We start from the raw sequence: 265,306 nt of genomic DNA, 5'->3' as shown, positions 1-265,306 counted from the left end.
GATTAGCGGGAAAGCTGCTAGTTCAAGATCCCAGAACCAGTGGTCTGATGAACAGGACCCAGCTGCAGGATCCAGAGTGAGCAAAAGCCAGGGAGCCTTGCCAGAAAGTCTCCTATACTGAATGCAGGCCACACTCCCAAGGAAACTCCCTTTCATCTAATTGGCTGCTCACAGCAGATCCCATCATGGAGGTGATCACATATCAGATGTCATGATGGAAGTGATTAAATCATTATATGACTGCCAAACTACATAAAAAAACATAGTAACTGCCAAACCACTGATAATCATGGCCCAGCCAAGTTGACACACAACGTTAATGATCACATACACCTAAAGGTGGATGGCCTGGATGGATCACCCCTGTGTGAGGGCATCCTACAACTGAGGTGCTTGGTATGACTAAAAATTGACTGACACAAACCCGAATCAAAACTTCATTTTAGAATTGAACTTTGTTGTGTTGTTGTTGTTAGGTGCTATCGAGTATGTTCTCACTCACATTTACCCTACATACAACACAATGAAACACTGCCCAGTCCTGCACCATCCTCACTATTGTTGTTATGCTTGAGCCCGTCCTTGCAGCCACTGTATCAATCCATCTCATTGAGGGTCTTCCTCTTTTCTGCTGACCCTCTACTTTACCAGGCATGATGTCCTCCTCCAGGGACTGATCCCTCCTGACAACATGTCCAAAGCATGTGAGAAGTAGTTTTGCCATGTTTGCTTCTAAGGAGCATTCTGGCTGTAAGTCTTTCAAGACAGATTTATTTGTTCTTTTGCCAGTTTGTGGTCTATTCAATATTCTTTGCCAACGCCATATTTCAAAGGCATCAATTCTTCTTTGGCCTTCCTTATTCACTGTCCTGGTTTCGCATACACATGAGGCCATTGAAAATTCCATGGCTTGGGTCAGGCACACCTTAGTCTTCAAGGTGACTTCCTTGCTTTTTAATACTTTAAGGAGGTCCTTTGCAGTGAGATTTGCCCAATGCAATGTGCCGTTTGATTTCTCGTCTGCTGTTTCCGTGGGTGTTGATCGTGGATCCAAGTAAAATGAAATCCTTTACAACTTTAGCCCACCCTAAGTCCTCCTTTCTGCCTTCCTGAAGAATAGAACCTGTGACTTGGAGCTTTATGACATGCAACTCCTTGTGAAACTTTAACTACCCTCAGCAAACTATAAGAGGATACTGCATGGCTTAAATGGGTGCTGGGAGATATATACCCCAGTTACATTTTCCAGCCCTGGGGTTTATTGGTAGGCACTTCTTATGGATTGAATTGTGTCTCCCCAAAATGTGTGTCATCTTGGCTAGGCCATCATTTCCAGTATTGTGTGATTATCTATCATTCTGTCATCTGATGTGATTTTCCTATGTGTTGTAAATCCTGCCTCTATGATGTTAATGAGGCAGGATTAGAGGAAGTTGTGTTGATGAGGCAGTATGTAATCTACAAGATTTGGTTGTGTCTTAAGTAAATCTCTTTTGAGATATAAAAGACAGAAGCGAGCAGAGAGACAGGGGGATTTCACACCACCAAGAAAGCAGTGCCGGGAGCACAGCACGTCCTTTAGACCTGGGGTTCGTGTGTGGAGAAGCTCCTAGGCCAGGGGAAGATTGATGAAAAGGACTTCCCCCCAGAAATGACAGCAAGAGAAAGCCTTCCTCTGGAGCTGGCACCCTGAATTTTGGACTTCTAGCCTCCTAGACTGTGAGAGAATAAATTTCTGTTTGTTAAAGCCGTCCACTTGTGGTATTTCTGTTATAGCAGCATTAGATAACTAAGACAGAATTTGGTACCAGGAGTGGGGTGCTGCTCTAACAGATACGTAAAGTGTTGAAGCAGTTTTGAAACAGAATGGATAGAGGCTGGAAGAGTTTTACAGTGCATAATAGTAAAAGCCTAGATTGTCTTGAAGAGACTGTCATGGAATTATGGACATCACAGACAATTCTTGTGAGGACTCAGAAGGAAGTGAGGAGAGTTGTTACGTTGGAGATGGCAGAGATGGTGAGGAGTAGCAACAAAGAACCAGCAGCAGTGGGGAACTGGTGGGAGACAGTGTTGGGGCTGACCTGTGGAGAGAGAGAGCTGAGTGCCTTTGTGCAGGCTTCCTGGTAGAGTAGGGTGCCTCCAGGAACTTATCAGTGGAGCCAAGGAGCTTTGGAACACTTGCCTGAGATGGGCAGACACAAGTGGTGAGGCCCAAGGGGCCAAGAGACCAAGAAACCAGGAAGCAGAAGCTGAAGGGATGAGGAACACAGGAAGCAGAACTGCCTCAGTCTCAAAGGGTGGAGTCACCACTCAGATGTATTAGGAGAATGGGGCTGCCTAAAGCTGAGGGAGCAGAGTTGCCATCCCAGTGGGACTGGAAGGCAGTGCTGAAGCTCAGGATTGAGGGGCCTCCACTCAGAATCTGGACAGTGTGGCCAATATCTAGAGTCTGGAGGGCAGGGCCATTGTGTAAATGGTCTCAGAGAACAGAGGATTATTTTTAAACCTTGAGGGCTGTTCTAAGATAAAAACATCACAAAGTTTAGTAAAGCAAAAAAAAAAAAAAAGGTTTTATTCGGCATATATTCAAAGAGGCAAAAGTGGGAAATGGATAAGCATGCTGCTAGAGCCATGTCTGCCAAAGTCCAAGGAATATTATGGAATAGGCAAAAATGGGAAAACAGACAAGCATGGTGCCACAGCCATGTCTGCCTGAGTTCGAGAAATGTTACAGAATCATCAGTATATATGAACATTACAAATGCGCAAAATCATCAAAAGCTTTACCTTTTCACGGATTGGCTGAAACTGTTAAGTCACTGTAATTCTATATTTTGAATTGTCTTTTTTAACAATCATTGGTACAGGTTTCAGTAACGACAGTCAGGAGGGTCTTCACTGGTCCAACAAATCTTACTATTCACTAAATGCTAATAGAAAAAGTGTGGAAAGTCTTTGGGTCTTTTGTGCTCTGTTTATGATTTGTTTATGTGAAAGTTTCCCTAAAAGATGTTTTCTAAGGTTGTTCTAACTATTGTGTTTATATCTCAGGGCCCAGTTGATGTGTCCTCATGAGTTCTTGTGAGTCCAGCTCCAGCTGGGTCACATTCTAGGACAGGGAATAATGGCTCCAATATTATCTCCTAAATCAGGGCTAATGAAATGTGTTCTGCTGACTTGCTTAGTGCCTGTTACTCCTTCTTCTCCTTCAGTTTCTCCCATTTGTAATGGAAATATCTAGCTTGTATCTGTTTCACCATTATAGTTCAGAAGCACATAATTTGTATTCTAGATTTCACAGATGAAAAGGCAGTTTTGGATTTTGGACTTGGAGTTGATTTAAGACTTTTGCTATGATATGATGGAGTAAATGTGTTTTACATGTGGCAAGGACATGAATTTTTGGAGGCTAAAGTTTGGAATGTTATGGATTGAATTGTGTTCCCAAAAAATGTGTATCAAGTTGGCTAGGCCATGATTCCCAGTGTTGTGTGATTGTCCACCATTTTGTCACCTGATGTGATTTTCCTACGTGTTGTGAATCCTGCCTCTATGATGTTAATGAGTGTCTTAGTTATCTAGTCCTGCTATAACAGAAATATTACAAGTGGATGGCTTTAACAAACAGAAATTTATTCTCTCACAGTTTAAGAGGCTAAAAGTCCAAATTCAGAGTGCAAGTGCCAGGGGAAGGTTTTCTCTCTCTGTCAGCTCTGGAGGAAGGTCCTTGTTCATAAATTTGCCCCTGGTCTAGGAGCTTCTCAGCTCAGGGACCCTGGGTCCAAAGGACACGCTTTTCTCCTGGCACTACTTTCTTGGTGGTATGAGATTCCCATGTCTCTCTGCTCACATCTCTCTTTTATATGTCAAAAGAGATTCGCTCAAGACTCAATCCAATCTTGTGGATTGAATCCTGCCTCATTAACTTAACTGCCGCTAATCCCATCTCATCAACATCATAGAGATAGGATTTACAACACATAGGAAAATCACATCAGATGACAAAATGGTGAACAATCACACAATACTGGGAATCATGGCCTAGTCAAATTGTTACACATATTTTGGGGGGACACAATTTAATCCATGACAATAAGGCAGGATTAGAGGCCGCTATGTTCACACATGTTAATGAGGCAAGACTCAATCTACAAGATTAGGTTGTGTCTTAAGTCAATCTCTTTTGAGATATAAAACAGAGAAGCGAGCAGAGAGACAGGGGACCTCATACCACCAAGAAAGTAAGGCCAGGAGAAGAGCATGTCTTTTGGACCCAGGGTTCCCACGCTGAGAAGCTCCTAGACCAGGGGAAGATTGATGACAAGGACCTTTCCCCAAAGCTGACACAGACAGAAAGTCTTCCTCTGGAGCTGGCACCTTGAATTCAGACTTCTAGCCTCCTAGACTGGGAGAGAATAAATTTCTGTTTGTTAAAGCCATCCACTTGTGGTATTTGTTGTAACAGCACTACATAACTAAGACAGAATTTGAGCTACTTTAGTACACTGTGGCATCATAGCCAATTAAGGTGCAACTGCCTAAAAAGACAGGAAGTTGGTCTATGCCACATTCGAGAGTTGAGAGCCGTTTACAAGGGGATGCTTTCCAGAGGAGCGATTGTGTGAAAGTTTTGTGTCTTTTGGCTCTGTACAGCAAGATAAAGCTTGCAAATATGTTTACTATTTCCTCTGTGTTATTAGAAAGGTACGGTTACCGGCGCTTGGAAATATTCGAGTAAATGAGTTATTTTTTTGGGTGAAAAATTTGTCATGTACTTCCTGGGCAATGGTGCTGATACGTACCACATGTGTGGTGCGCTTCACGGAACATGGTACAATTATGGCCTGCTTGTATTAGTCACCTCCCCGTTGAGATCTTTTATAAAGTGCTGGCCTCCCTGATGACATCTTTTATACACCTCCTGGGTCATGGTACCCATATGTACCGCATGTGCACTCTGCTTCATGGAATGATACCAATATGTACCATGTGTGTGATGTGCTTCATGGAACATGGGACTGATGTGGTCTGCTTGCATTAGTCACCTCCCTGATGACATCTTTTATAAAGTGCTTGCTGGAAAGTTGAGTAAGATATTTTATGGCTCAAGCATAATCAGGAAGTGTGATGCACTTCTTGGGCCATGGTACCAATATGGACTGCTTGTAGTTGGCACCCCATTTTTTCAAATAATAAAAAGCTACCAACAAACAATGATTCAGTGGCTGTCCATTAGTGAATAAACATGGCATCACCAAAAATTAAAAAAAAAAATTCTTCCATTAAAGGGTTAAAATCAGGAAAGGTGTGCCTCAGGGTTGTATCCTTTCACCATACCTATTTAATCTGTATGCTGAGCAAATAATACGAGAAGCTGGACTATATGAAGAATAGGGCATCAGGAATGGAGGAAGACTCATTAACAACCTGCGTTATGCAGATGACACAACCTTCCTTGCTGAAAGTGAAGAGGACTTGAAGTACTTACTGTTGAAGATCAGACTGCTGCCTTCAGTATGGATTACACCTCAACATAAAAAAAAATCCTCACAACTGGACCAAATAATAGGCGACATCGTGATAAACGGAGAAAAGATTCAAATTGTCAAGGATTTCATTTTACTTGAATCCACAATCAATGCCTGTGGACGCAGCAAGAAATAAAACAACATATTGCATTGGGCAAATCTGCTGCAAAAGATCTCTTTAAAGTGTTAAAAAGCAAATATGTCACTTTGAAGACTAAAGTGTGCCTGACTCAACCTATGGTATTTTCAATTGCCTCATACACATGCAAAAGCTGGACAATGAATAAGGAAGACTGGGGAAGAATTGACAGCTTTGAATTATGGTGTTGGTGTAGAATATTGAATACACTATGGACTGCCAAAAGAATGAACAAATCTGTCTTGGAAGACTTACAGCCAGAATGCTGCTTAGAAGCGATGACAGTGAGACTTTGTCTCATGTACTTTGGACACGTTATCAGGAGGGACCAGTCCCTGGAGAAGGACATCATGGTTGTAGAGTAGAGGGTTAGTGAAAAAGAGGAAGACCCTCAATAAGAATTGACACAGCGGCTGCAACAATGGACTCAAACATAGCAATGATTATGAGGATGTTACAGGACCAGGCAGTGTTTTGCTCTGTTGTGCATAGGGTCAACTATGCCTAACAACAGAAGTCCTCCTTTCTATTCTTTCCTAAGAATAGAACCTGTGATTTAGAGCCTTATGACATGTAACTTCTTGTGAAACTTTAACCACTCTCAGCAAACTATAGAAGGGGGCAAAAATGTAGTTTTTCAAGATAATCTCAGGAGAATGCTTTCACCAGGAAGAATGTATGTGTAAATCATTCAGAAAATCACTTACTAGGTTGGCTCCAGAAAGTCTATGTTAGAAAATAGATTAACTAACTTTGTAAAATTTTAGCTTTCTATTATCTTGCAACTATACATAACCCCAAGCCCCATGATGGTGGTAACGTACTCCCTTCCCCACTTTTCTGTATAAAAGCTCAGCTCTTCCTCAGGATTTTGGAACACTTAGTATATTTGTTTTGTGCCCTGTGTTTGCCAGTTTGAACTGTATCTATTCCCTCCATAAAATCTTTGCTTTTACTTTTACAGAGTAGCCTGTTTTACTCTTTGACACCCCAGTTCTACGAACCCAGAAATCTGGATCACAGGAGAATCAAAACGATTTTGCCAACAGCTTGAGAAGTAATTTAATCTTCCAATCTGCTCCTGAGCTCTCCACAGTAACACTAGCAGAAGTTGGAGGTTTGTTCTCTGGAGAGAGGTTTATGAACTGAGAGGCACAAGGCATAGTTGAGAGTAGATTCTATCTTACTGAAAACAGAGGAATTAAGAAAGAGATTACTTACCCAGTATCTTGTCACTCATTAACATTTACCTTTCTCACCTCACAGAAAGTAGTTACCATATTGGCAGGAATAATTGGCGAAACTTGATGGGGCAGTTCTACCCTGTCCTATAGGGTCGCTATGAGTCGGAATCAACTCGACGGCAGTGGGTTTTTGGAATGTTCATGTGCTAATACACAGTGTGGCCAGGGAGGAATATGCTTGGCACCCAAGTGATCCACTGGGGCATCTCTCAGAACTAAATGCAATGGTGGGGGCTGTAGCCCATCCCACTAACCCTCCTTTTGTAAAAATTTCCCAGAAGTTGTGACCAACCAGAATCCTGGAAAAGGTGTGGCAGAATGTAATGAAACTAAAGTGAGAAATAAGTGGGTTCGAGTGGTATAACAGGTTGACTGCAGCAGAAGCTATAGCTGCCCTCTCCAGATCTCCTCTGGACTAGGAGACCCCGTGTCCAAGGATGTGCTCTGCTCCCGGCAGTGCTTTCTTGGTGGTATGAGGTCCCCCTGTCTCTCTGCTCCCTTCTCTCTTTTATATCTCAAGATATAAAAGTTCAGTGTTTACATCTAGCCCCTAACTGTATTAGTTAATGGCCCACACTTGCAATCCTCCCCCAGATAGCTGCCCTTAAGCTGTTTAACCTGCTGGACTCAGAGGTGCCTTAAGGTTATTCAGCCTGCCCTCCACTCTTGGCACACCATGGCCCAGACTGACTGGGGCAGAGGTACAAAGCCTCAAGGCAAGACAGTCTCTGGGGTGCAAATTGTTATTTTTTTTACACCCTATGAGTCGGAATTGACTAGATGACAATTAACCAAAAGGTCGACAGTTCTAATCCACCAGAGGCTCCTTGGAAACTATGGGGCAGTTCTACTCTGTCCTATAGGGTCACTATGAGTCAGAATCAACTTTATGGCAACGGGTTTGGTTTGGTTTTGAAACCAGGCTCAAGCTACAGGTCATCTGAAACACACAATTTTGTATAGCTCATTCCCGCTCCTTTTCCTGCTTTCCTTCCTCCCTTACTGGTTTCTTCAAAAAATCACACACATAGGAATTCTCATCTCAAAATCTGCTTCTAGGCAAGCCAACTTAAAACACTTCAATTATCAAGTTCTAAACACCTGTGTTAGTCATCTAGTGCTGCTATAACAGAAATACCACAAGTGGATGGCTTTAACAAAGAGAAATTTATTTCTTCACGGTAAAGCAGGCTAAAAGTCCAAATTCATGGCATCAGCTCCAGGGGAAGGCTTTCTCTGTCAGCCTTCTTATCAATCTTACTTTGAACTAGGAGCTTCTCTGAGCAGGGACCTGGGGTCCAAAATATGTGCTCTGTTCCCGGCACTGCTTTCTTGGTGGTATGAGGTCCCCCATCTCTCTGCTCCCTTCTCTATTTTATATTTTGAGAGATTCCATTCTTATAGGTCAAGTCCTACCTCACTAACACAACAGCCACCCATCCTCCCTCATTAACATCATAGAGGCAGGATTTACAACATATAGGAAAATCACACAATACCGGGAACCATGGCCCAGCCAAATTGAATCACACATTTTTGGGAGGATGTAATTCAGTCCATGACAACAACCATGTTGGTGTTTTTATCAAAATTTTATTAAGTTCATTTCTTAATATAACGAGTATTGAAATCTTTATAACATGGAGTCATTCTATTGAAAGATACTTTCATAGGCATCCTCTAAGATGATCCCAATGATCCCCACCTTCTGCTATTCGTGCTGTCTTGCCATTTTTTTCCTGAGTGTGGAATGGACCTAGTGACTCATATATATATATATATATATATATATATATATATATATTTAATATTTTATTGTATGTTTAGTGAAAGTTGTTGTTGTTAGGTGCCCTTGAGTAGGTTCCGATGCACAGCGACCCTATGTACAACACAATGAAACACTGCCCGGTCCTTTGCCATCTTCACAACCGTTGCTACGCTTGAGCCCATTGTTGCAGCCATGAATATCAATCCATCTTGTTGAGGGTCTTCCTCTCTTTCACTGACCCTCTGCTTTACCAAGCATGATGTCCTTCTCCAGAGACTGGTCCTTCCTGATAACATGTCCAAAGTATGTGAGACAAAGTCTCACCGTCCTTGCTTCTAATGAGCGTTCTGGCTTTACTTCTTCCAAAACAGATTTGTTCATTCTTCTGGTAGTCCATTGTATAGTCAATATTCTTCGCCAGCACCATAATTCAGAAATGTCAATTCTTTTCTGGTCTTTCTTATTCATTGTCCACCTTTCACGTGCATATGATGCGATTGAAAATACCATGGCTTGGGTCAGGTGCACCTTAGTCTTGAAGGTGACATCTTTGCATTTCAACACTTTAAAGAGGTCTTTTGCAGCAGATTTGCCCAATGCAATTCATATTTTGATTTCTTGACTGCTGCTTCCATGGGCATTGACTGTGGTTCCAAATAAAATGAGATTCTTGACAACTTCAATCTTTTCTGTTTATCATGATGTTGCTCGTTGGTTCAGTTGTGAGGATTTTTGTTTTCTTTATGTTGAGGTATAATCCATACTGAAGGCTGTGGTCTTTAATCTTCATTAGTAAGTGCTTCAAGTCCTTTTCACTTTCAGCTAGCAAGGTTGTGTCATCTGCATATTACAAGTTGCTAATGAGTCTTCCTCCAATCCTGATGCCCTGTTCTTCTTCATATAGTCCAGCTTCTGGGATTATTTGCTCAGGGTACAGATTTAATAAGTATGGTGAAAAGATACAACCCTGATGCACAACTTTTCTGATTTTAAACCACTCAGTATCTTCTTGTTCTGTCTGAATGACTGCCTCTTTGTCTATGTACAGGTTCCTCATGAGCACAATTAAGTTTTCTGGAATTCCCATTCTTCAAAATGTTATCCATAATTTTTTATGGTCCACACAGTTGAATGCCTTTGCATAATCAATAAAACACAGATAAACATCTTTCTGGTATTCTCTGCTTTCAGCAATGATCCATAGTATGACAAACCGACAGACAATGGTGATTAGTGAAAGCATACATTGCAAAACAGGTTCTCATTCTACAATTTCAAGCTTACATTTTTTATACCAACCCATGTTGTCCACCACTCATCTGTCAGTTTGTCATATTGTGGTGGCTTGCATGTTGCTATGATGCTGGAAGCTATGCCACCTGTATTTCAAATGCCAGCAGGATCACTCAAGGTGGACAGGTTTCAGAGGGGTTGCCAACTAAAACAGACTGGGAAGAGGGACCTGGTGATCTACTTCCGAAAAATTGGCCAAGGAAGACCTTATGAATAGCAATAGAACGTTGCCTGATATAGTGCCAAAAGATGAGCCCCTCAGGTTAGAAGACACTCAAAATACGAATGGAGAGGAGCTGCCTCCTCAAAGTAGAGCCGACCTTAATGATGTGGATGGAATCAAGCTTTTGGGACTTTCATCTGCTGACATGGCAAGACTCAAAATGAGAAGAAACAGCTAGAAACATCCATTAACAATTGGAATATTGAATGTATGAAGTATGAATCTAGGAAAACTGGAAGTTGTAAAAAATGGAATGCTTGAAGATCGATGTCCTAGGCATTAGTGAGCTGAATAGACTGGTATTGGCCATTTTGAATCAGACAACATATTGTCTACTATGCCATAAATGACAAATTGAAGAGGAATGGCATAATGCTAATGGTCAAAAAGAACATTTCAAGATCTATCTTCAAGTACAACACTGTCAGTGATAGGATAATAGTCATACGCTTACAAGGAAGATCAGTTAATAAGGGTATTATTCAAATGTATGCACCAATCACTAAGGCCAAAGATGAAGAAACTAAAGTTTTACCAACTTCTCCAGTCTGAAATTGATCCAACATGCAGTCAAGATGCATTGATAATTACTGGTGATTGGAATGTGAAAGTTGGAAACAAAGAAGGATCTGTAGTTGGAAAATATGGCATTGGTAATAGAAATGCCACCAGAGATTGTATAATAGAATTTTGTAAGACCAACGACGTATTCATTAGAAATACCTTTTTTCAACAACATAACCAGTGACTATACATGTGGACTTCATTGGATGGAATACACATTAATCAAATCAACTACATCTGTGGAAAGGGACTATGGAGAAGCTCAATATCATCAGTCAGAACAAGACCAGTGGCCGATTGAGGAACAGATTATCAATTGCTCGTACGCAAGTTCAAGTTGAAGCTGAAGAAAATTAAAACAAATCCACAAGAGCCAAAGTGCAACCTTAAGTATATCCCACCTGAATTTGGAGACCATCTCAAGAACAGATTTGATGCATTGGAAACTAATGACCAGACGAGTTATGAAATGACATCATACATGAAGAAAGCAAAAGATCAGTGAAAAGTCAGGAAAGAAAGAGAAGACCAAAATGTATGTCAGAAAAGACTTTGAAACTTGCTCTTTAACATAGAGTAGCTAAAACACATGGAAGAAATGATGAAGTAGTGGACTTCCAGCCAACATCGTGCCATAGACAGAGGCACCATGCCATCCCTCCACAGCAAAGACCCGAAAAACTAAGTAAAACAGAGACAAATGTCATTCCTGGAATCTGAAGTATCAAATGAAGAGATAAAGAACTCAGCAAACACCAAATGGAAGAAGAAACTGACAGAGGACAGAGGGAGGAGAGATGCGTGTGGATGCTCCTTATCAGCTAAAGCAGCAGAGATTTGACATCTTGGACTCCTGTCAGAGATTCGCCAACATGGAGCACAGGAAAACAGCTTAACGAAGTTCCCAGCAGGAGACAGAACACCCAGTAACCAGCGATACACATTTTCCCATTCCCCCCATCCTCTCCCCACTACTCTACCTCTGAGCTTCCCAGCTGGATGTGGTGGCTTGGCCAGCTGGGAAGTGCTGTGTCCATACCGCTTGGATTTGCTCCGCCCACATCGCAGATCGGCGGACAGAAAAGCAACTTCTCAAAGTTCCCATCAAGAGACAGAGCACCTGATAACAAGCAAGATATACTTTTCTAACCTCCACTCTTCTTCCCCTCCCCGTTCAGCCTCCTCTGCCTGCAAGCAGTCGTCTCCTGGCCAGGAGGCGACTGCTTCTGCCCTGGGCCCCTTGGATTCGCCCCACCCACACTGGCCAGGTCCCTGAGCTGGTGTTGCTTCTTTCTGTCTCTTTTTGTTTCTTCCGTGCCTCCCACCACCTCCCCCTCTTTTCTCTTGAACACCTGGCTCCGTGTGCCATCGTTGCTTCTTCTTGAAAGGCTGTAAGCCCTGCTCGACTGGGGAACCACTGCCCCGGCCCATGACACCACGCTGGAGGGATCCCTGGGGCATTTTTGTTTGTTTTGCTTTGTTCTGTTTTGTTTTGTTTATGTTCTGTTTTAGCAATTGGCATGGCTTAGGAGCCACTCCCCCAATCTGCACAGCCACATAGACGGGATCCCTGGGGGCATTTCTTTCTTTCTTTTTTTTTTTTTACTTCTCTTTTTTTCCCTTTCTGTCTTTTCTCGGTTCTCCTCTGTCTATACTTACCTTCTTTTCCTGTCTCCTGAATACCTGGTGCTGTGTGACATCTATATCCCCTCTAGCCAGGCTATACTGTGCAGCCTGGGAGACTTCCCTGGTCTTCCAGGCCACACCGGTGGGACCCCTGGGGCTTTTACTTTTCTTCTTCTTTTTTTTCCCTTTTCAAATTTTTATCCAGTTATTTTTTTTTTCTTTTTCCCTTTTTCTTTTTTGCTTTTTTTCATTTTTCTCCATTTCTCAGTTTCTCATCTCTCCACTCCAACAGTAAGCTCCCTTTGCACTCCTTTTTTTTTTTTCCCATTTCTTTGTTTGTTTTTGCCTCCTGTTTCTCTCTCCTCTTTTCCATACCCTTATTAGCTCCATACATCACAATCTCCCCCCTTTATCCTGCCTACCTGCACCGTGGGCTGAACATCATACCTCCCAGCAGCACAGGCACGACCTACTGGAAACTGCCTGGCACTGATTCCTGGCCCACCCTGTCGGTACCAGTACGTGCCACAAACAACGCATCCCAGCTCTTCCCCTTCAACTGGGCCTACCCTTCTGCACCATAGCTGAGTGACTGGCCCCATCCATTGGACAATGAGGTGACAAGTATTGTGACTACAGATGAGCAAACAACAAAGAACGCACAGCCCACTTGCTCAGACATAACCAAATAAAACAAAAAACGAAGATGAAACAAACAAATCTACAATCAAGAAATGAACAAAACTACTGAATGTCCCAAAACAGCAGACAATATCAAAACATGGTTTCAGTAGACATCCAGATGACTTTCCAATAGAAGAAAAGGCACTAGGACTACCCGATGGGGAATTCAAATCTCAATATTCGGAGCTATCCAAGGGTTGAAGCAAAAAGCAGACAAAAATGAGGAAAAAATAGACAAATTTATGGATGAGGCAGAAAAAAAATCGTGGAAAATACAGACAAAAAATGGAAGAATTCAAGAAAATAATACAGGAACAAAATGCCAAAATAAATTCACAACTAGAAATCATACAACAACAACAATTAGAAATCCAAAAGATAAACAATAAGATTTCCAAAATGGACAGTGTCATAGAAGGGCTGAGGAGCAGGTTTGAAATGAGGGAAGATCAGCAAAATTGAAGACAAATACTTGGATACAACTCTGCTGAGGAAAAATCAGAAAAAAAGAACAAAGAAAAATGAGGAAACCCTGAGAATTATGTGGGATACAATTAAAAGCAAAAACTTACAAGTTATCAGAGTTCTAAAATGGGGAGAGGAAACGGAAAACACAGAGAGAATCATTGAAGAATTGCTGACAGAAAACTTCCCTAATATCATGAAAGATGAAAAGCTGACCACCCAAGAAGCTCAACTAACCACATATAGGGTAGACCCCAAAAGAAAAACACCAAGGTATATCATAATCACACTCACTAAAACAAACAAAAAAAAAACCAAAGACAAAGAAAAAATCCTGCCAGCAGCTCAAGAAAAACAAAAAGTCACATACAGAGGAGAAACAATAAGACTAAGCTTTATTTGGCAGAAACCATACAAGCAAGAAGGCAATGGGATGACATATATAAAACTTTGAAAGAAAAAAATTGCCAACCACTAATAATTTATCCTGCAAAACTTTTGTTCAAATATGGTGGTGAAAATAGGACATTTCCAGATAAACAGAAATTAAGGGAATATGTAAAAACCAAACTAAACCTACAAGAATTATTAAAAGGAGTCCTTTGGTCTAAGAGCAAACATCAGACCACAGCCTGAATCTAGGATGCAAGATTGTACCAGCCAGATACCAGTGTAGGAAATGAACTCTCAAGGACTATCCAAAACCAAAAGAATGGAAACAGGGAACCAGAAAGGTTAATCTGTAAATGGCAACAATGTCAGAACAATAAAAGATGGACTAAACAGTGTAGCTATAAAAAAATAGAGCTTTCTAATGAAGAGGAAGGCAAGGCGATACCAAGTAATAATACACTGGCTCAAACCTAGGAAAAGAAAGGTAAATTTCAAGGTAACCACAAAGAAAGTTAACAAACATACTCATCAAAATAAAGAAGAAAAACATAAAGTCTCAATAAAAACAAAATCTACAAAAACAAAAGAAATTCACAAAGAAAAGGAACTCAGCACAGGAGAGTTAAGAAGAACAAAGAAAACGTTGTTGTTGTTAGGAGCTGTCGAGTTGGTTCCGACTCATAGGGACCCAATGCGCAACAGAACGAAACACTGCCCGATCCTGAGCCATCCTTATAATCATTGTTATGCTTGAGCTCATTGTTGCAGCCACTGTGTCAGTCCACCTCGTTGAGGGTCTTCCTCTTTTCCGCTGACCCTGTAGTCTGCCAAGCGTGATGTCCAAAGTATGTAAGGCATAGTCTTGCCATCCTTGCTTCTAAGGAGCATTCTGGTTGTACTTCTTCCAAGACAGATTTGTTCGTTCTTTTGGCAGTCCATGGTATGTTCAATATTCTTCGCCAACACCATAATTCAGAGACGTCAGTTCTTTTCCGGCCTTCCTTATTCACTGTCCAGCTTTCACACGCATATGATGCAATTGAAAAAACCATGGCTTGGGTCAGGTGCACCTTAGTCTTCAAGGTGACATCTTTGTTCTTCAACACTTTAAAGAGGTCCTTTGCAGCAGATTTACCCAAAGCAATGAGTCTTTTGATTTCTTGACTGCGGCTTCCATGGCTGTTAATTGTGGATCCAAGTAAAATGAAATCCTTGACAATGTTAGCACTACACACACACACACACACACAAAGTGCTACAAAATGACAGCAATAAACTCACACCTATCAACAATTACACTTAACGTAAATGGCCTAAGTGCACCCATAAAGAGGCACACAGTGATAGAATGGTTAGAAATAATGAAGTAAAAAAGCTGAACAGAAGATTTCAAAGGGCAGCTCGAGAAGACAAAGTAAAATATTATAATGAAATGTGCTAAGACCTGGAGTTAGAAGCCAAAAGGGAAGAGCATGCTCAGCATTTCACAAACTGAAAGAACTGAAGAAATTTCAAGCCTCGAGTTGAAATATTGAAGGATTCTATGGGCAAAACAGTGAATGAGGCACAGAGCATCAAAAGAAAATGGAAGGAATACAGAGAGTCACTGTGTCAAAAAGAATTGTTTGACATTCAAACATTTCCGTAGGTGGCATATGATCAAAAACTGATGGCACTGAAGGAAGAAGCCAAAGCTGTTGTGAAGGCATTGGTGAAAAACAAGGCTTCAGGAATTGATTGAAAACCAATTGAGATGTTTCAACAAATGGATGCAATGCTGGAAGTGCCCACTCATCTATGCCATGAAATTTGGAAGACAGCTACCTGGCCAACCGACTGGAAGAGATCCATATTTGTGCCCATTACAAAGAGAGGTGATCCAAAAGAGTGCAGAAATTGTCAAACAATATCATTAATAGCACAGGTAAGTAAAATTTTGCTGAAGATCATTCAAAAATGGTTGCATCAGTACATCGGCAGAGAATTGCCAGAAGTTGAAGCTGGATTCAGAAAAGGACATGGAATGGGGGATGTCATTGCTGATGTCAGATGGATCTTGGCTGAAAGCAGAGAATACCAGAAAGGTGTTCACCTATGTTTTATTGATTATGCAAAGGTATTTGACTGTGTGGATCATTACAAATCATGGATAACACAGCGAAGAATGGGAATTCCAGAACATTTAATTGTGCTCATGAGGAACCTGCACATAGACCAAGAGGCAGTTGTTCAAACAGAACAAGGGGATACTGTGTGGTTTAAAATCAGGAAAAGTATGTGTCAGGGTTGTATCCTTTCACCATACTTATTCAATCTGTATGCTAAGCAAATAATCCAAGAAGCTGGACTATCTGAAGAAGAATTTGGCATCAGGATTGGAGTTTGGCGCCAGATGGAGATGACACAACCTTGCTTGTTGAAAGTGAAGAGGACTTGTAGCATTTACTGATGAAAATCAAAGACTACAGCCTGCAGTGTGGATTACGTCTCAACATAAAGAAAACAAAATCCTCACAACCGGACCAGTAAGCAACATCAGGATAAACAGAGAAAATATGGAAATTGTCAAGGATTTCATTTTACTTGAATTCACAATCAATGCCCATGGAAGCAGCAATCAAGAAATAAAACGACACATTGCATTGGGCAAATCTGCTGCAAAACACCTCTTTACTGTGTTCAAAACCTTACAGCAACTCTTGTTGTTACATGTATCAGAAATTTGTTCCTTTTAGTCAGTGAGTGTGATTCTATTGTATGAATATACATAACTTATACCCATTCTCTGTTGATAGGCATATGGATTGTGTCTATATTTGGGCTCTTGTGAATAAAGCTGCTATGAACATTCAGGTACAAGGCTTTTAATGGATATATCTTTTCAATTCTCTTAAGCAAATACGTAGAAGTAGAATTGCTGGGTCACAGTATAAGTGGCTCAATGTCTTTATTTTTAAAGTTGTTTTTTTTTTTTCTTGTGGGGCAGTTCTACTCTGTCCTATAGGGTCGCTATGAGTCAGAATCGAATCGATGGCACTGGGTTTTTTTTTTTTAATGTTATTTATTTTGCTGTTGTTGAGACTATACACCAAACAAAAAACCAAACCCAATTCCGACTTATACCCATCCTTTAGGACAGAGTAGAACTGTCCCACAGGGCTTCCAAGGAGTGCTTGGTGGATTTGAACTGCCGAACTTTTGGTTAGCAGCCAAGCTCTTAACCACTGCGCCGTCACAACTTCAAAAATATACACAGCAACACCAAAAAGCCAAACCCTTTGCCATCGAGTGGATTACGACTCATAGGTGACCCTAGAGGACAGAGTAGAACTGCCCCATAGGGTTTCCAAAGAGCTTTTGGTGGATTCGAACTGCCAACTTTTTTGGTTAGCAGCCAAACTCTTAACCATTGCACCACCAGGGCTCCATGCACAGCAAAACGTACGCCAATGCAACTGTTCATACATGTACACTTTAGTGACATTGATTACATTCTTTGAGCTGTGCAACCATTCTCACCCTCCTTTACTTTGTTTCTCATTAACATAAATTCACTGCTCACTAAAGTTCATATCTAATCTTTCTGGTTGCTCTTGTCACTTTGACCCCATATTGATAGTTCTTAAAAGAGCATAATCCTCAAAGCAGACTTTTTTCAGTAGTTAAGCTAAACTATTCAGTTTTTGAGAAGGAGAGAGTGTTGACATGTCGTGGGGTTGGCAACCAATGTCACAAAACAGTTGTTGTTGTTAGGTGCCGACTCAGAGTGACCCTCTGCACAACAGAATGAAACACTGCCCGGTCCTGCGCCATCCTTACAATCGTTGTTAAGCTTGAGCTGGTTGTTGCAGCCACTGTGTCAGTCCATCTCATTGAGGGTCTTCCTCTTTTCTGTTGACCCTGTACTTTGCCAAGTATGATGTCCTTCACCAGAAACTGCTCTTTCCTGACAACATGTCCAAAATATGTGAGACGCAGTCTCACCATCCTTGCTTCTAAGGAGCATTCTGGTTGTACTTCTTCCAAGACAGATTTGCTCTTTTGACAGTCCGTGGTATATTCAATATTCTTTACCAACACCACAATTCAAAGGCGTCGCTTCTTCTTCGGTCTTCCTTATTCATTGTCCAGCTTTCACATGCATCTGATCCCATTGAAAATACCATGGCTTGGGTCAGGCGCACCTTAGTCTTTAAGGTGACATCTTTGCTCTTCAACACTTTAATGAGGTCCTTTCTAGCAATGCATCTTTTTATTTCTTGACTGCTGCTTCCATGGCTGTTGATTGTGGGTCAAGTAAAATGAAATCTTGACAACTTCAATCTTTTCTCTGTTTATCATGATGTTGCTCATTGGTCCAGTTGTGAGGATTTTTGTTTTCTTTATGTTGAAGTGTAATCCACACTGAAGGCTGTGGTCTTTGATCTTCATCAGTAAGTGCTTCAAGTCCTTTTCACTTTCAGCAAACAAGGTTGTGTCATCTGCATAATGCAGGTTGTTAATGAGTCTTCCTCCAATCCTGATGCCCCATTCTTCTTCATATAGTCCAGCTTCTTGGATTATTTGCTCAGCATACAGACTGAATAGGAATGGTGAAAGAATACAACCCTGACACACACCTTTCCTAACTTTAAACCAGTCAGTATCCCCTTTGTTCTGTCCAAATAACTGCCTCTTGATCTATGTAAAGGTTCCTCATGAGCACAATTCAGTGTTCTGGAATTCCCATTCTTTGCAGCGTTATCCATAGTTTGTTATGATCCACACAGTCAAATGCCTTTGCATAGTCAATAAAACACAGGGAAACATCCTTCTGGTATTCCCTGCTTTCAGCCAGGATCCATCTGACATCAGCTGTGATATCCCTGGTTCCACGTCCTCTTCTGAAACCGGCCTGAATTTCTGGCAGTTCCCTTTTGACATACTGCTGCAGCCGTTTTTGAATGATCTTCAGCAAAATTTTGCTTGCGTGCAATATTAAGGATATTGTTCTATAATTTCCACATTCGGTTGGATCACCTTTCTTGGGAATAGGCATAAATATGCATCTCTTTCAGTCAGTTGCCCAGGAAGCTGTCTTCCATATTTCTTGGCATAGAGGAGTGAGTACCTCCAGTGCTGCATCTGTTTGTTGAAACATCTCAATTGATATTCCATCAATTCCTAGAGCCTTGTTATTCACCAATGCCTTCAGAGCAGCTTGGACTTCTTCCTTCAGTACCATCGCTTCCTGATCATATGCCACCTCTTGAAATGGTTGAACATCGACTAATTCTTTTTGGTAGAATGACTCTGTGTATTCCTTCCATCTTCTTTTGATGCTTCCTGCGTCATTTAATATTTTTCCCATAGAATCCTTCACTGTTGCAACTCGAGGCTTGAATTTTTTCTTCAGTTCTTTCAGCTTGAGAAACGCTGAGCGTGTTCTTCCCTTTTGGTTTTCCATGTACAGCTCTTTGCACATGTCATTATAATACTTTACGTTGTCTTCTCTAGCCACCCTTTGAAATCTTCAGTTCAGTTCTTTTACTTCATGAACTCTTCCTTTTGCTTTAGCTGCTCGACGCTTGAGAGCAAGTTTCAGAGTCTCCTCTGAAATCCATCTTGGTCTTTTCTTCCTTTCCTGTCTTTTCAATGACCTCTTGCTTTCTTCATGTATGATGACCTTGATGTCCTTCCACAACTCATCTGGTCTTTGGTCACTAGTGTTCAATGCATCAAATCTGTTCTTGAGATGGTCTCTAAATTCAGGTGGGATATACTCAAGGTCATATTTTGGCTCTCGTGGACTTGCTCTGGTTTTCTTCAATTTCAGCTTGAACTTGCATATGAATAGTAAATGGACTATTAGGCTTATATATCTGGTAACAGCCCAAACCAGCTGGTAATAGGACATAAGTGATTCAAGGGCTACAACAGTCAAGACAGCGCAATCTAGTAGCCCATCTACGTAGACTGAAAGAAAACAAAAAAAGATAAGACTCAGAGAGCAAATATAAAATAAATCATTACAATATCTTATAGATGGTTCAGTTCCACAGTCGGCCCCTGGCCTTGTTCAGACTGATGATATTGAGGTTTTCCGTTCCACAGGTTTTCTCTTTCCACAGATGTAGTCAATTTGATTTCTGTGTGTTCCATCTGGTGAGGTCTATGTGTATAGTCGCCGTTTATGTTGGTGATAGAAGGTATTTGCAATGAAGAAGTCGTGTCGTTGGTCTTGCAAAATTCTATCATTTGATCTCCAGCATTGTTTCTATCACCAAGGCCATATTTTCCAACTACTGATCCTTCTTCTTTGTTTCCAACTTTCGCATCGCAATCACCAGTAATTATCAATGCATCTTGACCGCATGTTCGATCAATTTCAGACTGCAGCAGCTGATAAAAATCCTCTATTTCTTCATCTTTGGCCTTAGTGGGTGGTAGGTAAACTTGAATAATAGTCATATCAACTGCTCTTCCTTGTAGGCGTATGGATATTATCCTATCACTGACAGCATTGTACTTCAGGATAGATCTTAGAATGTTATTTTTGACGATGAATGCAACACCATTCCTCTTCAAGTTCTCATTCCCAGCATAGTAGACTATGCGATTGTCCAATTCAAAATGGCCAATACCAGTCCATTTCAGCTCACTAATGCCTAGGATATCGATGTTTATGCATTCCATTTCATTTTTGAAGATTTCCAATTTTCCTAGATTCATACTTGGTATGTTCCAGGTTCCGATTATTAATGGAAGTTTGCAGCTGTTTCTTCTTATTTTGAGTCATGCCACATCAGCAAATGAAGGTCCCAAAAGCTTTACTCCATCCACGTCATTAAGGTCGACTCTACTTTGAGGAGGCAGCTCTTCCCCAGTCATCTTTTGAGTGCCTTCCCACCTGGGGGGCTCCTCTTCCAGCACTATATCAGACAATGTTCCGCTGCTATGCATAAGGTTTTTGCTGGCTAATGCTTTTCAGAAGTAGACTGCCGGGTCCTTCTTCCTAGTCTGTCTTAGTCTGGAAGCTCAGCTGAAACCTGTCCTCCATGGGTGACCCTGCTAGTATCTGAAAACCAGTGGCATAGCTTCCAGCATCACAGCAACACACAAGCCCCCACAGTACGACAAACTGACAGACATGAGCAGGCACAAAACAGTATGTGTATTAATTGTTTAATGAGAAACTTGTTTACTCCTTAAACCTTCATCTAAAGTTCAATAAAAAATCAAACTATTGTTCAGTTTAAAGAAGACTTTTGGGGATATTTTTGGTTTAAAGTTTAAGGATTATTACCTCAGGGCAATAGTTTCAGGGGTTCATCCACCCTCCATGGCTTCAGAAAAGTCTGAAGTCCATGAGAATTTTAAATTCTGTTCTGTGTTTTCCCCCTTTTGATCAGAATTCTTGTATGGAACATTTGATCAAAATGTTCAGTAATGGTACCCAGGTATCATCTGGTTCTTCTGATCTCATGGCAAAGGAGGCAGTTGTTCATGGAGGCAATTAGCCACACATTCCATGTTCTCCGCCTATTCCTGACTCTCCTTATTCTTCTGTTGCTCCAGATGAATGGAGACTAATTGTTGTGCCTCGGATGGCTGTTTGCAGGCTTTTAAGACCCCAGGCACTACACAATGAACTAGGAGGTAGAACAGAAGCACTAAGCATGTTATTAGGCCAATTAATTGGGATTCCCATGAAACCATGACCCTAAACTTCCAAACCAAGGAACAAAATCCCATGAGGTGTTTGGTTGTACATAAGCAGCCTTTGCGGCTACTCTTTTTGTTGTTGTTGTTTTTGTCAATATACTAGTGACTTATTTTTAATCAACAGAATACAGGAAGAGAATGTGACTTATTTTCTTCTTGTCTGTCTCTTTCTTTTCCTCTCTTTCTCTCTCCCTTTTTCTTGTGGAGTCCTAGCTCTGGCGGAAGCATGCTGTCATGTTCTAAACTGCCCAAGAGAGATGGCCACATGGCAAGGAACTGATGTCTCTGGTCAACAATGAGTAACAGCCTGAGGCCTACCAACAGCCTCTTGAGGGAACTTGGAAACAGATATTTCCCAAGTTGAGCCTTAAGATGACTGACTGCAGCACTGGCCAACGACTTGATTGCAGCCTTGGGAGAGGCCTTGAGGAAGAGGCATCCACTAAACCATGCCTAGATTCCTGACCTACAGAAAGTGTTTTGAGCCAATAGGTTTTGGAAGTAATTTGTTATTCAGCAATAGATAACAAATACAGTTTTTGGTACCTGGAAATGGGGTGTTTCCAAAAAAAAAAAAAAAAAACTAAACTAAAAATGTGGGAGTGGCTTTGAAACCTGGAAGTGAAAAGAGTCTGGAAGTCTTTTGAGGAGCATGATAGAAAAAACCTAACTTGCCTTGAAATGACTGTTATTAAAAACATGGATTTGGAGGCCACTGCTGGTGAGGGCTTAGAAGGATGTGCCCAAGCCAAGCCCAAGCCCAAGCCCAAGCCCAGTGCCATGGAGTCGATTCCGACTCATAGTGACACTGTAGGACAGAGTAGAACTACCCCATAGAATTTCCAAGGAGTGCCTGGTGGAAACCCTGGTGGTGTAATGGTAGTAGTAGTTGTTCAGTAACATAAAAAAACCCAGTGCCATCGAGTCGATTCCGACTCATAACGACCCTATGAGGCAGAGTAGAACTGCTCATTAGAGTTTCCAAGGAGCACCTGTCGGATTTGAACTGCCGACCCTTTGGTTAGTCAGTAACATAGAAAGCATGAAATGTGCCTAATAAACTGGGTGATCTAGCTGAGGACATTTCTAAGTAAAAGTGTTAAAGGTGCAGGCCGGGTTCTTCTTGCTGCTTATAGTAAAGTGTGAGAAGAGAAGGATGAATAATATGCAAGATTCTTAAACATGAAGGAACAAGTACTTGATGGTTTTGAAAATGCTCTACTTTTCTAGACAGCAAAAGATGCTAAAAGTAAGACGTGGCTTCTAAGCAAAGATCACATCCAGGGCTTTTCCAGGAAAACACATTTAAAGATGAAGCCAAATGTGTTGAAGTAGAATTATCCGTTGAAATCTCAGAAAGACATAAGGTGTGCTTCAGAGTACTATTCAGTCAGATAAAAAGCTCTGTAAAAAAGTGTAATGGTGTACTTAATAGACCTTCTCAAACAATAGGGTCTCTCAGAAGCTTTAAGGGTGCTGTCCCTCAGCCATCTCACCTCAAGGTGAAGAAGAGCTTATCTCAAAGGGATTAGTGGGTATGACTTTTGTCTAATGAAACAAATCCCACTGAGATTCATAGAAGATTCATAAAGGTTTTGAAATAAATGAATCAGCCCAAAATTTCCAACTTCTTAATAAAAGAATATTTATAGTACAAAGTACCAGGCATAAAGCTATTTGTATTACAGAAATCTTATGATATCCACAAAAAGCGTGTGAGGCTGGTATTATTGTTATTTTACAGAAAGTAAATGGAAGCTCAAATTGACAAGGCTGGAATGTAAGAGACAGGAATTTATGGGCCCAAACTGTAAACCCAAATTTGTCAGTCTGCTCATATCACACTATCTGTGTAATCCCAAACATAGTGAGCTTCAAACCCTAAAGCTCGCAACACGGTGTAAAACAATTGGCCCACGTGCCACACTGTCTATATGTTGTTTCCAAAAGTTTCTCAGGGTTATTATACCTGGTTAGAAAAAAAAAACCCTTTGGTTCATTACAAAAATCAAGAATAAAAAAAATTTTATTACCTTTATGCTAAAAAAGTAATTTCCAGCTTGGACTAAAAGGAAAAAGTTCAATACAAAAAGAGGAGGTTGGACCTCCAAATGTTACTGGCAGGAAGCAAGCTGAGAAGACTACTCAGCTGCAAACACTTGCTACCTTTCAGGAAATAGGAAAGATGACTCATAAAGCAGAATCAAGAGTCCAGAGGGCAGAGGCTAGAGCCATGGAGAATTATTCCCAGGCTTTGAGGTCTAGTCATGAAACTTCCAATATGTGCCCAGCTGGATTTCAGAATTGCTAGAGACCAGCGATTCCTTTGTGCCTCCCCTTTCCCCTTTTTGAAGAGGACTGTCTGTAGTCATCACCCTATGCCTGTTTCACATTCTATATTAAGTGTTTGGGGCAGCGCAGACAACTCAACTTTTTAGTTCCACAGGTGTACACATTGAAAGGAACTGTACTCTAGGAAGAGCCTTGTGGTACAGTGGTTAAGAGCTCAGCTGTAACCAGGTCAGCAGTTCAAATCCACCAGCCACTCCTTGGAAACCCTATGGGGCAGTTACACTCTGTCCTATAGGGTCACTATGAGTCGTCATCGACTCGATGGCAACGGTTTTTTTGGGGGGGGGTACTCTAGGAGATGTATTTAAGGAACTACAGTAAAGGAGCCTCATCCACATTGGGACCTCATCTGCATGATGACATTCTGAACTTTGAACTGGTGCTGTAACGGGATGAAACTTTTGGGAACCTTACCAAAAACCAAACCCACTGCTGTCGAGTCGATTCTGACTCATTCAGACCCTACAGGACAGGGTAGAATTGTTCCATAGGGTTTCCAAGGCTGTAAATCTTTACAAAAGCCGGCTGCCACATCTTTCTTCTGCAGAGTGGCCGGGGGATTCAAACCGCTGAACTTTTGGTTAGCCACCGAGCTCTTTAATCACTGAGCTACCAGGGCTCCTGGATGGGAACCTTAGGAAGGCGTTTTTTTTTTTCCATGTGGGATGGACGTGAATCATTGGGGGCCAGACAGTGGGCTTTGGTAACCTTTTTTTTGTCCATATTTTCAGACCTAAGTTTTTGAGTTGTCTTTTATGTCCCAGAGTAAAGGTCCAGTTTTTTACATATACGGCCTGCACACTTCTTTTTTCCTGAATATATTTTTTTGAAGTTACTATTTTATGTTTATGCCATTATATTTTCTGTTGTATATAAGAAAATTATTGATTTTTATTTTATTTCTGTGAAATTTTTTTGGCTAAATTATTACCTTGTTTGTAATAGTTTTTCAATGATTCTTTTAATTTTCTAGGTTTTTAGTCATTTAATTTCCAATTACTTTGACTCACTTCTTTGTCTTGTCTAACTGCATTATTAGGTAGTACATCCAGAACAATGTTAATTTGTGGACATTGTCATCTTTTTCTGGGTCATCTTTTACCTGACATGACTGGTAATACCTCTAGAATTCCGCCAGTAAGGAAGAAGCTGGATTTTTGTTTGAGGTATATAACTTTAAGGAAAACAAACAAATAAGCCAAACCCTTTGCTGTCGACTCGTAGCAACCCTATAGGACAGAGTAGAACTGCCCCATAGAGTTTCCAAGGAGCACCTGGTGGATTTGAACTGCCAGTCTTTTGGTTAGCAACCGTAGCTCTTAACCACTATGCAACCAGGGTTTCCAACCTTAAGAAAGTACCCATTATTCCTATTTCATTAAGAGTTGTTTTTTGATCGAATACATATTCAACTTAATCAAATGCCTTATGACTATTATGGAGATCATTATATATTCTTTCTTCTTTGTCCTCATGTAGTGATCATTGTTGGTTGCTTATCCAGCATCCACGCCCATTTACTCCCTCTTAATAGCACCTGTTGTCATCAGGTGCTGTCGAGTCGGTTCCGACTCATGGGGACACTATGTACCACAGAACGAAACACTGCCCAGTTGTTATGTTTGAGCCCATTGTTGCAGCCACTGCGTCAATCCATCTCATTGAGGGTCTTCCTCTTTTCCACTAACCCTGTACTTTACCAAGCATGATGTCCTTCTCCAGGGACTGATCCCTCCTGACAACATGTCCAAAGAATGTGAGATGAAGTCTTGCCATCCTTGGTTCTAAGGAGCATTCTGGTTGTACTTTTTCCAAGACAGATTTATTCATTCTTTTGGCAGTCCATGGTATATTCAATATTCTTTGCCAACACCATAATTCAAAGGTGCCAATTCTTCTTCGGTCTTCCTTATTCATTGTCCAGCTTTTGCATGCATCTGATTCCATTGAAAATATCATAACTTGGACTAATGTACCACATCTGCCATGGCCTCCACTAGACTGAGTCCAGTACAACTAGATGGTGCCTGGCTACCACCACTGACTGCTCTGACAGGGATCACAATAGAGGGTCCCAGATAGAGCTGGAGAAAAATGTAGAACAAAATTCTAACTCACAAAAAAAGACCAGACTTACTGGTCTGACAGAGACTGGAGAAATCCCAAGAGTATGGTCCCCAGACACCCTTTCAGCTCACTAATGAGGTCACTTCTGAGGTTCACCCTTCAGCCAAAGATTGGACAGGCCATAAAACAAAACGAGACTAAAGTGGCACACCAGCTCTGGGGCAGGGACTAGAAGGCAGGAGGGGACAGGAAAGCTGGTAATAGGGAACCCAAGGTCGAGAAGGAAGAGTGTTGACATGTCATGGGGTTGTTGACCAAAATCATAAAACAATGTGTGTACTAACTGTTCAGTGAGAAACTAGTTTGTTCTGTAAACCTTCATCTAAAGTACAATTAAAACAACAAAAAAAGAAATACCGTAAGCTTTAAAGAACAGAAATTAATTTTCTCACAGTTCTGGAGGCTAAAATTCCAAGTCAGGGTATCGGCCATATTCATTTTTTCTATGGGCCTCTCTCCTAACTTCTTGTCTGTTCCAGCAATCCTTGGCATTCCTTTGCTTGTGGATGGGTCCCCACATGGTGTTTATCTCCTGCTGTGTGTCTCTGTGTCTATTTTGCTCTTTTTGTAACTCAGAAGTGATTGGGTTTAGGACCTACCATATTCTGGCAATGGCCTCATTAACATAAAAAGAAAACCCCTCTTTCCAATAGGGTCACATCCACAGGTACAGGTGCCAGGATTTCACATATTTTTGGGGAACACAGTATGATCCCCAGCAGAGGGATTAGCTCTTTGGCAGTTTAACTTTTTTCCATGTTCATGTGGTCAATTTGGGAAATGTCCATTTTCCTATAAAATCAAGAATCTCACCCAGGTTTTCACATTTATTTGCATAGTATAAAGCTAACTGTCCTCATATGATTCAGTTCGTATCCTCTGAATCTCTGGTTATATCCACATTCTCATTACTAATTTCGTTCCTATGTATTAGCCTCATTTTTTTTAATGGATTAGCCAGTGGTTTGTCTATTTTATTGCTAGTTTCTTTCAGAAGTCAGTTTTTGGATTTCACTATTATATTATTTTTCCGTTTTCTATTTTTTCTTGGATTATATTCTGTTTTCCTGATTTATTCCTTCCTTCTATTTTTCCTAGGACTTAATATTCTTAAATTCTTAAGTTGGATGCTTAATTCTCTTAGTGTCATGCTCCCTTGCTTAGCAAAGTAAGTGTTTAAGGCTATAAATTTTCCTCTGAGCACCGCTTTAGTAATAATCCATAGATTTTAATATGCAGTGTTTCCATTTTATTTTTCCAAGATATTCTTGTAATTACCGTTGTTATTTCTTCCTTTACCCAAGTTATTAAGAAACTTGGTTTTAAATCTCAGGATATAGAAGTTGAGTGGTCATCTCCATGGTGCAGAATCAACCGAGAGGCCATTCCAAGCTAGATACCCAAAGGGCTACAATCACAGTGTGAGAAAGCTGCAGGGAAATTTATATATCTCACAATTTGACTGTAGATAGAGAGGAAAAATTATCCCCTGAAAATGTGTAAATACAAACCAATCCTCACATGGTGTTTGTAGTCTAAATTAAGACTTGTGTTATCTAAAAAAAAAAACTATCAATTGATAATTTTATGTAAAGTTAGTGTTGATAGTACCCAAAAGAAATTGAGAGAAGTAAATGTAAATCCTCTTTGGAGGAAGCCATATTTAACATAGGCCTCAAATAATTACCAAAAATAAAGTTTCAAGGAATATGAGCAAAAAATAAACAACAAAAAACACACACACAAGGAAGCAAGGCACTGTGAGTGAAAGCAAGCAGAAAATAGAGATCAGTAAATTCTTCAGATATTGATATTATGAGACACAGAGACTATTTAAATTTACCAAGAATATTTTACAAAGAACAAAATAAATTTTTATGAGTGAAAAATAAAAATATATTGAAATGTAAACCTCAGTGGATGACATTAAGAGCAGATAAGATATGGCTGAAAAGAAAGTTAAGAACTGTAAGAGATATCTGAAGAAATTATGCTGAAAGGAGCATGAACAAATGCACAGAAGTAGAGTGAGAAGTTCTATAATACATCACATGAGATTTACAGAAGGATTAATGAGAGAGCATGGAGCAGAGGCATTATTTAAAGAGGAAATGTGTAAAACATTTCCAGAATTGAAAGACACAAATTCACAGATTTAGGAAGACCAATAATCCTCAAGCAGGATAAACAATAACATAGATGTTTATGCATAGACATAAAAAGATATTTTTGTATGCTTAACTGTCAAATAGAGACTTGGAGGGAGGGTCAAATGCAGTAGATGACATCACAAGGAGTGAAATTCCGTTTGGAACTTCAGAGGACTTTGGCCAGCTTCTTTTGAAGATTGAGACCTAACTCACTGGCATCTTTGGATCCCTTGATGATAAGTCAAATTTCAGGTAAGTGGCTTCCTGCCTAATATGGATCTCTTTAAGCTCTACCCAAACAGTAGATGAGTATATCGTTATAAAGTGGCCAAATATTCAAAGTATAACGGCTCCAATAGTGGTTTATTTTTCTTATGCCCAGAAGTCCAGAGGTAGGCAGATACTGATGATGGCTTAGTGGCTAGAAATTGTCAAAACCAGAATACATGTAATTTTCATGGCCTTTTCCTCACATATGGAGTCCTGGTGGTGCAGTGCTTAAGCACTTGTCTGCTAACCTAAAGGTTGGTGCTTCAAACCCACCAGAAGCAACACGGGAGAAAGATGTGGCAGTCTGCTTCCATAAAGATCGTAAGCTTTGAAACCCTATGGGGCAGTTCCTCTGACCTATAGGATTAATATGAGTCAGAATCAACTCAATGGCAACGATTTTTTTCCTTACATACATTACTTCGTGATCACAAGATGGCCACCTGAACTTCAGGCAACACAAACACATCTTAAACAATGTTCAAGGCAGTATGAAGGGAAATGGTAGCACCATCTCTTTTATCAAAGAAGCAGGACTTCTCCCCAGAAGGTACCCATCAAATTTCTGTTATGTTTCCTTGTCCAGAACTATGTCATATAGCCAGCCTACCCGCAAGGGTGTCCGGGAAAGGGAGTATTCAGCTTTTTCAGTTTAAGTTCAATGTAGTAAAGCAAAAAGGGATGGGAATAACTATTAGGCCAGGCCATGGGAAATATCTGCCAAAACCCACCATTCGTTCATTCAAAAAATGTTTATTGAGCACCTAAACACCTATATGCTAGGTACTATTCAGTGAATAAAACAGACAAAAATCCCTGCCCTTGTGGAGCCAACTTCTTTTCAGGAGAAACAGATAATAAAAGAAAACAAATAAGGAAAATATATAACTGTATTACAGTAGTTGGGGCAAATCTTCATTGAAGGAGTGATATTTGAGCCCCTGAGGAAGGTAAGCAAATGAGTCATGTGAATATCAGAGGAAAATCATTCCTTGGAAAGGGAACGTGGTTGTGGTTAGGTGCTGTGGAGTCAGTTCCCACTCATAGCGACGATACGTACAACAGCACAAAACACTGCCCAGTCAGGCACCTTCCTCACAATTGTTGCTGTAATGCTTGAACCCATTGTTGCAGCTACTGTGTCAGTTTATCTCATTGAGGGTCTTCCTCTTTTTCGCCGACCCTTTACCAAGAAACCCTGGTAGCATAACGGTTAAGTGCTACAGCTGCTAACCAAAGGGTTGCAGTTCGAATCTGCCAGGCCCTCCTTGAAAACTCTATGGGGCAGTTCTACTCTATCCTATAGGGTCACTATCAGTTGGAATCGACTCCACAACATACTTTACCAAGTATGATGTCCTTCTCCAAGGACTGGTCCCTGCTGATAAAATGTCCAAAGTATGCAAGATGAAGTCTTGCCATCCTTGCTTCTAAGGAGCACTCGGGTTGTACTTCCTCCAAGACAGATTTGTTCATACTTTTGGCAGTCCGTGGGATAGTCAATAGTCTTCACAAGCACCACAATTCAAATGTGTCAATTCTTCTTTGGTCTCCCTTATTCATCTTTCAGCTTTCGCATGCATATGAGGCTAATGAAAACACCATGGCTTTTGCTCTTCAACACTTTAAAGAGGTCCCTTGCAGCAGATTTGCCCAATGCAATGTGTCATTTGATTTCTTGACTGCTGTTTCCATGGGTATTGATTGTGGAGCCAAGTAAAATGAAATTCTTGATGACTTCAATCTTTTCTCCGTTTATCATGATGTTGCTTATTGATCCAGTTGTGAGGATTTTTGTTTTCTTTATGTTGAGGTGCTATCCACATGGAAGGCTCTGGTCTTTGATCTTCATCAGTAAGTGCTTCAAGTCCTCTTTGCTTTCAGCAAGTAAGGTTGTGTCATCTCCATTTGGTATTCCTCCAATCCTGTGGCCAAATTCTTCTTCAGATAGTCTGGCTTCTTGGATTATTTGCTCAGCATACGGATTGAATAAATATGGTGAAAGGGTACCACCATGATGCACACCTTTCCTGACTGTAAACCACACAGTATCCCTTTGTTCTGTCCAAACGACTGCCTCTTGATCTATGTAAAGGTTCCTCATGAGCACAATTAAGTGTTCTGGAATTCCCATTCTTTGCAATGTTACCCATAATTTGTTACGATTCACACAGCCGAATGCCTTTGCATAGTCAATAAAACACAGGCAAACATCTTTCTGGTATTTCCTGCATTCAGCCAGGATTCATCTGACATCAGCAATGGTATTCCTTGTTCCGCATCCTGTTCTCACTCTGGCTTGAATTTCTGGCTGTTCTCTGTTGATGTACTGCTGCAACCACTTTTGAATGACCTTCAGCAAAATTTTGCTTGCATGTGATATTGTTCGGTAATTCCTGCACTCTGCTGGGTCACCTTTCTTTGGAATAGGCATAAATATGGATCTCTTCCAGTCAGTTGGCCAGGTAGCTGTCTTCCAAATTTTTTGGCATAGACAAATGAGTGACTGCAGCGCTGCATCCGTTTGTTGAAACAACTGGCATTCCATCGATTCCTGGAGCCTTGTTTTTTGCCTATAACTATAGTGCAGCTTGAACCTACCTCTTCCTTCGGTACCATAGGTTCTCAATCATATGCTACCTCCTGAAATGGTTGAACATCGACCAATTCTTTTTGGTACAGTGACTCTGTGTATTCCTTCCACCTTCTTTTGACACTTCTGCGTAGTTTAGTATTTCCCCCATAGAATCCTTCACTATTGCAACTCGAGGCTTGAATTTTTTCTTCAGTTCTTTCAGGTTGAGAAAACTGAGCTTGTTCTTCCATTTTGGTTTCCTAACTCCAGGTTTTTGCACATCATTATAATACTTTACTTTGTCTTCCCAAGCCTCCCTTTGAAATCTTTTGTTCAGCTTTTTTGCTTCATCATTTCTTCCTTTTGCTTTAGCTATTCTACATTCAAGATCAAGCTTCAGAGTCTCTTCTGACATCCATTTTGGTCTTTCCTTTCTTCCTGTCTTTTTAGTGACCTCTTGCTTTATTCATGTACAATTTCCTGGATGTCGTTCCACAACTCGTCTGGTCTTCTATTATTAGTGTTTAATGGGTCAAATCTATTCTCGAGATGGTCTCTAAATTCAGGTGGGATATACTCAGGGTTGTACTTTGGCTCTCATGGAGTTGTTCTAACTTTCTTCAGTTTCAACTTGAATTTGCATATGAGCAATTGATTGTCTGTTCCACAGTTGGCCCTGGCCTTGTTCTGACTGATGTTACTGAGTTTTTCCAACATCTCTTTCCAACAGATGTAGTGGATTTGATTCCTGTGTGTTCCATCTGGCAAAGTTCATGTGTATACTTGCTGTTTTTGTTGTTGAAAAAAGGTATTTGCAATGAAGAAAGTCATTGGTCTTGCAAAATTCTATCATGTGATCTCCAGCTTCATTTCTATCACCAAGTCTGTATTTTCCAACTACTGATTCTTCTTTGTTTCCAGCTTTTGAATTCCAATCACCAGTAATTATCATTGCATCTTTATTGCATGTTTGGTCAATTTCAGACTGAAGAAGCTGGTAAAAATCTTCAATTTCTTCATCTTTGGCCTTAGCGGCTGGTGGGCAAATTTGAATAATAGTCGTATTAACTGGTCTTCCTTGTAGGCATATGGATATTATCCTATCACTGACAGCATTGTACTTCAGGATACATCTTGAAATGTTCTTTTTGATGATGAATGCAACACCATTCCTCCTCAAGTTGTCAGTCCCAGCATAGGGGACTATAGGATTGTCTCATTCAAAATGGCCAATACCAGTCCATTTCAGCTCACTAATGCCTAGGATATCGATGTTTATGCGTTCCATTTCATTTTTGATGATTTCCAATTTTCCTAGATTCATACTTGGTATGTTCCAGGTTCCGATTATTAATGGAAGTTTGCAGCTGTTTCTTCTTATTTTGAGTCATGCCACATCAGCAAATGAAGGTCCCAAAAGCTTTACTCCATCCACGTCATTAAGGTCGACTCTACTTTGAGGAGGCAGCTCTTCCCCAGTCATCTTTTGAGTGCCTTCCCACCTGGGGGGCTCCTCTTCCAGCACTATATCAGACAATGTTCTGCTGCAATTCATATGGTTTTCACTGCCCAATTTTTTAAAAAATAGACTACCAGGCACCTCTCCCTAGTCTGATTTAGTCTGGAAGCTCCACTGTAACCTGTCCACCATGGGTGATGCTGCTGGTGTTGAAATACCGGAGACAAAGCTTCCAGTATCACAGCAACATGCAAGCTACCTCAGTACAACACACTGACAGGCACATGGTGGTGGAGAGGGAATGTTGTTGTTGTTAGGTGCCGTCGAGTCGGTTCCGACTCATAGTGACCCTATGCACAACAGAACGAAACACTGCCCGGTCCTGTGCCATCCTTACAATCGTTGTTATGCTTCAGCTCATTGTTGCAGCCACTGTGTCAGTCCACCTCGTTGAGGGTCTTCCTCTTTTCTGCTGACCCTGTACTTTGCCAAGCATTTATGTCCTTGTCCAGAGACTGATCCCTCCTGACGGCATGTCCAAAGTATGTAAAACACAGTCTCGCCATCCTTGCTTCTAAGGAGCATTCTGGTTGTACTTCTTCCAACACAGATTTATTCATTCTTCTGGCAGTCCATGGTATATTCAATATTCTTAGCCAACAGCACTATTCAAAGGCATCAATTCTTCTTCAGTCTTCCTTATTTATTGTCCAGCTTTCACATGCATATGAGGCAATTGAAAATGCCATGGCTTGGGTCAGGCTCACCTTAGTCTTCACGGTGACATCTTTGCTCTTCAACACTTTGAAGAGGTCCTTTGCAGCAGATTTACCCAATGCAATGCGTCTTTTGATTTCTTGACTGCTGCTTCCATGGCTGTTGATTGTGGATCCAAGTAAAATGAAATCCTTGACACCTTCAATCTTTTCTCTGTTTATCTTGATGTTGCTCATTGGTCCAGTTGTGAGGATTTTTGTTTCCTTTATGTCAAGGTGTAATCCATACTGAAGGCTGTGGTCTTTGATCTTCATTAGTAAGTGCTTCAAGTCCTCCTCACTTTCAGCAAGCAAAGTTGTGTCTTCTACATAGCACAGGTTGTTAATGAGTCTTCTTCCAATCCTGATGCCCCGTTCCTCTTCATATAGTCCAGCTTCTCGGATTATTTGCTCAGCATACAGATTGAATAGGTATGGTGAAAGAATATAACTCTGATGCACACCTTTCTTGACTTTAAACCAATCAGTATCCCCTTATTCTGTCCAAACAACTGCCTCTTGATCTATGTAAAGGTTACTCATGAGCACAATTAAGTGTTCTGGGATTCCCATTCTTTGCAAAGTGGAGAGGGAATAGCAAGTGAAAAATCCCCGAGGTAGGAACACGCCTGGCTTGCTGAAGAGCAAGTTAGGCTAGATCAGAGTAATCAAGAGAATAGTAAGATATGAGGTCAGAGAAGTAACTAGAAGCTAGATAATAAAGGGGTTTGTTGACCATCATAAAGACTTTGGCTCTTCTACGAATGAGATGGGGTGCTATTGCAGGGTTTCAGGCAATATAATCTTATTTACAATGTAACAAAATGTCTTGGGCGCTCTGTGTAGAGTAGGCTGAAGGGAGGCAAGGATGTAAGCAGGGAGACCAGTGAAGGAAGCTATTGCATAATCCAAGATGATGGGGGGTAGGAGGGTTAGCAGTACAGGTGGTGAGAAGTAGGCAGTTTCTGGATACATTTTGTAGAGAATGCTAAGAGGAGTTTTCTGATGAGTAAGGTGTGGGAGTGAAAGAGAAGAGGCAAAGATAATGCTCAGGTTTTGGTCTGAACAGCTGAAAGATTTTCCACTAATTAAGTTGGGGAAACGAAAGGGGATGGGAAAGTCTAGGAGGGAATGTTAGGTATCTGACCTGATAGAACATAGTAAGTTCGTTTTCAGAGGGGGGATACATTTTGCTTTGGAAACTGACCGTGATCAGGATTCAACTGTGTAAGTCAGTCAATCAGTTATATCTGTGTTCATGCAGGTGAGAAGCTTTTTGCAATAAAAACTAAACCACCATTTTCTAACTTTTCAGAAAATGTTGCCTTGAAAAGAGTGGATAGCAAAGGACAAAGAAATCTCCCCTTGATCCAGCGAGCCAGCTGCTCAGCCACAGTTGGGTGGACTTCAGGAGAGTCCATGGAATTTCAGAAACTACTGAACATAGGATTTCTCCTATGCTGTCTGACCTGCATCTTGTTGGAGACTGTAGATTCCTCTTCACCTTTATCTGCCTTTAGAATGCAAGACAAAGCAGAATCTAAACCACATTCAAGGGGTGTGTTTGCTGTTAGGATGAATGCCCCCCTCTTCATAAGACCTAAGATTCGTGTCTCAGGTCAGGAAAATCTGATTTTGTGTTTAAAGATAATGATGTTCACAGGAAAGCAAACTGTTCTGGTTTGATTCAACTTAGTTAGATTTGACAAAGGAGGTGAAATTTAAGAAAAATCTTGAGGAAGGAGCCTGATGATACACTGTGCCCCTAAAGCCCTATTTCTAATACACACACACATGCTGCTCAGGTCCTTTCTGGTGTCCACTCCATGTTGCAGACCGCTTTGTTTTCTTCAACCTCTTTCCTTGGGATCTAATCACATTACCTCTCATTTCTACCCATTCCCCTTTCTTGAAGAAAAGACCCTTTTTCTCCAGCATTACCTTGATCATCAAACTCGCCCCAAATCTGTTCCTCCCAATGACCTTGGCCTCTTCCTCCTCTGGATGCTCTAAAGCTTTGCAATTCTGCTCCTGGGGCTGATGCCCTGGTGGCCTTCTCCTTCCTCTTCCCAGGGCACTCATTGCCCTCAGTCTCCAGCAGAACACCCAAGACATACTCTAGGAAACAACACATTAATAGAGACTTTCCTATGATTGATTCATGCTCCTCTTTTCACAAAGTACCTCATTTATTCACTAAGACCTCAAAACAACCCTTAAAATACCTAGGACAGAGGTTATTGTTCCTATTTGACCTATGAGTATACAAAACTGATATTCATCTAAGAATACCTTGTTTTTTATGTATACTTCTTAAAAATTTTAGAGGCAGCACAGCAAAGTAGCTAAGAATATGGGCTTTTGGGCAACTATTTGAACTTGAAGGGTTCAAATCCCAGCCCCATCACTTACTCAGCAGGTTATTTTGGCCAAGGTACTTGACCTCTCCTCAATGAACTCCTATGTTCTTTCTGCAGGAAACCACGGGTCCTGGCTAGGCAACTTCAGGGATTATTTGTGGGATCTCATCAAGAGCTCCATACCTCCAGCAGCCATTTTTGCTTTTCTTATCACCACAGCACTAATGGGGACCCTGTGCTGCCTCACGTAAGCTGCTTTGGGATGAGGAGAGAGGGGATGCAGGGAGGGACAGTATCAATCAGGTTCCCCACCAGCCTGCACACCAGAGGAGTAGTGAGTGGGGGTTAGAGGGGAGCATTTGCCCCTGGGCACAAGAAGTCCAAGGGGGAGCCAGGCAAGGCTGGCTGGTGAATCACTCTCCCACCCATCCCCTCCCACCACCCCTCGACTAGACTGGCCAGCAAATCATCCCCCCACCCCTGGGAACAAAACTCTGAATGGCCACAGCAACTCCCTCTTTGAAAGTCTTTTTTTATCCAGTCTTCCCTGTTCCTTACCAATGACTGACAGGTGACATTTAATAACCTGTGTTTTCAACTTAAGTTTCCTTCCCTTTAGTTTGGGAGCTATACATGGAAAATATACCAAATTTACCAAACTATTTTTATACATAAATAATACTAAACCAACATTAATCCTGAGGAAAACAAAATAGTTAGGCATGGCTTTTATCCAAAGATATTTCTGAGAAAAACAAAATAGTTAGGCATAGCTAGAAAAACCCAAATTGTGTTAATCCAATCAATATTTATCAAGTAATGACTACTTGCCTGGCTTAAAAGACAGAGAAATAAGACAATTAATAATTATAAACTGCTGAAATTGAGGGACAGAGTCCAAGTGGGCGAACCTATGAATATACTATGTAATACATTTTACTTGTGATCAACAGTGGTATTTAAAAAAATGAGGTCGGGGAATAGTTGGCCAGTTTTCAAGAAGAAATGAAAAGGAATAGAGAGAGAGGAGAAGTGTGGGGCCCTGCAGAGTTCAAAAAGCCAAACTGCCCCTAAATCCCCAGTATGTGGTGAGTTTAAAAAAGACTTTGGTGGTAAAGGTTTACTCAAACTTCACAATCTAATATAAAGTGGCTGAGGGCAAAGATCAAATTGAGGATGTGGTATTGCCACCTGTAGCTCCCAATAGTCTCAGAATGACTCAGGATTAAGAACTGTGTTTGGAAACAACCTTGGGTATGGTTGTTGACACATAAAAGTGATTGGAGGCAAATAGAAGTTGGCTAAACTTTTGAGAGAAGTCCACTGCCAAAGAAACCATGAGCCAAAGCTCAATGAGCCACTAGTTGTTTGACTCTCCAACCTTCAGGAGAAAGACTCAGGCTTTGAAGACTGTACTGCCCCTAGGAGGGCATGCTCCACAATGCTTGCTTCAGATGCAGCCATAGGGAATAATGGACAGGAAGAGCTTCCCACAGGGAGGACAATGGACCTCCTAGAAAGCAGGATCTGGGCCTAATGAACGTCTGCCCAGCAGGGTTTCAGAATTAGTACAGAGCAGAGACTGCTGTGTGTCTCCCATTCTTCCCCTTTCCAAATGGGCATGTTTATGGTGGTTATCTTCTTCCTGCTTCACCATTGTACATGGACTGTGGGGGGGCGGGGGTCAGATAGCTTTTGTTTCAGCTCATAGGTCCCTTAACCAAGAAGATCCACATGCAGACCTGAGAGAACAAAGCATCACCCAGGCACTCTGGACTTCAAGCTGGACACAGTCATGAATGGGATTTTGGCCTTGGGGAAGGGGTGTGGCACAGGTCAGGTGTACTGGAAGCAGACTCTGACACAGAAGTGTGTTGCACAGAATATTTATTTAAGGATTAGCATCTATGGAAGGGAGGGAGAGAAGTCAAGCTACTTGCAAGCCCAACAAAGCCTCAGTTGATCCCACAGGGAACTCTGAAGTGCATACAGCCAATTAGAGTTGTCCTGGGTTATCCAGAATGGCTGGACATTTATAACCTCGCCTTGATCAGTTATTGCATGTAGGGTGCCCTAGGAAGTACAAGGCAGCTCTCTGCAGCTGAGGCAAACTCTGAAAGAGCTAATAGCTAGAGGCTGTGTGCCGACAGCACTCTCAGCAGCTAATAAAACAAGGATGTTCGTTAATAAGAGGGAATTCGGATGGTGTATTTCCATGTCTACTACAGGGTGACTGTGTCCCATATCCAGAAGGAAGAGTGAAATATACCAGGTGATCAGAAAGGCAGATCGTGACAGAGCCAGGTTAGATACTTACCAATCCTGTTTCTTCTCCCGAAGTACAGAGGAAGATTTCATTTCCCAACCTTCCTCACAGTTAGGTTGGGGTCATATAGCTGAATTTTAGCCAATGAAATGTGGGCAAAAGTGATACATGCCACTCTGGGCCTGGCCATAAAGTGTCCTCTACAATTGTCCATGCTGTCTGTCTCCCACACATATGCATATGCTTGAAGTGAAGGACTCAAAGATGTTGGAACAACACAGTACAAGGAACTGGGATCCCTGAATCACTATCTGGAGTAAAGGCATTTAGTCTGCATCAGAATGAGATGAGCAAGAGAGAAACTTCTATTGTGTTAAACTACTAAAATATCAGGATTGTACGTTATAGCAGTTGAGGGCTATCCTGAGTAGTACACTTAGTAACCAACTAAAGAAACTGTCATGGATTGAATTTTGACCCCCCCAAAATACCTGTCAACTTGGCTAGGTCATGATTCCCGGTATTATATCATTGTCTACCATTTTGTCATCTGATGTGATTACCCTATGTGTGGTAAATCTTATCACTACGATGAGATGGATTAGTGGCAGTTATATTGATGAGATCTACAAGGTTAGATAGTGTGTTAAGCCAATCTTTTTTGAGATATAAAAGACAGAAGCCAGCTGAGAGACATGTGCACCTCATACCACCAAGAAAGCAGTGCCAGGAGCAGAGCGCATCCTTTGGACCTGAGGTTCCTGCACTGAGATGCTCCCAGACCAAGGGAAGACTGATGACAAGGACCTTCATTCAGAGCCCAGAGAGAGAGGAAGCCTTCCACTGTAGCCGGTAGAGGTAGGTTTGAATGAATAAGCATACACGCAAGTCATATTTTCCAGAAGCAATCTGTTGGTAAGGCAAGAAGGTAAAGAAAGAAACTTCATTATGCTCAGATCTATAATAGGTGTTCACACTTGGCTGGGAAGAAGTAAAGGCTACAAGGTCTCACTAATAACACAAAACTCAGTATCATAAAGAGAATTTCTATTAGCCTCAAACATGGTCTATCCTCATGCAAAAACCTCCTGTAAATAACTGGTCCAATGAGGTCTGATCTCATTCAAAAGTAGTTACTATATGAGAAAGATAAGAAATGTATAACAAAAAATGGTAGATTAGGAACATTCACCAGAAAAATGTCTTAGTGCAGATGAAAAATGTGTACTAATATATTACCATAAATTAAAAAAACTTGATGTAGAAATCACATCTATAATATAAGAGCTCTAAGCAGAAAAACAGGACAGCAGGCAAGATATAGCAAAACAAAAGAAGAAAATGAAAATTAGATTGAAGAGCCCAGGAAAATGTGAAAGACAAAAAGTGAAACTATCATAGAAATGAAGAAGCACAAAAGAAAAGAGACATTGACAAAAATATCTATACATAAAAGAAGGTATAGAAAACAGAATTAAAACAAGCAAGTACTATCAAAAGAGATAAACAAAGAATTTCGAGAAGAGATCACAGAAAAAAATGATACAGAAGCCACATAATGGATTTCTGTCACAAGAAAAACCAAAATAATACAACAGACAAAATGTTTAAAATTTTTTTAAATGTTGCATATAAATAAAGGAAGACTTGAATCTAAAGTCAGAAAATGTGCATCAAATCCCAGGAAAAATTGACACATGTTACTAAGCACATAGTAGACTATCAATAATACATTTTACAGTAAAGATTGCAGTCTCTCTGTGTGTCTTTCTTCATCCTCTATGCCCATCTATACACCACTAACTCCAGCTGTAATGGAGGATTAGGCTACCTGCTCACTACCTCAGGGAATCAATATGGTTAATCTCTCAGGACTCCAGAACCAGAGGTAGCAATCCTGGAAACCAACTGTCCCTAATAAGTACACAAAGATACATGTCTAAGGAATTGTTAGTAAGGGGTTATAATAGTGAAAAAGTAAAAAAAGTTTAAACATCCATCAGTCTGGAGTTGATTAAATAAAGAATTGCACATTCATACAGTGGAGTCCTATATAGTCACTTTGATCATTAAGGCTGTGTGTCAACTTGGCTGAGCCATGACTCTCAGTGGCTTGGCAGTTATGATGTAGTTCGACAGTCCTATGAGTATGTGATCACTTCCATGATGAGATTTGATATAATGTGATCACCTCCATGATGGGATCTGCTGTGAGTAGCCAATCAGTTGAAGGGGAGTTTCCTTGGGGATGTGGCCTGGATCCAATAGAGGTGGGCTTTCTGGCAAAGCTCACTGGCTTTTGCTCTGCACTGGATCCTGCATTCGGCTCTTCAGCATCTGACCTCCAGTTCTTGGAACCTGGGTCAGCAGCCTGCTGTCTTACCTACTGATCTTGGATTCGTCAGTCTTCGCAGCCATGAGCCATCAGCCTGCTACCTGACTTGTGGATTTCAGGTTCATCAGCCTCCGCAGCTACTTGAGTCAGGAGAAGCCTCCAGCCTGACGCTTGATGCCCGACCCACAAACTTAGGACGTGCCAGCCTCGACAACCGTGTGAGCCATTTCCCTGAGATAAATTTCTCTCTCTGTCTGTATACACTTCACTGGTTTTGATTCTCTGGAGAACACAGCCTAAGACAGTCACCAAAACATTGCTGTAGAAGGATAATTATGTGGAAGCATACCCACGAAATATTGTTGAGTAGAAAAAAGCAGATTACAACAGAAGTTACAGTTCAGTCCCATCTTTGTTAAACAAAAAACTATATGTACAGGACAAAACCCTCTATGGACCTAACCAAAGTATTAAACATTGGTTATTTCCTGGTGGTAGTGTATTTTAATTTTTTTTTATTAAGTGTCTCTATCTGCATTTTCTGATTTTTCTTCAGCAAAAGGTATCATTTGATTAATACGTTTTTTAAAAGATACTTTAAAAACAAAAGAAAAACTATCTTTCCTTTTCTAACCCCTACTGTTATCCTGACCATACTTCTCAAGTCATCAAAGCTTTTTGTCTGTATGTAATTGTTTGTTTCATATGAAGAGAGGAAGCTGTGTAAATTCTTGGGAAAGGAATTTCAACTTAGTTCAGCACTCATCATTTTTTCTTTTTTTCCCAGTATTCTTGTAGGTGAACCAGTCCAATGAAGAACTCAAGATTCAATAAGGCAAGCATGGTATTTGATTTGCTGGGTTTCATGACAGTGACAAGTGTTCTATTTGCTTAAGATGGGGAAGTATCTATCAATTCAAATTAAATTGTCTTCCATCATAAAACTATCTTTGTCTTCATATTCTCCTTCAAAAAATGCAACTGAAAAATGGGAATAGACTTATTACTGTTCAGATTATAAAAATAATACATATGCATTACAAGTTTTTTTTTCAGAAACTGTAGAAAGAAGATTAAACAAATTTAAACAGGTTTGTTTTAGGATTTTCAAGAGCCTTAAGCAGGCTGATGTGAATCCCCGTAAGGAGAGGGTACAATATGCAGCATTTCCTAAATTATTTTGGACATGGAATTTTTTTTTTTTTTATGGAGTACACTACACTCAGCAGTCAAAAAAAATCAAAAGATGCATTGCATTGGGGAAATCTTCTGCAAAAGACCTTTTTTTTGGCTTTTATTATTTTACTTTTTTTTTATTGTGCCTTTTTTTAAGTGAAGGTTTACAATTCAAGTCAGTTTCTCATACAATATCTTAAACACACATTGTTATGTGACCCTAGTTTCTCTCCCTACAATGTGACAGCACACTCCTCTCCACCCTGTATTCCCTGTGTCCATTCAACCAGCTCCTGTCCCCCTCTGCCTTCTCATCTCACCTCCAGACAGGAGCTGCCCACATAGTCTCATGTGTCTACTTGAGCTAAGAAGCACACACCTCACCAGTATCATTTTATGTCTTATAGTCCAGTCTAATCTTTGTCTGAGGAGTTAGCCCTGGGAATGGTTTCAGTTTGGGGCTAACAGAGAGTCTGGGGACAATGCCCTCTGGGGTCTCTCCAGTCTCAGTCAGACCATTAAGTCTGGTCTTATGAGAATTTGGGGTCTGCATCCCACTGCTCTCCTTCCCCCTCAGGGGTTCTCTGTTCTGTTCTCTGTCAGGGCAGTCATCGGTTGTAGCTAGGCACCATCTAGTTCTTCTGGTCTCAGGATGATGAAGTCTCTGGTTTATGTGGCCCTTTCTGTCTCTTAGGCTCATAATTACCTTGTGCCTTTGGTGTTCTTCATTCTCCTTTGCTCCAGGTGGGTTGAGACTAATTGATGCATCTTAGATGGCTGCTTGCCAGCTGCAAAAAACCTCTTTAAAGTGTTAAAGATATCACCTTGAGGACTAAGGTGAGCCTAACTCAAGTCATGGTGTTTTCAATTGCATCTTATGCATGCGAAAGCTGGACAATGAATAAGGAAGACCAGAGAAGAATTGACGCCTTTGAATTGTGGTGTTGGCAAAGAATATTGAATATACCATGGACTGCCAAAAGAAGCAACAAATCTGTCTTGAAAGAAATACAGCCAGAATGCTCATTAGAAGGAAGGATGGCAAGACTATGTCTCACATACTTTGGGCATTTTCTCAGGAAGGATCAGCTCCTGGAGAAGGACATCATGTTTGGTAAAGTAGAGGGTCAGCAAAAAAGGGGAAGACCCTCAGTGCGATGGATGGACACAGCGGCTGCAACAATGGGCTGAAGAACAACGACACAGAAGACAGGCAGAGGGAAATTCTGAGCTTAGCTTTCTCAAGGCATGCTCAGTTACTATGTAATGAATGCTGAGGTAAGAGCCAGTGGGCTGCCTTGTGGCCTGTGTGTGAACTCAGAGTAAAGGAGTGATCAGCTAGGTCGGGAACTAGGTGGAGTACCTAATAGAAGTTTAAGGTATTGCTGCCAGTGGTAGTTACTAAGAGCATTGCTCAAACCAGGAGACCATTAACTGTACTAGAGGTTAATGGGTACAAGACCAGGGGGACAAGAGACGTCCACGTGGTCACCAGTTGGTACAAGCTCACACTCACAAGCCAAGGTGAGGATGGCCAATTTTTTCCCTCCCCCATAGCGTGAGGTGTATAAACCACGTACCCTTTGTCCCATATACCTGCATGTCTAGAGGAGGCTATCATTGTTATCAAAGAGAACAGTACCTGGAGTACTGTTTAACTTATCAGCTTACACTAAGCTTTAAACCAGATTAGCCATTTTTTACATTTTTTCCTACTAACCAACAGGTGGGAGTTTAGGAAGTCAGGAAGTTATGGATAAAATAAAAAATAGAAGGACTATATTTTCTCTGAACATTCGAATTGTAGTGTCAGTGGACTTGGGGACCCTGCTACATAAACAACAATTTGACGAGCATTCTAACACACAGCTATATATTATTTATATTTTTGTCCAAGTTGATCCCTAAGATACATTGCTGAACATGGAATTGTTGGGTTATAGGGCACGACCGGTGGGTTGACGCAGTGGCTGCAACGATGAGCTCAAGCAAAACAACAATTGTAAGGACGGCGCAGGACCGGGCAGTGTTTCGTTCCGTTGTGCATAGGGTCGCTATGAATCGGAACTGACTTGACAGCACCTAACGACAACAACAACAACAACAGGGCACGACCGTTTGAAAGCTTTTGATGTTGATACACCTAATGGTTGTATCAATTTACATTCTAGTCTCACAGCCCTCCCTCCTCCTACCCCAGAGGTAACCATACTGTCCTGAATATTGTATTATCTATGTATTATTATTATTTATTTCCTTGCTTTTCTTTATATGTTTTCACCAAAATATGTTTGTGTCCCTAAACCAAAAAAAAAAACCAAGCCTGTTGCTGTCAAGTCAATTCTGACTCATAGCGACTTTATAGGACAGAGTAGAAGTGCCCCATAGAGTTTCCAAGGAGCACCTGGTGGATTTGAACTGCTGACATTTTGGTTAGCAGACGTGGCTCTTAACAACTACTCCACCAGTGTGTCCCTAAGCAATATATTATTTAATTTTGCCTTTTTTTTTTCTCAAAGTGTCCCTCTGCTTGGTGCCCTGGGATTTTTAAAGTTTTTTTTTCTTTGAAGTATATCATACATACGGAAAAGAACACAGATCACAAGTATACAACTCAAAGAATTACCACAAAGTGAACACACCCATGTAACCACCACCTGCATCCACGAAACAGAACATGAACAGAGTGCAGAAGTCCTTCTCTTCTCCCTCTGCATAACTAGCAGCTCCTCTCCCCCCAAAGTAACCCTTATCCTGTCTTCTAACACCACAAATTAGTCCTGCCTGATTTTGAACTTTATAAAAACTACACGAAAATATAGCCTTCTGTGATCTTTTTTTACTCACATTATGTTTTGAGATTCATCCTCACTGATGCTTGTAGTTGTAGTTTACCCATTTTTACCTCTTCTGTATAATGTTCTACAGTGTGAATAGAACTCTACTCATTTAGACTGTCAACTGTAGAGGACATTTGTATCTTTTTTTTCTATTCTAAATAACGCTTCTGGAAACAGTCTTGAATACATCTCCTAGAGACACGTGCAAGTGTGTAAGAGTTTTTCCAAAGAATATAGTCATATATATGCTGAGTCAAAGGCAAGTGCATATTCCACTTTTTTATAGTCACTTTTCCAAAGTGACTCACCAATTTACAGTCCCACCAACAGTATGTGAATGTTCCCATCATCCCACATCCTTGATAACACTTGATAGCAGTCTTTTAAAATTTTTTTGCCAGTCTGGTGAATGGAAATTGTATCCCACAGTTTTTTTAATTTCCATTTTTTTTTTTATTTCCCTGATAACTGATGAGACTGAAGACCCTTTCATGTGTTTGTGGATCATTCGTCTTTCTCTTCTATGAAATTCCTGTTAATTTTGCCCGTTTTTATAATTAGCAGTTTCATGTATTCCTTGTTGATCAGTAAGGATTCTTCGTACATTCTGAACACTAATCTTCTGGTTGTAAGTGCAAAAAATACTTTCTCCTAGTTTTTTTTTTAATTTTTATTGTGCTTTATGGGAAAGTTTACAAATCAAGTCAGTCTCTCACACAAAAACCCATATACACCTTGCTACACACTCCCATTTACTCTCCCCGCAATGAGACAGCCTGCTCTCTCCCTCCACTCTCTGTTTTCGTGTCCTTTTCGCCAGCTTCTAAGCCCCTCCACCCTCTCATCTCCCCTCCAGACAGGAGATGCCAACATAGTCTCAAGTGTTCACCTGATCCAAGAAGCTCACTCCCCACCAGCATCCCTCTCCAACCCATTGTTCAGTGCAGTCCATGTCTGAAGAGTTGGCTTCGGGAATGGTTCCTGTCCTGGGCTAACAGAAGGTCTGGGGGCCATGACCACTGGAGTCCTTCCAGTCTCAGCCAGACCATTAAGTCTGGTCTTATTATCTTGATTGTATGTTAGATCATTTTCAGACTGCAGCAGCTGATACAAATCTTCTATTTCTTCATATTTGGCCCTAGTGGTTGGTGCATAAATTTGAATAATAGTCGTATTAACTGGTCTTTCTTGTGGGCTACTGTAAATGGCATTGATTCGGTGATTTCCTCTTTGATGTTCTTTTTATTGGTGCAGAGGAATCCAACTGATTTTTGTATGTTTATCTTGTATCCTGATACTCTACTGAACTCTTCTGTTAGTTTCAGTAGTTTTCTGGAGAATTCCGTAGGGTTTTCTGTGTATAAGATCATGTCATCTGCAAATAGAGATACTTTGACTTCTTCCTTACCAATCTGGATGCCCTTTATATCTTTATCTAGCCTAATTGCCCTGGCTAGGACCTCTAGCACAATGTTGAATAAGAGTGGTGATAAAGGGCATCCTTGTCTGGTTCCGGATCTCATGGGGAATGCTTTCAGGCGCTCTCCATTTATGGTGATGTTGGCTGTTAGGTTTGTATAAATGCCCTTTATGTTGAGAAATTTTCCTTCTATTCCTATTTTGCTGAGAGTTATATCATGAATGAGTGTTGAACTTTGTCAAATGCCTTTTCTGCATCAATTGACAAAATCATGTGATTCTTGTCTTTTGTTTTATTTATGTGGTGGATTACATTAATTGTTTTTCTAATGTTGAACCATCCCTGCATACCTCGTATGAATCCCACTTGGTCATGGGAAGTTATTTTTTTGATATGTTGTTGAATTCTATTTGCTAGAATGTTGTTGAGGATTTTTGCATTTGCATTCATGAGGGATATAGGTCTATAATTTTCTTTTCTTGTGGTGTCTTTACCTGGTTTTGGTATCAGGGATATGGTGGCTTCACAGAATGAGTTTGGTAGTATTCCATCCTTTTCTATGCTCTGAAATACCTTTAGTAGTAGTGGTGTTAACTCTGCTCTGAATATTTGGTAGAGCTCTGCAGTGACCCCGTCAGGACCAGGGCATTTTTTTGTTGTTGGGAGTTTTTTGATTACCTTTTCAATCTCTTTTCTTAGGGGTCTATTTAGTTGTTCTACTTCTGTTTGTGTTAGTTTAGGCAGGTAGTGTGCTTCTAGGAATTCATCCATTTCTTCTAGGTTTTCAAATTTGTTTGAGTAGAGTTTTTCATAGTAATCTGATATGATTCTTTTAATTTCAGTTGGGTCTGTTGTAATATCGCCCATCTCATTTCTTATTTGGGTTATTTGCTTCCTCTCCTGTTTTTCTTTTGTCAGTTTGGACAATGGTTTATCAATTTTGTTGAGTTTTTCAAAAAACCAGCTTTTGGTCTTGTTAATTCTCTCAATTGTTTTTCCGTTTTCTATTTCATTTAGTTCAGCTCTAATTTTTATTATTTGTTTTCTTCTGGTGCCTGAGGGTTTCTTTTGTTGCTCTCTTTCTATTTTTTTTTCTATTTGTTCAAGTTGTAGGGATAGTTCTTTGATTTTGGCCCTTTCCTCTTTTTGGATGTGTGCATTTATTGATATAAATTGGCCTCTGAGCACCACTTTTCCTGTGTCCGAAAGGTTCTGATAGGAAGTGTTTTCATTCTCATTGGATTCTATGAATTTCTTTATTCCATCCTTAATGTCTTCTATAATCCAGTCTTTTTTGAGCAGGGTATTGTTCAGTTTCCAAGTTTCTGATTTCTTTTCCCGTTATTGATTTCCACTTTTATAGCCTTATGGTCAGAGAAGATGCTTTGTAATATTTCAGTGTTTTGGATTCTGCTAAGGCTTGCTTTATGACCTAATATGTAGTCTATTCTAGAGAACTTTCCATGTGCACTAGAAAAGAAAGTGTAGTTGGTTGCTGTTGGGTGGAGTGTTCTGTATATGTCTACGAGGTCAAGTTGGTTGACTGTGGCATTTAGATCTTCCGTGTCTTTATTGAGCTTCTTTCTGGATGTCCTGTCCTTCACCGAAAGTGGTGTGTTGAAGTCTCCTCCTATTATTGTGGAGCTGTCTATCTCACTTTTGAATACTGACAGAGTTTGTTTTATGTATCTTGCAGCTCTGTCATTGGGTGCATAAATATTTAATATGGTTATGTTTCCTTGGTGTATCGTCCCTTTAATCATTATATAATGTCCTTCCTTATCCTTTCTGATGGATTTAACTTTAAAGTCTATTTTGTCAGAAATTAGTATTGCCACTCCTGCTCTTTTTTGATTGTTGTTTGCTTGATGTATTTTTTTCCATCCTTTGAGTTTTAGTTTGTTTGTGTCTGTAAGTTTAAGGTGTGTCTCTTGTAGGCAGCCTATAGACAGATCTTGTTTTTCAATCCATTCTGCCACTCTCTGTCTCTTTATTGGTGCATTTAGTCCATTTACATTCAGGGTAATTATGGATAGGTATGAATTTAGTGCTATCATTTTGATGTCTTTTTTCGTGTGTTGACAGTTTCTTTTTCCCACTTGATTTTATGTGCTGAGTAGATTTTCTTTATATATTCCCTTTCATCTTATTTGTTGTTAATGATTTTGTTTCTGCTGAGTCTGTATTTTTCCCTTGTATTTTATTTTGATGAGTACGATAGTTTGTCTCTTTTGTGGTTACCTTATTATTTACCCCTATTTTTCTAAATTTATAACTTTTATTTCTTTGTATTGCTGTATCTTCCTCTCCATATGGAAGGTGTATGATTTCATTTTTCAGTCCCTCTTTATTATTTTAATGTTGTCTTCTTTTATGTAATAACATCGCCGTTACCCTGTGTTGGGCTTTTTTTTTTTTAATCTTGCTTTGTTTTTTTTTTTTTGGATTTCCCTGTCTGGGTTGACTTCTGGTTGCTCTGCCCAGTGTTCTAGTCTTGGGTTGATAACTGATATTATTGATTTTCTAACCAAAGATCTCCCTTTAGTATTTCTTGTAGTTTTGGTTTGTTTTTTTTACAAATTCCCTCAACTTATGTTTATCTGGAAATGCCTTAATTTCAGCATCATAATTAAGAGACAGTTTTGATGGATATATGATTCTTGGCAGGCAATTTTTTTCCTTCCATTTTTTAAATATGTCATTCCATTGCCTTCTTGCCTGCATGGTTTCTGCCGAGTAGTCCGAGCTTATTCTTATTGGCTCTCCCTTGTAGGTGACTTTTTGTTTATCCCTTGCTGCTCTTATAATTGTCTCTATCTTTGGTTTTGGCAAGTTTGATTATAATATGTCTTGGAGACTTTCTTTTAAGATCTGCCTTATGTGGAGTTCGATGAGCATCTTGGATAGATATCTTCTCATCTTTCACAATATCAGGGAAGTTTTCTGCCAACAAATCCTCAACAATTTTCTCTGTATTTTCTGTTATCCCTCCCTGTTCTGGTACTCCAATCACTCGTACGTTATTTCTCTTGATAGAGTCCCAAATGATTCTTAAGGTTTCTTCATTTTTTTAAATTCTTATCTGATTTTTGTCCATGTATATTAGTGCCATGTGCTTTATCTTCAAGTTCAGAAATTCTAGCTTCTACTTGCTCAATTCTGCTCCTCTGACTTTCTATTGAGTTATCTAATTCTGTAATTTTATTGTTAATCTTCTGAATTTCTGATTGCTGTCTCTATGATTTTTCCAGCTTATTAAACTTTTCATTATGTTCCTGAATAATCTTTCTAATTTCTTCAATTGCTTTATCTCTGTGTTCCTTGGCTTGTTCTGTGTATTGCCTCATTTCCTTGCTGATGTCTTGAAGGGTTCTGTATATTAATCTTTTGTATTCTGTCTCTGGTAATTCCAGGAATGCACTTTCATCTAAAAGACTCCTGGATTCTTTGTTTTGAGAGCCTGTTGAGGTGATCATGGTCTGTTTCTTTATGTGACTTGATATTGACTGTTGTCAACCAGCCAGCTATAAGTTATTGTATTAGTTTATGCTTGCTTACTGTGTCGTAGCTGCTTGCTTGGTTTTGTTTTGGTATACCCCTATGGGTTGCTTGAGTGAGCTAGCTTGATTATTTTTGCCTTTGGAGCTTTGGTGTCCTGTCCCCAGCTGGCTAGAGCTGTTATCAGGTATATCAGTCTAGGAGTCCATTCAGTTTTCTTGTATGAATTCAGCTCAGGTTTTCAGGTAGCTGATATCAAGTGTGTGGTACAGGCTTTGTCCTATAGTCTTAGAGGGGCAGGGGTGATTGGTGTATCTACTGGTATCTGATTGCAGCAGGGGGTCACACTCTGAACAAGGCAGGGGGCTGAGAACCGACCCCCAAGTGTCTCTGAGGAAAACACGTCTCTGTTCCGTAGAGTGTGCTGTTGGATGAGTTCTACAGAGGGACCATGGGCACCCAAAGTCTTTGGTCGTAAGGACTGGGAGGTACCAGTTATGTTTGGACCCTGTTGCAGGTGGCTGGGTGGCATGAGTAGAGCTACCAGTCCTTAGGTCCCTGATGTGGGTAGGTGAGGAACTTGTTTAATAGGCAAAGCAATGTCAAATGCCAAACACCCACCTCTCCACAGCACTGCTGAAATGGTTGGAGGTTGCTAACAAGGGCCTATTCTCCCGAAATAGGCCCACACAGGTCCACGCAGAAGGGAAAGATGCTCAAGGTCCATGAACAGTTTATGCCTGGACAGGAGCTGCTTCTTTCCTGAGCTCCCCCAGTTAATGGAGCTAGCAAATTATCTTTTCCCCCCAGTTGGAAATTTTTTCCTTCCCCAAGGCCGGGAGGATGGCTGAAGGTGTTCACCAGGGTCTATCTCAGGCCTAGGGATTCAGCCGCTGAAGCCGGCTTGGGGATGGGGGGGCGGGGTAAAATATCCGCAAGTCCCTAGGTTTTGCCAAGAGCACCATTCTCCCCAGGTCCTGGAGGTGCGAGCGGGCTGTGTGGCTGATGCTTCTCCCCGAGGAAACTGCAGCTGAACGCTAGGACCAGCCCGCCGCCTCCGCAGCCGCTCCGGGAATGGTGCCTGAGGGCTCTCTGTGATTCAGGGCCGGCAATTCCTGTCTGCTTCTGAACGGTCTCTTCCTCCCCTTGCCCCTCAGTTCGTTGTCCAAGCTTGCCTTTGATGCTCAGAGCTCCCAACTTGTCACAAATATACTCGTTTCACTTGTTTTTTCGGGTCTTTGCTGTAAAGAGAGCTTGACGGAAGTGTGTCTATTCCGCCATCCTGGCTTCGCCATTTTCTCCTAGTTTGAGGATTGTATTTTCCCTCACAATCTGATGCCTTTTGGTGAAAAGAAGTGCTTATTTCAAAGTAGTCAAATTTGGCAATTATTTTCCTCTGTGTTACTGTTTTAGGTGTCTGTTTAAGAAATCCTCTTCTCCCTCAAAGTCATAAAGGAATTCTCTCTTTTTTTTCCTGAACGTTTTATAGTTTTGCCTTTAACATTTAAGTGTTTTGGCCACTTGGAATTGATACTTTTGTGTGGTGGTGAGACAGTCTGATATCATTTTTTCATATTGTGAGAAGCTATAATTTTCCACCCATGAACTTTGACCTGAACTTCTGTGCCTAAAGGCAGTTCTAGGAATTGATCAAAGCAGATAATAGTTGCAATAAATTCCAAGAAGCAATAAATTCTGAGGAGCAAAATCAGATTCTGAGCAGTGACCAATCACCCTGAAAAGGCATGGGGATGTCAGGAAAAGACAAGCTTCCTGACTACCCACCCTCTGAATTGTTACCAGACTTGTTTTCTTAGTACTTTTCCTCTCTGAGCTTTGCCTCAGTAAAAATGTTAATTAAATTTTGCTGGAGAATCATCATCTTTGAGTTCTCTGGACCGCAGTGGTTTGAATAAAATGCTTGCTTTCACCTCTAACTAGTCTTGGTGACAACATGGATACTCAATATGGCCCAGTACCATTTAGTGAAAGTCTGTCCTTTCCTTTCTGTTCTGCAATGCCACCTCTGTCATATTATCAAATGTCTAAATATGCACAAATCTGTTTCTAGTGTCTCTTGTTCATTGGTCTCTTTATCTATTCCTGTGCCTATACCATAGTCTCTTCAGGCCTTGCTGTCTCAAAGGCAGACCCTTCACCTTGTTTTCTCTTTTAGAGTACTTTGGTTCTTCCTGCTCTTTAACATTCTGTGTACATTTTAGAATTAGTTTGCCAAGTTTTACAAACATACTTGATGTTTTTCTTGGGATTCCATTGACCCTATAGGCCGATTTGGAGGGCTTGATATCTTCATGAAATTTAATCTTTTCAACCATGAATATGATTTATCTCTCCATTTCTTTAGCTCTTCTTTAATGTATTTCAGTAGAAATTAAAATTTAATATTGTTTGTATATTAATTTTGTTATATTTACTCCTAGGTATTTGGTATTTCAATTTTTTATTGTAGTAAAAATACTTGCAACAAAATTTTTGCAAAATCAACAATTTTAACATGTACAATTCAGTGACATTGATTACATTTGTCATCTTGTGTAATATTTTTAGATACTGTTATGAACGATATTTAAAATCATCTTTTCTGTGTGTTATTGGTATATAGAAATGCAATTGTTTCTGTATAATGGCATTGTAACCAGCAACGAAATTGACTCAGTGGCAACTAACAACAAGCAGCAACCTTACCAACAGCTCTTATGAATTTTAATAATTTATATGTAGACTTTTGGAATATTCTATATAGACAATAAAGTATCTGCAGATAATGACAGTTCTGTTTCTTTGTTTCCAATCTTTATACTCTTATCCGTTTTTTGGGTTTTTTTTTTTTTGACTTACTGTGTGCTGGATAAAAAAATAATAATAATACAATGTGAAAAGAACAGTTACAGACCAAATTGGGAACAGTTGTTCCCTCTGGAGAGTAAGAAGGGAAGAAGAAATGGTTTTTCTGTTTCTGCTTTATATATTTATACATTTAGGATTTATTTTATTTTGTTCTACCAAGCCTGTGCTACTTTTGTAAAGTTGAAAAATCAATTAAAACAAGGTAAAAATAAGTGAAGATTGATATATGATTTTTAAAAATTTCTCATTCCACAAGCATTTATTGATCCTGATTTTGAGTAGGGCACTGGGATAGGCATGTTGAAGATACAGAGATGATTAAAACTGGTTGGTCCCTGCTCCCTAGAACTTCAAGTTTAGTAAGGAAAAGTAGAAGTAACTATGTTGCAAGGCAGAATGTGTTAAGTGCTCTAGTCTGTGGAAGAAGAAAGCACATCAAACAGGGAAAACTTCATGTCAGAATATTTAAGCTGGACACTTAAGGACAAGTAAAATGTATTTTTCTTTTTCCTTCTATTTTGGACCCCATGGACATTGGGTTAATCATAATTTTAGTTCACAACAAAGTCTTATCTTCAGTTCATGCACCAGGGGTCCAAAATAGTTATCTTGTTAAGCGTTTTTAGTAAGGTAATAAGTATATGGAAACATACTGTCCCAAAGAAAAGCTAGGACGTTGACTATATCCTACATTGAACCGTAGGTCTCTCCTGCCCAATCTTATCCCTTTCCCCACCCCAGTTAACTAGCATCCTGAATCCCATGTCCATCATTCTTTTCCTTTTTTTCAAATAGTTGTACTGCATGTACATGGGCCATTGGTGGTCCGGTGTAGCATTCTGTCCTTCCATGCGGGAGACCCAGGTTCAATTTTGACCAGTATACCTGATATGCAGCCGCCACCCGTCTGTCAGTGGAGGCTTGCTTGTTGCTATGATGCTGAACAAGTTTTAGCGGAGCTTCTGGACCAAGACACACTAGGAAGAAATGCCTGGGGACCTACTTTAAAAAATCAGCCAGTGAAAATCCTATGGAGGGCAATGGCCTGATTCTCACTAATCGTGGGGCAGGATTGGACAGGACTGGCAGTGTTTCCTTCCATCGTGCATGGTGTCACCATAAATAAACGTTCTTAATGTTAATAATGTCAAACTTACCAACATTCAATTTTACAGACGATGGTTTGTCTGCATTGTTTAAGAAATATTTATCTCAAAGTTCAACAGCTCTTTGTGTATGTTTTCTGTCAATAGTTTTAAAGTCGTATTTTTGACAGTTAAATCCTTAATCTATTTGGAGTAGGTTGTGTGTGCATGTGTGTCTGCGTTGTGTGTGTATGACATGATGCAGGTTTTTTTGTTTTGTTTTGTTAATGGATTTTATTATGCCAATTGACTTAGATGTCCCCTGAAACCATGGTCCCCAGACCCCTGCCCCTGGTACGCTGGCCTTCGAAGCATTCATTTTATTCCGGAACCTTCTTTGCTTTTGGTCCAGTCCAGTTGAGCTGACCTTCCATGTATTGAGTATTGTCCTTCCCTTCACCTAAAGGAGTTCTTATCTACTAATTAATCAGTAAAAAACCCTCTCCCACCCTCCCTCCCTCCCCCCCTCGTAACCACAAAAGTATGTGTTCTTCTCAGTTTATACTATTTCTCAAGATCTTATAATAGTGGTCTTATACAATATTTGTCCTTTTGCCTCTGACTAATTTCGCTCAGCATAATGGCTTCCAGCTTCCTACATGTTATGAAATGTTTTATGGATTCATGATGTAGGGTTTTTAATTTTATGTCTTAAATATGTTTTCCATCTTCATTTAATGTTCCTCTCCTAACATGTCGTCTCTGTCATGTATCAAAGTTTCAAAGTCCCATACATGCATGAGTGTGTTCTTCATGCTGTGTTCTTTGCACCAATACCACTTTCAGCGCCATTATAGCATTCATGGTCTCTCTCTCAACACTTTATAGTTCCCTTGGGTTGATGTTGGGGAAAGGAGCCAGTAATGATCAGCGTTCAGCCTCTTAGGAAGACAGCAGCGTAGCTGAGAAAACTGGGTGATGCCAGCCCCAAACTCTTGTCCTTGGAGTTTCTCCTCTGGACCCAGACCTTGAAGAAGGTCAGAATAAGATTACATTATAACCTGCTTCCTAATACTGTGAGATGACTAGGTTAGGAGACCAGATTTTTACCAGGTAAAGGTGTCTACAGATAGTAGACAGTTCTGAACCGTGTAAGCTCAGTCAATTTTTGTGTGTGCCTGTTCTCTTTGCTTGCACTGATCCCTAAAAAACGTGTGGCATTAACAGTAGGAGATGTGGCCTGAGACAAGCAGTGTAAATGACAGGGTCAGAGTCGTACAGGCGCCTTAACGGCATCTTCGGAATGTGCAAACCTCGCAGGCTGCGCGGACCCTGCTGTGCCCGCATCAATATATGGGTATGGCTGGACTTCGCCACCGTCGTGTGTTCCGTGCTTGCATGGGTGTGTGAACCGCTTCAGCGGGCCGCATCAGCTAAGACGCTGCGGGCGGGCCTGCGGGCCTGCGGCCCTTCCGCCCTTCGGCCGAAGGTGGGGGTGAAGGGGCGCAGCCGCTTCGCCGCTAGATCCCTCCCCAGCGCCACGACGACGCCGTCAGCTCCGGCTTGTAGGCTGGCTTGGGGCTGGGCCGCGCACTTGGGGAGTTGCAGGGGAGGGTGCCGCTTCCCTAACCCGCCCTCTGCGTCCCGCCCACGCGCCCTGCCCAGGTAGAGGCGCCTCCCTCCGCCCGGGCCGCCACTAGCTGGGCGGCTCGCGGGCCGGGGCGGGGCGGGCCGGAGGCGGGGCGCACGGAGCTCCGCCCCGCCCGCCCGGCGCGCAGCCTGCGGGGAGGTGACGGCTCAGCCGCACCGCGTCCCTGCTCCTCCGCCGCCGCCGCCGCCGCCGCCGCCACCGCCGCCCGCAGGTCTCTTGCGTCCTGGCTGTGGCAAGATGACGCTCAAGGCGAGCGAGGGCGAGGGCCCGGGCGGCATGCGCACGGCGCTCTCCGACCTCTACCTGGAGCATTTGCTGCAGAAGCGCAGCCGGCCCGAGGTGAGCGGCCGCCGCGGGGCCTCGGGGCGCGACAGCCGGCCGGGCGCGGAGGGCGCGGCGGCAGCGGGGCTCGCCTGCAGGCCGCGCCGCCCTCCCGGCCGCCGGGAATCCCCGTGTCCTCAGCCTTGACCCCGAGCGTCCGTGTCCCTGGGGTCCCTGTCCCTGTGGCGGAGGCTGCGGGAAAATGAGGACAGGGGCCGGGGTGCGGCAACCAGCCTGGAGAGGCCGCGGCCGGGGACAGTGCTTGGTAAGGTCAAGGAAAACTTCGTGGACCTCAGGTATGGTAACAGATCCAGGCATGGATCAGCTTGGTCGCTTGGGAAGTGTTTGTGTTTGGGCCCACAAACAGGACTGTAAACAACTTCGGGCTTTACAGCCCTCACTCACCGTCCCTCTGCGTTTAGTCAACTCCTCTGTGTGTATTTCTGGGTGGACCAATGATGCCAAGGATTTCTGAGGGAATTCTGCTCTCCAGACCCCTGTGATGGATGGCCGCTGAGCAGCTATTAACCTCGATTATCTCTTGACATTTAAGAGATCTTCCCCCAATTCAGTGACTTACAGTACAGCGATCATTTTCTTACCTCCCATAGTTTGGGGTTTGGATTGGACCCATGGAGGTCCTCACCGCATTGCCCAGAGAAAGATACACAGAGAGAAAACACAGAGACAGACAGAGAGACAGAGAAGAACCAGGCCAGAGCTTTTCAAACCCAACCCTCAAAGCTTCCAGCTCTGATTCTGCTTCCTAGATTGTGACAGCCTCCAGAGCAAGGCTATTTCACATTCAGTTCTGTAGTTTAACTGCCCGGCAGAGTGGGGCCTCTTAAATGTTTGCTCACTTAACAAATAACTGATGAGGTAGACATTAGAAATTTACTGTAACCCCCTGATTTTACAGATGGAAACAGGATCATGAGGCAAAGCAAACAGTAGAGTGGCCCTTAGGAAAATTTATAAGCATCAGAACTGAGGCTAGATTTTGTGTCTGCAGAGTCAAAGCTCACTGTTCTTTTTGTCTGCTTCACCTACTAGGGTGCAGTGTTCACACTTGTCTGTCCTCTCAAATCATGATTGCAGCCAGCCTGGGCTCATATGAGGGCCTGAATGAACAGTGCAATGCACACACTAGATGGAAATTGGGACCTAACCCTACCTGATTCTCTGTAATCCTAGATGTGCAACTTTTTTTCTTCCCTGCAGTTGAGAGCTCACTTGGCTAAACCTTACATTTTTTTTTAATTCAACAAATATTACATGTATAATACAGTTGACATTGATTACATTCTTCAAGTTCTGCAAACATCGTCACTATCTTTTTTTATTCTACCACCATTAACATAAATCTACTGCCACCTGTGCAAAAGCTCCCCCTTTCCCCTTCCTTCCCCCTTCCCTCCTACTCCTGTTAACCGTTAATAATCTTTGGTTTCTATATATTCGCTTGTTTCACATAAGTGAGATCATACAGTATTTGTCCTTTTGTGACTGACTCACTTTGCTCAGCATAATGTTTTCAAGGTTTGTCCATGTAGTGGCACACATCAGAACTTCATGTCTCTATGGATGAACGATATTCCATTGTATGGATGGACCACGTCGTGTTTATCCATTCGTCTATTGATGAACATTTCCATGGTTTCCACCCTTTAGCTATTGTGAAAAGTGCTGCAGTGAACATTGGTGTACAGCTTTCTGTTTGAGTTCCTGCCTTCATTTCTCTTGGGTATATACCTAGGGTTGTGATTGCTGGGTCAGTCATATGGTTCAACTTTTTGAGGAAACACCAAACTTTTCCACAGTGGCTGCACCATTTTACATTGCCACCAGTAATGAATGATGGTTCTTCTTTTCCATTTTTATGATGATTGCCAGTTCTAATGTGGATGAGGTGATTTCTCATTGTCATTTTGATTTGCATCTTCCTAATGGCTTTTTTTTTAATGGCAATAGGGAGCCCTGGTAGCATAGTGGTTAAGAGCTCAGCTGCTATATAAAAGGTCAGCAGTTGGAATCCACCAGCCGCTCCTCGGAAACCCTGTGGGGCGGGTCTACTCTGTCTTATAGGGTTACTATGAGTCAGAATCAACTCAGCGGCAACAGGTTTGGTTTGGTAATGGCTAATGAGGAGCCCTGGTGGCTCAGTGGTTAAGAGCTCAGCTGCTAACCAAAATGTCAGCAGTTCGAATCCACTAGCTACTCCTTGGAAACCATAAGAGGCAGTTCTGCCCCATCCTGTACGGTCGCTATGAGTCGGAATCGACTGAATGGCAACATGTTTGATTTAATGGCTAATGAAAGGAAACTTGGTGGCACAGTGGTTAAGCAGTTGGCTGCTAACCAAAAGGTTGGTAGTTCTAACCCACCTATCAGCTCCACTGGGAGAAAGACCTGGAGTTCTGCTCCAATAAAGATTACAGCCTAGAAAACTCTGTGGGGCAGCTCTCCTGTGTCAGATAGGGTCTCTATGAGTCAAAATTGACTCAATGGCACCTAACAACAGCAACAACAACTAATCACAGTGAGCATCTTTTCATGTGCGTGTTGGCCATTTGGATGGTGTGTTCCAATCCTTTGCCCATTTTTCGATTGGGTCGTTTATCTTTTTGTTATTAAGCTGTAGAAGCATTTTATGTATTTTGGATTAAAAAAAAGAGGCCATTGCCTTCAATTCGATTCTGACTCATAGCGACCCTATGGATATTAGACCTAATTAGGTATCTGGTTCCCCAAATTTTTCTTCCAATCTGTTGGTTGTCCTTTCACTTTGTCGGTAAAGTCTTTTGATGAACAAAAGTATTTTTATGAGGTCCCATTTATCTAATTTGTGTTTTGCTACTAGAGCTTTTGTTGTCATATCTGAAAATCTATCATTGAACACTAGGTCTCACAACCTTGCTCTACATTTTCTTCTAAGAATTTTATGGTTTTAGTTTTCACATTTAGATCCTTGATCCATTTTGAACTGGTTTTTGTGTATGGTGTGAGGCACAGATCCTGATTCATTCTTCTGCATGTGGAAATCCAATTTTCCCAGCACCACTTATTGAAAAGACTCTTCCTTCCCCATTGAATGGACTTAGGACCCTTGCCAAAAATCAGTTTGCCATAGATGTATCGGTTTATTTCTGGATTCTTTATTCCATTGGTTTATATGTCTGTTGTTATACCAGTACCACCCAAACCCACTGCCGTCCAGTTGATTCCAACTGATAGCGACCCTATAGGACAGAGTAGAACTGCCCCCATAGAGTTTCCAAGGAACCCCTGGTAGATTTGAACTGGCAGACCTTTTGATTAGTAGCTGTAGCTCTTAACTACTACGCCACCAGGGTTTCCATACCAGTACCAGGCTGTTTTAATTGTTGTAGCTTTATAGTATGTTTTGAAATCAGGAAGTGTGAGCCCTCCGATGTTATTCTTCTTCAAGATTGCTTTTAGCTATTTGAGGTCCCTTGCCCTTCCGTGTAAGGATTGAGGATTGGTGTTTCTGTTTCTGTAAAGAAGGTTGTTGGAATTCAGATGAGAAGAGAAACCTAAGGCACAGAGAGCCTGTTTCAGACTTGCATCTAGTTGCTTCATTTGAGAAGGGAAATTATTGGTTCAAGGTTTTTCATTTCTCAGAAAATGATAATAGAAAAGTAAATATAATTTTCAAATGACAGTCTTTGCGCATTTTTTTTTTCAATACGTGATGTGATCTCAGCCAGTCTATCTTTCCTGCCCTTCACTTCCAGGAACTCTATGACTTTATTTCAAAATTAGAAGGAGGACTTATGTACCTTGCAGATAAGAATCAGATTTTATTGTGGCTACTTAAGGCTACGTAGATTAGAATTTAATCAAGTAAGTTCTGTTCAGTATTTTAAGTTAAAGAAGATAACCTTTTTTAACACACTTGTTCTCCCTAGACAAGATGCCGAACCAGAATATCGAGAATAGATATTTCAGGTCAAGATCAATTCCCTTATATCCTAGTTTATCAATTGACATTTTGGTCTGGATAAATCTTTGTTGCGAAAAGTGACAGCCCCCCCCCAGTTGTGACAATCAAAAATGACTTCAAACATTGTCAAATATCCCCTAGATGCCAAAGTTCCCAGCCTGCATTGAGAACCATTCCGTAAATCTAGGACCTGGGAAGAGTTGACATTTCATTGATGTGGAGATTTTTATCCTGAGCAATGAATTGCTCTGACCTTTTGGTGTTGCTAAAAAGAAGTCTGAGTGGGTGGATGGGTGGGTGTGGAGTGTACAAAGGGAAGAGTAAATTGGCTGGGGGAGGGGAAGTAAGGCCAGGGGTAGGGAAGAGGAAGAAAAGACTCTGAGTTAGGGAGCCAGAATACAATTTTCTTAACATCGAGTTTTCTTTTCTGTTCTTTGTTGTCGTTAGTTGCTACTGAGTGGATTCCAACTCATGATGACCCCACGTGTGCAGAGTAGAACTGCTCAGAGGGTTTTCAAGTCTGTGACCTTTTGGAAGCAGATCACCAGGCCTGTCTTCCTGGGCCCTTCTGGGCAGGTTTGACCTGCCCACCATGGGGCTAGCATTTGACCATTTGTGCCACACAGGAACCTTTCTGTTTTTTACTTTTTCTTTTTTTCCCATGTGTAAAGAAATGTACAAGAGCAAAACACATATATAGGCTTTTGATCCAAAGTCACCTTTCCTGTGTAGCCTTTTCTGGATACCCTATTTAGAATGACAAATCCCTTTACCCTATTTCTGCTTCATTTTTCTCTGTAGGATTTATCATCATCTTTTGAGTATTCTGTATAACCAATGGGTAATGTTTATTATCTGTATCTGCCCACTAGAATGTCAGGTTCTCGAGTACAGGGCTATTATCTTTTACCCACTCAGCTCGCATTGCCCAGGTTGTAGTATCAGTGAGCTCTCACCTTTGCAAACACAAAGGCAAAGCCTTCCTGATGCTTACACTTCTGCTAGAAAGACAGAGAATAAATGAGTCATGATTTGTTGGAGTAATAAGTGCTTGAGTGGAGAACAAGAGTACTTGAGGGGTTCTTTCCTGGAACTTGGGAGCAGAGAGCTGTCCTGTGGTTACGATAGGCCCGCCTGCCTGCCGGAAATAGCCTCACTTTGACTATATTGTGTTGATAGAATGAATTTAGATTAATGTCTCTTCAGTCCCAGATACCTGTTTGCACCACCTCTGTACTGTCCCTGCATTATTTTCTTGAACCTTCACAACCCTGAATCATACTCTTAATTTAACTCCGGGAGTTGGAGACTTACTTGTCTTTTAACCTTGGATAAGTTTCTAAACTGTTTCAAGCCTCCACATGTTTATCACAAAATAGGGATGAGAATGTAATGAATGAAGTTACTTACACATAGTCCAGCGCTGGCTTAATGACAGTGCCAGACTCCGAGCCAGATATTTGGACTTAGAGTTCTGTGTTTCTTTCTGTGAGAAGCAGTGCTACTTGGGTTTCCTGTTTTTCTTCAGTGGAGGGAGAATCCTTTGTGTATACGTATACATAGTACATAGAATACATAAAGGGCACTGGCAAAGGCTCTTTAGAGACTTGGACTTTGTATTGATGTATGTCTTCTTAAAGAGATTTAGTGCCTTAGAAACAAAGTGCCTAGTTAATGTATGATTTTAAGATACTTTTGCCAAAACATCCTGGCTCTTAGGCCTTCCATTCTCCCCAACTCTGTTTCCCAACTCTTGTTTGTGGTTAAATAGTGTTGACTGGCCAGTGCTAATCTCTTTGTAATACCTTGGAGCACTCTTGTTTTTCTCAGTTTCTCTCCTTTTTTCCCCAAATGGAATTGGATCTTGCACATGCAGAGAGTGGGGGTTTGTATGCAGCTGGGCTTGGGACTATGAGGGACCACAGATGTTGCGGTCCCTCACCTTCTCCTAAGTCTCCATGTGGAAACAGTTGACAAAGAGCCTAACAGTATGCTACACAAATGTTTGTTCTTTCCTACCTTCACTGTCATCAGCTCTTAATCCAATTGTTTGGATGGAAAAGCCAATTTTAGCTGCCCGAGCTCTTTTCACCTCCCTCAGCCTTCCCCCTCAAAGTTTGTTTTTCATCTCCTTTTCAATTCCAACTTCCTTTGAGCAACTGCCTCTGCCCTTTGAACCCTGCTGCAGATGTTTCCTCTGAAGGGGGTTTCAGAGCAGCAGGCTGCCTGGCAGGTGGGTGGGTGTTGCCGCTCCAGTAATTTGTTAAAATTAAAAGGCCAAAAGGCTGCAGAGCAAAGACCAGACACGAAGTCATGGTTGGAGGTTCATGCTTCAATTTCTCCTGAATTTGAGCAGGGATCTTTAACCAGAGTCCCTTCCATCCTGCCTCTGTTGGTGGTGGGGGACAGCCCCATCATAGCCTTGGGGCCCCTCATGTTCCTTGGAGAAGAGGGTGATGGTTTGAGGGGACAGCATGGAGATTGTGAAGTGAGCTCTGAGAAATGATATCTAGTACCTTTGACCTTTATTACTTGTTCAGCATTGCTGTTTTCATTTACCATTCACATATTGGTGCTGGTGGTGGTGCTGGTGGTGGTGGTGGAGGTGGAGGTGGTGGTGGTCGTGGTGGTGGTGGTGGTGGAGGTGGCGGTGGTGGTGGCGGTGGTGGTGGCGGTGGTGGTGATGATGACTCAGAAAATACGGGAGCATGCCTTGAGCTTCAAGTAGTCAGGAAATCTTGAACAAGCCCCTGTTGCAGCCAGGCACTGCTCTTGGTGCTTGAGTTCGTGAGAGAATGAAATCGACAAAGCTCTCTGCCCATGTGGAACTTGCATTCCAGTGTGTTAGAACATTCTGAGGGCTGTGGAGACAAGCAGAGTTAGAGCACAGTTAGAGGGAATCAGGAGGGCCAGGGCAGGTGTGTGACAGATGCTGTAAGTAGATGGACAGGTAGGACAGAGTGCAGTCTAAGTAGTCAGCCCGGGCAAGTTAGTTATCCTGAGTCAAAGGCAGATACTTTCCCCTTTTTCTAAGTTCAGTTTCGGCTAGTTATGTGAAGTGAAGACTTTGTGCAACTTCATCAGAAAAAACTTACGTATGAATCATGATTCTTCCGTCGCCCATCCCCCACTCAAGAGCCAACTTCTCCTGGGTCTGCTGCCTTCAGTCTGCCATGTGCCCCCCCTCTTTTTGCAGATGCCATCCCCCTCACCATTTAGAGAACCTCATTGTTGTCTGCTTTCTTCAAAACTAGCAAAGTATTTCCCCAAATTTGGAGAAATACTTTGCTAGTTTTGAAGAAAGCAGACAACCATGGTCTGTGTCCTCTGGGTGCTTACAGTCTGTGACGATCTTCAACTTGACTGGGGACAGAGTTCTTTTAGACTGTGTTTTTCCTACCCTCTGGACCCCACAGCATCTCATCTCTGCATCCCTTGCAGTATTGACCACAATAAATGAATGGATGAATGAGTGGGTCTCTCCTCATATTACTGAGCTGCTGTGAGGCAGAGGCCATGACGGCTAGGTGGGACTCCAGAGGTGCAATTGAGTTAATAAATGTGTGTGTGTGTGTACACACACACACAGATATCACATGTAAGTGTATGCTTGCGTATCCTTGCTTCTATGATATATCTGTAGTGAGGGGAGATGGGGGCTAGTTGAAAGAGTTTGCTGTAAGGGGAGGTAGCAGGAGAAGCTGTCCCTCCCTCTCTGAGTAGTCCAGGGAAATTTCACTGAAGGCAGACACCAGGAAGGGCTTAGTAGTCAGGGTGGAATGTGTTTCAGGAAGACAGGGTGCTTGGGGACAAGCTTGTGGTGGAGAAGTTGCACTTTGCTTTTGGAAACCTTCCTGTTGTGAATTGGTTCTTCAGTTGCCACGTTGGGAGTTTCAGTTTTTCTTAGTCATCATTTGCAACTTCTGGGTGAGTATAATAGTGACTCTTAGTCATCATGAAGGGTAATGTCTTGATGGATAAGCACATTTAAAAGACCAACCTTTGGGATAGCAACTCTTGAACTTTTCTGACTGGAATTTGTTCTGCCTCTGGTTAGCTTTGCTGAGTCCTTAATTTAAAGGCTGACATGTTAAAAGCAATCTTGGTAATAAAGCTGAATAAGAATATGAGGTAAGAGTGCTACTTTATCTTCCTGTTCTAGGTACACTATGAACAGATGATAATATTACTTGTAGATTTCTCCCTGCTTTCAAAGGTCATTTTGTATTCTGTGGACAAAGATTTTCTAATCTTTCATTCCTTAGAGCATTATATAGGGAGGCCAACAAATCTGGAAATACAGGTGAATCAATGCAACTACTATTTATGTGTCTTGGTAAATACAGTTGCTGATAAACCCATAGAATTTCTGAGTTTGCATTCCAAATTTTTCAGCAACGTAATTACTAATACTAAGAGATTTCTTAAGGCAGGATCAAGGAAACTCCTGAATTTTATTTTATTTTTTATTTCATGCTTGAGACCAGAAATTTATTTCAGCTCATCGTTCTTTTACAGCAGTCATTCAATCAGTGCTACTTATCCTATACATTCCTCGTTTTATATATTCAATCGCTAAGACACGCACGTGGTAAAAACATAGAGCACTTCAGATTGTCTCTCAGAGCTTCAGCCACATAGTCCTAGGTCACCAAGGGCAGTGATTTAAAGAACTGTTCGGTCACTCTTACTGCCCCATCCCAGAATATGATTGGGAATCTCATTGCTTTAAAACCAGTCCTGTCTAGCGCAGGTTGTCTGTACCCATTCTCTGGTACCAAGCTGTCTCTTAGTTTTAGTTCTTTGGTTGCAAGCAAACAGTACATGCCAGCCATTTTATTAGTTATTGTATATAATAAGCTCAACTCCATATACTAGGTGGGCAGTAATAGTATAATATCAAAAGTAGATGAGTTCTATGCAATTTTATCCCACGCATACATTCACAGAATCACCACCGCAGTCAAGGTACAGAGCTGTTCCATCACCACAGAAGACTTCCCTGGTGCTGCCCCCTCGCCTGACCGTCCCTCACCCCAGGCAACTGTGAATCTGTTTTCCATCTCTATAATTTTGTCATTTTAAGAATGCTATATAAAAGAATCGTAGCATATAATCTCTTGGGATTGGCTTTTTTTACTCAGCACAATTCTCAGGAGCTTGATTCAGGTTGTTGTATATATCGATAATTTTTTTCCTTTTTATTGCTGAAAGGAGTTCACGGTACCACAGTTTGTTCAACCGTTTATCTGTTGAAGGGCATCTGGGCTGTTTCCAGTTTGGGGCGATTATGAATAAAGTTTCATGAACATTCATGTATAGGTTTTTGAATGAACATAAGTTTCCATTTCTCTAGGTAAATGCCCAGTTGCTGGTTGTACGGTGGTTGCTTGTCTAGTTTTTTAAGAAACCGTCAGATGGTTTTCCAGAGTGGCTGTACCACTTTACCGTCTCACCAGTGATGTATGCATACTTGCCAACATTTAGTATTGTCACTATTTTTTATTTTTGCAGTTCTAATAGGTGTGTAGTGATAACCTCATTGTGATTTTTAACTTGCATTTCCCTGATGTTTAATGATGTTGAACATCTTTTAATGTGCTTATTTGCCTTCCGTATATCTTCTTTGGTGAAATGTGTGTCCATATCTTTTGCCCATTTTCTAATTGGATTTTTTTTTCAATGCTCGGTTTTGAGAATTCTTTATATATTTTAGGTACTAGTCCTTTGTTGGATATGTGGTTTGCAAATATTTTTCCCAGTGTGTAGCTTGTCTTTTTGTCCTCTTAAATGGGCTTTCATAGAGCAAAAGTTTTTAATTTTTCTGAAGTCTAATTTCTTTTTTTTCTTCTTTTTGTTTTATGGATCATTCTTTTGGTGTCAGGCCCTAGATCCTGAAGAATTTCTATTTTTTTCCTAAAACTTTTATAGTTTTACATCTTACATTTAAGACCATGATCCACTCAGTTAATTTTTATATAAGGTGTGAGACTTAGGTCGAGGTTCATATTTTTGCCTATGGATGTCCATTTGGCAGCTGACACTCAGCCTCCATACCAGTGAAACTTGGGGCGATCTGGAGAGCATGTGCCCATCTGCGAGGAGACCTCCATTCCTCAGTCCTGGCCTCCTATAGCCATGTTAAGATACAGGCTCAGTTGTGCCAGATCTTCTGTGGTTTTAAAGACAAGTTGGAATCTCCTGATTTTACAAAACAAAAAACACATGGTGCAAATGAAGCAGATTCATGGGCTATCAGTTTGTACCTTCTGCTTTGTTGTTACCCTTGAAACTTTAAATACTATATTTATTCTTTCATTTATTGTTCCATCCAGTATAGATACTATCTCTTGACTCTCCAGTTCATAAAGTGGTGAGATTAGTATCCCCTTTTCTTCGTTTCTCCTCCCCTCTTCTAGATATGTACTGTGGTATTGTCTTGGTGCTGACATTTATAATCTGTTCTTTAACTATACTTGTTTTACAATTTGTCTATAGGTAGGTTCTAAAAAAGTGAAAATCAGTAAATGGTTTTTATATTGTTAGAAATGGCAGACACTGTTGGTTGCCTTCCCAACAGCCTCCTCCTACTTCTCACTTACTCAAAGATCCCTCATTTTGGTTGGGATGGCAAGATTCCCCTTTTGCAGCTTGGCATGGCCATGTGCCACAGTTCTGGCCAGCGAGACATAAACAGATGTCTGCTGGGGAAGTCCTGGGACAGATGCCACTGGCCTGGCCCTTCTTCCTTCTTCCTGCCTTGAAAGTGGGCCCAGTGGCTAGACCTGTAGCTTTTCTGTGCAGTTCTCTCCTTGGCAAATTCTTCTTCTGTGTACATTCTAAGATTGAGCTTTCTCAACTCTGCCTTATCAATGATTATTCCCGCATTTGCTTTCTGTCTTCTAGAAAGTTATAGAAATCTCATCTTTTTTGTGCATTTATGTCTCCCTGCTCCTTTACTCTCATTTAAACACGGTTCCAGGAGGGAGAGGAGATACACAGAGGTACTTAGTCTGCCAACTTGAACGAGAATCACAATCACTTAGGAAAATTCCATCTTGCCAGTATAGAAAGCATTGGACTTTGTAGAGCTTTTATGAGTCACAGGCAGCTTCTTTAGCATCTGGAATCAACTCGACGGCACTGGGTGGTAGGTCAGAATTTTGACGTATCTCAGTATTCCCTACAGATGTTGTGCATATCTTAACAACAGCCAACATTTGCCGAGTGCTTCTAGGTGTTTTATTAAACACTGGCCTCTTCACAACCCTATCAAGTACATTCTTTTATTATCCCCATTTTAGAGCTGAGGAGACTAAAGCACAAGAGGGGTCAAGAAACATGCCCAGAGTTACCCAGAACTCAAACCCATACAGTTGTATATATTGCCGTTAAAAGGTATGCCTCAGATTTATAACCACTGCTGGCTTTTTTCTTTTACGAATTCCTTTTTATTAAAGTAACACAGGCACATAGTACAGAATTTCAAAGGTATAAGTGCGTATACATAGAAAAATTTCTTCTCACCCCATGCAATAGCCACTTAATTCCCCTCCCTAAAAGCAACTGGAAACCCTGGTGGTGTAGTGGTTAAGAGCTATGGCTGCTAACGAAAAGGTCGGCAGTTCGAATCCGCCAGGCACTCCTTGGAAACCCTATGGGGCAGTTCTACTCTGTCCTTTAGGGTTGCTCTGAGTCAGAATCGACTCGATGACATCGGGTTTGGTTTTTTTGTTTTAAAAGCAACCACTGTTTCTTATGTCTCCTTCCAGAGCTAGTTTAAGCATTTACAAACAAATATGCTTGTATTCATTTTTTACTATTTATGCTAATGATAGAATATTCTTCCTCACTTTGTTTCCTTTTTTTGCTGAACAATATACCTTAAAGATTATTTAACATCAGAACATAAAGAGCTTCCCCATTGATTTTCAGACTGTGAGATGTCTGTATGCCCAGAATGAGCTCATGCTGATGTGGTATTAACTGTATTATTGCATTATGTACTGTGGAATATCTTGCACTTACGTGGACTTCCCGTGCTCCCAGGTATCAGAAGTCACTTTTATAAACACAGCCCTGTGTTAATACAGTTTGGTTCTAACAGCACTGCCATGTTACTCGGAGTCATGTGAGCTTTTTGTTGATCTAGTTGCACTGTAAGGCAGTTTCTATTTCTCAGTACTTCCCTCATTTGAGGCCATCCAGTAACTAACAATACTTCAAAACTCACCATCTTATCAGAGTTTTGACTGACCTCTTAGAAAGCATACAGTAAGTTAAAATGAAAATTTTATTGAGTTAAAGCCTCAACCCCAGACCTCCTTGTCTCTGATCTTCCAGTCCTTTTCCTTCAGGCCCCTGAATAGGCTACTGGGCACTTCTCAGGAATGTGTTCTGCCGCTATTCATAAGGTTTTCATTGACTAATGCTTTCCAGCAGTAGACTGCTGGGTCCTTCTTCCTAGTCTGTCTTAGTCTGGAAGCTCAGTTGAAACCTGTCCTCCATGGGTGACCCTGCTGGTATCTGAATACCGGTGGCAGAGCTTCCAGCATCACAGCAACATGCAAGCCCCCACAGTACGACAAACTGACAGAACAATTAATTGTGCTCATGAGGAACCTTTACATATATTAAGAGGCAGTTGTTCAGACAGAACAAGGGGATACTAATTTGTTTAAGGTCAGGAAAGCTGTGCATCAGGGTTGTATCCTTTCACCATATCTATTCAAACCATATGCTGAGCAAATAATCCGAGAAGCTGGACTATATGAAGAAGAGCAGGGCATCAGGATTGGACGAAGACTCATTAACAACCTGCGTTATGCAGATGACACAACCTTGCTTGCTGAAAGTGAAGAGGACTTGAAGCACTTACTAATGAAGATCAAAGACCACAGCCTTCAGTATGGATTACACCTCAACATAAAGGAAACAGAAATCCTCACAACTGGACCAATAAGCCATGTCATGATAAAGGGAGAAAAGATTGAGGTTGTCAAGCATTTCATTTTACTTGGATCCACAATCAACAGCCATGGAAGCAGCAGTCAAGAAATCAAAAGACGCATTGCATTGGGCAAATCTGCTGCAAAGGACCTCTTCAAAGTGTTGAAGAGCAAAGATGTCACCCTGAAGACTAAGGTGCGCCTGACCCATCCATGGTATTTTCAAGCACATCATATGCGTGTGAAAGCTGGACAATGAATAAGGAAGACTGAAGAAGAGTTGACGCCTTTGAATTGTGGTGTTGGCGAAGAATATTGAATATGCCATGGACTGCCAAAAGAATGAACAAATCTGTCTTGGAAGAAGTACGGCCAGAATGCTCTTTAGAAGCAAGGATGGCGAGACTGTGTCTTACATACTTCGGACATGTTGTCAGGAGGGATCAGTCCATGGAGAAGGACATCATGCTTGGCAGAGTACAGGGTCAGCGGAAAAGAGGAAGACCTTCAACAGGATGGGTTGACACAGTGGGTGCAACAATGAGCTCAAGTATAACAACAGTTGTGAGGATGGCGCAGGACCGGGCAGCGTTTCGTTCTGTTGTGCATAGGGTCACTATGAGTCGGAACCGACTCGACGGCACGTAACAACAACAACAGGAGTGTGTGTGTCTATACATACATGTATGTGTGTGTTGTTGTTGTTGTTAGGTGCCATTGAGTCAGTTCTGACCATAGTGACCCCATGCACGAAGAATGAAACACTGCTCGATCTTGTTGTACCATCCTCACAATCATTGTTATGCTTGAGCCCATGGTTGCAGCCACTGTGTCAGTCCACCTCGTTGAGGGTCTTCCTCTTTTCCGCTGGCTCTGTACTTTGGCAAGCATGATGTCATTCTCCAGAGAGTGATCCCTTCTGACAACATGTCCAAAGTATGTAAGACACAATCTCACCATCCTTGCTTCCTAAAGAGCATTCTGGTTGTACTTCTTCCAAGACAGATTTATTTGTTCTTCTGGCAGTCCATGGTATATTCTATATTCTTCGCCAACACCACAACTCAAAGGCATCAGTTCTTCTTCGGTCTTCCTTCATTCATTGTCCAGCTTTCACACGCATATGATGCGATTGAAAATACCATGGCTTGGGTCAGGCGCACCTTAGTCTTCAAGGTGACGTCTTTGCTTTTCAAGACTTTGAAGAGGTCCTCTGCAGCAGGTTTTCCCAATGCAGTGCATCTCTTGATTTCTTGACTGCTGCCTCCATGGCTGTTGATTGTGGAGCCAAATAGAATGAAATCCTTGACAACTTCAATCTTTTCTCCGTTTGCTATGATGTTGCTCATTGGTCCAGTTGTGAGGATTTTTGTTTTCTTTATGTTGAGGTGTAATCCATATTGAAGGCAGTGGTCTTTAATCTTCATCAGTAAGCGCTTCAAGTCCTCTTCACTTTCAGCAAGCAAGGTTGTGTCATCTGCATGTCGCAGGTTGTTAAGGACTCTTCCTCTAATCCTGATGCCCCGTTCTTCTTCCTATAGTCCAGCTTCTCGTATTATTTGCTCAACATACAGATTGAATAGGTACGGTGAAAGAATACAACCCTGACACACACCTTTCCTGACTTTAAACCACGTAGTATCCCCTTGTTCTGTCTGAACAACCACCTCTTGATCTATGTACAGGTTCCTCACGAGCACAATCAAGTGTTCTGGTATTCCCATTCTTCGCAACGTTATGCATAAGTCGTTGTGATTCACACAGTTAAATGCACTTGCATAGTCGATAAAATACAGGTAAACACCGTTCCGATATTTTCTGCACTCAGCCAAGATATATCTGACATCAACAATGATATTCCCAGTTCCACATCCTCTTCTGAATCTGACTTGAATTTCTGGCAGTTCCCTGTCGATATACTGCTGCATACGTACACACACGGGAAACCCCGGTGGCATAGTGGTTAAGTGCTGTAGCTGCTAACCAACAGGTCGGCTGTTCAAATCCTCCAGGCGCTCCTTGGAAACTCTATAGGGCAGTTCTACTCGGTCGTATAGGGTCGCTATAAGTCGGAATCGACTCGACGGCACTGGGTTTTGGTTTGGTTTTTTTGGTTATGTATACACACAGAGAGCTGACAGTCATGGTCGAACAATATGATAAACATAATTTAATGGAATTGTACATGTGAAGAATGTTGGAGTGGCAAATGTTTTGTTATATATTTACCACAAAAAGATATATATATACACATATGTATGCGTGTATATATATATATGTATGTATTTATGAAATTACCAAACTGTTTTCCAAAGTGGCTGCAACATTTAATGTTCCCGCCAGCAATGTATGAGAGCCCCAGCACTTGTTATTTTCTTTCTTTTTTACTTTAGCCATTCTAATGAGTGTGAAGTGGTCTCTTCTTGTGATTTTAATTTATATTTCCCCAATGATTAATGAGTTGGAATCAACTCGATGGCAATGGGCTTAATGATTAATGATGTTGAGTATCTTTTCTTGTGCTTATTGGCATTCATATATCTTCCTTTGGGAAGTGTCCAGGTCTTTCACCCATCTTTTCATTGAGTTGTATGTTATCTTGCTATTGAGTCGTAAGAGTTATTTATATATTCTGAATAGTTTCTTTGTCAGATGCATTAAAATGTTTACTCTTGGGCTATGCCAGGCCTTTTAGTTTTCTTAAAAGTATCTAATGATGAACAGAAGTTTTTAGTTGTGATTAAGTCAGTTGTTTTATTTTATGTTTCTTGTGTCTTGTCTAAGAACTCTTTACCTACCTTAATGGAGGTTTTTAACGAACAGGTATTCTTAATTCAAAGTAACCCAGTTTATCCTTTGACTTTTCATTTTATAGTTAGTTGTTGTTATCGTGTGCCATCGAGCCAATTCCGACTCATAGTGACCCCATATGACAGAGTAGAAATGCCCCCATAGGGTTTCCAAGGCTATAATCTTTACAGAAGCAGTTCACCAGATCTTTTCCCCTGTGGAGCCACCTTTGGGTTTGGTTTGAACCACTGACCTTTTGATTAGCAGCTGAGCACTTAATCGTTGCGCTATCAGGGCTCCTTATAGTTAGTATCTTTTATGTCGTATACATGACATTTTGCCTATTTGAAGGTCGTGAAGATATTCTCCTGTGTTTTCTTGTCAAAGCTTGGTTGTTTTACCTTTCCCATTTGGATCTACAATTTTTCTGGAATTGAATTTGTATATAAAATGAGGTAGGGGTCAAGATTAGTTTTTTTCCATATACTTATCTAATCAATTCAGCACAGTTTATTAAAAAGATCATTGGGGGCAAAGGACTTGAATAGACATTCAAACAGCCACCAAACACATGAAAAGATGACAAATGTCATTAGCCATCAGAGAGATGTAAATCAAAACCACAGAGAGATACCATGTCACTCCTACTTAGGATGGACGCTATGAGTTGGAATCGACTCTTTGGCAACAGGTTTTTTTTAGTTAAGATGGCTAAGATATTTAAAAAAAGAAAAAAGAAACCCAGAAAATAAGAAATGTTTGCAAAGATATGGGGAAATTGGAACCCTTACCCATTGCTGGTGGGAATGCAAAATGATGCAGCCATTATGGAAAACTATGTGGCAGTTCCTCAAAAAACTGAAAATAGGACTACCATGTGACCCAGCAATTCCACTCCTAGTATATCATATACCGAAAAGACTTGAAAGCAGAGATTAAGAAAGAGACGTGTACACCAGTGTTCATTGGAGCACTATTCACAGTAGCCAGAAGTTGGGAACAACCTAAATGCCTATCGACAGGTGAATGGATAAACAAAATGTGATACATACATACAATGAAATACTGCTCAGCTATGAAGAGAAACGAAGTCCTGATATATGCCACAACATGCATGGACCTCGAAAACATTATACTGAGTGAAATAAGTCAACCACAAAAGGACAAATAGCGTGTGGCCTCACTTATATAACAAGACAAGAGAAGGCAAATGTGTAGAGAACAATGTTTATTAGTGGTTACCAGGGGCAGAAGGTAGGCAGAAATGGCGGGTGGGGGGGTTAACGGTGATGGAAATGTTGCATTGATTAAGGGTAGGGTTGCACAGTTCATTATTGTAATTGCTATGTATAAGCTGTACACCCATAAAAAGTTGAAATGGCAAAATTTGTGTGATAGATGTATTTATGACAAAAAACAAACAAAAAGAGTAGCTGCTGAGGCTGCCTATGTACAGCCAGAAACCTCATGGGATTTGGTTTCTTGGTTTGTAGGTTTAGGGTCATGGTTTCATGGAACATCCCAGTTAATTGGCCTAATCACATGTTTAGTGCTTCTGTTCTACCTCCTAGTTTATTGTGTAGTGCCTGGGGTCTCAAAAGCTTGCTAGTGGACATCCAAGGCACGACAATTGATCTGTATTTGCCTGGAGCAATGGAGGAAGAAGAAGCATCAGGAATAAAGGAGGATATGGAATGTGTGGCTAGCTGTTTCCATGAACAACAGCATTCTTTGTCATGAGACCAGAAGAACTAGATGGTGCCCAGCTACCATTACTGAACATTTTGATCAAAGTTTATATAGAAGAGTCCTGACCAAAAGGGGGAAAATACAGAACAGAATTTCAAATTTTCATGGACACTAGACTTCTTGGAACCATGAAGTTTGGATGAACTCCTGAAACTATTGCCCTGTGATAGTCTTTAAACCTTGAACCAAAAATATCCCCTGAAGTCTTCTTAAACCAAATAATAGCTTAGCTTAACTAGTAAAAAAAAGTATGCCTTTAGTATTATGCTTTTTTAAGAAGTATGTATACAGGATCAAAGTGACAACAGCAACTGGCAAGATTAGATAGGAACCTCAGGGGGCAGTGAATTTATGTTAATGGGGGAGGAACAACTCAGAAAAGGCGGGTGTGGATGGTTGCACAACTCCAAGAATGTAATCAATATCATTAAATGGTATGTAGAAACTGTTGAACTGGTGTATGTTTTGCTGTGTATATTCTCAAGAACAACAAAATAAATAAAATTTCAAAAAATAGTTAAAAAAGAAAAGACCATTGGATGCCAAACTTACGAAATACCTGTTAGTTTACAGAGCTTTGTAGGTTTTAGCATTGGAGATGAGGGACCAACTGGGAGCCTTTCCTTTGTATTTCATACATTGCTCTGTTGTTTTGACTTGGCAGGCTGTGTCACAGCACTTGAATGCTGTGACTGAGGACATGTACACCAACGGGTCTGCTGCCACAGGTAGCCCTGCCAAAGGGCAGGAGGTGCGAAAAGTGCGACTCATACAGTTTGAGAAGATCACAGAGGAGCCCATGGTAAATCTGTTGTCATATTGTTACCTACCACTTCCTCCTGACCCCGTGAGTCACGGGCCACAAGAGGAAACAAAGAAGGCTACTTATGGAGCTATGGAAGCAATCAACTGTTTGTGTCTCTTCATCCCTATGTCAAGCCTCTTCTTTTTAAACCAGGACTCATGCCTGTCCTAGTTGAGGACTGTCCTGGGTATAGATGGAAAATATTTTTTCTGAGAAATCACTTTAAGTTGTTTGAAAGATAATAAGCTTGCTGTACCATTGTCTTTATTTCAGGGAATCACTCTGAAGCTGAATGAAAAGCAGTGCTGTACGGTGGCCAGAATTCTTCATGGAGGCATGATTCATAGACAAGGTACTCTGCAGGGGGTCCTAGGTCATGCTGTATTCAGAGATTAGTCATTTACACCCTGTTCAGTGGTGTGGGATATGAAGCTTATATTCTTCAAAACTGGTAGCATTTTTGTGACTGTGCCAAGGGATTTTAACAGCTAGCTCCCTGGAATAATTGTGTGATAAGATCTTAGTATGAATGGCTCAGTGCTACTCCCTTTCCCTCTGAGCATTCTCACACACCTACTTATTACTGATAGTTTTCCAGTTAGTTAACATTTGGGCCATAACTACATGCCACCCATAACATTAAAAAAAAATCACATTAGGCTTTGAATATATAGCAGTCAAGAAAAGAGACCATCTCTGCCTTCCTTAAGCTAACAGTTTAACAGAAAATAGCCATTAAACAAATAATCACATATAATTGTATTTCCTTAATGTTACGCTGCCATCAATTTTCAATTGCACCATTTAGTAAAACCTATTTTTATTTTTTTTTGGGGGGGGGGTAGCGAGAGAGCAAAGTAATAAATTAAAATACAGCATGTTTTTAGGAGTTGACAGTAGCCTATATTTGCCTTCCTGATTTATACCTTGCTCGGAGCCCTGCCTGGGACTTTTCCTAGTGTTGTAGTCATGGCGACTCAAAAAGAAGTAGTTTTCCTACCCCACTAGCTCCTGCCCCTTTATGTTTAGTTATGACATTTTTTTTGTATCCAGGGTAGCACAAATATTGCTAACCACTCTTCACACAGAATCTAAACATTTGATTGACTTTACCATTTGATACAATTTTTGTGTGTTACCTAAATGACAAAGAAAAATTGAACTTGCTGATGAGTGATGAATACTGAGTTCTTTACCTTGCTTTGTTATTCTTTTTAGTATGTGCAGGTGTGTCCTAGAATCTGCAGTCACTTTAGTTTCAGGAGACTTTGAGGATAAGGTGTTTGTAGTCTGTTGTTGGAGTACTGAGGTCAAGGAGAATGAGATAGTCTTCAACTGCCAGGTGCTTGCCCTAGTACATTACTTGAGGGAATCCAAAGGATATTCCCATCTCTCATGGATGAATGTTCTCAATCCAGAGTATTTCAAACAGCCCTCTTAATACAGTGCTCTAGATTATGGTTTCTTTCCTATGGTATCTCAAGTTATATTGACAGTTCTCGTTTGAACTTTTATTCTTTTGTGGATTGATTTTTCATTTCGTGACAGGCTCACTTCACGTGGGGGATGAGATCCTAGAAATCAATGGTACAAATGTGACTAATCACTCTGTTGATCAGCTACAGAAGGCAATGGTACGTATTTTCTGTGTTGGGTTACGATCTGTTCTCTTCATGAAGTGTAGGTCCATGTTGGTGTCATTGTACCTCATTTTTTTTTTGTTAAAGTATCTATACCTTATTTAGGGCACTTTTATCACTGCTAATCTCCAGTCCCTAGAGAATGACATCATGCTTGGCAGAGTACAGGGTCAGCAGAAAAGAGAAAGACCCTCAACAAGGTGGATTGACACAGTGGCTGCAACAGTGAGCTCAAGCATAACAACAATTGTGAGAATGGCGCAGGACCGGTCAGTGTTTCATTCTGTTGTGCATAGAGTCACTATGAGTCGGAACTGACTCGACGGCACCTAACAACAACAACAACAACAACACGGTGTGTCAGGCAGCAGGCATTCTGTCTTAGAAGATGTAGAGCCAGAATGCTCCTTAGAGGCAAGGATGGCGAGAGTAAGTCTTACATACTTTGGACATGTTGTCAGGAGGGATCAGTCCCTGGAGAAGGACGTCATGCTTGGCAGAGTACAGGGTCATCGGAAAAGAGGGAGACCCTCAACGAGGTGGATTGCACCTCGTTGTTGAGTGGCTGCAACAATGAGCTCAAGCATAACAACGATTGTAAGGATGGCACAGGACTAGGCAGTGTTACGTTCTGTTGCGCATAGGGTTGCTATGAGTCGGAACCGACTCGACGGCAGCTAACAACAACAACAACAATCTTTTTTTGTGATAGAAATGACAATTCTCTTCTAAAACAGGGGAAATAACTGAGCATCAATCTGGTGTAATGAAAAGAACATTGGATGGCGGGGGGGTCTAGAAGACCCCAGTCTTCCATAACAGCTCTGAATCCCAGCTCCACTTTATTCTGTTGTTGTTAGGTGCCCTCTAGTAGGTTCTGACTCACAGCAACCCTACGTACAATAGAACAAAATACTACCCAGTCCTGTGCTATCCTTACAATTGTTGTTATGCTTGAGCCCATGGCTGCAGCCACTGTGTCAGTCCATCTCCATGAGGGTCTTCCTGTTTTTCCCTGACCCTCTACTGAGCATGATGTCCTTCTCCAAGGACTGATCCCTCCTGATAACACGTCCGAAGTATGTAAGATGCAGTCTCGCCATCCTTACTTCTAAGGAGCACTCTGGCTATACTTCTTCCAAGACAGATTTGATCGTTCTTCTGGCAGTCTATGGTAAATTCAATATTCATTACCAACACCACAATTCTAAGGCATCAGTTCTTCGGTCTTCCTTATGTATTGTTTCACTTTTGCATGCATATGAGACAACTGAAAACACAATGGCTTGGGTCAGGCATACCTTAGTCCTCAAGGTGACATCTTTGCTTTTGAACACTTTGAAGAGGTCCTTTGTAGCAGATTTGCCCGATGCAGTGCATCTTTTGATTTCTTGACTGCTGCTTCCGTGGGTATTGATTGTGGATCCAAGTAAAATGAAATCCCTGACAACTTCAGTCTTTTGTCCATTTATCATGATGTTGCTTATCGGTCCAGTTGTGAAGATTTTTGTTTTCTTTATGTTGAGGTGCGATCCATACTGAAGGGTGTGGTCTTCGATCTTCATCAGTAAGTGCTTCAAGTCCTCTTCACTTTCGGTAAGCAAGGTTGTGTCATCTGCATTACGCAGGTTGTTAATGAGTCTTCCTCCAATCCTGAAGCCCCGCTCTTCTTCATATAGTCTAGCTTCTCGTATTATTTGTTCGGCATATGGATTGAATAGGTATGGCGAAAGGATACAACCTTGACACACACCTTTCTTGACTTTAAACCATGCTGTATCCCCTTGTTCTATACGAACAACTGCCTCTTGATCTATGTACAGCTTCCTCATGAGCACAATTAAGTGTTCTGGAATTCCCATTCTTCGCAATGTTATCCATAATTTGTTATGATTCACACAGTCACATGCCTTCGCATAGTCAATAAAACACAGGTAAACATCCTTCTGGTATTCTCTGCTTTCAGCCAGGATCCATCTGACATCAGCAATGATATCCTTGATTCCACGTCCTCTTTTGAATCCAGCTTGAATTTCTGGAAGTTCCCTGTTCATGTACTGCTGCAACCACTTTTGAAAGATCTTCAGCAAAATTTTACTTGCATGTACTATTAATGACATTGATAATTTCTGCATTCTGCTGGATCACCTTTTCTGGGAGTAGACATAAATATGCACGTCTTGCAGTTGGTTGCCCAGGTAGCTGTCCTCTAAATTTCTTGGCATAGACGAGCGAGCACCTCCACTGCTGCATCCGTTTGTTGAAACATTTCAATTGGTATTCCATCAATTCCTGCAGCCTTGTTTTTCACCAATGCCTTCAATGCAGCTTGGACTTCTTCCTTCAGTACCATCGGTTCCTGATCATATGCTACCTCCTGAAATGACTGAATGTCAGTCGATTCTTTTTGGTATAGTGACTCTGTATTCCTTTCATCTTCTTTTGATGCTTCCTGCGGAATTAGGAATTGTAAAAAAGCAATATTCTAATTCTATCATCTCTTCTTCATTTTTTAGTTAGAATACTTCTACGAAGAAACTTTCCCCTAATTTACTGTCTGGTTACCCAGTGGTATCATTCATATAGGAAATGCAGGATAAGTGCTTCATTCTTTCTCTTTATTTACCAGTTCCAAAATAATGAATTGGTTCCCTCACATCCTTCAAATAGTTTATATGTAAATATGCAAATACATATATAAATATATATGTATAATTCCACCATCATACTACAGGTAATCCACTTTAGAGTTATCTTTTAAAAGTCCTCCCGTGTTCACTTGCCAAGGTCTCATCCAGTCTGTTTCTGATTGTCCATTTCCTTCTTTCTGCTTCTCTGAGTTTAGTTGGTTCTTCTTCTACTTTCTTAAGGTAGAAGCTGAGGCCATTCATTGGAAATCTTTCTTCTTTTCTAACAGAGGCATTTAGTGCTATAAATTTCCCCCTCAGCACTGCTTTAGTGGCATCCTACAAATTGTTATACTGTGTTTCTAGTTTTATTCAGTTCAAGATATTTTCTTATTTCTTCTGTGAACACTATTAGCCGAGTAGACCTAATAGGTATTTGTAGAACACTCCACCCAACAACAGCAAAATACACATTCTTTTCAAGTGCACGTAGAGTATTTACCAAGGTAGACTGTATGCTAGGCCATTGAAAAAGTCTCAACATATTTAAAAGGATTCAAATCATACAAGTTTTGTCATTTGACCACAATGAAATTAAACTAGAATTCAAAACCAGAAAGATATCTGGGAAATCCCAAAATATTTGGAGTTAAACTACACAGTTCCAAGTAACCCATAGGTGACAGAAGAAACCACATGAGAAAATAGAAAATATCTTGAACAAGCACCAAACACAATGCCAGGCACATAGTAAATACTGGACAAATATCAATTGAATCTAAAGAGCATACTTAACTTTTCATTTATAATATCCCATTCGATCTTCGTAACAAGTCTATGAGGTAAGAATAAGGAATACTATTGTGATGTTATAGATGAGAAAACAAGGACTTAGAGGTGTTAAATCACTTGCCTAAAATCACAGAGCTAGAATAAAGTGTGTCAGGATTGGAGGAAGACCCATTAACAACCTGCGTTATGCAGATGACACAACCTTGCTTGCTGAAAGTGAAGAGGACTTGAAGCACTTACTGATGAAGATCAAAGACCACAGCCTTCTGTACGAATTATACCTGCACATAAAGAAAACAAGAATCCTCACCAATAGACCATTAAGGGACGTCATGATAAATGGAAAAAAGATTGAAGTTGTCAAGGATTTCATTTTACTTGGATCCACAATCAAAGCCCACGGACACAGCAGTCAAAAAATCAAACAAAGTGCTGCGTCGGGCAAATTTGCTGCAAAAGACTCCTTTAAAGTGTTGAAACGTGTTTGTCAGTTTCTCGTACTGTGGGGGCTTGCGTGTTACTCTGATGCTGGAAGCCATGCCACCGGTATTCAAATACCTGCAGGGTCACCCATGGTGGGTCACTCATGGGGAGTTGTGGAATGACATCAAGGACATCACACATGAAGCGAGCAACAGGTCATTAGAAAGACAGGAAAGAAAGAAAGACCAAAATGGAGTCAGAGGAGACTCTGAAACTTGCTTTTGAACGTCAAGTAGCTAAAGCAAAAGGAAGAAATGATGAAGTAAAAGAGCCGAACAGAAGATTTCAGAGGGCTTTTCAGCAAGACAAACTATTATAATGACATGTACAAACACTTGGGAGATAGAAAACCAAAAAGGAAGCACATGCTTGGCATTTTTCAAGCTGAAATAAGAAATAATTCAAGCCTTGAGTTGTAATATTGAAGAGAAAAATATTAAACGATGCGCTAAGCACCAAAAGAGGATGGAAGGAATACCCAGAGTCATTATACCAAAAAGAATTAGTGGATGTTCACCCATTTCAAGAGGTGGCATATGATCAGGAACCGATGGTACTGAAGGAAGAAGTCCAAGCTGCTCTGAAGGCATTGGTGAAAAACAAGGCTCCAGGAATTGATGGAATATCAACTGAGATGTTTCAACAAACAGATGCAGTGCTGGAGGTGCTCACTCATCTATGCCAAAAAATGTGGAAGACAGCTTCCTGGCCAACTGACTGGAAGAGATCCATACTTATGCCTATTCCAAAGAATGCAGAAATTATCGAACAATATCAGTAATAATCACACGCAAGTAAAATTTTGCTGAAGATCACTCAAAAACAGCTGCAGCAGTATATCGACAGGGAACTGCCAGAAATTCAGGCTGGTTTCAGACCAGGATGTGGAACCTGGGATATCATTGCCGATGTCAGATGAATCTTGGCTGAAAGCAGAGAATACCAGAAAGATGTGTACCTGTATTTCATTGACTGTGCAAAGGCAGTCGACTATGTGAATCATAACAAACTATGGGTAATGTTGGGAAGAATGGGAATTCCATTGAATTGTGCTCATGAGGAAGCTGTACATAGAGCAAGAGGCAGTTGTTTGGACAGAACAAGGGGATACTGATTGGTTTAAAGTCAGGAAAGGTGTGTGTCAGGGTTGTATTCTTTCACCACACCTATTTAATCTGTATGCTGAGCAAATAACATGAGAAGCTGGACTATATGAAGAAGAACGGGGCATCAGGATTGGAGGAAGACTCATTAACAACCTGCATTATGCAGATGACACAACCTTGCTTGCTGAAAGTGAAGAGGACTTGAAGCAATTCCTGATGAAGATCAAAGACCACAGCCTTCCATATGGATTAAACCTCAACAGAAAGAAAACAAAAATCCTCACAACTGGACCAATAAGCAATATCATGATAAATGGAGAAAGTATTGAAGTTGTCAAGGATTTCATTTTGCTTGGATCCACAACCAACAGCCATGGAAGCAGCAGTCAAGAAATCAAAAGACTAGTTGCATTGGGCAAATTTGCTCCAAAAGACCTGTTTAAAGTGTTGAAAACCAAAGTTGTCACCTTGAGGACTAAGGTGCACCTGACTCAAGCCATGGTCTTTTCAGTCACCTCATATGCATGTGAAAGCTGGATCAATGAATAAGGAAGACCAAAGAAGAATTGATACCCTTGAATAATGGTGTTGGTGAAGAATATTGAATATACTGTGGACTGCCAGAAGAAGGAACAAATCTGTTTCTTGGAAGAAGTACAGCCGGAATGCTCATTAGAGGCAAGTATGGTGAGACTTCGTCTCACATACTTTGGACATTTTGTCAGGAGGGACCAGTCCCTGGAGCAGGACATGATGCTTGGAACAATAGAGGGTTAGTGAAAGAGAGAAAGACCCTCAATTACATGGATTGACACAGTGGCTGCAACAGTGGTCTGAAGCATAACGATTGTGAGGATGGCGCGGGACTGGGCAGTGTTTCGTTCTGTTGTACATAGTGTCACTATGGGTCGGAACCAACTCAGATGGCGCCTGACAACAACACTGCTGCCGTGAGTTGGAATCTACTCCACGTTATAGAGTAATGTATGTGGCCTAATTCTATATTTGTTTAAAAAAACAAAAAACTTAAGTGTGTGTGTGTGTGTAAATATGTTTATATATGCAAATGCTTTTCTTGACTTGGAGAAAGGTGTGGTTGTATTCATGCCAGACTTCATTTTATATACTTCATTTGGGTACTTTTGTGGCTGAGGGTGGGAAGGAGGGAAAATAATTAGCTTTTTCTTCTTTTTACACTGGTTTATGGACTAATAGTGAAGGGGGAACTGTTCTATAAAATTTCAAAATGTAAAGGTGGCTGTTTGGTAAAAACATCTGGGGCTTTTCGAGGGGAAAAATGACTTCATGAAATCCAGAGTCATCCCAGGTAGTGCTCCTAACAATTTTGTTTTCTGCCCCCCCCCCATTTTTTAATAGAAAGAAACCAAAGGAATGATCTCATTAAAAGTGATTCCCAACCAGCAAAACCGGCTTCCTGCACTACAGGTAGGTGGCGCTGTTTTTTGATTGTGGCTTCATGCCAGCTGTGATAATGGCTGGATTCAGGCCCAGTGTTATATTGTGGTTCTTTGAGATTTAATTAAAAGAGATGTGAGTCTAACTTTACATTCTAGATATTCACAATAGAAGAACTGTAACAGCATGTAGCTGCTTGAGTCAGGGTCCCATTATACTTTGCCAGGTGCTTTCTGTACCACCAAACATCAGACGTGAGAAAGTGGGACAGTATGTATATAGCAGTGATTTCTGGCTTCCACATTTTATTTGTTTTTTGTGCCTTCTAGACATTTTTTAAATGGAAATTGAAAAAAAAATACAGCTGATTCCAGTTCCCTTCAGGCATACAACAGTGCAGACAGTGGTGAATCAGCTAGGCAATGACATGATTGTAGTGCTGGACTGGTCAGAAAGAAGGTTGGCCTCTATAATGCACGCGAGAGGAAGGGCTAATCCCCTTATTCTACAGATGGTGAAGAATCAGCACAACTCTCAGAGAAGAAGTGGGCAAAAGGAATGAAGAGATTGCTTACAGAAAGAAAAATATAAATGGTCATAGACCATATCAACAAATATTCAATCTTACCAGTCACCAAAGAAGTGAAAATTAAAATATGTCTGAGATACCAGTTTTTACCAAGCAAATTGACAAAATTTTTTAACAACAATAATAAAGAAGTCCAGTGATTAATCATGCCAAAATAAGGGAGAGAGGCTTTTGAACACCTATTCAGAATTCATTGAGGGCCTACCCTGTACAAATCGATGTGCTAGAAAATGAAGGTCACATAAAGAGAAATGGGCACATTTTGGTCCACAGCTCATCTTCTGGTAGAGGAGAGCTCTGCACGCAAATGAATGTGGAAGAAGAAGCGTTTTTAAAAGATAACTTTGAAGTTTCAATCACAGGTTACTTGTAGTGTGATGGTATAATTTTCTTTTTAAGTAAGCTTTTTCATCAAAATTTTTGTGTGTGTGAGCATATATACAACAAAGTGCTCAACTCATAAGTATAAAATTAGATGCATTTTTGCAAACTGAACACACCCGTGTAACTGAAGAACCCCCGGATGGAATTCTTTAGTGTGATTCATCTATGTTGCACGTAGCAATAGATGTTTCATTCCCGTTCATTCCTTCTATTCTTGATGGACTTTTGGGTTTCCAGCTGTTTTGCTCTTACAAAGAATGCTTCTGTGAACCTCTGTGTATGTTATTTGGTGCACATATTATGCATTTCTGTTGGGCATATACCTGGAAAGGTCCCTAGGTGGCGCAAATGGTTTGCGTTGGACTGCTAACCTAAAGATTGGTGGTTTAAGCCCACCCAGCGGTACCACGGAAGAAAAGGCCTGGCGGTCTGCTTCTGCTGAGGTTATAGCCAAGAAAACCCTATGGAGCAGTTTTACTCTGTAACACATGGGGTCTCCATGAGTCAGAATTGACTTGACATCAACAAACAATAATATACACCTGGACTTGGAATTGCTGAGTTGTAGGGTATGCATATGTTCATCTTTAGGTGATACTGTGAGACGTTCCAAACTGCCCTGTTGCTGTTGCCCTGCTGCATCACCTTTGATGTAAATCATATGGGTAGGTGTGTTTCTGAACTCTGTATTCTGTTTCATTGGACTATTTAGTCCTATGTTAGTAGATCAACTTGGGTAGAATTGACATCTTCACAATATTACAGTAGAAGTGCTGATAGCAGACATCCTTGTCTGTTTCTCAGTCTTGAAGGGAAACCTTTGAATATTTCACCATGAAGTATGGTACTGGCTATACATCTCTTGTAAATATTCTTCATCAGATTAAAGAGGTTCCCTTCTATTCTACATTCGCTAAGAATTTTGAATTTTATGAAATGCTTTCTTTGCATTTATTAAGAAGATCATATGATTTTCTCCATTCTTCTGTTGGTGTAGTGAAATCATTGATCTTTTTTTTTAACTTTTTTTTATTAACTTTTATTGAGCTTCAAGTGAACGTTTACAAATCAAGTCAGACTGTCACATATAAGTTTATATACACCTTACTCCGTACTCCCACTTGCTTTCCCCCTAATGAGTTAGCCCTTCCAGTCTCTCCTTTCGTGACGATTTTGCCAGCTTCCAACTCTCTCTGTCTTCCCATCCCCCCTCCAGACAGGAGATGCCAACACAGTCTCAAGTGTCCACCTGATATAATTAGCTCACTCTTCATCAGCATCTCCCTCCCACCCACTGTCCAGTCCCTTTCATGTCTGATGAGTTGTCTTTGGGAATGGTTCCTGTCCTGGGCCAACAGAAGATTTGGGGACCATGACCGCCGGGATTCCTCTAGTCTCAGTCAGACTATTAAGTCTGGTCTTTTTGTGAGAATTTGGGGTCTGCATCCCACTGATCTCCTGCTCCCTCAGGGGTTCTCTGTTGTGCTCCCTGTCAGGGCAGTCATCGGTTGTGGCTGGGCACCAACTAGTTCTTCTGGTCTCAGGATGATGTAGGTTTCCGGTTCATGTGGCCCTTTCTGTCTCTTGGGCTCTTAGTTATCGTGTGACCTTGGTGTTCTTCATTCTCCTTTGCTCCAGGTGGGTTGAGACCAACTGATGCATCTTAGACGGCCGTTTGCTAGCGTTTAAGACAGCAGACGCCACTCTCTCAAATGGGATGCAGAATGTTTTCATAATAGAATTATTTTGCCAATTGACTTAGAAGTCCCCTTAAACCATGGTCCCCAAACCCCCGCCCTTGCTCCGCTGACCTTTGAAGCATTCATTTTATCCCGGAAACTTCTTTGCTTTTGGTCCAGTCCAGTTGAGCTGACCTTCCATGTATTGAGTGTTGTCCTTCCCTTCACCTAAAGCAGTTCTTATCTACTAATTAATCAGTAAAAAACCCCTCTCCCACCCTCCCTCCCTCCCCCCCTCGTAACCACAAAAGTATGTGTTCTTCTCAGTTTATACTGTTTCTCAAGATCTTATAATAGTGGTCTTAGACAATATTTGTCCTTTTGCCTCTGACTAATTTCGCTCAGCACAATGCCTTCCAGGTTCCTCCATGTTATGAAATGTTTCACAGATTCGTCACTGTTCTTTATCGATGCGTAGTATTCCATTGTGTGAATATACCACAATTTATTTAACCATTCATCCGTTGATGGACACCTTGGTTGCTTCCAGCTTTTTGCTATTGTAAACAGAGCTGCAATAAACATGGGTGTGCATATATCTGTTTGTGTGAAGGCTCTTGTTTCTCTAGGGTATATTCCTAGGAGTGGGATTTCTGGGTTGTATGGTAGTTCTATTTCTAACTGTTTAAGATAACGCCAGATAGATTTCCAAAGTGGTTGTACCATTTTACATTCCCACCAGCAGTGTATGAGAGTTCCAATCTCTCCGCAGCCTCTCCAACATTTATTATTTTGTGTTTTTTGGATTAGTGCCAGCCTTGTTGGAGTGAGATGGAATGTCATCATAGTTTTAATTTGCATTTCTCTAATGGCTAATGATCGAGAGCATTTTCTCATGTATCTGTTAGCTGCCTGAATATCTTCTTTAGTGAAGTGCCTGTTCATATCCTTTGCCCACTTCTTGATTGGGTTGTTTGTCTTTTTGTGGTTGAGTTTTGACAAAATCATATAGATTTTAGAGATCAGGCGCTGGTCAGAGATGTCATAGCTGAAAATTCTTTCCCAGTCTGTAGGTGGTCTTTTTACTCTTTTGGTGAAGTCTTTAGATGAGCATAGGTGTTTGATTTTTAGGAGCTCCCAGTTATCTGGTTTCTCTTGGTCATTTTTGGTAATGTTTTGTATTCTGTTTATGCCTTGTATTAGGGCTCCTAACGTTGTCCCTATTTTTTCTTCCATGATCTTTATTGTTTTAGTCTTTATGTTTAGGTCTTTGATCCACGTGGAGTTAGTTTTTGTGCATGGTGTGAGGTATGGGTCCTGTTTCATTTTTTTGCAAATGGATATCCAGTTATGCCAGCACCATTTGTTAAAAAGATTATCTTTTCCCCAATTATCTGACACTGGGCCTTTGTCAAATATCAGCTGCTCCTATGTGGATGGATTTATATCTGGGTTCTCAATTCTGTTCCACTGGTCTATGTGTCTGTTGCTGTACCAGTACCAGGCTGTTTTGACTACTGTGGCTGTATAATAGGTTCTGAAATCAGGTAGAGTGAGGCCTCCCACTTTCTTCTTCTTTTTCAGTAATGCTTTGGTTATCCGAGGCTTCTTTCCCTTCCATATGAAGTTGGTGATTTGTTTCTCCATCACATTAAAAAATCTCATTGCAATTTCGATCGGAAGTGCATTGTATGTATAGATGGCTTTTGGTAGAATAGACATTTTTACTATGTTAGGTCTTCCTATCCATGAGCAAGGTATGTTTTTCCACTTAAGTAGGTTCTTTTTAGTTTCTTGTAGTAGTACTTTGTAGTTTTCTTTGTATAGGTCTTTTACATCTTTGGTAAGGTTTATTCCTAAGTATTTTATCTTCTTGGGGGCTACTGTGAATGGTATTGATTTGGTGATTTCCTCTTCGATGTTCTTTTTGTTGATGTAGAGGAATCCAAGTGATTTTTGTATGTTTATCTTATAACCTGAGACTCTGCCAAACTCTTCTATTAGTTTCAGTAGTTTTCTGGAGGATTCGTTGGGATTTTCTGTGTATAAGATCATGTCATCTGCAAATAGAGATAATTTTACTTCCTCTTTGCCAATCTGGATGCCCTTTATTTCTTTGTCTAGCCTAATTGCTCTGGCTAGGACTTCTAGCACAATGTTGAATAAGAGCGGTGATAAAGGGCATCCTTGTCTGGTTCCCGTTCTCAAGGGAAATGCTTTCAGGCTGTCTCCGTTTAGAGTGATGTTGGCTGTTGGCTTTGCACAGATGCCCTTTATTATGTTGAGGAATTTTCCTTCAATTCCTATTTTGGTGAGAGTTTTTATCATGAATGGGTGTTGGACTTTGTCAAATGCCTTTTCTGCATCAATTGATAAGATCATGTGGTTTTTGTCTTTTGTTTTATTTATATGGTGGATTACATTAATGGGTTTTCTAATATTAAACCAGCCTTGCATACCTGGTATAAATCCCACTTGGTCGTGGTGAATTATTTTTTTGATATGTTGTTGAATTCTATTGGCTAGAATTCTGTTGAGGATTTTTGCATCTATGTTCATGAGGGATATAGGTCTGTAATTTTCTTTTTTTGTGATGTCTTTACCTGGTTTTGGTATCAGGGAGATGGTGGCTTCATAGAATGAGTTGGGTAGTATTCCGTCATTTCTATGCTTTGAAATACCTTTAGTAGTAGTGGTGTTACCTCTTCTCTGAAAGATTGGTAGAACTCTGCAGTATAGCCATCCGGGCCAGGGCTTTTTTTTTGTTGGGAGTTTTTTGATTACCGTTTCAATCTCTTTTTTTGTTATGGGTCTATTTAGTTGTTCTAGTTCTGATTGTGTTAGTTTAGGTAGGTAGTATTTTTCCAGGAATTCATCCATTTCTTCTAGGTTTGCAAATTTGTTAGAGTACAATTTTTCATAATAATCTGATATGATTCTTTTAATTCCAGTTGGGTCTGTTGTGATGTGGCCCTTCTCGTTTCTTATTCGGGTTATTTGTTTCCTTTCCTGTATTTCTTTAGTCAGTCTGGCCAATGGTTTATCAATTTTGTTAATTTTTTCAAAGAACCAGCTTTTGGCTTTGTTAATTCTTTCAATTGTTTTTCTGTTCTATAATTCATTTAGTTCAGCTCTAATTTTTATTATTTGTTTTCTTCTGATGCCTGATGGATTCTTTTGTTGCTCACTTTCTATTTGTTCAAGTTGTCGGGACAGTTCTCTGATTTTGGCTCTTTCTTCTTTTTGTATGTGTGCATTTATCGATATAAATTGGCCTCTGAGCACTGCTTTTGCTGTGTCCCAGAGGTTTTGATAGGAAGTATTTTCATTCTCGTTGCATTCTATGAATTTCCTTATTCCCTCCTTAATGTCTTCTATAACCCAGTCTTTTTTCAGGAGGGTATTGTTCATTTTCCAAGTATTTGATTTCTTTTCACTAGTTTTTCTGTTATTGATTTCTAGTTTTATTGCCTTGTGGTCTGAGAAGATGCTTTGTAATATTTCGATGTTTTGGATTCTGCAAAGGTTTGTTTTATGACCTAATATGTGGTCTATTCTAGAGAATGTTCCATGCGCGCTAGAAAAAAAAGTATACTTTGCAGCCGTTGGGTGGAGAGTTCTTTATAAGTCAATGAGGTCAAGTTGGTTGATTGTTGTAATTAGGTCTTCCGTGTCTCTGTTGAGCTTCTTAGTGGATGTCCTGTCCTTCTCCGAAAGTGGTGTGTTGAAGTCTCCTACTATAACTGTGGAGGTGTCTATCTCAGTTTTCAATTCTGTTAAAATTTGATTTATGTATCTTGCAGCCCTGTCATTGGGTGCATAAATATTTAATATGGTTATGTCTTCCTGATCAATTGTCCCTTTTATCATTATGTAGTGTCCTTGTTTATCCTTTGTGGTAGATTTAAGTTTAAAGTCTATTTTGTCAGAAATTAATATTGCTACTCCTTTTTTGCTTATTGTTTGCTTGATATATTTTTTTCCATCCTTTGAGTTTTAGTTTGTTTGTGTCTCTAAGTCTAAGGTGTGTCTCTTGTAGGCAGCATATAGACGGATCGTGTTTCTTTATCCAGTCCGAGACTCTCTGTCTCTTTGTTGGTGCATTTAGTCCATTTACATTCAGCGTAATTATAGATAAGTAACTTTTTAGTGTTGTCATTTTGATGCCTTTTTATGTGTGTTGTTGACAATTTCATTTTTCCACTTACTTTTTTGTGCTGAGACGTTTTTCTTTGTAAATTGTGAGATCCTCATTTTCATAGTATTTGACTTTATGTTTGTTGAGTCGTTACGTTTTTCTTGGCTTTTATTTTGAGTTATGGAGTTGTTATACCTCTTTGTGGTTACCTTAATATTTACCTCTATTTTTCTAAGTAAAAACCTAACTTGTCCTATATCGCCTTGTATCCCTCTCCATATGGCAGTTCTATGGCTCCTGTATTTAGTCCCTCTTTCTGATTATTGTGATCTTTTACATATTGACTTCAACGATTCCCTGTTTTGAGCTTTTTTTTTTTAAATTAATCTTAATTTGTTTTTGTGATTTCCGTATTTGAGTTGATATCAGGATGTTCTGTTCTGTGACCTTGTGTTGTGCTGGTATCTGATATTATTGGTTTTCTGACCAAACAATTTCCTTTAGTATTTCTTGTATCTTTGGTTTGGTTTTTGCAAATTCTCTAAGCTTGTGTTTATCTGTAAATATCTTAATTTCGCCTTCATATTTGAGAGAGAGTTTTGCTGGATATATGATCCTTGGCTGGCAGTTTTTCTCCTTCACTGCTCTGTATATGTCATCCCATTGCCTTCTTGCCTGCATGGTTTCTGCTGAGTAGTCTGAACTTATTGATTTCTCCCTTGAAGGAGACCTTTCTTTTGTCCCTGGCTGCTTTTAAAATTTTCTCTTTATCTTTGGTTTTGGTGAGTTTGATGATAATATGTCTTGGTGTTTTTCTTTTTGGATCAATTTTAAATGGGGTTCAATGAGCATCTTGGATAGATATCCTTTCGTCTTTCATGATGTCAGGGAAGTTTTATGTCAGCAGATCTTCAACTATTTTCTCTGTGTTTACTGTCCTCCCTCCCTGTTCTGGGACTCCAATCACACGCAAGTTATCCTTCTTGATAGAGTCCCACATGATTCTTAGGGTTTCTTCATTTTTTTTAATTCTTTTGTCTGATTTATTTTCAGCTATGTTGGTGTTAATTCCCTGGTCCTCCAGATTTCCCACTCTGCATTCTAATTGCTCGAGTCTGCTCCTCTGACTTCCTATTGCATTGTCTAATTCTGTAATTTTATTGTTAATCTTTTGGATTTCTGCATGCTGTCTCTCTATGGATTCTTGCAACTTATTAATTTTTCCACTATGTTCTTGAATAATCTTTTTGAGTTCTTCAACTGATTTATCAGTGTGTTCCTTGGCTTTTTCTGCAGTTTGCCTTATTTCATTTCTGAGGTCATCCCTGATGTCTTGAAGCATTCTTTAAGTTAGTTTTTTATATTCTGTATCTGATAATTCCAGGATTGTATCTTCATTTGGGAAAGATTTTGATTCTTTTGTTTGGGGGGTTATAGAAGCTTTCATGGTCTGCTTCTTTATGTGGTTTGATACCGACTGCTGTCTCCGAGCCATCACTAAGACATAAAAAAAAAAAGATATAGTAGTGATTTATTCTATAATTGCTCACTGAGTCTTATCTTGTTTTCTTTTCTTTCAATATACGTGGATGGGCTACTAGATTGTGCTGTCTTGTTTGTTGTAGCCCTTGACTGACTTATGACCTATTACCAGCTGGTTTGGGCTGTTGCCAGATATATATGCCTGAGTCTATTCACTATGCTTGAGTAGAATCTGATTTTGGGTCATCAAGTGTGTGCTGCACCCTAACACCTATCCACCTCAAGAAGTAGTGGTGAAAGCTGTGTGCACCAGATTCTATTAGCAGCTGGGGTTCACTCTCCGGGGGGGCAGGATGCTGACAGGCTTCCCCCAAGTGTCAGTGAGGTAGGTGTGTCTCTATTCCTATAGCACCTTGGTGGGAGGGCACTGCAGCTGTACCTTAGGTCCCCAATGCAAGTACTTCTACTGATTGGTAGGTGTCACCCTCCTTAGACCCCTAAGGCAAGAGGCTAGGTGGTCTGGGGGGAGCTTCAGCCTTCAGTCCCCTGTTGTGGGTCAGTTAGGGCTCTGTTGAATAAGCAGAGATATCAGACCTGGGAAACTTGTTTTTCCAGTAAATCTACTAAAAAAATGCAGTCAGATCCCTATCAGAACTGCCTTTGCATTATAACAGCCACCTTGTTCCCTGTAAGGATGAAAGCCCGAGATTTGGAGCATATATGCTTGGCTGGAGCTGGTTCTGTGTTTTTAGTCCAATTAGGGAAGGATTTTTGGTCCCTGGGTTTTTTGTGGTTGCTTCTCTCAGGCCGGAAGAATGGGTTAGGAACAGACCAAAAAAAAAAAAAAGGGAAAAGCAAAGCTGCAGAGCCGGAGCCGTTCTCCCTCTGGCTCAGGAAATTGCAATGTTAGTGAAGCCGCCTGGGAAGGGGAGGGGAGGATTCAGAAAAACAGGAGAGAGTAGCAGCCCGGAATATAGCCAAAGTTGCTTATCTTGCTTGGGATGACCATTTTATCTGAGATTCCCGAGGGGCGTGTCGTCTATGTGTGCTGGCTGTGTGGAGATTGTCACCGAGGGTCTAGCCCGCTGAAGCCGTGGTCAGATCCTCCGCTGCCAGTCCAAAGCCCAGTGTCAAGGTTCCCCTGCTGGGACGCTGCACTCCCGGCTCCAAAATCAGTCGCTGCTTCCCGGGGACTTCTCGTCCCGCCAGCCGTGTTGCCGTGCTGTCTCCGCGGACCGGCTGGGCCCCCTCCTGGGGCTAGTTCAGGGGAGTAGGGCTGCGCCCTGTGTTTGCCCCGTGACAGGATGCCGTGTTCAGCTCCCCTGTGCCCAGTCCAAAGCCCGGCGCCAAGGTTCCCCTGCTGGGATGCTGCACTCCCAGCTCCAAAACCAGTCACTGCCTCCCAGGGACTTCTCCTCCCACCAGCTGCGTCGCCACGCCGCCCGCGTGGACTGGCTGGGCCCCCTCCTGGGGTCAGTTCAGGGGGGTAGGGCTGTGCCCCATGTTTGCGCCCTCACAAGATGTTGTGTTCAGCTCCCCTGGGCCCAGTCCTAAGCCCGGCGCCAAGGTTACCTGACTGGGACGCTGGCTCCAGGCTCCGAAAACAGTCGCTGCTTCCCCGTAGTTGTTCGTTCTCCGTCTCTGTCACTCAGGTCAACTCTTTAAATCTGTGTTTGTTGTTCAGGGTTTGTAGATTGTCATGTATGTGATCGATTCACTTGTTTTTTTGAGTCTTTGTTGCAAGAGGGATCCGAGGTAGCGTCTACCTAGTCAGCCATCTTGGCCCCAGTCCAATCATTGATCTTTAAATATTAAATTTTCTTGCATTGCTAGACTAGGTCCCAGTTGGTTGTGATTTATTATCCTTTTTATAAATTGTATTTGATTTGCTAATGTTTTGTTTAGGATTTTTGTATCTCTGTTGCTGAGAGAGATGGTAATATTCTTGTCAGATTTTGGTATCGTAGTTGAGAAGTGTCATGTCTTATAATCTGTAAGCGTTTATATAACATTAGCCTTGTTTTTTCAAATACTTAATGTTTGGAAAAATTTACCAGGGAAGCCACCAGGGCGTGTGTGTCTCTGTTTGAGGGAGGGTTTTCAATAATGGATTTGTATTTTAAGTAAGTTGCATTTTTCAAGGAATTTGTCAAATGGATTGGTGTGAAATCATTTATAATCTCTTATAACCTTTTTTTAATATTTCTAGGATCTCTACTTGCAAATTGTATTTTATTTTCCTAATCAACCTTGCTAAAACAAACAAACAAACAGAAAACTCATTGCCATCCAGTCAATTCCAACTCATAGTGACTCTATAGAACAGAGTAGAACTGCCCTATAGGGTTTCCAAGGAGCGCCGGGTGGATTCGAACTGCTGATCTTTTGGTTAGCAGTTGTAGCTCTTAACCACTGTACCACCAGGGCTCCTCAATCTCGCAAGGGGCTTCTTAATTTCATTAATCTTTTCAAAGAGCCAATTTTGACTTTTTGTCAGTCCTCAACTCTAAATTTATTTTCTATTTCACCTCTTTATTATTTCTTCCTTTCTCCCTTTGGGTTGAGTTTGCTACCCTGTATCTAGATTATTGAGTTGGAATTTTGGATTGTTGATTTTTAGCCTTTCTTTAATTTAATTCTGTAAATTTTCTTCTAAGCGCTACCTAAAGCATCTTTAATTGCTTTCTACCCGAATCGCGCTATTGTCAGAGACCAAACTGTATGATTCTAATCCTTTGCATTTTGTTGGGTTTTGCTTTATGGCCCAGTGTATGGTCAAATTTGGTAAATGTTTTGTGTGTGGTTGAAAGAAAAAAAGTGTATCCTGCATGTGTTCTGTCCTTAGCCATTAGGTTAAGTTTTTAATCATTTTGTTCTACTTGTCCATATCCTTTGAGGTTTTTTTAATTATTTGTGGTAAGCATTGATTTATAATCTTTTAAGTCAGTAAAGTCATGGATATATGGGAATGTAAAGATATATTTAACCTTTTACATCAACAGTAATTTTTTTTTTAAATCATGGAACTAGGGAATGTTTTATTCCGAAGCCACAACTGGGTTCAAATTATTTTCCTATGAAAAATGGTTATTTGGATGGAGTGCTTAAAGCATTTTTTCTCATTATGAAATAATATTTTTATTTTAGAAAATATGGGAAGTATTAAGAGAATAAAAAACACTCCTAAACTCACTGCCAGAACTAACCATTGTTAAATTTTGGTATACTTTCTTCCAGTCCTTTTTTCCTATGCATAAATACTTATATTTTTAAAATTTCAAGCATACCAGGTGGTCTTGTTTAATGATATTCTCATTTCATGTTATATTGGCAGTACTTTTCAAGGGCATTCAATATTCTTCTACAAATTGATTTGTATAGTTACATGGTAATATATCCAGTAGATGGTCATAACTTAACCAATTCCCCATTCTTGGAAAATTAGGTTGTTTTCAATATTTCAGCCTCAAAAATATAACACATATCTTTATTGACAGCTCTGTTTTTATTTATATCAGAGAAATGCCTTAAAGTAGAAGGTGGGGCCAAGCGGTATTAGTCTTTGAAGATTTTTGGTATATTCATATTGCAAACTGTTCTCTAGGGAAGATCTCCCAAGTGTAACATGCTAGTGGCCTGTGGTATCTCCCATAGTGTTCCTCTGAGACTTCATGAGCACGAAGAACTGGCTTAGGCCCTTATCCATCATCATCCTCATCTGTACTCATTTCTTGATTGCATTCAGGTGGAGCCCATGGCTGATGGGGGAACCCCAGTGCTTTTGAGCTCTTTGCTTGCCAAGACCAAGTTGGTGCCTGCTGAGAGTATTTCAAGTTTGCAACTAATTCTGGAGAATGAGACTCTGAGAAAATTGGAGGAAATGATTTGTCTTTCAATCCTGACCCTATTTATTTGCAGCAGGACCATCTGCAGTTCAGTTTTGCCTTCTTTTTTCAGATGTTTATGAGAGCACAGTTTGACTATGATCCCAAAAAGGACAATCTGATCCCTTGCAAGGAAGCAGGACTGAAGTTTGTTACTGGGGACATCATTCAGATCATCAACAAGGATGATAGCAACTGGTGGCAGGGGCGGGTAGAAGGTTCCTCCAAGGAGTCAGCAGGATTGATTCCTTCCCCTGAGTTGCAGGAATGGTGAGCTGCTTTTATATGGGTGGAATTTGCAAATGGAGGGAGCATGTGCCTGCCACAAATAATCACTTATCTTCAAAATTCTGTTATCTTGTGTATGGCTTCTGTTTCTCCCCTTAGTCTCCCTGACATAATGGGCATAAGTGGGTCAGCAATGACTTATAGATAAAGGAGTCTGTATAGTACTTCATTAGTATCTGGTCCTTACTATCCTGAAATGAGAGAGAGAGATGGTAGGTGGGGAGAGGATCTGATGGAGTTGAGACACACAGAGAGAAAGAGACAGACAGAGATGGACAGACAGATGACAGTCTGAGAGAGAGAGAGAGAGAAACGCACACAGAGACAGATACACACACACACACACACACGCACGCACACAGAGGATACTGAGAGTGAGAGCGAGAAAGAGGAGGATCTGGAGAGCCAGCATCTGGAGAACCCAGGGTATTGGGGCTGTGAGCACCCGGCTGGTTGGAGGCCACTGAGGGGCCATCCGGGGAGGACAGAGCAGGGACCAGGAACTACAGCCACTTAGTGGGGTGTGGGCAGAGGCCAGAATGGAGCAGGTTCAAGAGATAGGAGGAGTATAGATAGTCCTTTTGAGGTTTTTCTCTAAAGAGGGGGAGAAAGGATATATTAGCCACAGGGCAAAGCAGTGTCAAGAAGTGGTGGCTTGGTTTGGGTTCATTTTTTAAAACGGGAGAGATTAGTTTGTACGTTTGTGTGCTAATAAGTTGATGCAGTAGGAAAGGAAAAGCGTTCCTGCACACAGACTAAAATCAGCAAAGGGAAGAGGCACAAGGGCAGCATTCAGGAGAGCATCTGGTTGTCCTCTCCCGTGTAGTTCTATGGATGGTGCTTACTTTGTTAACTATCTGCCATGCCCCGCCATAAGTCCCATTGTTGGTGTAGACTATCTGGGGTAGACCAAGGTCCCAGGTAAACAAAAACTCTCTTACTGGGCAGGACGTTGTGAGGGGTTCAAGGTCATTTCCCAGGAACAAGGGCCAAACCTACCTTTAACCTTTAGGCAAGGTTAATCCTTTACTGCACAGCTCTCATCATCGTCTACAGGGGTTACTGCAAAGAGAAGCTACTGGGGCACAGGGATGGCTGATGGTGCACCCTTTTCTGTTTTCATAGTAGTCAGTAGCAGAGAAAACCTCATTTGACTTAATGTTTGCTTCAGGAACATGAAGATGGAGACCCTGTGGGAGACTGAATTTGATTTCACAGGTGACAGGAATGGAAGGGAGGAAGGTGACCAATCCTAGATGTTTAGTGTACAAAGGAAAGGGGGTTCCCAGAGCCACAGTCACAGGACAGACAAAAGACCCTGGGGCTCTAACCTGCCTCCAACACTGTGGATCCTCTGATCACTGTCATCTTTTTCCTACTAGGCGAGTGGCAAGTATGGCTCAGTCAGCTCCAAGTGAAGCCCCAAGTTGCAGTCCCTTTGGGAAGAAGAAGAAGTACAAAGACAAGTATCTGGCAAAGCACAGCTCAAGTAAGCTTTCTGAGTGTCTTCCCTCTCCAGGCTCCTGGCAGCAAATGTTAGTGTGTTTTCCAATCTCTTTAACCTGCAGAAAATGGGAGATACTACCCCTGGGTACAGTATTCAGTGGGACGTATAATCTACAGAAAGTCTTTAATTTCTACTTTATGTCATTTTAGAGGAAAAGCTGTATGTTACAGTAGTAGTTGAGAATTTGGGAAATTGTAAAGATCTCAGAAAACATTGTTCATGAATGTCAAGGATCTGCTGCTGGGTCTATGGTTCATACTTAACGGAGTATTTTGGGTCTTCCTGTCAATGTGATTCCTCGTTGGATCATTTTGAACTATTGACACTGCTGTATTTGGGCATCTTCTCTTGCCTTCAGGTTTTCTGTTTTCATAATCTTAGTAATTTAGTTAGTTTTTAACCAGAAACAAAGTTTGACACTGGCTGAAATCAGTGGAACAATGTCAGTAGATATGAACAAAAGCTAGTGATCTTCCTGTACCTGCTCATTCTCCTTATCCCTCGGATAACCAACCAAACGGCCTTCCATACCTTTTCTCTATGCTCGGGCTTTGTTCAGTTTGTCAGCACCATCGGCATGACCCAGCTGCAAGGTTTGAGGAACCCCAGAGATTAGTATGTTTTCCTGAGAACTAATTCTGGATTTGTTTTTTACCTACCACGGTTGGAAGCACAATAAATTAAAATTATAAATGGGTTCAAGTAGATTTCAGATTAAAAAATGAATGATCTACCATTCTGTTGGAGCAAACAGCGTAACAAGGAAGTAGACATGGCTGGAGTGTCAATGGTGGGAGAGAGGAAGTGGGACAAGAACTCAGGCCAGATCATGGGGAGCCTCAATGCCATCGTTAGTGTTTTCTTGATTTATTTTAGCTTTTTCAAAACCCTTTATTTTGAAATAATTTTAAATGTATAGAAAAGTTACAAGAATACACTTCACCTCTACGTGTCAGCAACTGTTAACGTTTTCCTCCATTTGCTTTCTCTCTCCCTATGGAGAGACTGTAGATAGATATGGCTAGTTAGACTGCCTAAATACGGAAAGAGAAGCTGTAGACTTATAGCAGCAAAGCTCTTTGTTCAAATAAACATTCATTGGCACTCTGAACAAAATATAAAGATTTTATTTATGTATTTAGTACATTAAAAAGCTTGTTCCTTATGCTTTTGTTTTAAAGAAATCCCCTAAAAGCTTCTTTTTAGTAATTCTGCATTGCAAGTCCACAAATTCATATATACACCAAGCATCTTGCAAAAGCGTTTTTTACATGTAGATATTATTATAATAAATTGAAAAACATATGTACGTAAAAGCATTTCTGTGTTCATGGTAGCTTTTGGTCAAGACAGCAGAAGTATAATTACTTGGTTTTCTGTATCTGTAGTTTTTGACCAGTTGGATGTTGTTTCCTATGAAGAAGTTGTTCGACTCCCTGCATTCAAGAGGAAGACCCTGGTGCTGATAGGTATTTCTCATCACCCTCCACATTGCTTTGCTAGTTAAAGAGAATATTTCTGTCCTTGTTTTTCCACCTGCTTTATGTGCCTCCCCCCAGCCCAAAAAACAAAAAAAAAAGGCAGGGAGGAAGAAGAGAAGTGAGGTCTCTTGGATCCCACCAGAGTAGGTATAAAGAATTCTCTGGGTCCTTGTGAGAACCCCATCTTGAGGTAGGTATATAGTGTTGGCTCCGCCTTAAATTCAGCTCCATGAATTTTGGAGAGCTCAGTAAAGCTAATATCCTTAGAAAATGAACATAAAATGCTCTGAGTAGCCCCCAAAAAAGCCCAGATTAAAAAAAAATGTTCTGAAGCTACTTGGCAGCCCCTTTCCTACTCCCATTTCCACCATTGTTTTTGGAGAAGGAGATGGGAGCTTTCATCAGAATCATAGCAACCTGGCTTCTCTCCCTTTTCTTTTCTCCCTTCACAGGAGCCAGTGGGGTGGGTCGCAGCCACATTAAGAATGCCCTGCTCAGCCAGAATCCAGAGAAGTTTGTGTACCCTGCCCCATGTAAGTAGCTCCTGGGGGCCTGGAGTAATGGGTGTCTCATCATTTAGCACCCCACTCAGTCTGAGATACCATAGTGATCTTGTTCTGATTACTTTATTTTAAATGTTTGACTATTAAAAAAACAGAAGTTGGAAAGATTACAAAGGTAAGCATTTTTCACCCATAGTCTCTCCAACTAACAAAATAACTAGTGTTGTTTTTTTCATTCTCTTCTATGCTGTTTGCCTACATAATAAGCTGTAATAAACATATTTTTATCCATGTTCCTATACTGTCTGCCTAATTCATTTTTGAGAACTATTTTATAGAGCATTGAATGGATGTACTATAATTTACTTAGCTCTCCCACTATTGTTTGGCATTTAGGATGCCTCTAATTTTCGTGAAACATCTAAACCAAAGCAGTATTTAGGAAAGGTGTAAACAATCTCAGTATTAGTCTTAGATATAGAAAAGAATAGGGCCAGTGATCAGGTGGGAAATGAGATCACACCTCCATTCCCCGAAGTGAATTTGTATAGCAGAGTTGTATATATTCCCAGAGAGAGATGCTGCTAATCCAAGAAGAAAACTGGATTCTAAAACCTGATAAGATTCATATTTTTTGATTCTTTGCCTCTCTGTTTTGCTATTTTACTCATGGGCCACTGAGAGTGGGATCAGAAAGCAGAAGGCCCTGGGTTGAGGAGTGAGTGGGGGAAGCAGAAATAACCAATACATGATCCTCATTCAAGAAGCTTGAATAAGAAGGGAGAGAAAGAGTAATAAGGTCAAAGGAGGGTCGTTGTTTTATAACACAGAAGGAGACTCATGTGTGGTTATAGATTGAGGTGAAGGAGCCCATTGAGAGAGACAAGTTGATGATACAGAAGACAAAGGAGGTGTTCAATGGAAGATGAAAGGAGGTCTACTAGGAGGAAGTTGGGAGTATTGTGTTTCCATACTCTCAAGCTATGATATCTGGAGCTTAATTTACTTAAAGGACAACTATTTGAGTAATAGAAGGTGCTGTGGCTTTTAAGAGCATTTTAACGTGGATCTCCTGGGATGCATCACCTCTGAGCATCAGACCTTCAGGATCCCATGGGATAAACCATCTAATAAACCCTCTGCATCAGAGGCAGCTAGGTTTTCAATACGGACACTATGGTCCAAGCCTTTGAGATACGGTAAGGACCCAGGTACATCAGGGCATTTGGGTTCTTGTACACAGATACAACACGGCCACCCAAGAAGAGTGAGGAAGATGGGAAGGACTACCACTTCATCTCGACTGAGGAGATGACAAAGAATATCTCTGCCAATGAATTTTTGGAGTTTGGCAGCTACCAGGGCAACATGTTTGGTACCAAATTTGAAACAGTACATCAGATTCATAAGCAGGACAAAATTGCCATCCTTGACATTGAGCCCCAGGTTAGTAGGCATGAAAAGGTAGGAGTGGATGGGCTTGGCCACGCAAGGGGTGGGAAAGGTAGGGCTGAAAAGCGAAGCTTGTGGGAATCTTCTGAGAGCTTAGGGTTGCTTAAGATACTTCTTCCTTCCTCCCCTTTCCTCTTTTTTCTAGACCCTGAAGATTGTTCGGACGGCAGAACTTTCACCATTCATTGTGTTCATCGCACCTACTGACCAGGGCCCTCAGGTGGGAAGGAGAGTATGTGGGGGCTGGGGCTCAGCTCTAGCTTGTGGTCACATTTCTCATGAGTCTCCTGGCTACTGCTGTCCTTCTTCCTTCAAGGCCAAGAAGCCAAAGGGCAGCATGTGCGTTTTATTTATTCAGCAGACATGAACAACTAGCTTGGCCAGTGCCCATGCTAGGTGATGGGGGATAGAATCAGTTCAACACAATCATTGTTCTGGGGGTGCTTAGAGGTGGACAGTGAAGCAAATCCTGACACTTCAGTGTTATGAGGCTTGGGTGGGACCAGCAGGGGAAAGGACAGAGAGAAAGGGGTCCAGGTTTGCAGTGAGTCATTCAAAACAAATGAAAAGGAATGCATTGCAAATCTTCCTCCCTTTGTCCCCCACTACCCAGTTCTTTCCTGCTCCACAGTCAACCCTGCCCACCAAGTAATCACTGTTAAGTGTGTTTAATGTATCCTCCAAATGTTCTTTATTCGACACCTTGTTTTTTCATTTAACCTGTCAGCATGTAGAGCAGTTCCGCAGTCTTTTTATAATCGCAGAATGTCATAAGGTGCCCTGGTGGTGCAGTGGTTAAGAGCTCAGCTGCTTACCAAAAGGTCAGCAGTTCAGATCCACCAGCCACTCCCTGGAAACCCTATGGGGCAGTTCTACTGTGTACCTATAGGGTTGCTATGAATCAGAATTGACGTGACGGCTATGGGTGTTTTGGTTTGGGATATGTCATTATTTATTTGGGTTGTTTTAAAACTTCCTATCATAAACAATACTGCAGTCGTAATCTGGAGAATACATTCCCACAAGTAGGGTTACTGGGTCCAAGAGTGTATGCATTTATAATTTTGATAAAACCCAAAAACCCAGTGCCATCAAGTGGATTCCGACTCATAGCGACTCTATAGGACGGAGTAGAACTGCCCCATAGAGTTTCCAAGGAGCGCCTGGGAGATTTGAACTGCCGACCCTTTGGTTAGCAGCCGTAGCACTTAACCACTATGCCACCAGGGTTTCCTAATAATTTTGATAGATATAACCAAATTAACCTCTATAGAAGTCATAGCGATTGACAGTCCCTCTAACTTCAGACATGAGGAATGGCTGTGGCTTCAAAGTTCTTGCAGTGGGCTTTCTCAAGCAGTAAACCCGGCCCCCTTTCCCCATGCTGCTTCAATGCCCAGAAAGTGTATATTAATACTGACTTCCTACCCCCACCGGTTCGGTGGTTTCTTTTGCCCCAGCTCTCACCTTCAGAAGGCTTAGGTTGCTGCACCAGGAAGTTCAGCCCCTTCCCAGTCACTAGGGCAGCTGGGAAGCCCTATTTCACTATAGTGCTTTCTCTCTCCTCTGCAGACTGAAGCCCTGCAGCAGCTGCAGAAGGACTCTGAGGCCATCCGCAGCCAGTATGCTCACTACTTTGACCTCTCGCTGGTCAATAATGGTGTTGATGAGACCCTCAAGAAATTGCAAGAAGCCTTTGACCAGGCATGCAGCTCTCCACAGTGGGTGCCTGTCTCCTGGGTGTACTAAGCTTGCAGAATGCAGTAAACCACTGTGTGCCCCTGATCTGCGCACCATCACACCCCTCTCTGGCATTTGGAACTCCATTTCTCTTGCTCTAAGACAAACAGGGTCACTCCAACTAGCTTTATCTGTCAGCTTCCAGCTCCTAGCAGTTATCCTAATTAGGCCAGTAGGATTCAGTCTTCTTGTTCAGGCTCCTGAAGGGCTGGACTATTTGATTTTCCTGATAGATGGGGCCCCATTGGTCTGGATTTCAAAAGGATCTCTTGGGGGCCAGAAGTACTATGAGAATGCAGCCACTCATCAAATTGTGCACAGTGAGGATAGCAGTGAACCCTGTTTTTCTAAAGCCTGTGCTCTTTCACCTTCCGTTACACTGGGAACAGGAACCTTCTAAAATGCCAAAATGAAACCTGTACAATAGGATGTCTGCTATAGGGAAACCTTCAAAAGCAATAAAAATGTGCTGTTAAAATGCCAGTGACCTTGTAACTTGTTGGTTTCCCCTGCACAAGCTTTTGGAAAGGTAAATGGTGACCCTCTTCATTTAAGCTGACTGGACAACAGCATTAACACAGTATGTCTCTCCTGGGTTAAGGCTGGAACAGAATCCTAGAATCCAGAGATCAGACTAAACCAGCCTCCTGTCTGTGGTTAGGAGGAACCGGTTTCATTATAGCGGGTATGTGTATCTGTGTAACAAGGCTGTTTAATTTCTGCTTCATGGGGAGATTACTCTGAACTCTGATCCTCAATTCCCTTTGTACTGGCCCTGGTGGTGACATGTTTCTCAGATCTCCTTTCTTCCTCTTGACAGCCACTCTTTTAGCTTCCTCTTATTCTCAGAACACACGGCTTTCACACCACCTATGTGTGAGGTAGCCCAGATTAAAGTGTCACAGCACGGACACTTCTGTTCCTGCTGTTGAGTATCACATTAGCCCTGGAAAGCTAAGATGCAACCACAAAAATTATAAACGTTTGTGCCCTAGAAAAACCCGTCCTTTGCATTCATGTTCTGTAAGAAACAAGCAGCCAAGTCAGAAGACCCAGCTGCTGGCGCCTGAGATGTCAGGACCCCAAGAACTCGGCTGGGAAGTGAGTCAAGTCAGAGTGTGGGTCCATATTCTCTGCACCTACCCTGCGAGGCCCAACAGCCCTTCCTTTGCTACATAAAACCTTTCTCCTCTTGATTATTTTGGACAGACCACTGAATTTGTGATGATATCCCTCCATTATCTACTTAACAGCTTTAAGATAGCAGAGTATTTGATCCCGTGTCAGGGTGATCGGTCCGAAGTTGAATGTTGTGAGAAACAGAATCAGAGACTGTGAAGCCAACTAAGCATAAAGGAAAAACATTAACTAGGAAATAAAGGACCCTGGATTTCTTATATGACCTTGAGTACATCCCACCTGAATTTAGAGAGCATCCCAAGAATAGATTTGACACATTGAATGCTGATGACAGAAGACCAGACAATTGCAGAATGACATCAAGGACATGTGAAGAAAGCAAAAGGTCATTAAGAAGACAGGAAAGATCAAAATGGATGTCAGAAGACTCTGAAACTTGCTCTTGAACATCAAGTAACTAAAGTGAAAAGAAATGATGAAGTCAAAGAGATGAACAGAAGATTTCAAAGGGCGGCTGGAGGTGACAAGGTGTCATAACATGTGCAAAGACCTGGAGTTAGAAAACCAAAAGGGAAGAATATGCTCAGCATTTCTCAAGCTGAAATAGCTGAAGAATAAATTCAAGCCTCAAGTTGCAATACTGAAGAATTTTATGGGGAAAATACTGACTGATACTGAATGACATAGGAAGTATTAAAAGAAAATGGAAGGAATATACAGTCATTGTATGAAAAAGAAAATTAGTCAACGATCATTTCAGGAGGTAGCGTATGATCTAGAACCAATGGCACTGAAGGAAGAAGTCCAAGCTGCACTGAAGACATTGGCGAAGAGGCTCCAGGAACTGATGGAATGCCAGTTGAGATGTTTCAACAAACAGATACAACAGTGGAAGTGCTCACTCATCTATGAAAAGAAAACTGGAAGACCATTATCTGGCCAACTGACTGAAAGAGAGCTACATACATGACACTTCCTAAGGCAATCCAACAGAATGCAGAAATTATCAAATATTAGTATTACATTATGAGTTAAAACTGGCTAAGGTAGTTCAAAAAGGGTTGCAGCAGTGTATCGACAGGTAACTGCCACAAATTTGAGCCGGATTCAGAAGAGGACGTGGAACCAGGGATACCATTGCTGATGTCAGATGGATCCTGGCTGAAAGCAGAGAATACCAGAAGGATGTTTACCTGTGTTTTATTGACTATGCAAAAGCATTCGACTGTGTGTATCATAACAAACTATGGATAACACTGCAAAGGATGGGAATTCCAGAACACTGCATTGTGCTCATGAGGAACCTTTACATAGATCAAGAGGCAGTTGTTCAGACAGAACAAGGGGATACTGATTGGTTTAAAGTCAGGAAAGGTGTGTGTCAGGGTTGTATTCTTTCACCGCACTTATTCAATCTGTATGCTGAACAAATAATCCAAGAAGTTGGACTATATGAAGAAGAACGGGGCATCAAGATTGGAGGAAGACTCATTAACAACCTGCATTATGCAGATGACACCACCTTGTTTGCTGAAAGTGAAGAGGACCTGAAGCATTTACTAATGAAGATCAAAGACCACAGCCATCAGTATGGATTACACCTAAACATGAAGAAAACAAAAATCGTCACAACTGGACCATTGAGCAACATCATGATAAACGGAGAAAAGATTGAAGTTGTCAAGGATTTCATTTTACTTGGATCCACAATCAACAGCCATGGAAGCAGCAGTCAAGAAATCAAAAGACGCATTGCATTGGGCAAATCTGCTGCAAAGGACCTCTTCAAAGTGTTGGAGAGCAAAGATGTCACCTAGAAGACTAAGGCGCACCTGACGCAAACCGTGGTATCTTCAATCACCTCAAATGCCATGTGAAAGCTGGACAGTGAATAAGGAAGACAGAACTTACGCCTTCAGATTACAGTGTTGGTGAAGAATACTGAATATACCACGGACTGCCAGAAGAAGGAACAAATCCATCCTGGAAGCACAGCTAGAATGCTTCTTGGAAGTGAGGATGGCAAGACTTCACGTCATGTACTTTGGACATGTTATCGGGAGGGACCAGTCCCTGGAGGACATCATGCTTGGGAAAGTACAGGGTCAGCGGAAAAGAGGAAGCCCCTCAAGGTGGATTCACAACGTGGCTGCAACAATGGGCTCGATCATTGTGTGGATGGCGCAGAACCAGACAGTGCTCGTTCTGTTGCACCATGAGTCAGAACGGAGTAGACGGAACCTAATTTTTGCTCTGCTGCTAGTTTGAGATCACCACCAATTAGAAAGCACACCAGGAGTACAAAAAAACTTAGTAAGTAAACTTTAATTATTAAGAATTACAACATTCCTTCTCCCTAAGACATCCTTTTAAAAGTACATGAGGGTTTAACGGAAGCAGAACCATCAAAATGGAAACATAGTCCCCAACTTATGACTGGGTTCCGTTCTGACATGAATTGAATACCTAATTTCTTTTTAATTTTTATTACCTTTTATTATCAATATTCTTATATGTAACACTGAGTATCTGCAAGTAGAGTAACAGCAAATCATGTAACAATAAGATGTACCAGAACAAAACTTTGTGGCAGTGGCAACACAGAACTCAGACCACACTGTACGTGATAATTGGGATTAGGGAAATAACAGGCTACAGCCTTCAGTACGAATTACACCTCAACATAAAGAGAACAAAAACCTCACAAGACCAATAAGCAATGTCATGATAAACAGAGGAAAGACTGAATTTGTCCAGGATTTCAGAGTTTACCTGGATCCACAATCTATGCCCATAGAAGCAGCAGTCAAGAAATAAAGAGGACACATTGCGTCAGGCAAATCTGCTGTAAAAAGATGTCTTTAAAGTGTTGAAAAGCAAAGGTGTCACCTTGAAGACTAAGGCGCACCTGACCGAAGCAAAGGTGTTTTCAATTGCCTCAATGGCATGGGAAAGCTGGATGATAAGACCAAACAACTGATGCCTTTGAATTATGGTGTTGGTGAATAATGAATATGCTGTGGACTGCCACAAGAATGAACAAACCTGTCTTGGAAGAAGCACAGCCAGAGTGCTCCTCAGAGGCAAGGCCGATGAGACTTTATCTCACATACTGTGGACACATTATCAAGAGGGACTGGTCCCTGGAGGAAGTCATGCTTGGTAAATTAGAGGGCCAGCGAAAAAAAAAAAAGACCCTCAAAGCAATGGATTGACAGTGGGTGCTAAAACGGGCTCAAGTGTAATGATTGTGAGGATGGCGCAGGACTGGGCGCTGTTTTCAGTCTGTTGTACACAGGGTCACTATGAGCCAGAACTGACTGAACAGCAGCTAACAAAAGATGAGAATATTCACACATTGTGAAGAATGTCCCCAAGTAATCTGTGTAGCAATTGTTGAATGGGAACCTAAACTGCTTATAATCCTTCACCAAAAACACAATATATTTTCTTTAAAAGTACATGAGGGTTAAAGCAACAAGACATTAGACCAGTTTTACCTTGGTCACAACATACAAGCAGTCAAGTCAGTTTAGTTGAACACCATACGTGCATGGTTTGGACAAGCCCAAAAGGACGAGTGGGAAAGAGAAGCTGTCAGAATGGAGCACCCAAAGTCCTTGCCAGGCCTATACCAGGGAGATCTGGTGGAGCAAGGGCAGCTTTCTGAAGCCAGAACAGACCATCGCCCTCATCACATCATGGAAAAGGTTTACCCCAGTAGACAACTTGGTTTAGTTAATATTTTTGTCACTGAATAGACTTATTACAAATTTTTTAAACAGGGAAAAAAATCAGAAGACTGATGTTAAAAAGGCAATTAGAAAACAATTGTGGGTAGTTGCCGGGTGGTCTTCCATCTGAAGGTGAGGCTTTTGAACTCTTAGCCATCTGTGAACCCAATACGCCTCATTCATCACCCAGGTCCTTAAAACAGGACAAGATGGGCTGAACACACCAGATAACATCACCATAGTCTCAGGTAGCAGCTGTCTCTGCCAGTCTATTTGACTCTCCAGTGAAGGTAGACATATCCAAGGGAGGAAAAGTAACCATTTATAGCACTTTGATGCTTTGTGTCACACTCATGAGGTCTTTTAGGACATTTCTCAAGTCATTTGACCACATACTAGTGTGGTGAGTATGGAGATATAAAGTTTATGTACAATTGCTGTTGTTGTTGTTAGGTGCCTTTGAGTCGGTTCTGACTCACAGGAACCCTATGTACAACAACACAAGGATTCATGTTTTCCCAGTAAGGCTTTAATTCTTCTCCCAGCAGGACAAAATGCTCAAAGCAGCTGTCACTACTCAGAACCCACTTTTGCTTTCTTCTTCTTCTTCTTTTTGGTAGTGTCACTGTCCTAGGGAGAAAGGGAAACAAAGCTCACACCAGCCATTAACATTAACAAAAACAAGTTGATTCTCATGCACTGAACAAGTTCCTGAGAATCAAGAAGTAAACCTTTTTGCTGTGTACATTCTCCCTTTCAGAATCTGTAATGATATTCCTTGTTATATAAATTTTGCACATAACACAAAATTCTAATAGGTCCTCCAACTCAGGGACACCCTAGTAATCTACTTTTACAACAAAGACCGTTCAGATTACTGAGCTACACATTCTCCCCACCCACCAGCTCCTCCTAAGAGTCACAAAGCCATCACCATCTGGACAGTTCTCTTCCCCATCCAAGGACTAAGGACTAAGCAAGGCCAAAGGACCCTGGAGGTGGAAGCTGATATACACACCACATCTCCCAGCTCGCCCGCACTCTCTAGAGCAGCTTTGGCCTTTCTGTCCTTTTTATTCTTCTTCTTCTCCTTCTTGGTCAAGTGTGGAACAGCTGGAGGGGTTTCTCTGTCACTTTCACTGTCACTCTCTCGTTTCCGCTAAGGTAAAGACAATTGATCCAAAATTAGGTCTTGGACAGTAAAGAATGAGAAATGTTCAACAAGTCAAAGGTGGGGAGTCACCATGAAAGATCCCAACTGGATCCAATAGGCAGAGTTTTCTGATCACTAACCCTGACAGGACTTTAGTTTACAGAAGACTTGAAACATGGTCTTATCCCAAAAGACCAAGGGTATAGTGGGGCACAGGAACCCCACACCAGATGCCTATATCCATCCATCCCCTAGAGGGGTGAGGGTGGCACCCACCAGCTCCTCCTAGGACTCATAAAGCCATCACCATCTGGACAGTTCTTTTCCCCATCCAAGGAGTAAGGACTAAGCAAGGCCAAAGGACCCTGGAGGTGGAAGCTGATATACACACCACATCTCCCAGCTCGCCCGCACTCTCTAGAGCAGCTTTGGCCTTTCTGTCCTTTTTATTCTTCTTCTTCTCCTTCTTGGTCAACTGTGGAGCAGCTGGAGGGGTTTCTCTGTCACTTTCACTGTCACTCTCTCGTTTCCGCTAAGGTAAAAACAGTTGATCCAAAATTAGGTCTTGGACAGTAAAGAATGAGAAATGTTCAACAAGTCAAAGGTGGGGAGTCACCATGAAAGATCCCAACTGGATCCAATAGGTAGAGTTTTCTGATCACTAACCCTGACAGGACTTTAGTTTACAGAAGACTTGAAACATGGTCTTATCCCAAAAGACCAAGGTCATTGTGTGGCACAGGTGCCCCACACCAGCAGTGCTGGGTTCAGCCACTGAAAGCCTTACTCAGGGTAGGAGGAAGAGGAGGCTGACCTACATTACCTCCAAGAGTACTCCAGCTCTAAGACCCATAAATCCTCAAAGGTAAGCAGGCAAACCAGGACTTTACATTTGACACACCAGGAGAAACGAAAGGACTGGAACGCCAACCCAGAACTTAGCAAACAACTTGTCACTCAGCACAGCCCTCTATGACCCTGAGAAGCTGTGTCGTCACCACCTGTTTTACTTTGACTGGACTGTCCTTTGGAGATTTTGTTCCGAGTTTTACGTGAACCCCAACGAATGTGAACTACAACATGCCATGGCCTCTTTTAAGTGTACTGCAGAACACTAAAACTTAACCTGTGCTACCACTTAACCCAGGGTGGGAGACAGAAGAGCATCTGGGCCACCTTGTCTGTTCCAGTGTTGTTGACCTCAGTCCCCTTGCCTCAGCTGAGATGGGAGCCATAGGCAGTCTGACTCCAGAGCCCACCCTCCTCCAAGCAGACATGGTCAGGAGTGTGAATCGCAAGAGCCCACAGAAACCCAAATAGGTTCTACACCCACCATACCTCATAAGCCCGAACTGCAGTTCCTGGACGCTAATCCCCCCATCACAAGACATGGCCAGATATGGCCTGGAGTGGCCGGTTGATGCTGGCTGAGAGCTGAGCCCTGGATGTGATACAGTATTATCTCTGCATGCAGTATGGCACACGCATGAGGACACAGAACTAGGCTGCAGGTAGTCCCCAAGATGAGCCAAGCACACGCACTTCACAGAATTACCTCCTGAAGCACATTCCAAACACCATAGCAGGCCTCTCACCTTTTGACTTTCCACAGTTTCAGCAACTACCTGTGGGGATTTCACAGCTTCAGCAACCACCTCTTTTTTCACAGAATCACTGAAAGAAATGATAAACAGTCAAATTCATGAAATGGCTTCCATGAAGGTAGTGCTGTACCCTCAGCTAACTGGTGATACTTGGCAAGTCTAAAGTTGCCAATGAACACTGACACTGGACAGACGAGTTCACTACTTAATATTTCAGACTGACTCCCTCTAGAGTCCCAGGAGCCAGACTAGAAAGGGGTAACTGTCTGCACTGCAGGCCCCAACCCCTCCTTGACCCAGGCAGTCAGGGAGAGGCCTCTGCACCCCTACGGCTCACCAGGTCTCGCCCAGTCCAGCAGTTTCATGTGAGCAAGGAGAACTGAGCAGCCGCACTGGCTTCCTGCCCACCTGTGGTTACTATAGTGCTGCATTCAGTCAGCTTTCCCCCAACCAAGTCTCTAGCCCCCCGCAGCTTCACTATCTCTTCTCCTCACCTGTAGTCCACATATTGCTGTACCCAAGCAGCGGGTGTGCTGTCCGTGGGCTTGCCATGCTTGTCCAGAAGGCCCTGCTTGATCATCATCCTCTTCTGACTGGCCTGATGGCAAGTTGGGTGTTCAATATTGGAGCCATGCAACACGGGAAGCATCTGCAGGGCTGTATAACCCTCTAGAGAGCACTCAGAACTCACCGGCTCTCTCCAACGGGAAGAAACATGATTCCTCCAAGGCACAAAGCTTACTGTGCTAGGAGAGCCTCTGCAGTGTCATTTTGTAGCATCCCCCGCCAGTCTGCTCTGCAGCCACAGGGCCTTTGCACAGCTGTTCCCTCTGCCCTAAACTCATCACCTCACTAACACCTAACCCATCTTTCGGATTGGCATAGCTCAAGAGATGAACCCCTCCCCAGGTCAGGCCCCTTACAATGGGCTCTCATGCCACCAGGCACCTCTCTGCACTCCTAGACAGGCCTTAACTTTGGCCAAAGTTCACCATCCCATTGTGCAGTAAAGCCATCTACTTCTCCATTTAACCTGAAAACTTTAAGGTCTGAGATAAGGCCTGTTTCTACTCACCATTCACTCCCCAGAGCCCAGCACAATAAATGCTTAGGGGTGTGTGTGGCTGAACACACCAAGGGCTGCTCAACAACACAAAACAAAATAACACAACCAACTTGCTAATCAATCCCACTTACCTTTGGACCTAAACCCCACTTCCGAGGGTATGTATCTCTCTCCATGATCACTCTCTTGATCTTAGCTACTATCCCATGGTCACAGGTAGAGATCACTGCTGTGGTCATTAATGCAATAGCTACAGGCATCGGAGAGAGACAAAAGAATGACTTGAAAAGGAAAAGGCTGATAACTGATGAGCCCCAACTCCACTGTTTTACGCAACTTTTTAACCCATTTAAAACTCTGCACTGTACTGCCTTAATTGGGGCTTCCTAAGCCTTGTGTTATGGATTGAATGGATTGAACAAATATGTGTTGGAATCCTAATTGCTATACACATGGATGTAATCCTATTTAAAAAGAGTTTTCAGGATTATGTTAATTAGATCAAACTGGAATAAGGGCTGGTTCTAAACCTAATCACTTCTGAGTTATAAAAAGAGCAGATCAGACAGAGACATAGAGGAGAAGGCAGACACCACATGAGGATCACCAGCGGACCAAGGCAACAAAGATTGCATGTCCAGGTTTACAAAGAAATCAGGGAGCTTCAGATTCCAGTTCCCATTTAGGGAACATTCCACCACATGGTTTTTTAATCCTCAATTATGGGAAGATGTTAAATTTATCTAGGTAAACGGATACCAATAATAACCACACTAACTAAAAATCTTAAGTCCTTGGGAGAGGTCTTAATGAATCAGTCTGATCTACCTTTAATGGGTCTAATTTGCTCCAGAAATAACAAAGCGTATCATCAAAATCCATTGTCTCAGCTCAGTTAAGCAGGTAGAACCAGAGGGTGAAGGAATCCCACGACAAAGCCCTTTAAGGAAACACACGTCAGGATTGTGACGTATGACGAGTACAGGGGCTGTGATGGCGTGGAACAGAGCATCGACTCAAAGAGCTGACCGAATGCATCCTCCCTCTTACCCATACAGATCGCCTCCCCTTTGGTGGTGATGACTACGATCTCCTGATTGACTTCAATGCCGTCCTCGTACCGAAGAACACCGGGAAGCAGGATCTTTGCTCCATAGCAGATCGCATTCACCTGCAGAAGAGCCACCGGCAATCTCAGTTCTGTCATCGACTGATTCAAACACTTACCAGCTGAGGGCCTATTAGGACCCACCGTGTAGCAGCAAGAGACCACTGGTCTCAAAGCAGGTCCTCCCAGACCAGCAACATCAGAGAATCTGCAAGTGATCCAGGCTTCTGGATCTGAAGCCCTCCAGGGGATTCTGATGCCACCTAAGTGTGATGTCTGCTCTCCATAAGAATGCAAGACAAGAAAGGAGCAGAGCGGAGAGAGGACACAAGCACCTGTGAAATGGGGACAACAGCATCTATAGCTCATTGGAGGGGAGGGACTCAGAATAACAGCAACCACCTAAATACTTTACATGTTGTTGTTGTTAGACACCATCCAGCTGGTTCTGACTCAATGATCCTATGCACAACAGAATGAAACACTGCCCAGTCCTTTACATACATTAGCTCAAAATTGTTAAAGACAACTTTAGTAGCTACTTCTCCCGTGCCCAGGGTACTTTATTGCTAAAGAACAATGATTTTCTCATGGACATTCTTCTTCAATAAATTACACAGTCAAGTTTTTAGATGAAATTTTTCCCAGAAGCCAACAGAGTTTGGCCCCAGCATAAGAAGAGTATAAGACTTACGTTGTTCACTAGTTAAGTCTCTTTAAACATCATAGTGGAACGTTTTAGTATGTCTTTTTTTATTTTCGGTCTTTTACTATTGGACTATAAATACAAAAATAGGTGTATGATTTAAGATTGGAATATGAATAACCATCCACTTCTAAATAATACACACATAAATATATATCCCACAAATAGATAATTTTTTATGACTACATAAACTTTAACGTGACTCGAATTTGACTCAATGGCAATGTTTTAACATTTGACAAAAACTGACATGAACTTGGCCACAAAGAAAATCTTAACTTACAAAAGACCACATTCTCTGATTATAACACAAAGCAGTCAAAAATAGGTAATTTAAAAATATCTGGACTACTTGGGAAGTAAGAACCTAAGTCATCCCTGGACCAAAGAGGATATCAAAACGGAAACAACAATCAGGGAATAGGACTGACTTTCATTAGAACGATTGCCTCGATTTTAAGGTGTTTTAGTAAACATACTAAGAAAAAAGGCTAAATAAGCTGAAATTTAGGTTTTATAGCTTTACACTACATCTAAGCAAAACACATTTTTTTATTGAAATTCCTACTGGATAAATACACCTTTGTTATTGTAGTTCAAACTCACTAGTCCAACCCCCCCCGCCACATTGAAACAATTATTTTTTTAACGATAGTTTAAATAAATCAAGGTTTCATAGGCACATGCAAAACTACCAGGTTGTGGGAGGGCAAGTCTTATGTACCACTGATAGTCTTTACTCGACCCAAGTTACTTACTTTGGGAGAACTCTTAAATATCAATGTGTAATTAACCTGCTTTATTTTGAAATGGAATTACACCTGACATTCAACTTTTACCTCAATTTAGCCCATTCGGGTCTGGTTTAATAATTTTTAAGTTATAAATCCGTCCATTGTGAACAAAGAATTAAAATACAGGGCCCAACTTATGAAACCAGAAAAAACAAAACCCAAAGGAAAATAATAAGCGTAAATTCACAACTTCAAAGTTTTCTCTTTAAAAGGAACGAAGTTTTCAGAATAAGAATGTCTCCTTTGGAGTCCCATTTCATCCAGATGTGACTAGCAACCCTGAACTCACCGCGCTGTCTTTCATAACCAGCCGCTTATGTGATGTCAGCAGCTTTTCCAGAGGGTAAATAACTCGGCGCAGGTAACTCTCATCCTTGTGATTATCATACAGCCACTGGGCATCCAGGACGTCATGCATTGTCACCATGTGGTCCTGAAAAAAGAATTCAACGGCGTCTGATCTCAAATAGCCAACCCGACCCTAAACTTCAACAACAACAGAACGAATGGGACTTGTGTGGACTGCTTGACCTCTGCAGATGTTTAACTGTTGCTTTATGGATCTTGGGGGCACAGTGGTTAAGTGTCAGCAGTTTGAATCCACCAGGCGCTCCTTGGAAACCTTATGGTGCGGAAGTTCTACTGTGTCTTACAGGGTCACTATGAGTCAGAATCGACTTCGACAGCAGCAAATTTTACAATAAATCTAGGCAGGCATTTCTGTAGGCTGGGAAATAAATGAATAAAGAAATGTTTTCTATCCATTCATTTTCCCTAGCCCGTTTCAATGTCCCAAAGTTTAATTAACAGATCAGGGAAGCTGCCCTGAGCTGAACTCAACACTTTGGAAGCTGCCTTTTCCAGGATGTTAAGCGGGTAGAGTTCTACTACGGGTTGGAAGATAGTAAGAACCAGCTCTAAAATGTCTAGAACAGCGTACCTTTTCACTCATAACTCCAGAACGAACCCTCCGAAGTTCTTGCATCTGACCTCCAACTCCCAGTAACAAACCAAGGTGCACGCAAAGTGTACGAATGTAGGTGCCAGCCTCACAGCTCACCCAAAAGATTCCTGAGACACACACACACAGAGGAAAAGTGGCACTTATTTTCCAAGGAAGACACATCACTGGTTGACAAACCTACAAAGTCCTACTCCAGCTGATGCTGGAGACGACAAACACAGGCTGTGATTACACAACGTATTAACAGCCTCTGCTTTTATACACAGAATTCTCACAAAGCCATTCCTACTCCTTTGTGGTCTATGCCACGTCAGTTTCTCAAAAGCGTAATGACCCACCTAATCTTCTCTCAGGATCATACTCTATCATTTTGCTCTCGTAGATGGTCCGGACTCGGAGTTGCCTCTTTACTGCAGCAATAAGTGGGGGTCGCTGGAATAGGGCACCTGTCAGAGTTTCTAGGGCCTACAAGTACACACAAATCAAAACAAAGACTCACTGCACAAACTCGCAAATAAGATCAAAGGGTGTATTTTGTGATTTTAAGAACTTAATCAAACGTGTTTTTTTCTGCTTCTTCAAATACACTGAGTAGCCCAGTGCTGATCAGAACCCCTCCTCAGAGGGGACACTGCCAGAAGATTTCTGAAAGGGTGTGAGAGTTCCACGGAAGACACAGGAATGCTGACCTGTCTTCAGACACATCTAGGCTCAGAAGATCCAAGTCGCCAAAGGGGGGCTTCTCTGCAAATGCAGACTTACCCTAGAAAGCTGGGTCCCCCCTTCAATGGCATCGTGCAGCCGGACAATTCCCACATACTCTTTGCCTAAAAAATGACAGAACAGTAGTTAGGTGTAGCCACTAAGTTTTCTGTTTTCAAACCTGGAGTGATGAGTTGAGAGTCTCTCTGGTAACTAAAGCTCCAAGAAAGGGCAGCTGCACAAGGATCTGGCAGAGGACAGACAGAAGGCACAGAAAAGCCAAAAGAATATCCTGTTCTGGGAATTTTTATCCCCAAGAAATTGTTTTCAAAAGCCAAAGTATAGACAAACAGGAAGAAAAACAAAGAGCCTTCTGATCTCAAAGTCCCCACTCCTCCCCTCCCTCCTTCGCATACCTGCACTCTGTTGTGATTTCACCAAGCGGGTGGCTCGTTCTATGCACACGATCAGACAGCCAGTCACCTTGGGATCCAGAGTACCGCTGTGTCCTGTCTTCTCAACACGGAGTATTCGCCGGATCCAGGCTACCACCTCATGGGAAGAGGGGTTAGAAGGCTTGTCAAGGTTAATGAAACCTGTCCTGTAAAGGAAAAAAAAATTCATAGAACACCTGCTCTTGTCTTCTGATAAAACAACAAATCTGAAAAGTAAAAAGAAAATCACCATGGGTACAAGTGCTATTGAAAGATACGGCTACACTGAATAACTGATGAGAAATAACGAAAGTTTGACTAGTGTCTGCTCCAGACACTTACCTAATATAGTCGGCAATCTCCCTCTTGAGAGGATTTGAACCAGAAGGAAGAGGAGTATAGTGTGTTGTCCTTACATTTAGCTTATCGAAATTCTACAAGGCAATAATACAACACAAGATCAACTTAACTTTACAATCCCTGTTTTTAAGCTATTAGTGAATATGAAACAGCACCAAGCAACAACGATAGGGTAACCCTTAAAGAACACCAGTTTGGGTTTTGCTCCTATGTTTTCATTATCTGCTGTGACAGACTGTTAGGTCTCCGTAACTATTGGCAAAACTACCCGTATTAATAAGAACAAGACAAATTTGATGACTCATAGATTTAAGACACTGCTTTAAAAAGTGGAGGCTCCTGGGAGTACTACAGTACAGACTAGGTACTGCTATGGAAGAACCTTCACCTCCTCAGGGGAAAAGACAGACGAATTTAGGATTGCTGGTGGCAACATGGAAACCCTGGTGGAGTAGTGGTTAAGTGCTACAGCTGCTAACCAAAGGGTCGGCAGTTTGAATCCACTAGGTGCTCCGTGGGACAGTTCTACTCTGTCCTCTAGGGCCGCTATGAGTAGCAATCGACTCGATGGCACTGTGTTTGTTTTTTTTTTTGGTGCCAACATTTTTCAAACATGACCAACTTGTTCCCCCTTTAGATGCTCCTATCTCTACTGTCCACAAGTATGCTTAAGTCTCTTCACTTCTGAGGATCCATCTATGGCCACCTCTCCCATGTGAAACAGAACCCCAATTCAAACACAGCTGTCCTGTCACCCTGTTTAGCTCTGTCATAGCATTTCTTACAAACAGCACTTCTTTAACTATCTCCCACACCTAGATCTTAGTTCCAGGACAGCAGGGACCTTGTCTACCCAGCTTACCAGTTGATTCTCAAGCCCCCCAATAGAAAACCAAATGTTTAAATGGCAGAGGTATCTGGCCAAAGAGAAACTCAGCTCTATTGAAAGATATGAGCAAACCTTATGTCAAGCAAATTGGCTTATTAAAACTCTTCGTCAAGGGGTGTCTCAGTAACTTTTTCTACTAACTTTATACCACGTGCCCGTTTAATTGTAAAACAAAAACACAACGTAATTAGATTCTTTACTGAACTACCCTATTGAAGGCCAAAAATAACCCAAAAAACCAAACCCGCTGCCATCAAGTCAATTCTGACTCATAGCTCGCTATAGAAGAGAGTAAGGTTTCCACGGCTGCAATCTTTACAGAAACAGGCTGCCACATCTTTCTCATACAAAGCAGTTAGTGGGTTAGAAGCACCCACCTTTCTCTTAGCACCCAAGCACTTTAACCACTGCACCAGCAGGGCTAAGACCAAAAATAATAGTAATCTCTAGAGGACATGTTACACGCCTGGCACTGTGGCTAAACACATTTCACGGGTTACCTCCTGCGGTATTTTGAACAAACAGTATGAGGAGTGGAGTGACTGGCCCAAGGTCACAAATAGCTTGAATCAAACTGGCTGGCTTCAAAGCCTATGATCTTAAGCACTAGAGCAGTACTACTCCAAGGGTGGCCCATGAACTAGGACAGGTCTGGAAGACAAGAGCACAGAAACTGAAAGCTAAGCATTTAGAAACTTTGATAGCAATTTAACATAGCTGTGGCATTTTAACTGTATTTTACAACAGTATTTGGTGCATTAGAAATTTAAAAGAATGACCTGATCCTTCATCTCAAATACTTTGGGGAACAGTGCTTTAGACTGTATCATCTGGCACTTCCTAGAAGTCAGGAATGCTAGCATTAAGCATTTCTGATTTTAAGAAGAGAAACTTAATGGGCAAGACAGAGGGTACAGACAGGCTCAAGCATGGATAAAATCACGGGACAGTCAGATGTTTCTGCATGTGTAGCAACACCCACAGATTAATGGGCAAAATAAACTGCTTAACATTTAAAAATAACCTAAAAGCCTGATGCATGATCTTCACCACGTACCTTTAATAACAAGGGCCACTGAGATGTGTCCAACTGAGCCACTTTGGATTCAGGTTTTATAAGAAATTCTTCAGCATGTTGTATTTCCTTTGGCAAGACACAAATGCACCCTGTTAGACTTCCCACCTGATTTTTTAAACAAATCTGTACCTACTATAGAAAGCTATGCTTCTGTATGAAAGGAAGAGAAGAAATGAACCAGGGGCTCCGAAGTGGAAGTGAAATACCACTAGGATGGATTCAAATACTTAAAGAGAAAAGGGCCTGGAGTATCTGTGGGTAGGGTAAGGAAGAGACGGATTTTCAGGAGAGCAGTTGGTAAGACTAAAAACGTTTAGTAAACAGTGGTCCAGTATGAGAAACACCGGGTGGCTGGGGATCAGGGCAAGATGGTTTAATTCTCAGGGGCTTTGTTGTTTCTAAGAAACCTTTAGAAAGTTATTTCCTACAACTTGCTCTGTAAGTAACTTAAGGTAAAACATTCCCACTTACGGCTACATCATCTTCTGCTAATGACTTCCGGTCCTTCTTCTTCTTATGTTTCTTCAACAAAACAACTAAAAACAGAGATTTGAAAATTTTCCCCCAAACGGGACAAAGTTTAGAATAACATAAAATCAGAAATCAGGGCAGATAAGATATAGATTTTTAGTGTATAATTCCCGGAGAAAACAAAGTCTGTAAAGCCAAACACTTCTCCGCACGGGGTCGGTCGGTAACTAAGTAGCGCCTGTCGCACGTGTTGGCTTCCCTTTCGGTTCACCACGTGGTCGCGGTGGGGCTTAAAAAACGCGCAGAGCCACCCGGCCAGAGGTTTCTGGCATCTAGGTCTTTCTTGGGACATAGTTACTTCCGCGCCTGCGGCCCTCAGCTACTTTCTCCCCCGCTCGTCCCCACCACCCCTCTCCCCCAAAGCGCGGCGCTGGCGGCAGCGTCACACAGGTACTCGCCGGACTGCCGCCACCTCGGGGCCGCCAGCGCCGCCACACCTTTCGGTTGCGACTCGGGCCCTGCGGAGCCACGTCACCGCAGGGCCCTCTAGATCTCGTGTCCTCACCCGAGCAGCACAGGGCCAGGAGACAAGTCCGGCCAGAGGCCCAGGAGCCACGGGGCTGGCCCGGCGGTGGGAGCGGGCGGGCGACGAGCGCGGGCCCCGACGCCGCTCCCCCGGTTCCTCTAGCCCGCAGAGCTGGCTCCGCCAGGGCGCGCACGGCCAGCCGGCTTGCAGTCCTTACCTTCGGCGTCCGCCATGTTCTCCACACAACGTGCACGCCGCCGAGGCCACAACCAAGGGATAGACCGCCCGACTCCCGTCGCCTCGGTCCCGTCAGGCCGCGCCGCTAGGGCCCGCCCACGTGTGCTCCGCCCCGTGCGTGGAGCGCTGCGCTGCGAGGCGGGGCAGGGGCCAAGGGGCGGAGCCGGAATGCGTGAGGGAAGCAACAGCAATTCTATTGGCTGGCTCGGCCCAGGTATTGCGTGCGCGCAGGCGCCTCGGGCCTCGCCCCGCCTTCCGCGGCCCGAGCCAGGAGCGCGCGTAACCAGCCAGGTTGCCGCGGGATGGAGTAGGGATGGTAGTCGAGTTTTGTTAGCTTTAACCTGGGCGCCCAACACCTGATCACGGTTCTGAGTGCCAGAGCGCCCTGTAAATGTTAGTTCTTTGCTTCCTCATGCCGACACTTTAAGGTAGGTGTCGGAATCAGCGCCGATTGAAAAATGAGGAAATGGAGTCACAGAAATGGAAGTTCCTTTGCAGCTCGCTAGTACCATCCCTCTAGAGCCTCGCTGTCCAATGGGAATAGAGTGCGAATCACATGTGTACTTTTTATTATTTCAGCAGCTACATGGAAAAAAGTAAAAAGGAACAGGTGGAAATAATTTTAATATTGTGTTTTATGAAACTCACCCAAAATATTTTATTTCACAATGTAGGCAATACAAACACGTTATGGAGAGATAGTTCACACTTTTTTTCCGTGCTAACTCTTCCGTTCCCGGCGTGTATTTTACGCTTTTAGCATATCTCAATTAGAACAAAGGATCCCTGGTGGTTCACTGCGGGGAGAAAGACCTCGCCATCTGCTCATGTAAATATTTTACCTAGCATCTCTAGACTTGGTGACAGAACTTTTGGAACTCCCGAGGCTGTATGCAACATTCGTAGGTGCATCTTATGTGGGAGATGGTCCAAAACTTTCCAAAGATTCTTACAGGTTTAAGAACCCGTGTTCATCCTGTTCATGTCTCAATTGATTGAGCCCTAGTTATTTAATACTTTATTGCTATTGCAAACAGAATCGTTTGCCATTGTTTTCCAATGAGTTGCTGCTGATAAAAAAGGAGAGCTTTTTTTCTCCATTCCTCCTGTACCATCCGAAGATTGGAAAAATTTGACTTTTAACTGTGGCTTTCTAAAAATACAATTGGTTTTTATCTCACGTAACTTTTATTCTATCTAGACTTTGGGTATGTTGTTGTTGTTGTTGTTAGGTGCTGTCCAGCCAGTTCCAATTCATAGTGACCCTGTGTACCACACAATGAAACACTGCCTGGTTCTTCACCATACTAACAGTTGTTGCTATGCTTGAGTCCATTGTTGCAGCCACTGTGTCAATCCATCTTGTTGAGGGTCTTCTTCTTTTTCACTGACCCTCTACTTTACCAAGCATGATGTCCTTCTCCGGGGACTGATCCCTCCTGACAACATGTCCAAAGTATGTAAGACACAGTCTCACCATCCTTGCTTCTAAGGAGCATTCTGGTTGTACTGCTTCCAAGACAGATTTGTTCGTTCTTTTGGCAGTTCATGGTATATTCAGTATTCTTTGCTGACACCATAATTCACATGCATATGAAGAGATTGAACATATCATGGCTTGGGTCAGGCACACCTTAGTCTTCAAAGTGACATCTTTAGTTTTCAACACTTTAAAGAGGTCCTTTGCAGCAGATTTACCCAATGCAACGCGTGTTTTGATTTCTTGACTGCTGCTTCCATGGCTGTTGATTGTGGATCCAAGTAAAATGAAATCCTGGACTTCAATCTTTTCTCCATTTATCATGATGTGGCTTATCGGTCCAGTTGTGAGGATTTTTGGTTTCTTTATTTGCCTTTCACCACTTATTTGCAGGCATAATCCATACTGAAGGCTTCAAGGCCTCTTCACTTTCAGCAAGCAACGTTGTGTCATCTGCATAACACAGGTTGTTAATGAGTCTTCCTCCAATTCTGAAGCCCCACTCTTCTTCATATAGTCCAGCTTCTGAGATTATTTGTTCAGCATACAGATTAAATAGGTATGGTGAAAGAATACAACCCTGATTCACACCTTTCTTGACTTTAAACCAATCAGTATCCCCTTGTTCTGTCCGAACAACTGTCTCTTGATCTATGTAAAGGTTCCTCATGAGCACAATTAAGTGTTCTGGAATTCCCATTCTTTGCAGTGTTATCTATAGTTTGTTATGATCCACACAGTCGAATGCCTTTGCATAGTCAATAAAAACTAGTTTTTTAAAACATCCTTCTGGCATTCTCTGCTTTCAGCCAGGATCCTTCTGACATCAGCAATGATATCCCTGGTTCCATGTACTCTTCTGAAACCAGCCTGAATTTCTAGCAGTTCCCTGTCAATATACTGCTGTAGCTATTTTTGAATGATCTTCAGCAAAATTTTGCTTGCATGTGATATTAAGGATATTGTTCTATAATTTCCACATTCGATTGGATCACCTTTCTTGGAAATAGGCATAAATATGGATCTCTTCCCGTCAGTTGGCCAGGAAGCTGTCTTCCATATTTCTTGGCATAGACGAGTGAGCACCTCCAGTGCTGCACCAGTTTGTTGAAACATCTCCATTGATACTCCATCAATTCCTAGAGCCTTGTTTTTCACCAATGCCTTCAGGGCAGCTTGGACTTCTTCCTTCAGTACCATCGGTTCCTGATCATATGCCACCTCTTGAAATGGTTGAATATTGACTAATTCTTCTTGATATAATGACTCTGTGTATTCCTTCCATCTTCTTTTGATGCTTCCTGTGTCATTTAATATTTTCCCCATGGAATCCTTCACTATTGCAACTCAAGGCTTGAATTTTTTGTTCGGTTCTTTCAGCTTGAGAAATGCCGAGCGTGTTCTTCCCTTTTGGTTTTTTAACTCCAGGTATTTGTATATGTCATTTGCACATGTCATTATAATAATGATATTACTATTATGTGCATGTATGTTGAGGTAATAATAATGATGCAAATTTCCCAGTATCATCCTATCCATGAGCAGTTTTTAAACCCACTGCTGTTGAATCGATTCTAACTCATAGCGAGCCCATGTGACAGAGTAGGACTGTCTTATACAGCTTTGGGAACTGTATAAGACAGTTCTACTAAATCTTTACTGAAGCAGACTGCCACATCTTTCTCCCTCAGAGCAGCTCCTTTAGTAGTTTAGTAGTTTTTTACTTCCCCGTTATTGTGTAATAATGCATTACTACATGTTTGGCTGAATAAAGTTGAGGTATTTATTGATGGATTTTTAGCACTGTATTTTTTCCTTTCTCCTCCCCCTCCAGGCCTCCATTCAAGAGGGTACCCAGCTCTCTGCTTAGATGACTCAGGAGAAACGTGGGGCATACCAAAGGAAAGCTGTGGTACCTATAAGACTTTCTGGTGTGTGTTTAAAAGACTAAGCCCTCAAGAGAGCTTCCTGAGTTTAGAGAAGGAGAGAAGGTGAGTGTGTGTGTGTTTTGGGGGCAATGCCCCTGCCCCAAAATGTTTTCCCATGAAAGCAAACTATGTACAACACAATGGCAGAACATAGCTCTAGAAATGCAGAGTTCTATGGCAATATGTCTGCGCTCCTTGGAAACTCTGTGGGGCAGTTCTACTCTGTCCTATGGGGTCGCTTTGAGTCGGAATTGACTCGATGGCACTGGGCTTTTTTGGTGTTTTATGTCTGTTGTTTTATGTCTGTTGTCTGGCTAGAGTTGAGAGAAGTGAGCCTAAGGTTACAGAGCACAAGTCCTGGGCAGAGAAGAGACAAAATCAAGGAAGCCCAAGAGAATATTTTGAGACAGCTCAGTGGAATGAAGCCTCAGAGTTAGAAATTCAGTTGCTATAAAAGATTTTTAAAAAAAGAAGATAAAGGCGTGTTTCTAACATCCCTGATTTCAAGGACTGACACTAATGTTCACTATATGTATTTAACTTGTCATATGCTACAACTTGTTTCTAGACTATTTTGTTGATTACTGTATTAGTACCACAGTGATTAAATAATTGCATTTTTGCTATGTTTTGTGCATTCTTTGTCTTAATCCTGGGAAGTTGGTACACAGCATGAACATGAGAGGTCTCCCTCCAAGTAGTCATTCACCAGGGCAATATTATAGGGATTTCATTCATAAATTCCCTTCATGGGTTAATCAGTGCTAAAGGTGGAGGCGGGGAGGGTAGTGGAACCTGTGGGCCCATTTTCCAACTGCAGCGGGGTGAGTTTGAAAGAGGCCTAGGGATTTGTGCTGCCTTGCTCACCTGATTTCCCCTGGCTCTTCCAGCTCTAGTTGCCTGGCCTAAACCCTTGTCCCCTTTTCCTTCCATCATCCTCACTAGCAAAACCACAACCTGCCTAAATTCAACTCTCCCCCTATTCTGTCTGCATCCAAGCAGCTGACTAGCATGACCATGCCAGTTTCATAACCTCAGTTGATCCCTCAGGGCTACCTGGTGATCTAACACTCTCCCTTCTCCACCTTGGGTTCCCTATGCCAGCTGTCATGGATTGAATTCTGTCACCCCAAAAATGTGTGCGCCAATTTGGCTGAGCCATGATTCCCCGTATTGTGTGATTTTCCTGTATGTTGTAAATCCTGCCTCTGTGATGTTAATGAGGGAGGATGGGTGGCAATTGTGTTAGTGCAGCAGGACTCAATCTACGGCAGGACTCCATCTACCGGATTGGATTGTGTCTTGTGGCAATCTCTGATATATAAAAGAAAGAAGTGAGCAGAGAGACAGGGGGACCTCATACCACCAAGGAAGCAGCACCAGGAGCAGAGCCCGGGTCCCTGTGCTGAGAAACTCCTAGAGCAAGGGAAGATTGATGACAACGAATTTTTCTCCAGAGCCGTCAGAGAGAGAAAGCCATCCCCTGGAGCTGACACCCAGAGTTTGGACTTGTAACCTACTAGACTGAGAGAATAAACTTCTCTTTGTTAAAGCCATCTACTTGTGGTATTTCTGTTATGGCAGTACTAAATAACTGAGAATTTGGTACCAAGAGAATGGAGTGCTGCTCTAACAACAACAACAACAAAAAAAAAACGGATACCTAAAATGTGGCAGTGGGTTTTGTGAATGGGTAGAGGAGCAGCAGCCACAGAGGGCCAGCAGCAGCAGAACCAGGAGACCAGCGCCAGACAGTGGTGGAGCCGATCCACTAAGTGAGAGAGCTTATTTAGTGGAGCTACAGAGCTTTGGAACACTTGCCCAGCAGGGCAGACATGGGTATGAGGCCCAAGCCCAAGAAACCAGGAAGCAGAAGCTGAAGGGACAACACAAGAAGCGGAGCTGCCTCAGTCTCAAAAGGTATGGCCAGGATCTCAGAGATTTCAAAGGTTGGAGCCATGGCCTCTGGTGTTTCTATGGGTGGAGTCAACACTCAGCTGGACTAGGTGAATGGTGCACTTAAAGCTGAGGGAGCAGAATTGGTGTCCCAGTGCGCCTGGAAGGCGGAGGTGAAGCCCAGGGCCGAGGGGCCTCCACTCAGAATCTGGAGAGTGTGGCCAATAACTAGAGTCTAGAGGGCAGGGCCATTGTGTAAATTGTCTCAGAGAACAGAGGATTTTTTTCAAAGCTTTGAGGGCTAATGTAATGCATTCTGCTAACTTGCTTGGTGCCTGTTATGTGTTGTTTTCCTCCAATTTCTCCCATTTGTAACGGAAATGTCTAGCTTGTGCTTGTTCTGCCACTGTACCCTTGGAAGCAGATAACTTGTATTCTAGATTTCAGAGATGAAGATTTTTTGGATTTTGAACTTGGAGTTAAGACTTTAGCTATGATCTGGTGCGGTGAATATGTTTTGCATGTTGCAAGGATATGATCTAGTGCGGTGAATATGTTTTGCATGTTGCAAGAATGTGATTTTTTGGGGGCCAAAGGGTGGAATGTCATGGAGTGAATTGTGTCCCCCCAAAAATGTGTGTATCAACTTGATTAGGCCATTATTGCCAGTATTTATTGTGTGATTTTCCTATGTGTTGTAAATACTGCCTCTATGATGTTAATGAGGGAGGATGGGCAGCAGTTGTGTTAGCGGGGCAGGACTCAATCTACAAGATTGGATTGTGTCTTGAGGCAGTCTCTTGAGATATAAAAAGAAGAAGCGAGCAGAGAGAGGGGTGGGGGTAGGGGGTGGGGGGGTGGGGGGTGTGATCGGGACCTCATACCACCAAGAAAGCAGCACCAGAAGCAGAGTGCATCCTTTGGACCTGGGGTCCCTGTTCCTGAGAAGCTGCTTGACCAGGGGAAGATTGATGACAATGAATCTTTCCTCCAGAGCCAACAGAGAGAGAGCTGTCCCCTGGAGCTGACACCCTGAAATTGGACTTGTAACCTACTAGACTGTGAGAGAATAAACTTCTCTTTGTTAAAGTAATCCACTTGTGGTATTTCTGTTATGGCAGCACTAGATAACTAAGACATCAGCTTTCATGTCCCCTCCTGCCTTCCAGTCCTTGCCTCTGGGCTGGTGTGCCCCTTTAGTCTTGTTTTGTTTTATGCGCCTGTCTAATCTTTGGCTGAAGGGTAAACCTTAGGAGTGAATTCATTACTGAGGTAAAAGAGTGTCCGGGGGCCATACTCTCAGGGTTTCTCCAGTCTCTGTCCGGCCAGTAAGTCTGGTCTGTTTCTGTGAGTTAGAATTTTGTTCTACTTTTTCTCCAGCACTGTTTGGGACCTTCTATTGTGATCTCTGTCAGAGCAGTCGGTGGTGGTGGCATCTAGTTGTGCTGGACTCAAGTCTGGTGGAGGCTGTGGTAGTTGTGGTCCATTAGTCCTTTGGACTAATCTTTTCCTTGTGTCTTTGGTTTTCTTCATTCTCTCTTGCTCAAGGCAGAGTGATACCAGTGGAGTATCTTAGATGGCTACTCACAATAAAGCCATGGTGTTTTTAATCACTTTATATGCATGTGAAAGCTGGACAATGAATAAGGAAGACTAAAGAAGAATTGGCTCCTTTGAATTACGGTGCTGTGGTGTTGGTGAAGAATATTGAATATACCATGGACTGTCAGAAGAACGAACAAATCTGTCTTGGAAGAAGTACAGACAGAATGCTTATTAGAAGTGAGGATGGCGAGACTTCATCTCATATACTTTGAACATATTATCAGGAGGGACCAGTCCTTGGAAAAGGACATCGTCTTAGTTATCTAGGGCTGCTAGAACAGAAATACCACAAGTGGATGGCTTTAACAAAGAGAAATTTATTCTCTCACACTCTAGTAGGCTACAAGTCCAAATTCAGGGCATCAGCTCCAGGGGAAGGCTTTTTCTTCCTTTTGGCTCCGGGGGAAGGTCCTTGTCATCAATCTTCCCCTGGTAGAGGAACTTCTCCATGCAGGAACCCTGGGTCCAAAGGACATGCTCTGCTCCTGGCACTGCTTGCTTGGTGGTGTGAGGTCCCCTTGTCTCTCCTGGAAACCCTGGTGGCGTAGTTGTTAAGAGCTACGGCTGCTAACCAAAAGGTCATCAGTTTGAATCCACCAGGCACTCCTTGGAAACCCTGTGGGGCAGTTCTGCTCTGTCCTATAGGGTCACTACGAGTCAGAATTTACTCAGCGGCAGTGGGTTTGGTTTTTGGGTTTGTCTCTTTGCTCTCTCCTCTCTTTCATATCCCAAAAGTAACCAGCTCAAAAGACAATCTAATCCCATAGATTGAGTCCTGCTTCATCAACACAACTGCCACCTATTCCCCCTCATTAACATCATAGAGGCAAGATTTACAACACATAGCAAAATCACATACAACAAAATGGTGGCAGTCACACAATACCAGGAATCACGGCCCAGCCAAATTGATACACACATTTTTGGAGGACACAGTTCAGTACATGACAGACATCATGCTTGATAGAATAAAGGGTCAGAAAAAAGAGAAAGACCGTCAATGAGATAGATTCACACAGTGGCTGCAACAATGGGCTGAAGCATAATAATGATTGTCAAGATGGCACAGGACCTGGCAGTGTTTCGTTCTGTTGTACATAGCGTCACTGTGAGTCAGAAGTGACTCGACAGCATCTAACAACAACAGTCATCGACAGTGCATAAATATTTTGTCTTCCCCACTTTGTCCTTGAATGAAACACCCATGCTGTTGTGGATTGAATTGTGTTCCCCAAAAAGACATGTTGCAGTACTAACTTCTGTACCAGTGAAAGTGACCTTGTTTGGGAAAATAGGGTTTTTCTTTGTAGATAACAGTTAAATTAACAAAGTCATGCCAGAGTAGGGTGGGTCTTAATCCTAATCCCTTTTGAGTGGTGCCTTATAAAAGAGAAGGACAGAGAGGGAGACAGTCACACACACACACACACACACACACACACACACACACGGAAGGTGGGGGGGCCGTGTGATGATGGAGGCAGATGCTTTTACAAGCAGCAAAGGAATGCCAAGGATTGCCAGCAGCCCCCAGAAACTAGGAGAGAGGCATATAACAGTATGTTCTAGCACCAGAATGTGTCTAGATTCCTGAGAGAGGAGAATCAGAATCAGCACAAAGCTGGGTTCTATGAGGTGACACCTCTACTCTCTAATTTTTTCACCATTTCCGACATCAGCTGTCCCCCCTGGCCCCATAGCACTCTCTGCTTCTCTACTGGGTTTGATAATTCGTTGCAATGGCCAAACAGAACTCAAAGACAATGTTATTGTTGTTAGGTTCCATCGAGTCGGTTCTGACTCATAATAGCGACCCTGTGCACAACAGAATGAAACACTGCCTGGTCCTGCAGCATCCTCACAATCGTTGTTATGCTTGAGCACATTGTCGCAGCCACTGTGTCAATCCATCTCGTTGAGAGTCTTCATCTTTTTTGCTGACTTTCTGGTTTACCTGAGTGTCTTAGTTATAACTGAAATACCACAAGTGGATGGCTTTAACAAATGGAAATTTATTCTCCTACAGTCTAGGAGGCTAGAAGTCTGAATTCAGGGTACCAGCTCCAGGGGAAGGCTTTCTCTCTCTGTCAGTTCTGGGGGAAGGTCCTTGTCATCAATCTTCACCTGGTCTAGGAGCTTCTCAGTGCAGGGACCCTGGGTCGAAAGGACATGCTCTGCTCCTGGTACTTCTTTCTTGGTAGTATGAGGTCCCTCCTCTCTGCTTGCTTCTCTCTCCTGTTATCTCTTGTAAGATAAAAAGTGATGCAGACCACACCCCAGGGAAACTCCCCTTAGATCAGATCAGGTATATGACCTAACTAAGAGTGTTGCATCCCACTCTAATCTTCTTTAACATAACTTAATCTTGTCTCATTAACCATAGCAGACATTAGGATTTACAACACAGGAAAATTACACCAGATCACAAAAAGGAGGACAAGCACACAATACTGGGAATCATGGCTTAGCCAAGTTGATACATATTTTGGGGAAACACAATTCTATCCATGTCAATGTCCTTCTCCAGGGACTGGACCCCTCCTAATAACATGTCCAAAGTACTTGAAATGAAGGCTTACCATGCTTGTTTCTAAGAACCATCCTGGCTGTACTTCTTCCAAGACAGGCTTGTTCATTCTTCTAGCAGTCCATGGTATTTTCAGTATTGTTCGTCAACACCACAATTCAAAGGGATCAATTCTTCGGTCTTCCTTATTCATTGTCCAGCTTTCACATGCATATGAAGAAAAATGCATATGAGGCGATTGAAAATACCATGGCTTGGGTCAGGCACACCTTAGTCTTCAAGGTGACATCTTTGCTCTTCAACACTTTAAAGAGGTCCTTTGCAGCAGGTTTGCCCAGTGCAATGCGTCTTTTGATTTCTTGACTGCTGCTTCCATGGCTGTTGATTGTGGATCCAAGTAAAATGAAATCCTTGACAACTTCAATCTTTTCTCCATTTATCATGATGTTGCTCATTGGTCCAGTTGTGAGGATTTTTGTTTTCTTTATGTTGAGGTGCAATCCATACTGAAGGCTGTGGTCTTTGATCTTCATTAGTAAGTGCTTCAAGTCCTCTTCACTTTCAGCAAGCAAGGTTGTGTCATCTGCGTAACACAGGTTGCTAATGAGTCTTCCTCCAATCCTGATGCCCCGTCCTCCTTCATATAGTCCAGCTTCTCCTATTATTTGTTCAGCATATAGATTGAATAGGTATGGTGAAAGAATACAACCCTGGCGCACAGCTTTCCTGACTTTAAGCCAATCAGTATCCCCTTGTTCTGTCCAAACAACTGCCTCTTGATCTATGTAAAGGTTCCTCATGAGCACAATTCAGTGTTCCGGAATTCCCATTCTTCCCAATGTTATCCATAATTTGTTATGATCCACACAGTCGAATGCCTTTGCATACTCAATAAAATACAGGTAAACATCCTTCTGGTATTCTCTGCTTTCAGCCAGGATCCATCTGACATCAGCAATGATATCCCTGGTTCCACGTCCTCTTCTGAAACCGGCCTGAATTTCTGGCAGTTCCCTGTTGATATACTGCTACAGCCGTTTTTGAATGATCTTCAGCAAAATTTTGCTTGTGTGTGATATTAATGATATTGTTCTATAATTTCCACATTCAATGGATCACCTTTCTTGGGAATAGGCTTAAATATGGATGTCTTCCAGTCAGTTGGCCAGGAAGCTGTCTTCCATATTTCTTGGCATAGACGCGCGAGCACCTCCACTGCTGCATCTGTTTGTTGAAACATCTCAATTGATATTCCGTCAATTCCTGGAGTCTTGTTTTTTGCCAATGCCTTCGGAGCAGTTTGGACTTCTTCCTTCAGTACCATCGGTTCCTGATCACATGCCACCTCTTGAAATGGTTGAACATCGACTAGTTCTTTTTGGTATAATGACTCTTTGTATTCTTTCCATCTTCTTTTGAAGATGCTTCCTGTGTTGTTTAATATTTTCCACGGAACCCTTCACTATTTCAACTCGAGGATTAAATTTTTTCTTCAGTTCTTTCAGCTTGAGAAACGCCGAGCGTGTTCTTCGCTTTTGGTTTTCCATCTCCAGCTCTTTGCACATGTCATTAAAATACTTTACTTTGTCTTTTCGAGAGGCCCTTTGAAATCTTCTGCTCAGTTCTTTTACCTCATCATTTCTTCCTTTTGCTTTACATGCTCGAAGTTCAAGAGCAAGTTTTGGAGTCTCCTCTGACATCTATTTACATATAGTGTTGCAGCATGTAATTTGTTGATGTTATTCTCAGATGGTCGTTTGCAGATGTTCAATGTTATGACCATACAGACAACTGTCACTAATTTTCTGACTAGAAATGCCCCCCCCCCATTTCCAGAGATAATCCGGATGATCTAGAACCTTCTACAAATGGAGTTACTACTATAACTGACAAAATACCAACGTCACCCAACTCTTCTTCATTGCTGGAGTAAGTTTTTATGATTTGTGTATTTTTTGTATGTTTTTATGTATGTATTATGGAGCTCTGGTGGCGTAGTTGAGGCCCTGATGGCACCGTGGTTAACAGCTTGAAAAAGTTAGCAGTTTGAATCCCCAAGTCACTCCTTGGAAACATGGGGCAGCTCTACTGTGTCCTATAGGGTCACTATGAATTGATTCTAGGGCAATTGGCTTCATTTATGTATGTATTAAAATGTATTTGTAAGTTTATAAGTAATGTTTTTAAGTCCCAGAAACAAATGAAGATTGAATGTAAAGATATTGACAAAATAATAATGAAAACCAAATAAAACAAATTGAAGTATTTGACTTCTGTCAGAAGCAACTTACGATGGAGTCGACTCACGATAGAGTCGTCTGAACAGAACCCTGTCCTAAGTCGGGGACTACCTATATGTATATATGCACACATGTACATCTCAAGGGAGAGAAGTTAAGAATGAGAATGAATGTGTGTATGGAGTGAGTGAATTAAGGGTAAGCCTCAAAATTGTTTATGGTCCATCTCTTAAGTCCTTCCACAGCACCACCACATAAAATTATATGATTATGTAAAACTTTAGTGAAGGATTTAAAAAAACCCAAGCCAAAACCATTGCCATCAAGTCGGTTCCAACTCATATTGACACTACAGGACAGAGTAGAACTGCCCCACAGGGTTTCCAAGTTGCAGCTGGTGGATTCGAACTCCTAACCTTTTGGTTAGCAGCCAAGCTCTTAACTACTATGGGATGAGAGCTCCTGTCTCAAATTACTTGCCTGCAAAATTGAGAGAAAGCCCATTTAATGGGGCAAGGTGTCAGGATGGCACAGAAGAAGGCGCCTTTGGGGCGCTACATTGTTGAGTCCTCGCTGTCACCCGAGCGGGTGGGTAGGAGAGGCCGGGGACGGCGGCACCCGTCTGAGGGGCGCCCAGGGGGCGGTGGGGCGGTGGCGGGGCGGCGCTGGGCCCGCCCCGCGGGGATCAATGGCCCGACTTCCTTCTGCTCGGCCGGCGGGCGGGCGGCCCAGCTGGAGGAAGCGGCGCGGCGGCCACGATGAGCGCGGGCGACGCCGTGTGCACCGGCTGGCTCGTGAAGTCGCCCCCCGAGAGGAAGCTGCAGCGCTACGTGAGTAGGGGCGCCGCCGGCCCACGGCCTCGGGGTAGGGCGGCGCCGGGCTGTGGGCGCCGCTACCCGCCGCCTCCGCGGCTGCTTGCCTGCGGGCCGCCGACCGACGGGCCCAGGCGAAAGCGAAATTGCACGTCGAGCCAGGCTCGCGCTGTCCGCGGGGCCGGGTGGGCCGCCGCTTGGTGCAGAGCCCAGAGGAGGAAGGGGACCAGGGCCGAAAGAGCAGGCGTCAGTCTAGGAGCAGGGCCTGGGAAACATTTAGAAAGAAGTGCTCCGGTCTCTGGCGGGGAGCGGCCTTCAGTGCCCTTGGCCGGCGAGGGGGCAGGGCAGGGGCTAGGGACAGGGCTGGGCCGAGGGGACCTGCCTGGGCCGGGCTGGCAGGCCTGCTTCTGCATCCTCCTTGGACTGTAAGCTGTGTTCTTGGTGCAGCTGTCACCGGACACTCCTGTAGGGAGCTTAGCATCGTGTCTCTTGTCAGCTGTTTCTTTATACCGAGACTACGTTTTCACAGTAACACAAGGAACTGTTGGCTTTTACTAATATGAAATAAGGGACTCGGAAGAACACATCTTCCAACAGATTGAATTGCCGGTTTAAAATGTACTGTCTACAGCGCAAGTGTTCGTTATTGCCATCAGTGTGTGCAGGACAAGGTCTTAAAACCCTGGGCGGAGAGATCGGGTTGCTACTGAGTATTATTCGGCCATTACGAAGAACCACTTCAGTCTCTTGGGAGCTGCATATAAATAGATACTAAGACTTGCTTATTTTAGGGGTAGCTTGATGGATCCATGATGTTCATGATGCCTAGCTTCCCTGCGACTCCAGATCCAGGTGGTAGGAACAAATCCGTGCATATCTGCACCAGTCTAAAGCCATCCACCCCAGAACACTTCCAGAGCATGTTTTCAAATGGTCATCCTAATTTCTGCCAGATTTCACCTGGTGTTTTCGCTCCCACATTTATGCGGCACCTATTGTGAAGAAGTGGGATTATAAGAAGTGTTTAATAATTTATGGAAATTTCCAGAATGTGTTCAGGGTCATAGGATCCCTCAGGGCCTTACCCCCTTGACCCTGGGCTAGACAGTGTCTCTCCCTTAGGGGTCTTTGGGATATTTTTAGTTGTTCAGTTGAACAACATTTAAAAAATAAAAAGTTTTTTCTACTTAGCATGTAGTTGCTGGATGTCTATAAATACAGTACAGTGATTTCTCTAACTACCATCGTGCCCCTATATCATTTTTTTTGAGTCCAGAAGTCCATAAACTCTGGGTACCATACAGCTCAGCCTCTGAATTGCCCAGCTGGTTTCCTGATAGTTACGGTATTTTGAAGACTCATTGCTGGGCAGGTGAGGGCTTTTGTCATAGATTGGTACTTAGGAAGAACACTGGACATTGGTTTCTTTGCTGCCCTTTTGAATGCAAGCCATTTTAAAGGTTCATTAGACATTTTCAGAGTGGTACTTACTTGCTTTCCAGCAGATGATTCAGGAAGATGCTAAACCTGGAGGGCAAAGTGTATGGAAGGTTTTTTCCCGGTCTTTTGTATCTTGTCCTGAGCACAGGTTTAGGAACTGTGGTAGTGTTTCATTAATTTTGGGAAAGCACAGGTGTGTATGCTTATTATCATTTGTGGTTTATTCTTTTTTGGTGGAATAGGAGTGTGGCAAGTGTGGACTTTGCAAAGCTCAGAGCTGTGTAGGGCAGTGATGGAGGAGGCTTGGCATGATCAACTTAAAAAGTGAATCGGACTTCAACAAGGGAGGACTAAGAGATGAGACTTCAGACATAAGAGTACCTAATGCCATTTTACCAACACTGCAAGACATAAAGCTTGACCTTTTAGTCCATGGTGGAGATTTTTTATAATGAGGGTCATAGTTTTTTAAACAATCAATGCATTTTGTGTGTGTGTGGAAATGGTCAGAAAAGTCCGTTTCCTCTCATCTCTAAATCTTGCAGGAACCTCTTGATGCCACTAGATGGCATTCACATGTCAGTTTAACGGGGCATGGACAGCGTTATAATTAACCAAAAACCAAACCCTGTGCCATCCAGTGGATTCCGACTCAAAGCGACCCTATAGGTCAGAGTAGAACTGCCCCCATAGAGTTTCCAAGGAGCGCCTGGCAGATTTGAACTGCCGACCCTTTGGTTAGCAGCCGTAGCATTTAACCACTATGCCACCAGGGTTTCCGTTATAATTAACAGCTGCCTCTAATTCAGCTCTAGTCCCACTTTGCGAGGCCCTTCCTTACTGCCCTTCCTCCCATTAATTGTGCAGCAACTCTCAGCTAGGCTCCTTGTTACTCACTGGAGATACAGAAGGTGGGAGGACCCCAAAACCTTGATCCCTGCCCTGGAGAACTTCAAGCCTACCATTTATCACACAATAACATAACAAAGCTAGTTAGTGGCATAGTCGGGGTAATCAATCAGTCAAGCAGCACCCCATTAATATTTGTAGAGTTAGAAATGGAAGCTCAGTCTGCTTTAAGGTAAATCTTTCAGTTCAGAGTAAGCTGGTGCTTCATCCAGTCGAATCCATGAGCTAAGGCAATCAGAAAAGGTACTTGATTCTTTCCTTTTGTATTTTTGGTTTCATAAGTAATATAGGAATATATTCTTATTGTAAAAATTTAAACAGTATAAAAATAAATAAAAGGCGAAAGACCCCCTCCCCTTAAGTCTTCTTTCACGTCCTACCCTCCCTGTACACTCCTGCCTAATCCCTTACCCTCCCCAGGGATAGCAGTTGTTAGCAGTTTATTGAGTATCATTCTAGAAAATATATAACTTTCTTTTTGTACAAATACTATACAAATCGTCCTGCAATTTGCTTTTTTTTTTAGATTGTGCTTTAGGTGAAAGTTTACACAGCAAATTAGTTTTTCATTAAACAATTAATACATGTGTCACTTTGTGACATTGGTTGCCAACCCTGCAACGTGTCAACATTCTCCCGTTCTCAACCTCAGCTTCCCCATTTCCATTCGTCCAGCTTTCCTATATCCTCCTGTCTTCTTAGCCTAGCCCCTGGGATGATGTGCCCATTCAGTCTCATATACATGGTTAAACTTTCTGTGTTATTATTTGTCTTATAAAAACAAAACCAAAACCAAACCAGTTGCTGTCGAGTCAATTCCAACCTGTCTAATCTTTTGCCTCATGCATGTGAAAGCTGGACAATAAATAAGGAAGACTGAAGAAAAATTGACACCTTTATATTATGGTGTTGGTGAAAAATATTGAATATACCGTGGACTGCCAGAAGAAGCGAACAAATCTGCCTTGGAAGAAGTACAGCTAGAATGCTCCTTAGAAGTGATCGTGCTTACTTAGGACATGTTGTCAGGAAGGATCAATCCCTGAAGAAGGACAACATGCTTGATAAAGTACAGGGTCAGCAAAAAAGAAGCCCCTCCATGAGATAGCCTGACACAGTGGCTGCAACAATGGGCTCAAGCAAAACAACAATTGTGAGGATGGCACAAGACCAGGCAGTGTTTCATTCTGTTGTACATAGGGTCGCTGTGAGTCGGAACTGACTCGATGGCACCTAACAACAACAATCTTTAGGTGAAGGGTGAACCTCAGGTGTGACTTCAGCACTGAGCTAAAAGGGCATCTGGGGGCCATACTCTCTGGGTTTTCCCAGTTTGTACCAGACCAGTAAGTCTGATCTATTTTTGTGAGTTTAAGTTTTGTTCTACATTTTTCTCCTGCTCTGTCCAGGACCCTCTATTGTGATCCCTGTCAGAGCAGTGCTGGACTCAGTCTGGTGGAGGCTGTGGTAGCTATGGTCAGTTAGTCCTTTGGACTAATCTTTCGCCTGTGTCTTTGGTTATCATCATTCTCCCTTGTTCCAGATGGAGTGGGACCAGTGGAGTATTTTAAGTGGCTGCTCACAAGCTTTTAAGATCCCAGATGCTACTCACCAAAGTAGAATGTAGAACATTTTCTTTATAAACTGTATTATGCCAGTTGAGCTAGATGTCTCCTGAGACCTTGATCCCCAGCCCCCAGCCCAGTAATTTGGTTCCTCAGGGAGTTTGTAGAAGCTTCTATTCATGAGGTTTTCACTGGCTACTCCTTTTCAGAAGTAGGCCGCCAGGTCTTTCTTCCTAGTCTTAGTCTAGAAGCTCAGCTGAGACTTGTCTGCCATGGGTGACCCTACTGGTATTTGAATACTGGTAGCAGAGCTTCCTGCATGACAGCAACATGCAAGCCCCCACAATACAACAAACAGACAGACACACGAGGGCCAATGTACAGATGACACAACCTTGCTTGCTGAAAGTGAAGAGGACTTGAAGCACTTACTAATGAAGATCAAAGACCACAGCCTTCAGTATGGATTACACCTCAACATAAAGAAAACCCAAATCCTCACAATTGGACGAATGGGCAACATCATGATAAATGGAGAAAAGATTGAAGTTGTCAAGGATTTCATTTTACTTGAATCCACAATCAACAGCCATGGCAGCAGCAGTCAAGAAATCAAAAGACGCATTGCATCGGGTAAATCTGCTGCAAAGGACCTCTTTAAAGTGCTGAAAAGCAAAGATGTCACCTTGAAGACTAAGGTGTGCCTGACCCAAGCCATGGTATTTTCAATCGCATCATATGCATGTGAAAGCTGGACAATGAACAAGGAAGACCGAAAAAGAATTGATGCCTTTGAATTGTGGTGTTGGTAAAGAATATTGACTATCATGGACTACCAAAAGAGTAAATCTGTCTTGGAAGAAGTACAACCAGAGTGCTCCTTAGAAGCAAGGATGGTGCGACTTCGTCTCACATACTTTGGACATGTTGTCAGGAAGGATCAGTCCCTAGAGAAGGATAAAGTAGTTGTTAGGTGCTGTGAAGTCGGTTCTGATTCATAGCAACCCTGTGTGCAACAAAACAAAAACACTGCTTGGTCCTGCGCCATGCTCACTGTCATTATGCTCGAGCCCATTGGTGCAGCCACTGTGTCAGTCCATCTCATTGAGGATCTTCCTCTTTTTCGCCGACCCTGTACGTTACCAAGCATGTTGTCCTTCTCCAGGGACTGACACCTCTTTGACAACATGTCCAAAGTATGTGAAATGTACTCTCACCATCCTTGCTTCTAAGGAGCATCCTGGTTGTACTTCTCTCAAGACAGATTTGTTCATTTTTTGGGCAGTCTATGGTATATTTAGTATTCTTCGCCACCACCACAATTTACAGGCATCAGTTCTCCTTTAGTCTTTCTTACTCATCGTCCAGTTTTTACATGCATATGAGGCGATTCGAGACAACCATGGCTTGAGTCATGCGCACCTTAGTCTTCAAGGTGACATCTTTGCTTTTGAACACTTTAAGGTAGTCTTTTGCAGCAGATTAGCCCAATGCAATGCATCTTTTGATTTCTTGACTGCTGCACCACGGGCGTTGATTGTGGATCCAAATAAAATGAAGTACTTGACAAGTTCAGTCTTTTCTCTGTTTATCATGTTGCTTATGATGGTAAAGTAGAGGGTCAGCGAGAAACAGGAAGACCCTCAAGGAGATGGATTGACACAGTGGCTGTAATAATGGGCTCAAGCATAATAATGATTGTGAGGGTGGTGCAGGACTGGGCAGTGTTTTGTTGTGTTGTACATAAAGTTGCTATGAATTAGAACCAACTCCATGACACCTAACAACATCCTAACAAGATGAAGCTTCTAGGACTTTGCCTTGGTCAAGTTGTGTTGACTTCTCCAGTATTTTGTACTGTTTTACCCTTCACCAAAGTTACCACTTATCTATTGTCTGATTAGTGTTTTTCCTGCCCCACCCCACCCCTCCTGTCCCTTGTAACCATCAAAGATTCTTTCTGTGTATAAACCTCTTCATGAGTTCTTACAGTAATGATCTCATACAGTATTTGTCCTTTTGTGATTGACTGATTTCACTCAGCATAATGCCCTCCAGATTCGTCCATGTTGTGAGATGTTTCAAAGATTTAGCCTTGTCCTCGACGGCAGTGGGTTTGTTTTTTTTTTTTTATCGTTGCATATTAAGGTATTCTGTTATGTGTATGTGTATCATAGTTTATCTATTCTCATGTTGATGGGCACTGTGATGGTTAATGGAAACCCTGGTGGCGTAGTGGTTAAAAGCTATGGCTGCTAACCAAAAGATCAGTAGTTCAAATCCATTAGGCACTCTTTGGAAACTCTGTGGGGCAGTTCTACTCTGTCCTGTAGGGTTGCTATGAGTCGAAATTGACTCGAAGGCAACGGGTTTGGTTTTTTTGATTTTTTGGTGATGGTTAAGATTGTGTCAACCTGGGTGGGCCATGATTCTCTGTGGTTTGGCAGTCGTATAATGCGATCACTTCCCTGTTGAGATTTGATGCATGATCACCCCCATGATTGGATCTGTTGTAAGTAGCCAATCAATTGAAGGGGAGTTTCCTTGGGCATGTGGCCTGCATCCAGTGTGGGTGGACATTCAAGCAGGGTTCGGAGGCTTTTGCTCCTTCTGGATCCTGCAGCTGGCTCCTGTTCATCTGACCTCCTGTTCTTGGGACTTGAGCTAGCAGCCCTGCAGTCTTGCCTGCCAATCTGGGGATTTGTCAATCATCACAGCCTGTGAGCAACAGCCTTGCTCTCCAGCCTACCGATCTTGGGTTCACCAGCCCCTGCAGCTATGTGAATCAGGAGAAACCTCTTTCCTGACCCATGGACTTGGGAAATTATAGCCTCTACCACTGCGTGACGGGTCTGGGTTACCACTGCGTGAACCATTTCCTTGATATAAATCACTCTCTCTGTATATGTATTTATATGCTTTACTGGTTTTGGTTCTCTAGAGAACCCAGCCTAAGACAGGCACTTAGGTTGTTCCTATCTTTTTACTATTGTGAATAATGCTGTAGTGAACGTGGGTGTGCATACGTCTATTCGTGTGATGGCTCTTATTTCTTTAGGGTATATTCCTAGGAGTAGGATTGCTGTATCATATGGTATTTCTATTTCTAGCTTTTTAAGGAAGCACCATATCATTTTCCAAAATGGTTATACCATTTTGCATTCCCACCACCACGAGTGCATAAGAGTTCCAGTCTTCCCGCAGCCTCTTCAATATTTGTTATTTTCTGTTTTTTTCATTCATGCCAGTAATGTCAGGGTGAGATGGTATCTTATTGTAGTTTTGATTTGCGTTTCTCTAATGGCTAATGATTGCAAGCATTTCCTCATGTGTCTGTTAGTCACCTGAATGTCTTCTTTAGATATCCTTTGTCCATTTTTTAATTTGATTATTTGTCTTTTTGTTGTAGAGGTATTGGATTTTCTTATAGATTTTAGAGATTAGACCTTTGCCATACATGTCATAGCCAAAAAAATTTTCCCAGTCTGTAGGTTCTCTTTTTATTCTTTTGATGAAGTCTTTTGATGAGCATAAGTGTTTAATTTTTAGAAGATCCCAGTTATCTAGCTTATCTTCTGCTGTTTGTGTATTGTTATTTTGGGTTTGTATCCTATTTATGCTGTGTATTAGGGCCCTTAGCATTGGCCCTATTTTTTTCTTCCATGATGTTTATGGTTTTTGTTTTTTTATTTAGGTCTTTGATCCATTTTGAATTAGTTTTGTGTATGGTATAAGGTATGGGTCCTGTTTCATCTTTTTACAGATAGACATCCAGTTTTGCCAGCACCATTTGTTAAAGAGACTGTCTTTTCCCCATTTAACGGACTTTAGGCCTTTGTCAAAGGTGGATTTACATCTGGGTTCTTGATTCTGTTCCATTGGTCAATGTGTCTGTTGTTGTACCAATACCAGGCTGCTTTGACTACCGTAACTGTATAGGAGGTTCTGTGGTCAGGTAACGCGAGGCATCCTACTTTGTCCTTCTTCTTCAATAATGCTTTATTATCTGGGGCCTCTTTCCTTTCCAAATAAAACTAATGATTAGTTTTTCAATCTCTTTAAAGAGTGTTGTTGGTATTTGGATCAAGATTGCATTGTATTTGTAGATTGCTTTGGGTAGAATTGGCATTTTCACAATTTCTCTTTTCATTGCTGTTAGAGTTTGTTTATGTATTTTGGAGCCCTGTCATTGGGTGCGTAGATATTTATTATGGTTATGTCATTATGGTGGATTATCCTTTTAATCATTATATAATGTCTTTCCTTGTTTTTTTTATGGTGGATTTTGTCTTAAAGTCTATTTTATCTGAGATTAGTTTTGCCACTCCTGCTCTTTTTTAGTAGTTGTTTGCTTGATATATTTTCTCCTATCCTTTGATATTTAATATATTTATGTCTTTGTTCCTAAGGCATGTTTCTTGTCAACAGCGTATTGATGGATCATGTTTTTTTTAATCCATTCTGTCACTCTCTGTCTCTTTATGGGTGCATTTAAGCTATTTATGTTCAGTGTGATATTGATAGGTGTGAGTTTATTGCTGTCATTTTGTAGTGTTTTTTTTTTTTGTGTGTGTGGTGCTGATGTTTTCTTTGTTCCCCTTACTCTCCTATGCTGTTTCTTTTGTTTGTGGATTTTCTTTTTGTTTCTTTTGTTTTTGTAGATTTTGTGTTTACTGTTTTTGTTTCTTCTTTATTTTGATGAGTAGGTTCATTAACTTTGTGGTTACCTTGAAATTTACCCCTATTTTCCTAAATTTGAACCAGTCTTTTATTACTTTATATCACCTTGACTTCCTCTCCATTTGAAAGTTCTATGCCTACACCATCTATTCCCCCTTTTATTGTTTTGACATTGTTGTCATTTACAGATTGACATCTCTGGTTCCCTGTTGTAAATCTTTTAGCTTTGTTTTATCCTTGAGAGTTCATTATCTAGGTTGGTATCTGGCTGACATGTCCTGTGTCCTAGATTCAGGTTGTTGTCTGATGTTTTTAGTCCTCTAACCAAAGGACTTCTTTAATAATTCTTGTAAGTTTGGCTTGTTTTTTACGTATTTTTTTTTTGTAAATTTTCGTTTATCTGGGAATGTCCTCATTTCGCCATCATATTCGAGTGAGAGTTTTGCAGGATATGTTGTTCATGGTTGGCAGTTTTTTTCTTTCAAGGTTTTATGTACGTGAACCTTTTTTCTTCTTGCGTACATGGTTTCTGCAGAGTAATCAGAGCTTAGTCTTATTGTTTCCCCTTTGTATGTGACTTTTTGTTTTTCTTTTTTTTTTCAGCTGCTCTCAGGATTCTTTCTTTGTCTTTGGTTTTGGTGAGTGTGATTATGATACATCTTGGTGACTTTCTTTTGGGGTCTATCCCATATGTGGTTCATTGAGCTTCTTGAATGGTCAGCTTTTCATCTTTCATGGTATTAGGGAAGTTTTCTGTCAGCAATTCTTTGATGATCCTCTCTGTGTTATCCATTTTCTCCCCCTGTTCTGGAACTCCGATCACATGCAAATTTTTGCTCTTGATTTTATCCCACATATTTCTTAGGTTTTCTTCATTCTTTTCTCCGATTTTTCCTCAAACAAAGTGGTATCCAAGGATTTGTCTTCAATTTTGCTGATCCTGTCTTCCATTGTTTCGGATTTGCTCCTAAAACCTTCTATTGCTTGTCCATTTCTGAAATCGTGTTGTTTATCTTCTAGATTTCTAATTGCTGTTTTGGTGTGATTTCTAATTATTTATTTTGGCATTTTGTTCTTGTGTTGTTTTCCTGAAATTTTCAATTGCTTTGTCTCTATTTTCCCTGTATTTTCCATGATTTTCTCTATTTTTTCCTTAGTTTTGTCTGCGTTTTCTTCGATCTCTTCCCTAATCTCTTGGAAAGCCCTGAATATTAGACTTTTGAATTCCCTATCAGGTAGTTCCGGTCCTTTTCTTCTATCGGAGGGTCATCTGGTGTTTTATTTTTTTGCTTACCGGAGCCATTCTGTCCTATGTTTTTAAACATTTTGCTATTGTTTGCTGTTTCCAAGACATTCAGGATTTATTTTCTTTATTCATTGATTGTAGGTTTGTTTGTTTCATCCTGCTTTTTTGTTTTATTTGATAATGTCTGAGCGAGTGGGCTTGGTGTGTTGTTGCTTGCTTATCTGTGGGCATGGTAGTCCTCACCTTGTCCAGGTAGACAGGGCCAGTTGCTTAGCTGTGGTGCAGCAGGGCAGGTCCAGCAAGGGGTGGGGGTTGGGTTGGGTCATTTGCAGCATGAACTGGGACCAGCAGGTTGGGTCTGGGGGTGACGCAGTGGGGCGGGGTGCCAGGGTCCTTAGGTCCACATCAGTTTCGCTTGGGAGCACGGCACTCAGTGGGGCACTGCCACAGACAGTACAGGGTCCGAGGTTCTGCACTGGTTCTGCACAGGGGCACAGTGCTTGGTGGGGTTGGGCCAGGGGGTGGCACAGGGCAGGTCTGAGGGCCTGGAGGACTGCACCAGTGCCACTCAGTGGCACAGCACTTGGCTGGCGGTGCAGAGAGGCAGTAAGGAAGGGAGAGGTTGTGATGTGAGAAGCTAAGTGGGAGAGAGAGGAGAGAGAGAAACAGAAGCAAAAAATAAAATGATTGATAGCACGATGGGAGTCAGTAGGTGGGGGTGGGGCAGACCCAGGGAAGCCGTGTACTGGTCATTCTCTAGCTGAGCAATGTGGCATGGCCTGTTGAGAAGTGGCAGGGGTGGCACACAGGGCTAGGTGAGTGGGAGAAAGGAAAGGAAGGGAGAGAAAGAGAGAGAGGAAACAAAAAACCATAAAATATGGTGCTGAGGGAACTGGCCTTTGGTGGTGGGGCGGAATCGGGATGGCGGTGAGCTGGTGTCTCTCTCTCTGGGTAGTGTGGCACAGCCTTTCAGGAAGTTGCAGAGGCAGCACAGGGCCTAGGTGGAGGAGAGAAGGAAAAGGGAGAAAGGGAAAGATGAAGAAAAATAAAAAATGCAGCACTAAGGGATCCAGCGGGTGGGAATGGGCCAGACCCAGAGAGGCCAGTGGCGCTGTAGGTGAGCAGTGCGGCAAAGCCTATTGAAAAGGGGCAGGGGTAGTACATGGAGCTAGGTGGGTGGGAAAAAGAAAAGGAAGGAAGAGAGAGAGAAGAAACAAAAAATGTGGTGCTGAGGGAACCAGCCATCGGGGGTTAGAGGGAATCAGGGTGGTGGTGAGCTGGCGTCTCTCTTGCTGGGCAGCGCAGCACGTCCCGTCAGGAAGGGGTGAAGGCAGTGCAGGGCCGGGTGCTCTGTCTCCCCTTGGGAGCTCTGTGAAGTTGCCTTCCCGCATTTCCTGTCCGGGGTCGTTGGTGGCTGTGCTCCAAGGTGGTGAATTCACCGTAGCTCTCCTCGTTCTCCCTTCTCTGTCAGTTTCTTCCATTTCGTGCTTGATCTAGCTCTTTGTCCCTTCATTTCTTGCTTAGGGTTCCAGGATTGGCATTTGTATCTGTTTTTCTTAGTTTTTTTGGTCTTTGCTGCAGAAGGACGGCATGGTGCTTCTATCTATAGTACCATGCTGGCTCTCTGCAATTTGCTTTTTTCACAACAATCCTGGACATCTTTCCAAGTCACCACATACAGATTTACTTCATTCTTTTTACCCATTGCCTAATATTCCTGGTAATAGATACAACATAATTTCACAAATCCTCTGTTGATGAACATTCAGCTTCTATCTTCCCAATTGTAAAGAATCCTATAATAACAATAGGAGCTCTGGTGGCATGGTGGTTAAGAGCTTGGCTGCTAACCAAAGGGTCAACCGTTCAAATCTACCAGGTGCTCTTTGGAGACCCTATGGGGCAGTTCTACTCTGTCCTATAGGGTTGCTATGAGTCAGAACCAACTCGATGGCACCTAACAACAACATAAAATAATAGCAATGATAATAAAAATTATAATAATTCCCATTTATTAAATGTTCATATGTGTTGGGCATTATGGTAAGGACTTACTCGTATTATCTCATTTAATCTTCAAAACAATGCCAAAAGCCAGGTACTGTTGTTATCTCTGGATACGAGTTCCTTGTTGGATATAGATATATAGTTTGCAAATATTTTCTACTAGTTTGTAGTTTGTCTTTCCATTCTATTCATAGTGTCTTTTGCAGAGCAAAAGTTTTTAATTTTGATAAAGTCCAATTTATCAGTTTTTTCTTTTGTGGATCATGCTTTTGATGTCAAGTCTGAGAACTCTGCTTAACCTTCGATCCCAAAGATTTTCTCCTGTGTTTTTTCTGAGGAAACCCTGGTGGCGTAGCGGTTAAGTGCTATGGCTGCTAACCAAGAGTTCAACAGTTCAAATCCTCTATGGGGCAGTTCTACTCTGTTCTATAGGGTAGCTATGAGTCGGAATCAAACAACGGCAGTGGGTTTGGTTTTTTTGGGGTTGGGTTTTTTCTAAAAGATTTATAATTTTAAGTTTTACATTTAGACCTATGATCCATTATGAGTTAATTTTTATAAAAGGTGTCAGGCTCATGTTGAGGTTCGTTTTTTTGCATACGACTTCCAATTGTCTCAATACCATTTATTGAATAGATTGTCTTTACGCCAGTGAATTGTTTTTGCAGTTCTGTCAAAAACCAATTGGCCCTATTTATGTAGGTCTATTCTGGATTTGGAAACCTTGGTGGTGTAGTGGTTAAGTGCTGTGGCAGCTAACCAAAAGGTCAGTAGTTCAAATCCACCAGGCGCTCCTTGGAAACTCCATTGGGCAGTTCTGCTCTGTCCTGTAGGGTCACTACAAGTTGGAATCGACTCGACGGCAAAGGGTTTGGTTTGGTATGTCTGGATTCTCTATTCTGTTGATCTATTTGTTTACCTTATTGCCAGTACCTGCTGTTTTGATAACCAAAGCTTTATAATAGTTCTTGAAATCAAGTATTAAAGATACCTCAACTTTGTTTTTCTTTTTCAGAATTGTTTTGGCTATTCTAGTTTCTTCACTTTTCCATATCAGTTTTAGAATTAGGTTGTAAAATGATTCCTGTATATTGATTTTGTATCCTGCATATTTCCTAAACTGATTTATTCTAGTAGCCTTGTTTATAGTTAGAACCTCCAGTGCTATCAACATTGCATAGAAATGATGAGAGCAGGCATCCTTGCCTTTTTCCTGATCTTAGGGGGAATGCATTCAGGCTTTCACATTTAAGTATGTTAGCTATAGGCTTTTTGTGGTGTTGTTGTTGTTAGGTGCCGTTGAGTCAGTTCTGACTCATAGTGAACCTCTGTACCTGCCCGGTCCTGTGCCATCCTTACAATCATTGTTATGCTTGAGCCCATTGTTGCAGCCACTGTGTCAATCCATCTCATTGAAGGTCTTCCTCTTTTCTGCTGACCCCGTACTTTACCAAGCAGGATGTCCTTCTCCAGGGACTGATCCCTCCTGACAACATGTCCAAAGTATGTGAGATGCAGTCTCGCCATCCTTGTTTCTAAGGATTCTGGTTGTACTAAGGTTTTTTCTAAGTGTCTTTTATCAAGGTGAGGAAGTTCCCTTGTATTGCTAGTTTACCAAGACTTTTTAATGCGAAAGTATGTGAATGTATGTTGGATTTTGTCAAATGCTTTTTCTGCATGTATTAAAGTAATATGTTTTTTTTCTTTTTTAGTCTATTACTATTATGGATTGAAAATATGTGTTGTAAATCCTTATCTTTATGCCTGTGGCTATACTCCCATTTGGGAATGGGTTGTCTTTGTTATGTTAATGAGGCAGGATTAGTGTAGGGTGTATTTCATATCAGTCTCTTTTGAGATATAAAAGAGATTAAACAAGGAAGCAAGGAAGCAGAGATGGGAGAGAATAGATGCCATGCCATGTGAAGATCACCAAGGAGCCAGGGAGTAAGGACTCTCCCCCAGAACCAAGAGAGAGGGAAAGACTTCCCCTAGAGCTGACACCCTGAATTTGGACTTCTAGCCTCCTCAACTGTGAGAAAATAAATTTCTGTTTGTTAAAACCACCCATTTAAAAAACAAGACAAAAAAACCATCCATTTGAGGTATTTCTGTTTTAGCAGTACTAAACAGCTAAGACAGTTACTATGGTGAGTTACACTGATTGATTTTCAAATGTTGAGCTAGCCTAGAACTGGAATAAACTTCACTTGGTTGTGATGTATTATCCTTTTTATATATTGCTGCATTTGATTTGCTGATACTTCGATGAGGATATTTGTGTCTCTGTTCATGAGGGCTATTGGTGTATAGTTTTCTTTTTTTTTTTAACTGTGTCTGGTTTTGATATTAGCTTGATGCTGACCTCATAAAATGAACTGGGAAGTGTTCCCTCCTCTTCTGTTTTCTGAACTAATTTTGTAGAATCGATATGCCTTCTTTCATAAATGTTTGGTAGAATTCACCGTCAAAACCATCTGGGCCTGAGCTTTTCTTTGTGGGACTGTTATTAACTATAAATGCAATTTTTTAAATATATACAGGACTATTTAGGTTGTCAGTGTCTTCTTGAGTGAGCTTTGGTAGTTTGTGTCTTTCAAGGATTTTGTTTATTTCATCTAAGTTCTTCAATTTATTTGCATAAAATTGATTGTTATAGTCCCTTATTATCCTTTTAATGTCTGTAGGATCTGTTGTAATGGGTCTTCTTTCATCTATGATATTGAAATTTATGTCTTCTATGCTTTTTTCCCTGATCAGTCTAGCTAATTTTATCAATTTTACTGATATTTTCTAAAAACCAGCCTTTGGTTTTATTGATCTTCATTGTTTCTCTGCTTTCGGTTTCATTGATTTCTCCTCTTTATTATTTTCTTCTTTTTGATTGCTTTGAGTTTAATTTTATCTCGTATTTATCTAGTTTCTTAAGGTGCAAGCATAAATTACTGATTTGAGACCTGTCTTATTTTCTAATATATAAGCCTTTAATGCTGTAAACTTTCCTCTAAGCGCTGCTTTAGGTGCATCCCACAAGAGTTTATAGTTGTGTTTCCATTTTCATTACTTGCAAAACATTATTTAATAGTTTCCCCTGAGATTTTCTCCTTGACCCAAGGATTGCTTAAAAGTTTTTTGTATAATCCTCAAGTATTGGGGGATTTTCCATATATCTTTCTGTTATTAATTTCCAGTTAAATCCCATTATGATCTAAGAACATGCTCTGTATGATTTCTGTTCTTTAAAATTTGTTAAGTTTATTTTATAGTCCAGAATACGGCTTTTCTTGGAGAATATTACATGTGCACTTGAAAGAAAACGTGCATTATTTCATGTTGGGTGAAGTGTTCTATAAATGTCAATTAGATGAGGTTGGTTGATAGTGTTGTTCAGTTCTTTTATAGCCTTACTGATTTCCTGTTTACTTTTACTACCAATTACTTAGAGAGGAATATGGAAGTTTTCACCTGTAGTTGTGGATTTGTCCACTTCTCCATTTAATTCTAATTGTTTTTGTTTCATGTGTTTTGATGTTCTGTTGTTAGTTGCGCCCATTTATGATTATTATGTTTTCTTGGAGAATTGACCCCTTTTTCATTGTTTAATGTCTCTTTTTATCCCTGAAGGAGCCCTGGTGGAGTAGTGGCTAAAGCAATCAACTGCTAATCGAAAGATTGGCAGTTCGAAATCACCAGGAGTTCTGTAGGAGAAAGGTGTGGCAGTCTGCTTCCATAGAGATTTATAGCCTTGAAAACCCTATGGGGTCGCTATGAGTCAGAACTGACTTGACGGCACAGGGTTTTTGGATTTGGGTTTTATCCCTCATGCTATTCCTTGTTCTGAAGTCTACTTTTTCTTATATAAATACAGCCAGCCTTGCTTTCTTTTGATATGTGCTTGCATATTATATATTTTTTCCATTCTTTTACTTCTGACCTACCTGTGTCTTTATATTTAATGTGGGTTTCTTTTTAAAATTTTTTTATTACTTGTGCTTTAAGTGAAAATTTACAAATCAAGTCAGTCTGTCATAGAAAAACTTACACACACCTTGCTATGTACTCCTAGCTGCTCTCCCCATAATGGGAAAGCACATTCCTCCTCTCCACCCTATATTCCCCGTGTCCATTCAGCCAGCTCCTGTCCCCCTCTGCCTTCTCATGTCGCCTCCAGATAGGAGTTGCCCACATAACCTCATGTGTCTACTTGAACCGAGAAGCTCACTCCTCACCAGTATAATTTTCTGTCTTACAGTCCAGTCCAATCCCTGTCTGAAGAGTTGACTTTGGGAATGGTTCCAGTCTTGGGCTAACAGAAGGTCTGGGGACCATGACCTCCGGGGTCCGTCTAGTCTCAGTCAGACCATTAAGCCTGGTCTTTTTATGAGAATTTGAGGTCTACATCGCACTGTTCTCCTGCTCCGTTAGGGGTTCTCTGTTGTGTTCCCTGTCAGGGCAGTCACTGGTGGTAGCTGGGCACCATCTAGCTATTCTGGTCTCAGGGGATGTAGATTCTTGTTTATGTGGCCCTTTCTGCCTCCTGGGCTCATCTTTACCTTGTATCTTTGGTGTTCTTCGTTCTCCTTTGCTCCAGGTGGGTTGAGACCAAATTGATGCATCTTGGGTGGCTGCTTCCTAGCTTTTAAGACCCCAGAGGTAATGTGGGTTTCTTATAGACAGCATATAGTTAGTTGGGTCTTGCTTTTGTATGATATCTTACCTTTTTTGTTTTAATTAGTGAGTTTAGTTCATTCACATAAAATGTGATTATTGAAATGTTTGTATTAAAATCTGTTATCTTTCTACCTGTTTTGTGTCCTATCCTTTGTTTTTTTGTTGTTGTTGTTGTTGTTTGTTTGTTTGTTTTGCCCTCTGTTTCTGCCTTCTCTCAGGTTAATTGAACTTTTTATATTATTCCATTTTTTTTCTCTACTATTTGGCACTTTGACTACTGACATAGAGGTTGGTGGTTTGAACACACCCAGAGATGCCTTGGAAGAAAGACCTGGTGATCTACTTCTGAAAGGCCACAGCCTTGAAAACGCTAAGGAGCAATTCTATTCTGCATACATGGGGCCACCATGAGTCAGAATTGACTCAACAGCAACTGGTTTTTGTTTGTTTTGATTGACTTATTGTTAATAACATTTTTGTTTTTTAGTAATTTCTGCGGAGTGTACAATATACATCTGTAATTAATTAGAGTCTTCCTTTAATTATTATACCACTTCATAAGTAGTTTAAGGACCTTACAACAATATATTCCCAATTACATCCTTACATTCTTTGTGCTATTGTCAAATATTTTACTTTTATGCATGCTATAAACACATGATACATTGCTACTAACTTTGTTTTAGATAGTTATCTTGTAGAGCAATTAAAAATAAGGAAAAAAGAAAAAAATCAAATTAACCTTCCTTTATTTATTCCATCTCCAGCACTCTTCATTTCTTTGTATAGATTCAAGTTTCTGTCTGGTACCATATTCCTTCTGCTTGAAGAACTTCCTTTAACTTTCCATGTAGTTTAAGTTTTCTGGCAACAAATTTTCTCAGTTTTTGTTTGAGAAATTTCTCCTTCATTTTTGAAAAACATTTTCACTGGGCATAGAATTCTGTCTTCACAGTTTTGTTGTTATTTTCTTAAAGATGTCACTGCATTGTCTTCTGGTTTCAGTTTCCTCTAGGAATACCTTATGTTTAGGGTGGGGACTGGTTGTTAGAGGTTTCTTTTCAATGTCTGCTTGCCCCTCAGCTTTTCAACGTCTGATTGCCCCTCTCCTTTTTGTATTGTGCCTAAGAGAGATCCTCTTCCTTGTAGCTCCCCCAGCAGTATTTCACTGTTGGTGTTACTCAGTGCTTGTTAGCCTGATAAGTGCTTGATGGGATTTGTAGGAAAAAAGCCTGCAAGAGGGTGCGAACCTCCTCGTATCTATGGCCCCCAAAGGCTTCACATCTTCTCACTAGGCCACGCTCAGCCTCTACCAATTCATCAGCTATCCTCACTGATGCTGTGTTTTCTTCTCTGAATATCACTTACGATGGTCTGTTGCTGTCTTTCACGTTCACTGGTCTTTTTTTATTTTTAATGCAGTATCTAATCTGCTGCTAATTCTGTCTAGTGTATTTTTTCATCTCAGGCCTTATATATTTCATCTCTAAAAGTTTGTGTCTTTTTTTTTAATCTTTCATGTCCCCCTTTAATATGCTTATACTTTACCTTCTTGAACATGTGGAATGTATTTATATTAGCTGTTTTAACGTCCTTGTCTATTAATGAAAAGTGTGGAAACTTCTCTTCCATTTTGGAGGGGATAGCCCAGCATGGTCAATATCATTATGCCCTTAGAAACTTCACTCAGGGGCCTGGAGTTTTGTGGAGTTCATTTCACAGTTTCTGGCATGCTTTGTCTTACTAAGCCAAGGTATTCTCTACTTTGTGCTCAGCAGATCTAATCAGCATGATGTCATCAATGTAGAGGTCCAGTGTGATATTCTGTGAGAAGTTAAGATGATCACAATCTCTGTGGAGTAGATTATGGCAGAGAGCAGCAGACTTTACATAGCCCTGAGGCTAGATAATAAAGATGTACTATTTTCCCTGCCAGTTGAACATGAACTGCTTCTGCTTATCTCTGCAAGTTGATGTAGAGATAAAAGCATTTGCCAGATCAGTAGCTGTATAACAGGTGGCAGGGCTGTGTTGATTTGTTGCAGTGAAGTGACCATATATAGAAGAACAGGTGCAGTTGACATCACCACTGGATTAAGTTTATGATAATACATTCTCTAAAATCCATCCATCTTCTGCACAGACCAAACAGGCATGTTAAATGGGGATGTGGTAGGAATCACCACACTTGCATCTCTCAAGTCTTTGATGATGGCTAATCTCTGTACTTTTGAATTACTGTTCTGGTAGTGAGTGTGGGAAGTTCTGGTGACTTTTGCCCGTACCATCATAGCCATCACTCCACAGGTCAGAAGGCTGATGTGGGGATTTGGTAAGTTGTCAGGGACATCTGTTCCAATTATATGTTTAATAACTGGGGAAATGGCCATAGACCCACTGGGCTCACTCTGAGATGGAGTTAGGTCAAAGTTTTACATTTTTTCCTTTATATAAGACAAGGAAATTCTGCCACCTCTGGCCCTACCCTTTGACACCAAGACAGTTCTGCTTCCTGTACTCCTTGTGTCTTCAGCTTCTGCTTCTTGGTGCCTTGGTCTCTCGGCCCCTTGAGCCTCTTGGGCCGGCTTAGCCTTCGCCCTGCTCAGGCAAGTATTACAAAGCTCTTTGGCTCTACTGATCAGTGCCTAGAGGCATCCCATTCTACCAGTAAGCCTCAGTCTGAAGGCATTCAGCTCTCTCACTTCATGGGTTGGCAAGCCTAGCTCCATCAACAGGTGCCTAGAGGCACCCCCCTCCACCAGAAAGCCTCCCACCCGAAGGCATTCAGCTCTCTCGCTCCATGGGTTGGCTCCTGGCCATCTCTCACTGGTCTTCTGGTTCTGCTCTGCCATTTCTCTGCCCACTGCTTCTTAGTGTCTGCACCATCTCTGGTGTTACAGCTCTCCTCATTTTCTTCTGAGCCCTCATCAGAATTGACTTCGATGTCCATAATTTCACCAGCAGTGTTTTCAAGGCAGTCTAGACTTTTACTCTCAGGTACGTTAAAACTCTTCCAGCCTTTACTCATTACCCAATTCCAAAACCACTTCCATATTTTAGGTATCTGTTAGAGCAGCACCCCACTCCTGGTACCAATTTCTGTCTTAGTTATCTAGTGTTGCTATAACAGAAATACCACAAGTGGATTGCTTTAATAAACAGAAATTTATTCTTTCATGGTTAAGGAGGCTTGAAGTCCAAATTCTGGGTGCCAGCTCCCAGGGAATCAAGGGTAGTGATTCCTACCACATCCCCATTTAACATGCCTGTTTGATCTGTGCAGAAGATGGATGGATTTTAGAGAATGTATTATCATAAACTTAATCCAGTGGTGATGTTAACTGCACCTGTTCTTCTATATACGGTCACTTCACTGCAACAAATCAACACAGCCCTGCCACCTGTTATACAGCTATTGATCTGGCAAATGCTTTTATTTCTGCATCAACTTGCAAAGATAAGCAGAAGTAGTTCAAGTTCAACTGTCAGCTCTGGGGGAAGGTCCTTGTCTCCTTTCAACATCTGTGGGCCTGGATTTCCTTGGAAATCTCCATATGTCTAAAGAGCTTTGTAACTTTTTCCCTAGCAAGGCAGAAGCAGGGCTGGCCAAAGAGGTCCCAGAGGCCAAGGGGCCGAGAGGCCAAGGAATCAGAAAGCAGAAGCTGAAGAGACAAGGAGCATGGGAAACAGACCTGCCTCAGTCTCAAAGCGTGGAGCCACGGCCTCTGGGGTGTCAAAGGGTGGCTTCCTAGGTTTCAAAGAGTCAGATTTTCACCAACTCGGTTCAGGAATGTGGGGCTGCAATTCACTAGTGCCAGGGGGGTGGGGCCAGATCTAATGCCCAAAGCTGAGGGGAGGGGGCTGCCATGCCCAAAGGGTAGAAGAATGGGACCTGCCAGGGCCAAGGGGGTGGGGACGCCACTCAGTTGGACTAGGAGAATGGGGCCACTCAAAGCCAAGGAAGCAGAGTTGCCTTCCCAGTGGGCCTAGAGGGCAGAACTGAAGCCCAAGGCTGAGGGAGCTCCATCCAGAATCCAGAAAGCATGGCCAAGACCTAGAGTCTGGAGGGCAGGGCCACTGCCTATATGGTCTCAGAGTACAGAGGATTATTTTCAAGCCTTGAGAGCTAATGCAAATTGTTCTGCTGGGTTTTGGACATTATTCCTTATTTCCTTCCAGTTTCTCTCATTTGTAATAGAAATGTCTACCATATGCCTGTTCCGCCATTGTACTTTGGAAGCAGATAACTTGTAGTCTAGATTTCACAGGTTCACAGATGAAGAGGAATCTTGCCCCAGGATGGAATTTGGATTTGGAGTCAATTTAAGACTTTTGGGATGATACGATGGGCTGAGTGTGTTTTGTATGTGGCAAGGGCGTGAATTTTGGGGGGCCAAAGGATGGAATGGATGTTTGTAGCTGTTTCTTCTCATTTTGAGTTCTGCCACATGAGCAAATGAAGGTCCTGAAAGCTTGACTCCATCCATGTCATTAAGGTTGACTCTACTTTGAGGAAGTAGCTCTTTCCCAATTGTCTTTTGAGTGCCTTCTGGTCTGGGGGGCTCATCTTCCAGCATTATATCAGACAGTGTTCCGCTGCTATTCATAAGGTTTTCACTGGCTAATGCTTTTCAGAAGTAGACTGCCGGGTCCTTCTTCCTAGTCTGTCTTAGTCTGGAACCTCAGCTGAAACCCGTGCTCCATGGGTGACCCTGCTGGTATCTGAATACCGGTGGCATAGCTTCCAGCATCACAGCAACATGCAAGCCCCCACTGTACGACAAACTGACAGACATGTGAACATCAATATCCTAGGCGTTAGTGAGCTGAAATGGACTGGTATTGGCCGTTTTGAATTGGACAATCGCATGGTCTACTATGCCGGGAACGACAACTTGAAGAGGATGGCGTTGCATTCATTGTCGAAAAGAACATTTCAAGATCCTTCATGAAGTACAGCACTCTCAGTGATAGGGTAATATCTATACGCCTACAAAGAAGACCAGTTAATGCGACTATTACTCAAATTTACACACCAACCATCAAGGCCAAAGATGAAGAAAGGGAAGATTTTTACCAGCTGCTGCAGTCCGAAATTGATGGAGCATGCAATCAAGGTGCGTTGTTAATTACTGGGGATTGGAATGCAAAAGTTGGAAACAAGGATCAGTAGTTGGAAAATATGACCTTGGTGATAGAAACGATGCTGGAGACCGCAGGATAGAATTTTGCAAGACAAACAACTTCTTCATTGCTAATACCTTATTTCACCAACATAAATGGTGACTATACACGTGGACCTCACCAGATGGAGTACACAGGAATCGAATTGACTATATCTGTGGAAAGAGATGATGGAAAACCTCAATATCATCAGTCAGAACAAGGCCAGGGCCCAACTGCTGAACAGACCATCAATTGCTCATATGCAAGTTCAAGTTGAAGCTGAAGAAAATCAGAGCAAGTCCATGAGAGCCAAAATATGACCTTTAGTGTATCCCACCTGAATTTAGAGACCATCTGAAGAACAGATTTGATGCATTGAACACTAGTGACCAAAGACCAGACGAGTTATGGAATGACATCAAGAACATCATACATGAAGAAAGCAAGAGGTCACTGAAAAGACAGGAAAGAAAAGACCAAGATGGATGTCAGAGGAGACTCTGAAACTTGGCCATGAATGTCGGGCAGCTAAAGCAAAAGGAAGAATTGATGAAGTAAAAGAACTGAACAGAAGATTTCAAGGGGCAGCTTGAGAAGACAAACTAAAGTATTATAATGACATGTGCAAAGAGCTGGAGATGGAAAACCAAAAGGGAAGAACACGCTTGGCATTTCTCAAGCTGAAAGAACTGAAGAAAAAATTCAAGCCTCGAGTTTCAATAGTGAAAGATTCTATGGGGAAAATATTAAATGACACAGGAAGCATCAAAAGAAGAAGGAAGGAATACACAGAGTCATTATACCAAAAAGAATTGGTTGATATTCAACCATTTCAAGAGGTAGCATTTGATCAGGTACTGATGGTACTGAAGGAAGAAGTCCAAGCTCCACTGAAGGCATTAGTGAAAAACAAGGCTCCAGGAATTGACAGAATATTGATTGAGATGTTTCAACAAATGGATGCGGTGCTAGAAGTATTTACTTGCCTATTCTAAGAAATTTGGAAGAAAGCTACCTGGCCATCCAACTGGAAGAGATCCGTATTTATGACTATTCTCAAGAAAGGTGATCCAACTGAATCTGGAAATTATCCAACAATATCATTAATACCATGAGCAAGTAAAATTTTGCTGAATATCATTCAAAAGTGGCTGCAGCAGTACATTGACAGGGAACTGCCAGAAATTCAAGCCAGATTCAGAAGAGAACATGGAACCAGGGATATCATTGCTAATGTCCAGATGGATCCTGGCTGAAAGCAGAGAATACCAGAAAGATGTTTACCTGTGTTTTATTGACTATGCAAAGGCATTCAACTGTGTGGATGGTAACAAATTATCGATAACATTTTGGAGAATGGGAATTCCAGAACACTTAATTGTGCTCATGAGGAATCTGTACATAGATCAAGAAGCAGGTACTCGAACAGAACAAGGGGTTACTACATGGTGTAAAGTCAGGAAAGGTGTGTGTCAGGGTTGTATTCTTTCACCATATGTATTCAATCTGTATGCTGAGCAAATAATCCAAGAAGCCGGACTATATGAAGAAGAACGGGGCATCAGGATTGGAGGAAGACTCATTAACAACCTGCATTATGCAGATGACACAACCTTGCTTGCTGAAAGTGAAGAGGACTTGAAGCACTTACTGATGAAAATCAAAGACCACAGCCTTCAGTATAGATTGCACCTCAACATAAAGAAAACAAAAATCCTCACAATAGGACCAATGAGCAACATCATGATAAACAGAGAAAAGATTGAAGTTGTCAAGGATTTCATTTTACTTGGATCCACAATCAACAGCCATGGAAGCAGCAGTCAAGAAATCAAAAGATGTATTGCACTGGGTAAATCTGCTGCAAAGGACCTCTTCAAAGCGTTGAAAAGCAAAGATGTCACCCTGAAGACTAAGGTGCACCTGACCCAAGCCATGGTATTTTCAATTGCATCATATGCATGTGGAAGCTGGACAGTGAATAAGGAAGACCGAAGAAGAATTGACGCCTTTGGATTGTGGTGTTGGCAAAGAATATTGAATACACCATGGACTGTGAAAGGAAGAAACAAATCTGTCTCGGAAGAAGTACAACCAGAATGCTCCTTGGAAGCAAGGATGGCGAGATTGTGTCTTACATACTTGGGACATGTTGTCAGGAGGGATCATTGCCTGGAGAAGGACATCAAGCTTGGTAAAGTACATTTTCAGCAGAAAAGAGGAAGATCCTCAATTAGATGGATTGACACTGGCTGCAGCAATGGGCTCAAGCATAACAATGATTGTGAGCATAGTGCAGGACCGGACAGTGTTTCGTTCTGGTCTACACAGGGTCGCTATGGTGTACACAGGGTCGCTATGAGCCGGAACCAACTTGACGGAACCTAAAAACAACAAGGATGGAATGTCATGGATTGACTTGTGTCCTCCTAAAGTATGTGTCAACTTGGCTAGGCCATGATTCCCACTATTATGTGGTTGTCCTCCATTTTGTCATCTGATTATCCTACATTTTGTGATACATTGTAAATCCTAACCTCTATGCTTGTGATCATGGTCCCGTTTGGGAGTTAGCTGTCTATTGTGTTAATACAGCAGGATTACATCATGTTAATAAACATTAGGGTGGGATGCCACACCCTTACTCAGGTCACATCCCTGATGCAATGTAAGGGGAGTTTCCCTGAGGTCTGGCCTGTATAACCTTTTATTTTACAAAAGATAAGAGAGAGTGGGACCTACTATCACCAAAAAAGAAGAGCCAGGAGCAGAACATGTCCTTTGGACCCAGGGTCCCAGCACTGAGAACCTCCTAGACTCAGGGGAAGATTGATTCCAAGACACATGAGGATTTCCAAGGAAAGCCAGGCCCACAGATGTTGGAAGGTGACAAGGACCTTCCCCCAGAGCCAACAGAGAGAGAAAGCCTTCCCCTAGAGCTGGCGCTCTGAATTCAGACTTCAGCCTCCTAAACCATGAGAGCAGTAGTTGTCCTTTGTACTGGAGGGATGCTAAACCTAACAGGAAGACAGGCAGCAGGGAACTCTGAGAAATGTGGTTGATAGTGCCTCGGTCCCAGCATTGGAGTAGACTGGCTTGCAACTGTAACGTCCATACAGATATTTCAGGGGAGGAGGTTTTTAGAAAGAGGGAACAGCAAATGCAAAGGTCCTGAGGCAGGAGAAGTGTATTTGGTATATAGGAGGAAAAGATTTTTGAGTTTGGTTTTGTTTTCTTCAAATGTTTGGTGATTCTTTGTTGCCTGCTTGTGTTTGTATTTGAGGGTTTAGATCAGTGGTTCTGGGGGTAGTGCTTCCCCCGCAGGTAGGCTTGCCAATTTAGCAAAATAAATAAAAATAGAAGATGCCCAGTTAAGTTTGAATTTCATATAACAAATAAATAATTTTTTAGTATAAGTAAATATAATGTGTCAACCCTACCTCCAGGGAACACTTGACAATGTCTGGAGACATTTTTGGTTGTCCTTTGCATTGAGGGTGTTAACAGCATCCCTGATTCTATCCACAACCCCCCACAACAAAGATTTATCCACCCCCAAATGTCAGTAGTGTCAAGGGTGAGAAACCCTGTTCCAGACTGAACAGTGAATTTCTTCAACTTGAATGAGATTCCTGTTGACCAATATCTATTTTAACTGTAGGAGTCTGTTTCTTGTTACAGTGGAAAGGAAGGCTAGGGACCTGGGTTGGCTGTATAGGTAGTTTGTCATCTGGGTTGTGGGTTCCCATAGCAACTGGAAGTCTGTATTACTTGGGATTGCTGTCAAGGGGGTCTTTCCTCAATCTCCTGCCCTACCTGATATTTCCTATGAGCAACTGATGGAGGTCTGTGGAAAACAGCTTTGTGTGTGAGTGCAAACTCCCCTTGTGTCTAGGGCCAGTCCACACATGGCCTGTGGCAGTTTTGTTTTGTTCAGCTTTTTCTCATTATTAGGGTGGGAGGAACATTCTTTGCGACTTTCTACATCCTCGGAGGAAGCGGAAACCCTTTCTGTTTCTTTTCTGAGTTCAGTCAACTCTTGTTTATTTCTTCCTGTTATGTATCCATTTCTTAGTTTTGATGTTTAGATAATCTTTGACTTTTAGTTGTTTTTAGAGAATATGTTGGAAGTTTCAGATTTACACAGCTACCATTAAACCATTACCTTGGCTAATTTCATTTTTTTACTTGCATTTTTTAGTCCAACTAGTATTTATTTTAGTGTAAGACAAGGGTATAACTTTATTGTCCAAATAGTTCATCAACTGATCCAACACCATTTGTTGAGTAGTCCTTCCTCTATACATATTTTCTTATGTTGCCAGAGATAGTGTATCTTTAAGGAATATATGTACATGGTTCAAAATCAAACCATGTTAAAGTACCTACAGTGGAAGGCAAGCTTCTCTCCTTCCCCTTTCACCTAGTAAGCTTGCAGCTGGAGAGAAGAGAGGAACTGAATAATCAGTACATTGATTTTCCTTCTAGGTATACTCCATGCATATATACCTCCTGATTTTTCTCATTGTGATTTAGATGGAAGTTTACAGAGCAAAATAGTTTCTCATTCAAAAATTTACACACACGTTGTTTTATGGCATTGGCTGCAATTCTACATTGTGTCAGCACTGTCCCTCTTTCCCTTTCCATCCCAGGTTCACCGTGCCTATTCGTCCAGTTTTCCTGTCCCCTCCGTGAATCACAGCCCACATGACCCTGAGACCAGAAGAACTAGATGGTGCCCAGCTACCACCTCTGACTGGGATTACAATAGAGCATCCCGACAGAGTGGGAGAAAAATGTAGAACAAATGATCAAATTTACAAAAAAGAACAGACCTCCTGATTTTTTGCATAAATGGTAGAATACTATACTCACTATTTTTGTTACCTCCTTTGTAAACTTAATTTATTTTGGCAACTGTTCTGTATCGGCACATATAGAACTTATTCTTTTTAACAGCTTCATAATATTTCATTGAATGGAGGTAACATGAATTTATTTAACTGTTGATAGATGATTTATTGTTTCTGACATTTTGCTTATAAACAATGCTGCGATGCATATTTTTGTATGTTGGTCTTTGTGGTCATGTGCAGTTTTTTTTTTTTTAATTCTTAGAAGTGGAGTTGCTGAGTCAAAGTGTATGTGAATGTCAGATTCCAATAGATATCTAAAATGGCTGTACCAATTTTCGGTCCTAGCAACACTGCATGAAAGTGCTTGTCTGCTGTACTCCCACAAACATGGTGTATTATGAAATGTTTTGATCCTTGCAAAGTCCATAGATGATAAACAGTATCTTGTTTTAATTGAACTTCTTTATGAGTGAGGTTGAGCATCTTTTTACATTATAAAAGCCATTTATATTTCTCTTTCTACAAAATAATCTTACATGCAACCTTATTAAATCTTAAAGCCTTATTTTAGTCTGTTTTGGACAATTTTGTTCCATTGATCTGCCTTATCCTTTTGTCTCAGTTTTTTAAAATTGTTATTGAATAGGTAATATAGTTATGTTTCAAAAATTAAACAAGAGTATATTTAATATATACATCAAGAAATCTCACTTCACCTCTGTCTTCATCCACTCAGTTCACCCTCACCCCTTCAATTAAACATTTTTATTAGTTTTTTTTTCTTACGTTCAGTCTTACACATACAAACAACAACTAGTCAAAGATATAATGGGGATAAGGCAATACAATACAAAAGATACATTGTTGGTAACAACAAAACTGAACAAAAAAATACTAGGCATAAATTTAACAAGAACTGTGTAAAACCAACGTGAAGAAAACTTGAAAATGTTCCTGTAAGACATAAAAATATACTTGAACAAGTGGAAAGATATGTTCTTGGATAGAAAGACTTAACATCATAAACATGTCAATATTATTTCTAAATAAGTCAGTTTAGAAAGTTAACACAACTCTCCCCCCGCCCCACATTTGAAACTAAGCAAGCTGATTCTAAAGTTAATGTAGAAAAATCAAAAAGGAGAGAACAGCCAGGAAAACTCTAAAAGATAAGAAAAGGGGACTAGCCACCCCAGTACTGAAATAAACTGTAAGACGTCTATAATGAAAACATTGTGATCCTGGCACAGAACAGAAAGCTGAGAAATAGAACCAGAAAGAAATACGGGAATTTAGTATAGGTAGTCCTTGATTTACAACAGGGTTCTGATGACTCCATCGTAAGTCGGTTCTGACATAAGCCAAATACCTCCTTTTTTTTTTAGTTTTCATTTTTACTGCCTTGTATTATCATTATCTTTATAAATGCTATCTTTGAACATCTGTGAGTGGACATCTGAGAGTGTTCGCATCAGCAAATTACATGCTGCAACGTCGTATGTAGTACATATTACTAATGATAAAATGTAAAAAAGAAAAGGACGATTTTAAGTGTGGTTTGTACTAACTGAAATGTGTCTTAAATCAGTGGGGTAAAGATGAACTTTTTAATAAATAAGTGGTGGGACAGCTATACAGGCATTTGGAAAAAGATAAAAATGTATTCTTTCTTTACACCTGCACTGTGATAAACTCCAAATGTATTGGGAGGTACATGGAGAAAATAGAACAATATAAGCACCAGAAGAAAGCATAGGTGAGTTCCTTTTTAACCACGAAATGGGAAAAGACTTCCTCACTTATGCCCTAATCTGGGTGTTTAGAAAACAATGTGTACCAAAGCTTATTTGCCATGCTTTGCTGGGGTTGTAATCCCGGGGCAGTGAGAGTGATGGAAAAGGGGAAGGAGAGAAGGAAAATACACATTGGTGTGTTATTGAGTTGGCCATAGCTTTGTAAAAAAAACACAACCAGTTGTTGGATTATGTAGGCTGTATATTTGCACAGGCTCTATAGAATCACTGCCCCTCCGATTGGTCTTTGGTAGAAAGGAAGGGAAAAGAAAATTACCTGAAAGTTCCCTTACATATCCTGTCTGTCATTGGGCAAAGTTTGTCTCAGAATCTTAACTCCGTGATACTTGTGATTGCATTTACTCCAGGGAGGCCGAAGATAGGATGGGCCAAATTCATCTGGGGGGGGCGCGCAAAAACTGAGTCCAAGATAATTTCTGCATATTAGTATTATATCCTGTAATCTTTGAATTCTCTTACTGTTTGTGGTAGTTTTTCAGTTGATTCTTTTGGGTTTTCCAGGCATACAATCATGTCATCTGAAATAGAAATAATTTCACCACATTTTAATTCAATTCTTACATATCTAGGAAACCCTGGTGGTGTAGTGGTTAAGAGCTATGTCTGCCAGCCAGAAGGTCAGCAGTTCGAATCTACCAGGTGCTCCTTGGAAACTCCATGGGGCAGTTCTACTCTGTCCTATACGGTTGCTATGAGTCAGAATCAGCTTGACGGCAATGAGTGTTTTTGTTTTTTATATATCTAATTTTTTCTTTTGTCCAAGTGGGTTGGCTAGCACTTCAGTGTTAAATGGTATAATTGATAATGGGCAATCTTGTCTTGATTTTGACTTTTACATGCATGCCTTCAGTGTTTTCCTATTAAGTTGCTATTGGTTTGGGAGCTGAGAGAATTTTTTTCATGTTAGTGAAGTATTCCATTGATTCTTGTATTATAGAGTTTTTTTTAAGTCAAAAATTATTATTAGATTCTATTAAAAGGCTTTTCATTGAATCTATTAAAATAATGAATTCTATTAATAGATTATCTAATATTGAACAGTCTTTCCATTTTTGGAATAAATCTCATTTGGTCAGGGCATATTAATTTTGTTGGGTTGTTGAATTATGCATGTAATATTTTATGTTGGATTTTTGCATCAATGTTCATAAGAGAGATTGGTCTTTGGTTTTCTTTTCTGCTGGCACAGTGGTTAAGAGTTTGGCTGCTAACCAAAAGATTGGCAGTTCGAATCCACCAGGCGCTCCTTGGAAACTCTATGGCGCAGTTTTACTCTGTCCTGTAGGGTCGCTATGAGTCGGAATCGACTCGACGGCCACAGGTTTGTTTTGGTTTTGGTTTACCATCTTTAACAGATTTTAGCCTAAATGTTATACTTGCTTCATAAAAAAATTTGGAAATTTGCCATATTCTAGAAGAGTTTAAGCAGAGTTGGAATTAACAGAGTTTTAAAAGCTTGGCAGAATTCCCTTGTAAAACTGTCTGTACCTGGTGCTTTTTTGTGTGTGTTTAGATGTTTCTCAACTTTTTCTATGGAAATTAATCTGTTTAGTCTGTTTCTCCTGAGTTAGTTGTGGTAAATTGTACTTTCTTGCAAAAGTATCTGTTTCATCCTGGTTCTCAAATTCATTTACATATAATTTTACAAAATAGTTCTTATGATTAAAATGTTTTTTCAGTCTCTCCACAGGCATTTTTCCTTGTCATGGTGAATTTGTGTTCTCTTTCCTCCTCCCCTCCATTAGATTAGCTGGTGGCTTTTCTATTTTATTGATTTTTTTTGCTCTGAATCAGCTTTTTGTTGGCTTATTAGTTTTACTTCTTAAGTTTTCTAACTCTTTAACGTCTCCTTTCATAACTATTAATTCCCTCCTTCTACTTTGATGTATTTTAAGGATGGAGAAACCTGGACTGACCACATACTCCATTTAGATGTTGGACCAGTCAGAGTTTTAATTTGCAAGCAGTCAAAGCTGACCCTGACTGATTTAAGCAGAAAAGGCGTGTATCAAAATGATATCGGGCAGCTCACAGAAATGTTGAGAGGGCTGGAGAAACAGTTTTGAGGTTAAACAGCCAGGAAAAAACACCCCAAACCACAACTCAGAACTAGTTCTGGTGAGAAATCCGCTGCCACTGCTGCCTACTTGTTACTTTCCTATTGTGGCAAAGGGAGTGGGTACACGTCTGTTAGAACCTAAGACACAAGAATCTCTGAGTGATGGCCACTTGTATCTAGTATTGTCCATAAGCTATGAATTAAACTGTAAAGTTCACCACTACCACAACATGCTAGATAAAATAGGGAAAAGAAAGAAGCAAGAAAATCTACTGAAATGTCATAGCAAGGCCGAACATATGGATGGTTGCTACAGTCCTTGCTCAGCCAGTACCTCAGCTGGTCAGGGTTCTTTACTTGGTGAGGAGACCTTAACCTTCGTTTCTGGGGACTCTAAGTCCTTGGCCGTCCTACCAGTAGTTTTTGGGGGCTGGGAGTTTAGCATACTCTGAATCATCCAAATACCCTCAAAATGTCTTCATTCCAATCCTCAAGGCCTAATTTTCTGACCATGCACTGAGCCAAGAAGTTAGGTCTTTGGACTTGTCATTCTCTTTTCTTTAAGCTCTCCAGCACATTTAGAAGCAAATGCCTACCTTAGAGTTCTGGAAGGCCTCATGCCTGTCATTACTATACAAAACAAACAAACAAACACCTTATCTTCAGTGGGCATGTCACATCAGGTAATTACAGGATTATTTAATTAAGTAGCTAAAGAATGACAGCACTAGGTTCTGGGTTTTTGAGCTAAAGAACTGTTTGAGAGGGGTGGGGGGAGCTTCAGAAGCAATCTTGAGACTAAACTTTCAGGAAAGACTATCAGAGCCAGTGGCCTAGCTGTAAGGGAGACTGGGAAAGAAAGTCTCCAGCATTTCTTGCTTCTATAGTGGGAGTTGGTCTCTGCCTCTCCCAGAAACTTATAAGGTGGAATTCCCCAAATACAGAAGAAGATTTAGATGCTGGGTGGCCAAAACCAGTGACAATGCCTACTACAGATATCTGTGGCCTCTGAGGGTCTGGATGTCAGGTTTATGGGAATAGGATCTGCAGGTGTCCTAATTTCCACCCTCTTTCCTGGGCAGTGGGACTTAGTCCAGGGTATTAATAGGAATGCAGCAGAAGGGATAAATCAGGGAATGATTTTAAAGAAGTGATCAGTGGGACTTGATTGCTTAGTCATAGGGTACGTGAGAGAGAGGGAATAGTGAAAATTTTCAACATGACAGGAAACGGGTTACATAATGTGTTTCTCAAATAATCGTGTGATAACTCTTTCTTCTAGAAACTGGCCCTGGTGTTACCTATTTAGAATACACAGAACACACCTTATTCCTTTGAACTTGAGAGCCCAGCAAATATCCAGGCTAAATGTTGCCAGTTTAAGCAGTCATTTCTTAGGCTAGGACATGGTTTTACATTCCCTCATCATCCTGATAAATCTGAACATGGTACCAGAACTGAACAAAATAATTTAGATTGAGACTGTCCAGGGTAGACCAGAGCAGGACTCTCTGGACACTGTGCGTCTGAGAATGCAACTTTGTTCTGGCAGCCACACCACACTGGTGACTCACTCTGAGCTTCCTGTCAAGTAAACTTAGTTTTCCTCTGTGCTTTTACTAAGCTGTCCTTGCTCCATTCAGTTCTTGTGCTGTTGGTTCTTTGGTTTTTGTTTTAGCCCAGGAACAGGACCTTGCATTTACTACTGGTAACTTTCATCTTTTTTGCACTTGATCCTTCATGCCGGTCTGTCAGAATCTTTTTGGACCCTGATTATGCCGTATAGGACTATGAGAAGAAGCACGGGAAGTAAGCCTAGTTTAGGCGCAAGTCAGTGAGACTGATACGCAGCAGTCAGGCAGATCTGTTCAGTTTAAGTAACTGCAGGACAGGCAGCAATTATTTGGGCGAATTTGTCCTGAGCTCAGAGGAGGGATCTGGGCCAGAGATGAAGTTTTGGTGTTCACTGGGGTATACCAAAACCAAGCCCATCACAGTTGAGTCAATTCTGACTCATAGCAGCCTTATAAGACAGGGTAGAACTGCTCCACAGGGTTTCCAAGGAGCAGCTGGTGGATTCGAACTGCTGACCTTTTGGTTAGCAGCCAAATGCTTAACCACTGTACCACCATGGCTGCCACTGGGGTATATACCAAAAAAAAACCCCATTGCTGTCAAGTCAATTCCAACTCATAGCAACCCTATAGGGCAGAGTAGAACTGCCCCATTGAGTTTCAAAGGAGCACCTGGTGGATTTGAACTGCAGACCCTTTGGTTAGCAGCTGTAGCACTTAACCACTATGCCACTAGGATTCCCACTGGGGTAATAGGTAGTAGTCAAAAGCATGGGAGTGAATGAGGTCATCCATGGAGAGTGTGATGAGTAAGTAGGAAGACGAAGGACCTAGGCCAGAACTTTGGGAGGTACCCACAGTTAAGAGTGAGAGGAAGGGAGTCAGTGAAGCTAAGAGAGATCTGAGGAGAGCAGTGTTAGAGATCTGCTTTTGCAGGAGGGAGCACCACTCACTCCTCCTTCCTCCCAGGGCTCTTACAGATAGAGCATAGACAAGGAACTATTGACAGATGGATGTAAAACATCTGTTTCATCACTGAAAAAAGCTGAATTGGAGAAAGCCACTTGGGCCTGAGGCCAGAGTGGGGCTTCCTACTCTTTCTGGTGAGGCTGATTCCCAGTATTAAGGGTTTTTGGAATGGGTAGAGAGGAGAGTTGGAAGGTGGTAGTGAAAGAGAAGACAGCTGAGGTGGTAGTTCACAACAAAATAGAGCGGAAGCAAAGAAGAGGGAAGCATTTTATGCATTTGCAATGTAAAGTAACTAGAAAGAAAGTTAGTTAGACAGACTGCCAGGTCCTTCTAGTCTGTCTTAGGCTAGAAGCTCAGTGGAAACCTGTCCGCCATGGTGACCCTGCTGGTATATGAATATCAGTGGCATAGCTTCTAGCATCACAGCAACACATAAGCCCCCACAGTACGACAAATTGACAGACGCATGGGGGAGATGTGGTGGTAGGCGCTGCCATCTTTTGATTACAAAAGAACAAGATGCTATAGTTGGAGTTTTCTTTTAGTTTTTCTGTGGTATATATTCTGGGGCTAATGGTTGCCACCCAGGCTACCAGACCCCAGCCTGATAGAAAAAGAAATACGGCCAAATGATGAGGAGGTATAAAAGTAAACAATTTTCCAAATGGGTACCTACATCTTCAAGGCCCTAGAGTGTGTTTTAGATGAGTTTTGCTTATACATATTTAGTGAGACTGGGGAGAGTCCAGTGCTGAGGAGCCTTGAGACCCCCCACCCCTTAGAAACCTCCCTGTAGTTCTTTCTCAGAATATAACTGCCCACTTGTTTAGAACCAGGAGAAGACTGGGAGAAATAAGGGAGTGAACTAGCTCTTCTGTGTGTCACATGCTTTGGGGCGAGCTCTCTAAAAAGCAAGGAGGTAGCTCAGAAACGGGATCAGCTCCCGACTCCTCTCCCTGCACCCTACACCTGGTCAACAGCTTGTTGGTGCAGCAGAAGCTTTTTCATCTGATATGTAAGTTCTAAAACTTTCAGGAAAATGACAGCCATTAGCCCCAAAATATATACCACAGAAAAACTAAAAGAAAACTCCAACTACAGCATCATGTTCTTTTGTAATCAAAAGATGGCAGCGCCTACCACCACATCTCCCACACGCGTCTGTCAATTTGTTGTACTACAGGCTTGTGTGTTGCTGTGATACTGGAAGCTATGCCACTGATACTCAAATACCAGCAGGGTCACCCATGGTGGACAGGTTCCAGCTGATCTTCCTGACTAAGAGAGACTAGGAAGAAGGACTTGGCGATCTACTTGTGAAAAGATTTTGCCAGTGAAAACCTTATGAATAGCAGCAGAACATTGTCTGATATAGTGCCAGAAGATAAGCCCCTCAGGATGGAAGGCACTCAAAAGATGACTGGGGAAGAGCTGACTCCTCAAAGTAGAGTCCACCTTAATGACGTGCATGGAGTCAAGCTTTGGGCCCTTCATTTGCTGATGTGGCAAGACTCAAAGTGAGAAGAAACAGCTGCAAACATCCATTAATAATCAGAACCTGGAATGTACAAAGTATGAATCTAGGAAAATTGGAAGCCGTCAAAAATGAAATACATAAACATTGATATCCTAGGCATTTTGTGAGCTGAAGTGGACTGGTATTGGTCAATTTGAATTGGACAATCATATGCTGTACTATGCCAGGAATGGCAGCTTGAAGAGGAATGGCGTTGTGTTCATCGTCAAAAAGAACATTCCAGGATCTATCCTAAACTACAACGCTGTCAGTGATAGGATAATATCCATACACCTACAAGGAAGACCAGTCAATACAACTATTATTCAAATTTGTGCAGCAACCACTCAGGCCAAAGATGAAGAAATTGAAGATTTTTACCAACTTCTGCAGTCTGAAATTGATCAAATGTGCAATCAGGATGCACTGATAATTACTAGTAATTGGAATGTGAAGGTTGGAAACAAAGTTGGAAAATATGGCCTTCATGATAGAAACAGGGCCAGAGATCGAATGATAGAATTTTGCAAGACCAACGACTTCTTCATTGCAAATACCTTCTTTCACCAACATAAACAGCAACATGGACCTCACCAGGTGGAATACACAGGAATCAAATTGACTACATCTGTGGAAAGAGACAATGGAAAAGCTCAATATCATCAGTCAGAACAAGGCCAGGGGCCAACTGTGGATCAGACCATCAATTGCTCAGATGCAAGTTCAAGCTAAAACTGAAGAAAATTAGAACAAGTCGATGAGAGTCAAAGTATGACCTTGAGTATATACTACCTGAATTTAGAGACCATCTCAAGAGTAGATTTCACACATTGAACTCTAATGACCGAAGACCAGACAAGCTGTAGAATGACATCAAGGACATCATCCATGAAGAAAGCAAGAAGTCATTAAAAAGACAGGAGAGAAAGAAAAAACCTAAATGGATGTCAGAAGAGACTCTGAAACTTGCTCTTGAGCATCGAGTAGCTAAAGCAAAAGAATAAAATGATGAAGTAAAAGAGTTGGGCAGAAGAGGGCAGCTCGAGAAGACAAAGTAAAGTGTTGTAATGATGTGTGCAAAGACCTGGAGATAGAAAACCAAAAGGGAGGAACACGCTTAGCATTTCTCAAGCTGAAAGAACAGAAGAAAAAAATTCAAACCTCAAGTTCCAATAGTGAAGGATTCTACAGGGAACGTATTAACCGATACAGGAAGCATCAAAAGAAGATGGAAGGAATACACACAGTCACTATACCAAAAACAATTGGTCAACGTTCAACCATTTCAGGAGGTGGCATGTCATCAGAAACCTAAGGTACAGAAGAAGTCCAAGCTGCACTGAAGGCGTTGGTGAAAAACAAGGCTCCGGTAACTGACAGAATATCAATTGAGATGTTTCAACAAACGGATGCAGCACTGGAAGTGCTGACTTGTCTGTGCCAAGAAATTTGGAAGACAACTACCTGGCCAACCGACTGGAAGAGATCCATATTTATGCCTATTCCCAAGAAAGGTGATCCATCCGAATGCAGAAATGATCAAACAATATCATTAATATCACATGCAAGCAAAATTTTGCTGAAGATCATTCAAAAATGGCTACAGCAGTATATTGACAGGGAACTGTCAAGAAATACAGGCTGGTTTCAGAAGAGGATGTGAAACCAGGGATATCATTGCCGATGTCAGATGGATCCTGGCTGAAAGCAGGGAATACCAGAAAGATGATTACCTGTGTTTTATTAACTATGCTAAGGCATTCGACTGTGTGGATCATAAGAAGTTATGGATAACATTGCGAAGAATGGGAATTCGAGAACACTTAATTGTGTTCATGAGGAAACTTTACATGGAACAAGAGGCAGTTATTTGGACAGAACAAGGGGATACTGATTGGTTTAAAGTCAAGAAAGGTGTGTGCCAGGGTTGTATTCTTTCACCATACCTGTTCAATCTGTATGCTGAGCAAATAATCCAAGAAGCTGGACTATATGAAGAAGAACGGGGCATCAGGATTGGAGGAAGATCCATTTACAATCTGTGATATGCAGATGACACAACCTTGCTTGCTGAAAGTGAATAGGACTTGAAGCACTTACTGATGAAGACCAGAGACCACAGCCTTCAGTATGGATTGCACCTCAACATAAAGAAAACAAAAATCCTCACAACTGGACCAATGAGCAACATCATGATAAACGTAGAAAAAAATGAAGTTGTCAAGGATTTCATTTTACTTGGATTCACAATCAACACCCATGGAAGCAGCAGTTAAGAAATCAAAAGACATATTTCATTGGCAAACTGGCTGCAAGAGATCTCTTTAAAGTGTTAAAAAGCAAAGACGTCACCCTGAGAGCTAAGGTGTGCCTGAACCAAGCCATGGTATTTTCAATCACCTCATATGCATGTGAAAGCTAGATGATGAATAAAGACTGAAAAAGGATTGATGGCTTTGAATTATGGTGTTGGCAAAGAATATTGAATATACCATGGGCTGCCAAAAGAACAAACAAGCCTGTCTTGGAAGAAATACGGTGGAGTGCTCCTTGGAAGCAAGGATGGTGAGACTTTGTCCTATGTACTTTGGACGTGTTACCAGAAGGGATCAGTCCCTGGAGAAAGGACATCATGCTTGGTAAAGTAGAGGGTCAGCAAAAAAGTGGAAGACCCTCAAGGAGATGGATTGACACAGTGACTCCAACAGTGGACTCAGCAACATTGTGAGGATGGTGCAGGACCGGGCAGTGTTTTGTTTTGTTGTGCATGGGGTCGCTATGAGTTGGAACCAACTTGACAGCACCTAACAGCAACAACAACTAACACCACCACATCTATGGACCAACCCACGTGCATTCCCGTTTGCAGTCAGATCCCATCCCCTCCCCTTATTCAATTTCCCCCTCTACTGGCTGATGATAGTCAGCATTCAGATATGTTATTTTCTGAGAGAATAATGTAATGAGTCTATCACCCATCTGCAACAGTTAATTAACTCCTGGCTTTCATATGTGGTTTTCTTATACTTCCATCAAAAGGGAAATTATATCTGGTTATGTCTCTTCTGATTTTAGCAGCCATTGATGCTCAGTGCTTATATCCATTAATTCATTAGTAGTTACAAAATGGCGATATTATACTTATTGTTCTCTCCTAATCACTTTGACCCCAGCACTCCATCAAAACTCAAAGGTTGACCAGTGTTCTAGTCATAGGGTTGTTGTAAGAATTAAATTCATTACGATACGTAAAACATGTAGAATACTACTTGGCACTTAATCAGTGCTCAATGAAGGTTTACTACTAGTACTACAGAAGGATACCGGAGGATGTACTCTACTCCCCCCACCTTGGTGGGCTTTTGCTTCCAGCAGCTTTCATCTGCAGCTCCTTTTTGAAAGATTGTCTTTGGCCTACTGGAGACCGTTTTGCTTGCGCTTTAGAGCGCTAGAAGTGTTTGGGAATTTGCATATTCCACTTCTTAATCAGGGGAGAAAATAGTAAAGGCAGAGCCTCTGAGGCAGCAGCACACCTGGAATGTTCCAAGGGCCACCAGCTTGGCTGGAGCTGAGGGAGTGAAGGATGCAGTAGAGGAGGGCAGAAGGGTGATGGGAGGGAGGAGGAGGGTTGTGCTGGGCCTTGTAGGCTACAGGAAGGCCTTTGGGTTTTCCTTTGAGTGAAGGAGGCAGACATTGGAGGATTCTGAGCACAGAAGTGACATGATTTGATGTGAATTTTAACAGGATAGTGTTGCCATAAACTGAGATGTGGAAGCCTGTGGAAGGAACAGGTTTAGGGAGAACTAAACTGCTGCAGGACCTTCATTATGGAAAGATATTTTATGACATCTTTCCTTGCTTTTGCTTATTTTTTTTTTTACATTTCCTTTTATTTTGTGATTAAAAACTTTTCATTTCACTCAGACTTGTAAATAAGACAATGGAAATGGAACTCAAAGAAGTGCAAGAATCACACTGAGATTTAGAGTAGACTGGTTTGGAGGGGTATGCATGGTTTGCTTATTCACGCTGCAATTTAATCAACCTTTTGATAGATATTTAGATTCTTTTGGATTCTTAGCCATAATAAATAATGACATTAACATCTATGTATATATATCATGTACATGATTGAAAATTTTTGCCCATCTGATAGGCGAAGAGATAGCATTTTTTACTTCAGTGTATTTTGGATATATTATTTGAAGTCATTTCTGTTTTGTTTTTTCTTCCCAAAAAATGCCTATTCATATCCTTTGCTCATTTTTTCTTCTATTAGGTCATTTATATTTATCTTAATGTTTCATAGAAGGTCCTTATGTGTTTTGTTTATTAAACGTATAGCAAATGTACCTACCTACATATTGATCATCTCACCCTTGTTCACAGGGTCACTCCCCATGTAGACATTTTTGACTTTTTGTAAGTACAGCTGTAAATCTCTTCCTTTATACTTTTTGTAAATTATTTGCCATCTTTTCTGTGTTTTGATTGTGAACAAATCTAGAATTATAAAGCCTATTTGCCTATATTTTCTTTTAATCTTTTGTGTTTAATTATGATATAAATATAATTGTAGATATTTTGGTGAAAACCTCTGAACTTGTGGGGGTGGTTCCCATACTTCCCAGGCTGGGTGCTTCCTGAGGCCCTGGCTAACCTGGCTCAAAGCATGCTGGGAGCTCCTGTCTGGGGTAGTATATGGCCAGTGTTAGGGTAGGAAACAGATCAAATGGGTTTCCTTCCCTCTCGGAAACACACACACACACACACACACACACACACTCTCACTATTTACTTGTCTTTCTCCCTCCCTGGACTGTCAGCTCTGTGAGCGCAGGCGCCTGAGTTGCCTTCTCACCAGGGCCTGGAGTAAGAGAGATCAAAGGAATAGGGGAGCCCACAGTTGGGTTTCTTCCCCTTGCAGAGCACTCCCTTCTCTGCCCCACTGCTCACAAATGGTTCCTACTGCCCTCCAAGGTTTGTGGGGCATAAACCTGTACTTCTGTACTTTCCCCAACTTCAGACCCTGTACTTTTCCTTGTTGCAACATTTGCCATACAATATGTGATTATTTGACTTACTCATATCTGTATACCCAGTACTTAGCAAAGCCTTTCACTAGAGACTTTATACCAGAATAACAGCTTGTTTTGCCTTCTTTGCAGATAAGACTTGTACCTTGCTTTACACTAAGATACATGCCTTGCTATTCCTCATTAAAAGGCAGCAGCAGCCAAATGATAGTTCAGCTTTGAATGGGGATGGCTGCTATTCTGTCCCCCTCACATGCCTCCTTTTCTGTAGTTATTTCAGTTCACCACCACCAAGTCACGACTTCCTGTTAGAGGCTTCCAGTTCTGGCAGGACTTGGTTCCTATTTCACAAGAAGTAAGTCTGTTACATTGTGGCTTTCAGTGCTGACAAGAAATTAGTGGCTAGGGGTCTTTAGCCATGAGAACTGTGCAATTAGAAAGTAAATGAAGGTTTACTGTAAAAAGTAATTTAACCTCACCCAAATTTTCACACCAAATGAAAATTCTAGTATTGCCAAAAAAAAAGCAGGGCACTTTTCTTTCTTTCTTTTTTTAAAATAATATTTTATTGTGTTTTCAGTGAAAGTTTACACAGCAAATTAGGTTCCCATTTGACAATTTCTACACAAATTGTTCGGTGACATTAGCTGCATTTTTCACAATGTGTCAGCAGTCTCTTTAATTATGTTCTGGTTTCCCCACCGCCTTATCTTATCATCTTTGCTTTAGAGTAGTTGTTGATCTTTTGGCCTCATATAGATAAGTTTTTTTATGGAGCACCATGCTCGCATATACTATCCTTTATTTTGTGTGCTAATCTGTTATTTAGCTAAAAGGTGGACCACAGGGGATAGTTTTGGTTCTGGATTTAAAGAGTATCTCAGGGCAATAGCCTCAGGGAGTCCTCTAATCTCAACTGGTCCAGTAAGTCTGGACTTTTTAAGAACCGAATTCTGTTCTCTATTTCTCTCATATTCTATCAGGTCCATCGTATTGTGGCTTTGATCAGAACGGTTGGTAGTGGTACTTGGGCACCATCTGGTTCTTCTGGTCTCAGGGTAGGTGAGGCCATCACTCGTGTAGGCTGTTAACCCAAAAACAGGGCACTTCTCAAAGTCTTGGTCACTAAAATGCTATCCTGATCAATATAATAAATATGAAATAAATGAAAATTATTGTCAGAGAATTACTTCCAAGACAGATGACTGACTCAAGAAGTTTTTCTATTTGAGCTTTAAAGATAACTGTCATACTATATAAAATGTTTAGGCATAGAAAAAATGTGGAAGTCTTCAATTAATTTTATGATGCTAACATAACCCTGATACCAATGCCAGGTAAGGAAATCACAATACAAAAAAGAAAACTATAGGTCAAACTCACTTAATATAGATAAAAAAAGAGCAACTAAATCAGATGTGTTATATGTAAATGTAAAAAAATGAAATTCCTAGAAGCGAATGTATTGAATCTTAATCTGATCTTGGGGTGGGGAAAACTTTTTTAAACACAGTGGCAGAGGGAAAATCATGAAGGAAAATACTAATAGACAAAACGTGAAATATTTTTACATCATCTGTGGCAAGCAGAGAGTTTATATCCTACACATCTGTGCATAATCCTCATCAATTAGGAAAAGATCAGCATCCCAGCAGAAAAATGAGGAAAGTGTATGAACAACACTTCACAGGAGAATGTCTACAGAGGAACACAATATGTAAGAAATAATATCCAACCTCATTAGACATCAGATAAATACAAATTTAGACAAGACACTTTTTTTTTGGCCTATGTGATTGCATGCACTCTGAAACTTCTGTTACTTTCTTTCTGCCATCTTTCTCAGAAACCTTTTTTCTGAGTACGTGTTCATGTAACTCGCCTCTGTGAAACTCATCAAAATGAACAAAAAGAATCCAAAATTGAGAAGGAAAATCCAACCAACTCATGGAAAGACCCTAAATCAGGTTGACATCTCATCATGCCCTGGTGGGACACAGTTTTGACCAAATCAGAGAAAGGATTCTGAAGGGTTCCGTTGAAAAATCCTTAACTTGGAGAGTAGAAGACTGTGGCTTGGGATAATCCCTCCATTCTGGACCCTCAGAAGTTACTAGTGGAGAGGAGGAGAAGAGGTGGGAGATTTGAGGAGAGAACAGGGGTGCTATCATTGCTTGGGAGAGTGGAAGAGTGTATGCACTAGGACACGTACTGATTGGGTTAGCATTGTTGAGTGTGAGTATGCTTGCTTGTTGATGTGGTCTGGACCAATGCTCATCAGTTCCTTCAACAAACATTTTCTGAAGCTCCGCTTGCATTATATGTGTCATGCAGGCCTTGTAGGAAGGGCATTTGGGTCAGCAGAGGCAGTGAGGAGGCCAAGGGAGTTGCCTTGAACTGTAAACGATAAAGGGTCCTTTGAGTGAAGCAAGTAATGAAACCAGGTGGAAATTCAGAACATTCTTTTCTTCTCCAGGTACCTGGGGATATGTCAGCAGGCAGGCACTCTCTGGGATCTTAGCTTCTCCTGTGCCAAGACAGGAGTTTAAATAAATACAGGGAAGAGTGGCTTCTATTACATTGGCTATATTTTTCTTCTCTTCCAAACTTTTTATCTTAGGTCCTTTCCCCAAATACACACTCACCTACATGGGTCCCATGAAGTACACACTCTTCTTATACCCTTCTCTACATGTGAGGAAACTAAGGTGCATATTAGCTCATGACCTTGGGCAAGTTATCTAACCTCTCTGTACCTTAGTTTCCTCATATGTAGAGAAGGGTATAAGAAGAGTAAGTACTTCGTGGGATCCATGTGAGGGTTAAATAAGTTAATTTAGTCCATGCAAAGCACTTAAAATAGCTCCTGGTACCTATGTGTTAGCTATCATTATTACTAATATATATTTAGAGGGATCTTTGTTACTTCAGATCTTTCTATTATTGTGATACTGGTATCTTCCCACTGTTAATGGACTCTTTTGGAGACAGTCCCAGGAGCCCTCACTACCTGTGTACTCAGCATGAGCAGTGGGGACTGTCCCTAGGGTAATGTATCAGAAACTTCATGAGTGTGAGGGTAATTTTAAATAAGAACATGCCTTCCTGATCTTGCAAGTACCTCTGCTTAGAATAAATAGCCTACACTCCCCTCCCCTGGTGAACTCAGCTCAGCTCTCCCTTTCTCTGTATTATACTTTCCCTGAAACTTCATCCAGACTTGATTATCTCCTTTGTGTTTCCATCGCACCTCAGGCTCTTAATCTATCAAAGAATTTACCAGAGTTTAAAATAACGGTTTATTCCTGAGTCAGTTTTAGTCCATTGTTCCAGTCCATCATTTTGCATCCCGATCCTGGTACCTAATATATTGGTACAAATTTTATTAGTTGGTCTTAATGGCCCCTAAGATTCTGCCACACAAGAAATGACGAGAAACTAGCCAGAGCCTTCAGTAGCATTTAGATTGATAATACATGAGGAAGGTCAAGACCATGTCACGGAGTGTGGTAGTGCTTGAACACAACCATCTTAGTAGACTTATTTCTAACAAACATATCCCCTCAGGATTCCTCCTTCAAAGGCCCACAACACTGCAGAGATGCAGGATCTTTCTGCATCTTTTGACAAGTCATGGAAGCAGATCCTGTGGGCCAGCCCATCTCCAGGACAATCAGGGGAAGTTATTCCAAGCCTGGGACAAGTCCCAACTCTATCTGGCAGGGAACAGAAGGTTACAGGCCATCAGGCTGAAGGGTCACCAGCAATCCCAGGGCTAATGGCACTGAGCCAGAACAGAGAGGATCACTGTAGCCTGCTCCTGGAAATTCCCAACTCCCTGGCCTTGGATTCCATGGCCTTTGTGGTCCCCCTTGACAAGAAAGTAGAAGGTGGAGAGAAAAGGCCATCTTGAGTAAAGCTCAACAGAAAATAGAAAAGTAACAAGAATTCTGTTGCTTCAATGGTTTTTACCTTTTGCAACACTTAAACACACCCCAGACTTCCCGAGTATTCTAAAGGCTAAACCACTGGAAAGAGAATGGGGGCTAGGCTTAGAGGAGCCACTCTTGGCAAGTTACCAAAAATCACCAAGTAGTTACCAAATGCTTTCTTTCATCGGGTGTTCTGGGACCATATCCAAGATTCCTGGGGGCCATACAAATGGTAGTCAGTGCTAGAGTTGTGTGGTTTTCTAAACACTAACTAGCATTTACTGAGTGTACATCAGTAACAACACAACAATAAGGAAAACACAGAGGAATGGGGTGAGGAAGGATGTAAACGAAAATGAAAAGTCAGTAAATCAGACAAGAGTAAGTCTTACCCTCCTTTCCTTTTTTTTTTTTTTGCCCCCTCTGTGTCTTCTGGACTCACGAGAAGAATGTTTGCACGTAAATAGACAAATATTCCACTTTGAAATACAGAGCTAAATCAGGGGAAAGAGCTTTGACAGTCCCATGTGATAGCACAGTCTTTGCTAAAAGCTTGAAAACCTGCCAGGGAAAATTTTAAGATATCTTGACGGGTCAACAACCAACCTGACTAGGTATCTGCCCTCTTCCTACGGCAGCTCTGTTTTTTTTTCTCTTCTTTAACTTCAGCTAGTTTGAAACAATATTCTTGAACATTGAAGAGGGGGTCATGAGACTTGGGTTCAGATTCACTGTGAGGCAATGAAGGCTTTGTCTCTCTGAGTGCCAGTTTCTTTTCTGGAGAATTAGGATAATAGCTGCCTTGACCACTTGACAAGATTATTACTGTAAGTTGATAAACTTGTAAAAGAAAGAAATGTCATCAGTGGAAGCTCATTTGCCTTTGTTCCATGCAGGGGACTCAGCGTTTTATAATAGGTTACACGATAATAATATCTGCCCAGTCACAAACTAGAAGCCTGTGATTCAGCCTGGACCCCTCCCTCTCCCTGATGCCTCACATGCAGTTAGTGACCCAGTCCTATCAATTCTGCCCTCCACATGTCTGCCACGTCTCTAGCTTCATCTTCTGTCCCTCACTTCCTATAATTTATGCTCCACTAATACCAAATTTTCTGTGGTTACCAGAACACATTTCCTTTCTCAAATACTCTTCCCTCTTCCTTGAATGACCTTCTGTTACTTCTTCACCTGGCACAGTTCCATGATTTTTCACAACCCAGCTCGTGTGTCATCCCCTTTGTACCCTCCCTCTCCTCCAGCGCTTCTGGCATTTATGAGCTCATCTGTGGGACACTCTATCACAGCACTGGGCACAGCCCTTGGGCCACCAGACCACTGTGAACACCTGATCATCTCTGTGTCCCCTGCACACATTCTAGTGCTTGCCCACAATAGGCATTCAATAAACATCTTTTACTAGAGCATTGAGTCCATTTACATTTAATGTAATTATTGCTGCATTTAGATTTAAAGCAAACATTTTATGCCTTCTTATAGCTCCATTTCCTGTACTTTCTTGACTTCTTTTGGATTGAGTATCTTTTTTAAAACTTATAATTTTGAAATGTTTACAGATTTGCAGGAAGTTGTAAGAAATATACAGGGAGATGCAGGACACCCTTCACTCCATGTTAGCATCTTGTATAACTGTAAGACAATATAACAACCAGGAAATGGACACGGGTACCATCTGCAGAGCTCATGCAGACTTGGATACATCTGTGTGTGTGTGTGTGGCTCTATACAGTCTCATCTCGTGTGTAGATTCATGTGACCACTACCACAATCAAGATACAGAACATTTTCATTGCTGCAAGAATCCTTTTTGGTGCCCTTTTATAAAACCACACCCACTTCCCTCCCATTCCCACATCCTCCTTAATCTAAACAACGTTATATCGGTAGAATCATATAGTTTGTAGACTTTTTAGATTGACTTTTTTTTACTCAGCAGAATTCCCTTGAGAGTTATCCAAGTTTTTGCATGTATAGTTTGTTCCTTTTTTATTGCTGAATAGTGTTCCAAAGTATGACTATACCGCCGTTTGCTTAATCATTCACCTACTGAAGGAGATTTGGATTGTTTCTACTTTTTGGCTATTATGGATTAAAAAAAAAAACCCACTGCCGTTGAGGGTTGGATATCATACAAAAGCAAGACCTGACTAAGCATATGTTGTCCATAAGAAACCCACATTAAATATAAAGACACAGATAAGTTAGAAGTAAAAGAATGGAAAAAAACATAATATCCAAGCACGTATCACAAGAAAGCTAGGCTGGCTGTATTTATATAGGAAAAAGTAGACTTTAGAACAAGGAATAGCATCAGCGATAAAACCAAACCCAAAAGTCCAGTGCCATCAAGTCAGTTCTGTTTCATAACGACCCCATGGCATTTCCAAGGCTCTAAATCTCTGTGGAAGCAGACTGCCACACGTTTCTCCCAAGGAGCAGCTGGTGGTTTTAAACCACCGACCTTTTGGTTAGCAGTCAATAGCTTTAACCACTGTGCCACCAGGGCTTTATGGATAAAGCTGCTATAAACACTTGTGTGCAAGTTTTTGTATGAACACACGTCTTTATTTCTGTGGAATATATGCCCAAGAGTGCAAATGCCGGGTCATATGGTACAGGCATATCTCATTTTATTGCACTTCACAGACATTGCGTTTTTTACAAATTGATGGTTTGTGGGAACCTTGTGTTGAGCAAGTCTATCGGTGCAATTTTTCCAACAGCTTCATGTCTGTGTCACATTTTGGTAATTCTCATAATATTTCAAACTTTCTCATTATTATATCCATTATGGTGATTTTTGATCAGTGATCTTTAATGTTACTATTGTAATTGTTTTGGACCACCACAAACCACACCCATATCAGATGGCGAGCTTAATTAATAAACATTGTATGTGTTCTGACTGCTCCAAAGACCGGCCATTCCCGCATCTCTCTCCCTCTCCTCGGGCCGCCCATTCCCTGAGACAGGACAATATTGAAATAGGCCAGTTAATAACCTTACAATGGCCTGTAAGTGTTCAAGTGAAAGGAAGGGTCCCACATCTCTCACTTTAAATCAAAAGCTAGAAATGATTAAGGTTAGTGAGGAAGGCACATCAAAAGCCAAGATAGGCTGAAAGCTAGGCCTCTTGCGCCAGTCAGTCAAGTTGTGAATGCAAAGGAAAAGTTCTTGAAGGAAATAAAAAGTGCTACTCCAGTGAACATACGAATGATAAGAAAGTGAAACAGCCTTATTGCTGAGATGGAGAAAGTTTTAGTGGTCTGGATAGAAGATCAAACCAGCCACAACATTCCCTTAAGCTAAAGCCTAATCCAGAGCAAGGCACTAACTCTCTTCAATTCTGTGATGGCTGGGAGAGGTGAGGAAGCTGCAGAAGAAAAGTTTGAAGCTAGCAGAGATTGGTTCATAAGATTTAATTAAGGAAAGAAGCCATCTCTGCAACATAAAAGTGCAAGGTGAAGCGACAAGTGCTGATGTAGAAGCTGCAGAAAGACACCCAGAAAATCTAGCTAAGGTAATTGATGAAGGTGGCTATACTAAACAACGTATTTTCAATGCACATGAAACAGCCTTATATTGGAAGAAGATGCCACCTAGGACTTTCATAGCTAGAGAGAAGTCAATGCCTGGTTTCAAAGCTTCAAAGGGCAGGCTGACTTTCTTGTTAGGGGATAATGCAGCTAGTGGCTTTAAGTTGGAGCCAAAGCTCATTTACCATTCCAAAAATCCTAGGGCCCTTAAGAATTATGCTAAATCTACTCTGCCTGTGCACTGTAAATGAAACAACAAAGCCTGGATGAGAGCACATTTGTTTACAACATGGTTTACTGAATATTTTAAGCCCACTGTTGAGACCTACTGCTTAGAAAAAAAGATCCCTTTCAAAATATTACTGTTCATTGACAATGCACCTGGTCACCCAAGAGCTCTGATGGAGATGAACAAGGAGATTAATGTTGTTTTCATGCCCGCTAACACAACATCCATTCTGCAGCCCATGGATCAAAGGGTAATTTCAACTTTCAAGTCTTATTATTTACGAAATACATATCTTAAGGCTATAGTTGCCATAGATAGTGACTTTTCTGATGGATCTGGGCAAAGTAAATTGAAAACCTTCTGGAAAGGATTCACCATTCTAGATGCTATTAAGAACATTTAGCGATTCATGGGAGGAGGTCAAAATACCAGCAATAACAGGAGTTTGGAAAAAATTGATTCCAACCCGCATGGATGACTTTGAAGGGTTCAAGACTTCAGTGGAGGAAGTAACTGCAGATGTGGAAATAGCAAGGGAACTAGAACTAGAAGTGGAGCCTGAAGACATGACTGAATTGCTGCAATCTCACGATAAAACTTTAACAGATGAAGAGCTGCTTCTTACGGATGAGCAAAGAAAGTGGTTTCTTGAGATGGAATCAACTGCTGGTGAAGATGCTGTGAACATTGTTGAAATAACAAAGGGTTTAGAATATTACATAAACATAGTTGCTAAAGCAGCGACAGGATTTGAGAGGATTGATTCTAATTTTGAAAGAAGTTCTACTGTGGGTAAAATGCTATCAAACAGCATCACATGCTACAGAGAAATCTTTTGTGAAAGGAGGAGTCGATGTGGCAAACTTCATTGTTGTCTTATTTTAAGAAATTGCCCCAGCCAGCTCAACCTTCAGCAACCACCACCCTGATCAGTCAGTATCCATCAACATCAAGGCAAGACCCTCCAGCAGCAAAAAAGATTACGACTCGCTGAAGGCTCAGATGATGGTTAGCCTTTTTTTAGCGATAAAGTATTTTTAAATTAAGGTATATACATTGTTTTTTTAGACATAATGCCATTGTACACTTACTAGACTACAAAAGCCAAAAAAAAAAAAACAAACCCATTGCCAATGAGTCAATTCCAACTCATGGCGACCCTATAGGACAGAGTAGGACTGCCCCACAGAGTTTCCAAGGAGTGCCTGGTAGATTCAAACTGCCCATCTTTTGGTGAGCAGCCATAGCACTTAACCACTATGCCACCAGGGTTTCCTAATAGACTACAGTATAGTGTAAACATAACTTTTATATGCACTGGAAAACCAAAAAATTTGTGTGACTCATTTTATTTTGACATTCACTTTATTGCAGTGGTCTGGAACTGAACTTGCAATATCTCCGAGATATGCCTGTAGTTGCATTTTCAGGTTTTTAAAAAACTGATAAAATGTTTTCCAGAGTGGTTATACCATTTTATATCCCCACCAGCAATGTATGAGAGATAAACTGGAAAGAATATGAACACAAGTGGAGCTAGCAATCAGAGGCCTGGTCAGAAATAGATGGCACACTGAACTTCAATAATTTGAAGAGTGTTTAATAAAGGCACTGTTTATAAAGGTGTGGGCAGGAAAACCACAGGGGATGGTGCGGTACTGTGGAGCCAGCCCTGTGCTTGAATGGGTAAGTGGAGGGAGTGGTTACTGGAACCTGGAAACAGAAGGAGTAGCTATATGAAGAGGACCACCTCGCAGGAGCTGTGGCTTTCAGTCAAGGGTTGCAGCCAGCTCCAGGTGACCTCAAAGGAGAAGTTTGGGTGACTAGTACTCTCGGCTCTCTTTTCTCCTTCCCTGATGGTACTCCCATTGGCTAAACCTAACTGGAAACCAGAGTGGAGGGGTTGTTGTGTTGCGGTCCATTCATTCAGCCTGCCAGGACACAGAGCGGACAGGAAAAGGGTAGTGAGTAGACCTGGAAGGACAAATGGAAGATACCAGGCACAGAGAGGCAGATGGCTGCAAGAGTCCAAGTAGACCTCTGGTTAAAGTTGCTCTGTTTTGAGGACTGGATGAGCTTCCAGAAGTGGTAGAGGCACTGAGGTCAGTCATTCGATCAACAATGACACATTGAGTGTGTACTGTTAAAGATGCTATTAAAGATGCTGAAGGTACTTTAGGGACCAAGACAGACAATGTTCTGCCATCACATAGCATACACTCTAGGTCAGCACAGGCTAAGGTCCCAGAGAGAATTGGAGACCAATTGATGTTCATTGTCTGTGGCTTGGCTTCTGTGGTTCTTTTATTTTGCCTGTAAAAAACTCCAGAAGCTCCCCCAAACTAGTTCCACCCCCAACTTTGTACCATTCTTCATATGTAACAGTGAGAAATCCTATATCAGGCCAATCCACACTCACCTTGAAAGGCGTTCACAATTGTTCTAGGCCTTGTTGTCTATAGGTTCTTAGTGACATTTTTTCGTCCTTTTTGTCTTCTAATCTGAGGCATCTTCTGCAGCTTGACCAATAAGGCTACTAAAAAAAGGCAGCTCAGAAGGGGCCCAACACCTGTAAGCAATCAGAATCTGAGAACCAGATCCTGGAGCACTAGACACTCTTGGCCAGGACTGTATGGCGCACATCCATGGATCAGGAGGGGAAGAGGCCCACGGAGTTCCTCTTGTCAAGTTAAGTAAAAAACTGCCGTTATGAAATGACGTCAGTATTGAAGGATCAAAACTTGGAGCTCCAAAGGCAGAAGATGTAAGCTTTGCTCCCTCAGCCTGAGTTGGAAACCATGGCTATGAAGGCAGGTTACTGACCCATCCTGTGCACATACTAAGGAAATGATTTCATAGCTCTGGGATTTCACCACTGAAGAGAGGGCAGGGGGCCAATTCCATTGAAACAAAGGGACAGTAATCACTCTTGCCAGAAAAGCAGTTTAAATTAGAGGTGTCTCTTTACAGCCTCAGAGACTTTCAGGATGTTTCTCAGTTCATTTCAGTATTTTTCAACAATGGATACAATCCAGACAGACCACTTCAACTTTATTGGAGTGGCTTATAGAGTCAAAGAAGTGAAACTTGCTATAACCCAGCCAGGTTTCTTTTACTGTGCAAGTAGAATTGAGTGTAGGAATAAAGTGCTCAAACCTCTAAGCCTTGTCCATTATAAACTTAAACCTGGATAGCCCATCTTATTAACTAATAAATGCTCATCTTCAGTGTGCTCTGGAAAGTCGGCAGATGATCACTGTCATGCCCCAGTTGAATCCTGAACAACATGGACTTTATGCTTCAATGTCTGGATAGAACATTTTCTGGTTTTCAGTTAAAAGTCTGGCACCAGGCCTTGCTTGACTGCCTAAGTTCTAGCTTAGAGACCGTGACTATCAGGTTCACCATCATATCCCTGGATCCTAGCACATAAATTTGTGATGAGTAAATCCTGGTGATTAGGTTATAAACCCACAAATCTTATCATGTTTCAAGAGTAGTGTTTTTAACTTAGGTCTATGACTCCATGAAATCAGGTATGGAATGTTTTCATTTCAACAGGTATTTACTGAATGACTACATATTCTGTGCCAGGAACTATTCTAGGCCCAGACAAGGCCTCTGCCACCCAGGAGTTCACATTCTAGTGGTTATTGGTGGGGAATCAGACAGTAAACCTCAAACAAGAAAAATACCAGTTGATGAAAAGTGGAATGAAGAGAGTTAAAATAGGGTGATATAGTAGATAATGACTGTGTGGCTGGCCACTTTTATTTGGATGATCAAGGAAGGTCTCTGAGGAGGTGACAATTCAGTTTAGGTTTCAGTGACAGGAAGCTGAGATCTGCATGACATCCATTCACAGATCTGGTGAAAGAGTATTCTCACCCAGAAGCAAGGACAAGTAGGACAAAGGCCCCAAGATGGAAAGGAGATTTTGTATGTTCAGGAATGGCAAAAAGGCCAGTGCAAAAGAGCAAGAGAATGGTTGAGATGAAGTGGGAGAGATAGTCAGGGCAAATTCATGGGGGACTTTCTAGGTTTAAGAGTTTGGCTTTTATTATTAAGGCACTGGGAAGCTTTTGGAAGGTGTTAACAAGGGGAGCGACATGATCTGATATATGTTTTTAAAAGGTCATTGACTTACCTGTTGAGAAGAAATTTATGGGGAAAGTGAGTGAATGTGGGAAGACTAGAAGCTGTTTCTGTTACCCAGGTAACAGAGAGACAATGGTGACTTGGACTAGGGTGGTTGTGGTGGGGGTTGGTGGAGAGAAGTGGAATGGTTTGGAATACTTGAAAGTAGAGTCAATGAAACTTGCTAATGGTTTGGATGTGGTGAGTGGAATCAAGAATCACTCCGAGGTTTTGGATTTAGAAAATGAATGGATGGTGGTTCAATTTACTGAGATATTGGAAGGCTGGGGAAAAGAGCACATTTGAGGGGCATGAAATCAAGAGCTTAGTTTTGAGTATGTTAAAGTTTGAGAAACCTCTTAGATATATAAGTGGAGATGCCAGTTAGATGGTTGGTTATATGGGTCTAACGGTCTTGGGAAAGATCCAGCCTGGAAATATAAATTTGGAAATCATCATCAAATAGGTGGTATTTAAAGCAATGAGGGTGAAGCCCAGTTACCTTTGGAAAGGGGACCTGACTGCCTTTATGCATCACAGTCCACAGATGTTCTTGTTAAAAATGCACATTCCTTGTCCCCAAGCCAGGCTTTGTTAGGTGGTTAAGATCTATGGCTGCTAACCAAAAAAGGGTCAACAGTTTGAATCCATCAGCCACTCCTTAGAAACCCTATGGGGAAGTTGTACTGTGTTCTATAGTGTCACTAGGAGTTGGACTTGACGGCAACGGGTTTTGGAGGTGAGGTCCAGGAATGTGCATTTTAATAGCTCCTCAGGTGATTCGGTTCATTTTCTTCCAAGTTCGGGCAGTTTGCATTGCCTTGACTTCTGGTTTAATTTCTGTCTAATATGTTGTTATGCCCAGCCAATGAATTTTTCATTTCAGTTATTGTACGTTTTACATCTAAAAGTTCTATTTCGTTTTTTTCTATATATTCCATTTCTCTCCTCATGTTTGTTTTCCTTTCAATCTTGAACACATTTATAATAGCTATCTTAAAATTCTTATCTGCTTATTCCATCATCTCTGTCATTTTTGAGTCTCCATTGACTGATTGTTCTGATTATGAGTCACGTTTTCCTGCTTTTTTATTTTTAGTTATTTTTGGATGCTGTACATTGTAAATATTATATTGTTGAGTGTCTGAATTTTGTTGTCTTCCCTTAAAGAATGTTGAACTCTGTTTTGGCAGGCAGTTCAGAAACTTGCCAATCCAGCTTGATCATTTCAAAGCTTCATTTTAAGCTTTCTAAGGGCAGATTTGTTGTTGTTGGGTGCCATCAAGTCATTTTTGACTCATAGCAACCCCATGTGACAGAGTAGAACTGCCCCATAGGGTTTTCTTGGCTGTAATCTTTATGGAAGCATGTCACCAGGTCTTTCTCCTGTGGGGCCGCTAAGTGGGCAGGTTTAGGGTAGCCTATTCTTATTCTGTAGAAGCAGGGGTGGTGAAACTTCATCTCACTTACTTTGGATGTGTTAGCTGGACGGACCAATCCCTGGAGCAGGACATCATGGTTGGTAGAGGGTGAGCAGAAAAAAGGAAGACACTCGAGGAAATGGATTGGTACAGTGACTGCAACACTGGGCTCAAACACAACAACAGTTGTGAGGATGGCGCAGGAATGAGCATCATTTAGTTCTGTTACACGTAGGGTGGCCATGAGTCAGAACCAACTCCAGAGCAGCTAACGACAACAACATACTCTAGGGCTAGTTTGAGCCTGCCCCTACTCCTAAGATGTGGTCTTCCAGGGGTCTCTACTGAGTGTTCCAGTACTACTGTGGCAGCTCTCAGCTCTGATAGTTACTCAGTTTGTGGCTCCCAGGTAGTTGTTCTTGGATTTGCCTCATAGGGTTTCACCCTACACAAGTACATGCTAGTATTCAGCTGAAGTCTCAAGGGAACCCACATGTAGATTTCTGGAGATATTTCTCTGCATAGCTCCCTCCTCTCTTGTGCTTTTCCCAGCCACCTCAGCCATCCAGAATTCTGATCTCAGCTTCTCAACTCCAGGAGATTGCCATGCTCTGTTTGGGATCCCCCTAGCTGCACTGCGGTCCTGAATGTGCCTCCAGGCAGAAAGTCCGGGCAGTCATAGGGCACGCCTCGTTTGTTTACCTTCTCACAGAGACCACAGCCCCACACTGACTGAAAGGAGTTGTTTCACAGATTTGGTCCAGTTTTCCAGTTGGAGGGCAAGTTCAGTCCCAGGTACACCAGTGTGATTCTTGCAGGTGATTCAGTTTGGATTCAAGTCTCAGTCCCCAGATCCTGTGTCTTTTCACCTGAACACTAAAGTGGCAGCAGTTCTCCGAGCCTGCCCTTGCACAGGATCCACCTCAGCCTGTAGATGCCTTTGATTAACCTGGTGGGTGACTATTAAGAAACAAACTAGGAGATTGAAATCAGCAAATTGGATTGTTTAAAAGGAGAACAGCTCAGAGCTTTCACTCTCAGAAAGATGGATGGAATTCAATTACTCCTCGAATAATGCCATAAAAACTAGCAGGCCTATGGCCTAGACACATATTCCTGGAGGAGTTCAGTTTTAGCCTCCCTCAGATTCTAGAAATGAACACAAACATTTTTCCACATGGTTACAGGATGTTGCAGTTTTTTTGTTTTTTTGGAGATGATACTGGTGGGATGGTAATGAGTCAGCTTTGTGACTGTGGCAGGAAAGGCTGATGGGAAACTGATCTTTTGATTGTCAGAGCTAGAAAAGCCTTCAGAGCCCACCAGTTCAACCCCATCATTGTATAGTGGGGTGATGTGGGCTCCAGAAGGGGAGACGCAATTTCCCCAGGTCAAGTTGTTGCCACGTGCCCTGGGGACCAACAGTCACGTTGTCATTTTACAAACTACTTTCAAATTGATAACGTTGCACTGTCCATCTCTCTTTGGTTTACTGCAATTACCCCATAAGGGAGGCAGGGCAGGGTTTATTATCTCCATTTACAAATGTGTACAGAAGTTGAGTTAATTGCTCAAGGTCACGCAGGAAGTCAGTAGAAGAATCAGCACTTTTTTATATACTCCATTCTCTGAGTAATAGTTGTAGATACTTGCTCTTCAGTAAGAGACCCCAGCACCTGGGTCCTCACATCCTCTGTGCTGAACTGTTCACCTCAACCCTTTTTGCTACTTCCCGACCTGATTCTGAACTTCTTAGTTCCAGACACCTTGACTCGTCTCTTATTTACACCCTGACACGCCCTCCTCAGGTCTGGTATTTGATACTGTCCCTCTAGCATTGACCTCTGCCCTTCTTCCTCAACCTGTGAGCTTACCAACTCTCTTGACATTCCTAGCACCCTTTTTCCTTATATGCCTGGCACAGTGTCTGACACATAGCAGGCACTCAGTAAATATTTGTTGAATGAATCCATGAATATGCCCTGTCCAGAAAAAAAAAAATATTGTGCTTTAGGTGAAAGTTTAAAGCTCAAGTTAGTTTCTCATACAGAAATTTATACACGTTGTTATGTGACCCTAGCAGCTATCCCTGTAATGTGACTGCACACTCCTTTTCACTCCGGACTTCCTGTGTCCATTTAACCAGCTCCTGTCCCTTTCTGCCTTCTCATCTTGTCTCTGGACAGGAGCTGCCTGTTTAGTCTCGTGAATCCACTTGAGCTAAGAAGCACATTCTTCACGAGTATCATTTTATGTCTTATAGTCCAGCCTATTCTTTGTCTGAAGAGTTGGTTTCATGAATGGTTTTAGTTCTGGGTTAACAGAGAGTCCAGGGGCCATGTCTTCTGGGGTCCTTCCAGTCTCAGTCAGACCATTAAATCTGGTATTTCTGTTAGAATTTGAGTTCTGCACCCCACTTTTCTCCTGTTCCGTCAGGGACTCCCTGTTGTGTTCCCTGTCAGGGTGGTCGTTGTTGGTAGCCAGGCACCATCTAGTTCTTCCAGTGTCACGATGATGGAGTCTGTGGGTTATGTGGCCCTTTCTGTTTCTTGGGCTCATATTTTCCTTGTGTCTTTGGTGTTCTTCATGCTCCTTCGCTCCAGGGGAGTTGAGATCAATTGAGGCATCTTAGATGGCCACTTGCTAGTGTTTAAAACCCCAGATGCCATTCTCCAAAGTGGGATGCAGAACGTTTTCTTAACATAGCCCCTTGCTACTCTGTCCCTCGAAGTGTTTGGTTGTATTCAGGAAACTTCTTAGTTTTTGGATTAGTCCAGTTGTGCTGATTTCCCCTGTATTGTGTGATATCCTTTCCTTTACCTAAGATAATTCTTTTCTACTATCTAGTTAGTAAATTCTCCTCTCCCTCCCTCCCCACCCTCGTAACCATCAAAGAATGTTTTCTTCTGTGTTTAAACCTTTTCTTGAGTTCTTATCATAGTGGTCCCAGAGGAATTTTTTTTTTAATCTTTACTTTATAAGAAAATACAAATAGAGTAAACAACATAAAACGAATGCATGGCTTAATGGAATATTATAAGGTGAGCCCCCTTGTAACCACCATCCATTTGAGAAATAGAAGTCCCTCCATAAGACATCACAACCTCCTCTTCCTCCCCATCGGTAACTACTATCTTGACTTACATGGGATCTCTTCTTTGCGTTTTAAAATATTTTTATCACTCAAATGAGCATCCATAGGTACTATAGTTTAGACTTGCACATTAAAAATTTTTTGATGTATTTTAAGTCTCATTTAATCTATAAATTCCCCTCCTGTCCCTTTGTTTTCCATATCACTAATCAGTGAAGAACCTGGACCTTTGACCTGCAGAGTTTCCCCTCATGGTGCAGTTCAGCTTGTCTCTCCACCCTTGTGTTCCCTGCACATGGTTCCTGAATCCTTTGGGTGTGACCCTAGTCATATTTGTTTTATTGTAAAGAGCTGTTTTATCACATGCCTCCCCTTTACAGAAGCCTGTAAGCTTGGTGGAACAGGCCCATGGTCTCATTCACCTAACAAAAAGCTCAGAGAACACATTATTTCTACTTTTGCATAATCACAACTCTTTAGTAGAAATTGTAAAACCTGAGGTAGAACATGCTGGTGATTTCCCATGATTTAGCAAAAAGATTATGCTACATACTCTTCAAGTTGTTCTGTGACTATTTTTTTCTTTCTGCTCTCATGCCTACCTTCCAGCTGAACCTAACTGAAGCTTCATGCCTTGTCCATCTTGAGGCTTTGTACATGCTGCTTCCTCTGTCAGCGCTTAGCCATCACTTCCTTCTGGATTCAGTGCCCTGATAGAGATGTCTTTTATGATCCTATAGCCTCTTGATTTTCCCTTAACATAGCCCTTATCACACTGACTGCAATTGTCTGTCCATGTGCCCGCTCCCTGCCTCTCGCTGCTAGCCTGTGAGTGGCTCACTTCAGTTTCCCAAGCCTGCATAGTGTCTGGCATATTAGTAAGCTATCAACAGATATTTGTTGAATAAATGAAACAAACCCAAACTTGTTCCTTTTCTCCCCGGCACTCCTACTGCTCCTGGTTGACTCCTCTACCCCGGGTTGAAATCTATGTCTAAACAGTGGGCTCTTTTAGGGACCAACTCTATTCCCCTTCTCTATCTCCATCATCTAGCAAGATGCTTGGTGTTGAGTAAGCACTGAATAAATAAACTCTTGATGTTACTTTTTCTCCCTGAAATCATTATTAATGGATAAGAAATCTACTGTTTCCATAAAACTAAGATTGGTTAATGTGAAACTTATTTCTGTGCTCAGTTCAGCTTTTAGAATCATTTTTGGGAAGTGTAACAAAGTTCCTCTTCACATTTCCCCACCAGACTGGCCTTTGGAAAGTTTGGGGTCCCCTATTCTCACCATGAAAGCTTTTCTTAGCAAGCACACATTGCACTCTCCCAGCCCTGGGCCCCTTTCATGGGTCCACCCCATCTCAGGGAGCATGGGGACTAGGTATGACGTTGATGTTTGCCTCAGTCCCTGCCAGACGCCCAAGCATCTCATTTTCTGTGCTCTTAACCCCACAACAACAGTTCATGCTAGCACACAAAGCAAAGACTCAAGCTCCCAGCTCACAGTCTGTCTCTCCTTCCCTACTCCTTCCTTATTCTCAGTGGCATCACTTTCATCCAATGCCATGTTTTTGCAGCAGGAGTTTTTCGAATCATTAATCTCTCTCTCTCCTGGGTCACTCATACGAACATATGAACATACTGTTATTTCTCTTGTCTTAAAAACGCACTGACTTAACCACACTGTCTTGTCCGTCTCTTGAGTGACCAACCCTCTTCTCAGAGTTTTATGCTGTCTGTAAAGGTTTTGCCTGCCAAGCACTGTTTCGCCCTCCCTGTCCAACTTGGAGGGACTGCCAACTTCCTGCTGGCTGCATCTTGCCACAGCCTCAAAGGGTTTTTTTCTTGTGAAGGCATAATTGTGGGTCGTTTGTGATGGCTGGCTGTCCACTCTTTAGTACTTCTTTGGACTCTTGACAGCCTCAGGAAAGGAACTGATAACACCCAAATGGCTGCTTGTCCTCTTTCCCTGGCCTCTCGGTCAGAGCCAGTGGGCTTACCAAAGTGTCAGGCATAAATGAAGCTAAAGATACAAAAGACTTCCTGTCCTAGTGGTCACCATGCTTCCTGGCAGAATCCAGTACTTCCTGCCATCACACATGCCACTACACAGGAGAGAAAACCACAAAGGCCATAAACCTCTCCCCTTGCATTTGCTAACTGCAGCGCCAAGCATCTTCGATGGAGGAAAGCCCTACAGTCAGCCCATCATCCTAAACCCGAGAAGACACGAAACTCCAAGAAGTTCTCCATTTTCTTCTCCCTGGCTCCAGGAGAGGGCCAGGGTAGTTGGCAGATGCAGAAAGCTCTAGTCAGTTGCAGATACCTCTTTCTCTAGGCCTCATACCCTTGGAGGTAGTTCAACCATGTATCTGATGGGATCTGCACCCCTTCTTTGTCCTGAATCAAGATGGTACTGTCTGCAGCAAAACATTGGAGGTCAAAGAGTGAGTGGAGTCGAAGGGCCCAAGGTCCTAGTTCTCAGTCTAGTCTAAAGCTCTCAGTGCCTTGTTGAGAAACACTATAAGAATTGAAAGTAACTTTCTTTAGTGCAATAGGAATCCTGGAAAGAGCCAAGCCTTAAGGTAAGATGACCAGGAAAAGCTCAGTCCATGATAGCCTTAGGCCAGACAGTTCCTGTCCCCTGCTCCAATTCTGTATGACAAGCAAAACACACATAATTTCAGATGTCCCCTAGGGGACTTATGTCAACCCTGGTTGAAAAACACTGTGACTTAGGAGATAGATGCACAAGTGTCTCCCATCTTTAAAAACAACCACTTGACCACAGAAGTCTCCTCCCCTTTAGAGCCAGCCATCTCTAGAGAGTTCGCTATACTTACCCTTTCTACTTTTTTACTTTACATGCATTACTGACCCTTCCGTTGCCACCAAGTGTTCTTATTATAAAATAATTCAATAATATGGAAACATGTAAAAGGCAGTATAATGCAGGTGATTAGGAGTGTGGGTTTTGGGATCACACTGCCTGGTTCAAATCCGTTTCTACAGCTGCTTAGCTGTGTGACTTTGGGACATTGCTTAACTTCTCTGAACCTCAGTTTTAGCCTATGTAAAATGGAAATAATAATAACCACCTCTCCAAAAGGATAGTTTTGGAAATTAAATGAGTTGCCCTAATTATATAATTTTTTTTTTTATATACGCACTTAGCAAAGGGTCTTGCCCATAGAAAGTATAACCAGCCACTCTACTTAATTCTCTTAGAATTCTATTTGGAAACAAAAGGTATACATATTGGGAAGGAAGAAATAAAACTGTCTTGGTTCACAGATTGTCAATGTAGAAAATTCCAAAGAATTGACCAAAAAACAATTATGGAAGGGTTACAGGAGACGAGGTTAATATACAAAAGTCAATTGCTTTCCTATATACTGGGGTTGAACAATTAGAATAAAAATAGTCCAAAGCTGGATAGACTTTGTATGTCATCAGTCGAATGGCCAATTTGCATCTCTTTTGCTGCCCTTGTCATGAAGTTGGTTCTTGGCAGAGCCAAGTAATTCCTTGTTGATTTGCCTCTTTGCAGGCCTGGCGAAAGCGCTGGTTTGTCCTCCGGCGGGGCCGCATGAGTGGCAACCCCGACGTCTTGGAGTACTACAGGAACAAGCACTCCAGCAAGCCTATCCGCGTGATAGACCTCAGTGAGTGTGCAGTGTGGAAGCATGCGGGCCCAGGCTTCGTTCGGAAAGAATTTCAGAATAATTTTGTGTTCATTGTCAAGACCACTTCACGTACATTCTATCTGGTGGCCAAGACTGAGGAAGAGATGCAGGTCTGGGTGCATAGCATCAGTCAGGTCTGCAACCTCTGCCGCTCGGAGGATGGTGCAGGTGAGAGCTGACCCAGGGCTCCTGCATGCTGAGGGGTGGTCTGGAGTGCTGCACTCACTCGGGGAACCTACTGCAGGAAAATGGGTGGAAGTGCTGGACTTGCTCATTTACATCAGAGCTGTCCCCCCATTTCCCATCAAGCACAGTACTTTGCAATTCCTAGAGACTACACTCTTTCAGCTGCTTCTAAGGTTCACGGCCAAATGTGAGAAGGCAGGATCCATCCACAAACTGAGCATTACTCTCATTCAGCTGTAGTTGGGATGCAAGCAGTGAAAGTAAAATGCGGGTAAGCATGACCCACAGACTCTGATTTACCCCCATGATTTTCTAGAGATATCTAATAGCAAACTCTTTCCAAAGTTTGTAGAGATCCAGCTTTTCTAGTGCCTATTGGGTTATTGCAAGCCCTGGTGGCACAGTGGTTGAGAGTTTGGCTGCTAACCAAAAGGTCAGCAGTTCGAATCTACAAGCTGCTCTTTGGAAACCCTATGGGGCAGTTCTTCTCTGTGCTGTAGGGTTGTTATGAGTCAGAATCTACTCGATGGCAATGGGTTTTTTTTTATTGGTTTATTCAACACTAGAGGTAAAAAGAACTTGGCTATTTATCATAGACAGGAAGGAACTCCTCATGTTTTTTCTCAAGATTTCTACAAGGTTTTCTCAAGGTCTCTGCGGGGGAAATTATGTATAAGTTTGCTTTAGGCCATTTCTGGGCACCAGCAGGAACAGGATTGTTGAGATGATGGCTCATGTGCTCTAATGCTTGCACAAATCCACTTTCTGTAAGTTGGTGTACATGTAACTATACGAATGAGCTCTCTGTCTCTCTCTCTTTCACATACACACATTTTCCTATGTAATATATCAGGGTTGCAATTCAATTCCCATTCCCTTCAAGAACTTTCTTGTTGAGCCCTGGGGCATCACTGCACCAGGCCTTGATCCTCAAACTATGGGATTGTGAATGTGGTTTCTTTCAGTCTTTAGTAGACAAAACCATACTCCTAAATCCCATGCTTTACAGTGGCTTCAACATTTAAATGGTTACTGTATGCTTTCTATCGTCTACCATTGAGTTGTTTTCAACTCATAGCAACGTTCTAGGACAGAGTAGAACTGGCCCATAGGGTTTCCAAGGCTGTAATCTTTATGGAAGCGGATGGCCACATCTTCCTCCTGCGGAGCAGCTGGTGATTTGAACTGTCCACCTTTTGTTAGCAGCTGAGCACTTAGCCATTGCTAAGTGCCAGCAGGTGGCAATGAAGATTCAAAGTTGTGTGCTTTCTGGGGACGAAGTCGTTTTCTTTTCATGAACCAGGGAAGTAACATTGCTGAGCTTTGAGAGCACTCAGATAAAAGGAAATGAAGTGATGGCAAGTTCTTTATCCTTGGTACAACAGAGGAAGCTAACTTGCAAAGTTGCAGTAAGTCCATCCTGGCCTGAGTCTGACAGCGTGCAAATCAAGCAGGGCCTACCCAATCAACTTCTCAGCTTTGCCACTGGCTCTCGCCTTGCCCCCCATTCCCTACCTTCAGCCCAAACTACATACATATTTGCACACCTTGTTCTGTTTCACTTCTGTTTCTTTCCTCATCCAGAAGATATCCCAAGATATATATATGTAGTATATATGTTAGCAGGTCATGTATATGCTGGCCAGAAGCTCTATTAAATGCTTTATACACATTAACTCATCTTATCCTCATACTGATCCTGTGACATATGTAGTGTTATCATCTCCACTTGCCAGAGAAGGTGGTAACTTGCCCAAGGTCACAGTGGTTTGGTAGTGGAGTCTGGAGTTGACCTTGGGCAGTTTTGGGCTGCTCTCAGAATCCTGAATTTCTGCTAATTCTCTTCCAAGGGGAAATAAAGGCAAGCTTTTCACCGAGAGTTTCTGATCTGGAGTTCTCATCAGCTTCTGATCTAGATTCATCTTGAGGGCTGTTTTCAGAGGCGATGGGGAAAATGTTATGCTCCTTGCGAAATGTGGGCTTTTCCAACCATCCTTCGTTTTACTTATAACAATCATGGACAATATTCTTTATTTGTGTGTTATTCGTCTGTCTCCTCTACTAGAATGTAAATCTAATGAAGGCAGAATCTTTGTCTCAGCTGTATTGTCAGTGTTAGAACAGTTCCAGGCACCTGTTAGGTGCAGTAGTAGGTCTTCTATATGGACATATATAGGCATATGTGGCTGCAACAATGGGCTCAAACATAGCACCAATTGTGAGAATGGCACAGGACTGGGCAGTGTTTCATTCTGTTGTACATAGTGTTGCTTATGAGTTGGAACCGACTCAATGGCACCTAACAACAACAGGCATATCTATCTATATATACGTACATATGTGCATACATGCATATGTAAGGACAAACATTCATATGTATGTGTATATATATATATATTTGTACATGTACATATATATGTATTTGTTGAATGAATAAACAATGATGTGGGGTGGCTCATGAGGGCCCTAAAGGAACTGTGTGGAGACTATGTAACTGCAGGTTTTTAGGCCAAGAAAGCTTGTTTTTTAAACTTTTAATTGATTCAACACTTCACTCTTGGAACATTGGCCTTCTTTTCTCAGACATTGTTTATAAAAAAAAAATATATAGCTTGGGGAAATGGTCTTCTCCATCAGTACAACACCAGCTGTGATTTGCATCTTATATTTGGCTTCTGAGCTGCTGTTTGACAAATTGTGAGTGAGTGTTATAGCCATTTTTCAAATGTTAACCTGGGAAATTATTTCTCCAGCAGATTCTGTGGAGAGCCTCTCTCACACGCCCTCCTCCCTCCAGCCTTCCCCTGCTAGCTCCCTTCATACCGCCCAGGCTGCCAGGTCCTCCTTGCAAAGAGATGACCCAAGTGCTAATACCTCAGCCACTGAGGAAACCAGAAGTGAGTCAGATTTTCTCTTCCTTCCTGATTATCTGGTTCTGTCCAACTGTGAGACTGGAAGACTACACCATACCAGGTATGCTTATGCCCAGACTTCTCTCTGAGCTGGGTCTCTTAATGTGCTGTCCTCTTACCAGAGCCCATACTACCTCCTCTTGTGGAGTCTGTTGCTGAGATGCTGTCTGTGTGCTTGTCCAAATCAGTCCTTTTAGCTGTAGCATATTCTAGTGGGTAGGTCTGCCCTCACCTCTCTTCCTACAGCTGCCAAGGTAGGGACAGATCACTGTCAATAGCTGTGAAAAAATGAAGCATGCAGCATACTAAACAAAATGAGTCATGTGTTTCAGCATTGTGGCTTTCATTTCTACCCTTGTGTTTTCATATGTATCAGATGTTTATGAGATGAAAAAAAAAATCAATAAATTATTTTTACATGTACCAGAGGGCTTAGCATAACTTGGTATATGGCTATACAAGTAGAACAAGAAGTGCTTTTAGAGGAATGGGAAGGAAACCAGCGTGTGTTTTGTGATAGGTAGATTACTTTCTTCTTCAGATTTCTGCAAAGGGTGGTGTCAGTAGTGTCACTGTGATACTAACTGCAGCCACCAGGGATTTGCAATTGTTCTATCAAACTTTCATGTTTTTCTTCCCTCAGTCTACCCACGAGATGTGATAGCTGGTCAAATTCAGACCGCTCATTGGAACAGACTTCATTTGATGACGTTTTTGTTGACTGCCTGCAGTTGCTACCCTCCAGTAACTTGATGTACTCCTCATGCCATGGGACTGGATCTCAGGAGGTACCTTCCACAAAGTCTCAGGCTGCTCTGATCAGGAGTAGAGAATTCAATGGGCCATCCAAGGACCACTTGTCATCTTCACCATTGCTGGAAACTTCCTTAAATTCCACCATTCAGGTAGATAAAAACCAAGGTTCCTTGCCCTGTGGGGTAAAAGAACTAGACATTATGTCCAATACTCCACCTCCCCGCCCCCCTAAGCCAAGCCATCTCTCTGAACGGTGCCAAGAGGAGCAGCTCCTGTGGAGTGGGCACAGCAGCATCAAGAACCCAGAATGCTCTATGGTTCCAAGAAGAATCTCTCTCTCTGGTTTAGATAACGTGAGAACCTGGAAAGGTAAGTGTTGAACGCTAAGATTCAGGTACAGAGAGAAGCCTGGGCAAGGACTGCTTGGCCTGGATCCTCTTCACATCTTGTGTCCACATGAGAACTTCTCCCAGTGTCCCTTGCTCAAACCAGCCTGGTTTCCTAATGGGGCCAGGCACTTTGTAGAAGTACACAGCCTGAATATTAGCAACTGTCCTACTCTCAGGGTCCCCCTCCTTTGAGACTAACCATCAGGAGAGATACTTGGTTTCCTATAGATGCTGAAAGAAGTCATAGCCCTGGTCCCTTAGCTATGCCCCTGCCTGTGGGATGGGCTCCCTACCTGAGACAGCTCCTGGTGTTTGTTTGGAGTTACTTGGGAGCCCCCTTGGTATAGAAGGTGATGTCTTTTGCTTCAGCTCGGCCCCATCCCAATCTTTGCCTCTCACAGGCATAGTGAGGGCTGAGACTGTAGTTCGTAGCTCCTTCCATCCACTTTTCAACAATCCCATTAGCCTCATTCAGTGTCTCACCTGATGTGTTCTTTCCAAATTCTAACTGGCTACACACTAGTGATGTAACATTTGGTCAAGCCATCCACATCAGTGTAATGCTAATGCAGCCTCATCAGCTCAGTCCATTGCCGTGGCCTCTAGAGCCCTCTTTTGCCTTTCTCTGTAATGCCATCTATTCTCCCTGGGTTGCCTTGCAATTTCACTTACAGCACCATCTTCTGCCACCCTTATCCTCCACCTGGATCTCTCTGGCCTTCAGATGCTGGCTGGTGCAGGCCCACACGAGCCCCCTTGGTGTGACTTTTTGGTACCCTCTTCTTTACTGCTTCCCTGCGCCTCCTCACTTTCTGCTATGACCCAACCCACCTGAGCATTTTACTCTTCTCTCTTATGTTGGCCTGTCTCTCTCAGACACACACGCGCACGCACACATACTCCATATATAATAACCTTCGTGCCACTGCCTACTAAGGCCCTGTTCTAAAATAATTATGGAAGTTTAAGCAGAATGCAAACTCATTTCCAAATTGTATAAATTTCTCATTCTGACCAAGGAATTAAGTCACTCTGGAAAAGACCTCCCCCAGTGTCCCTAGTAATGTGACCATTACACATGTTGCTTGATGTGGAATGGGTGTGCGCTGATTACACAAAGGATCTGAACATGTGGACAGTGAACAAAAGGGGAAAGCTGAAAGAGTAGAAAGTGAAATGAGTAAAGTCAGTAAGGTATAGAATATGAGAATGAATTAAGTCTTAAAAGTAAGAACCAAAAATTGAAATAATTTGGAGTTTTAATACAAACAAAACAATTAGCTTTTGTTCTTTCAAATAAAGGCAAACAAAGGCTAAAATTAATAAAAAAGTAAATAAAATAAGGGTTTTCATCATGTAACAAAGACAAAAACAAGAGTGAATAGAAACCAAATGGGTACAATAAAGCAGAGGGAACAAGTAAAATTTATGGTTCTGCCTTGCCCATTTAGATCTACCTGGAACTGATGTTTGTGCATGGCAGGAGAGAGGGGTTGAGGCTCATTTTTGTCCGTGTGACTATCCAATGACCTGAAAAAGTCATTGTGTTTCCATAGCTCTCCAGGGCTACCTCTGTCATAAATTAAGTGCCTGAGTATGTGAAGTTCTGCATCTGAGCTCTGTTTTCTATTTCATGTCGTGCACTACAGTTTCTAGGAATTTAGCCCACAGTTGCTATAAGGACAGTATTGGGACAGCAACACTATATGAATGTGGACTGTATGGTAATTGTAATATTTGTAGATGGTATAAATTGGTTCAGCTCCTCTGAAGGACAATTTAAGTTACAGAAATACTTACACATGTGCAAAATAAATTATATACATGGTTTACCATTGCAAAGAATGTGTGAAAGAAAATATTTATGAATTAACCTAAATGTCCACCTATAGAGAACTGGTTAAATAAATTACTCTACATCCACTCAATAAAATACTTCATAACTATAAAAAAGATACTTGGGTTACTATAAAAGGTTCATAAATATATTTTTTCTCTATGCATAAATATGATTTCTCCAAATATTTTTTCTTCTCTTTCTGTCCTCTCTTTCTGGGACTGATAATGTGCGTCTGTTGGTACGCTTGATGGTGTTTCACAGGTCTCTTAGGCTTTGGTCATTTTTCTTCATTCTTTGTTCTTCCTGCTTTTCAGACTAGGTAATCTCAGTTGACCCATCTTCCAGTTTACTGATTCTTCTGCCAGCTCACATCTGTTGAGCCTCTGTTGTTTTTTTTTTTTTTTCTAGTTGCCATTGAGTTAATTCCGACTCATGGTGACCCCATGTGTGTCAGAGTAGAACTGTGCTCCATAGAGTTTTCAATGCCTGATTTTTTGGAAGTAAATCACTAGGCCTTCCTTCTGAGGTGCCTCTGGGTAGACTTGAACTGCCAGCCTTTCAGTTAGCAGCCAAGCACTTAATTGTTTGCACCACACAGGGACTCCGATAAGTGAATTTTTAATTTCAGTATTGTACTTTTCAACTACAGAATTTTCATTTGCTTCTTCTTTTTCTTATAATTTCTATCTCTTTATTGATGAATGATTGTTATACATTCTTTCCTTTAATTATTTAAACATGGCTTTCTTTAGCTCTTTGAATATATTTATGATAAAACCAAAACCAAACTTGTTGCCGTCAAGTCAATTCCAACTCATGGTGACCCACAGGACAGAGTAGAACTGCCCCATAGGGTTTCCAAGGAGCACCTGGTGAATTCAAACTGCTGACTTTTTCGTTAGCAGCCAAACTCTTAACCACTACACCACCAGAGTTCCATATTTATAATTGCTGCTTTAAAGTCTTTGTTTGCTAATTCCAATGTCTAGACATTCTCAGAGACAGTTTTTAGTTGACTGTTTTTTTTCATACTTTCTGTTTCTTTGCATACATTGTAATTTTTTTGAAAACTGGACATTTTAAATAATATATTTTAGCAGCTCTGGATTCTGATCCCCTCTTGGTGGTGTGATTCTTGCTATTTGTTTGACCAGTGACTTGCCTGGACTAATTCTGAAGATTCTATCTCTACGTACAGTATGTGGCTGCCAAAGACTATGCTCAGTTCTTATATTTTATAATCTTTGTTTTTATTTTTATGGCTGGCTTCCTGGGGATCACCTCTGGGTCAGCATATCTTAGTACTCAGCCATTTGTTGGTCAGAGGTTGTGCCAAAACTTTTGAGCCAGTAAGACTTCTGCCTTTTGCCAGTAGATCTGTGTTTGGGTTGGGAAACACATCCAAAGTTCAGACTGTTTACAAGTCTGTCCCAGCTCTTACTTTCCATGTGGCAAGGTCTCATATTCTTCCAGGGACAAGTAGATAGATTGGATTCTCTTTGACCTCTCCTGATTGGACATGGATTGCACATGAACCCAGTCTTCTAGACCCCTAGGGATGGATGAGAACTTATCAAGGCACACTTTAGCAATATCACTCTTTACATTTCTGGCTAGATTTCTGTCTGTTCTGCTGTTCTGCTGCAGGCTACAACCAGTATCAAGACCTTGCACTATCTATAGTGTTGGCCTTCCCTAATTTTTTGCCACCAAGATTGTTATTGTTTTCAACAATGCTCAGGGGCCTGGGGCTTTATGTTCTCTATTTGAAATTACCGCTACATGCCTGTCAGTTTGTTGTACTGTGATGGCTTGTTTGTTGCTGTGATATTGGAAGCTATGCCACAAATATTTCACATACCAGCAGGGTCACCCTTGGTGGACAGGTTTCAGCTGAGCTTCCAGTCTAAGAAAGACTAGGAAGAAGAACCCGGCAGTCTACTTCTGAAAAAACTGGCCAGTGAAAACCTTCTGAATAGCAGTGGAACATTGTCTGATATAGGGCTAGAAGATGAGCCCCCACAGGTTGGAAGGCACTCAAAATACAACTGGAGAGAAGCTGCCTCCTCAAAGTAGAGCCGACCTTAATGATGTGGATGGAGTCAAGGTTTTGGGTCCTTCATCTGCTGATGTGGCATGACTCAGAATGAGAAGAAACAGCTGCAAGCATCCATTAATAATTGGAACATGGAATGTACAAAGTATGACCGAGGAGAATTGAAAGTTGTCAAAAATGAAATGGAACACATAAACATCGACATCCTGGGCATTAGAGAGCTGAAAAGAACTAGTATTGGTTATTTTGAATCAGATAATCATGTAGTCTACAATGCCAGGAATGGCAAATTGAAGAGTAATGGAATCACATTCATTGTCAAAAAGAAAATTTCAATATCCTGAAGTGCAATACTGTCAGTGATAGAATGATATCCATACACCTACAAAAAGACCAGTTAATATGACTATTATTCAAATTTACACACCAACCACTAAGGCCAAAGAGGAAGAAATTGAAGATTTTAACCAACTTCTTCAGTCTGAAATTGATCAAACATGCAGTAAGGATGCATTGATAATTACTGTCGATTGCAGTGCAAAAGTTGGAAATGAAGAAGGGTTGGTAGTTGAAAAATACGGCCTTAGTGATAGAAACGACGCTGGAGATCACATGATAGAATTTTGCAAGACCAACAACTTCTTCATCGCAAATACCTTTTTTCAACAACATAAGCAGTGACTATACACAAAAAAAAAAAAAAAATTTTTTTTTATACACATGGACCAAGCCAAATGGAATACACAGGAACCAAATGGACTACATCTGTAGAAAGAGATGATAGAAAAGCTCAATATCATCAGTCAGAACAAGGCCAGGGGCCGACTGTGGAGCAGACCATGCATTGCTCATATGCAGGTTCAACTTGAAGCTGAAGAAAATTAGAACAAGTCCACGAGAGCCAAAGTATGACTTTGAGTATATACCAACTGAATTTAGAGACCACCTCAAGAATAGATTTGATACATTAAACACTAATGACCGAAGATCAGATGGGTTGTGGAATGATGTCAGGGACATCAACCGTGAAGAAAAAAGAGGTCACTTAAAAGACAAGAAAGAAAAGACCAAAATGGATGTCAGAAGAGACTGTGAAACTTGCTCTTGAACATAGAGTAGCTGAAGTGAAAGGAAGAAACAATGAAGTAAAAGGGCTGAACAGAAGATTTCAAAGGGCAGCTCAAGAAGACAAAGGAAAGTATTATAATGAAATATGCAAAGACCTGGAGATAGGAAGCCAAAAAGGAAGAACATGCTCAGCATTTCTCAAGCTGAAAGAAGTGAAGAAAAATTTCAAGCCTCGAGTTGCAATATTGAAGGATTCTACGGGGAAATTATGAAACGACGCAGGAAGCATCAAAAGAAAATGGGAGGAATACACAGAGGCACTGTACCACAAAAAATTGGTTGACATTCAACCATTTCAGGAGGTAGAATATGATCAAGAACCAATGGTACTGAAGGAAGAAGTTCAAGCTGCACTTAAGGGAATGGCAAAAAACAGGGCTTCAGGGATTGACAGAATACCACTTGAGATGTTTCAACAAACAAATGCAGCACTGGAGGTGCTCACTCGTCTATGCCAAGAAATTTGAAAGTCAGCTACCTGGCCAGCCAACTGGAAGAGATCCATATTTGTGCCCATTTCAAAGAAAGGTTGATCCAACAGAATGTGGAAATTATTGAACAATTTCATTAATATCACACCCAAGTAAAATTTTGCTGAAAATCCGAACAGATATATGCATCACCCATGTTCATTGCAGCACTGTTTACAATAGCAAAAGGATGGAAGCAACCAAGATGCCCATCAACGGATGAATGGATAAATAAATTATGGTATATTCACACAGTGGAATATTACGCATCAATAAAGAACAATGATGAATCTATGAAACATTTCATAACATGGAGGAATCTGGAAGGCATTATGCTGAGTGAAATTAGTCAGTTGCAAAAGGACAAATATTGTATAAGACCACTATTATAAGAACTGGGGAAATAGTTTAAACTGAGAAGAAAACATTCTTTTGTGGTTACGCGAGGGGGGAGGGTGGGAGGGAGGCAGAGGGGTATTCACTATTTAGATAGTAGATAAGAACTACTTTAGGTGATGGGAAAGATAACACGCAATATAGGGGAGGTCAGCACAACTGGACTAAACCAAAAGCAAGGAAGTTTCCTGACTAAACTGAATGCTTTGAAGGCCAGCGTAGCAGGGGCGGGGGCTTGGGGACCATGGTTTCAGGGGACATCTAAGTCAATTGGCATAGTAAAATCTATTAAGAAAACATTCTGCATCCCACTTTGAAGAGTGGCATCTGGGGTCTTAAACGCTAGCAAGCAGCCATCTAAGATGCATCAATTGGTCTCAACCCACCTGGATCAAAGGAGAATGAAGAACACCAAGGACACAAGGCGATTACGATCCCAAGAGACAGAAAGGGCCACACGAACCAGCGACTACATCATCCTGAGACCAGAAGAACTAGATGGTGCCCGGCTACAACCGATGACTGCCCTGACAGGAAACACAACAGAGAACCCCTGAGGGAGCAGGAGAGCAGTGGGATGCAGACCCCAAATTCTCATAAAAAGACCAGACTTAATGGTCTGACTGAGACTAGAAGGACCCCAGGGGTCATGGTCTCCAGACCTTCTGTTAGCCTGAGACAGAAACCATTCCCAAAGCCAATTCTTCGGACATGGATTGGACTGGACAATGGGTTGGAGAGGGATGCTGGTGAGGAGTGAGCTTCTTGGATCAGGTAGACAATTGAGACGATGTTGGTATCTCCTGTCTGGAGGGGAGATGAGAAGGTAGAGTGGGTTAGAAGCTGGCGGAATGGGCATGAAAAGAGAAAGTGGAGGAGGGGAGTGGGCTGTCTCATTAGGGGGAGAGCAATTGGGAGTATGTAGCATGGTGTGTATAAGTTTTTGTGTGAGAGACTGACTTGATTTGTAAACTTTCACTTAAAGCACAACAAAAATTAAAAAAAGGTTTTTTTTTTTTTTTTTTTTGCTGAAAATCATTCCAAAGTGGTTGCAGCAGTACATTGACAGGGAACTGCCAGAAATTCAAGCCGGATTCAGAAGAGGTTGTGGAACAAGGGATATCATTGCTGATGTCAGATGGATCCTGGCTAAAAGTAGAGAATACCAGAAAGATGTTTTGTTGTTGTTATTAAGTGCCAAAGAGTCAGCTCTGACTCATTGGGACCCTATGTACAACAGAATGAAACACTGCCCAGTTCTGCACCATCCTCACAATCATTGTTATGCTTGATCCCATTGTTGCAGTTACTGCATCAATCCATCTCATTGAGAGTCTTACTCCTTTTCACTGACCCTCTACTTTACTGTGCATGATGTCCTTCTCCAGGGACTGGTCCCTCCTGATAATGTGTCCAAAAGAAAGATAGATGTTGTTTACCTGTGTTTTATTGACTATGCAAAGGCTTTGGACTGTGTGGATCATAACAAATTATTAATAATATTGCAAAGAATGGGAATTCCAGAGCACTTAATTGTTCTCATGAGGAACCTGTACTTAGACCAAGAAGCAGCCATTCAAACAGAGCAAGGGGATACTGCATGGTTTAAAGTTAAGAACAGTGTCTGTCAGGGTTGTATCCTTTCACCATACTTATTCAATCTGTATGCTGAGCGAATAGTCCGAGAAGCTGGATTATAGGAAGAAGATCACGGCATAAGCATTGGAGGAAGACGCATTAATAACCTGTGATATGCAGATGACACAACCTTGCTTGCTGGAAGTGAAGAGGACTCAAAGCACTTACTGGTGAAGATCAAAGACTACAGCCTTCAGTATGGATTGTTTACTCCTCAACATAAAGAAAACAAAAATACTCATAACTAGACCAATAAGCAACATCGTGGTAAATGGAGAAAATATTGAAGTTGTCATGGATTTCATTTTACTTGGATCCACAATCAACACCCATGGAAGCTTCACTCAGGAAATCAAAAGACACACTGCATTGGGCATATCTGCTGCGAAAGACTTCTTTAGTGTTCAAAAGCAAAGATGTCACTTTAAGGACTAAGGTGCGCCTGACCCAAGCCATGGTGTTTTCAGTTGTTTGCTGTGCATGGACAGTGAGTAAGGAAGACTGAAGAAGAATTGATGCCTTTGAATTATGGTGTTGGCGGACAATACTGAATATACCAGGAACTACCAGAAGAACAAACAAATGTGTCTTGGAGGAAGTACAGCCAGAATGTTCCTTAGAACCAAGGATGGCAAGACTTCATCTCACATACTTTGGACATGTTGTCAGGAGGGATCAGTCCTTGGAGAACGACATCATGCTTGGTAAAATAGAGGGTCAGCAAAAAGGAGGAAGGCCCTCAATGAGATGGATTGACACAGTGGCTGCAACTGTGGGCTCAAGCATAGCAATGACTGTGAGGATGCTGCAGGACCTGGTAGTGTTTCATTCTGTTGTCCATAGGGTTGCTGTGAGTCACAACAGACTGCACCGCATCTAAGAACAACGTTTGAAATCAGTTTAGTCCCTTTAGCAGCAAAGCTGCTGGTCTTAATGGCTTGCACTACCCTGTTTGCTAATATTTTATTCAGGATTTTTGCATTGATAATCATCAGTGACACTGGCCTGTAATTTTCTTATTTATTTTTATCTCTATCATTTTTTCAGGTTCAGTTATCAATGCTACACTTGCTTCATAAAAAGAATTACAAGTGTTCCTTGATTTTCTATGCTGTGGAACAATTTATGTAACATCAGAACTGTCTGGTCTTTGAAAGTTTGGTAGAATTCCACATTGAGGTCACCAGGTCTGGTGTTTTTGAAGAGTAGCTCCTTGGTAACTTTTTCTTTTTTGTATGGAAATTGATATGTGTAAGATTTTTATTTCTACTTGGGTCAATTTTGGTATGATGTATTTTCCTATGAAATTATCCATTTCCTCTAGGTTTTTAAATTTATTTATTTGCATAAAGGTATGCAAAATCATCTCTTTTTTATTTTTTAGTCAAATCTCTTCTTTCATGTGCATTTTGTAATTTAGGCTTCTTTTCTGAGATTTTTTTTTTTTGTCTTTTTCTTCAATTTCTTTCCTGAGTGCAATCAATCGAGTTTTATTTCATTTCTTCCTTTTTTTTTTTTAATCCACTTATGTCTTTTATTTTAATAGCAAAAGGTTGGAAATAAACTGGATACATAATATTAATGGGGTAGCCAAATAAATTATGGCACATTTGTAGAATGAAATACAATACCAGTGAATAAAAGAATGAAGAAACTTTTTATTGTGTTACTCTGGACTGATCTCCAAAATATTAAGTGAAAAAAAGCAAGTTGCAGAGCAGTGAGTATGTTACCATTTGTAGTAAAAAGGAATAGATATAAATATGTATATATATTCATAGAATTAACTTTTAAAAGATACAAAAGAAACTGGTAACATTTTTTGCCTCCAGAGATGATGAGACTGCCAAGCTATGGTAACAAGGTGGGAGGAAGACTTTTTGTTGTATAACCATTTGAGTGTATTAACCTATTTCAAATAAAGAAGTTAAAATACAGAAATCCTTCCTTCCTGAACCTTATGTTATGGGTGGGGAGGGACAGAAAATAAGCATAATAGATAGATATATGGTATGTTAGAAGATGATAGGCACTTTGGAGAAAGAAAAAGTAGAGCAGAGTGAAGGAAATAGGGGAGCCAGCAGAAGGCCAGGTTGTAATATTAAAAAGTGCAGTTAGGGCAATTTTCATTAAGAGATTTGAGGGAACATTTGAAGGACGCAAAGGACCAATCCATGCTGATATCTGGTGTAAGAGTGTTCTGGGAAGAGGATAAAACCAGAGGAAAGGCCCTTAAGTGGGAGACGCTTGGTGTGTTCAAAGAACAGCAAAGTAAGGCCGGTATTACTGGAATGGGGAGAATAAGGAGAAAAGTAGTAGGAAATGAAGTCAGAGAGGCAAGGGGGCACAGATTATACGGGTTCCTATAGAGCACTGTAAGGACTTGGACTTTGAGTGAGATGGGCCCATTGTTGGGTATCGAGCAGGGGAGAGACATGATATGACTTACATTTTAACAGGATCACTTTGACTGCTGTGTTGAGAATAGACTGAAGGAATGCAAGAGTGGAAGCAGGAAAACCAGTTAGGTAACCAATATAATAATCCAGGTAAGCTATGATGGCGGCTGAGACCAGAGTAGTAAAAACTGGTTGGATGCTTGATACATCCAGATTAAGATATGTCTTAAATATAGAACCTCACAGTTTGGACATAGAGTTTAAGAGAAAGAATGAAATAAAGGATGGCTTCATGGCTTTTGATCTGACAGACTGAGATGGGGAAAGAAACAAGTTGGAATATGTGAGGCAGTCAAGAAATTGGTTTTGGACACGTTGAGTTTGAGATGTCTGGTAAATAGTGGGAACGTCAAGTAACTTGTTAGAAATACGAGTCTGAAAGTCAGGTGAGAGGCCAAGGGTGGAGCTATGAATGTGGGAGTTATCAACACATAGATGGTAAATCCAAAGGTCTAGATGAGATCACCAATAGAGTGAATATAAAGAAGAATAAAGGACCAAGGACTGAGCCTGGAATGCTCCAACATTTAGAGATTATGGGAAAAGGAGGAACCAGCAAAAGAAACTGAAGACAAGTGACCAGTGAGATAGGAGGAAATCCAGAAGAGTGACATTCTGGCAGAGACTCATCTTCCAGATGTCTGATCCCATCTGCATGCTACCATAAATTCCATAAACGATCTGGCATGTGGATAACTAATCTATTTGGCGCAAGGTTTTCTCTATATTTATGCTCTTTGGTGATTTCAGTAGGTATCTGCTAGAGGAAAAGGTGGTTAGGGAGGGGCCTGTGGTCACATATGCAATTCCCACGTTCTTTATTAACAACATCCCTAAATAGCAGCTGAGCACTTTAACCACTGCACCACCAGGGCTCTTAATGACTGCTAGTATTTTCTGTATTCCAGGTAGTATTCTAAGTGCTTCACTTGCATTGACGCATATAACCTACTCAGCAGTCCTATGAAATAGGTTATATTATTGGTCTCATTTTACAGAGGAGGAAACTGAGGCACAGAGAGGATGAGTAATTTGTTTAATGCCACACAGCTAATAAGTGATGGAGTAGGGACTCCAGAGCAGCTTTTAACCAGCACCTGTCCTATCCACCAGGAAACCCTGGTGGCGTAGTGGCTAAGTGCTACGGCTGCTATCCAAAGGGTCAGCAGTTCGAATCCACCAGGCACTCCTTGGAAGTTCTATGGGGCAGTTCTACTCTGTCCTATAGGGTCACTATGAGTCGGAATTGACTCAATGGCACTGGGGTATCCTGCCCTTAAAATATATAAATATGTTGTGTGCCATTGAGTTGATTCCAACTCATAGCAACCCTTTAGGACAGAGTAGAACTGCCCCATAGGGTTTTCTAGGCTGTAATCTCTACTGGAGCAGTCACCAGGTTCTTCATATATATATGAAGTGGTTAAGTGCTATGGCTGCAGTTCAAATCCACCAGGTGCTCCTTGGAAATTTTATGGGGCAGTTCTACTCTGTGCTATAGGGTCGCTATGAGTCGGAATCGACTTGACGGCATTGGGTTTGGTTATATATAATAAAAAATAAATAAAAATTATTTTTTTATTATATATATAAAATCCATATTCTTATTTCCATCAGTCTCTATCACATCTTTCTGAGCTGGGACTTATTTTCACTTTAAGATGATGTTGACTCTTAAGTTTATTTCTCAGAGGCAATCTTATTTTTTACATCTCCACGTTCTTGCAGGGTGCTCTGTTCTGCCCCCCACACTCTGAGAACATTTGCTGGACTTCTCAGCAGCATTGAGCATTGTTGGCCATTCTCCCCTTCCTGAGGCTTTCACGGCACCACACGTTCCTGACTTTCTCATTACTCTTTCTCAGGATCCTTTACTAGCTCATCTTCCTGCTTTTTGAATCAGGGGATTCTCTAGGGTTTTCTACTTAAATTCTCTGAACACCCTTAACCTAGGTAATCACATCCATTTACTGTTATGGTTTTAACTGCTATCTCTAACTGCTAATTTCCAAAGTCATATCTCCTCTGAGTCCAGGCTCATATATCTTGCTGTCTTCTGGATTAAACTCAATAATTATTCTAAATTTTTACATCATTGTTAGGCTTGAGCCCATTGTTAAAGCCACTGTGTCAATCCATCTCATTGAGGGTCTTCCTCTTTTCCACCGACCCTCTACTTTACCAAGCATGATGTCCTTCTCCAGGGACTGGTTGCTCCAGTCCAAATAACATGTCACTCTATTTGTTACACCCACCTGATAAGTTTCCAGCCCTTGATTAATCCAACGGTCTCCATGCCTGTACCTGAGTAACTGCCTATTGCTGTAGAAGATCATGGTTACAGATCTCAACTAGGCTTTCCATGCTATCCTTTCTGTGCTCACCCCTTTCTCCCACTCATCACAAGGGCTATTTCAAACCTTCTTCCTTGTCTGTAGACCTTCAGCTCTGCCTCCATGATCTCTAATCTCAGAAGAATTAATGAATGCAATAAGCATTTGTTCATTACCTACTATATCTCCTCCTACTTCATAGAGAGAACCAAAGCCATCAGGTAGAAATTTCTTCAGCATCTTGTCTGATTTTCCATTTGTTGGGTAATGCATTCTGACCGCTCAGCTAGAGTCAGTAGAAAGCCTTGCATACATGTCTCTGTCTGACCAGAGCTGAGCGCAGGGGGGACTTGGACCCTAGTTTCAATTGATGTCCTACATTTCTAACCACCCCAGCTTGTTTCTTGCAGCTGATGTAGAAGGCCAATCCTTAAGACACCGAGACAAGAGGCTTAGTTTAAATTTGGTAAGTTTGGTACTCAGCTTCCTTTAAGCCTTAATTTTACCAAAATTAGCCTGACCTATACATATGCCTCTGAAGTCTTTTGAGGCTCAGCACTCAGAGTCTCTGAGGACTCTTCAATCTCCCCTTAAGATCTGAACTTATTTAAAAGATGTTTGTGAATCGCTGGCGTTCTATAAGGGCCCTGCCAGTTCAGATGGTCCAAATACTTGCCTAGCTTATGGTAGCTACTTAAAGCATTTGCATAAATTCATAACCTTCTATCTTTTGGCATCAGATCTAGGAGAGTCATTGCCTACATTCGCATATTAAGTCTAGAGGCAGAGCCTGAATTAGAAGCTTGTTTGCTTTCCCTAAGAAAGTTGACAGTTAATTCTTGAATAATTTGGAGCTGAAAGCATATGTACAGCCTCGGCTACCCACCAGTAGCAGTTTCCATACTGGTCTGTGGTTCCCAACCTGTACCTGTTCTCTTGCAGCCATGCAGGTTCTCTCCAATGAGCCCCACAGCTTCAGCCAGTGCCGAAGACAGCTATGTGCCCATGGGCCCCCATGCCACTGCCATGAGCCTTGGATCCCACAGTTGCCCTGATGACTACATCCCGATGAGCTCAGGAAGCATCTCGAGCCCACTTCCTGAGCTACCTGTAGACCTGGAGCCTCCTCCAGTGAATAGAGATCTCAAGCCTCAAAGGAAACGTAAGCCACTTGACCAGGTCTGCTTTGCAGGGAGAGGGGAGCAAGGTTCTGGCAGCTGCGTAAAAGAGGTTTCCTTCTTGACTTTCCCTGGGAAAGAAGCTCTAGAGAAGTACGTTCAGAGGACTGGAAAGTATAATGACTAGAAAAAAGTGGCTCAGGTAGAATGGGAAGGGCTGGGGAAGCTTGCTGCCCCAGACTGGGATGTCAGAAAGAGTCAGGAGGCAGGGTCCTAGGCCTTGGGGACTTACAGGCACTGTGACCCTCAAATACAGCCTACAAAGCCAGGTTCATTCCAGAGGGCTCATATTTGACTGCTTTCCCAGAAAAAGCCTAGAAATAAGGCAGCCAGGAATGGCCTTTGACACTAACTCCTAAATGTGCTGGCCTGGTCACATGCAATTTAGCATTCACTGTTCTGTGTGTGCCCACCTGCAGAGGTGTTTGGAGATGGGAGAAATATTTGGCAATGAGCAGTAGGAGTCCTGTCTTAGTCATCTAGTGCTGCTATAACAGAAATACCACAAGTGGATGGTTTTAACAAAGAGAGGTTTATTTTCACACAGTCTAGTAGGCTACAAGTCCAAATTCAGGGCGTCAGCTCCAGGGGAAGGCTTTCTCTCTCTGTCGGCTCTGGAGGAAGGACCTTGTCATCAGTCTTCCCTTGGTCTGGGAGCATCTCAGTACAGGAACCCCAGGTCCAAAGGATGCGCTCTGCTCCTGGCACTGCTTTCTTGGTGGTATGAGGTCCCCCTGTCTCTCTGCTTGCTTCTCTCTTTTATCTCTCAAGAGATTGCCTCAAGACATAATCCATTCTTGTAGGCTGAGTCCTGCCTCACTAACACAACTGCCGCCCATCCTCCCTTATTAATATCATAGAAGCAGGATTTACCATATATAGGAAAATCACACAATACTGGGAATCATGGCCCAGCCCAACTGATACACACATTTTTGGGGGGACATAATTCAATTTATGACTAGTCCTATGTGCACAAAGCTCCTCATAGCTTCTGCATTGCTCCGAGTCAGCTTTTTTGGTCTGCTAAACAACATGGACAGAGAGAGAGATAAGAAGAGGGAAAGATGAAAAGCAGGTCAGCAACTTGCTGACTCCATTCTTGCCCACCTGCACCTGCCTAGTCAGGGTATGTGATTACAAGGAAACATTTCGTGCAATGACTATAATCTCTAGCACTCCCTCTGGTTTGTTCCCACCTCCCCATCCCTTCTCTTTGGAAATACCACCATTTAGATGGCTGTGCCCAAAGCTGGTAACTAAGCCTCCTTTACTCATGCCTGGTCTGTTCCAGTCATACTCTCTTCAACTCAAGTCAAACCACACTTAAAGCACATTTGCTCTCTGTGTAGAACTGTGCTAGGCACTGGGTGGGATGCAAAAATGTGAACACAGGAGGGTTTTTCAGTCTGAGAAGGAGGAAGATATGTCAAAACCACCTGGAAGAAGAAGCGCTATGAAGTCAGCACTAAATAGGAGAACAGACCCCATTTCATGAAGTTCAGAGGAAATAACCATTCATTCTGGTCAGAAACAATTTTACAGGAGATCATAACTGTGAGGTGGGTTTTATTGTTTGGATCAATTAATTTTTTTATAGCAAAACCGTCCAAGAGAACTTTTCTTTGGACAGATTTTGATGGAAATGTAGTCGCTGAACACTTGAAATGTGGGTAGTGCAACTGAAAACCTAAATTTTTAATTTTATTCAATTTTAAATAATTTGCGCATGTTCCTGTTGTTGTTGTTAGGTGCCATTGGGTCGGTTCTGACTCATAGCAACTGTCTTAGTCATCTAGTTCTGCTACACCAGAAATACCACAAGCGGATGGCTTTAACAAAGAGAAATTTATCTTCTCACAGCCTAGTAGGCTAGAAGTCCAAATTCAGGGCATCAGCTCCAGGGGAGGGCTTTCTCTCTCTGTTGGCTCTGGAGGAAGGTCCTTGTCATCAATCTTCCCCGGCCTAGGAGCTTCTCCTAACAGGAACCCCAGGTCCAAAGGACGCACTCTGCTCCCAGCACTGCTTTCTTGGTGATATGAGCTCCGTCCTCTCTGCTTGCTTCTCCTTTTATCTCTTGTAAGATAAAAGGTTATGCAGGCCACACCCCAGGAAAACCCCCCTTACATTGCATCAGGGATGTGACCTGAGTAAGAGTGTTGCATTCCACTCTAATCTTCTTTAACATAGCTTAATCTTGTCTCATTAACCATAGGCAGAGAGTAGGATTTACAACACGTAGGAAAATTACATCACATCACAAAAAGCACAGCCACACAATACTGGGAATCATGGCCTGGCCAAGTGGACACATATTTTGGGGAGACAAATTCAATCCATGACAGAGACCCTATATGTATAACAACAGAATGAAACACTGCCCATTGTTGCAGCCACTGTGTCAATCCATCTCATAGAAGGTGTTCCTCTTTTTTTCTGATCTTCTACTTTACCAAACACGATGTCTTTCTCCAGGGACTGGTCCCTAATGATAGTATGTCCAAATTATGTGAGACACAGTCTCGCCATCCTCACTTCCAAGGAGCACCCTGGCTGTGTTTCTTCCAAGACAGATTTGTTTGCTCTTCTGGCAGTCCACGGTATATTCAGTACTCTTCCACAGCACCACAATTCAAAGTCGTCAATTCTTCTTCAGTCTTCCTTATTCATTGTCCAGCTTTCACATGCATATGATGCGATTGAAAATACCATGGCTTGGGTCAGGCGCACCTTAGTCTTCAAGGTCACATCTTTGCTCTTCAACTCTTTAAAGAGGTCCTTTGCAGCATATTACCCAATGCAATGCATCTTTTGATTTCTTGACTGCTGCTTCCATGGCTGTTGATTGTGGATCCAAGTAAAAGGAAATCCTTGACAACTTCAGTCTTTTCTCCATTTATCATGATGTTGCTCATTGGTCCAGTTGTGAGGATTTTTGTTTTCTTTATGTTGAGGTGTAATCCATACTGAAGGCTGTGGTCTTTGATCTTCATCAGTAAGTGCTTCAAGTCCTCTTCACTTTCAGCAAGCAAGGTTGTGTCATCTGCATAATGCAGGTTGTTAATGAGTCTTCTTCCATCCTGGTGGGAGTGAAATAGTATCTCATTGTGGTTTTGATTTGCATCTCTCTGATGACTAATGATGCTGAACATCTTTTCATGTGATTGGTGGCCATTTGAATGTTCTCTTTGGTGAAATATCTATTCAAGCCCTTTGTCCATTTTATGACTGGGCTATTTGTCTTTTTGTTGTTAAGTTGTCAAAGTTTTATATATATTTTGGTTATTAGACTCTTATCAGATATATGGTTTCTGAAGATATTCTCTCAGTAATAACTTGTCTTTTCACTTTTTTTGTAAAATCTTTTGGTGAACAAAAGTTTTTAATTTTTATGAGATCTCCTTTATTTTGTGTTTTGCTGTTTGTGCTTTTGTTATTATATTACACAATCCATTGATGAAAGGTAGGCCTGACAGCATTGCCCCGGCTTGTTCTTCTAAGAATTTTATGGTTTTAGTTTTCACATTTAGGTCCTTGAGCCATTTTGAATTGGGTCTTGTGTATGGTGTGAGGCTTGGATCCCGATTCATTCTTCTGCATGTGGAAATCCACTTTTCCCAGCACCATTTATTGAAGAGACTCTTCTTTTCCCATCAAATGAACTTAGCACCCTTTTCGAAAATCAGTTGGCTATTGATGTGTGGGTTTATTTCTGAACTGTCAGTTCTATTCTGTTGGTTTATTTGTCACAGTACCAGGCTGTTTGGATTACTGTAGCTGTATAATATGTTTTAAAGTCAGAGAGTGCGAGCCCTCCTACTTTGTTCTTTTTCAACATTGTTTGAACTATTCGGGGCCTCTTGCTATTCCATATAAAGTTGAGGATTAGTTTTTCTATTTCTGTAAAGAAGGCTGTTGGAATTTTGATTGGCATTACGTTGAATCCAAAAATCACTTTGGGTAGTATTGACATCTTAACAATATTAAGTCTTCCAATCCATGAGCGTGGAACATCTTTCCTTTTTTTTTGAATCTTCTTTAATCTCTTTCAGTAGTGTTTTATAGTTTTCATGTATAAGTCCTTCATGTCCCTGATTAGATTTATTCCTAGATATTTTATTCTCTTAGATGCTATTGTAAATGGAATTGTTTCACTAATTTCTCTTCCAGAATTCTAATTGCTGGTGTATAGAAACCCAGCTGATTTTTTTTTCTTGACCTCGTACCCTGCACCTTTGCTAAATTCCTCTATTTGCTCTAGAAGTTTCTTGTGGACTCTTTGGGATTTTCTATATATAGGATTATATCATCTTTGAATAGAGATAATTTTACTTCTTCTTTTCCAATCTGGATAACTTTTATTCCTTTTTCTTGTCTTATTGCTCTGTCTAGGACTTCTAATGCAATATTGAATAGAAGTGGTGAGAGCAAGCACCCTTGTCTTGTTCCCAATTCCAAGGGGAAAGCTCTCAGTCTTTCTCAGTTAAGTATAATGTTGGCTGTTTACTTTTCATATATATACCCTGAATCATACTGAGGAATTTCCCTTTTAGTCCAATCTTCTTTAGGGTTCTGATCAAAAATGGGTGTTGGATTTTATCAAATGCTTTTTATGCATCCATAGAGTTGATCATGTGGTTCTCTTCCTTTGTTCTATTGATGTGGTATATTATGTTGATTGATTTTCCAACGTGGAACTATTCCATTTATTCCTGGAATAAATCCCACTTGGTCATGGTATATGGATCTTTTAATATGCTGTTGGATTCTGTTCACTAGCATTTTGTTGAGGATTTTTGTATCTTTATTCCTAAGAGATACTGGCCTGTAGTTTTCTTTTCTTGTGGTGTCTTTGTCTGGTTTGCATATCAGGGTTATGTTTGCTTCATGGAATGAATTAGGAAGTATTCCTTCCTCCTCTGTCTTTTTAGACAATCTCTCTTCATATAATCTAGTGGAGGAAAGAGATACAAAACAAATGATAAGACAGTGACCAAGGAATACATGCGTGACTAACACAGCAAGGTGGGCCACTGAGGTGGGATAAGGGTCAGAGCACTTACTGTGTGCCAGACACTTCACTAGATGCAAAGGCTACTGCAATGAACAAACCAGAAAAAAACCCTGTACTCATGGAATGCACAGTCTAGACCTGAATCAAATAAACACAGATGAATGTTCATCACAAACTGTGACGGATAAGTATGGGAACTCATGAGCACCTGTGATGTGGAGCCTGATCTAATCTTGAGGTCAAAGAAGGCCTCCCTAAGCAGGGGACTTTGAGCTAGGATCAGAAGATGAGCAACCAGTCAAAAAGATGGGGAAGAATGTTCTAGGCAGAAGGACCAGTAGGTAGAGGATGAATTGGAGGTGGGAAAGACTAGAACATGGGCGATCATCTCTGCCTAGGATAAGAAAAGGTAAATTTTCAGTTTTGGAACTGTTGAGTGTGAAGTAGACATTAGGATCCCAAAAGGGTGGAGACTTTGGTCTGTTGTGTTCATACTGTGCCTTCCACACATAGGACAGTACCTGACATATAGTGAATTCTCAATAAATATGTGTTGAATGGATGTATCACCTCATTGTTACCTCCAGCTGGTATTGTGTCCACTTGCTCAATAGTTGTCCTCTCTATTCCCAGGGAGGCAAGAAAGAGTAGGACAGTGAAATTCACGTTTATCATCAGTGATACTTGTTAGTAAATTTGGATTTGGTACGCTAGGAAAGTAGAATATCATAGTTTTACAGTCTTTAGATTCTGGCCTTGCATTCCTGAAAACTTACACCATACTGGATACTGTGTGTTATCTTGTAGCACGGCCACCTCCACTGGACCTGAGAAACCTCTCCACCATCCGGGAGCATGCGTCTCTAACCAGGACCCTCACTGTGCCTTGGTAAGTCTTTGATAACTCACAAGGACCTCATCAGCACAGACAGTGCCCTTTCTTCATTAGGTCTCTTTGAGTAAATGTAGTCAAAGCCCACTTGAGCTAGCTTATGCTAAAGGAGGGGCAGGATTTATTATCAAGAGCCAGAGGAAGGAATATAACTGAGTCTTCTAGGATACTGGAACCAGGAACTAGAGTGCTGCTGGGAACCTAAGGAATTCTCTCTTTACTTGCGCTCATTTTCTTTGCAGAACTGTTTTCTCTGCTCCATAATTCTCATGATCAAAGATAGCTGAACCATAGGTCCTGAGGTTATTTACATGTTACCATTCCAGAACCAAGAGAGATGTGCTCTTTTTCGGCCCCAGTTCATATTTCCTGGGAGAGAGAATTGTATTGTCCCAGCCTGAGTTCAAAGAGCTGTGTGGTTCAGGGGGTGTGGTCAGTAGTATCAACATGGCTTCCAGAAGCCCAGCCTTGTAAACAGGTAGGGGAAGGGAGTTCTTGATAAGGAAGGATGGTTCATGAGCTGGGTAGCTGGATACCCCAAAATTCTCTCATCTCACTTTTTAGAAGTTGTATTTTCAGAGTTCTAAGCCTAGCATGGGCATTTCTTGGTACTGTCTAAATGTCACTAAACACAATCACTTTCTAAATTGGAATTCTACAATGAGCTATATTTCCAGCCAAGACTTCAGAGAGCCTTAGCCTGTGCTTCTGACTCTGGAGTAGGATGGAAGTCTATTTAGAGTCTTGTCCTCATCCTATGAGAGGAACCATCACACTGGGTTTCCCTACTTTTCCTGCTTACTTTGAATGGAAACAAGAGAGGCCCAAAGGAGCATCTTTTGCTAAATGATTTGATGCCTTGGTCTGTTTCTAGAAATCTCATGAGCCATGTCAAGTGTAGGCCCTGGAGAAAAGCAGCTTTTGAGAATTAGGAGCCATTTGCCCCAGAGTGCGACAGAAGTTATTGGGTAGTCTTTGCTGCTCAGGAGTTGCCTTGGCCGGAAGGAAATTGTGTCTGGAAGGGGAGGGCTGAAGCCTCATGGGGGCCATGTAAGTTCCTGGCTGGCTTTCAGAGCAGCTGTAAGACATTGCTTTGACCTCATCTGTATTTTTGTTCTTAGCAATCGAACCAGCTTTCTCTCTTCAGAAAGAAATGGTATTAATGCTGCAAGATTTTTTGCCAATCCTATTTCCAGAGAAGAGGAAGAAACCTATATCCAAATGGTAATTCCGTATTTTGCACACTTATTCTATTTTTCATCCTAACATATACTCTTAAAAGTTTATTTTAAAGGAAGCATACCCTTAAGAAAGCCCGGTGCAGTCTTAAAACAATCACTTGATTGTAAAACCAGGTCACAAGGTTTTCTAGACTGGCAAAAAATTGATTTGAAGCTGCAATATTCAACTCCTCATGCCATTTTGAAGCTATAGTATTTCAAGAGAACCTGGGGCTAAGGCACGCGTAATGGGAAAATGGAAATGCCAGTGATTCTTTTCACTGGTGCTGTGATGCCCTGTTTGACCACAGTAGGCTGAATGTGCAGAGTCTAGGCTGTGAAAACTCACATATTGGATGCCTCCCTTCCACCAGAAACCCAAACCACCCACTGCTGTCAAGTTGATTCTGACTCATAGCGACCCTATAGGACAGAGTACAACTGCCCCATAGAGTTTCCAAGGAGCGCCTGGCAGATTTGAACAGCCGACCTCTTGGTTAACAGCTATAGCACTTAACCACTACGCCACCAGGGCTTCCCCTTCCACCAGAGCACTGCCTTACTTCCTAGTGTCCCTGACCTGACTAACTCTGAACCTTCCCAGAGGACAAATCACGGTCCTACTATGGGGGGAGGAGAAGACTGGGTGAGTGGGTGCTGGTGCAATGGGGGGACCCCCGTGCCATGGACTTTGAGTGTGAATGTGTCTTAGCCTCAGGAGACTCCTGTTATAGTGTCTTTCTGTAGACTTGAGTGGATAGAGACTTGACTTCTCTATCCTTTTGTTAACCATTTACAGTTTACAGTTCAAGAGCCCTAATATATCTCCCCTGCCCTCTGCTGTCCTTTCTATTCTCTTCATCATGGATTCTATCGAGACCAGGGGTTTTGAGGAGGAAGAGGGCTTTTAGCACCTCTGGCAATTATCAGGCACTTTAATTCTGTAGGGTTGCTATGAGTCGGAATTGACTCAACAGCAATGGGTTTGGTTTTTATGGTTAGTTAGAATTGCCCATTCTGCAGTTTAGAAATGTAGGGAACTCTAAAGAGAGCTTCCATTTGAACTGTGAAATTTTGAAAAGAAATCTTAGAAGGACAGAGTACAAGGCACTGAGAAGATCATTTTCCCGTCTTCTACATGCAGATAGGAGGCAATTGAAAATATCAAAATGGCAATTCCTCTTGAAGCAATAAGAAAACGCTTCTTTTCCTGTTTATTTCCTAAAAATTGTGTTGTAAGTGCACTTAACCATATGCAGATGGGAAATGACTCATATACAAATCTGCTGTGGTCTTCCCAATGTTTCTCACATTTAGTAATAGCCCTTGGGAAACTTCTAGAAGAAAGCACTCATAAAGGATGCTGAACAGCTGTACTCTGTCTCCAGAGAACAGAAAAGGGAAGTAAACCTAAAACTTTATGGAAGCAAATGCAGAGTCATCCAGATCCCAACAGTTCATTTCTGATCTTTGAGGTTGTGAGAAAGGCCAGTGTTTCATTAACAGCATGGTTAAGGATTGATTCCTTGTCTGAGTTTATATTCATTGGCCAATAACTGTCTCTGTGCATTACTAGGCAAGACGACAGAGTAGATTAAGAGCCCAGAATACTGACCACTTGTCTGTCAGTTTGTATTGTGGTGGCTTGCTAGTTGCTGTGATGTTGGAAGCTATGTCACCAATATTCAAATACCAGTAGGGTCACTCATGGTGGACAGGTTTCAGTGGAGCTTCCAGACTAAGACAGATTAGGAAGAATGACCTGGAGATCTATTTCTAAAAAAATTGGCCAGTGAAAACCTTATGAATAGTAGCAGAACCTTGTCTGATATAGTGCCAGAAAATGAGACCTTCATGTTGGTAAGGGATTCAAAATATCAGTGGAGAAGAGCTGCCTCCTCAAAGTAGAGTTGACCTTAATGAGGTGGATGGAGTCAAGCTTTCCGGACCTTCATTTGCTGATGTGGCACGACTCAAAATGATAAGAAACAACTACAAACATCCATTAATAATTGGAACCTGGAATGTACGAAGTATGAATCTAGGAAAATTGGAAATCATCAAAAATGAAATGGAATGCATAAACATTGATATCCTAGGCATTAGTGAGCTGAAATGTACTGGAACTGGCCATTTTGAATCGGACAATCATATAGTCTACTATGCTGGGAATGACAACTCAGAGAGGAATGGTGTTGCATTCATCATCAAAAAGGACGTTTCAAGATCTATCCTGAAGTACAGCACTGTCAGTGATAGGATAATATCCATACACCTACAAGGAAACCAGTTAATACGACTATTATTCAAATTTACGCACCAACCACTAGGGTCAAACATGAAGAAACTGAAGATTTTTATCAGCTGCTGCAGTCTGAAATTGATCGAACATGCAATCAAGATACATTGATAATTACTGGTGATTGGAATGCGAACGTTGGAAACAAAGAAGAAGGATCAGTAGTTGGAAAATATGGCCCTGGTGATAGAAACAATGCCGGAGATCAAATGATAGAATTTTGCAAGACCAACGACTTCTTCGTTGCAAATACCTTCTTTCACCAACATAAACGGCGACTATATACATGGACCTTGCCAGGTGGAACACACAGAAATCAAATTGACTACATCTGTGGAAAGAGACAATGGAAAAGCTCAATATCATCAGTCAGAACAAGGCCAGGGGTTGACTGTGGAACAGACCATCAATTGCTCATATGCAAGTTCAAGCTGAAACTGAAGAAAATCAGAGCAAGTCCATGAGAGCCAAAATATGACCTTGAGTATATCCCACCTGAATTTAGAGACCACCTCAAGAATAGATTTGACACATTGAACACTAGTGACTGAAGACCAGATGAGTTGTGGAATGACATCAAGGACATCATACGTGAAGAAAGCAAGAGGTCACTGAAAAGACAGGAAAGAAAGAAAAGACCAAGATGGGTGTCAGAGGAGGCTCTGAAACTTGCTCTTGAGCGTCAAGCAGCTAAAGCAAAAGTAAGAATTGATGAAGTAAAAGAACCGAACAGAAGATTTCAAAGGGCCTTTCAAGAACACAAAGTAAAGTATTATAATGACATGTGCAAAGAGCTGGAGATGGAAAACCAAAAGGGAAGAACACACTCGGCATTTCTCAAGCTGAAAGAACTAAAGAAAAAATTCAAGCCTCGAGTTGCAATAGTGAAGGATTCCATGGGGAAAATATTAAACGACATAGGAAGCATCAAAAGAAGATGGAAAGAATACACAGAGTCATTATAACAAAAAGAATTAGTTGATATTCAACCATTTCAAGAAGTGGCATATGATCAGGAACCGATGGTACTGAAGGAAGAAGTCCAAGCTGCTATGAAGGCATTGGCGAAAGACAAGTCTCCAGGAATTGATGGAATATCAACTGAGATGTTTCAACAAACATATGCAACGCTGGAGGTGCTCACTCGTCTATGCCAAGAAATATGGAAGACAGCTTCCTGGCCAACTGACTGGAAGACATCCATATTTATGCCTATTCCCAAGAAAGGTGATCCAACCGAATGTGGAAATTATAGAACAATATCATTAATATCACATGCAAGCAAAATTTTGCTGAAGATCATTCAAAAACGGCTGCAGCAGTATATCGACAGGGGACTGCCAGAAATTCAGGCTGGTTTCAGAAGAGGACGTCAAGCGGGGATATCATTGCTGATGTCAGATGGCTCCTGGCTGAAAGCAGAGAATACCAGAAGGATGTTTACCTGTGTTTTATTGACTATGCAAAGGCATTCAACTGTGTGGATCATAACAAACTATGGATAACACTGCGATGAATGGGAATTCCAGAACACTGCATTCTGCTCATGAGGAACCTTTACATAGATCAAGAGGCAGTTGTTGGGACAGAACAAGGGGATACTGATTGGTTTAAAGTCAGCAAAGGTGTGAATCAGGGTTGTATTCTTTCACCATACCTATTTAATCTGTATGCTGAGCAGATAATATGAGAAGCTGGACTGTATGAAGAAGAACAGGGCATCAGGATTAGAGGAAGACTCATTAACAACCTGTGTTATGCAGATGACACAACCTTGCTTGCTGAAAGTGAAGAGGACTTGAAGCATTTACTAATGAAAATCAAAGACCACAGCCTTCAGTGTGGATTGCAGCTCAACATAAAACAAAAATGCTCACAACTGGACCAATGAGCAACATCATGATAAATGGAGAAAAGATTGAAGTTGTCAAGGATTTCATTTTACTTGGATCCACCATCAACAGCCATGGAAGCAGCAGTCAAGAAATCAAAAGATGTATTGCACTGGGTAAATCTGCTGCAAAGGACCTCTTCAAAGTGTTGAAGAGCAAAGATGTCACCTGAAGACTAAGGTGCACCTGACCCAAGCCATGGTATTTTCAACCGGATCATATGCATGTGAAAGCTGGACAATGAATAAGGAAGACCGAAGAAGAGTTGACGCCTTTGAATTGTGGTGTTGGCGAAGAATATTGAATATACCATGGACTGCCAAAAGAACAAATCTGTCTTGGAAGAAGTACAACCCGAATGCTCCTTAGAAGCAAGGACGGCGAGACTGTGTCTTACATACTTTGGCTGTGTTGTCAGGAGGGATCAGTCCCTGGAGAAGGACATCATGCTTGGCAGAGTACAGGGTCAGTGGAAAAGAGGAAGACCCTCAACAAGGTGGACTGACACAGTGGCTGCAACAATGAGCTCAAGCATAACAACGATTGTAAGGATGGCACAGGACCAGGCAGTGTATCATTCTGTTGTGCATAGGGTTGCTATGAGTCGGAACTGACTCAATGGCACCTAACAACACAACAACACAATCAGTGGTTTATTTTGTTTTATTGCTGAGTAGCATTCAAGTGTATGGATATGCCACAGTTTTTTTATCCACTCACCCACCGAAGGACTATTTCAAATTTTTGTCAGTTCTGAATAGACCTGTTATAAACATTCTTTTAAGGATTTTTCATGGACAGAAGTTTTCATTTATCCAGGGCAATGGTTCTCAGCCAGGGGTGATTTTGCATCCCCTCCCCCCAAAGGATATCTAGAGATATTTTTTGTTGCCATGACCTGAGGCACGGGGGTGGTGCTCCTGGCATCTGGTGAATAGAGGCCAGGGATGCTGTTAAACATCCTACAATGCACAGGACAGCCCCTCCCAGCCCAACAAATGTCAATAGTGCTGCTGTTGAGAAACCCTGCTCTAGGGTAAATACCCAGTAGTGGGATTGCTGGGTCATTTGGTAACTTTGTTTAATTTTATAAGAAACTGCCAAACCATTTTCTATAGCAGGTGTATCCTTTTGCATTCCCACCAGTAATTCATGAGATTTCCAATTGCTCCACACCCTAATCAGCATACTTGGTATTGTCAAATTGTTTTTTTTTTTAATGTAGACATTCTAATGGATGTGTAGTGGTGTATCATTGTGGTTTTAATTTGTATTTCCGTGATAGTAAATGATATTGGATATATTCTCAAGTGTTTACTATGCCACCCATATATCCCCTTTGGTGGAGTATATATCTGTTCAAGCCTTTTGCCCAATTTTTAATCGGGTTGTTTTCTTATTTTTGCGTTTTGAGAGTTTTTTTTTAATATATATTCTGCACACAAGTCCTTTGGTGGATATGTGATTCTCAGAAACTTTCTCTGATTCTGTAGTATGTGTCTTTTGCAGAGCAAATATTTTTAATTTTGATGAAATCCAATTTGTTGATTTTTTTTAATGTACTGTCATCATGTCTAAGAATTCTTTGCCTAACCCCAGGTCATGAGGATTTTCTCGTATGCATTCTTCTAAAATTATTATGGTTTTAAGCTTCATATTTAGGTCTGTGATCCATTTTGAGTTAATTTTTGTTTAAGATGTGTAGTCCGCCAAAAATCCAAACCAATTCCGTTGCCATTGAGTAGATTCTGCATCATGGCAGTCCCATGAGTTACAGAATAGAGCTGCCCCATAGCGTTTTCTTGGCTGTAATCTTTATGGAAGCAGATAACCCGACTTCTCTCCCGTGGGTGGGTTTGAACCGCCAATCTTCCTGAGGAAGATTTTAGCAAAATGAAACCAGAATATATAAAATGGATTATATATAATATATCATGAACAAATTGGATTTATTTATTTATCCTAGGCATGCAAGCTTGGTTTAAAATTAGAAAAATCTATTAATAGTCATCTTGGTAAAGAAGGCAGATTGAGCACAAGCATCTATTTTTCCCTTCATCCCAAAACACTTTGTAAAATATCAGTAAAGATATTTTTAAAAGGCTAAACCCCACAAGGATGTGCAGAATTAGAGAAGAAAAATAGCAGTAACATATTGGATACTAGAAAGCAGATGGATGAGTAGTAAGTTACTTACCAGACCAAAGAAGGCTAAATACTAAATAATCTGGGGGAAAGGCAAGAACTTGACTTCTACTGTGGAATACCCAAAGAGTTCAGGAAGTATTCATTGTAGGTAGTTCTGGAAGTAGGCATGAAGGGGAAATAAAATAAGGTGTAGTGGTCAAAAGTCTGTTTCAGAACCAAGTAAATTCCAAGATTCCCTCCCCTACTCCATGGAGCTGATGTGTTGTGACTTCCCATACTGTACCTCCACAGAAAACACGGAAAGAGTATAAAACAAGAGGTCTCTGGACTGGGGCACACCAGACACAGTTGTTCAAGAATAATATGTTATAAACAAGGGGATTAAGTGAATATGCATAATGGATATGAGGACCACCCCCCCACCCCGCAACCTTCTTCTCCACTATTCCACCCTTTTCTCCAGAATGTTGACAACCATACCTTTACACTTGAATCTGGAGATTGGAAGATACTTCCCTGGGCACTTTGACAAGCCCAAGAAGCAGGACCTAGGTACTGACATTGGGAGTTTCCCAACAAAACTGCCTAGTGAGATCACCCTGTAGTAAAGCCCACAGTTGACAAGCACCACCCATGTACTCAAAGTTTTAGTACAATTAAATACAAGCAGATAGCCTATGATTATCAGACATTTCAGGACAGTGCTAACATAAAAGATAGAGACCAAAATAAACAGGAGAAAACTTTAAAAAATATAAATATCTATTAATATTCTAAGATAAATAAGATAAAATATTGTAACCATAAATCAAGAAAATCTGTTAATACAACCATCCACATTATCAGATTTAAGGAAACTGATATGATTGTCTCAGATACATAAAAGGCATTCGATAGAACTCAACATTTATTCATGAAAAATCCTGTTAGCAAATTAGGAATTGAAGGAATTTTCCTTAACCTTGTAAAAAGAAATCTCTATAAAACCTATTAAAAAAAAAAACCCAAGGTGGAGCCAAGATGACAGAATAGACAGACGCTTCCATCCAGCCCTCTTTACAACAAAGACCTGAAAAAACAAGTGAAATGTGTATATTTGTGACAAGCTGGGATCCCTGAGCATCAAAGGCAAGCTTAGACAATGAACTGAGGGGCATGGGGGAGGAAGAGACTGTTCAGAAGTGGAGAGGAGTTGCCGGCCCTGAATCGTGGGGAGCCCTCAGGCACCATTCCCTGAGCGGCTGCAGAGGCGGCGGGCTGGTCCTAGCATTCAGCTGCAGTTTCCTCAGGGAGAAGCAGCAGCCACACAGCCCGCTCACACCTCCGGGACCTGGGGAGAATGGCGCTCTCGGCAAAAGCTAAGGACTTGCAGATATTTTACCGCGCCCCCCCCCCCACCCCCAAGCTAGCTTCAGCGGCTGAATCCCTAGGCCTAAGATAGACCCTGGTGAGAACATGGAGCCATCCTCCCGGCCTTGGGGAAGGAAAAAATTTCCAACTAGGGGGAAAAGATAATTTGCTACCTCCATTAACTGGGGGAACTCAAGACAGAAGCAGCCCCATGCCAGGCATAAACCGTCCATGGACCTTGAGCACCTTTCCCTTCTGCATGGACTTGTGTGGGCCTATTTGGGGATAATAGGCCCTTGTTGGCAAACTTCAACCATTTCAGCTGTGCAGTGGAGAGGTGGGTGTTTGACGTTTGACATTGCTTTGCCTATTAAACAAGATCCTCGCCTACCCACACCAGGGACCTAAGGACTGGTAGCTCCACTCAGGTCACCCAGCCACCCGCGACAGGGGTCCAGAGATAACTGGTACCTCCCAGTCCTTACAACCAAAAACTTTGGGTGCCCATAGTCCGTCTGCAGAACTCACCCAACAGCATGCTCTAGGGAACAGGGACGCGTTTTCCTCAGAGACACTCGCAGGTCGGTTCTTAGCCCCCTGCCTTGTTCAGAGCGTGACTCCCTGCTGCAATCAGATACCGGTATATACGCCAATCACCCCTGCCCCTCTAAGACTGTAGCACAGAGCCTGTACCACAAACTTGATGATCAGCTACCTGGAAACCGGAGCTGAATTCATAAAAGAAAACTGAATGGACGCCTAGACTGATATCCTGATAACAGCTCTAGCCAGCTGGGGACAGGACACCAGAGCTCCAAAGGTGAAAATAATCAAGGTAGCTCACTAAAGCAACCCATAGGGGTATACCAAAACAAAACAAAGCAAGCAGCTACAACACAGTAAGCAAGCATAAACTAATACAATAACTTTTAGATGGCTCGGAGACAACAGTCAATATCAAGTCACATAAAGAAACAGACCATGATCACCTCAACAGGCTCTCAAAACAAAGAATCCAGGGATTTTCTAGATGAAAATGCATTTCTGAAATTACCAGATGCAGAATACAAAAGTTTAATATACAGAACCCTTCAAGACATCAGGAAGGAAATGAGGCACTACGCAGAACAAGCCAAGGAACACACAGATAAAGCAACTGAAGAAATTAGAAAGATTATTCAGGAACATAATGAAAAGTTTAATAAGCTGAAAAAATCCATAGACAGACAACAATCAGAAATTCAGAAGATTAACAAAATTACAGAATTAGACAACTCTACAAAGTCAGAGGAGCAGAACTGAGCAAGTAGAAGCTAGAATTTCTGAACTCGAAGATAAATCACTTGGCACTAATATATTTGAAGAAAAATCAGATAAAAGAATTAAAAAAAAAGGAAGAAACCTTAAGAATCATGTGGGACTCTATCAAGAGAAATAACCTACCAGTGATTGGAGTACCAGAACAGGGAAGGATAACAGAAAATACAGAGAAAATTGTTGAAAATTTGTTGGCAGAAAACTTCCCTGATATTGTGAAAGATGAGAAGATATCTATCCAAGATGCTCATCGAACTCCATATAAGGTAGATCTGAAAAGAAACTCACCAAGACATATTATAATCAAACTTGCCAAAACCAGAGAGAATTATAAGAGCAGCGAGAGATAAAGGAAAAGCCACCTGCAAAGGAGAGCCAATAAGAATAAGCTCAGACTGCTCAGCAGAAACCATGCAGGCAAGAAGGCAATGGGATGACATATTTAAAAAATTGAAGGAAAAAATTGCCTGCCAAGAATCATATAGCCAGCAAAATTGTCTCTTAAATATGAAGGTGAAATTAAGACATTTCCAGATAAACACAAGTTTAGGGAATTCGTAAAAACCAAACCAAAACTACTAGAAATACGAAAGGGAGTTCTTTGGTTAGAAAATCCATAATATCAGGTATCAACCCAAGACTAGAACACTGCGCAGAGCAATCAGAAGTCAACCCAGACAGGGAAATTAAAAAAAAATTATAAAAATAAGCCCAAAACAGGGTAACAGCGAAGTTATTATATAAAAGAAGACAACATCAAAACGATAAAGAGGGCCTAAGAAATGTAATCATAGACCTTCCATATGGAGAGGAAGTTACAACGATACAAAGAAATAAAAGTTAGTTTTAAATTTAGAAAAATAGGGGTAAATAATAATAATAATAATAATAATAATAATAATAATAATAATAAGGTAACCACAAAGGAGACAAACTATCCTACTTATCAAAATACAATACAAGGGAAAAATAGAGACTCAGCAGAAACAAAATCAACAACAACAAATATGAGGAAAGGACAACAATATATACTCAGCAGATAAAATTAAGTGGGAAAAAGAAACTGTCAACAACACACACAAAAAAAGACATCAAAATGACAGCACTAAATTCATAACTATCCATAATTATGCTGAATGTAAATGGACTAAATGCACCAATAAAGAGACAGAGTAGCACAATGGGTTAAAAAACAAGATCCGTCTATATGCTGCCTACAAGACTCACACCTTAGAATAAGAGACACAAACAAACAAAAACTCAAAGGATGGAAAAAAATATATCAAGCAAACAACAATCAAAAAAGCGCAGGAGTGGCAATACTAATTTCTGACAAAATAGACTTTAAAGTTAAAAACAATAGGAAAGGGTAAGGAAGGACACTATATAATGATTAAAGGGACAATACACCAAGTCGATATAACCATATTAAATATTTATGCACCCAATGACAGGGCTGCAAGATACATGAAACAAACTCTACCAGCATTGAAAAGTGAGATAGACAGCTCCACAATAATAGTAGGAGACTTCAACACACCACTTTTGGTGAAGGACAGGACATCCAGAAAGAAGCTCGGTAAAGACACGGAAGATCTAAATGCCACAATTAACCAACTTCACCTTGTAGACATATACAGAACACTCCACCCAACAGCAACCAAGTATACTTTCTTTTCTAGTGCACATGGAACATTGTCTAGAATAGACCACATATTAGGTCATAAAGCAAGCCTTAGCAGAATCCAAAACATTGAAATATTACAAAGCATCTTCTCTGACCATAAGGCCATAAAAGTGGAAATCAATAACAGGAAAAGCAGGGAAAAGAAATCAAACACTTGGAAATTGAACAATACCCTGCTCAAAAAAGCCTGGATTATAGAAGACATTAAGGATGGAATAAAGAAATTCATAGAATCCAATGAGAATGAAAACACTTCCTATCAGAACCTTTCGGACACAGGAAAAGTGGTGCTCAGAGGCCAATTTATATCAATAAATGCACACATCCAAAAAGAGGAAAGGGCCAAAATCAAAGAATTATCCCTACACCTTGAACAAATAGAAGGGGAGAGCAACAAAAGAAACCCTCAGGCGCCAGAAGAAAACAATAAAAATTAGAGCTGAACTAAATGAAATAGAAAACAGAAAAACAATTGAAAGAATTAACAAGACCAAAAGCTGTTTTTTTCAAAAACTCAACAAAATTGATAAACCACTGGCCAAACTGAAAAAGGAAAAACAGGAGAGGAAGCAAATAACCCGAATAAGAAATGAGATGGGTGATATAAAACAGACCCAACCAAAATTAAAAGAATCATATCAGATTACTATGAAAAACTGTACTCAAATTTGAAAACCTAGAATGGATGAATTCCTAGAAACACACTACCTGCCTAAACTAACACAAACAGAGGTAGAACAACTAAATAAACCCATAACAAAAGAAGAGATTGAAAAGGTAATCAAAAAACTCCCAACAAAAAAAAACCCTGGTCTGGATGGCTTCACTGCAGAGTTCTACCAAACTTTCAGAGAAGAGTTAACGCCACTACTGCCAAACGTATTTCAGAGCATAGAAAAGGACGGAATACTACCAAATTCATTCTATGAAGCCACCATATCCCTGATACCAAAACCAGGTAAAGACACCACAAGAAAAGAATAATTATATCCCTCATGAACGTACATGCAAAAATCCTCAACAAAATCCTAGCCAATAGAATTCAACAACATATCAAAAAAATAATTCCCCATGACCAAGTGGGATTCATACCAGGTATGCAGGGATGGTTCAACATTAGAAAAACAATGTAACCCACCACATAAATAAAACAAAAGACAAGAATCACATGATTTTATCAATTGATGCAGAAAAGGCATTTGACAGAGTTCAACACTCATTCATGATAAAACTCTCAGCAAAATAGGAATAGAAGGAAAATTCCTCAACATAATAAAGGGCGTTTATACAAAGCCGGTGTTCAACATTATCCTAAATGGAGAGAGTCTGAAAGCATTCCCCTTGAGATCAGGAACCAGACAAGGATACCCTTTACCACCACTCTTATTCAACACTGTGCTGGAGGTCCTAGCCAGAGCAATTAGGCTAGATAAAGAAAGAAAGGGCATCCAGCCTGGCAAGAAAGAAGTCAAAGTATCTGTATTTGCAGATGACATGATCTTATACACAGAAAACCCTACGGAATCCTCCAGAAAACTACTGAAACTAATAGAAGAGTTCAGCAGAGTATGGGGATACAAGATAAACATACAAAAATCAGTTGGATTCCTCTACACTGACAAAAAGAACATCGAAGAGGAAATCACCAAATCCATGCCATTTACAGTAGCCCCCAAGAAGATAAAATTCTTAGGAATAAACCTTACCAGAGATGTAAAAGATGTATACAAAAAAAACTACAGTCCACTTCTGCAAGAAATCAAAAGAGACTTACGTAAGTGGAAAAGCATACCTTGCTCGTGGATAGGAAGACTTAACATTATAAAAATGTCTATTCTACCAAAAGTGATCTATACATTTAATACAATTCCGATCCAAATTCCAACAACATTCTTTAATGAGATGGAGAAACATATCACCAACTTCATATGGAAGGGAAAGAGGCCCCAGATAAATAAGGCGTTACTGAAAAAAGAAGAACAAAGTGGGAGGCCTTATTTTACCTGATTTTAGAACCTATTGTACCGCCACGGTAGTCGAAACACCCTGGTACTGGTACAACAACAAATATATGGATCAATGGAACAGAATTGAGCATCCAGACATAAATCCATCCACATATGAGCAGTTGATATTTGACAAAGGCCCCAAAACCGTTCAATGGGTAAAAGACAGTCTTTTTAACAAATGGTGCTGGCATAACTGGATATCCATCTGCAAAAAAAAATGAAACAAGACCCATATTTCACTCCATGCATAACAACTAAGTCAAAATGGATCAAAGACCTAAATATAAAATCTAAAATGATAAAAGATCATGGAAGAAAAAATAGGAACAACGTTCGGAGTCCTAATACATGGCATAAACAGTATACACAACGTTATTAACAAGGCAGAAGAGAAACTAGATAACTGGGATCTCCTAAAAATCAAACACCTATGCTCATCCAAAGACTTCACCGAAAGAGTAAAAAGACCATCTACAGACTGGGAAAAAGTTTTTAGCTATGACATTTCTGATCAGCGCCTGATCTCTAAAATCTACATCATATTGTAAAAACTCAACTACAAAAAGACAAATAACCGAATTAAAAAATTGGCAAAAGATATGAATAGACACTTCACTAAAGAAGACATTCAGGTAGCTAACAGATATATGAGGAAATGTTCACGATCATCAGCCATTAGAGAAATGCAGATCAAAACTACAATGAGATTTCATCTCACTCCAACAAGGCTGGCATTAATCCAAAAAACACAAAATAATAAATGTTGGAGAGGCTGTGGAGAGATTGGAACACTTCTACACTGCTGGTGGGAATGTCAAATGGTACACCACTTTGGAAATCGATTTGGCGCTTCCTTAAAAAGCTAGAAATAGAACTACTGTATGATCCAGCAATCCCACTCCTTGGAATATATCCTAGAGAAATAAGAGCCTTTACACGAACAGATGTATGCACACCCATGTTTGTTGTGCAGCACTGTTTACAATAGCAAAAAGATGGAAGCAACCAAGGTGCCCATCAACAGATGAATGGATAAATTATGGTATATTCACACAATGGAATATTACGCATAGATAAAGAACAGTGAGGAATCCGTGAAACGTTTCATAACATGGAGGATCCTAGAAGGCATTATGCTGAGTGAAATTAGTCAGTTGCAAAAGGACAAATATTGTATAAGACCACTATTATAAGAACTTTAGAAATAGTTTAAACTGAGAAGGCAACATTCTTTTGTGGCTACGAGAGGAGGGGAGGGAGGGACGGTAGAAGAGGGGCATTCACTAATTAGATAGATAAGAACTACTTTAGGTGAGGGGAAAGACAACACAATACAGGGGAGGTCAGCACCGTTGGACTAAACCAAAAGCAAAGAAGTTTCCAGAATAAACTGAATGCTTCAAAGGCCACCGTAGTAGGGGCAGGGGTCTGGAGACGATGGTTTCAGGGGACATCTAAGTCAATTGGCATAATAAAAACGATTAAGAAAACATTCTGCATCCCACTTTGATGAGTTGTATCTGGGGTCTTAAACGCTAGTAAGCAGCCATCTAAGATGCATCAATTGGTCTCAACCCACCTGGATCAAAGGAGAATGAAGAACACCAAGGACACAAGGCGATTACGAGCCCAAGAGACAGAAAGGGCCACATGAACCAGAGACTATATCATCCTGAGACCAGAAGAACTAGATAGTGCCCGGCTACGACCGATGACAGCCCTGACAGGGGAACACAACAGAGAACCCCTGAGGGAGCAGGAGAGCAGTGGGATGCAGACCCCAAATTCTCATCAGACCAGACTTAATGGTCTGACTGAGACTGGAAGGACCCCGGTGGTCATGGCCCCCAGACGTGTTGTCCCAGGACAGGAACCATTCCCGAAGCCAACTCTTCAGACGTGGATTGGACTGGACAATGGGTTGGAGGGGGATGCTGGTGAGGAGTGAGCTTCTTGGATCAGGGGGACACTTGAGACTATGTTGGCATCTCCTGCCTAGAGGGGAGATGAGAGGGTGGAGGGGCTTAGAAGCTGGCGAAATGGACACGAAAAGAGAGAGTGGAGGGAGAGACTGCGCTGTCTCATTAGGGGGAGCGTAGTTGGGAGTGTGTAGCCAGGTATATATGGGTTTTTGTGTGAGGGACTGGCTTGATTTGTAAACTTTCCATTAAAGCACAATAAAAAAAAATCCCAAAAGCAAATCCATTGCCATTGAATCAATTCCAATTCACGGCAACTGTACTGGACAGAGGAGAACTGACCCATAGGGTTTTCAGGGAGCTTCTAGTAGATTTGAATTGCTGACCTTTTCGTTAGTAGCCAAGCTCTTAACCACTGTGCCACCAGGGCTCCATAAAACCTATAGTAGGTTTCATATTCAGTGGTGACACATTAAAAAATAGTTTCTTTAAAATAAGGTATATTGGTTTTCACTATTTCTGTTCAACATTGTACAGGAAGTACTGGCCAGTGATAGAAGACAAGGAAACAAAAATATGAGAATTAGAAAGGGAGGAAGAAAGCAAACTCTGATTAGGCATAGACAAAGGATTGTGTACACAGAAAACCCAAAGATGTCTACCTACAAATCACTAGAATTATTAGGAGATTTTAGCAAGATGAATGGATGTAAAATCAACACGCAAAAGTCCACAGAACTTTTATACAATGGTAAAAGAAAGTGTGATTTAAATAAAACATCATTTACAATGGCAATAAAACTCTAGTATCTAGGGATAAATCAAACTAGAGATTGGTAAGAACGTTTTGGAGAAAAGTGTTAAAACTTTATTGAGTGATGTTTAAGAAGATCTAAATAAATGGAAAGATAGGCAATGTTCTTGGTTTGGAAGGCTCAAATATTAAAGATGTCAATTCTTACCAAATCCGTGACAGAGGTTTTTATGGAACTTTGAAACTGATTCTGAAATGTATATGGAATAGCAAAGGGGGGTTGAGATGACCCAAGGCACTTTGGAGGATGGTCTTTGTCCTACCAGATATCAAGGCTTACTGGCAAGTACAGTAATGAATACAGAGTAATGCTGGTACAGGTGTAGACCAATATGCCAATAGAATAGAAGGGAGAGCCCAGCCAGAAAGAGACCCAAACACATATGGATACTTGATATAGGAATGGGGGTTGTATTCCTAGGGGAAAGGTTGGTTATCCGTGTGGGGTTTTTTTTTAAAAAAACAAAGGATTGTATCCTATTTCAGCCCCATATTTTAAAACTAATTCAAGCTAGATTGACGTCCCTGGGTATTGCAGATGGTTAAACATTCAGCTACTAGCTGAAAAGTTGGCAGTTCAAACCCACCCAGAGGTGCCACGGGAGACACCTTGAAAACCCTTTGGAACAGTTCTGCTCAGCACATACGGGGTCAGAATTGATTTGATGGTTTTTTTAACAACAGCAACAAACTAGATTATTAACTAAATGTGAAAGACATAACTTTACAAGTTTTTAGGAGATAATATAGAGAAATAAATTGTGACTTCAGAATAGGAACAATTACATAATAAAACACAAGTGCAAATCATACTGGAAAAGATTGAGATACTGTATTACATTAAAAGTAAGAACTCTTCATTAAAAAATACCATGTTGTTGTTAAGTGCTGCCAAGTCATTTTCAACTCACAGTAACCCCATGTGACAGAGTAGAGCTGCCCGATAGGGTTTTCCCAGGCTGTAATCTTTACAGAAGCAGATTGCCAGGTCTTTCTCTTGCAGAGACGCTGGGTGGATTCAAACCACCAACCTTTCAGTTAGCAGCTAAGCACTTAACCATTTGTGCTGCCAGGAGTCCTTAAGTAAAGAGAATGAAAAGACAGGCCACAGATCAACATGGGCTATTTGCAATGCACATAACCAGCAAATAATTACTCTCCAGGATATATGAACTATGAAGGATAAATAAGAAAAATACAAATAATCCAATTAAAAAATGACCGAAAATTGAACAAGCATTTCACAGAAGACAACAAATGACTTTTAAACATATGAAGAGGTGCCCAGGCTAATTACTGTATTTTAATGCAAGTAATGCGCGCCTTCTACATTTGTTTGCCAACCGCACCCCCCCACCCCATGAGATATTTTTGAAAGTGCAGTATGCTACTTTTATTTTTTATAGCTACATGTAAAAAAAATTGGCATAGTGGCCCTTATGAAAGTACCTCACAGGAGACAGTGTGGTTGGCAGACAGGCATAGAAGGCATGCATCATTTGTGTAAAACTTCAATAATCAGGAGAATGGAAAATAAAACCACAATTGATACCCTTCACCTCTATCAGGAAACCCTGGTAGCGTAGTGGTTCAATGCTATGGCTGCTCAGCAAAAGGAGGGCAGCTCGAATCCACCAGGCGCTCCTTGGAAACTCTATGGGGCAATTCTACTCTGTTCTATAGGGTTGCTATGAGTCAGAATCGACTCGGCAGTGGGTTTGGTTTTTGGTTTATCTCTGTCAGGTCAGAAAAACATTACAAAGTCTGACAATACCAAGTGTGGACCAGGATGTGGAGCAATAGGAACTCCTGGTACACGTGTTGGTTGGTCCAACCACTTTGGAAAATCATTTGGTATTATTAATAAAATTGAATATGCGCACATCCTATAACCCAGCAGTGCCATTCCCAAGTGAACACCCTAGAAATTTTCACACAGGTGCAGGAATGTTCATGGCAGCATTATCTGTAACAGCTCCCAATCTGGAAACAACCCAAATTCCATTGAAGGTAGAATGGTTAAATAAATCATTCAGTGAAATAATCTATAGCAATGGAAATCAATGAAATAAAGCTAATACATCAGCGTAGGAAAATATTAGGTACATGATAATGAGCAAAAATTTAAGTCCCTAAAAATACATACAATATTATTTTACTGATATAAAGTTCAAAAACAGACAAAACTAAACAATACACTATTTAAAGATCCTTATATTGTTACAAAGCTAAAATTTAAAAAGAAAAGGAGTGGTAAACGCAAAATTCAAGATAGTGTTTAACCTCTTGGGGAGGCGCAGAGAAGGAGATAGAAGAGGGGAAACGGCGCTTCAGTGCTATTGGTTGTGTTCCATTTCTTCATAAGCGTGGTGAGTACATATGGGTGTATGTTGCACATATGTTAAAACTCTTTGTACATACATTTGTGATGCCTTTGCTAGAACGTCAATAAGTAGTTGATATTTCTAAGATCTAATCTCAACAGCACAATTGTGTCTGTCTGATCCAAAAAAAGAAAGAACATTTTTGAAGAAATCTTGGCAAATTGTTTCCATGGTGAATAATGGCATGATTTCATAGTGAAGGCTGAATTGGCTATATTGTATTAAAAATTCCAGCTCTTGATCACATGTCCTGTGTGATCTCCTGAGCTGTCATTCGACCAGTCAATTGTGATCTGATGGCAGCTGCTCAACAACTCATTCTTCCCTGGTGCAGCTGAGTTAGAAGCTATTAACTGAAGTCCTGTGGTGTTGCTTCCTAGCAGGAGCACAGACAAGCCAGTTCCCTGAGCAGTGGTGCTTTGACTTGGACAAAGCAATTCAGCCTGGATTATTTAGCTCTGGACTTTAACTCAACATCACCAGCTCCTGTACAGAAGGTATGGCTTTGTGTCTGAGAATTCCTAGGTAATTATATTTGTTGAGATTTTTCTGAGTTTTGAAGCCAGCCATGCATGTTCTCTTGAGAAGATCTTGAAAATGCAGCCATGTATCATGAAGAATATTAAAATCAGCTATAATCCTGCCACTCAGAAAAAAAAAAAAAAAACTCAGAGAGAAGGATATTCTGGCATATTTCCTTCTAGGGTGTTTTTTTTTTATTGTACTTTAGATGTAGGTTTATAGAGCAAACTAGTTTCTCATTAAACAGTTAGTACACGTATTGTTTTATGACATTGGTTAACAACCCCACAACATGTCAATACTCTGCATTCTCAACCTTGGGTTCCCTATTATCAGCTTTCCTGTCCCCTCCTGCCTTCTAGTCTTTGCCCCAGGGCTGGTGTGCCCCTTTAGTCTCATTTTGTTTTATGGGCCTGTCCATTCTCTGGCTGAAGGGTGAAGCTCAGGAGTGTCTTCATTACTGAGCTGAAAGGGTGTCCAGGGGCCATACTCTCAGGTTTCTCTAGTCTCTGTCAGACCAGCAAGTCTGGTCTTTCTTTTTGAGTTAGGATTTTGTTCTACATTGTTCTCTAGCTCTGTCCAGGACCTTCTATTGTGAACCCTGTCAGAGCAGTCAGTGGTGGTATCCGGGCACCATCTAGTTGTACTAGACTCAGTCTGGTGGAGGCTGTGGTAGATGTGGTCCATTAGTCCTGCAGACCAGTCTTTCCCTTGTATCTTTAGTTTTCTTCATTCTTCCTTGCTCCCGAAGGAGTGAGACCAGTGGAGTACCCTATATGGCCGCTCACAAGCTTTTAAGACCCCAGACACTACTCACCAAAGTAGAATGTAGAACATATTTTTATAAACAATGTTATGTCAGTTGAGCTAGATGTTCCCCAAGACCATGGTCCCCACAGCCCTCAGCCCAGCAATTCTGTCCTCTAGGATATTTTTTTGTGTATATCTATGTATATGTTATATTCCTCTTCTTCAAATTTTGGACTGCAAAGTTTATAGAAAATTTTCTCAGGCAGAGATGAGGGTGGAGTAAAGGGCACTAAAGGCAGAAGAAGGATCGGCTCAGGGAAAAATTCATAACCCAATTTGGCAAGAGTTTGGGAATGGTGAAAGGAGTCCCAAGTTGAAAGTGGCTATGTAGTGAAGGACCTCAAATGCCAGGTTGGGCAGTTCTAACGCCTTTGGGTAGTATTCTCTGTAAAGTGGGAATAAGAAATAATAACACCTACCTCTAAGGGCTGTTGTGAGGATTAAATAAGTTAATACATGTAAGCAATCACAATCATTAACTAGGGTCACTGCACAGTCGACGCATGGTCAGCAGTAGACAACAACTAAATATTTTTGAGCTGGGAATGGTCATAATCAAAATTGTGCCCAACAGTGTATCGTTTGGTGACAAATGCAATTCACAGAATATAATGTATGATTCCATTAAAAAAATTATACATGTATTGGAAAACATCTCTCTTGGTGAATGAACTCCTACTTCTCCTTCACCTTTAATGTCATTCCAGAAAGCCTGGTCAGAAGGGTGGGATGAGCAAGTACAAAAAGTACATTAGTCAGTTTTGCTAGGCTATGCAGTCAAAACAAACAACCCCCAGTTCTCAGTGACTTACAGCCACAAAGATTTTTTTCAGATTTGGCTCATGTACTGCCCATTGCAGGCTGGGAAGTTCTGCTCCAGGTCATCTTCCATCCAGGGCCCCAGCACTCGGAAGGAGCAGCCATCATCTGAGGCAAGCTGGTCTTGAAGCAGAGGGAAAGGAGAGATTGCAGAATTATGTCATGCGTCTTTTTTCCATAGGATTGGCACACATTACTTCCACTCACATTATATTGGTGAAAGCAAGTCAAATGGCTATAGCGAAGTTGAAGGGCAGACATTTTCCTGAATGTTTTATTAGGTGTTCTGAAAACCCTTTTGTTCTCGCTTTGCAGAAACTCTTTCTTTCCGAAGAGCAAAGAGTAGACTATGTCCAAGTGGATGAACAGAAGACACAAGCTCTCCAAAGCACCAAGCAGGAATGGACTGATGAGAGGCAATCAAAAGTGTGAGGGATGTGCATTTGGGGGAGTTTGGGGCTGGAGATGAGTTTTTGCACGAGACCCAAACTGGTGATCGACACGGGTCAAAACCAAAAGAGAATGGGTGATTCCAGTGGTCTTGATGAGAACCTTGAGGAAAGGGGACTTGTTTGTATGCTTTAATGGAGAACAGATGGGAGCACTTTCCTCTCAGAGGGTGGTCTGTGGGTGTCCAGCCCTTCAGCCTGAACCTGTTGCAGCGGTTTCCTTCTCCAGCTACACTGTCCTTCACAGATCCTTGGCCTTGACTCTGCAGTCCTACGAGTCAGAGATTGAGATTCCATTCATTCAGGAAGTGTAGAAACAATAAAAACAAGCCTTAAGAGAACATTTTTCCTAGAGTCTTGTTAAAAGCGCTCCAATGGAGTAATTGGAGAGAAGATTGGAGCCAGTATTGGTACCAACAGAATGACATCATTTTGCTCCAATAACTGGCATTCTGACCCCTCTCCTGTGTTTACATTTGGAATCCTGAATTACCCTAGCTAGTGGGGCCCCTGAGGCCATCTTGTCCCAGCCCCTGAAGGCACAGCGATGGTCACACTGGTGGCAAAACTTGTACTCCTTAGTCCAAAGACTCCAGCAGACAAAGAGAATTCAAGGTAACGGCAGTGAGTCCCAGGCTCTGTGCTAAGCATATCAAATGACCCTGGTGGCTCTAAGAATTCCGTGGTTGAACAGGTACCTGGAGCACAGTATTCCATTGCTGTTAGCCCCTTCCCAATGTGCTTTCTCAGGCATCATCTCAGCTGCCCCTATGAAGCGTACCTCCCTGTGAGCTGGCTAACACCGGCAGAATAATTTTTGCCACCTTGGGGAGTGATATAAATCATCCCTGGCTATCCCATTATGGACCCTGGCTTTTGTGTGATAATAAGAAATGATCAGAAAAAGAATGAGTTTCTTTCTCAGCTTTTCTTACACATTTTCACTTCTGCTTTAGAGATTACTAGGTCCTGAGAGTACAAACCCTCCTGCTTTGTAATGATGCCACCATGTGATCCCTTCCTTTACAAGGACCTGTGGTCATGGGCCCCAAAATGACAGTCTCAGTTGAGCACAAGGTTTGACTTACTGGCCCTTCTACATCCTTCTGAGTACCTAAAGCCAGAAGACATACCTGAACAACTCTGATTAAGCAGAGACTTGTCTGCCATTCCCTTTGACAAGAGTGGATCAAATAGGTGGGCAGGACTATGATTATCAGGGTAGTGGGGCAGTTGTAGGCTTTGCTGCAAGGTTTTACGGTTTCTAACTGCCCCAAAGGGGAGTAAATAGCAAAGTAATTCTGATTTTCAAAGTAGCAGGCTGTGAAGACACCATTCTCCTCCTCAGGCAAAGAACGGACGACTTGCGAAGTACACTAAATGAGTTCGGAGTCCTTAGTGAACCTGGACAGAGTACCAAGAGGGGTCCCTGCCCTGTGATCAGCTTCACATGCAGATGCGTGGGCGGGCCCAGGTCACCTGCAAAGAGTCACGGAGTCTCAGGCAAGAACTTGGGCCTCTAGACTGCCAATTCAAATAACTCATAGCTCCCCCTTGTTCGGGGCACATGTGCATAGGTTACCTGGCTGAGGCTGGTGTAGAAGAGTTGTATGCCTGAGGATCAAGAATCATACCAGACTGAAGATAGATCAGAAAAGAAAATATAGTTGAAATTATATCAATAGTGAAAGGTCATTCAATTGACCAAAAAAAAAATCTTATTCTACAAAACATTTCCAGAAATGTATTTACTGCATGAAGTAATACACACTTGAGTGGCATGACCTGTTTAGGAGTAATCAGTTAAAACTAGGAATGCTCTGAATAGGGGCTACCTAGTTCCCACCACAGTTCAAAGGTATGGATGGTGATAAGGTGTAGGAATTAAAAAAAAAAAGGTGACCTTATGCTCATTTCTAGGGTGTCATGTGATCATGTCCTGCTTTGATAAAACTGCTAATGGATAGCTAAGCAAAAATGTAACAATTCAGGGAAACAAAAGACAGATAACTTTTGCGCTTACAGCAGCATATGTTCCTGAAAAAAGCATCATAAATCCAAACGATGCTGGACAAACCTTGTTTTCCGGCAGAAACAATTGGTGTGTAATAGAGGGCTATGTTTATGACGAAGAGCCTGATGGTTTTTTATAGAAGTCATCCCAAATACCATTCTGAGCCCAGGACACAGGACATGTCTGTACGCTGTACAGTATATATCTTCCTAAAAGATTTGGAAATCAACCAACCAGGGCAATACTGTAATTAAATCGCATATTGTTCTCTGTCATTCATTTCTGTTTCAATTTGTTGGGAAATTCCTCCAGGTCAGGGGCTGTGCAGTGCAGGAGGAGGGACTGAAGTGTCTCAAGTTTGCAAGACCCAAAGGCCATAAGCCAGAGACCTTTGGGAATTAAGCTGTGGTTGGGAAGGGAGGAACCTGGACACCCAGCACCCAGCCTGGCTGTAATAATGGCACCAAGTGAACCAGTAGGAGTCACTGCACAAGCCACTTCACTGAGAAGCAGAAATCAAGGCCAGACTGGAGGTTCTCTTTAGGCCTGACTCTCTCCTCAAAAAGGCTTCCATAGACCCACTTTGCATCATCTCTGTACCCATAATGGCACTGATTTTTTAAAAAGCTCATTTTGTTTTTATGATTTGCATTTTGGCACTAATAAAAGTTTTATCAAGAGGAATAATGACTTAAGCTCCCTGTAATTTGTTTTAAGTTACAATATTCAATAGAAACAACACCATGTTTAGTGAGAATAACAATAGAAGCATCCCTGTTAAAGTCTGGAACAGGGCAAATATATCTTTATCACCACTATAATTTAATTTTATTCTAGACGTAAACAATAAAGTCAGACAAGTAGAAGACAAGTACAAAAATCAAAAAACGGAAGGTAAATGGATCATCATTTTGGGAGATTTAAGTGTTTACCTGGAAAAAACAGAATCCAATTGGAAAACTATTACAAATGATAAGAGAATTCAGTAAAGAGGCCTGATACACAGCTGATATACAAAAATCAGTAATCTTTATAAACAAAAGCAATAACTAGCAAAGGTGAACAAAACACCATTGACAAGAACAATGTTGTTGTTAAGTGCATGGAGTCAGAGGTCGTGGTCCCCAGGCTTTCTGTTAGCCCAAGACTGGAGCCATTCCCAAAGCCAACTCTTCAGAGAGGGATTGGACTGGACTGTGGGATAGAAAATGATACTGGTGAGGAGTGAGCTTCTTGGATCAAGTAGACATGAGACTATGTGGGCACCTCCTGCCTGGAGGGGAGATGAGAGGGCAGAGGGGGTCAGAAGCTGGCCAAATGGACACAAAAATAGAGGACGGAGAGAAGGAGTGTGCTGTATCATTCGGGGAAGAGCAACTGGGAGTATATGTTGTTGTTAGGTGCCATGGAGTGGGCTCCGACTCATAGCGACCCTATGCACAACAGAACGAAACACTACCGGGTCCTGCGCCATCCTTATAATCGTTGTTACTCTTCAGCTCATTGTTGCAGCCACTATGTCAATCCACCTCGTTGAGGGTCTTCCTCTTTTCCGCTGACCCTGTACTTTGCCAAGCATGATGTCCTTCTCCAGGGACTGATCCCTCCTGACAACATGTCCAAAGTAGGTAACACGCAGTCTCACGATCCTTGCTTCTAAGGAGCATTCTGGTTGTGCTTCTTCCAAGATAGATTTGTTCGTTCTTTTGGCAGTCCATGGTATATTCAATATTCTTCGCCAACACCACAATTCAAAGGCATCAATTCTTCTTCGGTCTTCCTTATTCATTGTCCAGCTTTCACATGAATATGATGCGATTGAAAATATCATGGCTTGGGTCAGGGGCACCTTAGTCTTCAAGGTGACATCTTTGCTTTTCAAAATTTTAAAGAGGTCCTTTGCAGCAGATTTACTCACTGCAATGCGTCGTTTGATTTCTTGGCTGCTGCTTCTGTGGCTGTTGATTGTGGAGCCAAGTAAAATGAAATCTTGACAACTTCAATCTTTTCTCCGTTTATCATGACGTTGCTTATTGGTCCAGTTGTGAGGATTTTTGTTTTCTTTATGTTGAGGTGCAACCCATACTGAAAGCTGTGGTCTTTTATCTTCATCAGTAAGTGCTTCAAGTCCTTTTCACTTTTGGCAAACAAGGTTGTGTCATCTGCATAACGCAGGTTGTTAATGAGTCCTCCTCCAATCCTGATGCCCTGCTCTTCTTCATATAGTCCAACTTCTCGGGCTATTTACTCGGCATACAGATAGAATAGGTATGGTGAAAGAATACAACCCTGGCCCCCACCTTTGCTGACTTTAAACCAATCAGTATCCCCTTGTTCTGTCTGAACAGCTGCCTCTTGATATATGTAAAGGTTCCTCATGAGCACAGTTAAGGGTTCTGGAATTCTCATTCTTCACAATGTTATCCATAATTTGTTATGATCCACGTAGTCAAATGCCTTTGTATAGTCAATAGAACACAGGTAAACATCCTTCTGGTATTCTCTGCTTTCAGCCAGGAGCCATCTGACATCAGCAATGATATCCCCGCTTGACGTCCTCTTCTGAAACCGGCCTGAATTTCTGGCAGTCCCCTGTCGATACACCGCTGCAGCCATTTTTGAATGATCTTCAGCAAAATTTTGCTTGCGTGCGATATTAATGATATTGTTCTATAATTTCCACATTCGGTTGGATCACCTTTCTTGGGAATAGGCATAAATATGGACCTCTTCCAATCAGTTGGCCAGGAAGCTGTCTTCCATATTTCTTGGCATAGACGAGTGAGCACCTCCAGTGCTGCATCTGTTTGTTGAAACATCTCAATGGATATTCCATCAATTCCTGGAGCCTTGTTTTTCACCAATGCCTTCAGAGCAGCTTGGACTTCTTCCTTCAGTACCATTGGCTCCTGATCATATGCCACCTCTTGAAATGGTTGAACATCGACTAATTCTTTTTGGTGTAATAACTGTGTATTCCTTCCATCTTCTTTTGATGCTTCCTGCATCATTTAATATTTTCCCCATAGAATCCTTCACTATTGCAACTCAAGGCTTGAATTTTTTCTTCAGTTCTTCCAGCTTGAGAAATGCCGAGCGTGTTCTTCCCTTTTGGTTTTCCATGTACAGCTCTTTGCACATGTTATTATAATACTTTTTCTTCTCGAGCCACCCTTCGAAATCTTCAGTTCTCTTACTTCATCATTTCTTCGTTTTGCTTTAGCTGCTCGACGTTCATTAACAAGTTTCAGAGCCTCCTCTGACATCCATCTTGGTCTTTTCTTTCTTTCCTGTCTTTTCAATGACGTCTTGCTTTCTTCATGTATAATGTCCTTGATGTCATTCCACAACTCATCTGGTCTTCAGTCACTAGTGTTCAATGCATCAAATCTATTCTTGAGATAGTCTCGAGATTCAGATGGGATACACTGAAGGTCATATTTTGGTTCTCATGGACTTGCTTTGATTTTCTTCAGTTTCAGCTTGAACTTGCATATGAGCAATTGATGGTCTGTTCCACAGTCGGCCCCTGGCCTTGTTCTGACTGATGATAGTGAGCTTTTCCATCGTCTCTTTCCACAGATGTAGTCAATTTGATTCCTGTGTGTTCCATCTGGCGAGGTCCATGTGTATAGTCGCCGGTTACGTTGGCGAAAGAAGGTATTTGCAATGAAGAAGTCGTTGGTCTTGCAAAATTCTATCATTCGACCTCCGGCATTGTTTCTATCACCAAGGCCATATTTTCCAAATACCGATCCTTCTTTGTTTCCAACTTTTGCATTCCCGTCACCAGTGATTATCAATGCATCCTGATTGCATGTTCGATCAGTTTCAGACTGCAGCAGCTGATAAAAATCTTCTATTTCTTCATCTTTGGCCTTAGTGGTTGGTGTGTAAATTTGAATAATAGTCGTATTAACTGGTCTTCCTTGTAAAAAAAAAACTGGTCTTCCTTGTAGGCATATGGATATTATCCTATCACTGACAGCATTGTACTTCAGGATAGATCTTGAAATGTTCTTTTTGACAATGAATGCAACACCACTACTCTTCAAGTTCTCAATCCCAGCATAGTAGACTGTATGATTATCTGATTCAAAATGGTCAACAGCAGTCCATTTCAACTCACTAATGCCTAGGATATCGATGTTTATGTGTTCCATTTCATTTTTGATGATTTCCAATTTTCCTAGATTCATACTTCGTACATTCCAGGTTCCAATTATTAATGGATGTTTGTAGCTGTTTCTTCTCATTTTGAGTCGTGCCACATCAGCAAATGAAGGGCCCGAAAGCTTTACTCCATCCACGTCCTTAAGGTCAACTCTACTTTGAGGAGGCAGCTCTTCCCCAATTGTCTTTTGAGTGCCTTCCAACCTGGGGGGTCATCTTCCAGCACGGTATCAGACCACGTTCCACTGCTATTCATAAGAATTTCACTGGCTATTGCTTTTCAGAAGTAGACTGCTGGATCCTTCTTCCTAGTCTGTCTTAGTCTGGAAGCTCAGCTGAAACCTGTCCTCCATGGGTGACCCTGCTGGTATCTGAATACCGGTGGCATAGCTTCCAGCATCGCACAGCAACATTCAATCCTCCACAGTACAACAAACTGACAGACACGTGGGAGAGGAGTATATAGCAAGGTGTATATAAATATCTGTATGAAAGACTGACTTGATTTGTAAACTTTCACTTAAAGCATAATAAAATTCTTTTTAAAAAAAAGTACAAGAAGAAAAAAAGCCATCCACTTGTGGTATTTCTGTTACAGCAGCACTAGAGGACTAAGACAGCGGAAGAGTGGAAAGGTTCTGGAAGAGCTAGTGGGACAGGAAATCTTGTTTCAGCCATTTTTCGAAAATACTCTCTACAATTGAATTCCCTAAAGGCAGGCACAGAGACCAGGACAGTGGAGGAAGCAGGAAAGCAAAGGGGAAGAAACCAAGCAAAGGTGTGATCTCAGGCAAATCCTTGAAGAGGAGGAAAGATTCAGCCAGATCCCCACAGGGGAACTCTGGGCTGTAAGTTTCCACTTAGAGTTTGTCCCAACCTGAGGTAAAGGAGCTGGGATGCCATAATTCTGAAACCCACCCACCCTCCAGTTCCCATTAGGTAGTCATTGACTAAGGGCTGCCTGGGGGGTGAGCAGAGAAAGCAGTCCCAGCACACTGCCAACTCTGCTCTTTCAGGCATAACAGCTCCAGTAGCCTGAGGGTCGAGCCTCTGAAAAAGAGACATGGGTGTGGGCTGTTGGAAGCAAAAGTACATTTACGCTAGAAAGGGGGCTGCACAACAGTGAAAGGGATCCCATAGGAGGATTTGGGCGGAGCACCAGCAGTGCCCACCACATCCTGCGAGAATGTAAGCTCCTTAACAAAAAGAGACCTTTGTTTCACTCACCAATGGACCTGCAGCACCTATAAGAGTACCTCTTACACAGCATGTGACCCATAAATATTTGTCAAACTGAACTGAATTATCAAAGGAAATATTTCCTTTATTGCTTCTGTCTTTTGGGCTTTGCTTCTGAAGATCTAGCCCCAGCCAAGATAATAAAAAGTTTTCTTGTATTATCTTCTAATGCTTTTTATGGTTTTATTTCAGCAGCTGTCTGTTAATTTGTCAGTCTGTTGTACTGCGGTGGCTTGGGTGTTGCTATGATGCTGGCAGCTATGCCACTGTTATTTCAAATACCAGCGGGGTCACCCATGGTGGACAAGTTTCAGTGGAGCTTCCAGAACAAGACAGGCTAGGAAGAAGGACCCGGCAGTCTACGTCTGAAAATATTGGCCAGTGAAAACCTTATGAACAGCAAAGGAACATTGTCTGATACAGTGCTGGAAGATCAGCCCCTCGAGCGGGAAGGCACTCAAAATATAACTGTGGAAGAGCTGCCTCCTCAAAGGAGAGCCGACCTTAATGATGTGGATGGAGTCAAGCTTTAGGGACCTTCATTTGCTGATGTGGCACGACTCAAAATGAAAAGAAACAGCTGCAAACATCCACTAATAATCAGAACGTGGAATGTATGAAGGAAGAATCTAGGAAAATTGGAAGTCATCAATAATGAAATGGAAGGCATAGACATCCATATCCTAGGCATTAGTGAGCTGAAATGGACTGGTATGGGCCATTTTGAATCGGACAATCATATGGTCTACTGTGCCGGGAATGACAACGAAGAGGAATGGCGTCACGTTCATCATCAAAAAGAACATTTTGAGATCTATCCTGAGGCACAATGCTGTCAGTGACAGGATAATAGCCATACGCCTACGAGGACAACCAGTTAATATGACTATTATTCAAATTTACACACTAAGCACTAAGGTCAAAGATGAAGAAATTGAAGACTTTTACCAACTTCTGCAGCCTGAAATTGATCAAACATGCAATCGAGACACATTGATCATTCCTGGTGATTGGCATGTGAAAGTTGGAAACAAAGAAGAGGGATCCTCAGTTGGAAAATATGGCCTTGGTGATAGAAACGACAACAGAGATAAAGTGATAGAATTTTTCAAGACCAATGACCTATTCATCGCAAATGCCTTTTTGTCAACAACATTAAACAGTGACTATACACACGGAACTCACCAGATCAGAAAACACAAGATTCAAATCGACTACATCTGTGGAAATAGACAATGGAAAAGATCATCAGACAGAACAAGGTCCAGGACCGACTGTGGAACAGACGATCAACGGCTCATACACAAGTTTAAGCTGAAGTTGAAGAGAATTAAAACAAGTCCACGAGAGCCAAAATACAACCTTGAGTATATCCCACCTGAATTTGGAGACCATCTCAGGAATAGATTTGACGCATTGACCACTGATGACAAAAGATCAGACGAGTTGTGGGATGACACCAAGGACATCATACATGAAGAAAGCAAGAGGTCACTGAAAAGACAGGAAAGAAAGGAAAGACCAAGATGGATGTCACAGGAGACTCTGAAACTCGCTCTTGAGCATCGAGCAGCTAAAGCGAATGGAAGAAAGGATGAAGTAAAAGGTCCGAACAGAAAGTTTCAAAGGGCAGCATGAGAAGACAAGGTAAAGTAGTATAATGAAATGTGTAAAGACCTGGAGAAAGAAAACCAAAAGGGAAGAAAAGGCTCAGCATTCTTCTAGAGGAAAGAACCAAAGAAAAAAGCCAAGCCTCGAGTTGCAGTTTTCAAGGATTCTGTGGGGGTAGTGGTTGCAGAGCTACGGCTGCTAAGCAAAAGGTCAGCAGTTCGAATCCTCAGGTCCTCCTTGGAAACCCGATGGGGCAGTTCTACCCTGTCCTATGGGGTCGCTATGAGCCAGAAACGACTCGACGGCAGTGGGTTTGATTTTCGTTTTTTTGGATGGGCAAAATATTGAATGACCCAGGAAGCATCATACTAAGATTTCAGGAATACACAGAGTCACTGTACCAAAAAGAATTGGTCGACGTTCAAACGTTTCAGGAGGTAGCATATGATCAAGAACTGACGGTATTGAAGAAAGAAGTCCAAGCGGTACTTCTTCCAAGACAGAACCTGTTAGTTCTTCTGGCCGTCCGTGTTCACTTTTCTTCGCCAGCACCATAATTCGAAGGCCTCAGTTCTTCCTCAGTCTTCCTTATCCATTGTCCAGCTTTCACGTGCATATGAGGCGATTGAAAACACCCTGGCTTGGGTCAGGCGCACGTTAGTCCTCAAGGTGACATCTTCGCTTATGAACAAGTTACATGAACGAGGCCTTTGAAGCAGAATTGACCAATGTAACATGTCGTTTGATTTCCTGACTGCTGCTTCCATGGGTGTTGATTGTGGATCCAAGTAAAACGAAATCCTTGCCAACTTCAATCTTTTTTCCGTTTCTCATGATGTTGCCGGGAACGACGAAATGAAGAGGAATGGCATCACGTGCATCGTCAAAAAGAACATTTCAAGATCTATCCTGAAGTACAACGCTGTCGGTGATAGGATAACATCCATAGGCCTACAAGGAAGGCCGGTTAATACGACTATTAATTCAAGTTTCCACACAAACCAGTAATGCCAAAGATGAAGAAATTGAAGATTTTTACCAACTTCTGCAGTCTGAAATTGATCAAACATGCAGTCAATATGGATTGACGTATGTATAGATGTGTACATTTTATACGATTGTGTGAGCATGGAGAAAGATGTGGAAAGACACACTCCAGGCGTTTAACATCGGCTGTCCAGTGGAGGAAAGGTGGTTGTTTTTGTTAGGTGCCGTAGAGTCAGTTAGTAGTGACCCTAGGTACAACACAACGAAAAGCCCCCCAGTCCTGCGCCACCCTAACACCCATTGCTGTGTTTGAGCCCATTGTTACAGCCACTGCGTCAATCCATTTCCTTGAGGGCCTTCCAATTTTTCGCTGACCCTTTACCTTACCGGCATGATGTCCTTCTCCAGGGACTGGCCCCTCCTGATAACATGTCCAAAATACATGAGACAAAGTATCTCCATCCTGCCCTTTAAGGAGCATTCTGGCTGTATGTCTTCCGAGACAGATTTAGATTTGTTCCTTCTTCTGGCAGCCCATGGTATATTCAGTATTCTTGGCCAACACCATAATCCAGAGGCATCAATTACTCTTTGGTCTTCCTCATTCACTGCCCAGGTTTTGCATGCATATGAGCCCATTGACAATACCCCGACTCGGGTGAGGAGCACCTCGGTCCTCAAAGTGACACCTTTGCTTTTTAACACTCTAAAGAGGAAGGGGTAACGAAATGCAAAAACTCTGTAGAGACTGCTGAAAGCTGCTTGCCGCTCCTTCTACCTGGAATCCTCTTCCTTGAAATCTTCCCACAGCTGACTCCATCTCATTGCTCAGGTCTCAACTCAAATGTCAATTCTTCAGATATTTTTCCACACCCTCAGCTAAAGCAGCTGCTCCATCCCCCACCACCATCCTCAGCCACCCCATTTTCACCCATGAAAATGTAAACTCCTGACGGAGGGAACTTCGGTTTCTTGTTCTTCACTCTAAGCTCAGGGCCTAGAACCATGCCCGACACATACTAGGCATTCAAGACATATTTATTTCTTCCCTGAATGACTGGTATAAAGTGCCATCCTCACGTACATATTATGTCCGTTCCATAAATTAAGAAAGTTTCCGTGAAGTATGTGATCTTGTCAGCCGGCAAAGGTGGGTGGACCCCTCCCAGATTTGGGTTCAAATGTTAAGATCGGTCAGCACCCTTCTGTCATTTTTTGGTATACATTCTTTCAGTAAATTTTGGACTTCCAATTGGATCAAATTGTGGGCCTCCGTTTCAGTTTTTTGTCTTCTTTCTCAGGGTGTGTGCGTGTGTTTATTGGATATAGTTTGGTTTGTGGGGGTTCTCTCTACCCTGCTTAGAGTTATAAGTGTCTTTGTCTCCCAGCGGTGTCAAATCAGTATCATCAGCGTTAGAGGTCTCCCCCATGGGAACGGTTGTTCTATTGGGTTTCCAAACCTTGGGTTCAAGTTGGGTTTGAACTACCCCTTTGGCTGTGCCACATGGGTACTGTCTTAGTCATCTAGTGCTGCTGGAATAGAAATACCACAAGTGGATGGCTTTAACAAAGAGAAGCTTATTCTCTGACAGTTCCAGTAGGCTAAAAGTCCAAATTCAGGGCTCCAGCTCCAAGGGAAGGCTTTCTCCCTCTGTGGGCTCTGGAGGAAGGTCCTTGTCACCAGTCTTCCCTTGGTCTGGGAGCATCTCGGCACAGGAACCTCAGGTCCAAAGGACGCACTCTGCTCCCGGTGTTGCTTTCTTGGTGGTATGAGGTCCCCAACTCTCTGCTTGCTTCCCTTTCATCTCTGGTAAGATAAAAGGTGGTGCAGACCACACCACAGGGAAACTCCCTTTACATTGGATCAGGGATGTGGCCTGAGCAAGGGTGCTACATCCCATCCTGGGGAGCTGGGGACCACAGTCTCAGAGGACATATAGGTCAACTGGCATAACATACTTCATAAAGAAAATGCTTTACATCCTACCTTGGTGAGTAGCGTCTGCAGTCTTAAAAGCTTGAGAACGGCCATCTAAGATTACATCCATTGGTCCCAGCACGTTTGGGGCAAAGGAGAATGAGGAAAACCAAAGACACGAGGAAAATATTAAACCAAAGGACCACATGAACCCAGCTCCCCACCCCAGTAACTTGGTCTCTCAAGGTGTGTGGATGTGTCTAGGAAACGTCTATGGCTTCGCTTTGGTCAAGTTGTGCTGGCTTCCTCTGTATTGTGTGTTGTCTTTCCCTTCATCAAAGTTGACACTTGTCTGCTATCTAGTTACTGATTTCCCCTTCCTCTCCCTCCCCACACTCATAACCATGAAAGGATGTTGTCTTCTGTGTTTAAACCTTTTCTTGACTTCTTTATAATAGTGGTCTCATACGCCGTCCTCTTTGCCTGTGTCCAGGTTCTCACCACCTGCCACCTGCTCTCTTGGTGCGCCCCTGTCCAGCCCACTCCCTGCACCGTGAAAGCAGGGTTGAGTGGGTGTCGGGACAGGAGAAGGAAGCTGAGGACCGCCCTCCTCCCCCTGCCACTCCCGGGCTGTCGAGGCCTAGTGTTCCCTCCACCCGCCCCAGTCGGAGCTGGCCCCAAGGCTTCCTGCACCAGGGCCGGCCTGCCCATTCTGGGGGCCATGCCTTGACCCACACGAAGTAATGGGTGGGGGCATTAGGGCATCCAGAGGAGTCAGGGTGGGGCCGTCCACGTGCAACCTCTCACTTGGGGCCACTGGAGGCCAAGGGAGGGCTTGTTGGCTCTGGTACCGAGTGGTCTTATGGAGCGTTGAGGGCGCAGCTTACTGAGGGAGCCTCATTCCCTCCACACCAACATCATGGCATAGCCCCCTTGGTAAGAACTGACCACGCACTCACTGGGCACCATGAAAAAGGACCTGTTTGCACTGGCGCACTTGGGACAAAAGACAAGCGAAGGGGCGGAGCTTCCTGAGGGTCTACTGCAACCAGGAGAGGGCAGGCTTGGCGGGAACAGGTCACATCACGTGCCCTGCGTCCTCTGGGGGGCCTGTTTGCGCAGGCGCACTGGAGTCTCAGCGCGCACTAAGGGGAGTGGCTTCTCTCAGGCGCTGTGGAGAGGGTCGGCTGGTTCTTGCTGTGCTCTGAACTGGGACTCGAAGGCCAGGAGCAGCCATGCAGGCCGCAGACGACGGCGCAGGCGGCGCGGCGGGTGCGCCAGGAGGTGCAGACGACCAGCGTGGCCGCCGCCTCCCCAGCGGTCAGGGTGGCCAGGGCGGTCCTGACGGCTCCGATGGCCCCCGAGGCCGAGGCGGCCCCGACGGCCCCGACGGCCCCGACGGCCCCCGAGGCCGAGGCGGCCCCCACGGCCCTGACGGCCCCAATGGCCCCGACGGCCCCCGTGGCCCCCGAAGCCCCCGAGGCCGAGGCGGCCCCGATGGCTTTCGCGGGCCCGGCGGCCAGGATGGCCCCGGGGGTGGCCGACAGGGTGGTCCCAGCGGCCAGGGTGCTCCCGGCGGCCAGAGTGCTCACGGTGGCCAGGGGGGCCCCAGCAGTAGCCACCAGGGTGGCCCTGATGGCCCTGGCGGTGGCTGCCAGGTTGGCACTGGTGGCCGCCCCGGCCGTGGAGGTCCCAGCGGCCCCAGCGGCCAGGGAGCGGTGGGCGCCCCAGTCGACCAGGCTCCTCAGGTCCAGCTGGTACCGCATGGCCCTGGGCCGGATGGAGACACGGTGCCTGCAGCTGGAGGACCAGCAAGCCGACTGATCGAGTTGTATCCTTTCCAAAGAGAGCAGCCCCCGCCCCTCGCACCGGGACCGCAGGTGTGGAGTGGGGGTGGTCTGGGGTTAGGAGTACCGACCAAGAGCGGCTTTTGTGGGCGGGACTGAGTGGGAAGTGGTGGGAGGACTGAGGGGAGGGGGAGCGACCTGGGGAAGCCTCATAGGACGGGGGGTGGGGATGGCTGAAGGGCTGGAGCGGGGAAGAAGGCAGACAAAGGGCGACTGAATGAGGAGGGAGGCAGGCCAAGGTGGCCAGAGCTGGTGTGGAGGGGGATGGTGGGCAGCCTGGGGGGCAGTGGGCCTGGGAGGGAGAAGGAGTCTGGGGCACAAAGCCAGTATTCAGGGGTGCCTTAACCACATGCCCGCCAGCTCCCTCACCGTGCCTTTCCGATCGCCCCTGGAGGCGGACATGGCCCGCAGGGCCCTGGCCCCAGATATTATCCAGCGCCACCAAGGGGTGATTCATAAGGAGCTTACCGTGGACGGAAGCATCTTGGCTGTGTAAGTTCGAGAGGGTGCCTGCTGGGGTCGCAGATGCCCGGGCTAATCTCAGTAGCAGCGGAGCTGTAGTGTAGACAGGGCAAACCAAAAATACCAAACCCATTCTGTCCCGTGGATTCCGACTCATAGCGACCCTATAGGGTGGGGTAGAACTGCCCCATAGGGTTTCCAGGGAGCACCTGGTGGATTCGAACTGTGACCTTTAGGTTAGCAGCCCTATAGCACTTAACCACTACACCGCCAGTGTCTCCTGGAGACAGGGAGACACCTAAATGTTAGGTTGAAGGAAGGGGCGTGGTGCACTTAGCATAGACAGAGTTCCTGACCTATAACTTGGCTTTATTTTCTCCCTCACTTTAGCAGATGGACTGCTGAAGACCCTGTTCTCTTCCAAATTGCTGTCAACTCCTTCCTCGACCATCTTTCCCTGGTGGTGCGGAATATTCAGCGCTTTGGGCCCCCTGTTTTCCGCTAAGCCTCGGTGGGCAAAAGGGGGCTGAGACCTAGGCTTGTGTCCCCTCCTGGGCAGTGCTTCCCCCCCGCCCCGGGCATTGGTTCCTGGAGTAGTTGCCACTTTCTGATTGTGCCAGTCTAACGGTTTGCCTGCATTGGCCCTTGGGCACTCTCTGCCCACTTGTTTTGTTTCCCTGTTGTTGGAGGGGGGGAATGTGCTTAAATGTTTGTCACTGCAGAAAATAAAACTGAGCTTCTACTCCGTGTCTGAGTTCCTTTTCAGCTCCCACACCTCCAGAGTTCCTTGTCCTCAGGTTGGAGGGGAGCTTCTGGGACTCACACATTCAAATAGTACGAGGTGATTGAAGACCATTTGGGAAATGGGAGAAAAGGAAAATCACTTGTGTCCTTTCATTCAGCATTCACCACTCTCAACATTTTGGATTTTTTTTTTTTTGGTTTGGTTTGGTTTTATAGTCGCCTCTGCGTAGTAAAGTTATAACACTCATATATAAAGTACAATTTTTTGCAAGGTTAACATTGAATTTTTGTTGTCGTTAGCATTACATTTTTTTCCTGAATTTTTCCATTTAACATACGAGCTTCTCCTGTTTCTAAAACGTCCTCGGAAACAGGCTGTTGAATGGATGCATAAAAGTGCATTATCGTGAAATTGCAGATCACATAAATCCTTTCTAATTTTCCCCTTATTAATAGGTAGTTGTTCAGTGGGATTCTTTTATATCAGTGTTTCCATGGGTGGTTATTTCTTTAAGATGGACTCCTAAAAGAGGTGGAATTATTGGAGTGAAATATTTCTTTTGTACTTATGATTTAAGGTTCTTGATCTACAGCACAAGATTACTCTCCAGAAAATGTTTCCACTACCCGCCAGGATTCTGGTTTCCCCCACATCCCTGACACCTCTGGGTTCCTCTTCCTGCCCAAGTTAAAAAAAAAAAAAAAAAAACCAGTTTGCATGAGGAGAGCAAACTACCCCAAAACACTAAAAAAAAAAAAAAAAACTAGAGGAGGAATTTTGTGGTTTACTGGACTTGTTTCAGATCAGTGGGGGTGGGGGGGGTGAATGCTGGGACCATAGGTAAAGTGTTTGGGCCTGGGCCTGGCTGGCGGGGGCAGGGTGGGGAGGGTTAGTTCCCTCTAAAATACCTTGTGTCCTGCAGCCTTGCTAAACTCCCTTCTTAGTTGGCAGGAGCTGCTTTGTAGATTCCATCAGATTTTCTACTTAGATGATCATGTTGACTGCAAATACAGGCAGTCTTGCATCTACCTTTCCAATCTGTTCCTCTCTCATTGATTTCTCTCCCTGTTATGGGTTGGATTGTCCTGCTGCTTTTTGCTGTTAATTCTTGTTACCTGCCATCGAGTCGGTTCCGACTCTGTAGACCTGGTTCTTTCAGACTGGTTGTCAGACATGGTGACTTTTACCTTGGGTACCCGATAATTTTGTCTGTTCCCAGGATGCTCTTAAGTTTCTTGGAAACAGTATGTTCCCTTCCAAGCCTTACTTTTAAGATTTGCTCAGTGGGACCCAAGCGACTTTAAGGGTAGCATCAATGTTTCCTCACTGCTGAGTACTCCACCCCATGGCTCCTGGATCCTGACGTTTTCCGTTCCAGTGGAAAGGGACAGATTCTATTCCTGGTCCTGCTTGGCCCTGCTGGGCGTGGTTGCCACCATTAACCCTTACCAGGGGTCCTTCCCATGGACTCTCGGAGTCTCCTCAGGCATGTGCCCATCAGAACTCTGCTCCATACTCCAGGGGACCCTCTGCCCATCTCCAGGCTTCTCTCCCTCTGCAGCTCTGGATCTGTGGGACACCAGGCTTCAGTCTGACCCTTCCTCCCTCACCCTGCAAAGCCCAGAGGCAGTCTGCCGCCTTGGCCCCAAAGATGGACAGCTGAAGCTGCTGGGCTGTTTACAACATAAGGCAGGTCACGTGGCTCCTCTCTTCTAAACCCTGGGGAAGCTGGAGCAGGAAGACCAACCTCAAGAGAACCAAATCCTGGATTTCGCCGTGCCTGAAGCCAGCAACTTCCTGCAGTCCTTTCAGTTGCACAGACCCATAGCGCCCCCTCAGGCTCTAGCCTGTTGGGTGTTTTACTTTCTCTTTGGTATTTAACTTGAAATAGAAAAGTCTCCTCTATTTGAAATGAAGGATGATAAAATTATTTCTTACCTATCCTACTAACCTGGCCTGAGGGCCTCTTATCCTTCATGGAAGAAAGGGGCATTTATTCTTGATAAGGGACTGGCTCCTTTGCTGATAAGCCATCAAGCCATAGTACCCTACAAAAGGAGGCACATGAGGCTTTAGTGGATAGGAACCCAAAGGAGCGGTGGGGTGGGGGACCACAAGGCAGTAGCTGGAGGAAAGGACAGAGGAGGAGGGCACCAGTAGCTCCATTTTCAGATTTAAAAAAACCTGTTGTCGTCCAGTGGATTCCGACTCATAGCGACCCTATAGGACAGAGTAGAATGCCCCGTAGTGTTTCCAAGGGAGCGCCAGGTGGGTTCAAATTGCTGACCTTGTGGTTAGCAGCCGCAAACTGAAACACTATGCCACCAGGGTTTCCCACTTTCCAGATAGGGCTCCCAAATTTGGCCCTGAAATGTGGGGCCAGCTCACTGGGGACAGGATATGAGTCTGACCCTCCCTCCCTCCTTCACCCTGCAAAGCCCAGAATCAGCCTGCAGCCTTGGCCCTACAGATGGACTGCTGAAGCCGCTGGGGTGTCTTTTTTTTTTTTTTAACTGTGTTTTAAGTGAAAGCTTACAAATCAAGTCGGACTCTCATACAAAAACTTATATGCACCTTGCTATGTACTGCTATTTGCTCCCCCCTCAATGAGTCAGCACACTCCTCCTCTCCACCCTGTACTCCCCGTGTCCATTCAGCCAGCTTCTGGCCTCCTCTGCCTTCTCATCTCCCATCCAGACTGGAGCTGTCCACATAGTCTCATATGTCTACTTGAGCCAAGAAACTCACCAGTATCATTTTCTGTCTTACAGTCCAGTCCAATCCCTGCCTGAAGAGTTGGCTTTGGGAATGGTCCCAGTCTTGGACTAACAGAATGTCTGGGGACCATGACCTCAGGGGTCCTTCTAGTCTCAGTCAGACCGTTAAGTCTGGTCTTTTTATGAGAATTTGGGGTCTGCAACCCACTGCTCTCTTGCTAGCTCAGGGGTTTGCTGTTGTGTTTCCAATCAGGGCAGTCATCCTTTGTGGCCAGGCACCATCTAGTTCTTCTGGTCTCAGGATGATGAAGTCTCTGGTTTATGTGGTCCTTTCTCTCTCAAGGGCTCATACTTACCTTGTGTCTTTGGTGTTCTTCATTCTTCCTTGCTCCAGGTGGGTTGAGACCAATTGATGCATCGTAGATGGCCATTAGCTAGTGTTTAAGACCCCAGACGCCACTCTCCAACGAGGCATGCAGAATGTTTTCATAATAGAGTGTATTATGCCAATTGACATACATGTCCCCTGAAACCATGGTCCCTAGAGCCCTGTCCCTGTTACGCTGGCCTTCAAAGCGTTGGGTTTATTCAGGAAACTTCTTTGCTTTTGGTTTAGTCAAGTTGTGTTGACCTCTCCTGTACTGTGTGTTGTCCTTCCCCTCACCTAAAATAAGACTTAAAAAAAAATAAAATAAAATAAGACTTATCTACTATCTAATTAGTGAAAACACCTTTCCCTCCCTCCCTCCCTCCTCCCCCATAACCATCAAAGAATATTTTCTCCTCTGTTTAAACTATTTTGGAAGCTCTTATAATAATAGTGGTCTTTTTTTATTGTGCTTTTTTTTTTTAAGTGAAAGTTTACAAATCAAGTCAGTCTTTCATACAAAAATTTATATACACCTTGCTATATATTTTTTTTATATACTCCTAGTTGCTCTCCCCCAATGGGACAGCACACTCCTTCTCTCCACTCTCTATTTTCATGGCCTATCTGCCAGCCTCTGATTCCCTCTGCCTTCTCACCTCCCCTCCAGACGGAGCTGCCCACATAGTCTCATGTGTCTACTTGGTCCTTTTCGTTTCTTATTCGGGTTATTTGTTTCCTTTCCTGTATTTCTTTAGTCAGTCTAGCCAATGGTTTATCAATTTTGTTAATTTTTTCAAAGAACCAGCTTTTGGCTTTGTTAATTCTTTCAATTGTTTTTCTGTTCTCTAATTCATTTAGTTCAGCTCTAATTTTTATTATTTGTTTTCTTCTGGTGCCTGATGGATTCTTTTGTTGCTCACTTTCTATTTGTTCAAGTTGTAGGGACAGTTCTCTGATTTTGGCTCTTTCTTCTTTTTGTATGTGTGCATTTATCGATATAAATTGGCCTCTGAGCACTGCTTTTGCTGTGTCCCAGAGGTTTTGATAGGAAGTATCTTCATTCTCGTTGCGTTCTATGAATTTCCTTATTCCCTCCTTGATGTCTTCTATAACCCAGTCTTTTTTCAGGAGGGTATTGTTCAGTTTCCAAGTATTTGATTTCTTTTCCCTAGTTTTTCTGTTATTGATTTCTAGTTTTATTGCCTTGTGGTCTGAGAAGATGCTTTGTAGTATTTTGATGTTTTGGACTCTGCAAAGGTTTGTTTTATGACCTAATATGTGGTCTATTCTAGAGAATGTTCCATGTGCACTAGAAAAAAAAGTATACTTTGCAGCCGTTGGGTGGAGAGTTCTGTATAAGTCAATGAGGTCAGGTTGGTTGATTGTTGCAATTAGGTCTTCCGTGTCTCTATTGAGCTTCTTACTGGATGTCCTGTCCTTCTCCGAAAGTGGTGTGTTGAAGTCTCCTACTATAATTGTGGAGGTGTCTATCTCACTTTTCAATTCTGTTAAAATTTGATTTATGTATCTTGCAGCCCTGTCATTGGGTGCATAAATATTTCATATGGTTATGTCTTCCTGATCAATTGTCCCTTTTATCATTATGTAGTGTCCTTCTTTATCCTTTGTGGTGGATCTAAGTTTAAAGTCTATTTTGTCAGAAATTAATATTGCTACTCCTCTTCTTTTTTTGCTTATTGTTTGCTTGATATATTTTTTCCATCCTTTGAGTTTTAGTTTGTGTCTCTACGTCTAAGGTGTGTCTCTTGTAGGCAGCATATAGACGGATCGTGTTTCTTTATCCAGTCCGAGACTCTCTGTCTCTTTATTGGTGCATTTAGTCCCTTTACATTCAGCGTAATTATAGATAAATAAGTGTTTAGTGTTGTCATTTTGATGCCTTTTTATGTGTGTTGTTGACAATTTCATTTTTCCACATACTTTTTTGTGCTGAGACGTTTTTCTTATTAAATTGTGAGATCCTCATTTTTGTAGTCTTTGACTTTATGTTTGTTGAGTCGTTACGTTTTTCTTGGCTTTTATCTTGAGTTATGGAGTTGTTATACCTCTTTGTGGTTACCTTATTATTTACCCCTATTTTTCTAAGTAAAAACCTAACTTGTATGGTTCTATATCGCCTTGTATCCCTCTCCATATGGCAGTTCTATGCCTCCTGTATTTAGTCCCTCTTTTTGATTATTGTGATCTTTTACATATTGACTTCTGTGATTCCCTGTTATGAGTTTTTTTTTTAATTAATCTTAATTTGTTTTTGTGATTTCTCTATTTGAGTTGATATCAGGACGTTCTGTTTTGTGACCTTGTGTTGTGCTGGTATCTGATATTATTGGTTTTCTGACCAAACAATATCCTTCAGTATTTCTTGTAGCTTTGGTTTGGTTTTTGCAAATTCTCTAAACTTGTGTTTATCTGTAAATATCTTAATTTCGCCTTCATATTTGAGAGAGAGTTTTGCTGGATATATGATCCTTGGCTGGCAGTTTTTCTCCTTCAGTGCTCTGTATATGTCATCCCATTCCCTTCTTGCCTGCATGGTTTCTGCTGAGTAGTCTGAACTTATTCTTATTGATTCTCCCTTGAAGGAGACCTTTCTTTTCTCCCTGGCTGCTTTTAAATTTTTCTGTTTATCTTTGGTTTTGGTGAGTTTGATGATAATATGTCTTGGTGTTTTTCTTTTTGGATCAATCTTAAATGGGGTTCGATGAGCATCTTGGATAGATATCCTTTCGTCTTTCATGATGTCAGGGAAGTTTTGTGTCAGGAGTTCTTCAACTATTTTCTCTGTGTTTTCTGTCTTCCCTCCCTGTTCTGGGACTCCAATCACATGCAAGTTATCCTTCTTGATAAAGTCCCACATGATTCTTAGGGTTTCTTCATTTTTTTTAATTCTTTTATCTGATTTTTTTTCTGCTATGTTGGTGTTAATTCCCTGGTCCTCCAGATTTCCCACTCTGCATTCTAATTGCTCGAGTCTGCTCCTCTGACTTCCTGTTGCGTTGTCTAATTCTGTAATTTTATTGTTAATCTTTTGGATTTCTGCATGCTCTCTATGGATTCTTGCAACTTATTAATTTTTCCACTATGTTCTTGAATAATCTTTTTGAGTTCTTCAACTGTTTTATCAGTGTGTTCCTTGGCTTTTTCTGCAGTTTGCCTTATTTCGTTTGTGATGTCTTGAAGCATTCTGTAAATTAGTTTTTTATATTCTGTATCTGATAATTCCAGGATCGTATCTTCATTTGGGAAAGATTTTGATTCTTTTGTTTGGGGGGTTGGAGAAGCTGTCATGGTCTGCTTCTTTATGTGGTTTGATATGGACTGCTGTCTCCGAGCCATCACTGGGAAACTAGTTTTTCCAGAAAATCTGCTAAAAAAAAATGCAGTCAGATCCCTATCAGAATTGCCTTTGGATTATAACCGCCACCTTGTTCCCTGTAAGGATGAAAGTCTGAGATTTGGATCATATATGCTTGGCTGTAGCTGGTTCTGTGTTTTTAGTCCAATTAGGGGTGGATTTTTGGTCCCTGGGTTTTTTTTTTTGTTGTTGTTGTTCCTTCTCTCAGGCTGAGAGAGTGGGTTAGGAAAAGACCAAAAGAAAAAAAAAGGGGGGGGGAAGCAAAGCCGCCGCGGAGCCGGAGCCGTTCTCCCTCTGGCTCAGGCAATTCCAATGTTAATGAAGCCGCCTGGGGAGGGTGGGGGAGGGATCAGCGAGATAGGAGAGTAGCACCTCAGAATATAGCCAGAGTTGCTTGTCTTGCTTGGAATGACTATTATATCTGAGATTCCCACGGGGCGTGTCGCCTATGTGTGCTGGCTGTGTGGAGATTGCCCCCGGGGGTCTGGCTCTCTGAAGCCACCCGCTGCCAGTCTAAGTCCTAGCGTCAAGGTTCCCCTGCTGGGACGCTTTACTCCCGGCTCCAAAATCAGTCGCTGCCTCCCGGGGACTTCTCCTCCCGCCAGCCGCGTCGCCGTGCCGCCCCCGCGGACCAGCTGGGCCCCCTCCCGGGTTTAGTTCAGGGGAGTGGAGCAGCTCCCCGTGCTTGTGCCGTGCCAGCGCCCAGTCAAAATCCCAGCGGGACTGTTCCCCGGCTGGGACGCTGCTCTCCCAGCTCCAAGACCAGTCACTGCCTCCCGGGGACTTCTCCCACTGGCTGCGTCTCCACGCCGCCCGCGTGAACCGGCTGGGCCCCCTCCCCGGGTGATTTCGGAGGGTAGGCCTGGGCCCCTTGTTTGCGCCGTCAGCTCCCCTGGGCTCTGCCCTAAATCGGGCGCCAAAGGTTACCTGACTGGGACGCTGGCTCCAGGCTCCGAAAACAATCGCTGCTTCCCCGTATTTGTTCGTTTTCCATCTCTAAATCTGTGTTTGTTGTTCAGGGTTCGTAGATTGTTACGTACTTGATCGATTCACTTGTTTTTCCGAGTCTTTGTTGCAAGAGGGATCCGAGGTAGCTTCTACCTAGTCTGCCATCTTGGCCCCGCCCCCCTTGCCTAGAATTTTGTTGAGGATTTTTGCATCTAAGTTCACGAGGGATATAGGTGTATAATTTTCTTTTCCGTTTAGTAGTAGTGGTGTTAACTCTTCTCTGAAACTTTGGTAGAACTCTGCAGTGAAGCCGTCCGGACCAGGGCTTTTTTTTGTTGGGAGTTTTTTGATTACCTTTTCAATCTCTTGTTTTGGGTCTATTTAGTCATTCTACAGTTTTATCTCTGTTTGTGTTCGTTTAGGTAGGTAGTGTGTTTCTAGGAATTCATCCATTTCTTCTAGGTTTTCAAGTTTGTTAGAGTACAATTTTTCACAGTAATCAGATGTGATTCTTTTAATTTCATTTGGGTCTCTTGTAATATCGCCCATCTCATTTCTTATTTGGGTTATTTGCTTCCTCTCCTGTTTTTCTTTTGTCAGTTTGGCCAGTGCTTTATCAATTTTGTTGATTTTTTTCAAAAAACCAGCTTTTGGTCTTGTTAATTCTTTCAGTTGTTTTTCTGTTTTCTATTTCATTTAGTTCAGCTCTAATTTTTATTATTTGTTTTCTTCTGGTGCCTGAGGGTTTCTTTTGTTGCTCTCTTTCTATTTGTTCAAGTTGTAGGGATAATTCTTTGATTTTAGCCCTTTCTTCTTTTTGGATGTGTGCATTTATTGATATAAGTTGGCCTCTGAGCACCGCTCTTGCTGTGTCCCAAAGGTTCTGATAGGAAGTGTTTTCATTCTCATTGGATTTTCTGAATTTCTTTATTCCATCCTTAATGTCTTCTATAATCCAGTCTTTTTTGAGCGGGGTATTGTTCAGTTTCCAAGTCTTTGATTTCTTTTCCCTGCTTTCCCTGTTATTGATTTCCACTTTTATGGCCTTATGGTCAGAGATGATGCTTTGTAATATTTCAATGTTTTGGATTCTGCTTAGGCTTGCTTTAAGCCCTAATATATGGTCTATTCTAGAGAATGTTCCATGTGCACTAGAAAAGAAATCATACTTGGTCGCTGTTGGTTGGAGTGTTCTGTATATGTGTACGAGGTCAAGTTGGTTGATTGTAGCATTTAGATCTTCCGTGTCTTTATTGAGCTTCTTTCTGGATGTCCTGTCCTTCACCGAAAGTGATGTGTTGAAGTCTCCTACTATTATTGTGGAGCTGTCTATCTCACTTTTCAATGCTAATAGAGTTTGTTTTATGTATCTTGCAGCCCTGTCATTGGGTGCATAAATATTTAATATGGTTATATCTTCTTGGTGTATTGTCCCTTTAATCATTATATAGTGTCCTTCCTTATCCTTTTTGATAGATTTAACTTTAAAGTCCATTTTGTCAGAAATTAATATTGCCAGTCCTGTTTTTGACTGTTGTTTGCTTGATCTATTTTTCCATACTTTGAGTTTTAGTATGTGTCTCTAAGTCTAAGGTGTGTCTCTTTTAGGCAGCATATAGACGGATCTTGTTTTTTTAATCCATTCTGCCACTCTCTGTCTCTTTATTGGTGCATTTAGTCTATTTACAGTCAGGGTAATTATCGATAAGTATGAATTTAGTGCTATCATTTTGAGGTCTTTTTTTGTGTGTTGACAGTTTCTTTTTCCCACTTGATTTTATGTGCTGAGTAGATTTTGTTTATATATTGTACTTTCCTCATATTTGTTGTTGTTGATTTTGTTTCTGCTGAGTCTGTATTTTCCCCTTGTATTTTATTTTGGTGAGTAGGATAGTTTGTCTCCTTTGTGGTTACCTTATTATTTACCACTATTTTTCTAAATTTAAAACTAACTTTTATTTCATTGTATTGCCATATCTTCCTCTCCATATGGAAGGTGTATGATTACATTTCTTAGTCCCTGTTTATTATTTTAATGTTGTCTTCTTTTATATAAAATAATATTGCTGTTACCCTGTTTTGGGCTTTTTTTTTTTTTTTTTTACAGTCTTGCTTTGTTTTTTTTTTTTTTTTGGATTTCCCTGCCTGGGTTGACTTCTGTTTGCTCTGCCCAGTGTTCTAGTCTTGGGTTGATACCTGATATTATTGATTTTCTAACCAAAGAACTCCTCTTAGTATTTCTTGTAGTTTTGGTTTGGTTTTTACGAATTTCCTCAACTTGTGTTTATCTGGAAATATCTTAATTTCACCTTCATATTTAAGAGAGTTTTGATGGATGTATGATTCTTGGCAGACAATTTTTTTCCTTCAATTTTTAAAATATGTCATCCCATTGCCTTCTTGCCTGCATGGTTTCTGCCAAGTAGCCCGAGCTTATTCTTATTGGCTATCCTTTGCAGGTGACTTTTCGTTTATCCCTCGCTGCTCTTATAATTCTCTTTATCTTTGGTTTTGACAAGCTTGATTATAATATGTCTCAGCGACATTCTTTTAACATCTACCTTATGTGGAATTTGATGAGCATCTTGGATAGATATCTTCTCATCTTTCACAATATCAGGGAAGCTTTCTGCCAACAAATCTTCAACAATTTTCTCTGTATTTTCTGTTATCCCTCTCTGTTCTGGTACTCCAATCACTCGTAGGTTATTTCTCTTGATAGAGTCCCACATGATTCTTAAGGTTTCTTCCTTTTTTTGAATTCTTTTATCTGATTTTTCTTCAAATATATTAGTGCCAAGGGATTTATCTTTGAGTTCAGAAGTTCTAGCTTCTGCTTGCTCAATTCTGCTCCTCTGACTTTCTATTGAGTTGTCTAACTCTGTAATTTTATTGTTAATCTTCTGAATGTCTGATTGCTGTCTGTCTATGGATTTTTCCAGCTTATTAAACTTTTTGTTATGTTCCTGAATAATCTTTCTAATTTCTTCAGTTGCTTTATCTGTGTGTTCCTTGGCTTGTTCTGCATATTGCCTCATTTCCTTCCTGATGTCTTGAAGGGTTCTGTATATTAAACTTTTGTATTCTGCATCTGGTAATTCCAGGAATGCACTTTCATCTAGAAGATCCCTGGACTCTTTGTTTTGAGAGACTGTTGAAGTGATCGTGGTCTGTTTCTTTATGTGAGTTGATATTGACTGCTGTCTCTGAGCCATCTGTAAGTTACTGTATTAGTTTATGCTTGCTTACTGTGTCGTAGCTTCTTGCTTTGTTTTGTTTTGGTATACCCTTATGGGTTGCTTGAGTAAGCTAGTTTGATTATTTTCACCTTTGGATCTCTAGTGTCCTGTCCTCAGCTGGCTAGAGCTGTTATCAGGTATATCAGTCTAGGAGTCCCTTCAGTTTTCTTCTATGAATTCAGCTCAGGTTTCCAGGTAGCTGATATCAAGTGTGTGGTACAGGCTCTGTCCTACAGTCCTAGAGGGGCAGGGGTGATTGGCGTATATACCGGTACCTGGTTGCAGCAGGGAGGTCATGCTCTAAACAAGGCAGGGGGCTGAGAACCGAACCGCAAGTGTCTCTGAGGAAAACGCGTGTCTGTTCCCTAGAGCATGCTGGTGGGTGGGTTCTGCAGAGGGACCATGGGCACTGAAAGGTTTTGGTTGTAAGGACTGGGAGGTACCAGTTATCTTTGGACCCCTGTCACGGGTGGCTGGGTGACCTGAGTGGAGCTACCAGTCCTTAGGTCCCTGATGTAGGTAGATGAGGACCTTGTTTAATAGGCAAAGCGATGTCGAACATCAAACACCCACCTCTCCACTGCACAGCTGAAATGGTTGGAGTTTGCCAACAAGGGCCTATTCTCCCAAAATAGGCCCACACAGGTCCATGCAGAAGGGAAAGGTGCTCAAGGTCCACGGATGGTTTATGCCTGGACAGGAGCCGCTTCTGTCCTGAGCTCCCCCAGTTAATGGAGCTAGCAAATTATCTTTTCCCCCCAGTTGCAAATTTTTTCCTTCCCCAGGGCCGGGAGGATGGCTCCAGGTGCTCACCTGGGTCTATGTCAGGCCCAGGGATTTAGCCTCTGAAGCCGGCTTGGGGGTGGGGGGGCGCGGTAAAATATCCGTGAGTACTTAGTTTTTACCAAGAGCGCCGTTCTCCTCAGGTCCTGGAGGTGTAAGTGGGCTGTGTGGCTGCTGCTTCTCCCTGAGGAAACTGCGTTCTCCCCAGGTCTCGGAGGTGTGAGTGGGCTGTGTGGCTGCTGCTTCTCCCTGAGAAAACTGCTGCCGAATGCTAGGACCAGCCCACCACGGCCGCTGCTCCGGGAATGGTGCCTGAGGGCTCCCTGTGACCCAGGTCCGGTAACTCCTCTCCGCTTCTGAACAGCCTCTTCCTCCCCTGCCCCTCAGTTCATTGTCTAAGCTTGCTTTTGATGCTCAGGGCTCCCAGCTTGTCACAAATATACTCGTTTCACTTGTTTTTTCAGGTCTTTGTTGTAAAGACGGCTCGCCGGAAGCGTCTGTCTATTCCGCCATCTTGGCTCCGCCCTGAATAGATTTTTTAAATGTAGTATATCCATGCAATGGAATATTATTCAGTCATAAAAAGGAATGAAGTCCTGGTACATGGTACAATGTGGATGAATCTCAAAAAATTATACTAAGTGCAAGAAGCCAGACACAAAAGGTCACTGTCTTAGTTATCTAGTGCTGCTATAACAGAAATACCACAAGTGGGTGGCTTTAACAAACAAATTTATTCTCTCACAGTTTAAAGAGGCTAGACGTCCGAATTCAGGGTGCCAGCTCCAGGGGAAGGCTTTCTCTTTCTGTCGGCTCTGGGGTAAGGTCCTTGTCATTAATCTTTCCCTGGTCTAGGAGCTTCTTAGTGCAGGCACCCTGGGTCTAAGGGACTCCTGGTTCTTCTTACGTGGTGGTAATGAGGTCCCCGTCCTCTCTGCTTGCTTCTCTCTTTTATAACTCAAAATAAATTGACTCAATATGCAACCTAGTCCTTTGGATTGTGTCCTGCCTCATTAACATAACTGCCTCTAATCTTGCCGCATTAACACCATAGAGGTTAGGATTTACAACACCTAGGATAATTACATCAGATTTAAAAATGGAGGACAACCACACAATACTGGGAATCAGGGCCTAGCCAAGTTGACACACATTTTGGGGGGGGACACAATTCAATCCATAACAGTCACATATTGTATGATTCCATTTATGTGGAACGTCCAAAATTGGTAAATCCGTAGAGACAGAAAACATGTTAGTGGTTACCAGGGAATGGGGGAAGGGAGGAATAAGGAGTGACCACCTAATGGGTACAGAGCCTCCTTTTGGGGATGATGAAAGTGTTTTGGAACTAAATAGAGGTGACAGTTGCATACCATTTTGAATGTACTGAGTGCCACTGTATTATTCACTTTACAATAATTTTATGTTATGTGGATTTCACCTCAAAAAATAAAATGTTTAAAGAAAGAATAAGGACAAAATAAAAGCATTCTCAGATAAAAGAAAATGAAGGGCATGCTTCACTAGCAGACCTTCACTACAAGAAGCATTAAAGGAAGTTCCTCGGCAGAAGGGAAATGATACTGTATGAAAAGTCACATCTTTAGGAAGGAAGAAATAAAGCATCAGAAATGATAAATACTTGGGTAAAAATGTAAGATTATTTTTCCCTTTCTTTCATCAAAATACATACGACTGTTTAAAACAATAATTTGAGATGGATAATATACCTAAAAGTAAACGCCCAAACTACAAAGCTTTTGGAGGAAAACATAAGAAAATATCTTCACGACTGGGGTAGGCAAAAGTTTCTTAGGCAGATCAGAGGAAACAATAACCAGAAAATAAAAAATTTATAAATTTGACTTCCTTAAAATTTAAAGCTTCTGCTCATTAAATACAGTTAAGAAAATGAATAGGCAAATTACATGTTGGGAGAAAACATTAGCAAAACATAACTGACAATGAACTGTTACCTAGAACACATAAAAAATATCCGAACTTCAATAATAACAAGAAAAAACAACTCAATTAAAATGGGCAAAAGATTTGAACAAACACTTCACAAAATAAGATGTGTAAATGTCCAATAAATACTTGAAAAAGTGCTTAAGGTCAATAGACATCAGGTAAATGCAAACTAAACCAACAATACAATGGCACTACGCACCCACTGGGAATGATAAAATTTACAAGACGGACAACACCGAATGTTGGTGAAGATACAGAACAAGCAGGACTCTCATCCTTTGTTAGTGGGAACGTAAAATGGTACAACCACTTTGGAAAAAGGTCTGGTAGTTTGTTTTTTTTTTTTAAATAGTCTTTATTTAAGCGTGTGTTGTTATTTTATGGCCTACAATTTGGTGTGCTATTTGAAAAATGCAGTATTTCAAAGTAGTATATTTTTTATTATTCATGTAGCTTTTGAATTTTTTTAACTTTTATTGTGCTTTAAGTGAAAGTTTACAAATCAAGTCAGTCTCTCACACAAAAACTTATATACACCTTGATAATACTCCCAATTGCTCTTCCCTTAATGAGACAGACTGCTCCCTCCCTCCACTCTCTCTTTTCCTGAACATTCCGCCAGCTTCTAACCCCCTCTACCCTCTCATCTCCCCTCCAGACAGGAGACGCCAGCATAGTCTCCTCACCAGCATCCCTCTCCATCCAGTTGTCCAGTCCAATCCCTGTCTGAATAGTTGGCTTTTGAAATGGTTCCTGTCCTGGGCCAACAGAAGGTCTGGGGGCCATGATCACCGGGGTCCTTCTAGTCACAGTCAGACCATTAAGTCTGGTCTTTTTACGAGAATTTGGGGTCTGCATCCCATTGCTCTCCTGCTCCCTCAGGGGCTCTCATGTTCCCTGTCAGGTCAGACATCGGTTGTAGCCGGGCACCATCTAGTTCTGGTCTCAGGCTGATGTAGTCTCTGGTTCATGTGGCCCTTTCTGTCTCTTGGGGCTCGTAATTACCTTGTGTCCTTGGTGTTTTTCATTCTCCTTTGCTCCAGGGGGGTTGAGACCAATTGATGCATCTTAGATGGCCACTTGCTAGCGTTTAAGAACCCAGATGTCTCTCTCCAAGGTGGGATGCAGAATGTTTTCTTAATAGATTTTATTATGCCAATTGACTTAGATGTCCCCTGAAACCACGGTCCCCAAACCCCCACCCCTGCTATGCTGGCCTTTGAAGCATTCAGTTTATTCAGGAAACTTCTTTGCTTTTGGTTTAGTCCAGTTGTGCTGATTTCACCTGTATTGTGTGTTGTCTTTCCCTTCACCTGAAGTAGTTCTTATCTGCTATCTAATTAGTGAATACCCCGCTCCCACTTTCTCTCCCTCCCCCCTCTCGTAACCATCAAAGAATATTTTCTTGTCTGTTTAAACTATTTCTCGAGTTCTTATAATCATAGTCTTATATGATATTTGTTCTTTTGCAACTGACTAATTTCACTCAGCTAATGCCTTCCAGGCAGGTTCCTCCATGTTATGAAATGTTTCACAGATTCATCACTGTTCTTTATCGATATCCACTGTGTAAATATACCATAATTTATTTATCCATTCATCCATTGATGGGCACCTTGGTTGCTTCCATCTTTTTGCTATTGTAAACAGTGCTGCAATGAACATAGGTGTGCATATGTCTGTTCGTGTAAAGACTCCTGTATCTCTAGGATATACTCCAAGGAGTGGGATTGCTGGACTGTATGGTAGTTCTATTTCTAGCTTTTGAAGGAAGCACCATATCGATTTCCAAAGTGGTTGTACCATTTTACATTCCCACCAGCAGCGTAGAAGTGTTCCAGTCTCTCCACAGCCTCTCCAACATTTATTATTTTGTGTTTTTTGGATTAATGGCAGCCTTGTTGCAGTGAGATGGACTCTCATTGTAGTTTTGATTTGCATTTCTCTAATGGCTAATGAACATGAGCATTTCCTCATGTATCCCTTAGCTACCTGAATG

General features: G+C 41.8%; 4 protein-coding genes and 2 non-coding genes across 11 annotated transcripts; 3 read left to right on the top strand and 3 right to left on the bottom strand.

The window, feature by feature from the left end:
* The first annotated feature begins 33,937 nt into the window (after positions 1–33,937).
* SMIM9 (small integral membrane protein 9) lies at positions 33,938–35,933 on the top strand. The gene is made up of 2 exons (XM_003421706.2): positions 33,938–34,880; positions 35,800–35,933. Exons 1-2 carry the CDS (start codon positions 34,742–34,744, stop codon positions 35,931–35,933), a joined length of 273 nt encoding a protein of 90 aa, XP_003421754.1. The 5' UTR covers positions 33,938–34,741.
* Positions 35,934–55,009: 19,076 nt separating this feature from the next.
* Positions 55,010–104,938, top strand: MPP1 (MAGUK p55 scaffold protein 1). The gene is made up of 12 exons (XM_064277821.1): positions 55,010–55,160; positions 73,258–73,395; positions 73,672–73,750; positions 74,947–75,032; positions 81,424–81,492; positions 93,692–93,888; positions 95,289–95,395; positions 96,802–96,882; positions 97,347–97,427; positions 98,641–98,843; positions 98,995–99,069; positions 100,422–104,938. Exons 1-12 carry the CDS (start codon positions 55,059–55,061, stop codon positions 100,596–100,598), a joined length of 1,395 nt encoding a protein of 464 aa, XP_064133891.1. The 5' UTR covers positions 55,010–55,058; the 3' UTR covers positions 100,599–104,938.
* Positions 104,939–105,435: 497 nt separating this feature from the next.
* Positions 105,436–117,642, bottom strand: DKC1 (dyskerin pseudouridine synthase 1). 2 transcript variants are annotated; one of them, XM_064277819.1, is made up of 16 exons: positions 117,536–117,642; positions 116,793–116,857; positions 116,301–116,387; positions 114,337–114,428; positions 113,977–114,161; positions 113,621–113,685; positions 113,197–113,323; positions 112,835–112,965; positions 112,184–112,327; positions 110,337–110,457; positions 109,418–109,536; positions 108,715–108,818; positions 108,212–108,290; positions 107,008–107,148; positions 106,482–106,622; positions 105,436–106,093 (listed from the first exon to the last, which is right to left on the bottom strand). In XM_064277819.1, exons 1-16 carry the CDS (start codon positions 117,549–117,551, stop codon positions 106,037–106,039), a joined length of 1,674 nt encoding a protein of 557 aa, XP_064133889.1. In that variant the 5' UTR covers positions 117,552–117,642; the 3' UTR covers positions 105,436–106,036. The 2 variants fall into 2 exon arrangements, with proteins under 2 accessions (XP_064133889.1, XP_064133890.1); XM_064277820.1 differs by lacking the exons at positions 105,436–106,093; positions 106,482–106,622 and adding an exon at positions 107,955–108,057 and having other exon boundaries at positions 107,036–107,148.
* Positions 108,365–108,492, bottom strand: LOC111748458 (small nucleolar RNA SNORA56). The gene has a single exon (XR_002784174.1). It is a non-coding gene; the product is annotated as a small nucleolar RNA SNORA56 (small nucleolar RNA).
* On the bottom strand, positions 112,613–112,744 carry LOC111748456 (small nucleolar RNA SNORA36 family). Its single transcript, XR_002784173.1, has one exon. It is a non-coding gene; the product is annotated as a small nucleolar RNA SNORA36 family (small nucleolar RNA).
* Positions 117,643–117,822: 180 nt separating the features above from the next.
* GAB3 (GRB2 associated binding protein 3) lies at positions 117,823–236,566 on the top strand. 5 transcript variants are annotated; one of them, XM_064277818.1, is made up of 12 exons: positions 117,823–117,983; positions 120,870–121,026; positions 128,828–128,920; positions 189,483–189,786; positions 192,558–192,777; positions 193,360–193,841; positions 206,592–206,647; positions 207,124–207,343; positions 213,181–213,262; positions 214,387–214,489; positions 232,685–232,801; positions 234,771–236,566. In XM_064277818.1, the coding sequence occupies exons 4-12, from the start codon at positions 189,522–189,524 to the stop codon at positions 234,885–234,887; spliced, it is 1,662 nt and encodes a 553-aa protein (XP_064133888.1). In that variant the 5' UTR covers positions 117,823–117,983; positions 120,870–121,026; positions 128,828–128,920; positions 189,483–189,521; the 3' UTR covers positions 234,888–236,566. The 5 variants fall into 5 exon arrangements, with proteins under 5 accessions (XP_064133888.1, XP_023396513.1, XP_003421800.1 ...); XM_023540745.2 differs by lacking the exons at positions 117,823–117,983; positions 120,870–121,026; positions 128,828–128,920 and adding an exon at positions 129,957–130,061 and having other exon boundaries at positions 193,360–193,621; positions 193,706–193,841; XM_003421752.4 differs by lacking the exons at positions 117,823–117,983; positions 120,870–121,026; positions 128,828–128,920 and adding an exon at positions 129,957–130,061 and having other exon boundaries at positions 192,561–192,777.
* Positions 236,567–265,306: the final 28,740 nt, after the last annotated feature.

The sequence above is a fragment of the Loxodonta africana genome, chromosome X (assembly GCF_030014295.1).
Source record: "Loxodonta africana isolate mLoxAfr1 chromosome X, mLoxAfr1.hap2, whole genome shotgun sequence".
Classification (NCBI taxonomy): domain Eukaryota; kingdom Metazoa; phylum Chordata; class Mammalia; order Proboscidea; family Elephantidae; genus Loxodonta; species Loxodonta africana.
Note: the sequence above shows the minus strand (reverse complement) of the source record. Positions and strands in the feature narration are given on the sequence as shown.

Bases quoted from the DNA above. Each gene is read 5' to 3' on its own strand.
- SMIM9 (XM_003421706.2), top strand. From the start codon at position 34,742: ATGGAATTTCAGAAACTACTGAACATAGGATTTCTCCTATGCTGTCTG. The intron at 34,881-35,799 runs GTGTGTTTGCTG...TTCTTTCTGCAG, and splicing joins ATCTAAACCACATTCAAGGG to GAAACCACGGGTCCTGGCTA.
- MPP1 (XM_064277821.1), top strand. From the start codon at position 55,059: ATGACGCTCAAGGCGAGCGAGGGCGAGGGCCCGGGCGGCATGCGCACG. The intron at 75,033-81,423 runs GTACGTATTTTC...ATTTTTTAATAG, and splicing joins ATCAGCTACAGAAGGCAATG to AAAGAAACCAAAGGAATGAT. The intron at 98,844-98,994 runs GTTAGTAGGCAT...TCTTTTTTCTAG, and splicing joins TCCTTGACATTGAGCCCCAG to ACCCTGAAGATTGTTCGGAC.
- DKC1 (XM_064277819.1), bottom strand. The intron at 116,388-116,792 runs GTAAGTGGGAAT...GTCTTGCCAAAG, and splicing joins TAGCAGAAGATGATGTAGCC to GAAATACAACATGCTGAAGA. The intron at 109,537-110,336 runs GTAAGAGGGAGG...CGATGCCTGTAG, and splicing joins AGGGGAGGCGATCTGTATGG to CTATTGCATTAATGACCACA.
- GAB3 (XM_010601071.3), top strand. From the start codon at position 129,990: ATGAGCGCGGGCGACGCCGTGTGCACCGGCTGGCTCGTGAAGTCGCCC. The intron at 193,842-206,591 runs GTAAGTGTTGAA...TGTTTCTTGCAG, and splicing joins TAACGTGAGAACCTGGAAAG to CTGATGTAGAAGGCCAATCC. The intron at 207,344-213,180 runs GTAAGCCACTTG...GTTATCTTGTAG, and splicing joins TCTCAAGCCTCAAAGGAAAC to CACGGCCACCTCCACTGGAC.